Source organism: Oncorhynchus masou, chromosome 14 (genome assembly GCF_036934945.1).
Source record: "Oncorhynchus masou masou isolate Uvic2021 chromosome 14, UVic_Omas_1.1, whole genome shotgun sequence".
In the NCBI taxonomy this organism is placed as follows: domain Eukaryota; kingdom Metazoa; phylum Chordata; class Actinopteri; order Salmoniformes; family Salmonidae; genus Oncorhynchus; species Oncorhynchus masou.
In genome coordinates this window covers 24,474,813-24,763,170 of record NC_088225.1, presented here as the reverse complement: position 1 = coordinate 24,763,170, position 288,358 = coordinate 24,474,813, and the positions used below count along the sequence as shown (strand labels likewise).

Genomic DNA, 288,358 nt, shown 5'->3' with positions numbered 1-288,358 from the left:
AAAAAGAACGAGGCTTAACATGAATTCCAGCTTCTATTGAAACCAATAATCAATTCAACGGCTCAGACACAAGAGGTATGTGGCAGGGTCTACAGTCAATCACGGACTACAAGAAGAAAACCAGCCCAGTCACGGACCAGGATGTCTTGCTCCCAGGCAGACTAAATAACTTTTTTGCCCGCTTTGAGGACAATACAGTGCCACTGACACGGCCTGCAACGAAAACATGCGGACTCTCCTTCACTGCAGCCGAGGTGAGTAAAACATTTAAACGTGTTAACCCTCGCAAGGCTGCAGGCCCAGACAGCATCCCCAGCCGCGCCATCAGAGCATGCGCAGACCAGCTGGCTGGTGTGTTTTTACGGACATATTCAATCAATCTCTATACCAGTCTGCTGTTCCCACATGCTTCAAGAGGGCCACCATTGTTCCTGTTCCCAAGAAAGCTAAGGTAACTAAGCTAAACGACTACCGCCCCGTAGCACTCACTTCCGTCATCATGAAGTGCTTTGAGAGACTAGTCAAGGACCATATCACCTCCACCCTACCTGACACCCTAGACCCACTTGCTTACCGCCCAAATAGGTCCACAGACGATGCAATCTCAACCACACTGCACACTGCCCTAACCCATCTGGACAAAAGGAATACCTATGTGAGAATGCTGTTCATCGACTACAGCTCGGCATTCAACACCATAGTACCCTCCAAGCTCGTTATCAAGCTCGAGACCCTGGGTCTCGACCCCGCCCTGTGCAACTGGGTACTGGACTTCCTGACGGGCCGCCCCCAGGTGATGATGGTAGGCAACAACATCTCCACCACGCTGATCCTCAACACTGGGGCCCCACAAGGGTGAGTTCTGAGCCCTCTCCTGTACTCCCTGTTCACCAACGACTGCGTTGCCAAGCACGCCTCCAACTCAATCATCAAGTTTGCAGACAACACAACAGTGGTAGGCTTGATTACCAACAACAACGAGACGGCCTACAGGGAGGAGGTGAGGGCCCTCGGAGTGTGGTGTCAGGAAATAACCTCACACTCAACGTCAACAAAACTAAGGAGATGATTGTGGACTTCAGGAAACAGCAGAGGGAACACCCCCCTATCCACATCGATGGAACAGTAGTGGAGAGGGTAGTAAGTTTTAAGTTCCTCGGCATACACATCACAGACAAACTGAATTGGTCCACTCACACAGACAGCATCGTGAAGAAGGCACAGCAGCGCCTCTTCAACCACAGGAGGCTGAAGAAATTCGGCTTGTCACCAAAAGCACTCACAAACTTCTACAGATGCACAATCGAGAGCATCCTGGCGGGCTGTATCACCGCCTGGTACGGCAACTGCTCTGCCCACAACTGTAAGGCTCTCCAGAGGGTAGTGAGGTCTGCACAACGCATCACCGGGGGCAAACTACCTGCACTCCAGGATACCTACACCACCCGATGTTACAGGAAGGCTTCTATCTCAAGGCCATCAGACTGTTAAACAGCAACCACTAACATTGAGTGGCTGCTGCCAACACACTGACTCAACTCCAGCCACTTTAATAATGGGAATTGATGGGAAATGATGTAAAATATATCACTAGCCACTTTAAACAATGCTACCTAATATAATGTTTACCTACCCTACATTATTCATCTCATATGTATAGGTATATACTGTACTCTATATCATCTACTGCATCCTTATGTAATACATGTATCACTAGCCACTTTAACTATGCCACTTTGTTATCATACACATCTCATATGTATATACTGTACTCGATACCATCTACTGTATCTTGCCTATGCTGCTGTGTACCATCACTCATTCATATATCTTTATGTACATATTCTTTATCCCCTTACACTGTGTATAAGACAGTAGTTTTGGAAATGTTAGTTAGATTACTTGTTGGTTATTACTGCATTGTCGGAACTAGAAGCACAAGCATTTCGCTACACTCACATTAACATCTGCTAACCATGTGTATGTGACAAATACAATTTGATTTGATTTGATTTAAAACATAGAGAATGAATACATGAATACTGACACTTTGTATGTGCTATTATGCCTATGCATTAGATTTGAGATGTGATACGTTTTACACTTGTCTTGCCTGAAAGAGAATAAACAATAGGGAAGTTGAAGGGAATCAGACACACAATAGAATGACAGACAAAACATGCACAAGCCAATGAACAAGAGGTTGTACCCCAATTTGATTTATTCTCATTCATATCAACAACTTTATGTTGACTGTTGGATGTAGACTAAAAGAAATATAGAGAACAGCAATATCAGCTAACAGAGATGTGATGAGAATAAGCAGGTAGTTCCTCAGAGTTAGGAGAGGAGAAGAGTACAGGTATACTGTGTGTGTGTGTGTGTGTGTGTGTGTGTGTGTGTGTGTGTGTGTGTGTGTGTGTGTGTGTGTGTGTGTGTGTGTGTGTGTGTGTGTGTGTGTGTGTGTGTGTGTGTGTGTGTGTGTGTGTGTGTGTGTGTGTGTGTGTGTGTTTTTTTTTTATTGTTATTACAGCAAGGCTCAATAGTAGTCCTATTTAGAACATTGAAAGCACATTAAAGCTGTTGAACACAGAGTCATAGAAAATATGTGTTCCTCTCCCTCTACGTTCATCACTCTACAGAAAGAAACAGGAATGTGTTTTCAGTGTATTAAATGGTATCCCAGACAGGAACAATGGTATCCACCTCCATGAGTAAAAAGCATGACCGATGCAACAAACTATCAAATTATTTTTCCGTCATCACATCTTGTTTGATATATTATTCTACTAAAAGATGTGATGTGAATTCAGCAATACTCTCTCTATACATGGTTTGTGTTGGCTTGACTTTTGTATATACATTTTCACATTTCAAACCACCACACGTTTGTTTCCAACGGTAACAGATGAGTAAGAACAGAGTTAGAACTACTCTCAATGGTCCCAGAATTATATCTGCATTTCCTGCTTACGGTGGCCCCTCAGGGACCAACATCCACTTTGAAATCCCCCACCCATAGTCCAGTTCTCTTCCTCACAACAATGGCAATAAAGCAGTGAATCCTTGAATCTCCAAACCTCAAGGGGTTGAACTGTAGAAATTTTAATGGAATATTTCCTGAGAAACCATAATGGAAGAGAAGTTTGGAGGACAATGATGCCATGGATGACTGGAGCTCCAGGTTAGAGATGTGGATTGTCACAAGGCCTCTCGAGAGATGGCTCACTTTCTTTTCTCCCAACCTTCAGATCGACTTCTCTGTTCTGCACTAGATGGTGGAGATCTAGAAAACATCTACCCAGACAGAGAGCAGAAAGACAGGTAGGCAGGCAGACAGACAGACAGGTACCCTTTCAGCCAATTCATTCTCTGTCGGTCCTCGATCCTTATCCAACCAGCTGCCTGGCTGTTGAAAAGCTGAAAGACGTCCTGTGCTCTCTCAATTCCTGGGCGAGTCGGCTTTTGTTAGCTGCTCTTTTGCTGTGACCAGTGCCCCCACGATGTCAAATCTCAGTAGGGTTTTTGATTAGAACACTGAAGGAAGGGGACTGACATATACATAAATAAAGATGGCAGAATGTCCAAAGGTGTTGCACTGACATCATCAGGTCGGCCATATTGGACTGGACTCTATGGGGACTGAGCAATAGGAATGATATTTGACACAGAGATGTCATGAGATGAGATGGGGATGAATTGAGATTGCTATAGGATGAAGGGTATCAGAGATAAGTTTTAAGACAGCTGTTTAGACTTAGCAGTTATGGATGAAATGTCATCAATCCAGTATCAATTTAAAAAAGAATTAAACATACACTAAGTGTACCAAATATTAGTAACACCTTCCTAATATCAAGTTCCACCCCCTTTTGTCCTTTTGAACAGCCTCAATTCATCAGGGCATGGACTCTATAAGGTGTCGAAAGCGTTCCACAGGGATGCTGGCTCATGTTAACTCCAATGCTTCCCACAGTTGTCAAGTTGCCTGGCTGGTTGACCATTCTTGACACACACTGGAAACTGTTGAGCATGAAAAACCCAGCAGCATTGCAGTTCTTGACACAAACCGGTGTGCATGGCACCAACTACCATCAAAGATTCTTTTGTATGGCCCATTCACCCTCTGAGTGGCACACATACACAATCCATGTCTCAATTGTCTCAAGGCTTAAATCCTTCTTTAACCTCTCCTCCTTTTCATCTACACTGATTGTAGTGGATTTAAGAGGTGACATCAATAAGGGATCATAGCTTTCACCTGGACTGACCTGGTCATTGTATGTCAAGGAAAGAGCAGGTGTTCTTAAAGTTTTGTACATTCAGTGTATGCACATTCAAAGGTGCTATTTCCCTTCTAAAGTTGAAAATGGACAACAACACATTCTTAATCCGGAAATTAGCAGTCGTTTGGATGTGTTTTTTGTTATAACAGATGGTCATTTAATCATATACAGTGGGGCAAAAAAAGTATTTAGTCAGCCACCAATTGTGCAAGTTCTCCCACTTAAAAAGATGAGAGAGGCCTGTGATTTTCATTATAGGTACACTTCAACTATGACAGACAAAATTATTTTTAAAAATCCAGAAAATCACATTGTAGGATTTTTAATGAATTTATTTGCAAATTATGGTGGAAAATAAGTATTTGGTCAATAACAAAAGTTTATCTCAATACTTTGTTATATACCCTGTGTTGGCAATGACAAAGGTCAAATGTTTTCTGTAACTCTTCACAAGGTTTTCACACACTGTTGCTGGTATTTTGGCCCATTCCTCCATGCAGATCTCCTCTAGAGCAGTGATGTTTTGGGGCTGTTGCTGGGCAACATGGACTTTCAACTCCTTCCAAAGATTTTCTATGGAGTTGAGATCTGGAGACTAGCTAGGCCACTCCAGGACCTTGAAATGCTTCTTACGAAGCCACTCCTTCGTTGCCCGGCGGTGTGTTTGGGATCATTGTCATGCTGAAAGACCCAGCCACGTTTAATCTTCAATGCCCTTGCTAATGGAAGGAGGTTTTCACTCAAAATCTCACGATACATGGCCCCATTCATTCTTTCCTTTACACGGATCAGTCATCCTGGTCCCTTTGCAGAAAAACAGCCCCAAAGCATGATGTTTCCACCCCCATGCTTCACAGTAGGTATGGTGTCCTTTGGATGCAACTCAGCATTCTTTGTCCTCCAAACACGACAAATTGAGCTTTTACCAAAAAGTTATATTTGGGTTTCATCTGACCATATGACATTCTGCCAATCTTCTTCTGGATCATCCAAATGCTCTCTAGCAAACTTCAGATGGGCCTGGACATGTACTGGCTTAAGCAGGGGGACACGCCTGGCACTGCAGGATTTGAGTCCCTGGCGGAGTAGTGTTACTGATGGTAGGCTTTGTTACTTTGGTCCCAGCTCTCTACAGGTCATTCACTAGGTCCCCCCGTGTGGTTCTGGGATTTTTGCTCACTGTTCTTGTGATCATTTTGACCTCACGGGGTGAGATCTTGCGTGGAGCCCCAGATCGAGGGAGATTATCAGTAGTCTTGTATGTCTCCCATTTCCTAATAATTGCTCCCACAGTTGATTTCTTTAAACCAAGCTGCTTACCTATTGCATATTCAGTCTTCCCAGCCTGGTGCAGGTCTACAATTTTGTTTCTGGTGTCCTTTGACAGCTCTTTGGTCTTGGCCATAGTGGAGTTTGGAGTGTGACTGTTTGAGGTTGTGGACACGTGTCTTTTATACTGATAACAAGTTCAAACAGGTGCCATTAATACAGGTAACGAGTGGAGGACAGAGGAGCCTCTTAAAGAAGAAGTTACAGGTCAGTGAGAGCCAGAAATCTTGCTTGTTTGTAGGTGACCAAATACTTATTTTACACCATAATTTGCAAATAAATTCATTAAAAATCCTACAATGTGATTTTCTGGATTTTCTTTCTAATTTTGTCTGTCATAGTTGAAGTGTACCTATGATGAAAATCACAGGCCTCTCTCATCTTTTTAAGTGGGAGAACTTGCGCAATTGGTGGCTGACTAAATGTTTTTTTTGCCCCACTGTAAGTGTCTAAATTAAATGACTATGGTTGCAGGAAAAAAGGGGCATGATATAACATAACTCTAACCCCTAACCTTAACCCTCACCTTAACCAAACCTCTAACCTAACCCCTAACCTAACTACAACCAATTAAGTTTAACATGGGGTTCGCTGATCAGTCATGTCCCTTTAGTTTTTCCCAGATACAAAAGAATGGCTTTGTTGAGAACTCAATCCTTGGATTTTATTTCTCTATTAAACTGACAGTGACACACAGTAGCTACTAACAGATAAGACAGAGACACCGAGCTCTACTCCAGTAGGCTATACAGTAGCATGCAAAGGTGACAGAGGGCTTCAGGTTGGACAATACATTTAGCTGAACTACGTTTGATACCTAAAGCAGGTAAAATAGTGTGAAATGTTGTACATTGAACAATTCACTCAACAGTTTCCCAACACACAATAAAAATCCATCAACAAGAGGACATTCCACTCTCTTCTCTTTTACGCGGTTCAAGGACACATTTTAAAGGGAATGGTTTTCTTGTATGTAGTGTACGATACAAACAATGACGGTAACTAGTCTGTTGCAGTCAAAAAGCACAAAGGAACACCAGGAAAGAAGCAAGCACTCTTTATGTCCAGTGACCCTTAGAAACCATGTCACGGGCAACATTTTCTAACCTTATATCTCTGTCCATGTCCTCAGTCCTCATCCTCATGTTGTTTTTCACTGAGGAGGGGCTTTGTCTTTTCACTGGCTCCGTCTTTCCCTGGAACTACGGACTCTGACTCTGATTCTCCAGTGTGACGGGCTACCATGGGGTCCTCCATCCCCAAAGGCCCACCTCCATCCTCCATCCACATCAGGGGGGGCCTCCTCACTCCACTGGCCCGTCTAAAGCTCTTCTCACACGGGCGTGGTGCGCCGGTTGACCCCGTCCTTCAGGTCATTTGGGAAGCAGTTGTGCAACTGCAGGAAATCGGCTGAGCCGTGCTCGGGGCTGTATGCGTTCTCCGTCACGCCCCCTTTCAGACCCCCCTCACGGGTCAACGTGTACATGGTCAATTCTCCCAACGGCCCCGTTGCTGAGGTCCCACCCTTCAGCCTCGCCGGCGAGTGCTCCTGGGAAGCGTCAGAGGAGCGCGAGCTGGAGTGGGGCGTCCGCCGGCGGAAGCGGTAACTGGGTATGCGTGAGTAGGGTGAGGAGGAGGACATGGAGCGGATGAAGTCGCGGTGGGCATGGAAGCGGACCTCCTTGTTCTTCTCGATGTAGATGTTGACAGCCAGGACGGCCACCATCTCGGCCACGATGAAGGACAGAGCTCCGAAGTAGAAGGACCAGCCATAGCTGTAGGTGTTCTTCTTGTCCTCATCCCGCTTGTCACTGGGGTCGCCGGCGTTGCTGGAGATGTAGACAATAATGCCAATGATGTTACTCAGGCCTGAGAGAGTTATAGAAAGACCGAAACACAGAGAGAGAGAGAGTGTATATGAGGGAGACACCAAAACAGATACAGAGAGAGACAGAACATCAGACAATCTCTCAGTCCCATTGGTTTTCCTATCAGGCTTCAGCCCTGACTGGAGGAACGTGTAATCAGGCCTCTGGATAATACTAGTCATCAGTCAGAGATCCCAGAACACATCTTCTCTCTGGTCTGATGAGTAATGAACAGTCTTAATGATCGGTGCCACTGACCTCCCCAGCCCTAACACACTGCTCTAATGTACGTAGAATACAGCTCATGGCCTTCTCAGCCTGCGCTGTGAATGGACTTCACAATCCAGACCGAGCACAGGTAACTGATGAGGGTGTGTTTGTGTGTGTCAGGCCCTGAAGGGTGTGTGTGTGTGTCAGGCCCTAAAGGGGGCGTGGCTTACCTGCGGCTACGAACAGGATGCCGGCGCTAAGCAGGATGCTGTTCCTGTTGCTATAGATACGTCCCACGGCCAAACACAGCCCCCCCAGCATCAACAGACAGGTGCTGAGGATAGGAAACACACTGGACGCCCGCACAATACCTGGAGTAGAGAGAGTTATGGTTAGTCACACACACACACACACACACATGCGCACACACACACACACATGGACATACACTCACACACACTCAGGCACAATTAACAGTCAGAGGAAAAACTCCCTGCAGCTTTTTTCTGTACACCCTGAGTGCTACTGTGGGTTTTAGATATTGAATAAAATCACTCTTTAAAGTCTATTGTCTTGGGGGAATATAAGAAAAAATACCCATAATTTTAAATGACGAGCAGTAACAACAGTTAGGATTACTACACACACAGTCACGAGGTCTGAACATTTATTAGAAGAAAAGTGAAGAAGAGAAGAGGAGAGGAGAGGAGAGGAGAGGAGAGGAGAGGAGAGGAGAGGAGAGGAGAGGAGAGGAGAGGAGAGGAGAGGAGAGGAGAGAAGGAGAGGAGAGGAGAGGAGAGGAGAGGAGAGGAGAAGAGAAGAGAAGAGAAGAGAAGAGAAGAGAAGAGAAGAGAAGAGAAGAGAAGGACAGGAGAAAAGAGAAGAGAGGAGAAGAGAGGAGAAGAAGAGAAGAGAGAAGAGAGAAGAGAAGAGAGGAGACAAGAGGAGAAGAGAAGAGATGAGACGAGAGGAGAAGAGAAGAGATGAGACGAGAGGAGAAGAGAAAAGAAGTGGAGAGAAGAGGAGAGAAGTCAAGAAGATAAGAGACAATGACCACTCACGCAGGAGGTATTCTGAGCTGTCTGTGTCATAGTCGTTATCATCTGGGAAGTGGTTGATACGGTAACAGCTCCCTATGTTAATCCCTGCAGGACATTGGAAGAAACATTGCATTGCATTTACACTCAGTGACTGAAACAGCTGAGGAACAGACCTCAGTTATTAACTTACATCGTCGATCAAATCAAATCAAATGTATTCATAAAGCCCTTTTTACATCAGCAGATGTCACAAAATGCTTATACAGAAACCCAGCCTAAAACCCCAAACAGCAAGCAAAGCAGATGTAGAAGCATGGTGGCTAGGAAAAACACCCTAGAAAGGCAGGAACCTAGTAAGAAACCTAAAGAGGAACCAGGCTCTGAGGGGTAAACAGTCCTCTTCGGGCTGTGCCGGGTGGAGATTATAAGAGTAAATGGCAATTAAGGCTAGATCGTTCTTCAGTCACAATGGTTGTAGAGGGTGCAACAGGTCAGCACATCTTCAGTAAATGTCAGTTGGATTTTCCTAGCCGAGCATTCCGAGGTCAAGACAGTAGGTGCGGTAGAGAGAGAGCGAAAGAGGAAGGGAGGGCACTAGAGAGCGTGAGAGAGGGTCGAAAACAGTAGGTCCGGGACAAGGTAGCACGGCTGGTGAACAGGTCAGGGTTTCATAGCCACAGGCAAAAAGGCAGAAACTGGAGCAGCAGCACAACTAGGTGGACTGGGACCGTCAGGAGTCATCAGGCCAGGTAGAACTGAGGCATGGTTCTAGGACTCAGGTCCTCAGAGAGAGGGAGAGTGAGAGGGAGAGGGAGAGACACACAGAGACAGAGAGAGATACAGAGAGACAGAGAGAGAGAGAGACAGACAGACAGACAGACAGACAGACAGACAGACAGACAGACAGACAGACAGACAGACAGACAGACAGACAGACAGACAGACAGACAGACAGACAGACAGACAGACAGACAGACAGACAGACAGACAGACAGACAGACAGACAGAGAGATGTAAGAATTAGGAGGATCATACTTAAGTTCACACAGGAAACCAGATAACCGGAGAATTTCACCAGATAGGACAGACTGACCCTAGCACCCCAGCACATAGACTATTGCAGTGTAGCCTAGTGGTTAGAGCATTGGACTAGTAACCGATGCAAGTTCAAATCCCCGAGCTGGCAAGGTACAAAATCTGTTGTTCTGCCCCTGAACAGGCAGTTAACCCACTGTTCCTAGGCCATCATTGAAAATAAGAATTTGTTCTTAACTGACTTGCCTAGTAAAATAAAAAAGAATATACACAGGAGGCTGAGACAGGGGGGTCAGTGAATATGATCAAATTGTGGTTCTAGTCAAGATTCTAGCAGTCATGTTTAGCACTAACTGAAGTTTATTTAGTGCTTTATCCTGGTAGCCGGAGAGTACAGCATTGCAGTAGTCTAATTTAGAAAATATAGTGAAAACAAAAGTGGTCCTACAATGGAACCTTGATGAATATTGAAACCTACAATTGATTTGTCAGTGGACAAACCATCCACAGAGACGAACTAATATCTTTCTGACAGATAAGATCTAAAGCAGGTAAGAACTTGGCCGTGTAGAGAAAGTTTCCAACCTCTCCAAAGGAATGTGGTGATCGATGGTGTCAAAGCGTGGTACTAAGGTCTAGAAGCACGAGGACAGAGGCAGAGCCTTGGTCTGACGTCATTAAAAGGTCATTTACCACCTTCACAAGTGCAGTCTCAGAACTATGATGGGGTCTAAAATCAGACTGGAGCATTTCGTATACATTATTTGTCTTCAGGTAGGCAGCTTTTTTTTAAATGCTTGAGAGGAATGAATGGGAGATTCAATATAGGCCGTTAGTGGGGGGGGGGGGGTCAGGCTTTGGCATTTTCAGGAGAGGCTTCGTTACTGCCACTTGTATTGAGTTTGATACAAATGATGTTCAACATAGGAGGGCCAAGCACAGGAAGTAGCTCTTTCAGTGGTTTAGTTGGAATAGGGTCCAGTACAGTGACGTGTATTCATGGCTGCCATTTTCTTTTTTCAATTTGCAACAGGCTGAATGTATCTCACAAGAGAAAGCCTCCGAGCGACACAGAGTCTCTCTGTTTCTCTACGTGTAGGTCGACTATCTGATGCTGTCTGGTCCAAACCAATATGACATTGTTGCCTCCTTTAGCATTAAATCCAAGGGAAGACAGCAAGCATCTGGCCTCCATTGACAAAAATTGTATACAAAACTAGCCAATCATTGTTGAGCTGAACTGAGCGACCTCAGCTGTGCATGGTCCAGGTGCATTAAAAAAAAGTGTTAACTCCTATCAAAAACCATTGAGAGCATACGTCATTGACGTCATTGTGTTGTTTTCCTCCGGTAGCTAGCTAGCTAGCTAGCTAAAATTGGCCCTTTCCTAAATTAGCCATGGATGGAGACAGGGATTTGGAGTTTATTTGTACTTAATTCTCCGTACTGGCTAATGATTAAAAGGATGGAAGTTCAATATGTAGCTAGATGTAGAAGGCTATGTTAACTAGCTAATGTTGCCCACAAATGGAAGTTAGGCTAGTGAGCAAGTATTTTAGCCAGGTAGCCTAGGACAGCAAATAATAGCGTGTACTGTATGACAGAGCACTAAGCCGTTTCGTGAACATTAAAGAGAGAAGGATGGCATTGGAGTTTCTCTACAAGTAGGGTGAGTCTACTTGTTTTTCTACTTGCATGAACGCTCACACAGAAATCAGAACCATAGACAGCCATATCATATTAAGCTTACGTTGATTGGACTAAATCGTTTTTGGTATCTTTTAGTTGTCACTGTATTAGACTAAGCAGAGGTGATTTGATGACGCTGAAATGTTGAAGTGTAAATGGTGCTGGAATAGTGGAGCTTCTGTTTTCTTTGTGACTTGCGGTAAATCTCTGTGGTTCTAAATCAATATTTGTTTAGGGGTCCGAAAATGCCAGAAACATTAACTTTCTTGACCAGGCTGTAGGTCATGTAACTATCTGTTACTGTACATGGGATATGCTTTGTGGACTTCACTGGACAGAGGTGGCTTCCTCAGTGATTTGACCCACACACTGCTTCTGGTCCAGTCGGCAGCTGGAAGGTTTAGAGGCCATGACTATTTTTGTGAATGTGTCGAGAGATACAGGATAAAATAACTTGAGTGTCTCACATTGATCCTCGGTCCTGGCAGTTCTGTGCAGACAGAACAACTTAGTTTTGGAGAAATAGGCAGATTCAAAGAGGAGTCCGTAATATACTTTCTCATGATCATGATCTTTTCATCTAAGAAGTTAATGAATTCATCACTGCTGAAGTGAAGGCCACCCTCTCTTGGGGAATGCTGCTATTTAGTTCGCCTTGCAACAATATCAAAAATACATGTTGGATGGTTTTTATTCTCCTCCATCAGGTTGGAAAAGTAGGCTGATTGAGCAGCAGTGAGGGCTCTTCAATATTACAGTACTTTTTATATTTACACACAGTGTGTGAAAAATCTGAGGAACTGACCCCGGTTCATTTATTACACATTAGACTAATACAGTACTTGAAGATAAGGGCACCAGGGGGACAATATAAGATAATAGAAAATGGCATCTCATTTAAAAAATTTATTGCCTTCCTCCTATTGAAAAGCAATAGATTCTCATAACTTAGTGATGAATAGCACTGTAGGACACAGTAGGACTACATATTTTATTCATCCACTATAACAAGCTGGTTAACACTGAGATATTCATCCACTATAACAAGCTGGTTAACACTGAGATATTCATCCACTATAACAAGCTGGTTAACACTGAGATATTCATCCACTATAACAAGCTGGTTAACACTGAGATATTCATCCACTATAACAAGCTGGTTAACACTGAGATATTCATCCACACTTAACACTGAGATATTCATCCACACTGAGATATTCATCCACAAGCTGGTTAACACTGAGATATTCATCCACTATAACAAGCTGGTTAACACTGAGATATTCATCCACTATAACAAGCTGGTTAACACTGAGATATTCATCCACTATAACAAGCTGGTTAACACTGAGATATTCATCCACTATAACAAGCTGGTTAACACTGAGATATTCATCCACTATAACAAGCTGGTTAACACTGAGATATTCATCCACTATAACAAGCTGTTTAACACTGAGATATTCATCCACTATAACAAGCTGGTTAACACTGAGATATTAATCCACTATAACAAGCTGGTTAACACTGAGATATTCATCCACTATAACAAGCTGTTTAACACGGATATTCATCCACTATAACAAGCTGGTTAACACTGAGATATTCATCCACTATAACAAGCTGGTTCCACTATAACAAGCTGGTTAACACTGAGATAGATATTCATCCACTATAACAAGCTGGTTAACACTGAGATATTCATCCACTAACAAGCTGGTTAACACTGAGATATTCATCCACTATAACAAGCTGTTTAACACTGGATATTCATTAACACTGAGATATTCATCCATATAACAAGCTGTTTCCTTAGATATTCATCCATATAACAAGCTGGTTAACACTGAGATATTCATCCACTATAACAAGCTGGTTAACACTGAGATATTCATCCACTATAACAAGCTGGTTAACACTGAGATATTTATCCACTATAACAAGCTGGTTAACACAGATATTAATCCACTATAACAAGCTGGTTAACACGGATATTCATCCACTATAACAAGCTGTTTAACACTGAGATATTCATCCACTATAACAAGCTGGTTAACACAGATATTCATCCACTATAACAAGCTGTTTAACACAGATATTCATCCACTATAACAAGCTGGTTAACACTGAGATATTCATCCACTATAACAAGCTGTTTAACACTGAGATATGAAGCTCATGGAGAGCTTGGTCAACTGAACTTCATCTTCTCCTTGGAGGCAGAATACATTATTCCATTACTCCCCCTCTTGGTTTGTTACACTGGTGTCAGAAGTGGGATTGGGAGGAAATGGAAAAGAATGTGAGGAATGGTTTGTCCTCAGATCTAGATGGACCCATGTATGTGTTCAACACGACAAGGTGATGTTTGTCTCACCTTAACCCATTACCTTCTCCCTATATTGGCTTTAGATAAAGCAGCAAGCAGCCGATGAGAACCTCATCTAAGGTGAAGTGAGGCAATGGTTATTGGTTATGATTTTCAAAAAGGTGCAGTCAATGCCCTGTGTCTCTCTGGGGCTTGCAAATTAAGATTCCAGCTCATTGCACAACACATAAATCGTGGGCCACCACAAAGCCAATTTGAGTTAGATGCTGGAGGAACAACACACACACACTGATATCACACCACAGTGTGATTAAGAATGCATTACCCAGAGGTATTTCGTGCATTTCAGTGCATTTCCAAATTCATCTGAGGTGAATCCCTGATTGGTTGAGCTCAGGAAAAACAACCACCTTACTGGAACAACAAAGGAGTGGGCTCTCTGATGGCTTTAAGTACCTGTCTGAGGGTGAGGGTGTGTGTGTGTGTGTGTGTGTGTGTGTGTGTGTGTGTGTGTGTGTGTGTGTGTGTGTGTGTGTGTGTGTGTGTGTGTGTGTGTGTGTGTGTGTGTGTGTGTGTGTGTGTGTGTGTGTGTGTGTGTGTGTGTGTGTGTGTGTGTGTGTGTGTGTGTGTGTGTTGGGTAGGGGAGAGACCTATTGCTGTAATATTGTACACACTCAGGGGAGGGAGGGAGGGAGGGGGGGAGGGAGGGAGGGAGGGAGGGAGGGAGGGAGGGGGAGGGAGGGAGGGAGGGAGGGAGGGGAGGGAGGGAGGGAGAGGAGGAGGGAGAGGGAAGAGGGAGGAGGAGGAGGGAGGGAAGATGAGGAGGAGGACAAGGAGGGAGGAGAAGGTTCATGGATACATAATGTTGTTGTGGTATTGCTGTTCAGCCAACCAATTCAATCATAAATAGACTACTTACCATCTCTGCCTTGGGCTGGGCTGGACTGTACCTGATTTTATTTGCAGTGTTGAGCACAGCCAGCACTCAGCAGTGTCACTGTCAACAGTTACTGTGGTGTGTGTGTTTGTGTGTTTGTGCTTGTGTGCTTGCTGCATGTGTGCACTCGTGTCTTGAACGAATGTTGTAAGATTCCATAGACAAACCCTTTAACCATAGTGTTGTTGTGGTATTAACCATCTATTTCCTCCCTCAGATCCCTAATGGCTGAACACCTGTGACAGGGTTGACGCAGTTTCCTCCTGACTGTATAAAAGCCTTATTACGTGAGTAACCACCAAGAAGGAACCTAACAGCTAGACCCAGGAGACCCTCTCTGTACACTCAGGGTGACTCACAGAGCAGGGGCCTTGAGACACACACATAGCCATTAACTGGGTCTGCTGTTTAATAAGGACCGTAAAATCACACAGTCTGTCTGTATGTTTATATGCCAAATAAACACCTCATGTAAGTGATAATTGTCCCGAAGAAGAGCATCATTACCCAGTAGTGGTGCGTGGGTAAGATCCCGGGGGAAGCCAATCCCCCCAGAAAAGCCAGATTTCCACATATACTGTATGTTGTGATAATTGCATTGTTTGCTCTGTAACCTGTTAGTTAATGTGCCTTGCCACCGTGATACACTATACTGTATATATTTAAAAGTATGTGGACACCCCTTCAAATGACTGGATTCGGCTATTTCAGCCACACCCGTTGCTGACAAGTCATTTTGTAAAATATCTGCCCTGCTAGAACTGACCCGGTCAACTGTAAGTAATGTTATTGTAAAGTGGAAACGTCTAGGAACAACAATGGCACAAGAGCAAAGTGGTAGGCCACATAAGCTCACAGAACGGGAACGCCAAGTGCTGAAGCACGTAGTGCGTTAAAATCATCTATCATCGGTTGCAACACTCACTATCGAGTTCCAAACTGCCTCTGGAAGCAACGTCAGCACAAGAACTGTTAGTCGGGAGCTACCTGCCCGACTGCATAGTGCCAACAATAAAGTTTGGTGGAGGAAGAGTAATGGTCTGGGGCTGTTTTTCATGGTTCAGGCCCCTTAGTTCCAGTGAAGGGAAATCTTAACTCTACAGCAAACAATCACATTCTAGACAATATTGACTTTGTGGCAACAGTTTGGGGAAGGCCCTTTCCTGTTTCAGTATGACAATGCCCCTGTGCACAAAGCAAGGTCCATACAGAAATAGTTTGTCAAGATTGGTGTGGAAGAACTTGACTGGCCTGCACAGAGCCCTCACCTTTGGGAAGAATTGAAACACTGACTGCGAGCCAGGCCTAATCGCCCAACATCAGTGACCAACCCCACTAATGCTCGTGTGGCTGAATGGAAGCAAGTCCTCACAGCAATGTTCCAGCATCTAGTGGAAAGCCTTCCCAGAAAAGTGGAAGCTGTTAAATCAGAAAAAGGGGGCCAACTCCATATTAATGGCAATGATTTTGGAATGAGATGTTCGACGAGCATTTTGGTCATAAAGGTTTAAAGGCAGAGACAATAAGAAGACAGAAGACAGAGGAGCAGAATAAATTCAACCACACCTTCGTTTCATCACAAAACCGGACAGTAACCTCTGTCCAGTGAAGTCCACAAAGCATATTGCATGTATTGTAACAAACAGTTACATGACCTACAGAATAGTCAAGAAAGTTAATGTTTCCGACATTTTCAGACTTCTAAATAACTATTGATTTAGAACCACAGAGAGTTACAGCAAGTTGTAAAGAAACAGGAGCTGCCTCCACTATTCTAGGACCATTTCAACTTCAACATTTCAACATCATCAAATCACCTCTGCTTAGTCTAATACAGTGACAACTAAAAGATTCCAAAAATAATTTAGTACAATCAACGTAAGCTAAATAAGATATCGCAGTCCATGGTTCTGAAGTGGTAAAAACATGTTGACACACCCTACTTGTAGAGAAATGCCAATGCCATCCTCTTCTCTTTCATGTTGACGAAACGGTCTATGACTCTGTCATACAGTACACATTTTTAGTTTTTCTTTTCATAGGCTACCTGGCAACGTTAGCTAGTTAACATTAGCCTTCTACATCTAGCTACATATTGAACTTCCATCCTCTCAGGCCCGGGGCACAACAATGTATGAATTAAGGGTTGGATCAGAATCACCGTTATAATCATTGGCCAGTACGGAGAATTAAGTAAAAATGAAGTAATCCTTATCTCCGCCCATGGTTAATTTAGGATAGGGACAAATTTAGCTAGCTAGCCACTGAAAGACAACAACACAATGAGATGCAACAATTAAAGGTGTTTCTGTCAATGACGTATGCTCTCAATGCGATTTGATAGGAGTGAAGCCAAATCCAAACTGGCTTCTTTTGACACTCAGTTTAGCTCAAGGCTGATTGACTATTTTATACTTTTTTTGTCAAGCGAGGCCAGATGCTCGCTGGCTTCCCTTGTCTTTAATGCTACAGGTGGTAACAATGTCATCCTCTTTATGACCAGACCGCATCAGATAGATGGCCTACACGTAGAGAAACAGAAAGGTGTTGTTTCACTCGCTCAGATGCTTTCTCTGGTGAGATACATTCAGCCTCTTGTGAATTGAAGGGAAATTACGAAAACACAGAGAGACGAAGCCTGGCTTCTCTTGGCATCCATGAAAACACACCACTGCCGTTACCAAGACGACAGTGTGTATTGTTCCTTCTAACAGAAGAGATGTTTGGACATGACAATGACATTGGGTGAGCAGTCATTTATTTATGTCCAGCATTTCCCCTCTCTTGCCTCTTCCCTCCTCACCCATTTCATCTCATCCCATACCTCGTCCTCAATCCCCCAGAGCATCTCACTCAGACCCCAGCTCCAACCTCCCCAGTCTGTCTGCCGCCATGGCCCCTTCCACCTGTGTGTGTGTGTGTGTGTGTGTGTGTGTGTGTGTGTGTGTGTGTGTGTGTGTGTGTGTGTGTGTGTGTGTGTGTGTGTGTGTGTGTGTGTGTGTGTGTGTGTGTGTGTGTGTGTGTGTGTGTGTGTGTGTGTGTGTGTGCCGGTCTGTCTAGGGGAAGAGGGAAAGAGAATATTGCATCTGATTTGTAATCCGATTAGAGACTGAGGCTCCTGGGCTTGTGATTTACGAGCGGTGGTTATCAGTCTAATGTCTAAGGTGTGTGTGTGTGTGTGTGTGTGTGTGTGTGTGTGTGTGTGTGTGTGTGTGTGTGTGTGTGTGTGTGTGTGTGTGTGTGTGTGTGTGTGTGTGTGTGTGTGTGCGAGAGAGCAAGAAACAGACAGACAGACAGACAGACAGACAGACAGACAGACAGACAGACAGACAGACAGACAGAGTGTGAGAGAGAGACCAGTCCCTGAGCCCTTCCTGGGAGACCACCGCTGGGCACATCCTCTCCATGGCAACCCCAGTTCTGTTTCAACAGTCTGATTTCCATAATGTCTCTAAGGATGCCTTTGACATCTTCATTGGCAACCACCGACAGACAGCCTGTCACATGGCTCCCTGTCAACAGCCCCCTAACCCCTCAAGAAATATATCCCCCAACACACATCTGTCTATACCTGTTGTTTACGAAGCATGTGTCAAATACATTTTGATTTGAAACACAAAACACAGATATTACATAAAGTACCCCCACACACATATGCATGCCCTGTGAGTGAAACAGCTATCACAGCACAGCATTGCTGTGGGTGACAGGGTGATATACTTTGCCATTATTGTGAATTAACTCAGCTCAGCCAATAACGCGAGAGCCTCAGTGGAATAGACCAATCGCATTACAGTATCACAGCATCATATCCTACACTCTCTCAGCTCTCCCTGGTGTCTACCCTGCCTTTTTCCTATCCTCAAGATATATCATCTCTCCAGTTGAATATTTTAATGGGCAGATTAATTAAGGATACCCTCCAAATGAACATCAATACATATATCTGTAATATATAGCATCATTGATACAGCCTGGGGGCTCTAATGTAATGAATGTAAGGCAGAGTCCCAAATGTTATCTTATTTCCTTTATAGTGCACTACTACGCTACTTTCAACCAGGGACCATATGGCTCTAGTCAAAAGCAATGCACTATATAGGGAATAGGGTGCAATTTGGGACTCAGACTTACATTCACTGACTGTACTATACAGCCGCATAGTATACAATTACATCATCAAAAGGGGCCAGTGAGGCTGTGGGTTGGAGTCTATCAGGGGGAGTAATCTGGTTTTATATAGCTGTAAACAGATAGGACACTGTTCCCCAGCCTATAAAACAACCAGACACTGTTCCCTGGTCCTCTCAGGTGGCAGCATAGAAATGTAATTACTAGAAGGGACAATTATTCTGTGATGGGTGGTCCAGCTCCCAGCGGCCATATTCATCTGTTTCTATGGTAGTATAGGCAGCTGGGAGTGCTGAAGGCTGGGATCGCTAAGGGTGCAACTTAATAGTGCAGACTGGCTTCCTCTCCTTGTCTCCTTTCCTTCATCTTCACCAATGTGAATACCGGGGTGCATCTCAATAGGCTAAAGTGGCTTTCTCTCCAAGTCTCCTTACAATGTGATAAAACTGGATAGGTTAAATTCAAGTCACCGGTAAGGATCCTCCATTTCGCATTCAAACCTGTGTTTTCAGATCAGTACAACTGAATGAGAGGAGGTGAGGATGAGGTGAGGAAGCCACTTTAGACTATTGAGATGCACCCAGCATCTCCATAGATCCAGCCCACCCACATAATAAGCTGGCTCTTAGGTTTGGGCTTCACAATTAAATATAGGAATAAATGAATCATTCAGTAATGATAAGAGTTTGAGTGGCAGTTCACCGATTGAAATGTCACCCGAGTGTAATTTGTAACACATGTAACCAAGCAGCGCTCCACCTGATTTTGTACTCCATTGGCCTATAGTTAGTCATCAGGGTTCAAATGTTATGGCGTTGTCCCCTTATTGGCTCAATAGACCCCATATAACAAGAAACGTAACTTTTTCAGGATTCTGTCTTTCAAAGATAATTCGTACAAATCCAAATAACTTCACAGATCTTCATTGTAAAGGGTTTAAACACTTTAAACACTGTTTCCCATGCTTCGGTACATCCGAACATCACACCTGCGGGACAGGTACAGGATGGCAACAACAACTGCCGAGTTACACCAGGAATGCACAATCCCTCCATCAGTGCTCAGACTGTCCGCAATAGGCTGAGAGAGGCTGGACTGGGGGCTTTTAGGCCTGTTGTAAGACAGGTCCTCACCAGACATCACCGGCAACAATGCCGCCTATGGGCACAAACCCACCATCACTGGACAGGACTGGAAAAAAGTTATCTTCACTGATGAGTTGCGGTTTTGTCTCATCGTCGAAGGACTGAGCGTTACACAGAGGCCTGTACTCTGGAGCGGGATCGATTTGGAGGTGGAGAGTCTGTCATGGTTTGGGGCGTCATCGGACTGAGCTTGTTGTCATTGCAGGCAATCTCAATGCTGCGCATTACAGGGAAGACATCCTCCTCCCTCATGTGGTACCCTTCCTGCAGGCTCATCCCGACATGACCCTCCAGCATGACAATGCCACCAGCCATACTGCTCGTTCTGTGCGTAATTTCCTGCAAGACAGGAATGTCAGTGTTCTGCCATGGCCAGCGAAGAGCCCGGATCTCAATCCCATTGAGGATGTCTGAGACCTGTTGGATTGGAGGGTGAGGCCTAGGGCCATTCCCCCCAGAAATGTATGGGAACTTGCATGTGCCTTGGTGGAAGAGTGGGGTAACATCTCACAGCAAGAACTGGCAAATCTGGTGCAGTCCATGAGGAGATGCACTGCAGTACTGTAATGTAGCTGATGGCCACACCAGATACTGACTGTTACTTTTGATTTTGACCCCCCTTTGTTCGATGACACATTTGTGCATTTCTGTTAGTCACATGTCTGTGGAACTTGTTCATTTTATGTGTCAGTTGTTGAATCCTGTTATGTTCATACAAATACTTACACATGTTAAGTTTGCTGGAAAATAAACGCAGTTGACAGTGAGAGGACATTTCTTTTTTTGCTGAGTTTAGAAGGACAGAAGAAGAGAAGAGAAGTGTAGAAGAGAGAAGAGTATGAGTGAGTGAAGCAAAGAGAAGAGAATAGGAGGAGAAGGGTGGGGAGGGGCAGAGCTGAAGGCAGCATGCAAGAGGAGAGGAGAGGAGAGGAGAGGAGAGGAGAGGAGAGGAGAGGAGAGGAGAGGAGAGGGAGGAGAGGAGAGGAGAGGAGAGGAAAAGGTAGAGATGAGAGGAAAACAGAGGAGAGTAGAAAAGTGGCAGTGCTGGTGGAAGTGAGAGCCCGGTGGCTAATTAGCACCCTTGTGGCCTTTCGGCTGACACATTTTAATTACAGACCTGTGGAACATGCTGAGAATGCCAAGTGAGATTCAAAATAAGCTAATTATGAGCGCAATAGTGAGAAAGGAGCTGTCCAGTGCTGAAATTAAACTAACAAAAGACACGGGTTTGATTTCAGCACCGGACAGCTTCTTACTCTCTGCTACAGCTAATAGCATAGATGGCAGGGATGCTGATGGGCGGGGATGCTGGACAAAAGGGATTCTTCTTCTGCTGACAAATGTATTCAAAGATTTACAGCACCACACTCTGTGGACAGCGCTCAAGCTCTCTGCTCTGTCTGCGAATTGAACCAGTGATTGGAACACAAAGTGCTTGTGGAATAGTGATTTCCAGAGCACTAAGTTATGAATTTCTGAAATTACAATCACAAGGGAATAGAATTAAAGATGGCCATTGACCAATCTGAAGATAGAATTTGTGAAACAAGCCGCTAGGCTACATGCTGCTTTTACATTTTTATCCCATGAATCTACATGTCAAAAGAATGAACACTTCCTGAGAAGAACACTGAGAAATGAGCTGTCCAGTGCTGAAATGAAACTCGCACAGAGGCTAATATGAACACATTAGTGGGCTGTGTTCATGCTAATAGTGCTACTTTAATTTCAACACTGGACAGCTCAAGATTCACTCTGCTCAACAAGTGCTTACTGTCCCCATGTTTTAGATGTGTTACAATGTGTTTCGACTGTCTGGTGTCACAGCCGCTGACTCCGAGAGAGGCTACATATCTCACACTTAATGTACGGACCTTGAAGTTGGATTGTGAGGTCAGGTGACAAATAGCTTTTTGCACTGACTACACTATCAATTGCATTACACAGAATGATTTTTCAAGTTTCAAGTTTTCATCACAGATAGAACTAGGAAGCCATATATTTCACCAGATGTATAAATGTGAAGCATCCGGTTGGTATTTCCACTCTCTACCAAATATGGTGATGAGAGGAAACCCAGTGGCCCACATTCTGCTAATTTTCTCATCAATGAAACATTTGATCTTCATACAGTTTTCTTTTTCCAAACTACAATCTATAACAATCAGAGTGGACTGCATGTTGTAGACGTTACCCATTCCTAAAGTTTCAAAAAATTCCATTGTTTAGATTTAGAAGGAGGGCAAGGGCGAATTGTACGCACGAACTTCACCGAGTAGGCATTCCCTAGCAGAAATATGCAAATAAATATTGGAAAGCGACAATAGGATCTCACTCGCTCGTCTTTGGCTCTGCCCACCGCCTTGCTTCTTCTGCTCACTATGATTAATTTGCTCCGATGAAAACGACAGACTTTGGTCTATCTTGGGTTAGTAATAAAAACTCTTAGTTTATATTGTCACAAGTAGGCCTACAGTGAAATACATTTCTTGCTTTCTCTTTCACAACAATGCAGCAATCAAGAAGTAGTGTAAAAAATAAATACAAAGTCAAGTCGAACCAAAACACATGAGAATTAGAAACAAGTCCAACACGAGAAAGTGAGTAAGCTATATACTGTACAGTGTCAGTTCCAGGGTCAGTTCCAATACCATATTTACAATGTGCAGGGATACTGGAGTGGAAGGGGTAGATATGTACAGAGAGAGGTAAGGTGACTAGGCATCAGGATATATGATAAACAGAGTAGCAGCAGAGTATATGATGGCTATTTTAAGTTATGTTTTTATTGTCATGTGCACTAGTACAGTGAATTGGACTTTCTTGCTTGCTCTAAGATCTGGCATGCGTCAACAACGCCTGGGCACAGTCTCTTCCTCTTGTGTTCTTATCTACTGATGATTGTCCCCATGACAACCGTGGGACACTTGTCCACTCAAATGGTGTCTGGTGTGTATGCTCTCTCTAATGCTATATTTCTCTCTTTCTTTCTCTCTCTTTTGAGGACCTGGGCCCTAGGACCATGCCTCAGGACTACCTGACATGATGACTCCTTGCTGTCCCCAGTCCACCTGGCCGTGCTGCTGCTGCTCCAGTTTCAACTGTTCTGCCTGTGATTATTATTATTTGACCATGCTGCTCATTTATGAACATTTTAACATCTTGGCCATGTTCTGTTATAATCTCAACCCGGCACAGCCAAAAGAGAACTGGCCACCCCACATAGCCTGGTTCCTCTCTAGGTTTCTTCCTAGGTTTTGGCCTTTCTAGGGAGTTTTTCCTAGCCACCGTGCTTCTACACCTGCATTGCTTGCTGCTTGGGGTTTTAGGCTGGGTTTCTGTACAGCACTGAGATATCAGCTGATGCACGAAGGGCTATATAAATAAATTTGATTTGATTTTGATAGTGGTACATTGATCTGTTAGATACATTTTGATTCAAATGTCAGAAAGATTGTCGTAATAAATAGCATTTCTAGCCATAATGTACTGTAGATAGCCTACGTATAGTCTATTCAGATATACAGCACTGTAGACAGGCCTATTTATAGTCCATCCAGATATATACAGTGCCTTGCGAAAGTATTCGGCCCCCTTGAACTTTGCGACCTTTTGCCACATTTCAGGCTTCAAACATAAAGATATAAAACTGTATTTTTTTGTGAAGAATCAACAACAAGGGGGACACAATCATGAAGTGGAACGACATTTATTGGATATTTCAAACTTTTTTAACAAATCAAAAACTGAAAAATTGGGCATGCAAAATTATTCAGCCCCCTTAAGTTAATACTTTGTAGTGCCACCTTTTGCTGCGATTACAGCTGTAAGTCGCTTGGGGTATGTCTCTATCAGTTTTGCACATCGAGAGACTGAAATTTTTTCCCATTCCTCCTTGCAAAACAGCTCGAGCTCAGTGAGGTTGGATGGAGAGCATTTGTGAACAGCAGTTTTCAGTTCTTTCCACAGATTCTCAATTGGATTCAGGTCTGGACTTTGACTTGGCCATTCTAACACCTGGATATGTTTATTTTTGAACCATTCCATTGTAGATTTTGCTTTATGTTTTGGATCATTGTCTTGTTGGAAGATAAATCTCCGTCCCAGTCTCAGGTCTTTTGCAGACTCCATCAGGTTTTCTTCCAGAATGGTCCTGTATTTGGCTCCATCCATCTTCCCATCAATTTTAACCATCTTCCCTGTCCCTGCTAAAGAAAAGCAGGCCCAAACCATGATGCTGCCACCACCATGTTTGACAGTGGGGATGGTGTGTTCAGGGTGATGAGCTGTGTTGCTTTTACGCCAAACATAATGTTTTGCATTGTTGCCAAAAAGTTCAATTTTGGTTTCATCTGACCAGAGCACCTTCTTCCACATGTTTGGTGTGTCTCCCAGGTGGCTTGTGGCAAACTTTAAACAACACTTTTTATGGATATCTTTAAGAAATGGCTTTCTTCTTGCCACTCTTCCATAAAGGCCAGATTTGTGCAATATACGACTGATTGTTGTCCTATGGACAGAGTCTCCCACCTCAGCTGTAGATCTCTGCAGTTCATCCAGAGTGATCATGGGCCTCTTGGCTGCATCTCTGATCAGACTTCTCCTTGTATGAGCTGAAAGTTTAGAGGGACGGCCAGGTCTTGATAGATTTGCAGTGGTCTGATACTCCTTCCATTTCAATATTATCGCTTGCACAGTGCTCCTTGGGATGTTTAAAGCTTGGGAAATCTTTTTGTATCTAAATCAGGCTTTAAACTTCTTCACAACAGTATCTCGGACCTGCCTGGTGTGTTCCTTGTTCTTCATGATGCTCTCTGCGCTTTTAACGGACCTCTGAGACTATCACAGTGCAGGTGCATTTATACGGAGACTTGATTACACACAGGTGGATTGTATTTATCATCATTAGTCATTTAGGTCAACATTGGATCATTCAGAGATCCTCACTGAACTTCTGGAGAGAGTTTGCTGCACTGAAAGTAAAGGGGCTGAATAATTTTGCCCGCCCAATTTTTCAGTTTTTGATTTGTTTAAAAAAGTTTGAAATATCCAATAAATGTCGTTCCACTTCATGATTGTGTCCCACTTGTTGTTGATTCTTCACAAAAAAATACAGTTTTATATCTTTATGTTTGAAGCCTGAAATGTGGCAAAAGGTCACAAAGTTCAAGGGGGCCGAATACTTTCGCAAGGCACTGTACAATAACTGTGGAACCTCTGTATGTGCAAGAACTGTAGCAAACAAACACAGCAGTCAAAAATATAGAAACGCTTGTTTACTTTTTTCCCTTTCCTTGATGACTTTTGGTTTCTGTTTTCTTTAGGCTATTTATAGAGCTAGCTGCATACTGCTCCATTCAGCTTTCAGCTATATAATAAAAATGAAACGTGGCTAAACTAAACTATCCTAAATAAAAAAGACATACAGACTGGATTCTCTTTTCAGACATTTATTTTTCTACATGTGTAAAAATAAAGGTTACAACTAAATCTTGTAAGGAAAAAAAGGTGTCTGTCTTGCTTGACTTTAGGTGACAGAGGTGTACTGGCTGGACATCTCCCAGCTGTATGTGTTATAGTACACCTGTGGTGGCGCATAGCAGCCGCAGCAATAGGCCATGGGCTGGACAGTCGCCCATGTGTATGTCATCTGGATCTGCTCGCTGATATCATAACCCGATGTCTGCACCGACCCGGAGTCGGTTGCACGCGCTCCAGGGGTCTCAATGATCTCGAGGATCTCCGAGATCTTGTTAGCTGCTGCGGCGGTGCCACCGTTACCAGAAGACGAGGCGATGGCCGTGGCGAGTCCATTGGCAATGGTTGTACCAATGGCAGCAGCGGCGAGGTCACAGTTGATGTCCGAAGCAGTAGTCACGCGGAAATCACCTGAGCCCAGCCGGGTCTCGAGGTTCTGGATGGCTTTTGGAGCGAGTTTCTCCGCGGGGCTAGTATTGGGAATGGGGCTCCAATCCCCGGCCTCAGGTCGAAGGCTCAGTCCTTGGGCGGTCGCCACGGCTCGTTTCAAAAGCTCAGTTAATTGTCGAGACTTCACTCTCTTGTCCATTTCAATTGCCATCTTGATTGACAGGGTCACGGTGTCAACTAAGTCGATGTGGGTGTCCATGTCTGATGGATTTATGATGGTTGATGGACGATGCAGCGCTTTTTTAGGTTTTGGAACGTGGCGTCATAATGGATGCGAACATTTCGTCACACGTTTACATCATTCATACACATCAAGCACTGTTATCTTATTTGATGTCTTGTGTTTACACTGAATATATAGGCTATTTGCAGAGCTGAAAGAAACGCCAGGGAATAGGATGTTGAAAAACGACGGGGATATATTAAAAAATCAACTAGGTTGTCCTAATTAAACTATCATGGCCTGTAATATATTTGATAGCCTACAAAACCACGGATGTGTTGAAGAGCAATACCAATCACAGGCCTGCCATCATCCATGCTCATCAAACCTCCTCAGCCTTTCCTTTTCCAGCTGTTCTTTTACTATAGAAAGCAGTACAATAAAACACTCATGCAATGACAGCACTGCGTGATAACCACATCAGATACTGCACTCCGGCTGCCAAGCCATTTGTTTTCTCTAATGGGCCTGTCCAAGCCACGCGAAGGGGGCCCGAGCCACGCCTGACTTTCAAAAAATTACCTGCATCAGGCGCGTCCATGCGCTCGTGGATATCTGTGGTATGGAAGGGACATTGATAGAGGGTTAGGGTTAGGGAAAATATTGCTCATTTGTGTTGGAATAGGAGCTGAACACACAGAAACAGACATTGGCCTACCTTTTGGATTACATAAATCGATTATGCCGCCGAAGCTTCGTGTAAAATAACCTGGCTAATCTTGGAAACTTTTCTAGCTTTTTCAAATTGATAGTGTGTTAAACTGTTGTCCATATTTATAATTTCAACAGTGTTGCTTATTAGCAAATACATTCACTACCACGAGACCAACATCTTGTAAAATGATGAGTTCTGGCTTTAGTCTACGTCAAAACATTCTGGCCGCGCAGTTCAGCACCACCGACAGCTGCTCGATCGCTATGCTCTGTCTGCGACTGGAACACAACAAAGTGCTTCTAGAATAGTGTTTTCCCGCGCGCTAAATTATACATGTCTACTTGCTAGTGATATCCACACCCCTCAGCACACGTATTCTCAAACCATTACTGACAGGATTGTGGTCAGGAGTGACTGTGGGTTGACTGAAGGGACACTTGACTTGCAAATTGGGGTGGTAAGCCCTAAAGTCCCACGAAGATAAGACAACCTTGTCATATAAGCTAGGATAAATCCCAAAGCCTTGGAAAAAAACAAAACAAGTACAGGTTAAAGTCAGTGATTTGTTGGACAGCAATGACGGCAGCTTTGTTTCACCCACTTAAGCTAAACCACCTCAAACTATTACGGAACATTATGTTATTCAAGTAGAGTGTGATACAATAACCTAAACCTTGAAAACGTCTTAATTCCAATGGTTCTAAAAGGCTAACAGCAGTGGATGAATGGTAATATATTGTTGCCATTGCCTCCGCCTCTGACCAATTAGACTACAAGCCATGTCGGCCTATTGGGGGCTCTGGTCTATACACGACTTATTATCAAAATACTTCACATAAAACTACATTAAGCAAGCATGTCTAGCTATACCTATAAAACATATATGCATTTGTACATCTTTAATGGCATAAGAACATCATATTTTACTTTGCTTGGACAATGAGATCTCTGTACTGATTCCTCTTTATTTTTATAACCTAGTCTCTCATGTTTCCATAGCAATTAGAGAGACGTTGCCAAGCAACACCCTCAAATACAATAAAGACGTGAATGAAGGCAGAGCTCGTCCTGAAGGCAGGACTCATAAAGGTCCCCAGAGCGTTTTTAAGATTAGGAAACAGCAACAGTGTAGTGAAAATATCAACCAACTTCACTCTGTCAATGATTTATAAACCTTTTAAACAAGTGTAATGATTAACTTGTTTTCTCCATAATCCACTCATATTATTATAGCGCCGCTTCAGATAGAAACATATTCCCTGTATTTAAACTCGATCATTCTTACGGCCAACACCTGCTGCGTTTAATGTATTTTTCATGCTCATATCACTGCCAAACAGTCCTGATTAAAGACTACCCTATTTACTCTCACCTTGTTTGGAGCGCGTAAAAACGCACCCTTTGATGGCGTTAAGTCTCTTCCTCTCTCTTAGCGAAGAGAAGCCAATACAGTTGACAGTAGAAACAAAACAGCCCCTCTAAGAGACAGACAATTACCTTCTTCCTCCAAATATGTAACATGAAGCCAAATACTTCCCTTTACAATATATTAGGCTACCCATAAGCACCCTTTCTCCACATGAACTCAACATGACTTCACACTACCAAAGTATAATAGAAAGAGTAACCTATTTCAGCTTGCCTTACCTTCAATACAACATATTCTCCACAGCCCAGAGTGCGTAAGATCTCCCCTTGCCTTCTTGGGTTGTGACTGGGTGTCATCCGTACTGGCATTGGTTGCGTTGCATATGTATGCCCGTGAGTACAGCCAGTAGTCCGTCCCGATGGCTATGGTCATGAGGCTGAAAGCGGCGAAAGCCCCCACGGTAGCCAGCAGTGTCTGAACCCCACGGTCACACCACGCCATGGCGCTTCATATTATTCAACAGAGCCCGGTCTACACACACCTGGAGAGCGTCACGGCGCGGCGGGTCATCTGGTCATACCGCATGTCCACTGCGCTTTGCTCGCCCCTCTCTCCTCTTCAAGGATCTGAGACGTGGGCTACGTGTTGACTATGGGTGACACCGGATCACAATGTTCACTTGGAGCTGTAGCGCTCACTCCGTGTGACAGCCAGCTTGAGTGATCCGAACGGGAGAGAAATCGGTGTCCACACTGATCTGACGCGCGCAGACAGCCCACGTGTTTGGCCATTCATAGTTTCTGAATCGCCTGATATGTAACCCCAGGTTGATTCTATGTTCCTGGTTTGCTCCTGCCCTATATACCAACTTTTATTGGAATCAGAACCTGTCAATATCACTTATCTATGGAGAGATGTCACTAGGAAGGGAGGGGCTGCAGAGAAGTAATGACAGTCAGGTATTGACATCTCTCTCTGTGGTCTACCTCTCAAGCCAGCTCAAGCCTGGTTCATGTGTCAAAGACATGGAGACCTGAATTACCATCCTAAACCCCAGATATCTGGCCCAAGATATCACTCAGATACGTGGTGCTTACCAGTATTGTCTTAGACCTACTCTCACTACTTACTGCTGCCCTCAATGCCACTGTAAAACGAAAATGGCAACAGTCACTCATTTCATTCTTGATTATAATTTAAGCTAAACAGACTGGCAATCAGGATAGCCCTCTGTACAGGCTGTTAAAAATGCACTTAGATGTTTACTGAGTACATGTTACTATCAAGCACACTATAAATTACAGCAGGCAGTAGGACACCACTGTTCTTCACATGTAGCCTGAGGCCTATATGTTATTATAGGTATTGATGAAACAATATTACAACCTCATGCCACATTAACCTTTGGAGAAGACTAGAGACAAGCCAATAAGACACAGCCTGCATCTCAAACGGCACACTATTCCCTTTTTATTGCACTACTTTTGATCAGGACCCATAGGGCTCTGGTCAAAAGTAGTGCACTATATAGGGAATATGGTGCCATTTGAGATGCACAAAGAGCTACCTGCCTGTGCTAGCCAGCCTGTGACAATGACTGATACTGTATGTAGGCACAGCATATAACAAGAGGCAATAAAAGTGACAGTGGCCAGAATTTACAGGCTATTGTCCCTCTGTGAAGGAGCAACAGGAAGCACCATCCACCCCTGAAGTCATGCTGGGCTTCTGATTGGTTGACTTCCACCAGGCCCAGTAGATGTAGTCTGGGGGTCAATAGTTTGTTTGTGTGTGTGTGTGTGCCTGACACGATGGTCGATCACTTACTGGAGTCTGAAGAGAGCCGAGAACAACTACCCGTTGCAGCTGATGAACGTTTACTATAGTCAATATGGAAGCAAACCCTGTGGCAACAGAAAGTCCGTTAATTGTGTGGCTGGCTGTAAGCTTTACAGCAAATGATTAGGGCCAGGAGTCTTTTATGCCCATGTGACCTGATCAAGAAAAACTCCTGGGTCCTTATTCAAAAAGTGTCTCAGAGTAGGAGTGCTGGAAACAATTCCCCTGTCTGTCATCAGTAGATGGTTTTGTGTCTTTATGTCACTGTTGTCACACTCATAAGCATGTTCCCTCTAGGGTGTGTCCCAAATGGCAACCTATTCCCTTAATCGTGCACTACTTTTCACCAGGGCCCATAGCGCTTTATAGGGAATATGCTGCCATTTCAGAGTCTAATTCACCTTGGAGAATTGTTCAACTGAGCATCGCTTTTCATATAATCTATCCCCTTATCCTCCACTCTTTCCTTCATTCTTTCCCATGTAGTTCTGTCCACCACACTCCCCAACATCTACTGTTCTATCCTCCTCCCTCCACCTCTCTCTGAGGTTGTTCTGTTCTTCAGTCTACCCCTCCCTAATTCAACCATACTCCCTGATGTTGCTTCATACCACAGCACCCCCCTCCCACAACCATACTCCCTGATGTTGCTTCATACCACATCACCTCCCCTCCCACAACCATACTCCCTGATGTTGCTTCATACCACATCACCTCCCCTCCCACAACCATACTCCCTGATGTTGCTTCATACCACGTCACTCCCCTCCCACAACCATACTCCCTGATGTTGCTTCATACCACATCACTCCCCTCCCACAACCATACTCCCTGATGTTGCTTCATACCACAACCCCCCCTCCCACAACCATACTCCCTGATGTTGCTTCATACCACGTCACCCCCCTCCCACAACCATACTCCCTGATGTTGCTTCATACCACATCACTCCCCTCCCACAACCATACTCCCTGATGTTGCTTCATACCACATCACTCCCCTCCCACAACCATACTCCCTGATGTTGCTTCATACCACGTCACCCCCCCCTCCCACAACCATACTCCCTGATGTTGCTTCATACCACATCACCTCCCCTCCCCTCCCACAACCATACTCCCTGATGTTGCTTCATACCATATCACTCCCCTCCCACAACCATACTCCCTGATGTTGCTTCATACCACATCACTCCCCTCCCACAACCATACTCCCTGATGTTGGTTCATACCACGTCACCTCCCCTCCCCTCCCACAACCATACTCCCTGATGTTGCTTCATACCACATCACCTCCCCTCCTCCCACAACCATACTCCCTGATGTTGCTTCATACCACATCACTCCCCTCCCACAACCATACTCCCTGATGTTGCTTCATACCACATCACTCCCCTCCCACAACCATACTCCCTGATGTTGCTTCATACCACATCACTCCCCTCCCACAACCATACTCCCTGATGTTGCTTCATACCACATCACTCCCCTCCCACAACCATACTCCCTGATGTTGCTTCATACCACATCACCTCCCCTCCCACAACCATACTCCCTGATGTTGCTTCATACCAGACTATACAGAGTGATTTCATTCAAGACCTAAAACCCACAGTAGTGTGTACAGAAGAACCTCATCAGCAGGGAGTCTTTCCTCTGACTGCCGATCGTGCCAGTGTGTGTGTGACTGCTTTCAGTGTCTCCTCAGTGTATTCTGAGCCTCACAGCATAGCTGACAGACAGGAGGTTTGGTCTCATCAGGCGGTCGCCAAGAGACTCCCTGCACTTTCCTGACTCCTGTTCAATTTGAATGCCCAGTCAGACTGAGGCAGATAGACAGAAGGCAGGCAGACAAAGACAGACGGGTGGGCAGATAGACAGATGGACAGACGAACAAATCACCTTTATTCTGCAAATATATTCACATTCTGTTAAAGGTCCCCAAAGCACACACATCCCTGGGTCGCTCCTCTTTTCAGTTCACTGCAGCTAGCGCCTGGAACGAACTGCAACCAGCACTCAAACTGGACAGTTTTATCTTCATCTCTTCATTCAGACTCAATCATAGACACTCTTCTGACAGTTGTGGCTGCTTTGTATAATGCATTGTCATCTCTTCCTTCTTGAGCTTTGTGCTGTTGACTTTGCCCAATGTTTGTACCATGTTTTTGTGCTGCTACCATGTTGTCATGTGTTGCTGCCTTGCTATGTTGTCTAAGGTCTCTATGCAGGGTTGTGTCTCTCCTCTTGTGATGTGTGCTTTGTTCTATATTTATATTGTTTGTTTTTTTAAATCCCAGGCTCCTGTCCCTGCAGGAGGCCTTTTGGTAGGCAGTCATTTTAAATAAGAATTTGTTCTTAACTGACCTGCCTAGTTAAACAAAGGTTAAATAAAATAAAAATATTTGCATGTACAGGAATATGACTCGGTGAAATGGTGCTGCCACAATAAACAAACAGGATATACAGACAACCTACAGTATGAGTCAAAAGTTTGGACACACCTACTCATTCAAGGGTTTTTCTTTATTTTGACTATTTTTTACATTGTAGAATAATAGTGAAGATATCAAAACTATGAAGTAACACATATGCAATCATGTAGTAACAAAAAAAGTGTTAAAATTATTCAAAGTAGCCACCCTTTGCCTTGATGACAGCTTTGCACACTCTTGCCATTCTCTCAATCAGCTTCATGAGGTAGTCACCTGGAATGCATTTAAATTAACAGGTGTGCCTTGTTAAAAGTTAATTTGTGGAATTTCTTTCCTTGCATTTGAGCCAATCTGTTGTGACAAGGTAGGGGTGGTATACAGAAGATAGCCCTATTTGGTAAAAGACCAAGTCCATATTATGTCAAGAACAGCTCAAATAAGCCAAGAGAAACAACAGTCCAACATTACATTAAGACATGAAGGTCAGTCAATCCGGAAGATTAAGAACTTTGAAAGTTTCTTCAAGTGCAGTCGCAACAACCATCAAGCGCTATGATGAAACTGGCTCTCATGAGGACCCCCACAGGAAAGGAAGACCCAGAGTTACCTCTGCTGCAGAGGATATGTTCATTAGAGTTACCAGCCTCAGATTGCAGCCCAAATAAATGCTTCACAGAGTTCAAGTAACAGACACAACTCAACATCAACTGTTCAGAGGAGACTGTGTGAATCAGGCCTTCATGGTCAAATTGCTGCAATGAAACCAGTACTAAAGTACACCAATAATAAGAAGAGACTTGCTTGGGCCAAGAAACACGAAATCTGTCCTTTGGTCCGATGAGCCCAAATTTTAAATTTTTGGTTCCGACCGCATTGTCTTTGTGAGATGAAGAGTAGGTGAACGGATGATCTCTGCATGTGTTGTTCACACGGAGGTGGTGTGATGGTGCTTTGCTGGTGACACTGTCTGTGATTTATTTTTAATTCAATGCACGCTTAACCAGCATGGCTACCACAGCATTCTGGAGCGATACCCCATCCCATCTGGTTTGCGCTTTGTGGGACTATAATTAGTTTTTCAACAGGACAATGACCTAACACACCTCCAGGCTGTTTAAGGGCTATTTTACCAAGAAGGAGAGCGATGGAGTGCTGCGTCAGATGACCTGGCCTCCACAATCACCCGACCTCAACCCAATTGAGATGGTTTGGGTTGAGTTGGACCGCAGAGTGAAGGAAAAACAGCCAACAAGTACTCAGCATATGTGGGAACTCCTTCAAGACATGGAAAAGCATTTCAGGTGAAGCTGCTTGAGAGAATGCCAAGAGTGTGTAAAACTGTTATCAAGGCAAAGGGTGGCTACTTTGAAAAATATTTTGATTTGTTTAACATTTTTTGGTTACTACATGATTCCATATGTGGCATTTCATAGAATAATTTATGAAGAAATCAAAACTACAATGTAGAAAATAGTATAAAATAAAGAAAAACCCTTGAATGAGTAGGTGTGTCCAAACTTTTGACTGGTACTGTATGTAAACTCAGCAAAAAAAGAAAGGCCCCTGTCTTTCAAAGATAATTTGTAAAATCCAAATAATTTCACAATCTTCATTGTAAAGGGTTTAAACACTGTTTCCCATGCTTGTTCAATGACCATAAACAATTAATGAACATGCACCTGTGGAACGGTCGTTAAGACACTAAGAGCTTACAGACGGTAGGCAATTAAGGTCACAGGTATGAAAACTTAGGACACTAAAGAGGCATTTCTACTGACACTGAAAAACACCAAACGAAAGATGCCCAGGGTCCCTGCTCATCTGCGTGAATGTGGCTTAGGCATGCTGCAAGGACTGCAGATGTGGCCAGGGCAATAGATTGTACCGTGAGAAGCCTAAGACAGCGCTACAGGGAGACAGGACGGACAGCTGATCGTCCTCGCAGTGGCAGACCACGTGTAACACCTGCACAGGATCGGTACATCCAAACATCACACCTGCGGGACAGGTACAGGATGGCAACAACAACTGACCGAGTTACACCAGGAACGCACAATCTCTCCATCAGTGCTGACTGTCCGCAATAGGCTGAGAGAGGCTGGACTGAGGGCTTGCAGGCTTGTTGTAAGACGGGTCCTCACCAGACATCACTGGCAACGACGTCGCCTATGGGCACAAACCCACTGTTGCTGGACCAGACAGGACTGGCAAAAAGTGCTCTTCACTTACGAGTCGCAGTTTTGTCTCACCAGGGGTGATGGTCGGATTCACGTTTATCGTCGAAAGAAGGAGCGTTATACCGAGGCCTGTACTCTGGAGCAGGATGGATTTGGAGGGTCCGTCATAGTCTGGGCCTAGGGCCATTCCCCCTAGAAATGTCCGGGACTTTGCAGGTGCCTCGGTGGAAGAGTGGGGTAACATCTCACAGCAAGAACTGGCAAATCTGGTGCAGTCCATGAGGAGGAGATGCACGGCAGTACTTAATGCAGCTGGTGGCCACACCAGATACTGACTGTTACTTTTGATTTTGACCCCCTTTGTTCAGGGGCACATTATTAAATTTATGTTAGTCACATGACTGTGGAACTTGTTCAGTTTATGTCTCAGTTGTTGAATCTTGTTATGTTCATACAAATATTTTGCTGAAAATAAACGCAGTTAACAGTGAAGAGGTTTCTTTTTTTGCTGAGTTTACATGAATGTTTACTGAATGTCTTTTGGAAAAGTGTCTACAGTAGAAAATATTAACTTTTTAACTGCTGGATTATTCTGTTCCCACCTCTTGGCATACTGCGTTATATGAACTGATCTGTGAAAAGCCTGGAAGGGCAAAAAGATTAGTTTGTCAAGCCATAGTAAATGACTCACCTGCCACCTATTGGACAGATGGGTTACTACTGAATAATTCACACTTTTTTAGCAATCCAGATTAATTTGGTTTAAATCAGTGGTGCACTTAAGTACTTAAAATCGTTTTTTGGGGTAACTGACAACTTTTACTTCACTTCCTTTCTAATGACAATAATGTACTTCAGGGACATTTTCCTTCACACCCAAAATTACTAGTCAGTGGTGGAAAAGGTACCCAATTGTCATACTCAAGTAAAAGTAAAGATACCTCATAGAAATGACTCAAGTAAAAGTTACCCAGTAAAATACTACTTGAGTAAAAGTTAAAGTATTTGGTTTAAAATATAGTTCAGTTAAATGTAATTGCAAAAATATACTTAAGTATCAAAGTAATGATACAAAAGTATTTACTTAATAAGGAATTTGAAATTAGTTATAACTTTACTTTTGATAATTAAGTACATTTAACCAATTACATTTAATACTTAAGTATATTCAAAACCAAATATTCAAAAAACATTTTAATTTTTTAACTTAAGTAATATTCTTCTGTGTGACTTTCACTTGAGTCATTTTCTATTAAGGTATCATTACTTTTACTCAAATATGACAATTGGGTACTTTTTCCACCACTGGGTTTAATATAGAACAACGTAATATAGAAAATAACATTGAGTCTCGGAAGAATATAGAAATACCATTATGTGATGACATAAGTGTTTCAGCCAGACATTCTGCATTCTGTTCTTCTTCTTAGCGTTTGTCACACCATCTGTGAAACCCCAGACAACCTACTGCAGTAGTTAGTGCTTGCTTTACCAAACTAATTTACAATAGATCAGATGTGGCATTAAGTTCATAGTGATCTCAATCTAAAATTGATTTGTGTAGCTCAATTAAGTTACTTTAAGATGATGCAGACATGAAGCACACAAAAAAGCTAATATATGGGATGTTGACTTGCATTGGATTTGTGCCACAGAGACAGTGACCAGGTAAACCACAGCATAGATTGATGTCTGACCTTGTCCATAGACTGCTGGTATGGTAAGGAAACCAGGGGTGCAACTTTTAAAGGGGACAGGGGGGGGGGGACATGGCCCCCCAACACATTCTGAAATACCATTTTTGCCCCCCCGCCACAGTTTTATAATTGGAAAGTGATACAAAACGAGGCCTGGAGGAAACCAAGAGGTCATTTTGTAATGTGGGTGAAGTATCCCTTCAAGGTCATTCTGTGTGTAACATCTAACACATACACGGAGTGTACAAAACATTGGGAACACCTTCCTAATATTGACTTAGCCCCTCTTCTGCTCTTAGAACAGCCTCATTTCATCAGGGCATGGACTCTACAAGGTGTCCAAAGCCTTCCACAGGGATGCTGACCCATTTTGACTCCAGTTGGCTGGATGTCCTGGGTGGTGGACCATTCTTGATACACACGGGAGACTCGAGCATGAAAACCCCAGCAGCGTTGCAGTTCTTGACACAAACAGGTGCGCCTGGCACCTACTACCATGTCCTGTTCAAAGGCACTTAAATGTTTTTGTCTTGCCCATTCACCCTCTGAGTGACACACATACACAATCCATGTCTAATTGTCTTAAAACTTAATAATCCTTCTTTAACCTGGCTCCTCCCCTTCATCTACACTGATTGAAGTGGATTTAACAAGTGACATTTCACATGGATTCACCTGGTCAGTCTGTCATGGAAAGAGCAGGTGTTTCTAATGTTTTGTACAGCTACACTCATTGATGTCACAAAGTACCAGTCTCATTCTTTCTCAGGTTATATAAGTGAAGTAGGGTTCAAGCGATGAACGAAAGCTGAAACTAACCATACATACTGACAAAAGAAACAGGGGAAACCACAGTTCAAAGTTTGATCCAAAGTGGACATTTTAGTGATTTAAGAACAAAAACGCTACAAAGTTTTACTTTTCATACTGTAGATACCACATCAGTAGGTCCTGTTGAGTCACATTTTTCAACCGCTTCTTTAGTTAAACAACAAGTCACACCCCATTACTACGCTCCCACACACACACCCATCTGTGTAGATCATCTTGTTAGGCGCGAGGGAGGGAGAACTGTGTTTACAGCTATCTATATCTGTTCAGTCATTGCAAAGCTTAGATACACAAGTAAGGGAGTAAGGGAGCATTTCTAGAGTATTGGGATGTGACAGGTGTATTCAAATATTCCCTTTTCATTCTGAGCACAGTGCAGAGATACAGTTAAACCCCATAGGCTGGGCCCTGGTGGCGCTCCAGCTAGAAGTCACCCGTACACAGATCTAGGGTCAGACTACTACTTCACCCCAAAACCTCTATTCCCAACAAGGGGACTGGGGCAATATCTGACTCTGGATCAATGGCGCGTGGGTATCTTCTACCTACTCCATTGAAGCACCCCGAGATCTGCTAGGCAGCTGTGGTCACTGCAGTAGAGGGTTGGCAGGGCCAAAGTGGCCCAGGTTCTCACACGCTTTAAGCCAACGTTGGACGTTGGCCGGAGAGGAGGCGGCAGGGCCTGTCTGGAGGACGCAGCAGTAACAGGCGATGTCAGCCAGCGAGAGCTCGGGACCGGCCAGCCAGGGGTCGCGACCCAAAGCGCCGTTGAGGGCGCGGAGGACTGCCGACCGCTCCTTAGCGCTGCCCTCAGCCAGCTGGAAGAAGGCTGTGTCCACCCAACTGTCCACCAGTGTAGCCAGGGCAGGGTCGCTGGGGTAAGGGGCAACGAGGCGGAACAAGAAGCGCGCCACATTGGCCTCGCCCTCGATGGGGCACATGTTCTGAATGCTGAACTTCATCTGCAGCTTGGAGACTAGAGATATAGAGATACAGAAAGGAAGGGAGACGGCGAGAGAGAGGGGGGAAACGGAGAGAGGGGGGGAGACGGAGAGAGAGAGAGAGAGAGAGAGGGGGAGACAGAGAGACACAGAGAGACAGAGAGAGGGGGGAGACAGAGAGGGGGAGACAGAGAGAGAGAGGGGGGGAGACAGAGAGGGGGAGACAGAGAGAGAGAGGGGGAGACAGAGAGGGGAGACAGAGAGAGAGAGGGGGAGACAGAGAGAGGGAGACAGAGAGAGAGAGAGGGGGAGAGAGAGAGGGGGGAGAGAGAGAGAGGGGGAGAGAGAGAGAGGAGAGAGAGAGGGAGAGAGAGAGGGGGAGACAGAGAGAGAGAGGGGGAGACAGAGGGGAGACAGAGAGAGGGGGAGACAGAGAGAGGGGGAGACAGAGAGAGAGAGAGGGGGAGACAGAGAGAGAGGGGGAGACAGAGAGAGAGAGAGAGAGGGGGAGACAGAGAGAGAGAGAGAGAGGGGGAGACAGAGAGAGAGAGAGAGGGGGAGAGAGAGAGAGAGGGGGAGACAGAGAGAGAGAGAGAGAGGGGGAGACAGAGAGAGAGAGAGAGGGGGAGAGAGAGGGGGAGAGAGGGGGAGACAGAGAGAGAGAGAGGGGGAGACAGAGAGAGGGAGACAGAGAGAGGAGACAGAGAGAGAGAGGGGGAGAGAGAGAGAGGAGACAGAGAGACAGAGGGGGGAGACAGAGAGAGAGAGACGGGAGAGAGAGAGGGGGAGACGGAGAGAGGGAGGGGGAGACGGAGAGAGGGAGAGGGGGGAGACGGAGAGAGGGAGGGGGGGGGAGACGGAGAGAGAGAGGGGGAGACGGAGAGAGAGAGGGGGAGACGGAGAGAGAGGGGGAGACGGAGAGAGAGAGGGGGAGACGGAGAGAGAGAGGGGGAGACAGAGAGAGGGGGAGACAGAGAGAGGAGACAGGAGAGGAGAGAGAGAGGGGGAGACAGAGAGAGAGAGGGGGAGAGAGAGAGAGAGAGAGAGAGAGGGGGAGAGAGAGAGAGGAGAGAGAGAGAGAGGGGGAGACAGAGAGAGAGAGAGAGAGGGGGAGACAGAGAGAGAGAGAGAGGGGGAGACAGAGAGAGAGGAGAGAGAGAGGGAGACAGAGAGAGAGACAGAGAGAGAGGAGACAGAGAGAGAGAGAGAGAGAGAGACAGAGGAGACAGAGGGGAGACAGAGAGAGAGAGGGGGAGAGAGAGAGAGAGGGGGAGACGAGAGAGAGGGAGGGGGAGACGGAGAGAGGGGGGGTGGGAGATGGAGAGAGAGAGGGGGAGACGGAGAGAGAGAGGGGGAGACGGAGAGAGAGAGGGGGAGACGGAGAGAGAGGGGAGAGAGAGGGAGAGGAGAGAGGGGGAGGAGAGAGAGGGGGAGACAGAGAGAGAGAGAGGGGGAGACAGAGAGAGAGAGGGGGAGACAGAGAGAGAGAGAGAGGGGGAGAGAGAGAGAGAGAGAGAGAGAGGGGGAGAGAGAGAGAGAGAGAGGGGGAGACAGAGAGAGAGAGAGAGAGGGGGAGACAGAGAGAGAGAGAGAGAGGGGGAGACAGAGAGAGAGAGAGAGAGGGGGAGACAGAGAGAGAGAGAGGGGGAGACAGAGAGAGAGAGAGAGGGGGAGACAGAGAGAGAGAGAGGGGGAGACGGAGAGAGAGAGAGGGGGAGACAGGAGAGAGGAGAGGGGGAGAGAGGAGACAGAGAGAGAGGAGACAGAGAGAGAGGAGACAGAGAGAGAGAGGAGACAGGAGACAGAGGGGGAGACAGAGAGAGAGAGACGGAGACGGAGAGAGAGGGGGAGACGGAGAGAGGGAGGGGGAGACGGAGAGAGAGAGAGGGGGGAGACGGAGAGAGAGAGGGGGGAGACGGAGAGAGAGAGGGGGAGACGGGAGAGAGAGAGGGGGAGACGGAGAGAGAGAGAGGGGGAGACGGCGAGAGAGAGAGGGGGAGACGGGAGAGAGAGAGGGGGAGACGGCGAGAGAGAGAGGGGGAGACGGCGGAGAGAGAGAGAGGGGGAGACGGCGAGAGAGAGAGGGGGAGACGCGAGAGAGAGAGGGGGAGACGGCGAGAGAGAGAGGGGGGGAGACGGCGAGAGAGAGAGGGGGGGAGACGGCGAGAGAGAGGGGGGAGACGGGGAGAGAGAGGGGGGAGACGGGAGAGAGAGAGGGGAGACGGAGAGAGAGAGAGGGAGACGGAGAGCGAGAGAGAGAGGGGGGAGACGGCGAGAGAGAGAGAGGGGGGAGACGGCGAGAGAGAGAGGGGGGAGACGAGAGAGAGAGGGGGGAGACGAGAGAGAGAGGGGGGGGAGACGGAGAGAGGGGGAGATGGTGAGAGAGAGAGGGGGAGACGGCGAGAGAGAGAGGGGAGACGGAAGAGAGGGGAGACGGAAGAGAGGGGAGACGGAAGAGAGGGGAGACGGAAGAGAGGGGAGACGGAAGAGAGGGGAGACGGAAGAGAGAGGGCAAGGGATGAGAGGAGAAAGGTACATTTACTCCAGAGATAATCTAAATAGGTGTTAAAAATGTTGAAAGCAGCTAACAATGAAAGGACACATTGTCTATACATATGAATAGTAAATGGTGAGCGATACTAGCACATCTGACATCACATCTCCCTAACCTAGACCAGTCACGTCAGTTCAAAGCTAGGTGACAGTCCTAGCCATACCCTTTCTACCCCCCCCCTCTCCCAACATTCCCCCCTTTTTCTACCCAGTCTCTCCACCCCCTTCACTTAACCCAATCTGCCCACCCACTGTTCCCAATCTAAACTTTCTACTCTTTTACTACCCTGTCTCTGACTACCCCCAACCCTCACCATCTTTCCATATAAGGGTGAAGCCCAGCTGGAAACGCTGGCGGACGTAGCTGTCTGCGTGGCGCGGCCCCAGGCAGGAGAGCAGCTGCGTGGGCACACCAGACACTGATGAGTGGACATGCACACTGGAGAGCACCCGGTAGCGCTGGCACAGCATTGCGTGGAGCACCAGCAGTGTGAGGGGTGGTCGTGCCGGATTGGCGTTGATCACAATGTCCCGGAGGGCACCAAGGTCCTAATGGGTACAGGACAAATTATGATGATACCCTCATAAGGCGTTTCCACCAAACTTGAGTCGTGGCACAGCCGAAATAGACAAATTATGCGGCGTATTGACGAAACTCAACTTAATGAATTGCTATTCCTATAAGATCTCCAACTTGACAAGAGCTCTATTCCTATAATTGACAAGAGCTCTATTTCTATAAGATATTTAACAGACAAGAGCTCTATTCCTCACCTTGCCCAGTAGGGAGTCCAGGTCTGCAGTGCCTCTAAAGGATGTGGCTGTGGGACTCTGGGAGAGAGAGGTCACAGTCTGGTCCAGGTCAGCGTCGGGTGTGGTCACGGTCTTGGCCAGGCCATCCACGGCTGCCTTCAGTTCATAGAGCCTGCGCATGATCTTATCCTGACGTACCTCCAGGTCTCTGAACGCAGGGTCCACCTCTGTCCCATTCTACGGGGGGTGGAGAGCTATGGTTAACACATATATAGTACATTAAGACAAACACTTGATTTTATGCTGACGCAGCTCCAAAGCCTGTACTGCAGGGTCCACCTGTCTGACAAAAAGAGAAAGTAAACACACCCTGCCACAAACAAACACACCCATGCTGCCCTCAGGGCCCTGTGAAGGAAATGTGTTAACACAATACACACACATTATATGACCATTCATGTTAAGCCCAATGTTCCCTCCAAGCTGCAGGCAGGCACGCAACTCCCCCGGGACTGCCGCTAGATTGAACTTCTCAACTTTCTAGAGTTTTCCCTGTTAGTTAACACTATCAACGTTTCCCTTTACTGTGGCAATTGTCATCGAATCAACACAATATTAGCAAATTTCAGTGCAACATTGGCTAGGCCTTTGTCACACTGAGGGACTATGTAGTCAGGCAGATAATTGTTTGAGGGGGACTGAATACTGAGGGAGGTGAAGGGATTGATTGCCAAGAAAGCTGTGTTTCCTGAGGAAATCTTTAGGTGAGCTGTCAACAAAACACCAAACATGAAAACAGAAATGTGTCATTGATGAATTCTTATAAACGAGCTAGATAATTTGGTCGGATGATTGTAAACAGGGAGTCATTGTTGATAAGGCTGAATTCAGAGCCATTCCTATAGCCAGCTAGCAACATTATAATATTAGGCTCGGCTATGGCTGAATCCATTAGCCTACATGGCATACCATCACATAGAAAAAGGCTACTAGATATGACAGCACGTCTATATAACGTAGTTGTTCATTATACTGTATAATGACATGTTTTTGTTGCTGTTTCGCTAACGTTAGCTAGCTAGCTACAGTAGTAAATTACTGGCAGTCAGTTACACCCACCCATATCATCCACTCAGTCTAGGACACAAAATGTCTGACCTGGGCCAATCATATGCTGGCTGCTAAAATCTAACTAACTCTGTAGAGGAAAATATACGTTCGGAGTAGTGTACTGGTAACGTCCTGTCACAAATTCTGGGGGGCACAACCAAAACATCTAGCTACAGTCGTTAACTCAAATTACGTTAGTCAGCCACACATCATTGCATCAGCCGAATAGGAGATTGGTAGGGTTGAAGCTAGGCTAACGTTAGCTAATTTTCTGGCAAATGATCTAACTGTTGTTGTTGTGGGGCTATGTAACGTTAGCTCATGTTGACGGCAAAATGTCACATTTATTAGCTGGCTAGTTAATTCATGACATTAGTGAGATTAGCTAGTCCATTTATGGTCGGATTTCAAATAACGTTAGTTACCTGAAGCGCATGTTCCGAGCAGCCACTTGCACTTCTCTGCGCGTGGATATTCGGCAACTTGTACATGCAGGTTGGCAAATCAGTCTTTATGTCATCCCCAAAGACGGGCTTTACCTGGTACATGGGCATATTGTTGGGTGGTTCGTGCCCTCCAAAAGAACCAATAACAACCGATATTCCAGCAACAGCTGACTTCTGGGGACGTTACTTATCAGACCACTGCAGCTACGTGCAGCCTGCGACCGAAAGGAAGGATGCCCGACTCAGTGTCTTTACGTCACATCCGGTGAAAGTGATTCGCTCAGAGAAGAGTTATGTTAGTTGTTACCGATCTTTGATTTGATCAGGTCCATCCGGACCAGGTATGATTTGTGTGTGTAAAGAAAACTTTCTCCCTATGCAGCTAATGACTAGTCCTGGTCTGTAGCTCCTGCAGTTATTGCTTAATATCAGCAGCGGTGGCGATGCGTCATTCAGGGCAGGTGGGAAGACAACCAGTTTAGCTTAAAAAATACACACACATATATATATATATATATATATATATATTAAAGTCCCCGAGCTGTTCATATGAAGAGAAATTATAGATAAAACGTATTGGTGCTCATCGGCCATTCAACAAAAACATAAACATTACACAGCATGTTGGAAATCGCAAATTCAACAATAAGTGCTAAGGGGATCACTGGCGCCGGAGGAGACGGCTGCCGTTTTACGTTTCACGTTATTTGTAACTTATTCTGTACATAATGTTTCTGTCACCATCTATTTTTTTTATATATTTTTTTTACCTTTATTTAACCAGGCAAGTCAATTAAGAACAAATTCTTATTTTCAATGACGGCCTGGGAACAGTGGGTTAACTGCCTGTTCAGGGGCAGAACGATAGATTTGTACCTTGTCAGCTCGGGGGTTTGAAATCTCAACCTTGCGGTTACTAGTCCAACACTCTAACCACTAGGCAACACTAACCGAGAAGAGCTTCTGGATATCAGGACAGTGATTACTCACCTTGTACTGGACAAAGATCTTTTTCTTTAAGGAGTCGAACGTGAAGGATTTACTTCAGACTCCCGACAAGGACCAAATCCCAGTCATTCTCATGAAGAAGAGACGAAGATATTGGGGATGTTGGTCAGGGTGCCTTGTAAGGATCCGCCTCTACCATCAGTCCTTTTAGCCAACGTGCAATCATTTCATAATAAAATTGATGATATCCAATCAAGACTATCTTACCTCCGGGACATTAAAAACTGTAGTGTCTTATGTTTCACCACGTTGTAGCTGAATGACTACATGGATAACATACAACTGGCTGGGTTTTTGGTGCATTAGCAAGATAGAACAGCTGCCTCCGGTAAAACAAGGGGTGGTGGTCTGTGTCTATTTGTAAATAACAACTGGTGTACGAAATCTAATATTAAGGAAGTCTCAAGGTTTTGCTCGTCTGAGGTAGAGTATCTCATGATAAGCAGTAGACCACACTATTTACCAAGAGTTTTCATCTCTATTTTTCGTAGCTGTCTATTTACCAGCTGTTCGTAGCTGTCTATTTATTTTTTATTCAACCTTTATTTAACTAGGCAAGTCAGTTAAGAACAAATTCTTACTTACAATGACGGCCTACCAGGGAACAGTGGGTTGACTGCCTTATTCAGGGGCAGAATGACAGATTTTTACCTTGTCAGCTCGGGGATTCAATCAGCTTGGGTTGCTGGCCCAATGCTCTAACCACTAGGCTACCTGCCGCCCCCTGCTGCCCCATCAATAAGTGAATCGATGACTTCGTCCTCACAGTGACAGCACCTACATACCCCAAACAGAAGCCATGGATTACAGGCAACATCCACACTGAGCTAAAGGGTAGAGCTTCTGCTTTCAAGGAGCAGGACTCTAACCCGGACGCTTATAAGTAATCCCACTATAACCTCAGATGAACCATCAAACAGGCAAGCATCAATACAGGATTAAGATAGGATCGTACTACACTGACTCCGACGCTCATCGAATGTGGCAGGGCTTGCAAACTATTAAGGACTATAAAAGGAAGCACAGCCGCGAGCTGCCCAGTGACACGAGCCTACCAGACAAGCTAAATTACTTCTATGCTCGCTTCGAGGTAAGCAAAACTGAGGCATGAGAGCATCAGCTGTTCCGGACGACTGTGTGATCACGCTCTCCGTTGCCGATGTGAGTAAGACCTTTAAACAGGTCAACATTCACAAGGCCGCAGGGCCAGACGGGTTACCAGGATGTGTACTCTGAGCATGCGCTGACCAACTGGCAAATGTCTTCACTGACATTTTCAACCTGTCCCTAAACGAGTCTGTAATATCAACATGTTTCAAGCAGACCACCATAGTCCCTGTGCCCAAGAACACCAGGGTAACCTGCCAAAATGACTACCGACCCGTAGCAATCACATCTGTAGCCATGAAGTTCTTTGAAAGGCTGGTCATGGCTCACATCAATACCATTATCCCAGAAACCCACTCCTATTTAACACTATTATCCCAGAAACCCACTCCTATTTTCATTCCGCGCCAACAGATCCACAGAGGATGCAATCTCTATTGCACTCCACACTGCCCTTTCCCACCTGATCCACAACACGGGGGCCCCTCAGGGGTGCGTGCTATGTCCCCTCCTGTACTCCCTGTTCACCCATGACTGCATGGCAAAGCATGACTCCTACACCATCATTAAGTTTGCCAACAACACAATAGTGGTAGTCCTGATCACAGACAACAATGAGACAGCCAATAGGGAGGAGGTCAGAGACCTGGCATTGTGGTGCCAGGTAAACAACCTCTCACGCAAAGTGATCAAGACAAAGAAGATGATTGTGGACTACAGGAAAAGGAGGACCGAGCACGCCCCCATTCTCATCGACGGGCTGTAGTGGAGCAGGTTGAGAGCTTCAAGTTCTTTGTGTCCACATAACCAACAAACTATCATGGACCAAACACACCAAGACAGTTGTGAAGAGGGCACAACAACACCATTTCCCCCCCAGTTGACTGAAAAAATGTGGTCCTCAGATCCTCAAAAAGATCTACAGTTGCACCATCGAGAAAATCCTGACTGGTTGCATCACCGCCTGGTATTGCAACTGCTCGGCCTCTGACCGCAAGGCACTACAGAGGGTAGTGCGTACGGCCCAGTACATCACTGGGGCCAAGCTTCCTGACATTCAGGACCTCTATAGCAGGCGGTGTCAGAGGAAGGCCCTAACTCCAGCCACCCTTGCCACAGAACATTCTTTCTGCTACCGCACGGCAAGCTGTTCCGGAGCACCAAGTCTAGGTCCAAAAGGCTTCATATCAGCTTCTACCCCCAAGCCATGAGACTCCTGAACAGCTAATCAAATTTGTATTTGCATTGCATGTTTTTTTTAAAGGCAGTAAATGAGGCTGAATGAACTGTTTCGCTGCCAGACAAGGCTCTGCTGATGTTGCGGTGGTAAGGATTCACTCCATGGTGCTGAAAACAAAGCTCTGCTGTTGGAACAGCTTTATGTAGGCCCGAACAGTTTGTGTGCACCGTTTGTCACCGTTATAGTGCAATGAATGTATTGTTTAGTGTTGTGTTGTGTCTTTGCTGGCATGCATAAAAAAAATGTTTAGTTTGCCCCACCAAGATTTACATGCTAAAATCACCACTGATTCTCAGGAGGAATCCTGAAATACTGTTCTACTGCACTCCATCATGCCTCCATTAGAGGGCCTCCTACCACCAGGAAGACATCTGGAGTTGGGAAGGGGAAAGGTGTCAGCATACCACATAGAGATAGATAGATGACTCATCTTTATATCTGTGCTATTATAGTGTCTGTGACAGCATGGGCAGTTTGATTGAGGCTACAACCCATAGGAAGCCCCACCCAGTTGACTACTTTGACAACTTTAAAATGGCGGAAGCATGGTGGAAGCACTCAATGGCAATGTCCATGCTAAAACGGTTTAAATCCATGATGAGTCCTCAATCTCTATGACACAGCAGCACATCTCTGATAGACTCCTAGACATCTCATCATTAGAGCACTAGCCCAGTCCCCCTGAATATGTGACCGGACCAGGAAATACTCTAGGCCCCAGCTGAATATTTCTAGACATGTGGAGTTCAGCAGAGCCTGGAATCATCCATCCCATTGGTTATTTCATTTGGCATAATTTGTATCTCACAGTAGGCTAAACACAGAGGTAGAAAAATAAGAGTTGTGTGTGTAGGTGTGAGTGTGTGCGTGCGTGTGTGTGCATGTGTGTGTATTTGAGACCAAAGGACAGTATCACCTGTCTTCAATGACAAGGTAGTCTGCATTTATTATTGTTGAGACTAGGTGCAGACAGGACAGGTGTACAGTGAGTTTCTAAGCATGTGTATGTGGTGTGTACACACAAAAGGATGAATGTGTGTCTGTCTGTCTTCCTTTTTCCAGTTAGTCTTCCTGTATACTCTATTTGCTCAGTCCAGCTGTCTACCATAGTAATAATAAGATAGGCATTTAGCAGTTTTTTTATCCAATGTGACTTACAGAACTGTTGACATTGACAGTCATACAGCATTCACACAGACACACACACACACACACACACACACGGGAACTTTTATGGGTTTTTGTGTATATGCACGTTCACAGTAAAGGTTGAGTGTGTGACTATCTTTTTCACAGTTTCTAGGCTGTGTGTGTGTGTATACAGTATGTCACATTTATTCAGTATATGTGGCTCATGCGGGACTCAAACCCTGGTTTTGCCAGCACCATGCTCTACCCACTGAGCCATTGGAACTACATGTTTAGGGCTATGGGATGGTTTCTAGTGGCAGAACCCAATAGAAAAAAACAGAGTGGTTATATTTGAGTAGCTATGCAAATGTCAACGTACCAGAGTCTGGTCTTGTGGTAGTGCTGCTGCCGGACCACACATACCCGCTGGCAGTGGGGTTACGAATCCTACCACTGTCTTCCTCCGTTGAATTAGCTTTCTCTTACTTCCACAAAGCATTCCAGGATGTATGCAACAACCATGACCCTTTCAAACAATGCATAGTTAAGGGCAGAGACAACCCTTGGTTCTCAGTTGAACTAGCTAAAATCATAAGGAAATGGAATACTGTGTGGGCTAAAGCAAGAAGGTCTGATTCGGCTGATGATTGGATGGCTTTTGTCCTACCTGTTTTGAAAGGAGGTGTTCCCATTCTATAGAGTAACTATTGGCCCATATCAAAATGGTCTGTTATGGCAAAAGAAACAGAGTTCCTAGTCAATAAGCAGCTTAAAAAGAAGACCTCCATGAAAACAATATTTTGAGTGGTTTGCAATCAGGTTTCAGGGCAAGCCCCAGCACTGTTACAACAACATGTATGGTTTTGGATGATATTCACTGTGCTCTGCATAAGAAGTTGCATTGTGCCATGTTAATAGATTGGTCAAAGGCATTTGACACTGTGGACCAGACTGTATTGGTGCAGAGACTGAAGTGTATTGGGATTACCGGTCATGTTCTACAGTGGTGTGTGAACTACATGTCAAATAGAACCCAGTTTAATAAGGCAGGTGGTTGTAAGTCTGACATCATAGAGCTGCACTCAGGTGTTCCTCAAGGATCAATTGTAAGTCCCCTGTTGTTCATTATCTAGATAAACAACATTGGGAGACATATTGAGACAGTTGATGTAAAATTGTAGTGCGGATGACAGTGTTCTCAATTCAAGTGGAAACAGTTTGACTTTGGATTTTGTAAAAGCTCAAACAGCTTTTAACATCATTCAACAGAATCTGTAGGATTTGAAGCTTGTTCTGAATTCCTCTCAAACAAAATACAATGATATTTTCCAATACTAAACTCTCTGAAAACCATGTCATTACCACCTTGGAAGGAAATTCAATAGAGCAAGTCAAAACGTACAAATATCTGGGAGTTTGAGTGGGTGAGAAGCTAAGCTTCATTAATCATGTTGAGAACCTGGTAAAGAAGATCAAGTTGAGAATAGGTTTTTATTACCGGCATTAGGCTTGTTTTTCTTTGGAGGCCAAAAAAGAGCTGGTACGCTGTACATTCCTGTCTGTCTTGGACTACAGTGATGTCATTTATATGCAGACCTCAAACACAACCCCGAAGGCACTTGATTCCGTGTATCATGCAGCTCTTAGGTTAATTACCAACCAAAAGCTTCTGACACACCACTGCGATCTCTATAGTGCTGTTGGCTGGTCTTCGTTGACTCTATGTCGGCTCAAACATTGGTCCTCTATGATCTATAAGGCCATTTTGGGAAAACTGACTTTCTCTCTGTTCTTCTTTAATAAGGTCAGAAAATCAATACCAATTATGGTCTCACTCCTAGTTACTTTTAACCATTTCTACAAGCAGAATGGCTCATGGCAAAACGTGTTTTAGCTACTCAGCTCTGTGGTCTAGTAATCCTCTCCAGACCAGCTTGAAATCCCAGGAGCTTGTTTCCCTGGAGGAGTTTAAAAGTTTGGTTGACTCACGTTACCGAGGAATGTGATTGTCATTCGGACTTGATGCGGTGATACATATGATAGATTTTTAAAATCTGTGACACTTGCATGATTTTGTAATTGAAAAAAAAAGATGGTGTCTGTCAGTTGTTACATATTTGTCTAAAACATTGTTCACCCCTGCTGTTGTCTTGGTTGGACCAGGTCTCTCTTGAAAAATAGATTTTTATTTTAATGAGACTAACCTGGATAAATGAAGGTTAAATAAAAATCGGTCTCCCTTTCTACTGTCTCTGTCCTTTGAACAAATAAAATACTTAAAAAGACATATTAACAAAAAACAAGGTACTGTCCCGATTATTTAATGAATTAACTGTATGTACTGTTGCTTAAATAAAATATTTCAATAACAGGAGATAACTTGATTAAATTATTTGGAAAACCAATCGTTCCCCCACTCCAGGAATGACCTGAAAGCAAGCAGCAGAGACAAGAGAGCTGGCACAGCATTAGACCCAACAGCATCTCCTCTAACATGTTACACCTGTTTGGTTCACCTTCCTCCCCTCACTCCCCTGTCAAGGGACCTCTCTGTCTTAGTGGACTGAGTCCTGTTACACCGTACATTATGACACCATCACCCTACATACCATACCTTACGATATGCATGGAATTTCATTTTGTGAAGCCAGCATACAAATACACAAAACAATACAATACACTATAATACATTCAAACTGGAAAATATTGGAAAGATAATAATTATTCAATTTCTGCAGTCTACTGTCCGACCATGTATTGTGCCTACATCTGTCCTATGTGCAGCATCCTACATCTGTCTTATGTCCCACTGTTCAGCATCCTACATCTGTCCTATGTCCCACTGTTCAACATCCTACATCTGTCCTATGTCCCACTGTTCAGCATTCTACATCTGTCCTATGTCCCACTGTTCAACATCCTACATCTGTCCTATGTCCCACTGTTCAGCATTCTACATCTGTCCTATGTCCCACTGTTCAGCAGCCTGATGGCCATCGGAATGAAACTTGCCTTGCTCCTTTTCTTCCTGAACAGTGACAGGGCAAAATCTCAAAACATTGGGCAAGATTGTGTGTAGGATCCTCTACGACGTGTTTGGCCTTGTCCCTTGTGGAACCCCGGAAGAGTAGCTGCTGCTTTTTCAACAGCTAATGGGAATCCTAATAAAATACCCCCCAAAAAGACCTTACCAGTCTATTATAGAGGCCCTGAAGCCCCCTGCACTGCAGCCCAAAGAGCTTGGACCCCAGGTTCACAGTCCTCCTGAGGATGCCCTTGTTGGCTGCTGACAGCCCAGTGTACCAGCCCCGGAAACAGACAGCCTGCACACTCTCTATACGACAGCTGTGGTAGTTGGAGGGTATCTGGGTTCAGTTCAGTTGTCTCAGTCTGTGCAGGACGTGCAGCCATTGTTGAACATTTTTATAGATTTTTATTGAGTGTTGGCATTAACACTTCTTCTTCAAAGCAAAGAACAAGAGAGAGATTTAATTAAAATGAACAATTGAGTTTGGTGTTCCCACAGCTTGTTAGGCTTGAATAATTGACATGGCTGCTGAGTTCCTGGAGGAGAGAGAGAGAGAAATGGAGAGAGAGAGACTGAGACCAGGGAGCCCATGTGCTTTGGTAATGGTGGGATCTAGTTATACTGGGGCTAGAACCTGAGACTAGCAGCGTGAAACCTGACAGGGTGCTGTAAATCATGTAGGAACAAGGGCGGAGAGGGAAACAGAGCCCAGGAGGCGGCCAGTAGAACTAGAGGCTAATGTGTCAGTTAGATATCTGCTCGAAGGCCAGTAGAACTAGAGGCTAATGTGTCAGTTAGCTATTCACTAGAAGGCCAGTAGAACTAGAGGCTAATGTATCAGTTAGATATCTGCTAGAAGGCCAGTAGAACTAGAGGCTAATGTGTCAGTTAGCTATCTGCTAGAAGGCCAGTAGAACTAGAGGCTAATGTGTCAGTTAGATATCTGCTAGAAGGCCAGTAGAACTAGAGGCTAATGTGTCAGTTAGCTATCTACTAGAAGGCCAGTAGAACTAGAGGCTAATGTGTCAGTTTAGCTATCTGCTAGAAGGCCAGTAGAACTAGAGGCTAATGTGTCAGTTAGATATCTGCTAGAAGGCCAGTAGAACTAGAGGCTAATGTATCAGTTAGATATCTGCTAGAAGGCCAGTAGAACTAGAGGCTAATGTGTCAGTTAGATATCTGCTAGAAGGCCAGTAGAACTAGAGGCTAATGTATCAGTTAGATATCTGCTAGAAGGCCAGTAAAACTAGAGGCTAATGTGTCAGTCAGCTATTTGCTACTCACACTTACCGGCACTGGCTCCTCGCTGCCTAGCCAGCACAGCAGGGACTAACACTACTGTATCATTCACTTACTGGGTCACACAGACTTGAAGAAATTATTTAAAAACTAGAGAAAAAAATAGGCCAAATAGAGAGGACAATGGATACATCTTTTCTTGATATTTTCTAGGCGAGACTAGAGCTAGTTGCGCTGTCAGAGGGACCAGGGGTTGAATTGGGTAAAAATTAGTTAGAAATTGACTTTCACGGTCTCATAGGGAGATAGTTTAGTCATGGAACTCTCATTCAAAAATAATCTTGTAGAGTATGGTACACATATTAGGGCAGCCTCAGTCACAGCGGGTTGTCCTAATGGCCTAGAGCTACATTTTGAGGGAATTTGCAACACTTATAATCAATGTAATCCCTTAATTGTAATAGAGCACTTAAGTCCCAGTCCTTCATCGAACATATAGTAAAAGGAAATGGTTTAATCATACATATACTGTTGTTGATAGTCAATGTTGACAACTGCTGCAATTTTGCCTTCTGCAACCTCTTAAAGGGATATATTTAGTCCACATATGACACATACAAGTGAGTAAGTCTATGATGTGCTTGAAGGGTCAGGGGGACTAAATGACGAAACACACTGTACCAACAAACAGTTAAATGCTGTGGGTGTTCGCCCTATTGCCTCTGACAAGGACATCGGCCATCATTTTCTGTTCATTCATTAACGATTCTACGTGTTGAGTGACACCCAGCATGTGGACACTTTACAAAGAGTCATCCTGCCACTTGTAATCGGACCCTCTAACTTAACTTTTACACTCAAATTGTTACCTATACACACATAATGATTAGGTGCACGTTAGGACACGTCTGCCAACACCTCTTGTAGTTAAACCCAGACAGCACGGGCCTCCTAAAATGGCCTCCATTAACTAACGACTAACCAGTCAAATAGTGGACTGTCTCTCAGTATCTGATGCTGCTCCCTCATTTGGAAAAGTCCACAAAGTGCCAGTCTTCCTGTACACAGCAATACCATTAACTCATTGTCAGGTTGGACCTTTACAGCACCTTTCAGATTGAGGCGTAGTCTCGTCTACAGTACAACCATGCATTATCACTAATGCAATTTGGCTTTAGTCTACTTACTGTAGTCTAGCCTTCTATTACAACCAATCACCTGTTCTCACTATTCTTGATGACTGATCAAGTTTTCTAGCACTGGCCAGTGGAGGCTGGTGGAGGGAGAAATTGGGAGGAGGTGCTCCCTAATGTTCCCCTCCCCCAGCCTCCACTGAAGTAGGAATGGTACAACACTTTTTAAATTTGATTTATTAAAGGTGCAACATGCAGAAATCGCTCTGCCATTTCCTGGTTGCTAAAATTGTAATAGTTTGCTTAATTTCATTTCATGTGACAAAACAAGCCGTCATTGTGTAGAGAATCATTGTACCATCTATACCGCTGTGAAACATATTTTCCTAATTCGAATCCCCGAGCTGACAAGGTGAAAAATCTGTTGATCTGCCCTTGAGGAAAGCACTTAATCCTAAATGCTCCAGGATCGCTGATCCCTGGCCGTGAACCCACTCAGGGAGATTTGGATATGCAAAAAAACAAAAAGGAATGATCTCACACTCGTACAGGTTACCTGCTTCTAAATGCAGTGAAGCAGGACAAATATAAGCACTACCCTATTTGACCTTTGAGGTCACAAGCAGCTTTTTTGGAAACTTTTATGGCGTTCATCCCTGTATAGACAAGTCTTGGGTGACTTCCACAGACTAGAATCGTTCCCAATGGAGACAAAGAGGAACAGCATGAGAACAAGAGAGAACAAAGAAAATCTATGTTTTTTTAAATGTTGCGCAGCACTGACTGAGTAAACAGCGACTAGGGGACTTGAACATCCACCTCCATGGGTATCCATGGGTATTGCCTGTTTTGTTCCCACCAGCCACTGCATCAATTTGTTATCAGCGGTGGAGGATGGGGTGCACATTAAAGTTTCAGATAGACTTAATCAGTAAGGTGAGGTATGACCTTTTTGGTGACAATGAAGCGAAGGCATAAATTATTGAACCATTGCCTGTGAGGCAAGCAAGGACTGTATAGGTTGTGTCAGAGTCAGACCAAGTCTCTTCAGACCTTCGTCCAGGCCTGCATTGTGTCAAGTCCAGGGCCTGTGTGTGCTCGGTAGACCAACTTATCCCATCTCGTAAATGTATTTTGGTCAACATTAGCCTACACTTACAAGCATCATTGGAGAAGCCAGTCAAATCTCCCTGAAGGGCAGGCTTGAGTTTCAACCTACTAACCCTAGACAAGGAATCAGGCACATGAATCGTAGGGGTCAGGACAGATAAAATGCTGTTTGGTTGTGTTGGGTTTTCAGATTCAAAACTTTCAGGTAGAAATTATATAATTTGTTATTGTTCCTCATAACCCTACAATAATATAGATCGTGTCACAATATGGAGTGGCAGGTAGCCTAGTGGTTAGAGCGTTGGCCTTGTAACCAAAAGGTTGCAAGATCGAATCCCCGAGCTGACGAGGTAAAAATCTGTCATTCTGCCCCTGAACAAGGCCGTTAAACTACTGTTCCTAGGCCGTCATTGTAAATAAGAATTTGTTCTTAACTGACTTGCCTAGTTAACTAAATGATCAATTTTCGTTAAAGTTCCCCTTTAACTTGAAGCACATAGAAAACTTCAAATCAACTTTTCAGCTGCAAAAGATGCTTGTGCAGCAGACACAATTCAAACTTGGCTGTTTTCAAAAGTTTCAGTCTCTGTTTTTATGGGGGAATTGACAGCATCTTTCAGCCTATAAATACACATACAACTCAAGACTTCATTCCCCTTTATAAACCATATTTCTTGGATCTTCACAGAAATTCCCTCAGTGCTGCTATGTGATCCAAGGGCCTTCAAAAGCGGGGCTGCCGCCAGTTGCCCGTCCCTGGCTTAGTTTTAGCCAAAATAACCTTAAGAAACCAATAATAATTTAGTTGCTGTTTTAATACTGTACAACTGAACACATGTAGGATATATGTAGATTACCCTTTCCTTTAATTTGTCTCCGCAAAATATTGTAGGAAAAGCCCAGTGTAAACTGAATACACTGAAGTCCAAAGAACATTTCATGTCGTGCTTTTGAATCTAAAGTCAAACAAACATCGTTCAGTGAGCCACATCCATCCACCTTTGTATCAGCAAAGGATTGTGTTTGCTGACTGACATTTTCTCCACATTTGCACTGTCTGTGTCTACGTAGCCCTGGGCATTATCTCACCATCACAGTTGCCTCTCTCTCTCCCTCCCGCTGCCCTTGAGCCTTGATAATCGGCAGAGGATGGGGTGCACATTAAAGTTTCAGACAGACTTAATCAGTAAGGTGAGCCTGACACTCTTTTCTTGGTATGAAATTTTGGTGACAATGAAGCGAAGGCATCAATTATTGAACTGTTGCCTGTGAGGCAAGCAAGGACTGTATAGGCTGAGTCAGAGACGGACCAGGCCTCTTCATGGTGTCGAGTCCCCGGGACTATATGTGCCCTCCCAGTAGACCCACTTATCTCATATCCTAAATGTCTTTTGGTCAACAACGTTAGCCTATATTTCCCAGCATCATTGGAGGAGACAGTCACATCTCCCTTGAGGGCAGACTTTGAGTTTCAACCTACTAACCCTTGACAGGGGGCTTGTTCAACATTGTAGCTGACAGTGCAGATGACTGCCGACTGACTGATCTACAAATCCCCCATTGCATCATAAATAACTAGTCATTATCATTTGCAGATCAATCAGTTACCATTTACCCACAATGCATTATGGATGTGATGCTCTTGAACATGGCCACTGTCTTTTGGTCAACATTAACCTACATTTCACAGCATCATTGAAGAAGCCAGTCAAATCTCCCTGGAGGGCAGGCTCTAGTTTCAATCTACTAACCCTAGACAGGGAATCAGTCACATAGATCATAGGGGTCAGGACAGATAAAATGCTGTTTGGTTGTGTTGGGTTTTCAGATTCAGAACTTTCAGGTAGAAATTACATAATTTGATATTGTGCCTCTAACCCTACAATAACATAGATCGCATCACAATATCAAATGATACATTTTCGTTAAAGTTCCCCTTTAACTTGAAGCACATAGAAATCTGTAACTTCAAATCAGTAACTTCAACAAATTAAACTTTTCAGCTGTAAAAGCTGCATGTGCAGCAGACACAATTCAAATTTGGCCTTTTTCAAGCGATTCAGTTCGTCTGTGCTTTTATGCAGGAATTGATAGCATCTTTCACAGCCTATAAAGATGAATAAAACTCAAGGGTTCATACCCTTTTGTTAACCACATTGCTTGGATCTTCACAGAAATCCCCTCAGTGATGCTATAAGTGGCTTTAACCTATTGGCCTTTTGGTGCGTTGTATTGAATACTTGAAGGGATACTTCAGGATTTTGGCAATGAGGCCCTTTGTCTACTTCCACAGAGTCAGATACCATGCCAAAATCCAGACGTATCCCTTTAACTCTGTCCTTAAAGTGTGTGCACACATACAGACACAAAACCCCCTCTTTAGCCTGTCATAATAACAGGCTACTGACCAAAATGTGTACCTGGAACAAAAACATGAATGAATCCTAGCTCAGTGTTTAACATAGAGTAACAACAACATTGTTGGCCTCGGCCAGTGAGAGAGTCTACAGTCTCCTATAACGTAGGACAGAGGGCTATACTTTTATTGAAGATATTTAAGAATGATTAGCCTAGATTTAGCCACAATTACATTATCTGAGAACAAACAATAATCTAATTGCTGTGTTAATACAACTAAAGGTGTGTAGGACATGCTCCAACTACATGTGTGGATTAGCCTTTTTTGTCATTTGTCTCCGCAATATATTGTAGAAAATATATTTATTGTCATGCTTTTGAATCTAAAGTCAAACAAACATCGTTCAGTGAGCCACATCCATCCACCTTTGTATCAGCAAAGGATCTTGTTTGCTGACTGACATTTCCCCCACATTTGCACTGTCTGTGTCTACTGGGCATTATCTCACCATCACAGTTGCCCCCTCTCTCTCTCTCTCCCACTGCCCTTGAGCCATGATAATCTGCCTGTCACATGATCTTGTTCCCCTGTCCCCATGCAGCAGGCAGAGCGGTTCTAGGTCCTGTTTATTGGGGCATTCAAAGGAAAACATTTTTGCAACGGAAAAGGGAACTAAGCATTTACCATTGGACAGGTTCAGTCTGTTTTCTTCTGTTTGGTGATTAATGACCATGACCCTGTTGTGTTCCATTTCCTTTCTGTTTATCAGTCATGGCTGCTGACCCAACAGGGTCACCGCTCGGTTCCATTGTGTTTCCCACCCGGCAGCTTGTGTTACCCACTGGCTTCCACAACCTTGTCCCCCTCCCCCCGACCTGCACTTCCCCGAACACTTACAGTATAGGGTGGCAGATTGAAAGGCAAGTCACAGAAGATGACTCTAATGCTGTCTCTCTTTCTTTCTTTCACACTGCACGCATGTATGCACACACACACACACACACACACACACACACACACCATTCTTTTCTTCTCTGTGTGCGTCTCCTGTGGTCCTGGAGAGCAGATTCTGATAAGGTGGTGTGATCCTTTGAAATAAAGAGTACAGCTCACTGTCCTACTGTAAGTGATGTACTGTTTGTCATAGACTGTTCTCTCTGTTACCGCACGGCAAGCAGTACCGGAGAGCGCCAAGTCTAGGTCCAAGAGGCTTCTTAACAGCTTCTATCCCCAAGCCATAAGACTCATGGACAGCTAATCAAAGCCCCCCCCTCCTCCTCTCTTTTATGCTGCTGCTACTCTCTGTTTATTATCTATGCATAGTCACTTTAACTCTACCTACATGTACATATTACCTCAATTACCTCCACTAACCAGTACCCTCGCACCTTAACTCTGTACCCCTGTATAAAGCCTCGTTATTGTTATTTTACTGCTGCCGTTTAATCATTTGTTACTTTTTTTCTATTTTTCTTCAAACTTCTTAAAGTGTTGTTGGTTAAGGGCTTGTAAGTAAGCCTTTCACTGTAAGGTCTACACCTGTTGTATGTGCATGTGCATGTGACAAATGAAATGTTATTTGATTCTATTTTTTATTTGATTTTATGTTTGGACTGATTGACATTTATCCGGCTGATATACTGTAGTTATAGTAGCAACTTCCTGGTCAGAACTAGCCTACAACTAGAAATATCTGGCTTGATCCCATTGATGCACTCTAATTACAGTACAGTGTAGTGGCATGCCCATAATTTCATTAGAGATTAAGTACAGTTTGAGAGGGCAGCAGCTGGCGAATGAGTAGCCAGGTGTGGGTTTGTAGGGCTTGGTGTTATGGTGCTCCCGTGTCCTTAGAAGCCAATCTAAACAGACTGCTGGGAACAGATCAGGAATGGGAGGGGCAGAGAACACAGATACAGACTGTTGGGAACAGGTCAGGAATGGGATGGGTAGAGAACACAGAGACAGACTTTTGGGAACAGGTCAGGAATGGGATGGGTAGAGAACACAGAGGCAGACTGTTGGGAACAGGTCAGGAATGGGATGGGTAGAGAACACAGAGACAGACTGTTGGGAACAGGTCAGGAATGGGATGGGTAGAGAACACAGAGGCAGACTGTTGGGAACAGGTCAGAACTCAGAGACAGACTGTTGGGAACAGGTCAGGAATGGGATGGGTAGAGAACACAGAGACAGACTGTTGGGAACAGGTCAGGAATGGGATGGGTAGAGAACACAGAGACAGACTGTTGGGAACAGGTCAGGAATGGGATGGGTCAGGAATGGGAGAGAACACAGAGACAGACTGTTGGGAACAGGTCAGGAATGGGATGGGTAGAGAACACAGAGACAGACTGTTGGGAACAGGTCAGGAATGGGATGGGTAGAGAACACAGAGACAGACTGTTGGGAACAGGTCAGGAATGGGATGGGTAGAGAACACAGAGACAGACTGTTGGGAACAGGTCAGAGACAGACTGTTGGGAACAGGTCAGGAATGGGATGGGTAGAGAACACAGAGACAGACTGTTGGGAACAGGTCAGGAATGGGATGGGTAGAGAACACAGAGACAGACTGTTGGGAACAGATCAGGAATGGGATGGGTAGAGAACACAGAGACAGACTGTTGGGAACAGGTCAGGAATGGGATGGGTAGAGAACAGAGACAGACTGTTGGGAACAGGTCAGGAATAGGATGGGTAGAGAACACAGAGACAGACTGTTGGGAACAGGTCAGGAATGGGATGGGCAGAGAACAGAGACAGACTGTTGGGAACAGGTCAGGAATGGGATGGGTAGAGAACACAGAGACAGACTGTTGGGAACAGGTCAGGAATGGGATGGGTAGAGAACAGAGACAGACTGTTGGGAACAGGTCAGGAATGGGATGGGTAGAGAACAGAGACAGACTGTTGGGAACAGGTCAGGAATGGGATGGGCAGAGAACAGAGACAGACTGTTGGGAACAGGTCAGGAATGGGATGGGTAGAGAACAGAGACAGACTGTTGGGAACAGGTCAGGAATGGGATGGGTAGAGAACAGAGACAGACTGTTGGGAACAGGTCAGGAATGGGATGGGTAGAGAACAGAGACAGACTGTTGGGAACAGGTCAGGAATGGGATGGGCAGAGAACAGAGACAGACTGTTGGGAACAGGTCAGGAATGGGATGGGCAGAGAACATGTGTGTTATAACATGATGTGGGAGTACTCTCTTTTCCTGATGGTGCTTTATTATTTTACTGTAAAAGTTATTGTTATTATTATTTTATACCATTCTACAGTCTACCAGAACATGATCAGTTATTTTAATATTACTGTATTTGAGATAAGAACCAGAAATGATCCATTATTACCACGTACTGTACATTTGTATATATCAGGCAAATTACAGGACTGAAAAAGCGTTAACCGTGTTTCCTTGACATCTTGTGTCTGCGAATTAGTTATATGTACAGTCACAGGATCTAACAGATACTCCCCGTATAAAGCAGGTCCCCAGCAGGAAATGGGAGCATGGTTGAAATGCCAAGGCAAATTGCCAGCAGGAATGAAGTCTGATGAAGCGTGGTGCCCAAGCCAGTGTCTATTGTAGCCCACATGAAGAATACCACGGTGTGTCTGGCACTGGGTCTCCAATGGTCTGGTACTCTGGTTGTCTCAATACAAGGGTGTGAACTATGTTCTGTCAATGGATGCTCTCTATAATGGCTAGGTTCTCTCCTCAATGTTTAGGTTTCTGAGCAAAAACGTGTCATTTAATGGCAAGGCTCTAGTATTTGGGTGTCTGCTTTACTGTAATACAGGGTGTTGTTTCTTTGTGGTTACTAGTTCTAATCCAATGTGCCTCTTAAATGTGGAGATTAAGTTAAATGCATGCAGGTGCACAGAGCAGTGACAAGTTCTCACAAGTAATAATTTATCTTTGAGTGTCAACACTGCTTGTAGGCACAAACCTAATCAAAGAGCGTCTCACGCCTACTGTATCTCTTAAGCTTATGATGCACAATAACATAGAATTGAACTGTCTCACACCATGTCAATACAATTTTGGGCCAAATCCTAACAATTCAACTCAAATCATGTATTGAGGTCAGGGGGAGATTGACGTGAATCCTGTGCACATAGAGTATCTTCATGGATTCGGTCCTGTGTACATTCCCTCCTATCTGTGGCCCTATAAATCAAATCATATCAAATCACATTTTATTGGTCACATACACGTGTTTATCAGATGTTATTGCGAGTGTAGCGAAATGCTTGTGCTTCTAGTTCCAACTGTGCAGTAATATCTACCATGTAATCTAACAATTCCACAACTACCTAATACACACAATCTAAGTAAAGGGATGGAGTAAGAATATATACATGTAAATATATTGATGAGCAATGACTGAGCGGCATAGGCAAGAAGTGGTAGATGGTATAAAATACAGTATATACATATGAGATGAGTAATGCATATATACCATTCTATTACACTAAGTATGTCAGACAGCTTTATTACAAAGCTTAGGTCAGGTGTCACACGATCCTGCCATGGTGACCCTCAGGTGTCTATCAAGGTCACCCCCCCCTAATCACACACACACACTGTCCCACTTCTCCTTACATCCGATAACAACTTGTCTGTCAATCAACCCACTGCTGATTGTTGCTGAATTCGATAAGGCGAAGAGAAGCCTAAATGAAATGTTTTAGACAGGTGTCATGACGTTGCCCTGTTGGGTGAGGTTTATGACCCGTCAGACACGACACAGGTGAGGATGTTACTTAGATGACTTACCGAGAGGAACGATTTGCTGTGTGCAAGATTAAAATCAGTTTGTGAATATACATCTCAAAATGTTCCCACTGAGATTTTAACTTGGGAACACCCATCCTAAGGATTCCCCCCAATTCTAGCGCCAGTCTGTTTGTGCTATCATACCAGCTCCGTGTCACTTACTGTGATGCCAAACCGTTTGGCTTGACAAGGACAGAAATGGAGTAGGCAACAGCACAAACAGATCTGGGACCAGGCTACCATAATTCCACCTGTGATTATACTGTCATTGGCTATTGTTACACTTTCTCACTGAGACCCAATTCAATCTTATCTTTCAAGAGCTTCTGTTAGGCAGGAATTATGTTTTGTATAGATATAATGAAATGCTTTGAGACTGTGAACTTAAATAAAATAATAAATAATCATTATAGTCTCGAGGCATTTCATTACATCTGTACAGAACAAGAGACACTGAGGCTGAAACAACTCCCGCTGAGACTGTCCTAATATGGACACAGTACTGTACAATACTGTGCACACTGTCCAATAGGGTTATCACTTTGTATGGCATTTTATAGCAACACTGTGTGGCATTATTTCAGGACAATTCATATTTGTGTAAAAAGTCAATAACCAAGGAGTAGATTCTAGAATGCATTTTATTATTTTATTTTCTCAGTAATTTGGTAAGTGATACATTTTGGGCAATAATATAATGACCTGTCTAAAATATATGCAAAAAGCAAAAATAAAAATCAGTGAGTTGTAGGTAGTCTGAACCGGAGGCTTGCAAAAAAAGAATACATTTTTCCAAATAGATTGACAGATGGAAAAGTAAAGTTATAAATCCTAGCGCTGGAGTGGGGCGAGGAGAAAGAGGTATGGAGGGTGTTGTACAGGTATTCAGGATAGGACCATGGCCTGGAACTCTGTGGGCAGAAAGAGGTATGGAGGGTGTTGTACAGGTATTCAGGATAGGACCATGGCCTGGAACTCTGTGGGGAGAAAGGAAAGACAGGAACATAAATAATTAGCCAGAATATGAGAGAGAAAAGACACTTTAGGTTTGGCTCTTTGGTTTGGGACATAGTGACATCTCAACTAACTCAATGAATGAATTTGGGACATAGTGACATCTCAACTAACTCAATGAATGAATTTGGGACATAGTGACATCTCAACAAACTCAATGAATGAATTTGGGACATAGTGACATCTCAACTAACTCAATGAATGAATTTGGGACATAGTGACATCTCAACTAACTCAATTAATGAATTTGGGACATAGTGACATCTCAACCAATTCAATGAATGAATTTGGGACATAGTGACATCTCAACTAACTCAATGAATGGATTTGGGACATAGTGACATCTCAACCAATTCAATGAATGAATTTGGGACATAGTGACATCTCAACTAACTCAATGAATGAATTTGGGACATAGTGACATCTCAACCAACTCAATGAATCATTGCAAGGATGCACATTTGAGAATATTTTACCAAGACACTAACTACATATTGTAATTTAGACTGCAAATGACAGAGGAGGTTCAATGTAGAACTGTAAAAAGTATTTATATTACCATTCTGTAATCTGCTTACTATCATAATGCAACCAGATTCAGACCTGTACAATCTCAACTGATTTGGTATCGAATGAGATCACTCCTTCAAACTTCCATCGACATAATCAAACATCACTCTCATCCACCTCTTCATCGCCATCATCATCAACAACAACAACATCATTGTGATCATCATCATCTTTATAATTTTCATCATCATTATCACCAAACTAGATACACACCATCTGCTCCAATCATGCCGTCGCTGTCATCATCAGCAGCAGACATGAAGGCCTTGGTCTCTTTTTCAGTCAGGACACGGGCCCCGGGGTTGAACCTCTGGAGGAAGAATCTGAGACGCACACACACACACACCGAGACCACTAACATACCGTGCTTACTCTGATGTGGCTATTCTACACAGTTGCCATGACCGGCAACTCTGCAGCAGAACCCTTCACATATTGAGGAAGTAGTATTGTCTGGGTAACAAAGAAAAACCAATCAGACATTAATGATGAATGGATATTGTTTAATCCATATATCTTAGACAGACTATGGTGGTCACCCTTTTAAAAGAGGATTTTAACCTCAAGGATCTGTCCTGGAAAGAAGAACAAATAAAACATCTTTAGGAGTTGTAGAGGACATGCTTACTGAAAGCAGGCTTAATATGCCGTCATTACAGTGCAAGAGGCACCTATGACCCCCAGGACTCGTGAATGAACTAAATAATGATAATTGACCATCTCTTGATGGGGGCGCACCAGTAAAGATGTGCTAGTTTACAAAGCTTATCTTCAAGAAGTAGCCTACTTTCAAGCAAAGTTAGGTTGACGTTGATTGGGATAAGTCCTTGAGGCAGAACTGAGCAATTTCCGCAAGATGGGCCAGCTGCAAAGTCAAAATTGTTTGTATTGTAAAAATGCATAAAAACAAATATTTGCTTTTAGGGGCTCCTGAGTGGCGCAGCGGTCTAAGGCACTGCATCGCAGTGCTAGCTTCCTTACTACAGATCCTGGATCGATACCGGGCTGTGTCGCAACCGGGAGACCCATGAGGGCGACGCACAATTGACCCAGTGTCGTCCAGTTACAGGAAGGTTTGGCCGGCCGGGAGGTCCTTGTCCCATCTCGCTCTAGCGACTCCTGTGGTGGGCCAGGTGCATGCACGCTGACACGGTTGCCAGGTGTACAGTGTTTCCTCTGACACATTGGTGTTGCTGGCTTCTGGGTTAAGCGTGCATTGTGTCAAGTGCAAGCTAGTGTCAAGTGCAAGCTACTTTGTGGCTGTGCAAGCTAGTGACCACTGCAGAGCTGTGAACAAGATTCATGACAAAAAACACTAACCTGTGCAAAATGCCAGGTAGCCTAACACGTTTAGGGCCAACAGAGGATACATTTTGATATAGGCCTATGCGGCATCAATAACAATATATAGGCTATTTTCTTTAGGCCTAAATATTGTAGTAGAAAAAACACAAAGATTGTAGTTTATCACAAACTAAAAGTCCAACAACTTCAGCCGACTCACTTGAGTTCCTCCTCCTCAATGAAGCCGCTGGCGTCGTTGTCCAGGATCCCGAAGACTTTCTTCACCTCCGCGGGACTCTTTTTGGTCAAGCCACACTGCTGGAAGAACTTCTTGCAGTTGAAGGAGTCCGGTGCTGATGGGGTAAGGATGACATGAGAAAAAATGAACAGGCGTGTTCGGCCTTAGCTCTGGTACAGGTCGTTAACAAGGAAGTGGAGGTAGGGATTGTGGAAGAACGCGAACACGAACCCTAACCTTTACCCTTTTAGCCACCTATCCATCTAGCTAGAATTCATTACATATCATATGTTTTAAGAATTCCTGACGTATTGTACATTTTGCACGTTCGTAACATACTGCACGTTTTGCAAATTCGTAACATATAACACGAATTTTCATCCCTAAAGCCAACACCTCATTTGGCCGCTTTCGTTCCAGTTTTCTGCTGCCTGTGACTGGAACGAATTGCAGAAATCGCTGAAGTTGGAGACTTTTATCTCCCTCACCAACTTCAAACATCTGCTATCTGAGCAGCTAACCGATCGCTGCAGCTGTACATAGTCCATCGGTAAATAGCCCACCCTATTATACCTACCTCATCTCCATACTGTTTTTATTCATTTACTTTTCTGCTCTTTTGCACATCAATATCTCTACCTGTACATGACCATCTGATCATTTATCACTCCAGTGTTAATCTGCAAAATTGTAATTATTCGCCTACCTCCCCATGCCTTTTGCACACAATGTATATAGACTCCCCTTTTTTCTACTGTGTTATTGACTTGTTTATTGTTTACTCAATGTGTAACTCTGTGTTGTCTGTTCACACTGCTATGCTTTATCTTGGCCAGGTCGCAGTTGCAAATGAGAACTTGTTCTCAACTAGCCTACCTGGTTAAATAAAGGTGAAATAAACAAATAAAAAATAATAAAATAACATATCATATGAAATAGTTGATGGACATCCGCAAATGAATGCATACAAAACGAAACGTAACACATCACTCTAAATGGAGTCTCAGATTTACACAAAGAATAATATGAAATGCTCTGAGACCATGTTGCAGCTGATTCAAATAGCCAACTAATCTGTTTAGTCTAGTCTTGTTCACTCATAGGCATATCACATTTTGATTTATTCAAAAACTCAATTTAAATTAAGACAATTGTTTGCATTATAATTCTTCCTGATACATTTAGCGACAAAAACTGACAGACAACTGCTATCTATTCTGTCCTAAATGCTTTGAGGGTTTCGTGTGAGTCTACGTAGCCTACATGTGTTTTCTCTAAAATAGGCCTCATTTTGATCCACCTAAGTAGGCCTATACTTCTGTTTTTTTGTTTGACATCAACAATGGACTACCTTATTTGACTTGATTTAGTGAATCTGCCCATAGCCTAGGCTACCACTAATGCGGTGAAGGAATCTAATGAAGAAAGCAATAATGATATGAGGGGAAGATGATACCTTGGCAGTCCTTCATGGCAGCGTCTATGGCATCAGCGGAAAGGATAGATGAGAGCGACATTTTAATCCTGTCGAATGAACAAACGTGGTGAATTATTAACACATTTAGTCAGGTAGGCTAAACAGCAATGCACACTTCTTCTTTGAAGACAATGCGTTGGTTTGACTGGTGCAGAATATTATCATTATTTGGATAGCATCTTTTAAGCAGTTTCAGAGGCCTATAAAACATAGGCTATATGCGTGTCATAACTATTGGCTAAGGTCTATTGATTTAGCTCATGCACGTAACAGTTGTGTTGACATATTTTCTCAGTAATTCCCCAGAGCCTATTGCTTGATCTGAGCTAGGTAGGCCTACTCCAAACACCACTACTGGCAAATTATATTCAGTCTGCCCTTAGACTCATGTTGGTCGGAATCAATATACTGAAACACTGTAAAAGTATTTGCTAAAACGGATAGCAAAGAATGAATTAGATACTTCCTTAAAAGAAAATATGGCACAACTTTGTCTAATACGCTGTTACCGCATCCTTTGTCTAAACATTAAAGCCAAGTAAACTTCTAATTATAAACACAAACGAAGCGAATGATTAAAAAAAAGACAAGTCTATATCTCTCAAAGTGGCAGAGAATGACTGCTCTGAGTTAAGTTCAGAGCGCAAAGTCAACTTACCGCGTTGAGGTTCTTGCCCGGTCGTTGATCCAAAAGAGACGAGTAAAGGCTTTGCGGTGACTGGTGTCCGTCAGAGACGATTTATATAGGTCTGATTGAGGTGACAATAGGGAATGCTTGAATTACCTGTCTGAGTATCAAATTTTAACTGCCCGCCCCTGATCAAATTTCTTCTCTAACTAATTAACCTTTACCCTTTATAACGCCCATGGGCAGGAGACTGACTACTGTGAACATCAGTACCGCCCTTGTAAATGGAAAATTAAGTCATCAGTGCATTATTCTATATCCCCTCCTCCCACCCACACCTAACCCAGTCCTCCTCCCCCTATCCTTCCCTTCTCGAATTATAATACAGTACTATGGTACAAAAATGTGCAGTCTCTCTAGCCCTGTTTATACCTGGTGCTAACATGCGCCCTTGGTCCTGATCTTGTCCACATTCCGATTTTACCCACATTTTTACACAAGATGATTAAAAGACAGGCACGCATTGGGTCTGGATATCAATCAAGTATTAACAGATCTGCATGGTCAGGCTTGTCTGTTCACAATGCAAACACAGTGGAGGGTACACTGGGTAAGGAAGAAGGGATAAGAGACACATTTTATTAAAATGTGTTGACGCAACACACTTTGATCAGATAGTTATTGGATCATATTGATCAGATCACGAAACTAACATAACGCAAGGTGTAAACAAGGCTAATCTCTGTCTTTCGTCTTCTCCCTCCCTCTCTCCCTCTCTCTCTCTCTCTCTCTCTCTCTCTATATATATATATATATATATATATATATATATATATCCTCTCCCTCTCTCTCTCCCTCTCTCTCCCTCTCTCTCTCTCTCTCTCTCTCTCTACAAGCAGTCACAGAGCTGGTATTTGTGTCACACATACAGTATATTGTCCTCAGTGAAAGGGGTCTCTCTCTCTCTCTCTCTCTCTCTATATATATATATATATATATATATATATATAGATCCTCTCTCTCTCTCCCTCTCTCTCTCCCTCTCTCTCTCTCTCTCTCTCTCTCTCTCTCTCTCTCTATATATATATATATATATATATATCCTCTCCCTCTCTCTCTCCCTCTCTCTCTCCCTCTCTCTCTCTCTCTCTCTCTCTCTCTACAAGCAGTCACAGAGCTGGTATTTGTGTCACACATACAGTATATTGTCCTCAGTGAAAGGGGTCTCTCTCTCTCTCTCTCTCTCTCTCTCTCTCTCTATATATATATATATATATATATATATATATATATATCCTCTCTCTCTCTCTCTCTCTCTCTCTCTCTCTCTCTCTCTCTCTCTCTCTCTCTCTCTCTCTCTCTCTCTACAAGCAGTCACAGAGCTGGTATTTGTGTCACACATACAGTATATTGTCCTCAGTGAAAGTGGTCATTCAGTGAGAATGCAAACTGCATTCAGAGAGAAGTCAAGTTCCAATAAACCAGATTCAATTATAAAGTTATAACTGGGTATGTGGATATTGGATGTTGAAATCATTGTGGAGGGATACAGTGTGGCCATTGTGTGGTATGGTAGCCCACAGCCCCCTGAGAATGAACCCTCTGGTCCAAATCCCCTGCAAATCTGTCAAAAAATGTGCCCTCATTTGGACTTAAACAGACCAAATTTTTCATTCCCTGCTACTCTGTTGGACCCACCAGATGGGGTTAGATTATCCCCTCCAAATCTAATAATACTCAACTCAACAGATACACACACACAACAGGGGTTGTCTATCACGAAATGTCATCATGACAATTTATTTAACCTTCTCTCACACTATTGGCCGGACGGGGGTAAATATTGAACTATCATGGAACTGTCCAGCGTTCTGATTAAAGGACACAAGTTTTTTTTTCAATGTCCCACTTGATTCTGCATGATGATTTAATGTCAATTAGGGTCCATACACACATGCACGCATGCACGCATAAACTCACATACACACACATTTGCCTATGGCATCTGTGTTGGAATAGAGTTTTGGGAAATGAAGAGAGAGATTGCATCTATTCTATTGAGGTCACCCAGGCCATCCCTCAGATATAAATGGTCACACTTCTTCAGTATCATCACTGTAGCTGCTGGCGACCCATAGCGATAGGAGATCTAACAGAGTGATCCATTTAGAACAATGCTTATCTTTGCAATTCTTTGCAGTATTATTGAAGCAGTGAAATGAAATACTGCATTTGGGCAGCCTGTAAAATGTGACCAATGGCAGAATGCCTATACCTTCAGAGGACAACCCTGAAACAATGTCACTGTATGTGGAAGTAAACGGAGAGGTCTGCAGAGAGTGCATTAACCCTACCCCTTGGAGGATACCCTGCTTCTGGACTGTGGAGAACAGCTATTATTCATCATTGGACAAGGGGAAAGTTGAAGGTGTGCAACCTGCATGTGGGCTCACTTCTCACTGTAAAGGCGTGCATGCATGTGTTAGTGTTAGGGAGAGAGTGCACTGCATAGGATGTCATCAGTGATACAGATGGCATCTGATTTGTGTCCTTTTAAATACAAAATCTGCATAAAACGAATTATTTATCAAAATCGTGTTTAATAACAAGTGGCACCACTCAACCAGAAATATGACACCCTTTGAGGTAGGGATATCGCTAAATATCCCCTATAGCCGGAGGCAGACAACAATCATAGACCAACTCCAGCTTGCAAGCAGTTCAATTCGGTGAAGAACAGCGTCGCGCGCGCGTGGGGATTTATAGACTACAGTACTTGGCACCTGCCCACCACAGCTTCAGCAGCGGAAGCAGGCAGCGGTCGAGCGCATCAGCGAGCGACCGCGCGAGCCCTACCCAGACAGCAGGCGTTAGTGTGTTGTGTAAAGTAGGTGGGTAAAGGTCGCTCAAGGACAGGTCAAGTGAACCTTATTTAAACGTACCATGCATATATAGGCTGAATACTCCAAGTAAAAGGCACCTTCAGACTGAGTGTTCTCGCCCCACGGTTATTACATTTGTATGTATTGTACTTTTGTGCACAAATTAATTGCATGACTGCTGAAATGATCGAGTGGGCACGTGCTAGTAGTAGTAGGCTGGGTCACTGATCCTTTAGGACATGTTAGGCTTGTATTTTCACTGTTCAATATTGCTGCATATTTGGTGGGAGAGTTGGTGTGGATAGTGTGTAGACTATATTCTGCGCTTCCACTAACGCATGAGGAGAAAACATTTCCATTGGGACCACTTTATGGTCATTTTAATATAAATGTAGTTCATTGATTCAAGGTTTGTAATTAAAATCATTAGAACTAATCCTGCAGGTTGCTCACTCACAGTCTGACCTTTCAAATAATTTTGTGACTCGGCGCACGAACGAGAAATCGTGCGTCTAACGTCTCCATGTCCAATGTCGGAAACCTCTTTCTAGGATTTGGGGCTCCAGCGGCAGATGCATGAGGGGAAACTCAATAGGCTCTCCCTGTCCCTGGTCGTATGTGAAAGAGAGACTGATGAGGACACCGGATCGAGCGGTGCGCTTTACCGACAGGCGGTGATGTCATGCGCCATTCTGATACCTCATCGCCTATACGGTTACTGGCCAGTAATTTATTCATTTACATTTGCTAATTTTCCTTACAAGCTTACGTACCGACATGGGTTGGCTGCAGGGGCAAGCCTTCTCATTGTCCCAGGGCGGGAAAGACGTAATTTGTTTTGGCTAATACGGTGTCGAACAGAAACGGATTAGAGATGCTCCGTTGCCACGGAAGAAACGGTTGTGTGTTGCTTGTTGGGTTTAATCATATAGAAAAGTGTGTAGACATATCATATGCAGTTCCAGATAATAGGCTAACTGCATTAATTCTCTGAATTAAGTGTATTATGATTACATGAAATTTTGAACAGGTCCTGAAATTTCTGATCGCAGGGGGTTCCGATAGCCGCTGTCCATGGTGCTAAGTCATATTTCAATGTTATTAGCGCTATTTTATGTTTGTTTGCACTGTCTTTTCCCTCGTGACAGTGTAACTATATTGCCAAATGCCCAATACCAAAAGTCAATGACTAAATCAGACAGCTCTGCCTGACATGGTTATAGTAGCCTAAGTCAATGGCAGTTCGTTTTCCCGTTTTGTGGGTGTATGGTTTAAAAAGCTGCACGAGATGTTGTTTCATGGTTCGTTCTCCGTTTTAATGTGACTCTTCAAACATACATCAGGGGCCTGTGTTATATAATATGCCTACTGATGGTTTGTCGGGACTGATGGTTTCTACGGTTGTGGCTAGATGGAGTACAGCTTCATCTAGTTGTAGCGTCGGGATCACAGTTGTTGACAAGTAGCATTTTAGCTAAGCCTAACCCATACCCTTTAATGACGTTCATTCTCCTATCCTGATGCGTTAGTTATCTTAACCTGCTGCGTTGGTTCTCCTAACCTGCTACGCGAAGTCACTTATTTCCGTAGTTGGGTTAGGTTGAGCAAAAGGTTGTCAATGAATCATCAGTCCCGACAAACCATCAGTATCACAGTACCTGTTCAGGAGAGTGTGACATTACAGATAACGTTCAGATAAAAATGTAATCTATTGAGGGAATCGTATCAGCTTTCATGATTATTATATTCATTATATTATATTTGACTACCCTGAATACACCTCAGTACGCACCTCTGGCTATATTTAGGGGAAACGCTGCCTTGGGAAGATTACTCACTGTCTTTGTGTTTGCCACCATCTAGTGGACTCCTAACGCCAACGCATGGACTATACTCCCATGTGGGGCTGCTAAATTCTGTCAGTAGGTCAACTGTAATACCGCACATCAAGCCATAGAGACGCATTTGATGAGGGCTTTATACATACATTGATTGACTAAAAACATTATAAAACATATTGAAGCATGTGTTTTGTCCATATATACTGTATGTATGCGGTACTGTATCGAGCATAATTGGAATCACTTGAACCCCCAATCATTGTCTCTAGTCTAGGATAGGATGTAAATTATGGATGAATATATTGTTTAAGTAGAACATTTATGTTACCTATTTTCATATGAGGGCGGAAAAACTAAATTGGTGCTTGGCCATGCTGTCATTTGTTTTATTGACTTTTATTGTCCTTCTCTCTCTCTCTGTCTGTCTCTCTGTCTGTCTCTCTCTGTCTCTCTCTCTCTCTCTCTCTCTCTCTGTCTCGCTCTCTCGCTGTCTCTCTCTGTCTCTGTCTCTCTCTCTCTCTCTGTCTCTCTCTCTTTCTCTCTTTACACCTCGGTTTGTGTGTGCCTGTGCGCCTTTGTGTGTAAACTTGTACATGCACAATGATCGTTGTGTAGAATATGTGTCATGAATTATTATGTATAATAATTAGCGAATAAAATGGCTGGCGTTTTCTCAATTACAGTTCATATAAACCGGTTCCATTTATGGGTGTGAAGTTAAACTTATGGCATCTGAACTCAGATAAACACATTTGATTAATTAAATAGGAAATAATACAAAGACCTTTTATTCCAAAAGAATATTGATTATTTTTTTTATCTATCGTCCTTTCCTGAAAAGTGCATCATAGATTTTACAGTAAGCAAAATTGATATAAGACATGAACACATCCGCGCTACATTCACAATCATCATTTTGGACAGTGTGCCGCACAGGAGGAAACTTCAGGCAAGCAAATGTATAAAAAATATTTATATTCAGATGAAATGGGGAGGTCTTGGGCAATATTGTTCCTTCAGGTGAGTTCTTGGTCAGTTGTTCTTTACTGCTTAACCAATACAGCGAACTCTGCAAAAGACAAATACAACCATTAACCCTTTCCAGTGTCTTATAACATTAATTTACTTTCTTAGGCCTTAATATAGATTGACACCAGATCATAAACATCGTTATTAATATTCAAGCAGCGGTGAGAAAAGTACCCAATTGTCATACTTGAGTAAAAGTAAAGATACCTTAATAGAAAGTTACTCAAGTAAAAGTGAAAGTCACCCAGTAAAATACTACTTGAGTGAAAGTCTAAAAGTATTTGGTTCTAAATATACTTAAGTATCAAAAGTAAATGGAATTTGTAAAATATACTTAAGTACCAAAAGTATAAATAATTTCAAATTCCTTATATTAAGCAAAGCAGATGGTACCATGTTCTTGTATTTAAAATGTACAGATAGCCAGGGGTACACTCCAACACTCAGACATCATTACAGATAGCCAGGGGTCACTCCAACACTCAGACATCATTACAGATAGCCAGGGGTCACTCCAACACTCAGACATCATTATAGATAGCCAGGGGTCACTCCAACACTCAGACATCATTACAGATAGCCAGGGGTCACTCCAACACTCAGACATCATTACAGATAGCCAGGGGTCACTCCTACACTCAGACATCATTACAGATAGCCAGGGGTACGCTCCTACACTCAGACATCATTACAGATAGCCAGGGGTACACTCCAACACTCAGACATCATTACAGATAGCCAGGGGTACACTCCAACACTCAGACATCATTACAGATAGCCAGGGGTCACTCCAACACTCAGACATCATTACAGATAGCCAGGGGTACGCTCCTACACTCAGACATCATTACAGATAGCCAGGGGTACGCTCCTACACTCAGACATCATTACAGATAGCCAGGGACATCATTATCCTACACTCAGACATCATTACAGATAGCCAGGGGTACACTCCTACACTCAGACATCATTACAGATAGCCAGGGGTACACTCCTACACTCAGACATCATTACAGATAACCAGGGGTACACTCCTACACTCAGACATCATTACAGATAGCCAGGGGTACACTCCTACACTCAGACATCATTACAGATAGCCAGGGGTACACTCCTACACTCCAACACTCAGACATCCATTTTACAGAATATGGATTTTGGTGTCATGAGTCAGCCAGATAAGAGGCAGTAGTGATGACCAGGGATGTTCACTTGATAAGTGCATGAATTGGACCATTTACCTGTCCTGCTAAGCATTCAACACGTAACGAGTACTTTTGGGTGAAGGAAAACGTATGGAGTAGAAAGTACATCATTTTCTTTAGGAATGTAGTGAAGTAAAAGTGAAAGTAGTCTAAAATATTAATAGTAAAGTAAAGTACAGATACCCCCAAAAACTACTTAAGTAGAACTTTAAAGTAGTTTTGCTTAAGTACATTATACCACTGTATGCAAGTGACATTGGTTAACGCATTGATTATCCCATGTATGCTATGTTTCGTACCATCAATTCCAATCATGCCATCACCATCGGCATCACCAGCCTTGAGGAAAGCCTTTGTCTCTGCATCGGTAAGTACCCTGGCCTTGGGGCAAAAGTTCTGAAGGAACAGCCTAGAGAAAGAGACACAAATATTAGTTTAGTTTCATTTGAATGTATGCAGACCAATGCACCAATGCACCCTGACTTTTACAATGCACGCGCACGGATACAATTGGATAAAGTGGACAGTCTCCTGCATTGGTTTAATCAATTGTCTGTTATTTGTACTGTAATGGTGCACGGCTCTTACTTCAGCTCCTCCACCTCAATAAAGCCACTTGCATCCTGGTCAATGACCTTGAAAGCCTTCTTGACGTCGTCGGCGGACTTCGAGGCAAAGCCAATCGTATGGAAGAAGGTCTTGAAGTTGAAGGTGTCGGCGGCTGTAACGCAAATATGAAGGATATATGCCTATTGTGTAACCTGCAAGTAAACACAATGCAACTACAGCCTAGAGAGGTAATCGTGTGTTCATATTGCTAATTTCACATTTATCATACAACATACTTGTGTTGAAAGGGCTTTTAGGTGGAGGGGGAAGTAAACCAACTCGGGCCTACCTTTGCACGCTTCCAATGCGGCTTTGATGTCAGCCTCCTTGCACAGATGGGCACAGGCCATTTTGAGCTGAATGTTGAAAAAAGGGAGGAATTGTTACTTTAATACAACTTTGATTTAGCATTTCAACGTTCGGTATTGAGCATTGCATTTAATCTACAACATGTTTGAGAGGTTATTACCAGGCAAGTACTAAACTATTATTATATTGTGCAATACCAGGGCACAACAAATAATGATAAAAAATAGGAACAAATCACCAAACACTCAGACTTTCTACCAAACAAAATTTCAGCACGACTCAACCCATCTTATTTAATTTAAAATAGATAATCCACTTCATTACGCAGGATGTCAAACAAATATTTCAAACCGACCAGCCACTGTTTACCAACATTTGGCGGGTGGTCTTTTGATAAAAGCAGAGCCCCTTTCACCATCCGTGTGATTATAATGCAATGTGACAGATCAAATCAAATGTGTCAAGCTGCCCTCAAATGTGTCTGTCTCAACCAATGGGTGTAATTTGGGAATTCATATCAAATCCAATTGACACGTTTTTAGTGGTTCCCAAAAGGAAAGCCCTGATAGTTAAGGCAGCCCACTGCACATGTTGGTATTTGATAAAGATGTTGATGTGCATTCCAAACGTTCCATCTGAGAAACTGATTTGCAATTGTCCAAATCCGTCCCGCTCCGGGGTGCGTCCAAATACAGAAACAAAATCTCAGCCTTTGGGTGTTTTGGATGACACAACGGCGTGCAGTCCCACGGAAATGGTAAAGAGCGCATGTGATCAAATGTACAGCAAAAGCCTGGATGCTGTTGCAATTTTCTGGATCCTGGGTTCCTGTACTTCCTTCGCACCGCACTGAAACTCACCTCTGACGTCTTTGGTGAACGGTTGATAGAGAAGACTTCAGGCGACTGCAGCGAGTGGTGTTCCCATCGATACTGCTGACCTTATATACTTTCACTCAACCGAAATTCGAGGCATAATGTAACCGACACCGGAGGGGGTGGGGGGATTGTCCAGTGGCAAGAGATCCGATCTATTTTAAGTTTCATAAATGAAGATGCTTAAAAGGTGCGTTTGAAAAAAGTCCATAATATCCCCCATTGCTAAGAATATGTTCTGCTGAGTGATAGGGATGGAATCGACGGTTGCGAAAAAGATTCTGACCGTTTATATTGAGAGGTTATTGTAGCCTATGGATATCAACGCGGTCATTGGTGATGTTTCTAAGGAGGGTTGTAGTGTTCATGTAATATGCATGCATATGCTGGACTTGAGAGGTCTGTTTAAAACGATTTTGTGTTACTCTGAATGTCTTTGTAAGAGTTTCCAGTCATTCATTGCATTAAGGTGAAGTATTGGATGTGCGTAAACCGTGTTGGTTTATAGAAAATATGGTGCTTTTATGATTTAATATTTTCATATTATAAGAAATTGGCTACATTAAACTTTTAATATTTTACATGAGAGCAATTTACTTGCAACATTCTTATGATTGCCTAAGATTTTATCATGCAATGTCTCGCGAAAGCAAATTTACGCATGATCCCAATAATCTTCCACATTCATTGGTGTATCCCGGACTATACGTGCATAGCCAAAAAGTGTCAGCCGCTTCTGTAAGCCTATAAATGTAATACGATCATGTGGAGTAGCCTACAATAAGTTGTACTATACTTCATGTCTAGCCTATACTGCACGCTCAAGTCATTTGCATTTGAATATTTATTTTTTTACCCTTTATATCGCTCAGAGTACTTGGAAAATAAAGGAAAATATGACCCAAAACAAACGTCGATATACTGTTTATTACTTTCACATGGTTTGGCTACTGGATAGAAAACAATGCACCATTCCACCATAATGTTTAACTGTTCATTACGCAGTTTTACAGCAAATAAATGTTAAAGTTTATAGCGAACATTATATTTTTTTCTGCAGGTGGCATCACTGTCCTATCTTTGACTGGAGGTGGGGGGCGGGGATAAACTATCACGACACCTATTTTTCTGTCTGGAAAATGAATTGATTGCGGCACGCTTATGTCGCAAAAGTGTTGCGTGTTGTATTACCGGATACATGACTTAGTTGGGTAGTTACTATGTTGCACCAATGGGGTCAGTGATACACTGATTGGCTGAACACAGTCTGTGTACATGTTTTGACTGTTAAATGAGAGGATATGGATTTAATTATCTTAGATAAGCTATAATAGGACAATTGTTAGTTATCTACTGTAAATGATTTACTGTAAGTAACTTTTAATTATATGTCAAATAAACAACCTACAAATACATTGCAAGATGTGCCACAAGTTTTCAAAATTTATGCAGATAAACGCAATCTGACATGACTGAAAATACCACCATCTCCTTAAGTATTTATAAGGGAACCCCACACACTGGTTACACTGTATTTAACATGTATTTAAAATGTCCCGCTAACTCAACATAATGACACAAGGCTATTCTTGGCCATTCTGTTGCAGTGTCAGTTTTCTCCAGCACTTTGTCCCGTTCACCAAAGAGGAAGTGCCATCCAGAGAGGGAGAACCCATGAGGGGGCAGCAGGCGGGCAGACCTGCAAGGCTCTATCAGAGTAATATGAAATATATCCTCTGCAAATCCCTTAGGAAGTATACCAGTGATGCCCAAGGACTTCCCCCACACTAGAAGCATGCCAGGACCTGGTCCAAATCCTACAGGACTCCCCTTTCCGATCTGGGCGTTATTAAAACAGGTGCACGTCTCTCTCTCTCCCCTCTTAACCCCTCACACTAGCAATGACCTCATAGATAAACACACAGGATACATTTGAAAACTCCTCAAATGTTCCCCAAAAGCCTGAGTTCCAGATCTGTTTGTGCTGTCTTGGTGTGATAGTGACATAGGAGTTCACAAGACAGCACATACATTATAAATCTGGAACTCAGCCTTATTTCTCACCACATTGGTTTCGAAAGCATCGAGGGGCAAAGCTGGAAAGACAATGTTTACACCAAAATAGTATTTATTACTGGGTTTTCACTATTCCTCGAAAGTGTAGATACGATTGTACAATTATCACAAGCCATTTTCAGATCATTATAACACATCTAAATACCATTAACAATACGCTATAAGGACATTGTGCTCCATGTTGAGAAATATAGTCCGCATAAATAAATAAAAATATGAATTTAGCTGAAAGTTAGTGATTCTGGTTCCTTGAAAAGCGGTGGATCTTTGTCAATGGACAATTATGCCTTTACAAGGGCAAGAAACTCTGTGAAATGTAGATAGAGTAAAATTATCATTAGTATTGTGCAGAATATGCTCAACCAAGAATATTGACCTTATAGTTCATGTTTGAATAATACGATGCAGTCAACAAATCAGAAAATCAGTGTCCACCTGCTGCAGTAGTACTGAAAAAAGGACAAAAACCTCTTGCTCTTATACATACAAGGCAGTGAATGTAGCAAATCTCCTCTAGTGTTGTTTTTCCTTGTTAACGTCATGTGGTCAGGAAAAACTCTGGGTCCCAGCTATATGTCTAATTTCTTTGTTACCAGTACACCAACATATCATCCCTGCAGTGTCCCTCAACCATGATGAGCTGGGTTAAAGTTCTCTTACTGTCAACTCCAATCTTGCCATCACTATCCTCGTCCTCAGCCACCAGGAAAACCTTGGTCACTTTGTCTGTGAGTACTCTGTCGCCGGCAGAGATGTTCTGCAGGAACAGCCAGAGAGAGAGAGGTGATGGAGGGAGGGATGTTGGTTTAGTGTAGCTTACAAAACTTTGTCTATTCAGACCAGTATTACTGTTCCAGCTGGCTGATTGTTACTTAGTGTAATGCATTTTGCACAGAGAATTTTCAACCAACATTTTCTTGGTGATACTTCCTCAATTCCAGACCATGAAGACAACGCATGTCTTTTAAACTTCTATGTCTAGTTGCAGGTGGTTCGTTTGAATTTAGAAAATGCTCCATTATTAAACAAAATATTTTTTTGCTCCATAAAGTAATCCAGCAATGTGTAAGATGCCACCTTTTTCAAATTCTCTCTCAGGTGCCGCATGTCATGAGCGCAACTCAAAAATTAAGTGTTGCGCTGAATGACACTCACCTGTCTTGATCAATGAGAAGATTTGAAATAAACAAGATGGCGGCACACACATTGTTGAATAACTTAATGGAGAAAAACGTGAAACGTTTTATTTAAAAACATATCCAAACATCTGGGATGCGTACAGAGTCATTCCCCACCCCCACTTCGCCCAATCAGATCATGTCTCCCTGATTCTACTCCCTGCATACAAAAACCTACTGAAGAGGGAGCCACCAACAGAGAGAATGGTGAGACAAAGGATGGACGGAGCAGACTCAATTCTCCAGGAGTGTTTTGAAAACACAAACTGGAATTACAATGTGACACACAACGCAAGCAGCAAGGACTACAGGCTATTACAGACTACAAAGGTAAAGCCAGCTGTGTGATTCCCACCAATGCCTCTCTCACCGATGAGCTCAACAAATTCTATGCTCGCTTTGAGGCCACCAACACTGAGCCATCCAAGAGGACCCCTGCTGCTCCGGACGACCAGGTGCTTATGCTCTCCGAGGCTGACATGAGGAAAACTCTCCAGAGAGGGAATACTCAAAAAGCTGCAGGACCAGACAGAATCCCCGGCCACGTCCTCAGAGCATGCTCTGACCAGCTGGCAGGCATCTTCACAGACATCTTCAACATGTTCCTATGCTGTAGTCACCACTTCCTTCAAGTCAACCACCATCATTCCAGTGCCCAAGAAAACCAAGGTGACATGGCTAAATGACTACCGTCCTATTGCACTCACCCCATCATGATGAAGTGCATCAAGAGGTTGGTCATGGCCCACATAAAGGCCAGCAGGCCAGGCCCACTGGACCCACTCCAATTTGCCTACTAATCCAACAGATCCACGGAAGATGCCATTGCTATCCATATGGCCCTCTCCCATCTGGACAAAAGGAACACCTACAGTATGTGAGAATGCTGTTCATTGACTACAATCCAGCATTCAACACAATTGTTCCCTCCAAGCTCATCACACAAACTCAGGGCCCTGGGTCAGGAAACCACCCTCAGCAACTGGATCCTGGTAGGTCTGTTATGGAAACTGCTCCGCTCTCGACTGCAATGCCCTTCAGCAGGTGTTGAAGACGGCCCAGTACATCACAGGTACTGTACTCCCACCCATACAGGACATCTACTCCAAGCGATGCCTGAGGAAGGCTCTCAACATCATCAAGGACCCCTCACGACATCATCAAGTACCCCTACTATTCTATTTTATTGTTTTAAAGTTTTATTGTTTTAAAGTTTTGTAAATATTTGTGTTACTGTTTCTTTAGCCATTTACTTTCTGCTATGTTTGCTGCAGTGTTGAGAGGTGAACCTGCAGGTCAGCATTTAATTCACTGTGGACTCCATGTATATCAGTTGTACGGTATGATGATGAATAAACCAACTTTAACGCCTCAAATGTGTACCAAATATACAAATGAGTTATTGGAAATTGGAAATAGTCTGGTGGCCATTTGATGAATTGTTCAGCAGTCTTATGGCTTGGGGCTAGAAGCTGTTAAGGAGCCTTTTGGTCCTAGACTTGGTGCTCCGGTACCACTTGCCGTGCGGTAGCAGAGAAAACTGTCTATGACGAGGGTGGCTGGGGTCTTTGACAATTTTTAGGGCCTTTCTCAGACACCGCCTAGTATAGAGGCCCTGGATGGCAGGAAGCTTGGCCCCAGGGATGTACCGGGCCGTACGCACTACCCTCTGTAGCACCTTATGGTCAGATGCAGAGCAGTTGTCATACCTGGCGGTGATGCAACTGGTCAGGATGCTCTCAATGGTGCAGCTGTAGAACTTTTTGAGGATCTGGGGTCCCATGCCAAATCTTTTCAGTCTCCTGAGGGAGCCCTCTTCATGACTGTCTTGGTGTGTTTGGATCATGATAGTTTGTTGGTGATGTGGACAAGGAATTTGAAACTCTCGACCGGCTCCACTACACTACAGCCCTGTTGATGTTAATGGGGGCCTTTTCGGCCTTCCTTTTCCTGTAGTCCACGATCAGCTCCTTTGTCTTGCTCACATTGAGGAAGAGGTTGTTGTCCTGGCACCACACTGCCAATTATCTGACCGCTCATCGTTCTCGGTGATCAGGCCTACCACTGTTGTGTCGTCAGCAAACTTAATGATGGTGTTGGAGTCGTGTTTGGCCCCGCAGTCGTGGGTGAACAGGGAGTACAGGAGGGGACTAAGTACACACCCCTGAGGGGCCCCAGTGTTGGGGATAAGCATGGCAGACGTGTTGTTGCCTACCCTTACCACCTGGGAGCACCCGTCAGGAAGTCCAGGATCCAGTTGCAGAGGGAGGTGTTTAGTCCCAGGGTCCTTAGTGATGAGCTTCATGGGCACTATGGTGTTATCTGTCTATGCTGGTGATATATTGAGCATCTTTTCTGGCTCTATTATGCACTGTAGAAAGTATACTATACAACGAGTACTTTGTGAAACACACAAGTGAAACACAATCTGACATAGTAGGTTTGAAGTGAAGAAAAATTGGACCTGCTGATTTTTGTTGACAAACTGGTATAATTCGTACCTGAGCATGTAGCCAGAGCTGCGGTCACATCAGCTGCAGTGAGAAGTGCGGCCATTGTCTGGGACATTATAATGTTCTTACATTTAACTGTTAACACTGTCAACACTATAGGGGTCACATTTAGAGGTTGTTTTCAAGAGTGAATAACCCACGAGGTTACATTAAGGTTAAAATTAAGATGAATAGAAAGGCAAGATATATATTTTTAACGTTTTTAAATGAGTTTTATTATATTTTATATGCCACTGTGGGAAGAAATAGATGCCAACTCTGTAAATCGATCCAAACGTGTGCGTCATGCGCACAACTCCGACTTGGCGCAAAACATGCAGTGCTAGTTAAACAGGCTTCACAGTCGGTTCGGCCACAGATTTGGTTTGACTAATTACCAATTTCTCAATCTTTTCAGAGTCTAGAACCATTTATAATATAATCTTTTTTTCCCTCACTTTGACAAATTAGTGACATGTGGGGAAATAACGTTTTTAAAGTTACATTACATTGTAGCCCTTTATATTCACACCTATATGGATTGAAAATTGCAAATTAGGGCACTGATAATCTCCTAAATTGGAAAGCAGTGGCTGTACAACATGCTATACAGGACGTCAAAGCTCTGACTCTGCGCTTCACAGCGCTGTATGTTTTTATTTTACTTTGACTGACAGCTGTTCTGAACTTGTGTTGGAACTTGAGCACCTCATACGACAGTTGCAGCCTGGCCCGATAATTGGGAAACTTTTGCAAATGTTTTGTTGTCTGAGTGAGGAAAATGCTGTAAATTATGAAGACTCTATGTATTTTTGAAAGATGAGACGTTGAAGAGTATAATAAATACCACTTTGATGTCATATAAGCAAGCCAAACACCCATGAGTCCAAATGTGCACTTCACATTTTCATATCCTAAAACCCATGTCACATACAGTGTCAATGTTTCTGATCACTATGTTTGATGCACAGTTAGAATATGAGATTTCGTCTTACCCTGCGTTGTTCTGAACATAATGAGCCTATGTTTGTCTTTTGTGAAGAAAATTAGCCGCGGAACATGCACCAGATAGCACTAATGACTCCTTTCAAAGCGCACCAAAATTATTATATTTTTCCCTGAATTGCATTGTGAAAGCCTAAAACTGTAATATCGTGTTGGCAACAGAACGTGCTTTTAAATCATGCCCGGCTGACCCAGATTGCAATTTATAATGGACTGTTTTTGGATTTCGTAAACAACAACAGTAATTGTGTGATGGCAGAGATGCAGGGTTGTGTTCCTCACAAAATAACTATGTGTACTTGTTCTAGGAGAGCAAAAAAAAATCACCTTATAGTTGAAGACTCTTCTTTGAGTAAAATTACTTAGGAACTGTGCACAATTTGGAGAGGTGTGTGTCCACCTGGAGACACCAGGTTGTCCTCTCACTCAAACCTTGTAATTTATTTGTCTTATTTTGCACCTAACCCGCATTTTCCAGGAATGTTCGTGTCATGTTACTGAATGTATCCATAGTATTTTCTGATTTCGTTATCAACAATTGCCGCGAGAAGTACAGTACATGTAAAATGCACATAAAATCAACAACGTAATGTTTGGATTCAGTCTTGTGTCAGTCAGGTGAACCGTTGTGTCTAATAATTTCCCCATAATTTTCAAACTGTTCCCTTTCAATTGCTACCATTGTTATGCATATAGTTTTCATATTTCTTCTGCAATAAACATTTCAATTTATCCCTATTCATATACGCCAATTTCCACGAGTGTAAAATGTTAAATAGACCATTTTAAATAATTATAGGCATACTGTTTATGTGGTAAATATAGGCTACTATTTTTTGGGTTTGCTTGTAATACGAGCGTGTGATATGAGTCAGTAAATGGAATTACATTCACGACATCTGTAACAGAATCACCCTCTATTTCACGCCTATCAGAGGCAGGTAGACAACGACCCCCATCTCAGGAAACCCAACTTTTCGAGGCATAGCTTTTGGTGATTGTCTCTTTTGAGTAACATCTGGCATTTGTAAAAAATAAAACTATTAGTTATTCCATTACTCTTTATTTTTCTCTATTTGAAAGGAGGTGCTTTACAAGCCTCGTTTTGTTTTTTTACCTCTCCATACACGCTGCACGTGTACTTCTCTTTTGTCTTCTAATTATCATCATCTTATTGTTTTGCAAATAAATAAAATAAAGAGGAGAACAAATCAGTGACTAATGATTATAGCGGATGGTAAGAAGCTCAAAGTGTTATCCACCTTCACAATTGCTGTCCATAAATGATCAAGTTTGCCTCTGCTGAAAATTGTCCCTAAAATGTTTTTAACCCATTTTTACTGAGAGGTCCAGTGCTCCATGTTCACTATTCTGATGTATTCCAATTCAATGCCCCCATCTGAGATCCCTTTGCGCACATCCTACTCACCTTTACGCTGCGTGAAGGCAAGAGAAAAACAGTGGATAACTCGAGTTGGCTGACCCGAACCCCTTTCCTTCTGTTTTGTATTACCGTGACCCGGTGCGGTGACCCACACCATTTATAGGAGTTTGAATCCCCGTTACTATATCAGCATCGGTTTTGCAAAAAAATAAATATATTTTTAACATAACAAATTGGTTGTTCAGGGGCTCTGAGTTAGGGCCACGTGTGTGAGTGCCTAAAGACGTGGCAAGGTCATAGCCGCCTTGAAACCAAAGCAGGCTGGGGAGTGACTTCATTGACCAACCATTCACGCATCTGGGCAGATACAAGAAAATCTGTTGTTTGGGGATATCAATTCTCAGTCGCAGGTCAACCCTATTGATACAATGTAAAACATTTTAAGCTCATAAAGTTACAAAATATTTGGTTTCTGTTTCCAGGGTAGAATGTCAATATCATGATAGCCTATTAAGATATGTTGCTAAGGGTAGACCCATGGTGGAAAGGAACACTTCAGCTCTTCATGACTTCATGCTTTTTCGTGATTGATCTAATTGATTTATTAATTGACACAAACACAGCTAGGCATATTATGCACGAAACATTTTGATATAGTCACTGTAATACGCATTCGGACCCTTCTGCGACTCCCCTGCATAGAGGACCATTAACAATTCCATGCGGGTTAACTCCACAGATTCAGTAAATACGTTTTTAAAATTAAGCCTCTTACCACCTGATCCTTCTTTATAGGCAATGAGTTTAAATAATGCCGGCAACCTTTACGCCCATGTGTGTGAACTAGGCCTGGCTACAAAGGTTGAATGCTATGCTCCTACACCAGCTATATAGACACTCCGAACAGTTTATTAGCTCTCAAACAACTTCACCTTGACATCGTGTTTATACCTGGATGGCATGGTAGAAAGAACGCCTTCCTTTCTCAATGCGACACTGCACTAACGGGAATAGCATGTCACCTGTGTGGTGTTGGATATAGAGTATCCGTCAGTCAGTTGGGAGATGAAGACAGATGGAGAGGGTATGAATGGAATTCGACGTGATTGTCCTCCATCACCTTTTACTGCTTTTAATGCCTGAGAAAGAAAAGCGATCGATCAATACAACTATTTACGAAACTTGGATGCCATGCAGAGCCATCCCAAAGCACACAGACATCAGTTAAACGGATAGTTTTGATTTACATTTGGTTAAGTTGTCAACTAACTAACTATCTGTCCTTTGGTCTGATGAGTCCAAATTCGAGATTTTTGGTTCCAACCGCCATGTCTTTGTGAGACACAGAGAATGTGAACGGATTATCTCCGCATGTGTGGTTCCCACCGTGAAACAGGGAGGAGGAGGTGTGATGGTGTTGGGGTGCTTTGCTGGTGACACTGATGGTGATTTATTTCTAATTGAAGGCATACTTAACCAGCAGGCTACCACAGCATTCTGCAGTGATACGCCATCCCATCTGGTTTGTGCTTAGTGGGACTATCATTTGTTTTTCAACAGGACAATGACCCAACACACCTACAGGCTGTGTAAGGGCTATTTGACCTATAAAGAGAGTGATGGAGTACTGCATACGATGACCTGACCTCTACAATCACCCAACCTCAACCCAATTGAGATGGTTTGGGATGAGTTGGACCGCAGAGTGAAGGAAAAGCAGCCAACAAGTGACCAGCATATGTGGGAACTCCTTCAGGACTGTTGGAAAATAATTCCAGGTGAAGCTGGTTGGGAGAATGCCAAGAATGTGCAAAGCATAGATCAAGACAAAGGGTGGCTACTTTGAATAATCTAAAATCTAATATATTTTGATTTGTTTAACACTTTTTTGGTTACTACATGATTCCATATGTGTTATTTCATAGTTTTGATGTCTTCACTATTATTCTACAATGTAGAAAATAGTAAAAATAAAGAAAAAACCTTGAATGAGTAGGTGTGTCCAAACTTTTGACTGTTACTGTATATCTCTCTATCATGTGTGGGAATACTTTGGAACAGATTTCGAGCCGCGGGATGCCAGTTGGGGAACACTGCTATAGGCTCCAGCCTACTCAAAATGACTATATGTAGACTATAAGTGTAGACTAAAGGCTATAGCCTACCCAAACATTACGCATAATTGTATGCATATATCAAAATGAATGCTGTCGGCTTTTTCGTTTACAATAGATAATACAATGTTGTATTTTATTCACATGATTCTTCATGGGCAAAGGCAGATGTTAACACATCTATCGAAATAGGCATGTTTCGATCTGACAAGTATTCATTTAAATGATCTCCAGCAGAAGGCGGTGTTCGTCCTGATATGGACACGCCATAACGGGAACACAACATTGCATGAGTTTCTCAAATGTTTTTATCATTTTTCCGACATATTTTGTTTTGCCTACATCTAACCATATTTAACCTGTCTGGCCTCATTGCAGACTGACGTATCGCTGTCAATACAGTATAAGTCGATTAAGATGTATTTAATTGATGCTTACAATAGGCTACTCATCTCATTGTCTTGATGAATGATCTCTCTTGTCGCCATCTACTCAAGAGGTTACCGTCACTTTGTGATGGACTGTAGTTGGCATCGTCCGGGCTCCGAGTCTTGTCCATGGTTGCGTGCTGTAGGCACGCAGCCTCTCGCTTGCTTTACACTGCATCGGAAATGCAGCCTGCACAGGCCGTGGGCACTTTGCTTATATCATCACATTTAGAGCTGCGTTGTCTCTTGTAGGCCCATGCAGAACACACAATTAAAATGCACTGGGGTAATCAGGCTAATAGCTTAGACCCAAATACGCACTGAAACGCTAACATAACATTGGGAACTGTAGTAAGACACACGGACATCATATCTACGTTTTACATCCTTTATTAAACCATTCCAGTTAACCAATGGATAGACTGACACTGACTTATACACCTAATATCCACAGCTACGAATTTATGTGCCAAGATGCACCATCAACCGGGGAGAGGACCAGCAAGCATGTAAATAGAGTCGCTGAGGTGGTTATTTCCCTCCAGACTTGCTGAATCTGGGCGTTTTGGGTTCCAGACGTTGTAAAAAGTACCAAAAGAAAGAAAAAAAGAGACGGCCCTGATGAGGAGTGAAAGCTTCATTTCAGCAAAGCGCAGAACTCTGCAAGAGAACAGAGAAACAGAGCGATGACAAAGAGATATAGTGATCACCTGACGTGTGACCTCACAGCCATATCACAGTGAATATTACATACGTTGAAAAAGCTTGCATTTATTTACAGTTTCTTCCACTATGCCTTTGCAGCATTCCTTCCTTCCTTCCTTCAGATGCAATATCCCCTATCATCTGGAATAATATCAAATATAATGATATAAAACGGATGAAGATGAAACTATTATCAAGATGATATTTTGTGTCAGCATTGGACAGTCCCCTGTTGCTCTCCTGTCAGTTGTGTGTTGTGCTTATGTGAGTGTACTGTAACCTGTACCTTCCATCCCTATCTTTCCATCCCCGTCTCTGTCTCCTGCCGCTAGGAGAGTTCTGGTCTCAGCATCAGTCAGCTCCCTGGCCCCTGAGGAGAAGTTCTGCAGGAATAATCTGGGGATCGACAAACAAAGAGAGGAGAGAGGAGTGAAGAACTACATGCACATCTCATGTGTCAATGCTGCTTCATTGGATTGATATGTATTGTATAGATCAAAGATCTTACTGAGTTACAGTTCATATTAGGAAATCAGTCAACTGAAATTAATTCATTAAGCCCTAAACTATGTATTTCACATGACTGGGGCTTAAAAATAAAGGTAGGGTCGTGGATCAGAAAACCAGTCAGTATCTGGTGGGACCACCATTTGCCTCATGCAGCATGACGCATCTCTTTCACATAGAGTTGATCAGGTTGTTGATTGTAGCTTGTGAAATATTGTCCCACTCCTCTTCAATGGCTGTGTGAAGTTGCTGGATATTGGTGAGAACTGGAACACAATCAGTCGATCCAGAGCATCCCAACATGCTCAATGGGTGACATATCTGGTGAGTATGTAGGCTATTGAAGAACTGGGACATTTTCAGCTTCCAGGAATTTTCAACAGATCCTTGCGACATGGGGCCATGCATTATCATGCTGAAATATGACGTGATGGAGGCGGATGAATGGCATGACAATGGGCCTCAGGATCTCGTCAAGGTCTCTCTGTGCATTCAAATTGCCATCAATAAAATGCAATTGTGTTCGTTGTCCATAGCTTATGCCTGCCCATACCATAAACCCACCGCCACCATAGAACACTTTGTTCACAATGTTATCATCAGAAAACCGCTTGCCAACATGACGCCATATAAAGCTTTCTACCATTTGCCTGGTACAGTTGAAACTGGGATTCATCCATGAAGAGCACACTTCTCCAGCGTGCCAGTAGCCATCGAAGATGAGCATTTGCCCATTGAAGTCGGTTTTGACGACAAACTGCAGTCAGGTCAAGACCCTGGTGAGGACGACAAGCAGGCAAATAAGCCTCCCTGAGAAGGTTTCTGACAGGTTTTGTAGAAATTCTTCAGTTGTGCAAACCCACAGTTTCATCAGCTGTCCAGGTGGCTGTTCTCAGACAATCCTGCAGGTGAAGAAGCTGGATGTGGAGGTCCTGGGCTGGCGTGGTTACACGTAGTCTGCTGTTGTGAGGCCGGTTGGATGTACTGCCAAATGTTCTAAAACGACGTTGGAGGTGGCTTATGGTAGATAAAGGAACATTACATTATCTGGCAACAGCTCTGGTGGACATTCCTGCAGTCACCAGGCCAATTGCACACTCCCTCAAAACTTGAGACATCTGTGGCATTGGGTTGTGTGACAAAACTGCACATTTTAGAGTGGCCTTTTATTGTTTAATCAGCTTATTGATATGCCACACCTGTCAGGTGGATGGATTATCTTGGCAAATAATAAATACTCACTAACAGGTATGTAAAGAAATTTGTGCACAAAATCTGAGCTAAATAAGCTTTTTGTGCGACTGGAACATTTCTGGGACCAACCCCTTCATGTGCACCTCCCTCCCTCCCTCCACACACACACACCCTCCCTCCCTACCTCCCTCCACACACAGTCACCCTCCCCAACTCATATCATACTTCAGCTCCTCTTCCTCTATGTATCCACTCTGGTCTTGGTCCAGGACTCTGAACACCCGTTGGCCCTCTGCCTCTGCCTTGCCGGTCAGTCCCACTTGTGCAAAAAACAACTTGAAGTTGAATGTGCCTGGAGCTAATGGAGAGATGGGGAAAGCGATCAAGAGAAATGAGGAGAGATGTCGAGAGGAAGTGAAAGAGTGTGAGGAAAGAGAGATCCGGCAGCATGACAAGAAGAGAGAATGGAGAGGGGGATGAATAGAGAGATGTAACATTCTCTCATGCGCTCAAATTACTTTCATTTGACTACTACAGACATTCACGATCACAAACACAAACCCTCTAGCATTTTAATGCCACTGAGCTCTGACAATAATACGGTAGTTAAGGACATTATTATACAATCTAAACACACAGATTCACAGAACACCTGTGAATGGAACCCGTTTCTAATGTGAATGTGAACGTGTGTCATTATGCTACAGATCAAATGTTTAAATCAATACATTTTTATTCACAGTTTATGCAATTACAGAGAATCACTCAGGTCATTATGAAAACCAAATGACTCAAAGAACAGAGAAAGAGAATGATGGATCAAGTCTGTTTTGAATAATATATTATACACCACAAACAGTTATGCTGATGATATACTGGAACGTGAGTATACAAGCATTTCCATGTGGGTGTATTCTGGATGGTGTGCTTTAGTTTGCCCTCTGAAGCAGATGTAATGTGTAGCTAAATAATTAAATGCTGGTGGGCTGCAAATGAAGCCTGCTTGACTGGCTTGATTTAGTCTTCTCTTTAATGCTCAGCATAAACACTGGTATCTGGGTTATAACTGCTCTGCTGCTCCCCAGCCCCCTGGCTGCCTGGTTACCTGGATCCACCCTCCAACCTTCCCCCAATATAGGACCGCCCTTGGGAGTGGGACTCTTGGGTGTGTGTGTGTGTGTGTGTGTAATGGCGTGTTCACGTGTTTGACTCACCTTGACAAGCCTTGACGGCAGCCCTGATGTCCTCCTCTCTCAGCAACCCTGTAAACGCCATGGTTCTCTGTGCCTGAGGGACACGTGCTTACAAGAGGGAAACACATCACAATAAATGAAAGTGACACAGTGTGTTTTCCTGCCACAAACAGTCAGGGTGTGTTTCCCTCATCAGCCAATCCTCCTTTAGCTTCGAGGTACTATATAGCTACTGTTGCTATGGAATTTATTCAATGACAATTGCTTGACTTTTCAATCTGTGGCACTATGAATAAAACACTAAATACATTTTGCAAAACAATTACAAATTTGTCCATAGTCTTGACGATGTAACTTTAAGGACCATTTTTTGTCTCCTGGCGAGACCGTGAGAGGTCTGCGTGTGCACATGTCCTATTTTTTGTTGCATTAGACCAAATTACATTGGATCACCTTTAAAAACCCTGAGATGCACAAAAACACTCATGAATACACAGAAAGATACATTAATCCCCACAGAACTGCAAAAAAAAAGAATCAAAGCATAATATATCTCTAATGCCTGGCTGGTACTAACCGTTATCTGGGTGAGGTGGTGTCCGCTCTGTAAGCCAGTGATGTGCAGATCTCTGCCTCTCTTGATTTTTGCCTATTACCCAACAGCACTCTCCTCCTGCAGCTTTGTGATCCAGAAAGCAAACATGACGTTTCTCTGTCCTCAAACCCTAGGAGATAACATCGCAATTGGAACTCCTCCTCCCCCTTCATTAGCTAATCAGAGCAGAACATTTTTCACAACTGTTGTCAACTAAATTGCAGGGGGTAGAGCTTACAACCCAGCCTGTCAATTGGCTTGATAGGAATAAACAATGCCAAACTATCCCATGGTCCATTATTGCATAATGGGGGGCTTCCATGTAGAAATATTAAGGGTTGACTATGATCCACAATGATGAGCAAAGATGCTAGGTTATATTTGTCTCTTTGGGGAGATAAAAGTCCCAGTCAGAATTTTATATTTTCTACAGATGCGAATGGAAAGAACCTGGGTGCCTCTGCAGAGTACAGTCCACTTCAGAGTCAACATCTACTCCATGTTATGCATTTTGTATGGATTATTAATAACCACAAATGATACATCTGAGTGAGTGTAAAGTAACAAACATAACATGGAATGAAAACACAGCAGGACAATTAGGGTCTTCAAAGACTTACTTAATGTGTTCCGTCCATAAACCAACAAGTACACTGAATACTGTCAACACAGGATGTGTCATTAATAACAGATTTTAAAACTCCCATCACACCTTTTTACTATAGGCTATAGAAGCAGAGTTTTTAAGGTTCAGTCAAAAGTAATCAATGTTATCCCTTTGCTTGGATATGAAGGATGTGTCCAACTCCTTACCTGGCTCCCCCTGCCATATTCGACATAGATGCAAAACAAATTGATGTGAAAACATAATGCAGGCCAATAGGTCTACTTAGCTATATTGTGGCTTATGTGCCATCTTATCTCATGTCAACTGGTTTCAGTTCAAATTGTTGCTATTGACCCCTTTATTATTTCTTTCTTTGTTGCAGTTTTTTTTGTACTGGTTCTATGCACACCCATTTGACTCCACCCACAAGCTCACACATACTACACTGACACTCCAGCACACACATACTAGACTGACACTCCAGCACACACATACTACATAAACTCACACATACTACACTGACACTCCAGCACACACATACTACGTAAACTCACACATACTACACTGACACTCCAACACACACATACTACACTGACACTCCAACACACACATACTACATAAACTCACACATACTACACTGACACTCCAACACACACATACTACATAAACTCACACATACTACACTGACACTCCAGCACACACATACTACGTAAACTCACACATACTACACTGACACTCCAACACACACATACTACATAAACTCACACATACTACACTGACACTCCAACACACACATACTACATAAACTCACACATACTACACTGACACTCCAGCACACACATACTACGTAAACTCACACATACTACACTGACACTCCAACACACACATACTACATAAACTCACACATACTACACTGACACTCCAACACACACATACTACATAAACTCACACATACTACACTGACACTCCAGCACACACATACTACGTAAACTCACACATACTACACTGACACTCCAGCACACACACACTACATAAACTCACACATACTACACTGACACTCCAACACACACACACACACTACATAAACTCACACACATGCATAATGATGACACTCACACACACACTGCTGCTACGCTGTTATTTATCCTGATTGCCTAGTCACTTTTATCACTAGCTACCTGCCAGTACATACTGTGTTACCTCAATTACCTAAACTACCTCGTACCCCTGCACATCGACTCGGTACAGGTACTCCTTGTATATACCCTCGTTATTGTTTTTGTGTTCCTATCTACTTTTTTATTTAGCAAATACTGGTCTTACTTTTTAAATCTGCATTGTCGGGTATAGGCTCGTAAGTAATCATTTCACTCTAACGTCTACACCTGTTGTATTCGTGGCATGTGACCAATAAAATTTGATATGATAGGCATAACTTTCCAAGACCTTTGCACCCCATTAAGAAATAACAATTATAGGGGAAACACTGGATGTATAGCCTACAAGTCCATTAAATCAGGCAGGTAGAGTAGTTCATCTTTCATAAAGCACCGGAACATTGCTTGCATACCTCACATGTCAAGTGACTGGTCTAAAAACGTATCTCTCTTTACGTTTGACAAAAAGTAATGGATGTGGACAGGGAATTCGAAGAATGATAGTGATTGGTCATATCGGTACATTAATACAGATTAATGGGTTGTGATTCGCTATTGTATATGTCTCAATATGCACGCCCCCATGCTATGACGTTGTAGGAACATGGCGCCTCTGAGGAGAGGTGGTGCCTGACAGTTTGGACTATTGATAAAATATTACGTGTGAATAAACGTAGAGCACTGCCGGCAAAGCGTATTTATCTAAATATTATTGTTCTAGAAAGGTAATAGACATTTTCTATTTTTCATGGATAATGAAACGGCATTGTTTGAGGCATTGATAGCTCATGTTAGCTTGTCGTTGCTATTGACGCTAGCCAACGCGTTTAGTCATAATACAATGTTTGCGGTGCGGGCATTTTCATTTAGCCTGTAGATATAGCTATATATTTAACTTATTATCAATGAAATTTACATTTTATTTCGTTTATTAGTATTTAGTTATAATTTGACGATTTTGGATTCTCATTAGCTAGTTAGCTAGCTGAGCTAAAAAGGATGGGGAACCGTCATGGATTTGTGTTGTTGCTGGCGACTGGAATTTTTCTGTCGGCGTTATTTCTGGCCGAAGGTGCTCCGCTTCCGTATTCTGACACAACAGGTAAGATGACTCTAAATATATGTTGTTTACCATGTCACTGAATGAACTGTTACCACCAGTTATTTCCAATTAGTTTCAGGCCAATGCCATCATGCTAGTTAGTTACTTAGTAAGAGGAATAGTGTAACAAGCCAGTTAACTAGTAATCCATATCGCGCTAGCGCCAGGAAGATGGGCAGCTATTTAGATAACTAGCCAGTTAGCTTGCCAATGCTAACTAACGTTCAAGATAGCCAGACAGCAACCGCTGAGGGAAACGAAGGGGGTATTTTATTGCTTGTTATAGATTTGAGACGCGTTGAGCTAACGGTAGTATGTCAATGCAATGTAGATAAGCTATTTTACTGACTTGCTCGATTTTAAGGGTAGTAAACTCAGTACTCACCTTACACCTGGCCAGTCCATTTACAACAGTTTCATCCAGTGCAGTTGTGCTTAGCTGTAGTAGTAGTAGTAGTAGTAGTTCATAACACAATTTGCCTTCAGTTCGCTCCTTGCTTTGATAGTTTGACAACTCTAACACTGGTTCTGATGAAGTTATTCACCTAATGGCAATGCGTGTTGACAACCATAACATCTGAAGTATAACTGGAGCATCATTTAAAGTTATGTCTGATGAACCAAACTAGCCTTATCAAAGAAATACAGTGCATTCAGAAAGTATTCAGACCCCTTGACTTATTCCATATTTTGTTACATTACAGCTGTATTCTAAAATGTATTACATGTTTTTCCACAACAATCGACACACAATACCCCATAATGACAAAGCAAAAACCGGTTTTTAGAAATGGTTGCAAATTTATAAAACATTCAAAACGAATACCTTATTTACATAAGTATTCAGAGCTTTTGCTATGAGAGTCAAAATTTAACTCCGATGCATCCTTTTCCCATTGATCATCTATGAGATGTTTCTACAACTTGATTGGAGTCCACCTGTGGTAAATTCAATTGATTGGACATGATTTGGAAAGACATACACCTGTCTATATAAGGTCCCACAGTTGACAGTGCATGTCAGAGCAAAATAAAGCCACGAAGGTTGAAGGAATTGACCATAGAGCTCCGAGACAGGATTGTGTTGAGGCACAGATCTGGGGAAGGTTACCAAAAAATGTCTGCAGAATTGAAGGTCCCCAAGAAGTGGTCTCCTTCATTCTTAAATGGAAAAAGGTTTGGAACCATCAAGACTCTTCCTAGAGCTGGCCGCCAGGCCAAACAGAGCAATTGGGGGAGAAGGGCCTTGCTCTTGGAATTGACCAAGAACCCGGTGGTCACTCTGAATGAGCTCCAGAGTTCCTCTGTGGAGATGGTTGTCCTTCTGGAAGGTTCTCCCATCTCTGTAGCACCACCAATCAGGCCTGTATGGTAGAGTGGCCAGACGGAAGCCACAGTAAAAGGCACAAAACATCCCAGTTGGACTTTGCCAAAAGGCACCTGAAGAACTTTCAGACCATGAGAAACAAGATTCTCTGGTCTGATGAAATCAAGATTGAACTCTTTGGCCTGAATGCCAAGCATCACGCCTGGAGGAAACCTGGCACCATCCCTATGGTGATGGCAACATCATACTGTGGGGATGTTTTTCAGTGGCAGGGACTGGTCGTCAGGATCGAGGCAAAGATGAACAGAGAAAAGTACAGAGATCCTTAATGAAAACCAAATCAGAACCTCAGACTGGGGGCGAACGTTCACCTTCCAACAGGACAAAGACCCTAAGCACACAGCCAAGACAACGCAGGAGTGGATTTGGGAAAAGTCTCTAAATGGACTTGAACCTGATATCTCTGGAGAGACCAGAAAATAGCTGTGCAGCAATGCTCCCCATCCAAGTTGACAGCGCTTGAGAGGATTTGCAGCGAAGAATGGGAGAAACTCCCCAAATTTAAATTTTGTTAGTCACATGCATTGAGTACACTTTGAAGGAGAGTTTGTTGTCCTGGCACGACATGGCCAGGTCTTTGACCTCCCTATAGTCTGTCTCGTCAGTGATCATACCTACCGCTCATCGGCAAACTTAATTATGGTGTTGGAGTCGTGCCTGGCCGTGCAGTCATGAGTGAACAGGGAGTACGGGAGGAGACTGAGCATGCACCCTTGAGGGGCGGCCCGTCAGGATGTCCAGGATCCAATTGGAGTGGGTCTAGAGTTTCTGGGATAATGGTGTTGATATGAGCCATGACCAGCCTTTCAAAGCACTTCATGGCTACTGACATGAAGTGAGTGTAATGAGTCAGTAGTTGTTTTTTACCTTTATTTTACTAGGCAAGTCAGTTAAGAACAAATTCTTATTTTTAATGACAGCCTAGGAACAGTGGGTTAACTGCCTGTTCAGGGGCAGAACGACAGATTTGTACCTTGTCAGCTCGGGGATTCGAACTTGCAACCTTTCGGTTACTAGTCCAACGCTCTAACCACTAGGTTACCCTGCCGCCCCAGGTTAGCAGGTTACCTTAGGGTTTTTGGGCACAGGGACTATGATGGTCTGCTTAAAACATGTTGGTATTACAGACTCGGACAGGGACAGGTTGAAAATATCAGTGAAGACACTTGCTAATTGGTCACTGCATGCTCACAGTACACATCCTGGTCGTCCGTCTGGCCCTGCGGCCTTGTGAATGTTAACCTGTTTAAAGGCCTTACTCACATTGGCTGCGCAGATTGTGATCACACCAGTTTAGCATGTCTGGTATGCTCGTGTCACTGGGCAGCTCTCGGCTGTGCTTCCCTTTTGTAGTTTGTAATGGTTTGCAAGCCTTGTCACTTCCGATGAGCCTTCGGGCGCTGGTGGAGTGCAATTCTACCTTCTTAGTCATGTATTGACACTTTGCCAGTGACTGCTGTGGTGTTCTCCTCAATGCCATCGGAAGAATCCCAGAACATATTCCACTCTGTGCTAGCAAAACAGTCCTGTAGTTTAGCATCTGCTTCATCTTCATCGTTTTTTTTAATTGACCGAGTCACTGGTGCTTCCTGTTTTAATTTTTGCTTGTAAGCAGGAATCAGGAGGATATAATTATCGTCACATTTGCTAAATGGAGGGCAAGGCAAAGCTTTGTGCGCATCTCTGTGTGTGGAGTAAAGGTGGTCTAGAGTTTTATTTAAAACATTTTTTATCCCTTCTGTTGGGCCAGTAACCGAAATGTTGCTAGATCGAATCCCCAAGCGAACAAAGTAAAAATCTGTCGTTCTACCCCTGAACAAGGCAGTTAACCCACTGTTCCCCGATAAGCTGTCATTATAAATTAGAAGTTGTTCTTAACTGACTTGCCTAGTTAAATAATGGTTACATTTTTATTTATTATGTTAGTTACATATAAAATTATACTTGAAGGAAAATTGTTCCATGTTTGCGGCCAGGGAGCACGTACCTGAGGTCAATTAAATTGATAAGCCTTTTCGACTGTGCTAATGTCCTTAGCAATGCAATGCATAATAGCATTTGTGATGTATTTGTCTTTTCAATGTTTGCTTGTAGGGCATAAACGCTGTCTGTGTTGACTGCTTCGGGCAAACATCCCTAGATTGGCTGGTGCTTGAGGGGCATTTATCAATACCGTGCTGCAAACTCAAACTTCCTGCATGTTCCAAAGAGTGATTTTGCTTCAGATGTTGAAAAAGGTTTGTTGTATTACTAGACTTTGTAGCCACCTGTCTACTGCACAATTTGCACCGAACATTGCTCTGCTCTTTGTCGGACTTCAAAAAGCCAAACCACTTCCAAATTACTGAAACAGTTTAACCCTTTTTATCAATAATTTCTTAGTTGGAAGCTTCTCCTTCTCCATAGCTATCACTGCCACTGTTTTCGATTACATCACTCATTTTTTCGTGCTTAATAGTGGCAACTCCATCACTCGAGGTGCTAAGTGGTTTTTAGTGGGCGTATACCTCTCCACGTGCATATGGTCACTTCTCCGCACATTCCTGCTGCATCACAGTGGTGAAATGGACTGCTGGACCTAATTATTCTATATCGACATTATCGAAAATGAATAAACGTTTTATATCGTTATTGAGGGAAGTAATTACCTCTTATTGATTCATCGACCAGCCCTATGTTGGAGATATGTTTCATTTGGTTTTGTATTCAGTTAGCACAGTATGTATTCATTGTTTCATATGACCTCATTTGTACAAGTATTGTCCTCTACCTTGACACTTGTTTTAACAATGCCTGGTGACATTACCAAGTTTTCACTGAAGCGTTTGAAAGTTGTGATTCATAAATGCAAAATCTGGCCCCCTAAAAAATCACTATTAGAGATTTTGTCCAAAGCGTGCAGCTCTAATAAATAGGCTAAACTATTGTCATTTCAACAACCATTAGGACTCACAATGTAGTAACAAATGATTGATCACTTGTGTTGTGATGATATATTGGTAATTTCCATTGTTGTAAAGAATTCACACAATTCACTTGGTGATGTAAGAATTCAACAGTACAGTGCTTGCTATGTAGCAGCACAATATGCATTAGCACTGCTTGCACATTTATGACATAACTGAGTGAGAGCCGTATGGACGTGATAAACAACCACACAGAGGAGAGCAGAAGAATTGCCTCCCTTTTAAACCTTGCATTGTGCTTTCCTAGAGCACTGGACTCACTGACAATGACTAGGCTATGAGTAGCCATATGGGAAAAAGGTAAACGGTGTGTGCATTGCATTCTAGTGATGCCCTTGTAGGCTAATAGGTAACCTCAAACATTCCATTATCAGCACAGGTGAATCATTTACCTTGGCGTTGTTTTAGTTCTATTGCAGTTCACCACGCAACATACAGTAAGATGTGGCGCAATGTTGGTTTTACTGATGGAGACAAGGAAACTGCTAAAATTAACTCCTATGGTTTGCACAAAACCATTTAAGCAACAGAGATCTTGTTCCAGGAGGGTGTTGAATGTGTCTTCTGTAACCAAGAAGCTTGATCTAGACACTTAGCTAGCCAATTAGCAAACCAAATACATAGCTGGAGCCCTGAGCTAGAGGTCTTCACAGCGCCAAAAGTTGGACCCATTCCGAAATGGACCTGGGGCTTTCCCACCCAGACCTAATATGCATAAATATATTTTAAATATAGAGACACATTCTCAATAAACCCAAGGACAACTAGACCTGTTCCTTATAGACCTGGTCAGATCCAGACCCGGTTCGATCAGTTCTGAGTGAGGGTCGCAGCAGAAAAGCCGTAAAAAAAATAAAAGCTACTTTATTAACTGGAGTTGATAAAATGCGAGGGGGGGGTGCTGCTCCAGCAGGCGGGGGGAGGGGCCGTACTGTTCGGGAGTGAAGCAGGTACAGGTGGATCCGTGAAGATCTCTTGCCTGAGCTGGATGTAATTTATTTGACACATCTTGACACATCTTTCATGATATCACACTTGCAAGATACAAACTTAAAGCTACACTTGTTGTGAATCTAGCCAATGTGTCAGATTTCAAAAAGGCTTTTCGGCGAAAGCAAACAATGCTATTATCTGAGGATAGCACCCCAGTAAACAAAGAGAGAAAAGCATATTTCAACCCTGCAGGCGCGACACAGAACGCAGAAATTAAGATATATTTCATGCCTTACCTATGACGAGCTTCTTCTGTTGGCACTCCAATATGTCCCATAAACATCACAAATGGTCCTTTTGTTCAATTAATTCCGTCGATATATATCCAAAATGTCCATTTATTTGGCTCGTTTGATCCAGAAAAACACCGGTTCCAAGTCGCGCAACATGACTACAAAATGTCTCATAAGTTACCTGTAAGCTTTGTCCAAACATGTCAAACTACTTTCCTAATACAACTTTAGGTATTTTGTAACGTAAATAATTGATAAAATTGAAGACTGGATGATCTGTGTTCAATACCGTGCATTTCAGGTCACGCGCCTCTAACAAAGAGTACACTAGACTGGAGCCTCATTCTGAACAGTGTCTTCATTTCTCAAAGGAATAACCTCAACCAATTTCTAAAGACTGTTGACATCCAGTGGAAGCGATAGGAACGGCAGGAAAGTCTATTAGAAGTCTGGATTCCCAATGAAACCCCATTGAAAAGAGTGACAAAAAAAAAAATCTGAACCGTTTGTCCTCAGGGTTTTGCCTGCCAAATAAGTTCTGTTATACTCAGACATGATTCAAACAGTTTTAGAAAGTTCAGAGTGTTTTCTATCCAAATCTACTGATAATATGCATATCTTAGCTTCTGGGTCTGAGTAGCAGGCCGTTTACTTTGGACACGCATTTCATCTGGATGTGAAAATACTGCCACCTGTCCCAAAGAAGTTAAAGGGTATATCGCCCAAGCCTATACCGTTCATGGCTTTTCAACAGTCCTGAGTACCCAGCACACCATGCCACATTCAGCATCTGAACAGTTCCTTTATCACAGAGATGAGTGGAAAGAATCTGACCCCCCCCCCCTTAATTTTTTTTTTTTTTGATTTAACCTTTAACTAGGCAGTTAAGAACAAATTCAACAAAAGGCCTCCTACGGGGGCTGGGATTAAAAATAAAATAAAAACGAAGGACAATACACACATCACAACAAGAGACACAACACTACATAGAGACCTAAGACAACACTCGCGAGCAAAACATTTCAACTGCCCCCCTCTTGACAGCAGAGAGAGAAACTAACATTTCAGTTTCTTGGCAATTTTTTGCATGGAATAGCCTTCATTTCTCAGAACAAGAATAGACTGACGAGTTTCAGAAGAAAGTTCTTTGTTTTTGAGCATGTAATCGAACCCACAAGTGCTGATGCTCCAGATTCTCAACTAGTCTAAAGAAGGCCAGTTTATTGCTTCTTTAATCAGGACAACAGTTTTCAGCTGTGCTAACATAATTGCAAAAGGGTTTTCTAATGATCAATTAGCCTTTTTTAAAATGATAAACTTGGATTAGCTAACACAACGTGCCATTGGAACACAGGAGTGATGGTTGCTGGTAATGGGCCTCTGTACGCTTATGTAGATATTCTAGCTGTTTCCAGCTACAATAGTCATTTACAACATGAACAATGTCTACACTGTATTTCCGATCAACTTGAGGTTATTTTAATGGACAAAAATGTGCTTTTCTTTCAAAAACAAGGAAATTTCTACGTGACCCCAAACTTTTGAATGGTAGTGTATGTTTTTTTTTGGGGGGGGGCTTCCCACGGTCTGCCTTTTGCCCTTCCCTGCCCCTGTCACAATCAGAAAGGGTCTCCCTGTAGGCCTAGTACTGTGGCCGTGCTGGCCATGGCCTTCCACCCGACTGAGCACTGATTTACTGCCCATAGATGACCTGGGGCACTAGGGGGATCCTACAGCTGCCTTTACAATATCCTCTACTATGTTTCTGGAGATACGCCTGGGGTTTTAGTCAGGCTTTGTCACATGTATTTAAAATCGAGAGATGCTTAAATTTCACTTCAGTTTACAACCAATTACATGGGGTGACCAGAGTAGGCTACATTTAATAGCTACTGTTATGGTCCCTGCACAACACTGAACAGCTTTACAAAGCTACATGTTTAAAGTGGTGTATTAATTTGTTATAGATTGACATTGACACAATAACCTATGCAGTCCTTATAGTATGCATACAGGCAAATTAGATTGAGCCTAAAACACGAATGTGCATAATGTATGGTCCTATTTAGTCTTGATGTTATAATGGAGGTTATTAGGATGTGGTGTACTCCTTCCAAACAAATGATCATACTTGTTCCATGATGACATCGGGAGAGCAGGGGACCTGTCATCAAGGGAGATGTCATTTGTTGTGAAGCAAGTCTGGTCTAAATGGGAAATGACCTAGGTTAACATCATGCATGGTCTGGTGGTCACACTAACCTAAGTAAGTGGTTTGATGCATTGCCTTGTATTGCAGTACGTCACATGATAATAGTTGGGTTGGGCTACTTCACCATAGACCGTTTGCGATCTAGGCCTAAAGCAGACAAAACCATCCTCTTTAGTGCAGGAACCCAAATCATGTTGTCATCAGCTGTAGGGACTGAGTGCATTGGAGAGTTATACCCCCTGTGAAAATGGGTCAGCCCCTCTGTGCGAACAAAGATCACTAAAATATGCAGGGAACCGAAATAAGATCTGTCAGCTCCCTGCGTACGGGACTGTGGGCCCTACTGAGAAGCAGTTGGATAATTTGGTGGCAGTGCCAAGTCATAATATAAACCCATGACTCTAAGGCTAACGGAGGGAGAGCTGATCCCTACGCTGCCGCCAGTGTAGCGCTGCCTGGCTCTCGCTGCTCCTCTGTCATCACACGCGTACAGCAGGCCAGGGAGACATACACGGCCTGGAACCCCCTAAAGCGTACGTGGTTGGTGGGCGGTTGCACTGACTGCACACTGGCTGTAGTTTGTGGGTGACACACCACACCGAACATGCTCGCCATAAGGAATTTGCAATAGTGGATTAGACATGGGGGAAGACATTTTATGGGCTAATAGTAAATAAGCCGTGCTTGAGCTTCCAATAACGCAATCACACTTTGTACCTTAAGTCAAGGTGTAGGCTCCTGACTCTGATTGGTTAGACTGTAAACCAGGAAGGAGAAAAGAGTTTGAAACATTCCTTGACATATTAAACAACAACTGTTTTTGTTCTGGTTTATCATTAGCCAACGTTGTGTTTTAAAGGGGAAAGGTACAGTGCATTCGGAAAGAATTCAGACCCCTTGACTTTCCCCACATTTTTAAAATGTTACAGCCTTATTCTAAAATGGATTAAATTGTCCTGCCCCCCCAATCTACACACAATACCCCATAATGACAAAGCAAACACAGATTTTTAGGAATGTTGGCATATATATCACACACACACCTAAGTATTCAGATCCTTTACTTTGTACTTTGTTGAAGCACCTTTGGCAGTGATTACAGCCTCGAGTCGTGTTGTGTGTGTGTAAGCTTGGCACACCCGTATCTGTGGAGTTTCTCCCATTTACTCTCTGCAGATACTCTGCAGATCCTCTCAAGCTCTGTCAGGTTGGATGGGTCACTGGTCAGCTATTTTCAAGTCTCTCCAGAGATGTTAGATCGGGTTCAAGTCCGGGCTCTGGCTGGGCCACTCAAGGACATTCAGAGATTTGTCTTGAAACCACTCCTGCGTTGTCTTGGCAAGGTACTAAGGTTCCTTGTCCTGTTAGGTGAACCTTCGCCCTAGTCTGAGGTCCTGAACGCTCTGGATGAGGTTTTCATCAAGGATCTCTGTACTTTGCTTTGTTCGTCTTTTCAGTCCCTGCCGCTGAACATCCCTACAGCATGATGCTGCCACCACCATGCTTCACCGTAGGGATGGTTCTGGGTGTTCTCCAGATGTGACGCTTGTCATACAAGCCAAAGAGTTCAATCTTGGTTTCATCAGACCAGATAATCTTGTTTTTATGGTCTGAGAGACCTTTAGGTGCCTTGTGGCAAACTCCAAGCGGGCTCCCATGTGCCTTTTAGTGAGGAGTGGCTTCCATCAGGCTAGAAAACGGACTATGGTTACTGTCAGATAAACTTTATGACATTCTTGAGTGAGGCAGCCAAGTTCTGGTGTTTCCAAAGACAAAGGCCTATGACTCAAATTAAATAGCAAGAAACAGTCTAAAAGCTAGATCACCCAAACAAAGCTGAACCTCGTCACTATTCATTCATCAATTTTAGTCACTGTAATTTTGCGCACGCAATGCGTAGCCTGGTCCCAGATCTGTTTGTGCTATCATGCTACGGGAGTTGACATAACACACAGATCTGGGACAAGGCTAAGAAAAGGTCAGCATCTCCTTTTACAGATTCCCCAGTACAAACCTCTCTTCTGCTGCACCCTTCTCCTCCAGCCTTGGCGGCTAGGCTACACCGTTTCCTCTCACTTCACTGCACTGACTAGCCTACAAACTGTATTTGTCAGGTGGGGAAAACACTTGTGTTGTTGACCTATACTCAGGATGTATGTAGATCAACATCACCAGGGCCACTGTTTGGATGGCAGGCCCCTGAATATTTTATTCACCATTCATAAATGTTTCACTGCTTCCTCGTGGCAGTCTTTTAGCACTGTACCACAAACGTGTCTCTCTCTCTGTGGATTATATAAGACACTAAGACATATTCAATTGTTTAGTGCAGTGTGGAAAATCACTTTCACTGACCGACAGAGTGGTGTTCTTCTGTTAGCTATTTTGTATGTAGCTACGACTCTCAACTCCGGTGGGACCACTGGGGTTCGGACCGGAGTGTCACCTCTTGTTTCTGTGACCTATAAAAGTGAGGTTAGATAGATAGGAAGAGGCTGTGTTCGTTGATAGGCTTGCGTGCGTTGATAGGCTTGCGTGCAGTCGTGCACTGCTAGAGCTACTAGCTTCCGGTACCAGGCTCATGCCATGCTAGATCTGAGAGGAAATTATCAATAGACACTGCCCAGGAGGTTTATGACGAGGTGGCATCAATAGTCTGTGGCTCACTCAATGTCCTTGTCACATGCAGAAGGAAAGGAAGGCACTCAAAACAGCATCTGTAGATCGGATTGGTACCTGACCACTGTCTCCGCCTCTGTCATTCACCACTACAGTGGTTCTCCAACTGGCGTGCCGGCAAAACACAACAATATGAATCTGAAGCTTAAACCAATCTATTGTCAATGGCTTTGTAACTGAGATGCTTTTTCATGTGCTTTCAGTTGTAAATGAAAGTGTAGTTCCACTGGATGTCAGAAGGTGAATTCACCAATTTGTAAGTCGCTCTGGATAAGAGCGTCTGCTAAATGACTTAAATGTAAATGTAAATGTAGTAAACAAGGTTACACATGTACTAGAAGGGAAGTTCTGTCATTTGTATTAGCAATGTATACTGAACACAAATATAAAGGCAACATTCAACAATTTCAAAGATTTTACTGAGGTAAAGTTCAGTCAAGAAAATCGGTCAAATGAAATCAATTCATTAGGCCATAATCTATGGATTTCACATACTGGAATACAGATAGGCAACTGTTGGTCACAAAAATCTTAGTGGGTGTGTATCAGAGAACCAGTCAGTATCTGTTGTGACCACCATTTGCCTCATGCAGCGCGACTTATCTCTTTGCATAGTTAGTTGATCAGGTTGTTGATTGTGGCCTTTGAAATGTTGGCCCACTCCTCTTCAATGGCTGTGTGCGAATTTGCTGGATATTGGCAGGAACTGGAACACGCTGTCATACATGTCGAACCAGAGCATCCCGAACATGCTCAATGGGTGACATGTCTGATTTATGGAGGCCATGGAAGAACTGGGATATTTTCAGCTCCAGGAATTGTGTATTGTGCATAATGCTGAAACATAAGGTAATGGTGGTGGATGAATAGCACGACAATGGGCCTCAGGATCTTGTCACGGGATATCTGTACATTCAGATTGCCGTCAATAAAATGCAATTGTGTTCATTGTCCATAGCTTATGCCTGCCCATAACATAACCCCACCATGGTCACTCTGTTCACAACATTGATATCATCAAACTACGTGCCCACATGACACCATACACGCTGTCTGCCAACTGTCCAGTATAGCTGAAACCGGGGTTCATCCGTGAAGAGCACCCTTCTCCAGCGTGCCAGCGGCCATTGAAGGTGAGCATTTTCCCACAAGTTGTTTATGACGCTGAACTGCAGTGAAGTGAACACCATGGTGAGGACAACGAGCACGCAGGTGAGCTTCCTTGAGACGGTTTCTGACCATTTGTGCAGAAGTTCTTCGGTTGTTCAAACTCAGTTTCATCAGCTGTCTGGTTGGCTGGTTTCAGACGATCCTGCAGTTAAAGAAGCCGGGTGTGGAGGTCCTGTGCTGGTGTGGGGTTATATGTGGCCTGCTGTTGTGAGAGAGGTTGGATGTACTGCCAAATTCCCTAAAACAACATTGAAAGTGGCTTATGGTAGAAATTCATATTCAATTCTCGGGAAGTAGGACATTCCTGCAGTCACCATGCCAATTGCAAGCTCCCTCAACTTGAGTCATCTGTGGCATTGTGTTGTGACAACTGCAAATTGTAGTGGCCTTTTACTGCCTCAGCACAAGGTGAACCTGTGTAATGATCTTGCTGTTTAATCCGTTTCTTGATATGCCAAACCTGTTGGATGGATTATCTTTGCAAAGAAGAAATGCTTACTAATGGATATAAACACATTGTTTTGAGAAATAAGCTTTTTGTGACCTTGAAACATTTCTGGGCTCTTATTTCAGCTCATTAAACATGGGACCAAATCTCCACATGTTGCATTTTAATTTCTGTTCATTATAAAATGCTTCACGTCCTGACTGTTTGATAAATACGCTTACACAGTCGCTTCAGAGTGGAAGGACACAGTAAGCAAACACTGATTTACGTAGAACTCACGCCCAGTGTTTGCATGTTTCTGTTTTGCCTGTGGTTTAGTCTACTTGCATTGATACAAGGTGCCCTTAACACATACCTGTAGGCCTACTGGGCAATTATATGGTAACTGAATTATGCGTTGACTCAGATTTTTCACTTTAAACAAAAACCATTTGCGTTCAAAGTTTAATAAACCATACAACTCTTTGCACAATAACTACTTTGAACAATTTACACAGAGCATTAGAAAAAACACTGCAAAAGCTGTGCAGATGCAAAGTTTGGTAACAATTACGGTAAAAAGTTTTTTTTAATGCGACCACGTTTTCCAAAACCCTGCTCAGAATTTAGATTCAAAGACTTCTTTAGAAAGGCTGGGGTGTCAGCTATGACATGACACCTTGAGTTTGAAAACATGCATAATGGGTATTGAAGAACTAGGTTTACATAATTGAATTACAGTATAGGAATTACATCATGGTCCCCTGATCTGTAGTATACAGAAATGCATAATTATAGATATGAATTTCATTCTCTTCATGGGTGAATAGGTACACAAAAGTAGAAATATATATTTGGGTGTTATTCTACACATTGGCTATTGTAATGAGCTCTGTCCCCAAACACCACCACATTTGGTTGATCCAGACCAAATCTGAAACAATCAGACATCTGTTTCACAAGTTTGGACATCACAGTAGAGATCAGTAGAGGTTTTATTTTTTTTTAGCTCGGTACTGTTCTCTACTGTACTGTGCTGTCCAAACTTGTGAAACAGATGTCTGATTGGTTCAGGTTTGGTCCAGTGAGGGCGCACTGACTAAATTTCAACTACTTTTCAACGTCCATGCAGGTCCGGTGTCGGTCGGTGCTCAGTGGCTTGTTACAGTAAATGGAAACTGGGTAGGTGGTAGATGTCAGTAAGAGCTGTGAGAGAGCAGTAGAGAGAGAGGGAGCATGAGAGGGAGGGGTTATGCAGACTGTTTTCTGAACTGCTATGAGCTGAACATAACAGTGTTCCAGTGGAAGGAAGACAGTAGCTGGTGACCCTATGAGCTGAACATAACAATTACTGATTTGTTACCAGAATTAGGAATTTGAATAACTTAATAATGAATAAACAAACTTGATAAAAGTAAATCACTAACTAATTGGTAGGTTTACCTTGTTACTTCTGCAAACTTTCATTATCCTCATGAGAGAGAGAGACTAGAAAATATCTTATGTAGGTTTTTGTAACAAAATTACAAGGCAATGTTTCTTAAACTTACAGAAGGAAACTAATTTGTCCAAAACTAAATATGCATTAATATTAGTTGGCAGGGGTCTTTAATGATTGTTATGTTGTATTTCTGTTACCTTTTTAAGACTTTTGGTAGATGTTGTCGAAGACTCATTTTCAATCTGCTTTGACCAGAAATCAAAGCCTTTGCATATTCCAAATTGTTAGGATGGGAAATGGTTCAAACATTTATATATGCCTTAATATCTCAGAAATATACACTCTTAGTGTTTATTTGACATTCTCCTAAGAACTTCACACGTTGGTGCTCATGGGTCCTTTACGTGGAGATGCTCTACTACTACTAGAACAACACTCTCTGCCAACATAAGCCATTCAGAAATTGTGGGTTAGGCCTATCTTGGAAGTCACTTATTTTAGTAGGCTCGTCATATTTGGTTGTAATACTTCCTTTTCAAAAGACTGTTGGTGTTGATAGATGGAGAGGGTATGTATTGGTTTCCATGGAGACTGGCTGCTGCTAATGGTAGTAGCCTATAGCTAAGGCTACTGTAGTATCAGTTGTAGAGTGGTGAAGTGAACCTAAAATTATGGCTGACACATTGAATCATATCTACTGGTCCCCAAGGCGCTGCACTGATGAGTCTGACTGGCCTGATTGAGTGCTCTGTGTACGGCAGCACCAGTTGTTTGACCACAGTGATGCTACTAGGGTTTCTGTTGGCCAGCTCTCCCAGGCTATTTCCTCCGGCTTATTAAAGCTCTAGGGCTCACTTCATTTAAAATAGTACTGTGTAGTTAAACACGGAACCATGACAATCCTACCTAAACGAAGTGCATAGGCTATCCATGGTCAAAAGTGGACTCTTATGTTCCCTTCCTCATCTAATTTCCTCAATCTACTGATGTAAAATAACTGGAGAGGTGAAGGCAAAATACCCAGTAGGCATCCTCCATATTTCTTTCACCTGTCCTGTGTGTATATAGTGCTATATCATCATGACAGGTAGGTGATGAGGAGATGATGAAGCCACTTCAGGATATTGACATACAGTGAGACAGGAGTATCTGACACAGGGCTGGGGCAGCAGTCAGTCAGAGGGTAGCCTGTGTTCCAGATAGAATGTGTGGAGAATCAGATTACTGACATAGAATCATTAGCCTATATCTAGGCCTGTATCTGGGCTCTCGAGTGGCGCAGCTGTCTAAGGCATTGCATCTCAGTGCTAGAGGCGTCACTACAGTCCCTGGTTCGAATCCAGTCGGTATCACATCCCACCGTGATTGGGAGTCCCATAGGGCGGCGCACAATTGGTCCAGCGTTGTCCATGTTTGTCCCGGGTAGAATTTGTTCTTAATTGACTTGCCTAGTTAAATAAAGGTTACATTTAAAACCTTTACATTTAAATTATTTTTTAAATATAACCTTTAACTATCATGCTGGTGTGGTACTGGTTACTGAGATTGTAAACACTTCTCCATCTTATATGATAGTGCAGGTCTGTATCAGGCCTAGATGAAGTGTATCAGGGATGAATGAGTTGGTGTCCGTAGTTGTTTGAGTGGTTTGTTGTGTAAACATGTATTTCTGGGAGGAGGATGGTGGTGGTGATAGGGGTCAGTCAGTCCAGCCTCTGTTGATAGTGCTGTGGTGACAGAGTGGTGAGGGGGTGGAGAGAGGATCTTGTCAGCACACTTGACATCTGAACTGCTGGCCCAGCATCTCCAGCAACCAACACGTTTTACTGCTCTGTGTGGACCATGTCAGCCAGTTGATGTACTAATGGGAAGGAGGGTGAGTGGGGAAGGGTTTGAGATGGCATTGAAATGGTCAAAGAGAAATGGACCTCTCAAGCCTCAGCTTGTTCTGGCCTCTGAGTTATTGTAGAACGTGACACCGGAAACAGGATGTGATCATCATAAGGAAACACCTAGGCCTATATGAATACCAGGCATCACAATTTAATGTACATTTAGCTTTTTTTGTTAATGTCCATTACTGGCGAGGAACACGAGCCTATCAAATAGAGGCATATCTGCGCTTGCAGCGCTGCATAACACCATTCACTGTCCCAGTGGCATGTACAATACTTATTCTTGATACAGCTTGAACTTTTGAGCTGCTCAGCGCAACGCTGTATGGCAGAACTAATATTATTTGACCTGTCTGTTTACAGGGGAGACTGCAGGTGGCCAGCCATCTGTCTCTCTACACCTCTCTGTGGTTGTGTCACTGAGTGCCCTGCTTGTCCTGGTGGCCCTGCTGGTGAACTGTGTGACCTGCTGCAAGGAGCGGGAAGTCAATTTCAAGGTGAGATTCTCAGGCACCTGACAACACGTAGTAGGCTTAACCTCTCTGGGATATGTGGACGCTAGCGTCCCACCTGGCCAAAAGCCAGAGAAAGCGCAGAGCGCCAAATTCAAATAAATGACTATAAAAATCTAATTTTCATGAAATCACACATGCAAGATACCAAATTAAAGCTACACGTGTTGTGAATCCAGCCAACATGTCAGATTGCAAAAAGGCTTTTCAGCGAATGCAAACGATGCTATTATCTGAGGATAGCACCTCCGTAAACAAAGAGAAGCATATTTCAACCCTGCAGGCGTGACACAAAACGCAGAAATAAAAATATAAATCATGCCTTACCTTTGACGAGCTTCTTCTGTTGGCACTCCAATATGTCCCATAAACATCACAAATGGTCCTTTTGTTCGATTAATTCTGTCAATATATATCCACTTTAGTGCGTTTGACAGCAACTCTTCGTAATACTTCAAGCATTGAGCTGTTTATGACTTCAAGCCTATCAACTCCCGGGATTAGGCTGGTGTAACCAATGTGAAATGGCTAGCTAGTTAGCTGGGTGCTGGCTAATAGCGTTTCAAATGTCACTCGCTCTGAAACTTGGAGTAGTTATTCCCCTTGCTCTGCATGGGAAATACTGCTTCGAGGGTGGCTGTTGTCGATGTGTTCCTGGTTTGAGCCTAGGTAGGGGTGAGGAGAGGGACGGAAGCTATACTGTTACACTGGCAATACTAAAGTGCCTATAAGAACATCCAATAGTCAAAGGTATATGAAATAGTCCTATAATTCCTATAATAACTACAACCTAAAACTTCTTACCTGGGAATATTGACGACTCATGTTAAAAGGAACCACCAGCTTTCATATGTTCTCATGTTCCGAGCAAGGAACTTAAATGTTTGCTTTTTTACATGGCACATATTGCACTTTTTTTGTTCTCCAACACTTTGTTTTTGCATTATTTAAACCAAATTGAACATGTTTCATTATTTACTTGAGGCTAAATGTATTTTATTTATATATTATATTAAGTGTTCATTCAGTATTGTTGTAATTGTCATTATTACAAATACATTTAAAAAATTGTCCGATTAATTGGCATCAGCGTTGAAAAATCATAATTGGTTGACCTCTACTCTGTAGGCCATTAATTTTAAATTGTTTACATTTTTTAAATTATACCTTTTTTTTTTTTTTTTTTAAACTAGGCAAGTCAGTTAAAAACAATTTCTTATTTACAATAATGGCCTACCGGGGAAGAGTGGGTTAACTGCCTTGTTTGGTTCACAGGCAGAAAGACAGATTTTTACCTTGTCAGCCCTTTCGGTTACTGGTCCAATGCTCTAAGCACTAGGCTACCTGCCGTGACCCAGAATTTTAGAACCCCTGCTTTGAGATATTGGCTATGATTAATGTAACGAGTTAAAGGGATATTTCACCAAAATTAAGAAAGGACATTGGTTTCCTAAGCAGTCTATGGTCGAAGTTTGACCAAGTAAATCCATGCTTTGGATTAGTTTCCCTGGCACTGTTTCCAAATGCTAACGTTTTAGCATTTGTGGCACAAATCCAAATCCCATTCAAGTCATGGGACTGATATTAGCATTTTTCTCACATGTCCAAGTAATACAAAAGTATCTCAACTAAATGTTAGTCACTGATTTGAACATGATGTGCAAAAAAATGATAATATGATAATTCTGTTTTGTTCAAGGATTAAACATGTTAATCTCGCTCTGCCTCATCCATATGTAACACACATATAATTATACCGTATACTGGTGTCAGAAGTAGGATCCCTGTGTTTGGTCAACAGTTGTACTATTGTGTTTTTCAGGAGTTTGAGGACAATTTTGAGGATGAGATTGACTTCACCCCTCCAGCTGAAGACACCCCCTCCATGCAGTCCCCTGCTGAGGTGTACACCCTGGCAGTGCCCCCTGTGGCCCTGCCCGGACCCCCCCATCTGGAGACACCCCCGTATCTCAGGTCAGGGGTCAGACACCCTTACTTTTCTTAGATGCGTAGTCCTACCAGCACACTACACATAGGACCAAGATTTTTTTTATCCTGACCCTTTGCCATAACTTGGCATACAGTATCCAGGGTTGTGTTTATTAGGCACCAAACCGACTGAAACAGGAAGGGACTTCCTGTAAACGCACATAAGAAATGAAACTTTTTTTATTTCCTGTTGTGAAACATTTTCAAATTTTCAAACGGAATGAATGTGACCCAGCTGTCTTACTGTATCAGTCAGGTCGAGTTGATACCGTCATCATTCCCTTTGGACTTTCTCCTCTGCTTTTTACAGGTTGATTGGGATGAGTCTTGTCCTGGAGGCAGAGTAGAGCAGTTTCCGTTAGATGAACCAGACACAAAGTAAAAATGTATAAAAACTGAAAATGTGCTTTTTGATTGTAATTTAAAGTTAGTTGGGCATAAGGTTTGCTGTGTGGTTAGGGTTAATAACATTTTATGACTTTGTGGCTGTGCCAGCTAGTGACCACTCTGCGGAGCTGCCTCGAGTACATAAATCATCCCAATAAATGCCAACCTGCCTGCTTTTTTGTACACTTTAATTGGGACAGTGTCATGCACTGCCTAGGGACAACAACACATCTCATGATCTGGCAGCCTATATCCCTGGGTTTACGACTCTTTCCTCACATGACAAGCCGTATATCAGCCCTGCTTCCAGCCAGTGACATTATAGTGAGTTTATAGTCTGTAAACGTCATCACATGCTCCTTTGAAGTAGACCTAAAAGCTAAACGTTGTTATGGCCTCCATCAGCCGTTCAGTATTTATGTCATTCTCTTAGTAGGAGTGTTTTCTCTGCTTCTCGTATGCAGTATGATAGCCTTTGAGCTGTGCCAGTCAGTCATTGCATAACAATAACAGGACTGTGCTACATTCTCAGTAGCTCCCCCTTGGGTAGTGGACAGGTGCTAGTCTCCAAACACTCCCAGATGCTGTTGTATCAGGCACACACGATGTTGTGAGAGCGACTCATTCACTTTTGGTGCATTGCATATGGCCAGGGCTTATGTCTTTGTACTTATTATGGATTTGTGACTTAATTTGATGGCTAGATGGGATCACTCCATTTAAAGGAGTGATAGAGTGATTATCATAGGGGCCCTTTGAAAAAGAAAATGTTCAGCGCGCGAAGATCAAGATTAGGTCCACAACTGATGCAAAATCATGACTGCATTATCGCACAAAGGCTGTTTCTGTCTGGGGAGTAGGTCAAATCCTTGTAATTTTATCATGTACTATTGTAAAGGATTTACTCAAACGCTTCCCACTGATTCATATGAAGACAGGATGGGGCCAAATCTGTCTGAGGTGCATATAGGCCTAGAGTTTATATTCTACTTCCTGGTCCGTAATGCATTCGGGGCTCTAAATTAACATTTTTTTTTATTGGTAGCAGTGGTCCTCTCAACTGAAAAATGTTAGGAAGCACCACATTAAATTTAGGAGCACCTGAAAATAAGATTTTCTAATTGATTGAGATACAGCCTATATTTACAGCCTAAACTGTAAAGACATTAGTTTTTTATAAAAGCTAAAATGTTGAAGAATAAGTAATTTGTGGAATATTAGTCTTTTTCTACACTGTGTAAAACCAGTACATTTAATTGTACACACTCTTTAAAAATGTCCCATTTGCGATGATGACATGCAAGAGATGTGTCATTCATTCATTGATCTTCTGAAGTAGCTATCCCTTTTCCTTTCTGTTTGGATAAACTGGTATGGCTCCCGAGTGGCGCAGCGGTCTAAGGCACTGCATCTCAGTGCAAGAGGCACCACTACAGTCCCTGGTTCGAATCCAGGCTGTATCACATCCGGCCGTGATTGGGAGTCCCATAGGGTAGTGCACAATTGGCCGAGTGTCGTTTGGGTTTGGCTGGGGTAGGCCGTCATTGTAAATAAGAATTTGTTCATAACTGACTTGCCTAGTTAAATGAGACTTAAAAAAAAGTTACCAGGTTGTTAGCTAGCTCGCCAATGAGGTGACATGACTGAACAAATTATAAATGGTTAGTGAATAGTTTTACAATGGCATGGTTTGAATGTAAAATGTGGTTCCCGCTATAGGAAGATAGAAATGTTTAGGCGGTAATATTGGTCAGATCTTTTGACCTTGTTGGGTTACAAGCAAGCAGTTTTTTGCTGTAGTAATGGTGCAACCATGACGCTGTCAAATCAGATTGTTTTCTCTAGGGCACTCGGAAACAACGGTACGGCGAAGCCTTATCGTTAGGCTACAACAGTTATTATCTGGGAGATCTTTTCCAAGTCGCACAATGCTCCCAAAATAACATCTCTGGCTGCACAAAAAATAGTTTGTCACATATGCGACCAAATGAGTTTAACTTTAGAGCTCTGAATAGTTTTGATGTTAAGTCCCCTCAACAAGGCTTGTTGACCTGATTGTGTGGGCAACCCATGCATAACGTCTGTGTTGGTTTAGGTAGCGAACTTGGCTCAGTGAGGCCACATCTGCCGGCTCTTTTTCTCATATACTGTAAGACATTTCTCAGTAGATTCAGTGGCATGTGACAAATTCTGACCCTTGGATATTTCCTTCTGTACTAGTTCCATATGGGCCCTGTGTAAGGTCAAAGGTTAGCCTCAGTTTACATGCTCAGGCTTCATATGGGAAGGAAGTAGATTAACATCTTAATGTATGAAGCTTTTGTTTAAACACTCCTGTACCTTTTTCCTGGGAATCCATAATGTGTAACACGGCTGTTGTTTTGCAATGAGTAAATACAGTTCGAACATATCCTGGCCTGAGCATCTGATCTGAATAGAATCCTGCTAATGTGTTTAGATAACTAACAGCACAACTGCTCCAGTTTTCTGTATTGATTGAACTCATGCCCTGGCTGCATCTCTTCACAGAGGAAAAACCATACAGAGGAACATTTGATATCATGCAACAGCCTATTTAAATAAAGGTTAAATAAATAAAAATAGAAAAAACAAACAGGTGCTATTGAGTCACCATGGTTTGGTCTGGGATCAGAATGCTGCGTACTACCACATACCTGCAGATCACACACACACTAACTCTGGGTTCTTTTTTTTGTTGGCCACCGCAGTGGGATCCACTGGCCCTCAGGTGGTCCGTCACAGTCTCAGCTACATCCAGGAGATTGGGAACGGCTGGTTTGGCAAGGTAAGACATTTCTCAAAATTCTGTTACCTTTCCCAAAATTCCAACCCTACTCCAGACGCTTTAGTCAGTTGTCTCCAGTATCCTGTACAGTGTGTTTGAGAGGGAGCGAGTATTTCACCCCGGGGTTGAGTTTTGGTGTACGTAATAACAAAAGGAGACAGCTGCTCACTTCGTCACAGTTGAAGCTCATCCTTAATGAATCAACATGGTAAATATGACTAGAGTAGCCCCTCAGCCTCTGGTCCTACACCACCTGGCAGTGTGTTCTATGTTGTGATTAATGCTGTCTCTCCATGGCTCCCCTGGCTTTCACCCATCCCGTAGCTACCCCCCCCCAGCCCCCCAATCCCGTAGCTTCCCCCCCCATCTCCAAGCTACACCCCCGTCATCCCCTAGCTACATCCATCCCCTAGCTACACCCACCCCCCCATCCCCTAACTACATCCCCACCATCCTTCCCTTGTTTTCAGAAAGACCTGCCTTCCTGCAGACTACCAGTGTTTTGGCTCGACCCTTAACATGCTTCCTGTGTGTTTCCTTCCCTGCACTCTAACCTGTGTGTGTGTGTGTCCAGGTCCTCCTCAGTGAGATCTACACAGACCCAGGTGGGGCCAAGGCGGTGGTCAAGGAGCTGAAGGCTAACGCAAGTGCCATGGAGCAGAATGACTTCTTGCAGCACGGAGACCCTTACAGGTGAGCTACTTGCATGTCTGCTGGGAGAGGCTGAAAAGAAGGGTCATTTTGGACATTTATTTTATTGTCATGGTAATTTCAGGGTCATTTTCAGATTTTCCGCAAAATTTTGCCAAAGGCCCAGTTTCAACAATTGGCTAAATGGAACACACCAGATTAATTTAGAAAATGCATTATAGCAAGAACCTAAATTACAGAGTAACGGATCTGTCAGTACTTGAATAAAGTAACTAAGGTATTATAATGACCGCTACGCCTGACTTCTCCTAGTGGAGCAGCACCCTCTGCCTTCTAACTTGGACACTGCAGAGTGTTCTTATTTCACTAGACTTTAGTAACAAAATTGGACTGGAAGAGATGCCAGCTGTAGTCCTTCAGTATTCACATCAGTGATAAAGACTACAGTAGATCGTCTTAACCGGTGTTTCTCTTCATAGAGTTCTGGTGCACCCTAACATCCTGCAGTGTTTGGGCCAGTGTGTGGAGGCTATCCCCTTCTTGCTGGTCTTTGAGTACTGCGAGCTGGTGAGTGTCCTCAATTGCTATCATTTATGATTGTATGAGTCAATATACAGTACCTATTATAGTTTATCAGTGAACACTTTTAAAAGTCAAAACATCAGAACATGTTTTGAATGAATCCCACAGCTGCCACCAAATGATATGTCAACATGCCAAGCATTTTTCCTAACTCATGATCAGAGTGGAAGGGAGTAATTAGACCATCCTGTCGGTCTGACTGTGGTAAGCTTCGCTTGTGGGCAGCTCAGACTCCAGTTCCAACGCCATCCAATAAGTAGACATCATTTAGTCTCCCAATCAACTGGCCTTACAAGCCCCACCCCCTTGCCGGTTTAGCCGTGCATCTTAAATTAGCTTGCCTATCCGTCTTGGGTTATTGGGGAGCTGCACTCCGTCAATGCTGTCCATCATGGCCTGATTTATCTAATGTTTTTCTTGATCTATTCTGGGCCCCTCTTGTCCCTGTGCCCAGGACCAGAGAGCTGCATAGCAGCAGGTTTCATCAGGGACCTGTCTCAGCTCACATTCCCTCCGTCCCTCCCTCAACCAGCAAACAGGCTCCATTTACCCCCCATCAGACCACTGAGCCCAGTCCCACATACTGCTGTGTTTGTGTGTTTCCTCTCCACACCGGCAATATGTTGGTCCTCATAGTGCTTTTTTTGTCAGCTTGTGCTGTGTGCGCGCGTCAGAATGTTCAGTCTTGGTAGAATATACATTACCTTGTTGTTTAGGTCCTGCCTGTCTTTAGGATTAGCTGGGAGTTTCAGAGGTATTTATTTCTATGTGTTTCCGTTCCCCCTCTTGGGGTTAGTGTTTCGGCTGAGTCTGTTTCGGGATGACAGGCTGTAAGTCAGGCATGTGAATGGTATGTTCTGATTCAGTTCGGCCAGAGCTCATTTTTCAGTGCATCTGAAAGGCTGTTACCCGCAGTGGCATCAGCCCTCGATTTAGTGTGTGTACGCGTGTGCTTGTGTGTAAGTGGGGCGTGTTTGATATAGTGTGTGTTTGATATAGTGTGTTTGTCTTGAATGTGTTTACTGTTGGGCTTCGTGTTTGTTTGCATAGATGGAGTTTTACTTTGTGTGTGTGTGTGTGTGTGTCAGACTTTGTGTGTGTGTGCACATGTGGGAGCCCTCAAGTGACCCTAACCCAGATTTAGACTCTATGAATCAGACCCTAACCCAGATCTAGACTCAATGAATCAGACCCTAACCCAGATCTAGCCTCTATAGATCAGACCCTAACCCAGATCTAGACTCTATAAATTAGACCCCAACCCAGATCTAGCCTCTATAAATTAGATCAGACCCCAACCCAGATCTAGCCTCTATAAATTAGACCCCAACCCAGATCTAGCCTCTATAAATTAGACCCCAACCCAGATCTAGCCTCTATAAATTAGACCCCAACCCAGATCTAGCCTCTATAAAGGGAGGAGGGATGCCCCCCATATCTCTGACAGAGCTCTCTCTCTCTGCCTGGTACTGTGCCTTGTGACTGACTGGCCGCTACTATAGCAGAGGCCTCTAGTTGTAGGCAGGGGCTGCTTTAATCGACATCCAGAGAACGGAGATGGGGTTTGGCTAATGACTTGATGTTATTGTGGTCGTTAAACAACTTCAGGCTGGAGAGGAGGGTGTGAGTGTACCTTGTAACTGAGCGGGTCATCTTGGCCGGAGGTATTAACTTGATGAGGTAGCTCAGCTCTGATGTCTCTGCAACAGTTTTTGCATCTGGTCTATGGAGGAGCTTTGAGGACTTCTTATTTTGTCAGGTATGGGTGGGGTGTTTTGCACCTTTTTTATTGTTAAATTATTTAGGTGTCATGATATTTGTATGGATAAATTAAATAAAAAAAACTTTGTATCAAACATTGGGGTCAAAATGATTTACACTCCTGTTTTCAATACTTTTCAATACCTCCCCTTGCTAGCATAATGGCACTGAGCATTTTTCTAAAATGTTTTATGAGTTGGAGAAGACATTGGCAGGGATCTTAGACCATTCCTCCCTACAGAATCTTTCCAGATCCTTGATATCCTTTATCCAACCACAGGTTTTTATAGTAGTTTCAAGTCTGGAGACTGAGATGGCCATTGTAAAATGTCAGTTTTGTAGCCAATTAACCATTTTCTTTGTTGATTTTTAATGTGTGTTTGGGTTATTGTGTTGCTGGAAGATCCACTTGCAGCCGAGTTTCAGCCTCCTGACAGAGGCAACCAGATTTTGGGCTGAAATATCCTGGTACTGGGTAAAGTTCATGAAGCCGTTAACCTTAACAAGGGCCCCAGTGGAAGCAAAATAACCCCATGACATCAAAGATCCACCACCATATTTTACAGTAGGTATGGGGTTCTTTTCTGCTCATACATTCTCATTTCAACACCAAACCCACCACTGGTGTGCGTGGCCAAAGTGCTCTATTTTCATGTCATCTGATCAAAGTACCAACCAATCCAAATACCAATGCTGTTTAGCAAACGTTTACATTTGTTGGATGACATGAAAAGGGAGCTCTGGGGGAGAAGTTGTGGAGGGGGTCCCCCCAGAGAATTTTTATATTGAAAGATTGAGAAGCTCTGTTCTGGGGACTTTTTACTCCAAAGTGAATGAAAAATAAAATAATGCTCACGCCGTCTAAAATATAATGAGCCTAATAACATACTGGTAAAATGATTTGTTTAACATTTTTATTTATTTATTTTTATACATATTGGACCATTGTGAATATAGCCTATGCATGGTCCATATTTGTATTTATTTATTTTTATACATATTGGAACATTGTGAATATAGCCTATGCATGGTCCATATTTTTAGGAATGCTATTAGCAATAAGCATCATCACCTGTAGGCCAGCTGAAAACAGCGTAGTGGCTATAAATAGTCTGAATCTTGTGTTCGCTTATCTGCATTTATCCTATTGATCTAATCATTAGTTAGATCCCAAATGTGATCTTTTAATTAGTTAGTATCCTATTGATGAATTTGATGTTCCAAAAACGTGCATAAACACAGCGAACATTATGTAGGCCTGCCTACCTGTTAGGGTAACTTGAGGTCATACGCCCCCTGCCTGCACTTCTTACAGAAACTACGCCATGTCACCATTTACCCCCCCCCCCAACACTATCCCTGGTGGCCACTAGTCTTGCTCAGCAAAAAATGTAATCGGTCTCATCACAATTTTGAGTCACTCCAAAAAAAGATATTCTGGTGGGGCTGTGTTTTACCCCAAGTTTCCTTACCATTGACCTGTGTTACATTCTGCCCCACACTCCCCTATGCACTCACAGTGAATTGTGGCGTGCTAATGTTCTTAACCATGCCACTGCTAAAACTCTGGGTTTACAATGATGTAGTTTACACACATTTTGAAGATGAGAAAAAAGTAGGAATGGAAAGCTCTTTTAAACAAATGCCATTAAAATTGCTGTTGCATTAAGAATTGGCTGCTTGTTCCTTCCTATAACACTGTCAACTTGAATGCACCTTGAGAGGAACATTTATCTTGCAAAAAACACACAACAACAACCAGACTAGGTAAATATATCAAATATTCTACTGTGGGGCTGTCTGGATTTTCTAGTCATTAGTCATTGTATTTGCAGAGGAAAAGTAAATGTGGACTGTTATAGCATCTTCAAAGTGCACCTTGGCAGAAAGATGCTACATATTTTTAGTTTAGCGGCAATGACTTTGCAGTGCCACAGCTAAATGGTTGCAGTGAACACTGCCTACTGTAAATTATGATGGTGAACGTTAATGTTTTGGGGACATTTTTCTTCCACTGTTCCTGGGGGCCCTTGTTAATGTCAACACTCAACAGCATCATGAACTTTACCCAGTACCAGGATATATTTGTCAAAAACCTGGTTGCCTCTGCCAGGAGGCTGAAACTTGGCCGCAAGTGGATCTTCCAGCAAGACAATAACAGGAGTTATGGTGGTTCCGTCAGTAGTCTGGTCTAAGCTGCTTGTAATCAGTCAGGGCACAGAGAGCTCTGAGTAAACACGGCTGATCCATTACCTTGACAGTTTTACAGAAAGCTGCCTGTATATTGTATGACCCCGCAGAGTGGCTGTGTTTTCACTACCACATTCCACAGGAGTTCTCTTAGCTCCGGGTGACACAGCAGTCACCTTCTCCAGAGCTCCCCCACCGTGGTGGACCTGATCCCCATACATACCTGGGCCTGCAGCCCTTTTCACTGACTGGCTGTGTATAGAAGGACCTTATTGGAGTAGATCCTATCCTTGTCAAGGACCCAATTGATCTGACTGACTTTGTATAAGGGACCGATCAGAATGGATCCTGGTGAAGGACCGCCTGGGGGCTAGAAGGATATCATGTGGTGTTCCACAGGGCTCCATATTGGGGCCTCTACTGTTCCTCGTATTTGTAGGATAAATGACAATGTAGCAGAGGGTGTGTGTAGCTAAAGTCCTTTGAAATGATACATTATAATGCCCCCTTCAGTGAAATTCCATCCTGGATTAGTGGCGCAGCGTCAAAATAAGGGTGTGGCTTTGTCTATTGTGGTCTTTGCTCAATGTTCTTTCCGTCGTTTGTTTTTCACAACACTTTTTTATTTTAATGGTAAGAGTCTTACCAATGTGTTGTGAAGGATTTGTCCTTTAAAAGGAGGCTGCACTATGTTGAGAGATGTAGGTGAGAATGCAAGCCTTTCATGGCAGTTCTCAGAGCTTCGAGTTGCCTGCAGGTTGTGAACCACAGCCACTGTTGACACAATAGTACGAGGCAAGCCCCTATTACCTCAGGAGGAGCCTTGTCAGTGAATCCATCAACTCACTCATTATCCCAATGTTACTGATCTAAACTGACAGATGAATGCCTTGCACTCATGCCACCTCGGCCTAATCCACATAGTGACGGTTTGTACCACTACAATCAGAGGTCTCTGGTGGGTTGGTGGTTTGTTACATTCTGGCATCAGCCTCAGCTGCCCTCCCCAACATCTGAGGGGTGGGAATTTAATTTTGCCACCCTCAAACTATTTCCCCAGACTGTGGGACTCGTTGTTCTCACACACCCCTGGCCTGCCCCGTTCACCTCCTCTCCCAAACGGAGCTTTTGACCGTGTGCCCAGAAACGTGACCTGGCCATTCGGCAAGAGTCGATCCATCCCACTGGCTGGATTTTGTATTTTAAAATTGCCGTGACACAGCATATAGACCTAGGTGTATTAAACAGCTGGGCCCTTATTTGGTTCTACTCCCCCATCAGCAGTAAAACCCTGCTGGGCTGGAGAGAGCTATGCAGTTGGATGGAGTCTACTGCCCCTGTGTGGATGACTGCTTACAATGCACCTTCAGATATTCACTCATAAGACAGGAGCTTCAAGTTGTGATGTTTCTGTGTGCCATTTTATATTAAAATAAGGACTAAGCAAATGCTGTTTTTGGCATTAAAACTAGTACACAGGTGTTATCCTGTGCATGTGTCTCCATTTCAGGGGGACCTCCGGAGCTACCTGTCTCAGCAGGATTGGATGTTCCGAAATGCTGAGCTGCTGCAGCTGCAGAAGATGGCCTGTGAAATCGCTGCTGGCGTCACCCACCTCCACAAACACAACTTCCTGCACAGGTAGCACTTCTGCTCTGGCTCCGTTTCCACCAGTCAGTCACAACTAGACACGGCTTTAGCTAAGGGCACAGCCTTCAGATGTCAAACGACAGTCGTGTTTCAAGGAATTAAGAATTCAAACATTTTAAGTAATCTTCCAACTTAAAAATGTTGAGTTACGATATTATCAGACAAGTGATATTAATGTGTCTGTCTCTATCAAATGAAATATGTGGTTTTGGCCTCCCTCATGGCAACTTTCTCTTATGGATACGTCCTCCTACTCCCAAGCCAACACTGAGCCAATCCTAAACAGGGACACTGGGCCTGTCCAAAAAGGAGAGTGCTGCATGGGCCTGTTTGGTTTAACGTTTTACCCGGCAGAGCAGGACATGTAGGCTCCGCTCAGCGCATCCACATGCTCAGAATAAACCCAAAGGGCTCCAATTACCCAGCTCCCACGCATTGCCACAGTGTCAACTATCAGCCTGTCAGAGGGATATGATGATTCTGCTGTTTGTGTGTAAATGGATAGCCTCATGTTGGCCATTTATTATCCTGTGTTACAACTCAAAAGGAGCCCAAGTACGAGATTCCACCGTTAACAGGGTCGTAATGACAGTCGTAATAAAAAATAGTGCACCGCTTTTCTTTTGGTTGGGTTGCAAAGTTGATTTACTACCAAGGTGTGATGCCCCGCCCACAAAGTACCCGACACGGGGCAGTGGCTAGCACGGTGCCACAAAGGCTTCTGGGACGGTGGCAGTGGTGTGAACTGAAACTATAGCCAAGGCTTAGGGTCTGTGGTCTGAGCCCAGCATGTTATTGTGATGGGGTGGCCACAGCAATAAGACAGCGAGCTGTCATGGCGGTCCAGGAGAACCACTCTGACTGACATTACATAACAACCCTGGGGATAAATAGCATATGGGGCAGTAGAGGAGAGGGAACTGTGTTCCCCAGTTTTTCGACCAGTGTGACAACCATAGCATCCAGCACATATTTGAATTAATTTGGTAATTTTACGCAAATGATAGTTTCACTTGACTTGAAAAAAATGAGCAAAATCAGTTGATCTCCTTTTTTGTTGTTGTAAGGTCTTTGTTTTTAACTTGCTAGGTCTCTGAACTATATGGATTTTCTGTCAGAGGTTAAGAATCTGCTGATGTGTCTGCACCAAACTGCCCCCATGCCATTTGCCTTGTAGGGATACGACTTTGAATCTGATTCTCTCTCCCTGATCTTCCAGTAGTACTGTAATGCACTGTGTTCGCCAACAGCAGGGAACATCCAGGACAGAAGAGGTTTAAAATATCTCTCAATTTATCTTGCCGATGTTTCAGTGGGCCTGACAGTAGCTCTCGGGGTGTACGAGCACAGACCACTAGTGTCAGCGATGTCCACGGATAGACTGGGTAAAAGAGACGCGCTTGGAACGCGTTGGTGGTGAAATGGGCCAAGGGGAAACCAGAGCCTCTCCCTCCATGAGGGTCCCAGTCTGAATGAGATACCATCTGTCCACTCAGACAGCCCTGTCCCCCATTATCGCCCTCCCCTGTCCACCCCGCCTCACTGCCACTCTGCCCACATGTGAGTGTTCTTCCCTGGGAACAATATCCTGGTGCTGTATGAGTGAGTGGGGATTTTGTTACTAGGGGCGGAACAGAAGCAACTGGATGAGGTTTCTTCTAGTGATACAAGCGATAAGTCCAAATGTGTTTGGGTCTAAAGCCACTGAAGAGCCCAGTCTTTGTCTGGCGCTGCCCTGACCTGGGTCTGTGGTGGTTGGATTTAGAGTCAGGTTGAAGGGGTCCTTAATCACCTGAGACATGGCATTTAATCATATTAGGGTGAGGAAAATGTAATTATTCAAAATTTGTCACTGGGATATGTCATCCTGTCATAGGCCTGTACAGTGTATTTAAGGCATGAAAATATACTGTAGACCGTTTATTAGGTACACCACCCCAAAAATACTGGCCGTGGCTTGGTATATAAAGCAGGCAGACCGGCATCAAGGCATTCAGTTTCTGTTCAATTAAATGTTAGAATAGGTGAAACTAGTGACCTAAGTGACTTTGAGCATGGTAAGATTGTCGGTGCCAGCCGTGTCGGTTTCAGTACCTCAGAAACAGCTGGCCTCCTGGGCTTTTCATGCACGACAGTGTCTACGGTTTACGAGAAAGGTGTGACCAAAACAACCATGCAGTCCTGTGGGTGAAACAGCTAGTTGATGAGAGGGGTCGAAGGAGAATGGCAAGAGTTGTGCAAAGCTAACAGGCGGGCCACAAACCGGCAAATAACGGCGCAGTACAACAGTGATGTGCAGAGCGGCATCTTGGAACGTACCACTCGTCAGTTCTTGTCATGGATGGGCTATTGCAGCAGATGACCACACCGAGTTCCACTCCTATCAGCTAAAAACAAGAAGAGTCTTGTAAACACTAAACCACCAAGACTGGACAATTTGAGGAATGGAAAAACATTGCCTGGTCTGACGAATCGTGGATTTGGCATAAGCAGCATGGGTCCATGGCCCCAGCCTGGCACAGGCTGGTGGTGTAATGGTGTGGGAATGTTTTCCTGACAAACATTAGGTCCCTGAATACCAATTGAGCAACATTTGAATACCACAGTGTATCTCAACATTGTTGCTGACCAGGTACATCCCTTCATGGCTACAGGGAGGTCCGACCCGGTACTCGATGGGTGTACCGAATAAACTGGCAAACTGTATATTCCACCCTTTCAATTATTTATTTCCATTGCATGATCGCATGAGATCAGCACAGAGCCAATCTAAATGTGTCCTGCAGCAGCACAGAGTTCCATCTTCTTCCCAAATGATTGATGAACAAGATAAGGTTCAGAGTATTGTTTTCTCTTCAGAGACTACAGTTGTGTGAACTGCAGTGTTTATCTGAAACCGCTTACTTGGGTTTGGCCGATATATGATGACATTGATGATATATTGTGATGCGCAAGACTATATTTAATTTGAACTTTACAAATCTAAACTGTGCAGTTTAATCAGTTAGTCTGTGCAATATGTTGAAAAGAAAGTCTAAATGAATTAAGTCTTTCTTCGCCACACAAATATTATTTAATGAGAATGCGACTAATATTGTAAATAAGCACAAATTGCACAGTCGAGTGATTTTAGTCATTAACGACACAAAACGATTATCAGATATTGCGATATTTGGTGTTGCGTGTCGTAGAAGAGTTCTCCCCAAGTATCGCCCAACCCTAGTTCAGAGGGAACAAATGAGAGCTATTTGTTGGATGTAGTGCTGGTTAGACTCAACCGGACCTGTGGGTTGGCACCAGAACAACTGGACCAACTGCCTATTATTTGCGGCCCTGTGATTCATTCACCGTTCTATGACCACAACACACCAGATTGAACTCAACCGTTCTATGACCACACCAGACCATATTGAACACACAATAAACTCTGTAAATCCTCATGTTTTTGAATCTTCTTTAATCGGTTTCCCTCTCCTTTCTCAGTGACTTAGCCCTGAGGAACTGCTATCTGACTGCAGACCTGACGGTCAAAGTGGGAGACTATGGCATCGGCCCCTACAGATACAAGGTACCAGGGAACTTTCCATCCTGTTTTCCTTCAAATGGAATCAGGGGGATTTTGTTTTACTTTCAGGTGACAGAAGGAAGTGGCATCTGTATGTGTGCTGTTACAATAGTTTCAGTTTAGGTTCATTAACCTATAAGCCTTTTCACAATACTGAGCCCAGCAGAACAGAGAGCTTACACATCCACCAAAGTTTCAAAGGATGTCAAAGCCAGTACTGTACAGTAGTATAAGGCCTAGTCCGTGTAGTCAACACAATAGTGTAAAAGTGGTTTATTAAGGGGAGGATAAGTGCTTTCCAGTAGGTAGGGGGTTTATATACAGCCTTTGAGCCCAGTCTGGCAGAACTCTGTTTTACCAAAGTGTAACTCCCTACTGCGTTTGTCCCTGGCCTGACTGTCGATAAGGCTAGCTCCGCCCGCTGCATTCCTCAAATAATGTTGAGCTCTCCATTTAGCACGGTCAACAAGTGTGGCCAGAGGTGTTTTGGCTGTATTTATGAGCTTAAGTACTTACTAGGAACTCTGAAAACAACTCAAAGCATAGTAATGTGGGTTAGAACTGAAGGAAAGGCTACCAAACATCCAAATGCTTCTTCGAAAGAAGCCCTGGCAAAACACATCACTGAATTGAATGGGGGGAAAAAGGTGAATGTGAGCCTACTGGTTGTTTGTAGAACTATTCTGAGATAGACATCCTATTAAATTACACTTACGTGTTCTGCATGTAATTACATGGATGCCCCATGCTTGACTCTGTCCCTCTCTCATGTCACAGGAGGATTACATCATCACAGAGGACGACGAGTCAGCGCCCCTGCGCTGGATGGCCCCGGAGCTGGTGGGGGAGCGCCATGGGGGCGTGATCACTCTGGACCAGACCAAGCCTGGCAATGTGTGGTAGGTACCTCCACCTGGTCACTGTGCAATTTACAGGCGGTAGGTGACACCTTCAATGGGGAGGACAGGTTCATAGTAATGGCTGGAACAGAATACATTTAATGGCCTCAAACACATGGTGTCTGTGTAGTTGATTCCATTCCAGACATCATTATGAGCCATCCTCCCCTCAGCAGCCTCCTGGGCATTGTGCTTCACTGTGTTGAATAAAATAAACTCATTAACACAGTGAGTCAACCTGTGTCCTGTTGCTGAGCAGTAGGTCAGGGTCTCCTTTGAAGATGATAGACTATCTCTGATTCTTCTGTCCAGATACACTCTCAGAGAGAGGCTAAATCTTAGCAGGCACTCAGTCTAGCTGACTTCTAAAGGGAAGAAGACGCTGACCCTGCACTCCCACTCGGCAGCACAGCAACACTGGAACCTATCCCTCCTGGCCCCTCCCTTATGACCTCATGGCTCCGTGCCAGTCTGTGTCACAGCTGTAAATCACAACGTTGCATAAGGAGGCTCTCGTTGCAGCACCACATATACCCCTAAATAAGGATATGTTTAGTTCTCAGAATATGGGTCATTCCACCAATAGAGTGCATTTTGGGTAGTGTAGGTTAAGTGTACATATTAAGCCCATCAACATCTAAGTTTAGACATTTCTAACATGTACTGCCCTAATCTTCGTAGAAAAAGGAGATACAATGAAATATACATTCCTCATTATGTTTGGACTGGGCTTAATGGCTACTAATGTACCATTATAAGCCCACCTCTTAAATTATCAATTTTAATTCATTTCCAAATATTAAAAACTGACATTTGTTATGTAAAATTATTATATTAATCCCCCCTAAAGTTATTAAAATAAACTGATCATTACTATTCATCGGGAGGGTGTCCAGTCGTATCATTGTTCTTGCCAACCACCCGTACACAGCTGATTCAACTAATAAACTAATCATAGAGTTGAATCAGGAGTTAACTCTGTTAGAACAAAAACCTGCACACACACTGGTCCTCTGTGGATAGGAATCCATGCACAAAGACCATAACACACGCAATGGTTTATCTGAAAACTGATTCACATTTCCTGTACTGCTATTCTTGTTAATTAGTTCAACTTGTTTTCCTGAAGACTGTTTCAAATCTACCTCTCTACTGTTGTATTACAAAGGGACAGCTGGTGGACCAAAACACGGAATCACCTGGATGAATGAAGGTCAACAATATGCCCCCAAAAGTCATCATCTTGTCCCTCTTATGTTGGCCTTTTTGTCCACTACTTGTAGGCCTGATTTCCCTCAACCGTGATCTTATTCTTCTCTCTCTGCATCAATGACTACCTGTCCACTCCAAATGTCTTGGAGAGAATACAGAGGTTTAATTGTTTCTAATCTTGATAAAGGCACCATGGCTAGATGCTGTAATCTGAACAAAAACCATATGTTAATTGAATATTAAGAATGTAAGCTCACTATCCCCCTGTGTTTCAATGCAAACCGGCTTAATATGAACCAGTGATTTATGATGAAACAATAGTAACATCTACTCTTAATATATCTGGAAACCAATGGTTTGGGTTATAAATATACAATATTATGCAAAGTTAGTATTGATCATATTGAACAATATGTAATTATTTCCATTGTATAGAGGGAGTGATTTTTCTGCCACTGTACTCATTAAGCCCACCTGAGAGAGAAAATGCATCTGTAATATTTATTTAACAGGAAAATAGGACAAAATACATTTAAAAATGGAAGCTGTGAATGCCTGGTCTATTATAGAGGTTAAACAAAAACATTATAGTAACTGACAAATGAAGTAGCAGGGTGGACTGTTTGATCTTTAATTGACCATAAATCCCCTTGTGACCGGGGGGATGGAAGCTTGTGTGCAACACGGAGTGGGAATTGAATGCAAACTTCACAAAAATATTGAAATTGTCTAGCCTATGGGTGACAGGGTTGACCGTTGTTTTCCACCACAAAACACCAGATAATGGCCAAAAAGAGTAGCACCAGCTCACCTGCTTTTACGCTATGATTTGACTATTTGTTTAGAAAAATTATTTTCAAAGGAATAGTTTCACATATTAAAATGAGAGTTCAGTTCACATAACAGGGTTCACCTTAAAATGAATGACAAACGTAAATGAATCACGTGAAATAAATGTTAATCCTCAGAAAACAAGTAACTAGGGCTTTAAAATGGTGTAAACTTGGACATTTTTGAATAGACGCAAAAGGAACTCTAGTCGTGGATTGATCCATGCACTGACTATACAAAACATTAAGATCACCTGCTCTTTCCATGAGACTGACCAGGTGAAAGATATGATCCCTTATTGATCACCTGTTAAGTCCACTTCAATCAGTGTAGATGAAGGGAAGACAGGTTAAATAAGGATTTCTACGTCTTGAGACAAATTAGACATTGTGTGTGCCATTCAGAGGGTGAATGGGCAGGGCAAAAGATTTAAGTGCCTTTGAACAGGGTATGGTAGTAGGTGACAGGCACACTGGTTTGTTTCACGAACTGCAATGCTGCTGGGTTTTTCACACACAACAGTTTCCTGTGTGTATCAAGAATGGTCTAGAGGCGAAAGAAACGCACACCTGGCTAGCGGAGTGGAACACCAAAAACACAAAGGAGAGCCGCACACTCTCGGAGCTCAGATGTAAAAATGTCATGTCCAACTTTGACAGACAAGCGGTAGAATCAGGGTATAATGAATGGTCTACCACCCAAAGGACATGCAGCCAACATGGGCCAGCATTACTGTGGAACGCTTTTGATAACTTGTCGAATCCATGCCCCGACAAATTGAGGCTGTTATGAGTATAAAACGTGGGGGGCAACTCGGTGTAATCTTTCACTTCGAGGAATATTTGTGTTTTGGGACCTGTTTTTGATTATTTTTATCAAGAACATTATTAATTGGGATGTATTACGCTGCAATATGAAAATAGCCCCCCCCCCATCATCTCATTGAGCATTTAATCACAGACCCATGTTGCCACCATGCACATGGGTACAGTAGGTTGTGAGTTGTAATTATCCCTCCACCAGTCATAAGTGTTTCTCTGATCCCTGTGTTTGCAGGGCCTTGGGGGTGACTCTGTGGGAGCTGTTTGAGAATGCAGCCCAGCCCTACCCTCACCTGTCTGACCGTGAGGTCCTGAACCACGTCATCAGGGAACAGCAGATCAAACTGTTGAAACCACAGCTGGAGCTGCCCTACTCTGACAGATGGTCAGTCCTGCTCTCTCCAACCATACTACACATGACACCAACTGAGTCTAGCTGGACTACAAGTTATTTATGGAGCGTCTCCTGAATTGTTACAAAACTTAAATACTTGACCATAAAGAGAAGTGTATGAATTGCATACTTGACATTGAAACGATATGTTCTGCTATGAAGTCAAACTGTAATTAAAAAGCCTCGGCTCATGCCATAAAGGGTAATACCTCAACTCTCTCCCCTGTGCAGGTATGAGGTGCTCCAGTTCTGCTGGCTGACTCCAGACAAGCGGGCCACGGCCGAGGAGATCCACCGGCTGCTCACCTACCTGCGTATGCAGGGCCAGAAGGATGTGGAGGGCGACTTCCAGCAGCGCTGGGACTCTCTCAAGCCCAACCCTATCACACGCCAGACCACCGTCAGCCACTCCTCCTACCCCATTCTGGAGCAGTTCGCAGATGACGCCCTGCGGGCCGAGGTGGACGAGGTGCTCACCGTCACTGAGACCAGCCGTGGCCTGAGCTTCGAGTACGTGTGGGAAGCAGCCAAGCACGACCATTACGACAGCAGCAGTGGCCATGGACGCTCGGCCATGGACACCACGCTCAACTATCACAGCATGTTCTTCCCCGTGCCCAGCGAGGACATTCAGGCCCACTTTCCAGACCCCGCAGCCCCCAGGACGGGGGGCTCCGACAGCAGGAACACCCATTCGGCAATCCCCGGGATCCTTCCCGTGTTTGACGCTCACAAACCAGCCAATGGAAATGAGTACTACATCCAGTTGGAGGAGCAGGGGGAGAGCACCGTGGAGGAGAACAGGGGTCCGGAGGTAGACACACTTTCAGACAGGCAGAAATTTGTCACCCTCCAAGACGTCCGCTTGGATGAGTCCAGCACCGATGCAGACTTCTTCCACCACAGCATAGACTCTAAGGACTCGTACCTCCAGGACAGCCACATCTGGTCGTCCAGTGAGCATGACAGCCCCTTCCACACCAACATCTTCAGCGAAGGAGACTCCAGACAGGATTCCCATTCCTGGAACAGGGGCTTCATGGAGCTTCCAGAACTCAACGGAAATGGTTTCCAGAGAGGGGAGTCTGTAGAGGGGCAGGCCCAGGGAACAGAAAAGTGCTTTCGGAATTCTTTTTTAGGGGAGCGCCATTCAGAGTTCATCCTCCAGGACTCTTTAGAGGAGGCAGAGGGGGAGGGAACCCCGGATGTGATGAGGCTACTGAACACTGAGAAACTAGCGGACAACTTCATGTTCCTCAAAGAGAAGAGCCTGATGAAGGAGGGCTCTGGTTTATCAGGGAAAAGTAGTGGGAGTCAACAACTGGACCTCCTCCAACCTGGTCTGACCCACATCCCCGAGCACAGTTTCAGAATGAACTCTTGGGATGATGATGATGAGACCATAGATGGCATAAACGTAGCAGAGATCCCCATAAAACCTGTGGAGAGCAACATGTCCCCAGCAGAGGAGGAACTTTTTGACTTTATGAGTCCCAGTTTTGTGGATTTCCTGCAACCTCTAGCAGACCCTAAAACACGGGTGCCTTCAAATACACTGGTAACAGAGGACATCTGTAGCAACCAGCTGCCAATTAGAGAACTGCGGCAGCAGTCCTCTAATATGATGGACTCTGCTTTTGACTCTACCTCTGAGAGGGCTGAGGACCCTGTTATTAGTTCAGCAAATATCCACCAGTCTCCCACACTCCTCTCTGAAAGTGCCACTACAGACCCCCTGTGCATGGATGCCAAAAACCCCAGCCTTGAAGACCGCCTCAGAGCCTCAGAGGATGACTGTGTTGAATCCATAGGAATCAAAGAGCCAACAGACGACCCACTAAGCTCTCCCCCAGTCTATGTCAGTGAGATTGCTGTTGACAATGGCCTGACCAGTGAAGGCTTTACCAGTGATGATCTGCTGAGCGACCTGGTTGAAGATGATACAGAGGCCGAAATGGACACCGTCCTCTCTGAGCATGAACATGACAACGAGCACGACAGGTCCTCTCTGCTGGTCTCTGGTCCTTCCATGGACCAGATCAGCCAGGACAGCCTACTGGAGGACAGTGTTTCCACCACTCTGCCCACTGTGGAGAACTCAGCCGAGACACCAGACTCCCTGGACAACAGCCACATGCTGGAGGAGTCTGTCGAAGAGCTAAACACCCCGGCAGCCCCTCACAAGCTCCAGCCCCCATACAAAACAGCCGACAGCGGCTACGAGACAGAGAACCTGGAGTCTCCAGAGTGGAACTCTCAGCCCATCATCAAAGACCACTTCTCAGAGGAAAACTGTCTGAGTTTGGCCGAGGAAGACGAGGAGCCAGCAGCGGCTACCATGCTGGTTCCCCCTGAAATCATCGTCTCGGAGGTGGAGACTCAGGACGGTGAGGACCAGCAGGCAGAGTCCATCGCCCCTGGCGAGGAATCTTTCATGGGGGGCAACTACAGAGACTCTGCTTACTTCTCTGACAACGAGTCCGAGCCCGAGAAGAAGTTAGAAGAAGTCATCTCGCCAACTGTGGACATCAGTGGCCGTGTTTCTGGAGGTCCATCTGTTCTTCCTGAAGTCACAGAGGAGGAGCATGTAGAGTCTTCTGCTGGGTCACAGTCTCCCATTGCTCGAGAAGCTCTGGTTGATATCGGAGTGGAGAAGACCGAGCCTCAGCCCCTGGAAGGGACCAGTCTCCCTGTGCTGATCCTCACCACAGAGGAGGACTGGGAGAAGACTTCACCTGTGTCCATTGACGGCAGTGTGGACGAAACCGGGACACTGGAGTTCTTCCCTGACTTCAGGACTCACAGTCACTCAGAGTCCAGCGGAACTTCCACCGAGGACCTGGAAAAGCCTCCATTGCCTGCTGTTGCTACCCCAGCAAAACCTTTTCCTGAGAACATACCGGTACACGCTAAGCTAACCAGGACCTACGCCAGCGAGATCACCCCCAAGTTGAAGGAGCCCGACATGGAGGGGAGGTACCTGGGCAGGCGGGACGGCTCTGATCGGCAGGAGGACGGAGGGGAGGCAGACGAAGAGGACGATAACAGCGACGACTCAGATGATGACATGCGGGCGTACCGGCTGCACAGCTCCAGCGAGGACAGCGAGGACGACACGGTGCACCCGGTTCCCATTATAGTCTCAGATGACAGTAGAGTGCGGAACCTCAAGAGCCTGCTGAAGGTCACCCCCAGTGCCAAACCCTCCATGCCATCAGGGGGCAGTGATTCAGACAGTGCCAGTAGAGCTGTGTCGTTCTTCGACGATGTCACTGTTTTCCTTTTCGACCAGGTAGAGTACCCACTTGTCACCTTTTGCATGCACACAGACATTGTTTCACTTGTATCTAACATTTACAGTGGGGAGAACAAGTATTTGATACACTGCCGATTTTGCAGTTTTCCTACTTAGGTCTGTAATTTTTATCATAGGTACACTTCAACTGTGAGAGACGGAATCTAAAACAAAAATCAAGAAAATCACATTGTATGATTTTTAAGCGATTAATTAGCATTTTATTGCATGACATAAGTATTTGATCACCTACCAACCAGTAAGAATTTCATCTCACAGACCTGTTAGTTTTTCTTTAAGAAGCCCTCCTGTTCTCCACTCATTACCTCTTAACTGCACCTGTTTGAACTCGTTACCTGTATAAAAGACACCTGTCCACACACTCAAACAGACTCTAACCTCTCCACAATGGCCAAGACCAGAGATCTGTGTAAGGACATCAGGGCTAAAATTGTAGACCTGCACAAGGCAGGGATGGGCTACATGACAATAGGCAAGCAGCTTGGTGAGAAGGCAACAAGTGTTGGTGCAATTATTAGAAAATGGAAGAAGTTCAAGATGACGGTCAATCACCCTCGGTCTGGGGCTCCATGCAAGATCTCACCTCGTGGGGCATCAATGATCATGAGAAAGGTGAGGGATCAGCACGGCAGGACCTGGTCAATGACCTGAAGAGAGCTGGGACCACAGTCTCAAATAAAACCATTAGTAACACACTACGCCGTCATGGATTAAAATCCTGCAGCGCACGCAAAGTCCCGCTGCTCAAGCCAGCGCATGTCCAGGCCCGTCTGAAGTTTGCCAATGACCATCTGGATGATCCAGAGGAGGAATGGGAGAAAGTCATGTGGTCTGATGAGACAAAAATATAGCTTTTTAAACTCCACTCGCCGTGTTTGGAGGAATAAGGATGAGTACAACCCCAAGAACACCATCCCAACCATGAAGCATGGAGGTGGAAACATCATTCTTTGGGGAGGCTTTTCTGCAAAGGGGACAGGATGACTGCACCGTATTGAGGGGAGGATGGATGGGGCCATGTATCGCGAGATCTTGGCCAACAACCTCTTCCTGCAGTAAGAGCATTGAAGATGGGTTATGGCTGCATCTTCCAGCATGACAACGACCCAAAACACACAGCCAGGGCAACTAAGGAGTGGCTCCGTAAGAAGCATCTCAAGGTCCTGGAGGGCCCTAGCCAGTCTCCAGACCTGAACCCAATAGAAAATCTTTGGAGGGAGCTGAAAGTCCCTATTGCCCAGCGACAGCCCCAAAACCTGAAGGATCTGGAGGAGGTCTGTATGGAGGAGTGGGCCAAAATCCCTGCTGCAGTGTGTGCAAACTTGGTCAAGAACTACAGGAAACGTATGATCTCTGTAATTGCAAACAAAGGTTGCTGTACCAAATATTAAGTTCTGCTTTTCTGATGTATCAAATACTTAAGTAATTAATTTGCATTTTATTGCATGACATAAAAATCATACAATGTAATTTTCTGGACTTTTTTCTGCAATATTGGCAGTATATCAAATACTTGTTCTCCCCACTCTACATCAAAACAACAAGGATACAAATATTATGGCTATGCATTAGAAATGGTTTGAATGTCATGTGATATTGAAGTTTTTTTTTTGTACCATTCACAGGTTCTCTGTGCAATCTGACCTCGTCTAAATGTTATGAGACTGTACTCTAACCATTGCACTTATTTGTCTCCCCATCTGTAGGAGACCCCCACCAAGGAGCTGGGAGACCATTCGTCAGGTTCCAACAGCCAGGTGTCAGAGTTCAGCAGCCCTGTGCCCACGGCCAGCTACCTGAATAGGTTCACCAACTCCACAGAGAGCTCCACAGATGAAGAAGGTAAGTCATCACGATACAGCCAACGTCCATCAGCATTATCAAGGAAGAACCTATAGGGCTCCATGAAACCTACCTGACAATGTAATACAAATCCAGATGTTTATAGTTTGAACATTTGCTAAAAACAATGATACATTTTGGTAATTTAGGGGGGGGGCGCGACGACTCTTTTGGCTCATGAGTACCTCCAGTGGCAAATGTTCCATATTGCCTCTTAATTGTACCAAATCAAGGTTATAAACAGGTCTCTCTCCCCTCAGGCGGTGGGTTTGAATGGGATGACGACTTCTCGTCCCCGGAGCCCTCGGTGTTCCTCTCCAAGGCAGCTTCGGACCTGGCCGTGTCTAAGACAGTGTCCCCTTCGTCTACAGCCTCGCACTACTTTTCCCCTCCCCCTCCCGGGGGCTGCACCCCGGAGCCCAGCTGGAGCAGCTCCAACTACTCCCGCTTCTCCATCTCCCCGGCCAGCATCGCCAGCTTCTCCCTTACACACCTCACTGACTCAGACACCGAACAAGGAGGCAAGTAGGAGTGCACCAACACAAACAAACTACAGAAAGACAGGCATGTGCTTTATCTACCTCGTACATAGTAAGTGAATAGGATCTGTGATCTACCCTCTAACTCTGTATTTATGCCCCCCTCCCTCAGGAAGCAGTGAAGAAGGAGATAAAGACTAAGGTGCATGTGGAAGGGACCGTTTCCCCCCACAACGTCAGGTGAATGTAGGAGAGCTCAACATGCAGGCTAAAGACGGACGGATGATGACACTGTTATGAAGGCCGTGGATGCTTCTCTTCTCAGGCAGAACTACCCCCCGCCCCAAGAGGTGGCCATGAAGAGAACTTGAAACAGACTGAGCCAGAGGCTCCAACAGCCAACAACGCCCTCAACAAAATCCCCTTCCTTCCACCAAAAGCCTCTTGGCCTTGTTCTCTCTCTCTCCCCCCCCCCCCCTTATCAGTGCAATGCAGCAGGAAGAACAGACAAAACTGACCTAACTTTGTTTGCTTTGAGACTTGTCGAGCGCATTCCAAGTGTTTGGTTAATGTCCTCTCCTGAGGGGATTCTGTGTCACCCCAAAAATACTTTTATTTTGAAGCCCTGATTGAACCACAGGCCCTGTGTCTGCAATCAAATAGGAATAATGAGCTCTTTGGATCAGGCGAACTAAAACAGCAAGGCCCTTGGGCGTAACACTGCTCATTAGCACCTTTGCTACATTGTACGATTATTACAGGAGTTGCCTTTTGGAAACGTTTGTCAGGTCTACTCATCAAGTGGAGATGATCAAGATGAAGAGGTATATTAGGAATTTAAGGAACCAAGTTTTGGTGATTGACTCATTCACCGTCCATGAGCCCCTGCTTGGTTGCTATAGGAACAGTCAGTGTTCTCGTGAGAACCTTAGAGTTATGGAACAGGAGGTCTGACAGCATTAGTTCATTCAGTTAAAACCATCAGTAGAAGAATTGGATAAGGGAACATTGTCACGGTTTGAATTAACAGTATGGGACTTCAAGGTTTGATTGGTGAAGAAATGGGTCTTATCGTAGTGCCTATTTCATACTGATTACGCTGTATACAAAAATATCCTCACTCCAGGAATCACATGATTAAGAAGGCAATACATTTTGTCCTGACACAAGCCTAGTGACTGAGTTTGCATCAGGAGACACGAGTAAAAAGTTGGTTTGAATTGTCAATGTTTTGTGAAACAAATGTGCAATGAGTACCTTTTTGATTCATTTTGTGGGTCTGAGTTTAATAGGAGCAGCCAGTAGGGATGTGTCACTGTTCCAAACAGCACCCTAAAGGGTGCTATTTGGGATGCAGATCATTTCTCTGGTACTGTACAGGGATCTTACATTAACTCAACCAAGACAGACATGCCTGTTCTGTTTGGTTTACTATGTCAAACCAATTCTACACGGGTTATTCTCACTGACTACTGCATGTGACACAGCCAAGGTAAAGATTACCTTAAGGATTGTTGCCATAGCACCCCGGCGCCACTCAACGGACGGTCTCCGGTATGATGTATATAAACAATTATTTAGCTGGATCAGCAAGGTGAGCTTTTCATGGTCTTTCTGTTCCTGTAGGTCAAACCCTTCTTCCAGACTCAATGGGTTCTACACAGATGAAACGATGTTTAGTGACTTGTCAAGGTTTCCCCTGATTTAAGTCTTCAGATACATAAACCTTTTCTCCTCACCTCCAGTGTTCTAGACAAGGTTAACCTCTACTACCAGCAGCCTGTGTTCTTTCAGTTAAACTTGAACTGTATTTTATTTAAGGAAATCCTGTTTTATTCTACAGTATATACATTTGCTTAATCTTGCACATTTGATTAGGCTAACTTAATGTTAAACTGTACTGATGTATATAAATGTTTCATTTTGTCTGTACATGGGGAATGATGGAATCAAGTCCTAGGTATGAGGTTGTCGTTTAGAGTAACATATCACAGTAATTGACAACGGTTCAATTGAAAGGTGCTACACAAGATTGAATTGTAATTTGAGAAAATGTCCATATCTGCTGTAACAGGAGTGATATGTAACGGCCACTACCCTGCTAGCATTGTGATTGCTGTGGAGTTCCTGTCTGAATGGGAAAGCTGTTCTGACTACCATCTAGTGGAAATCACTCACTGGTTGCTCAATTTCACTTTGAAATATTTTCGTGGACCAAAAGCAAGTTTTGGTCCACCAGCTTTAAAGATATTAACATTTAGATGGTACACTTCAGTGTTTGTTTTTGAAGTGTAGAAATGTAATGCACATCTAGTCAGAACAGCTTTCCCATTTTTACAAGCTGCCACTCCGGCAGGTATGTAATACTATTAGCGCCAGACACTTCCTAAAATTACATCAACATCCTATTGTGAAGCACCTTAAGACAAACAAGAAAATCCATTCTGTCCATAACTGTAAATTTTACAAATTGTAATATTTTTACTTCATATTGATGATCATGCTTAGTGTATTTGAATGAAATGTTTAATATGGAAATAAATGCACATTTACTTCTATAGCTTGTCTGATAGGATTGATGGTTGAGTAACACTGTGCTCAACTAGCCAATCTTGGTAGAACAAAATGTTAAATAGATCTTTACATAACATCTGTTTGTACAGGTATAGTGAAACTCCAGGCCCATACAAAGAACACCCAAGGTTGCAGAGCTGTTTTGGAATTTATTTCAGTTGTCGGTCCTTGTAAGAGAATATTCACAGCTTCAACAGTCAAGGCCACAGCAAACTCAGACAGGAATTCAAACGTGCGCAGACATTACGCTGCACTTTAAAGGTAGCTGACATCACCTAACATCCAGGAAATTGTCATTAGTGTAATGCAATGTAGGCACAGTGCTGTTTGAATCCCGGCCTCAGTATCTGCATGGAATACTGAAGTAATCCACCAGGGACACGTCATAACTAGAGCCTGGAGCTTCTGCAGATCATGTGACTCAAGCAGAACTCCTGGTCCTATTCATAACATTCTGGATGTTAATACATAACACAGCAAATAGATGCTATTCAGGTCTGTATTGTTTAACCATCTGAGGAAAAAAAATCTGGTTGTAAATTGATTAAATAATCCTTGTCATGGAAGCCCAGAGCTATGACTAGAGTTGATATTTTTAGTTCTGAAGAAAAAGCTACTTCAACCACTACAACATCATGCAGCCAAACCAAGATGACAGTAAACAAATTCCAAAGCATTACATACAAGGTGTGTCAACTAGGCAAATGAGGAAGCAAAAACAAAATCATACAAAGCAAGACTACACAGAGGTCCAAGGGAGTGGCGTGTGTTGTATGGGACACAGGCTCGGTTCCATTTCTCACCCTAACCACTTCTCTTAGCACCTGCCACTAAAGTTCAGACCGTGGAATGGATAAACTGACAGAAGCACTAATACTTCCAGTGCTGGGTCAAAGGTGGCCAACATGTTTCAGCCCAGCACTAAGTGATTTAAATAACCAACCAATTCATGCTCTTTACATTTAGACCAACATTACCATGTTTGTGCTGGGTTGTATTGGAAATGGAATCAGGCACACACAGGGCTGTGGGTAGAGATGGAGGGGCGGGTTAGTAGAGACCCTACAGACCCACAGAGTTCCCGTTCTCCTTTGACAAAGGTATCCTAGCAGGAAGTGGGCTACGGGGGGTGGTGTCAGTAAGGACTGGCCTGGCAGGGAGTGGGCTACGGGGGGTGGTGTCAGTAAGGACTGGCCTGGCAGGGAGTGGGCTACGGGGGGTGGTGTCAGTAAGGACTGGCTTGGCAGGGAGTGGGCTACGGGGGGTGGTGTCAGTAAGGACTGGCCTGGCAGGGAGTGGGCTACGGGGGGTGGTGTCAGTAAGGACTGGCTTGGCAGGGAGTGGGCTACGGGGGGTGGTGTCAGTAAGGACTGGCCTGGCAGGGAGTGGGCTACGGGGGGTGGTGTCAGTAAGGACTGGCCTGGCAGGGAGTGGGCTACGGGGGGTGGTGTCAGTAAGGACTGGCTTGGCAGGGAGTGGGCTACGGGGGGTGGATCCAGTAAGGACTGGGGTGGCACGTAGAGCCTCTGTGGAGTTCCCTCTCACACTGATGTGCTGCCATCCTCCCTGAAAGACAGCGTTCCTCACATTAACTTACCATCTTAACGGAGGTATTTCAGATACTGCACAATGTCTGGCCCATAGGCCTGATAAAAAGTTATGATTTATTTAGGGAATACGGTGCCATTTGGGAAACGGCCAATGTCTTTGGAGCAGACATCAAAATCAACACCAAGTTGGTAATGACTCACCCCGATGCCGTAGTCCCAGGACTGGCCCTTGGGCTGCATAGGTCCCACCCCCAGCCTGTGACAAACAGCTCCAGGAACAGACAGCTCACTGGGGCAGCCTGGGACCAAGTCTGCTATCACCCACACCTAGACAACACCACAGGACCAGGTATTGAAGTAGAAAATAAGTTAACTTACCACTAAAATTAGCATACACACAAAAAAAAAGCATACTGACCTGATCTAGAGGTCCTACTGAGACTTTGGTCACGTTGTTGGAGAGGAGCTCCCAGGCTGAGCCCTGGGGGTAGCTGGGAGTCAGGCCCTGTCTGTACCACAGGTTACCTACACACACACACACACCAGGGGAGAACAGTGGTCAGGAGAGTTTCCTAAATATTCCATTAGTTAGGAAACATTGATCCTGGTTGTTTCATCCATCTAGGGATTACGGATGAAAATGCAGATGGAAATATACGTTTTCCTTATCCAGGCACATTTACATTGATGGACAAATGTTGATTAATGTGCACTGTCCCTGTCAATTATATAAACATTTGTCCATCATTGACTTACCAGAGAGCAGCTCTCCTGCAAAGCAAGCATTGAAAGAGCTGACCCACAGGTTGTGGCTACTCACTGTTTTCGTCCACGGCGTAGACAGAGGTTCTCCCTACAGACAGCTGTCTGAGGCTCTGTTTGGGTGGGGAAGGGATGTGGTACCAACACTCTCCTGCAGAACAATGACAAAGACCCAACTAAAACTAGTTGACTAACTACAATTAGGTTCAATACGGGCCAGGAAATGGGAAACATTAAACCTCGTCCTGGACTGAAATATACTTTCAATTGAAAATCAAATTTTATTTGTCACATGCACCAAATACAACAAGTGTAGATCTGACTTACAACCCCTTAACCAACAATGCAGCAACAAAAAAAACAAGGCTATACGGGGTTACCCATACCGAGGCAATGTGCAGGGGTACAGGTTAGTGGAGGTAATATGTACGTAGGTGTAAAGTGCCTATGCATAAATAATAAACAGCGAGTAGCAGCAGTAGGAAAAAGGGGGGCATTTGGTTAGCTGTTCAGCAGTCTTATGGCTTGGGGGTAGAAGCTGTTTAGAAGCCTTTTGGACCTAGAGCTCCAGTACCGCTTGCCATGCGGTAGCAGAAAGAACAGTTTATGACTGGGGTGGCTGGAGTCTTTGGCAATTTTTAGGGCCTTCCTCTGACACCGCCTGGAATGGAGTATAATGAGTGGTATGCTTTTAAGTCCAGTACTAGCCTTACAGTGATCTGTGTCTAAGAAACAGGCCATTATGTGCCTTCAAAAAGAAATGTATTTGTAGTTGTCTATTTTAGTCATAGAGCACTGTAAGCCATCTGTATCTATCCAGCATCTCAGAAGGACCTCCCCAGCATTTGGGTCTCACCTGCAGGGTTTCTGGCAGACACTGAGCCCCTGTAGAACACAGCTCTGTCCCTGGCAATGGCCCACACCTGGTGACCTCCCCCGATGGAGATGGACTTGAAGGGCTGGTCAGTACCCACGTGGAGCCACGAGGAACCCTGGGATGGTATGGTCAGAGATAGCAGGAACAAGCAACAGGACAGCACCACAGAATGCAATAGAACATTAAATATGTTTGTTTTTAGTATTAGCAACAAAAAGTTGTCAAAAGTACATGGACATGCATTTAAATTAGTGCGTTCAGCTATTTAAGCCACAATGGTTGCTGACCTGTGTATAAAATTGAGTACACAGCCATGCAATCTCCATAGACAGACAGTAGAATGGCCCATACTGAAGAGCTCAGTGGCTTTCAATGTGGCACTGTTATAGGATGCCACCTTTCCAACAAGTCAATTAACACCATTTCTGCCCTGCGAGAGCTGCCCCCGTCAACTTTAAGTGCTGTGTGAAGTTATTGTGAAGTGGAAAAGTCCAGGAGCAACAAACGGCTCAGCCGCGAACTGGTAGGCCACACAAGCTCACAGAACGGGACTGAGTGATAACACGTAAAAATCGTCTGTCCTCGGTTGCAACATTCCCTACCGAGATCCAAACTGCCTCTGGAAGCAACATCAGCACAAGAACTGTTGGTCTGGAGCGTCATGTAATGGGTTTCCATGGCTGAGCAGCCACACACAAGCCTAAGATCACCATGCGCAATGCCAAGCGGCAGCTGGAGCGTTGTAAAGTTCGCCACCATTAGACTCTGGAGCAGTGGAAACACGTTCTCTGGAGTGACAAATCATGCTTCACCATCTGGCAATCCGATGGACGAATCTGGGTTTGGCGGAAGCCAGGAGAACATTGCCTGCACAAAGGCATAGTCTGGGGCTGTTTTTCATGGGTCAAGCTTGGTCCCTTTGCTCCAGTGATGGGAAATTTTAATGCTACAGAATACAATTACATTCTAGACGATTCTGTGCTTCCAACTTTGTGGAAGGCCTTTTCTTGTTTCAGCATGTCAATGCCCCAGTGCACAAAGCAAGGTCCATACAGAAATGGTTTGTAAAAATTGGTGTGGAAGAACTTGAATGGCCTGTACAGAGCCCTGAGCTCAACGCCATCGAACACCTTTGGGATGAATTGAAATGCAGACTGCGAACCAGGCATACACCCAACCTCACTAATGCTCCTGTGGCTGAATGGAAGCAAGTCCCTGCAGCAATATTCCATCATCTAGTGGAAAGTCTTCCCAGAAGAGTGGAGGCTGTTATAGCAGCAAAGGGTGGGGACCAACTGCATATTAATGCACATGATTTTGGAATGAGATGTTTGACGAGCATGTAGTGTACGTCCTAGACTCGTAACGTATTCAATTGGGAACGTGAGAAAGCTGGATGCTGAGGTTTGGTCAGAATGCATTGTAAAAAAAGACTGAAGAGGGTGCTGAATTCTGTTATATAGAAGAATAACAGTGAAAAGATTTGTTCAAGCAAAGAGGATGTTATTTTGTGATGTAGTAATGAGTGTTTTTAGTTAGTAAGTCCCAGGTTGTAAGTTTGGGGGTGTTCCTCACCGCAGGGTTTTGGGGGGTGACCCCAAGGCGACACAGGACGTCCCCCTTGTCACTGAGGCCCCAGACTGAGACCTGCTCCATACTGCTCTGAGCCAGGCACGGCAACACTGTGATATCACTTAGGGGGATGGGCGGGACTTCCTGCCATGGGGCAGTCAGGGTGATTTTACACTTCCTGTGTGGAAACGAGAAACATCATCATCATCCTCTTCCAAATGAAATGTTTGAGTGAGTGAGACTACACCTGACCCAGCGCAGACTACACCTGACCCAGCGCAGACTACACCTGACCCAGCGCAGACTACACCTGACCCAGCGCAGACTACACCTGACCCAGCGCAGACTACACCTGACCCAGCGCAGACTACACCTGACCCAGCGCAGACTACACCTGACCCAGCGCAGACTACACCTGACCCAGCGCAGACTACACCTGACCCAGCGCAGACTACACCTGACCCAGCGCAGACTACACCTAGCGCAGACTACACCTGACCCAGCGCAGACTATACCTGACCCAGCGCCGACGCCTGACAAAGTCCTTCAGGCTCTTGTTGCCATGAAACGTCCTAGATGACAGAGACACAGAACAGTCAATCAACACACTACTTTTTCTAAGATAAGTGTTGGACATTATATAAGGTTGATGAAATATGAATGGCCATGTGTATCTTACACAGGGAAGTCTGCTGCATACTGCCACCCCTCTCTGTCTGTCCCTCCTGAGAAAGACAAGTCCACGGCCCACTCTGTCACCTGGCAAAGCAGAGGCATGTTTCATGTTGATGGAGCGGGAGAGTACAACATGAACAACTCAACATACAGTTACATTAAATACACCATTGGACTGTTAGCTGTAATAAGAGGTTTGAGGACCAGGACGACCTACCCAGCTCCACTGAGGCGAGGGAGGGTGGGTGGTGGACTTGGTGCACTCTGTAAAACCGGTGTCATCACTCCACGGGAACCGGTCTGTGGGGAGAAGCCTGCAAGGGTGGCAAAGTGTATATTACACACACACACACACTGACCTGTAGAGGAGCAGGCGGACGTGTCTAGGACATTATTACAACCCAGCCAACAGTCACGTGAGACAGATGGTTGTACTTGTCTGTGTATCCGGTCACAGGGTTCCATCGCTGGTTCTCATAGACGTACACAGTCCTTCCATCTGTCTGTGTGTGCAGGATACGACTGTCTCCTACAAACAGAGGAAAGGCACAACTCTGCTATAATAAGTCTGATGTTGTAAGTTATTCATCAGTAATAATTGACTATCTAGTTCTCTAATACAGTACTTTGAATTGTTACTTTATCCCTGCAGTTAGTTCTATTTTAATACACATTAGCTATAACTGTAGAAGCAGGTTAAAGATGACAAAGGTTAAAACAAGAGGACTCTAATATCCCAGAACGGTCTCTTTTCTAAAAGCTTCCACATGGAATCCAAACTTGTCGCAATCTTTGTTACCGTCAACCTACTGTAGGTCGAAGGTAAAGAAGTTTAAAGTGTGAAGATGAAAGAAGCTTACAGGGTGGACTAGCAAAGGCCCAGTCTAAGGTAGGGGTGAACAACTTGAGTCCTCAAGAACCGCACTCAGTGTTGGCTACATTTCATCTTTAATTAAGGTCAATCAATGACTTAAGTTACATGGAAGAAATGATTGAAAACCATCACAGGCATGTTCATTAAGGGAAAATGTTTTTTTTTTTCCCAAAGTAAATTGAAAATAAGTGTTTCTTATTGGACAAGTCTGGGTAGTCCGTTTGGTGCCTAATGAACACAACACAAGACTGTGGTGGCCTGGGAGACTGAGGGGTCATTTATTACCCTGAGGGGGCTCTTCCTCAGCAGCGCTGCCCGAACCAGAGTAGACCCAGGCGGTGCCGTCATACCCGATCCCCCACACCACACCCAGACTGTTAGACTCTACACAGCGCAGGTGGCCCGGGACCTGCAGCCAAAACCTGTACCAGGACCAGACAGTACAGCTAGCGGTTAGCGCCCAGACAGCGTTAGCGTCACAGGAGGCTGACGAGGGGAGGATGGTTCATAATAAGAATATTGGGAATGGGGTGGTGTCAGACACATGGAAACCATGTGCTTGATAACATTCCACTTATTACATTCCAGCCATTAGTATGAAGCCGTCATCCTTAATTACGGTGCCACCACCCACCTGTGGTTAGCATCCAGCAAAAGACAGACACTAGCACCAATTGTTAGCAATAAGACAGAAGTTAGTGCTAAGTTCTATGCTTAAGATTACCAGAGATAAGATAATTGTTTTAGCAGGTTAGTAATAGCTAATAAATCTACGTCAGGTGAGTTATGTTAGCCAAACAGGGGACATCCCAAGTGTTAGCTATATGAGTGCAAGAACAGAGAAAAGAACAGAGGTACGTGGTTGGTTGGCTTCAAAGCAGTGAAGGAACATGCTACAGTGTGTAAGTGGCTGTCATTGTTGAAAAGAGCAAGGATGAAAAAAGGAGAGAGAACTGAGTGAGGAGGAGACACAGAAACATAACAGTGCGTGGCATGTCGGTAGAGGTAAAGCTCAGTGCGTGGCATGTCGGTAGAGGTAAAGCTCAGTGCGTGGCATGTCGGTAGAGGTAAAGCTCAGTGCGTGGCATGTCGATAGAGGTAAAGCTCAGTGCGTGGCATGTCGGTAGAGGTAAAGCTCAGTGCGTGGCATGTCGGTAGAGGTAAAGCTCAGTGCGTGGCATGTCGGTAGAGGTAAAGCTCAGTGCGTGGCATGTCGATAGAGGTAAAGCTCAGTGCGTGGCATGTCGATAGAGGTAAAGCTCAGTGCGTGGCATGTCGGTAGAGGTAAAGCTCAGTGCGTGGCATGTCGGTAGAGGTAAAGCTCAGTGCGTGGCATGTCGGTAGAGGTAAAGCTCAGTGCGTGGCATGTCGGTAGAGGTAAAGCTCAGTGCGTGGCATGTCGGTAGAGGTAAAGCTCAGTGCGTGGCATGTCGGTAGAGGTAAAGCTCAGTGCGTGGCATGTCGGTAGAGGTAAAGCTCAGTGCGTGGCATGTCGGTAGAGGTAAAGCTCAGTGCGTGGCATGTCGGTAGAGGTAAAGCTCAGTGCGTGGCATGTCGGTAGAGGTAAAGCTCAGTGCGTGGCATGTCGGTAGAGGTAAAGCTCAGTGCGTGGCATGTCGGTAGAGGTAAAGCTCAGTGCGTGGCATGTCGGTAGAGGTAAAGCTCAGTGCGTGGCATGTCGATAGAGGTAAAGCTCAGTGCGTGGCATGTCGATAGAGGTAAAGCTCAGTGCGTGGCATGTCGATAGAGGTAAAGCTCAGTGCGTGGCATGTCGATAGAGGTAAAGCTCAGTGCGTGGCATGTCGGTAGAGGTAAAGCTCAGTGCGTGGCATGTCGGTAGAGGTAAAGCTCAGTGTGTGGCATGTCGGTAGAGGTAAAGCTCACATCATGTCACAGGGCAAGGTGTGTGCCGGGGCCTCCAGACAGGGAGAGGGCTCGTGGACCATCACGTCCCCCTTGGAGGTGACTGACCACAGGGCCTGTCGGGAGGGGGTTCCCCAGATCCCTCTGGCCTCACAGCAGCACCCAGCCAACAGGGACAGCTGCACAGGAAAGACAAAGACACCCCTTCAGAGATATGGCCAATGGTACAGTCCAGATGGATAAAAGTAATATTACTGGACTACATTTATAAAGTGGTTTTAGGTAAAGGCTTTACATTACATGTGGACAACAGTGACACTTTCTAGAGTATCTGGTATCCTCTCGTACTGTGGCTGTGCCCCACATGGCACCCTATTCCCTATGTAGTGCATTACTTCTGACCAGGGCCCATAGTGCCATTTGGGACGCAACCCTGATTTCTTATCTCTGGCAAGGCTACTTCAACTGGGAAGTTAACTTGAAGGCTGTTGTAAAAAAATCCAAATTCATGTAAAAAATAAATAAAATGGCATTAGAATATCTATCCATTCAAAACATATGTGCTGTTTATATCTGAATGGAAGCCTTTCCAGACCTACCCAGTCAGCCATGTCCTTCTCAGTCTGTGCAGCCAGGATCAGCGGCCATCTTTGTTTTGTGCTATCTGACGTGTACACCGCAAAGGCATGATGGGAGTTTTCCTTCAGCACAGGAACCAGCACCGTCACATCACTTATAAACACATGGAGGTACTGAGAAAGATAGCGAAACGGAGGGAGAGAGAAGATTATTCTGACCACTGACATCCAATCCAGAAATGAAAATGATTGAACAATTCAAAGCAGTACAGTAGCATAGCGGTATATTCTGAGTAGTAGGCATCTACTCTTTAGATACTGTAGGTGAGAAAGGCCTTGGCTCCACAACATGGCTTTCACCTCTCCAGTCATTTCTATTCAGTGATTACTTCAATGAAGAGAGGAAGGATGGATGGACGTTTAAGGAATTTGAGTGTCATTGAGTCTCCCTCACCTTCTTCTCGTCATACTGGGTGAAGTAGATGAAGAAGATGGCATCCCTCTTGCCATTGACGTTGGTGGACTGCTCCAGGGCCACGCACACATCCACCCAGCGATAGGGCTTCCAGTCCCTCCACCAGCGCATGCTGCCCTTCCTCACCCACACAGACTGACCCGTACACAGTGTTCATTAGACAACTCCATTTAAAAAGTCACTGTCCCTACTTCTAGCACCACCTCAGCAAAATCATGACTCCTAAAAAAATGAGCAGTAACGTTAATAGTTTAACAGTCTTACCGCGCTTCTCTCCACTGGCTCCTTACTGGTGGTGGTCTCGGCCTTCCTAGCTGTCGAGGCTTCTGGTTCAACAGGGGCAATGGACAGGGCAGTGGAGCATGGGTCTGGTGCACACAGATAACAGACAGGATAGAATAACACAGTGGAGCATGGGTCTGGTGCACTCAGATAACAGACAGGATAGAATAACAGTGGAGCATGGGTCTGGTGCACACAGATAACAGACAGGATAGAATAACACAGTGGAGCATGGGTCTGGTGCACACAGATAAGACAGGATAGAATAACAGTGGAGCATGGGTCTGGTGCACGCAGATAACAGACAGGATAGAATAACACAATGGAGCATGGGTCTGGTGCACGCAGATAACAGACAGGATAGAATAACACAGTGGAGCATGGGTCTGGTGCACTCAGATAACAGACAGGATAGAATAACACAGTGGAGCATGGGTCTGGTGCACACAGATAACAGACAGGATAGAATAACACAATGGAGCATGGGTCTGGTGCACGCAGATAACAGACAGGATAGAATAACACAGTGGAGCATGGGTCTGGTGCACGCAGATAACAGACAGGATAAACAAGTGATTTAAGAGTTCGATAGAGATATCAGGACAAGGATTTTTCCTTAACCATGTGACTTCACCAGGAAAGAGTCATAGAATTAGCCTATTTAATAAGTTAGGCAGAGCGCAGACACACCGGTATCATTGTCAAACGTTTACCTGCCTGAACAGTGTCGGCAGTCAATCTCTTTAAGTGTTCACACAGACACTACCTAGCAAGATGACGAAGAAACAATTTAATTCACTCTCCATAATCCCATACTGCCAGTGCCAGCCCATAGCCAAATGTTTAGCTAGCTAGTGTTAGAATATTCGCTAGCTAGCACAACATAGGCTAAGATTGCACCGACGGACGACGTCTCACCTCGAGCTCCTACAAAACATTGCAGGTTGTACTTTTTTGGGACATTTATCCTGCTGAATAGCCTCCACTAGTCAACTCGCGGCTCATCCGTGGACGTTTTTTTGATGGCTCCCCCTCATGAGGGTTCGTGCTCTCTGATTGGCTCAAAGTCAAGTTGTTGACCACTGACGATCATTGTGATTCTACAAGTAGTATTGGTAGGTTCGTCGGTACCGGGTCAGCACACAGCAGGTACCGCGTTTGTTCTAGCAAGAGAAGGACTGGCCTCCCACTGTAATAAGTACCTATCAGCAGTGAGATGATCGGTGCGTTTCATACTAGGTAGTGGTCTAAAATTCTGATTGGCTGGTGAGTGTTCCTCCGTACCTGCAGGCCTGAGCCAGGTCATCTGAGCTGTATGGTCCACATCACAGCCTCCACCAGAGATCCAGGCCCATACAGGCCCATCCTCCTCCCCCAAACCCAGAGGGGGCTCCAGACCCAGGGGGTAGGTGGCCACTGAGGGGGGTCCCACGTCCCCTGCTCTGCCAAGAGAAGATGCCTCTCCCTGGGGGCTCTGAGCTGCGTCCAGGTCCACATTGCACATCGGGGCTGGGGTGGCCTCGCTGTCCTTCCCCTGGGGTGGCTTTTTGGGGGAGGGTGTGGGGGTCCTCAGGGGCTCACGGTCAGCCACCAGGCTGGAGATGAAGCTGTCACTGGTGGGGATGAAGGCTTTGGGGGTGTCCTGTGGCCTCGGGGGGATGGTGGTGAGGAGGAGCTCTGTGTCCCCTGAGTCCTCGCAGGTCAGAACAGAGCCATGGGAAGCATTGGTCACCTGTCCCCCGAACTCACAGCCAGCACTGGACAACAGAGACGGAAGGGGGGTACCACTCATATGAGTATAAATGCACCACTCATAAAGACACACATACAGTATGTTTGTGACAGCCAAAGAGCTCAGTAAATCATTTGGTAACATGAGACAACTATCAAAATAAAACTGCATCTCCGTGTACAGTAATTGTTAAGCCTAAATGTAGTCTTAAGAACATATACACCAGCGTTCCCCAACTGGCGACCTGCGGGTGGTTTTATTCCCCCCAAAATATATGAAATCTAATACAATGCAAAAACACTGGAAAGTGAGCATTCTCTGTGTGTACTCCGTATGCAACTGACCTGGGTTGGACCATCTCTTTGCTGTGACCCCATTGGGCAGAAACAGGTATCCAGCCCCTACCACTGGGCTCCGATGCGGTGACACCCTTCCTGAAATACAGACCACGGTCCTCTCCAACTCCCCACACCTTTAAATTATAAAACATTTATAGTGGCTTATTCATAAGCAAAGTGTTATCCTCAACATCACACCCCCCACTGTGGCTGGACTACTTATTCATTCCTATAAGTCTATTTTTGTTGGCACAAAACTACCTCCATCCTTACATTAATTTGTATGGGTTACCTTTAGATGAGTCCCCTGACACCATGTTCATGAGTCTCCCCTTTCTACAGTGGGATCATAGTAGTTTGTAGCCCAAATGGTTTGGCCACTACAGACAAACGTTGTCACATCAGCGTTGAGTCCCGTGACACTTGTAAGAACCCCATCGTGTTCGTGAGAGTCTCATCTTTCTATAGAGTGGTCATAATCGTTTATAGGCCAAACCGTTTGGATGCTACAGAGGTTTTAGCGAAAGGACAGATTTTCAGGATGTCTCCTGGTCTGACAGAGCTTTGGCTCTACCACTTTCCACCGCAAATGCAGAAGGACGACAGCAGGAATGAGACGCAGCCCATGCAGATATTTCTTGCATAAACTGACAGATTTTGATGAGGATTTTATTGTGTTCGATTGATGCACCAACACATCAATAGTCTCTAGGGGGTTGAGCGTCAAGTTGGTTATATGCCAGAGAACAGTTGAACACAATACAGTAAAAATACATTATGATGTAGTAAAAATACATTATGATATAGTAAAAATACAATATAGATACAGTAAAAATACAATATAGATACAGTAAAAACCAATATAGATTGACCCAAAGGCCTGCTGTCAGGTGCTACTTTAAAAGGCCATTTAACCCTAGTGCCATCTAATACAAGTGGCATCCATAACTCTGGGACAGGACTGAAATATGATGTATTGCCCTACTCAAATTAGCTGGTGTCCAATATGGCACAGAATATAGGCCAAGGATATATAAGGCTGGGCTGGGAACGCTGGTTAGAGTAGCGGAGAGAGACTCCTGTTTCAGAGAGGAGGGGGAAGTGAGAGACAGGAGAGGGGGGTAGGAGAGGGGAGACAGGTGAGTCGTTGGGGGAGGGGGGGGGACAAACGAGAGACAGGAGAGGGGGTAGGAGAGGGGAGACAGGTGAGTCATTGGGGGAGGGGGGGGGGACAGACGAGAGACAGGAGAGTGGGGTAGAGGAGGGGAGACAGGTGAGTCGTTGGGGGAGGGGGGACAAACGAGAGACAGGAGAGGGGGTAGGAGAGGGGAGACAGGTGAGTCATTGGGGGGGGGGGACAAACGAGAGACAGGAGAGTGGGGTAGGAGAGGGGAGACAGGTGAGTCATTGGGGGAGGGGGGGGGACAAACGAGAGACAGGAGAGTGGGGTAGGAGAGGGGAGACAGGTGAGTCATTTGGGGGAGGGGGGGACAAACGAGAGACAGGAGAGTGGGGTAGGAGAGGGGAGACAGGTGAGTCATTGGGGGGGGGACAAACGAGAGACAGGAGAGTGGGGTAGGAGAGGGGAGACAGGTGAGTCATTGGGGGGGGACAAACGAGAGACAGGAGAGTGGGGTAGAGAGGGGAGACAGGTGAGTCATTGGGGGGGACAAACGAGAGACAGGAGAGTGGGGTAGGAGAGGGGAGACAGGTGAGTCATTGGGGGGGGGACAAACGAGAGACAGGAGAGTGGGGTAGGAGAGGGGAGACAGGTGAGTCATTGGGGGGGGGACAAACGAGAGACAGGAGAGTGGGAGGAGATATTAGGCTTTGGCAGTATACCGTGTATATACTCCGGGATGGTTTTTCAATACAGTTATTATTCAATAACTATTTACATTTTTTCTCAATACATTTGAATATTTGTAGCCATTAAGTAAATACCTGAGTTATTCAGTACTGTGTAGCACAAACCAGGTGATCTAGTTACAGTATGTCTGAAATTCCCAACTAACAGTTTGTCAGCAAGATATCTTAAGTGAACCATCTAAATTGTGCTAAATCAGTGGTCACCAACCTTTGAGTCAAGACCACCTTATTTTTTAAAAACATGACTTAACGTAAGCCGTTGCAACATTAACCAATTATAAACAGTTCTGTAGCAAAGAGGTTTGTTCAGTAAGCTATAGGCCCAATGCATTATCACTGCTTATTGGCTATGCTTGAATTGTCCTGACAATGTTGTTATTGGGCAGGTAGCCTAGTGGTTAGAGTGTTGGACTAATAAGCGAAACGTTGCTAGATCGAATCCCTGAGCTGACAAGGTAGAAATCTGTTCCAATGTTCCTAGGCCGTCATTGTAAATAAGAATTTGTTCTTAACTGACTTGCCTAGTTAAATATAAATCATTTCAAAATGTTAGGTACTGTATATGATCACACTGGTAATAGATCACATTTGTTGTATTACTTGACTATTTTACTAGACTGATGGCCTGAATTTGATGGTCAGTCAAGTGAGGCTGCCTCTCACCTGACTCACTGTCCCTCTACTCTCGACAAGCCGCTAACAACAAGGCAAGCTTATAAAAACACTTTGCTGTACTCCTTCATTAAGGCTGCAGTGCTGGTTGTAGTGTGAGTGGAAGTAGGGAGAAAGCACATTTTATGGCTTATAGAAAAGTGTTGAACTTAAACTTACTCATAAATACAGCAGTTCTTTGCTGTAATTCTTTGACTCTCGCTAGTCATGGTTTTAAAATCTCACAATAGCAACTTTGCTGTGTGTTTCAAGGCTTCTTTTACACCGTCTATGGCGAAAGGAAACTGTGCAGACACGGTCATCTGTGCTATCTAATTGGCTAGAGGTGGGTCAACAGGTGCACTTTATCGGCCCTCTGGGCCTGCTGGATAGACAGAGTTCTACCTTCAGACACATGAAACGGTTCAAAATGGGAACACTGCCTTCCTGGCACTAGGGCTGCTGAATCAGGCGCACCTACCGCCCGCCAACAGCATGAAAAATAATAGGAAAGCAAGGCTTTATCGTTGGCTTTTTTACAGAGAAGTTTGGTGATTGACTAGGAACGCTTTGGAGGTCGACCAGTCCAATGTTATCAACCGGTTGGTGACCACTGTGCTAAATGCTCTGCAGTTGTGCATTTGGTTCTCTAATTTAGTAGTAAGTTAGCTTCTTTCAAAATCAAGCGTTGCTTGGTAACAGGAGAGAATCTCCTCCTGGATCAAGAGCCTTGGTGTCTAATCTGTTTTGAGTGTACAGCAAACTGTGAGTAGCATTTTTTTGTTACTTGTATAACTTTGAGCTGGGAGATCTGTCCTGCAAATTCTTTAGGTCAGAGACTATAAAAACGCTCGTTAGCATTCTCTATGGGATTTTACATTTACTTAATAGCATTGCTAACCTTTGGATTACAAAGGTATGACATGGTCAGTATGAAGGTATGACAAGCTGGATACCACCCAAGCCTAGGAGGGGTGTGGAGACGGGAGAGAGAGAGAGGAGGGGTGTGGAGACGGGAGAGAGAGAGAGGAGGGGTGTGGAGACGGAGAGAGAGAGAGGAGGGGTGTGGAGACGGAGAGAGAGAGAGGAGGGGTGTGGAGACGGAGAGAGAGAGAGGAGGGGTGTGGAGACGGAGAGAGAGAGAGAGGGTGTGGAGACGGAGAGAGAGAGAGGAGGGGTGTGGAGAGGGGTGTGGAGAGAGAGAGGGGAGGGTGTGAGAGAGAGAGAGGAGGGGGTGGGAGAGAGAGAGAGGAGGGGTGTGGAGAGAGAGAGGGAGGGGGTGTGGAGAGAGAGAGGAGGGGTGTGGAGAGGAGAGAGGAGGGGTGTGGAGAGAGGAGGGGGTGGAGAGAGGGGGGTGTGGAGAGAGGGAGGGGTGTGGAGAGAGGAGGGGTGTGGAGGGGTGTGGAGAGAGAGAGAGGGGTGTGGGAGAGAGGGGAGGGGGTGTGGAGAGAGAGAGGAGGAGGGGGTGTGGAGAGAGAAGGGGTGGTGAGAGGAGGGAGGGGGTGGGAGAGAGAGAGGAGGGGGTGTGGAGAGAGAGAGAGAGGAGGGGGGTGAGAGAGAGAGAGAGGAGGGGTGTGGAGAGAGAGAGGAGGGTGTGGAGAGAGAGAGAGGGAGGGGGTGTGGAGAGAGAGAGAGAGGAGGGGGTGTGGAGAGAGAGAGAGAGGGGGTGTGGAGAGAGAGAGAGGGAGGGGTGTGTGAGAGAGAGAGAGGAGGTGTGGAGAGAGAGAGAGGAGGGGGTGTGGAGAGAGAGAGAGAGGGAGGGGTGTGGGAGAGAGAGAGAGGAGGGGGGTGTGGAGAGAGAGGGAGGGGGTGTGGAGAGAGAGAGGAGGGGTGTGGAGAGAGAGAGGAGGGTGTGAGAGAGAGAGAGGAGGGGTGTGGAGAGGAGAGAGGAGGGGTGTGGAGAGAGAGGAGGGGTGTGGAGAGAGAGAGAGAGGGGTGTGGAGAGAGAGAGGGAGGGGTGTGGGAGAGAGAGAGGGAGGGGGTGTGGGAGAGAGAGAGAGGAGGGGGTGTGGAGAGAGAGGAGGGGTGTGGAGAGAGAGAGAGAGGAGGGGGTGTGGAGAGAGAGGAGGGAGGGGTGTGGAGAGAGAGAGGAGGGGGTGTGAGAGAGAGAGGAGGGGTGTGGAGAGAGAGAGTGTGGGAGGGGGTGTGTGGAGAGAGAGGAGGGGTGTGGGAGAGAGAGAGAGGAGGGGTGGAGAGAGAGAGAGGGAGGGGTGTGGAGAGAGAGAGGAGGGTGTGGAGAGAGAGAGGAGGGTGTGGAGAGAGAGAGAGAGGAGGGGGTGTGGAGAGAGAGAGGAGGGGTGTGGAGAGAGAGAGGGGGTGTGGAGAGAGAGAGAGGAGGGGTGTGGAGAGAGAGAGGGAGGGGTGTGGAGAGAGAGGAGGAGGGGTGTGGAGAGAGAGAGGAGGGGGTGTGGAGAGAGAGGGAGGGGTGTGGAGAGAGAGAGAGGGAGGGGTGTGGAGAGAGAGAGAGGGAGGGGTGTGGAGAGAGAGAGAGGGAGGGGTGTGGGAGAGAGAGAGGAGGGGTGTGGAGAGAGAGAGGGGAGAGGGGTGGGGGTGAGAGAGAGGGAGGGGGGGTGTGGAGAGAGAGAGAGGAGGGGTGTGGAGAGAGAGAGAGGGAGGGGGTGTGGAGAGAGAGAGGGAGGGGGTGTGGAGAGAGAGAGGAGGGTGTGAGAGAGAGAGAGGAGGGGTGTGGAGAGAGAGAGAGGGAGGGGTGTGGAGAGAGAGAGAGGGAGGGGTGTGGAGAGAGAGAGAGGAGGGGTGGAGAGAGAGAGGGGGGTGTGGAGAGAGAGGAGGGTGTGGAGAGAGAGAGGGAGGGGTGTGGAGAGAGAGAGAGAGGAGGGGTGTGGAGAGAGAGGAGGGGTGTGGAGAGAGAGGGGAGGGGGTGTGAGAGAGAGAGAGGAGGGGTGTGGAGAGAGAGAGAGAGGAGGGGGTGTGGGAGAGAGAGAGAGGAGGGGGTGTGGAGAGAGAGAGGAGGGGTGTGGAGAGAGAGAGGGAGGGGGTGTGGAGAGAGAGAGAGGGGAGGGGTGTGGAGAGAGAGAGGAGGGGTGTGGAGAGAGAGAGAGGAGGGGTGTGGAGAGAGAGAGGAGGGTGTGAGAGAGAGAGAGGAGGGGTGTGGAGAGAGAGAGAGGGAGGGGGTGTGAGAGAGAGAGAGGAGGGGTGTGGAGAGAGAGAGAGGAGGGGTGTGGGAGAGAGAGAGGGAGGGGGTGTGGAGAGAGAGAGAGGAGGGTGTGGAGAGAGAGAGAGGAGGGGTGTGGAGAGAGAGAGAGGGGGTGTGGAGAGAGAGAGAGAGGGGAGGGGTGTGGAGAGAGAGAGAGGAGGGGTGTGGAGAGAGAGAGAGGAGGGGTGTGGAGAGAGAGAGAGGAGGGTGTGGAGAGAGAGAGGGGGGTGGAGAGAGAGAGGGAGGGGTGTGGAGAGAGAGAGAGGGAGGGGTGTGAGAGAGAGAGAGAGGAGGGGTGGGAGAGAGAGAGAGGAGGGGGTGTGGAGAGAGAGAGAGGGGAGGGGGTGAGAGAGGGGTGTGGAGAGAGAGGAGGGGTGTGGAGAGAGAGAGAGGAGGGGTGTGGAGAGAGAGAGGGAGGGTGTGGAGAGAGAGAGGAGGGGGTGTGGAGAGAGAGGGAGGGGTGTGGAGAGAGAGAGAGGGAGGGGTGTGGAGAGAGAGAGAGAGGGGTGTGGAGAGAGAGGGAGGGGGTGTGAGAGAGAGAGAGGGAGGGGTGTGGAGAGAGAGAGGGGGAGGGGTGTGGAGAGAGAGGAGGGGGTGGGAGAGAGAGAGAGGGAGGGGTGTGGAGAGAGAGAGAGGGGAGGGGTGTGGAGAGAGAGAGAGGAGGGTGTGTGAGAGAGAGAGAGGAGGGGTGTGAGAGAGAGAGAGGGAGGGGTGTGGAGAGAGAGAGAGGAGGGGTGTGGAGAGAGAGAGGAGGGGGTGTGGAGAGAGAGAGGGAGGGTGTGGAGAGAGAGAGAGGAGGGGGTGTGGAGAGAGAGAGAGGAGGGTGTGGAGAGAGAGAGAGGAGGGGTGTGAGAGAGAGAGAGGGGGTGTGGAGAGAGAGAGGAGGGGGTGTGGAGAGAGAGAGAGAGGAGGGGTGTGGAGAGAGAGAGAGAGGAGGGGGTGTGTGAGAGAGAGAGGAGGGGTGTGGAGAGAGAGAGGGAGGGGTGTGGAGAGAGAGAGGAGGGTGTGGAGAGAGAGAGGGAGGGGGTGTGGAGAGAGAGAGAGGGTGGAGGAGGTGTGGAGAGAGGAGGGGTGTGGAGAGAGAGAGAGAGGAGGGTGTGTGGAGAGAGAGAGGAGGGTGTGGAGAGAGAGAGGAGGGGTGTGGAGAGAGAGAGGAGGGTGTGGAGAGAGAGGAGGGTGTGGAGAGAGAGAGAGAGGAGGGGTGTGGAGAGAGAGAGAGGGAGGGGGTGGAGAGAGAGGAGGGTGGTGGAGAGAGAGAGGGAGGGTGTGAGAGAGAGAGAGGAGGGGGTGTGAGAGAGAGAGAGGAGGGTGTGGAGAGAGAGGGAGGGGGTGTGGAGAGAGAGGAGGGGTGTGGGAGAGAGAGGGAGGGGTGTGGAGAGAGGGGGAGGGGTGTGGAGAGAGAGGGAGGGTGTGGAGAGAGAGAGGGGAGGGGTGTGGAGAGAGAGGGGAGGGGTGTGGAGAGAGAGGGGAGGGGTGTGGAGAGAGAGGGAGGGTGTGGAGAGAGAGGAGGGGTGTGGAGAGAGAGGGAGGGGGTGTGGAGAGAGGGAGGGGGTGTGGAGAGAGAGAGGAGGGGTGTGGAGAGAGAGGAGGGGTGTGGAGAGAGAGGGAGGTGTGAGGAGAGAGGAGGGGTGTGGAGAGAGAGGGGAGGGTGTGGAGAGAGAGAGGAGGGGTGTGGAGAGAGAGAGGAGGGGGTGTGGAGGAGAGAGGGAGGGGTGTGGAGAGAGGGAGGAGGGGGTGTGGGGAGAGAGAGGAGGGGGTGGAGAGAGAGAGGAGGGGGGGGTGGAGAGAGAGGAGGGGTGTGGAGAGAGAGAGGGAGGGGTGTGGGAGAGAGAGAGGAGGGGTGTGGAGAGAGAGAGGAGGGGTGTGGAGAGAGAGAGGGAGGGGTGTGGAGAGAGAGAGAGGGGTGTGGAGAGAGAGGGAGGGGTGTGGAGAGAGAGAGGGGGGGGTGTGGAGAGAGAGGAGGGGGTGTGAGAGAGAGAGGGGGGGTGTGGAGAGAGAGGGGGTGTGGAGAGAGGGAGGGTGTGGAGAGGAGAGGAGGGGTGTGAGAGAGAGGGAGGGGGTGTGGAGAGAGAGGAGGGGGTGTGGAGAGAGAGAGGGGGGGGGTGTGAGAGAGAGAGGGAGGGGTGTGGAGAGAGAGGAGGGGTGTGGAGAGAGAGAGGGAGGGGTGTGGGAGAGAGGGAGGGGTGTGGAGAGAGAGGGAGGGGTGTGGAGAGAGAGGGAGGGGTGTGGAGAGAGAGGGGGAGGGGTGTGGAGAGAGAGGGGAGGGGTGTGGAGAGAGAGGGGGAGGGGTGTGGAGAGAGAGGGGAGGGGGTGTGAGAGAGAGGGGAGGGGGTGGAGAGAGAGGGGAGGGGTGTGGAGAGAGAGGGGAGGGGTGTGGAGAGAGAGAGGGAGGGGTGTGGAGAGAGAGGAGGGGTGTGGAGAGAGAGGAGGGGTGTGGAGAGAGGGAGGGGTGTGAGAGAGAGAGGAGGGGTGTGAGAGAGAGAGGGAGGGGTGTGGGAGAGAGAGGAGGGGGTGTGGAGAGAGGAGGGGTGTGGAGAGAGAGAGAGGGGGTGTGAGGAGAGAGGAGGGGTGTGGAGAGAGAGAGGAGGGGGTGTGGAGAGAGAGAGGAGGGGTGTGGAGAGAGAGAGGAGGGGTGTGGAGAGAGAGAGGGGAGGGGTGTGGAGAGAGAGAGGAGGGGGTGTGGAGAGAGGAGGGGGTGTGAGAGAGAGAGGAGGGGTGTGGAGAGAGAGAGGAGGGTGTGGAGAGAGAGGAGAGGGGTGTGGAGAGAGGAGGGGTGTGGGAGAGAGAGAGGAGGGGTGTGGAGACGGAGAGAGAGAGGAGGGGTGTGGAGACGGAGGGGTGTGGAGACGGAGAGAGAGAGGAGGGGTGTGGAGACGGAGGAGAGAGAGGAGGGGGTGTGGAGACGGAGAGAGAGAGAGGGGGGGTGTGGAGACGGAGAGAGAGAGGAGGGGGTGTGGAGAGAGAGAGGAGGGGGTGTGGAGACGGAGAGAGAGAGGAGGGGTGTGGAGACGGAGAGAGAGAGGGAGGGGTGTGGAGACGGAGAGAGAGAGGAGGGGTGTGGAGACGGAGAGAGAGAGGAGGGGTGTGGAGACGGAGAGAGAGAGGAGGGGTGTGGTGACGGAGAGAGAGAGGAGGGGTGTGGAGACGGAGAGAGAGAGGAGGGGTGTGGAGACGGAGACGGAGAGAGAGGAGGGGTGTGGAGACGGGAGAGAGAGAGGAGGTGGAGACGGAGAGAGAGAGGAGGGGTGTGGAGACGGAGAGAGAGAGGAGGGGTGTGGAGACGGAGAGAGAGAGGAGGGGTGTGGAGACGGAGAGAGAGAGGAGGGGTGTGGAGACGGAGAGAGAGAGGAGGGGTGTGGAGACGGAGAGAGAGAGGAGGGGTGTGGAGACGGAGAGAGAGAGGAGGGGTGTGGAGACGGAGAGAGAGGAGGGGGTGTGGAGACGGAGAGAGAGAGGAGGGGTGTGGAGACGGAGAGAGAGAGGAGGGGTGTGGAGACGGAGAGAGAGAGGAGGGGTGTGGAGACGGAGAGAGAGAGGAGGGGTGTGGAGACGGAGAGAGAGAGGAGGGGTGTGGAGACGGAGAGAGAGGAGGACAGAGGGGCAAGTTTGCTGTACTAGAAACTCCTCTCTTAGACTCAGAGGGATACAGAGCCAGCAGCCCCGTCAACCTCCACCCTGACATCAACTCCAGCCCTATACAGAAATATACCACCAGGGAAATGCGAATCGGTCAAGGCTGGGAACGCCAGGACCTGAGCTTGGGAAGAAGGGGGAGGAGGTGAAGGGGCAGACAAGGACTTGAATGGTATGTGAGGAGGATCTAATTATGCTTAATCAAAACAGACATGAGAGAATGGCACTTTAATCACAACTCGGTTATCACAGAGGATGAGAGCCCCACACCAAACATCTAAGGTTCTAACCAGCACTCTCCATTAAGAGAGGAGAACAAGCAAGTCTTAGAAAATAGGACAACAAGATACTGATCATTACAAATGTACCTATGTAAATATAACCATTTTTTGTTGTTGTCCTGATGTGTGTTGTGCAATGATGTATATAAACCCTGGATTGCTGATGCTATGTATTGGCTATTGAGAGACATTGAAGCCACCGGTCAGTCATATTGGTACTCCCCAGTAGGAACAGTGCCTCATGGGAATTAATGAAATTCTACAGTATTTCAATTAAAAAGGTTAAGGACAAAATTACATGCATTTAATTATTTTGTTTTAGTGGGGACGGTAACCTCAGTAACCTCAAAATAATTTACTTTAAGGGAATTTAAAAATATATATTTTTATGTTTAGCTTGCATAATTTCATTTTAAAGTATGCATTAAGGTGTCTTTAATAGAATAATGAGGCAAAAACAAATGTAAACATTAATAAATACATTTCTATACCTTCCAAAATATTTTTTACAGTGTGGGGGATTGGCAAAATGGAGGAACGGTGGCTTCAACACAGCACTCCCTATTAGTCATCTAGTGCATTTAAATCCCAAGGGTTGTCTCACCTGGTCATTGAGTCCCACATCCACCATCATCATCTCCCCACCGATGCTGATCCATCCTGAGCCACAGGGGTTATGGGAGTTCACCCCCCGCCGAAACCACACCTGGACACACACACACACACACTTTATAGATCTGCTCTGTAGGGTAGGCTACGGTACTGCTCTACAGACTACAACGAGGCCCAGAGTCCTTCCTGGTTCGGAGACAAGTTCAGGAAGGGGTGGAGGTTGTCTCACTTTGTAGTCCTTAGTGACGGCCCACACCACACTGACCCCCACAGCAACATGGATGGTTCCGCCCTCGTTTACTGGGGGAGAATCCACCACCACCCAGGAGGAACCTGATAGGGTAGTAAAGAAACTATTTCTACCATCATTGTGTAAAATCAATAAAAAGACAAAATATAAAGTTGACCGAACAGGGTTCTCTGGAACTCCGAGTCAAACGCTTGTGACGCAAAGTTTGCCAATCTCTAGTTCTACCAATGGTTTTAGAGGAAACCTGCCATATAGGACAAAAGCCTAAAACATGCCAAAAGAGCACACATTTTACCTGGCTTCACACCCAACAAGTCATTGTCTACATGATCCCTTCCACATAGCCAAATACATCATCAGTATACTATAAGATGGTTGTGTGGACCTAATATCACCCCATACCTGTAGGGCTGTCCAGGCAGATGCCTGTACGGACCAGTAGCTGTCCGTCCCAGAGTACAGCCCAGAGCAAGTCCCCTGGTCCGGCAGAGATCTGGGCCACCTCCCTGGGGGCCTCCACCTGCTCCCAGCACTGGCCCTCGGGGACCTGTGGCAGGATGCCACTCCTGAACCACACCTGAGAGAGGAAGCAGCTCCGCCATGGTTAGACTGAACTGTTCTTGACTCAGCTTTCCCTGGGCCTTAATCGTTATCACACTATCATGAGTGTGTGTCCACATCACCACTCAAGACTTGCGTTAACTCAACTCTTAAGGGTGGCAAGAGTTCAGACATTCTGGTTGAAATGCAAATTAATTCAGTTACTGTGTGCAGATTCTCACTATAATTTGATGATTAAGAGATAATGAAACAACATTTAATGAAGGTAGGAACACAAAGCATTTGCATATAGGCACCTCATATGACTAACTTAGAAAACCGCTGCTTTGAAAGTCTCACATTCACTGATATAAGTGACGTTGACCTCAGTCCATTATATTTCTAGTGGTGTAAATGGAAGATCTGTTCACATATTATCCCTATAGAGGAAAGTATGCTGAGAGATTCCTGGAATAGCAGATCAAGACTGGACGTAAAAGAGGAAGAACAGTCTAAGACCAAGTTAAGCAATGCATTGACAATGGATGGAGTAATGCTGCCCTCTAGTGGCCAAATGTTTGAACTGCACAATGGTCTTGTGTGCTTGTATTTGACACCTCACCAAGTTGCCAACACTGAGACTATGTTATGTTGTCATCATTAAGATATGCAGGCCTGAGTGTGCGAGTTCGTACAAAACATGAAGGTGAACAACATTCCATTTGAAAGGTATTGTTAATGTGTGTGAAGAATGGGTTTGTATGCAGGTGTATTAAGGCACAGGAAACATCATAGCAGAAGAACCTGTGATGATCAGCCACACTGACCTGTCCTTGTTGGGACACACCCCACAGGAAGTGATATCGCCCGGGTTGGTCGCTCATCTCCCAGCCTCCACAGCTAACGTCACTGAGGGGAAGAGGGGGCTGCTTGGGGTGGTCCAAGGGGATCTGAGGGGGTTCAGTCAGGAGAGGAACTGTTAAAACGAGAGTATATTTACAGGAGGTATTGTAATACCTACAGGAGTGCATGTAGCCTTCATTGGGGATCTCCTAGCCTGGTCCTAGAACAGTTTGTGCTGTCTTCCCAAATGCTATGGTCATTGTCACATGTGAGTTGGCAAGACAAATAGACCAGGCTCGGGAAAAGATCTCGCACAGAAACTAATGGTGGACGACATATGCTCACAATTAGGTGAAGTGGACCAATCAAGTCATGTTGTGGGCCAACATACTGTACCTTAGTCCAAGAGCCTCTGGCTTTGTATATCCTGTCTCTAATCCATCGCCTGCGACAAACACACGAGTTCCACTTCTTCTCTCTGGAGAAGTTAGCAGGAAAGTCCACTGCATACTCCCAGCCCTAAACACACAGATGTGTGCGCACACACACAAAACGCACACAATTAAGCTGTAGAGTAATAGAGTTCAGAGGTCAGCAGTTGGCCCGACTCAATCAACAGCCGTGTGTTTTAATGAATCCAAGGCTTTCGAGTGCACTACTTTTCAGTAGGACCTATAGGGCTCTGGTCAAAAGTAGTGCACTAGGGAACAGGGTACCGTTTGAGAATCACTCCATAGCTTCATTGAGCACCTCAAAGTCTGCTACCCCAGACTTGTTGTGCAATTGTTGGCATTCCAACTTCCAGTCTCTCACCCCAGTTTCAATGGGGTCTCCTCCAGCGCAGACCTGGTCAACGTACCAGTCCCCCTCCCACTCCCAGCTGTTTGAGGGCAACAGGAAGCTGTGAAGCGGCTGGGCGGTCCCCCCTGTGAGGTCACTCCAGGCCCAACGGTCAGTGGGCAGCAGCACGTCAGTGAAGCCGTCCACTGGGTTCCACCTCTGAAACCAAACAAACAGTTTTGTAAGGTAGAATTGAACATACAGACACTAAGCAAGCATGTGCATATGCAGGCACGCACACACACATGTTTAAATAAGTAAATGTTGGCAGAGGTGACATGGCATTATCACAATACCTGGTTCTCATATGTCTCCTCTCGATAGCGAATTGGCACCTCCCCAGGGTCGATATTGAGGTAAACATGGTGGTCACAGCCAATTCCCCAGCTGCACCTCTGTCCAGCGGTAACACGCTTTAGTTCCAGGAGGGTGTCCTCGTCACGCTCCCAGCGCCCTCTGGTGGTGGATAGGCTGTACACCTTCCCGTATACGTCCACTGCCCATAGGAGCGAGCTGGACATGATGAGGCCTGATGATAAACACGGGGGCAGTTTATAATCCTCTCACTCCACTGGCCCGGCCATTACCGTAACACAACATTGCTCTGTGCTGAGCGTTGTCTAGACTCTTAATGGACTGATTAGATTAGCCACAGTTAGAATAATGAGCCAGATATTTCATTGGTTGTATAAATCTGAAGCATGAGGGTAGTGTTTCCACTACACCAAAATGTGGTGATGTGAGGAAGCCAAGGCAGTAGGAGAAGATGGAGGGAGACGGATTTTTAGCCAGCATTCTGCTAACTCTCATTGATTAAACATTTGATCGGAATACAGTTCTGAACACAAAACTAAAATCTGTTAAGAACAGAGTGGACTAAGTTTTGTAGAGTTATTGCACACTTGCACTTCACATAGTAGGCGTTCCCTAACGAAAAAATGCAAATGCACGCTAGAAAACGCCAATAGGACCTCGCTAGCTGGTGCTTGGCTCTGCCCACCACCTTGTTTGTTCTGCCCACTATGATTTATTTGCTCCCATTGGAAATGACAGTCTGGTCTATCGTGGGTTAGTTATACAAATCTTTGGCTTAGCGGTCAGCAGATTTGTTTTCTACAGTCAGTGTTTTATTCCAGTAGCCTACCTACTAGCCCAAGAATGTGCTCTTAAGTGTTGTCGAGCCTAACGTTACTCCTTAAGGTCCAAGTACCTTGTCTGTTATCAGGAGGTCGACTGACTGGCAGCCGAAACAGCCATGTGAATCGATGCTCAATTGTGATACGGTTCTAGAAACATAACGCCATTTACTTTCATATCAAAAATACATTTTTAGAAATGCAAAATATACACTTACTGTACACTTGTTTTAAACGGCTTTGTCACAGTTGAAGCCTCTAGTATTTTTCAGTTGTAACACGTTTCTCGCAGCCTTCTTCCGTTGGGCCTACACACAAGTGTTTGGAGCACACTACACAGTTAATTACCACAGGTGGTCGCCTTCATCTCCGGTAAACACGTGCTGCAACGTGGAGATACGGCCGTGTGGGAACACTAAACACTATAAATACTGGGAATGGGAAAATTGGATGTGTCATCGGTGCCAATGATATGCTGTCAACGGTGTGGACCGGCTGCTTAAACATTTAGAGTAGCCTGGTTGTGTGGATTTCATAGCCTGTGGCACCGGGGAATAACAGAGTAAGGAGCAGCTTGCACCTGAATAACGAAAACCGATCAACGGTTGTCAATGGACACTGATAAGACGCGTCATGATATCAGACACCCAGGTGCGTTAAAACCGGACACCTGCCATGCATGTTGATGCACCCCAGCCTGGAATGAAATTCAATATCAATAGGAAAATTGAAATATTTCGGGCAACCGACTGTGGTTTGAGGTGATGACAAACAGCAAAACATAACTTCAATGCATCTAGTCCTGTCCTGCAAAGTGTCACTGACTTGATAGACTCCACTTTCGTCCTGTCCCCGAACACATCATCCAATATTCCGTTACAACAGCAATATAGATGCCCTACTTACTCTCTTTGCCCGTGTTTGTAGGTTTAGCTGCATTTAGTGGGCCAAATCATCCACCCGATTATTCTACTCTATGCGCTTTTTATTCCCATTCTGAAGGTATAATGTCTCGTTCCAAATCCACAACAGGAAATGGAGGAACTGTTACTCGGATTGGCTGACATTCTGCAGGTGTCCCGAATCTCGTCTTTTGATTGGACAAACTGCGTGGGCTTGTATATTTTTCCGACGGCTACAGCTGTTTGACGGAGAAGTGGAGAGACGCGCACATATCGCCTTCTACAGGAATCTTAATTATTGATTCCGCACAAGTTAGGTGTAAATAATTAAACAGTAGGTAGGTTTTAGTTGACTCAATAATTATGTATCATAATCAAGATATTTGCATGCCCAATGTCTTCAAATAGACCATGGGGCAATATTTGTTATTGTTAGTGAGCTACTACAGTGACATGATAGTTATTATGTTTTAGGCTACACTCTTTATCAAATTGGGAGGCTATATCAATATGTTAATAGGAATTGTGACAACACAAGAAAAAGGCAGTGGAACTGGCGTCGAGGTCCAGAGTTGAGTTTGAAGGCCATATAGCCTTGATATGGGCCTGGAGTTGCCACTGCATGCAATTAATTCAATAGGGCATGCCTATTATGTAGACATATAATACGCATTATATTATGAGCTGTATGCCTAACGTTACATTTGGTCATACAGCATGTAATAATTGTTGTGCAGAAGATGATTTAGGTGAAATAAACCAATACTGTTGTGTGGGTCTAATTTAGTACAAAGTTTGAATAATAGCCTAATATGCATACATTTTCCAATACTAGAGAGAAGTTCTTGCTACAGCACAGCGCTGGAGGTTTATATGTTGTTGGGTTGCCACTTTAAGAAGCGCTGGGTGCGTTTGAGTGGTAAGGCTAAGGCAGTGGTCAACCTTTTCTAAGTCAAGATCACTTTCTGAGTCAAAATGCCGAGATCTACCGCTCTGATTTTTTATTTACATGACTTAAAAAATGTAAGCCTATGCAACATTAAGCAATTAATAGCAGTACTGTAGCGATGAGGCTGTGCGGTAAGCTATAGGACCAATACATTATCACCACATACTGGCTTTGCTTGAATTTGCCAGTGTTGTTCTGGACATTTAAACAAATATATATTTCAAAATGTGAGGTAGTGTATATGATCACACCGGTAATAGATCCATTGTTATATTACTTGTGAGGCACAGCTGAGTGAGCATGCATTTAAACAATTTGCTTTTTATTTTACTGGGCTTATGGTGCCTGCATCTGATGGTCAGTCTCAGCGGAGGGAGAGAGCAGCAGACTGAGGGTCCGTTTCTCAACATCCCTCCGCTCTCCCTTTCCTCCACTGACACTGGCCAAAAAGAGACACTGTTTTCCAGCTGATGGCGGAACTAGAGTCGCACCACAATATTTCTGCCTCATGCACAAATTCATGTTGTTACTCCTATGAACAGAGAACGTGAAATATTCCTTGATATTAAAAAAGACCCAAGCCGCTAATAATAATAAAAAACAACCCAAGCCTATAGATACACTTCCCTACTCATTCATTACTGCTGCACTGCTTGTTGTAGAGCTGAGTGGAAATAGGAAGAACGCGCATTTTATGGGTTATAAAAGTGTTGAATACAAAGTGTTGACAGTGCTGAGTAAGAACTTAAAAACTCACTCATAAAAACAGCAGCTCTTTGCTGTATTCGTTGACAGTCTCTCTATAGTCCTTGTTTTAAACGTTTTGAAATCTCACAGTATCAATTTTGCCGTAGCTTTCTATAATGCATCCTAAAATGCTGTGCAGACTTGGTCATCTGAGCAATCTGATTGGCCAGCGATGGTATAGTGCACTTGATTTCCTCTCCAGGCCCACCAGGAAGATAGAGTTTGTACCTTCAGACACATGAAATGACAACAGTTTGCCAACCCGGCGCGCAGGGCAGCTGAATTGTCTGCACCTACCACCAACAGCCCGAGACTAATACAAGCAAATAGGATCACAAGGCTTTATTGTTGTTGTTTTTTTACATAAATGTTTGGCGATCGACTAGAAACTGCCTTGGAGATCGAGAAGTCAATCGTGATTGACTGGTTGGTGACCACTGGGATAAGGAAAACGACTGTAGACGAAATTCGAGGAGTGAAGTCTGGGGAATTGCATCTGCGAAAGCCGAAAGTTGGACACTAATGTGGTTTTCCAACAGCAAGGCTCAGATCAACATGGCAGTGTTGCCATTATTTAAAAAAGGTTTTCTTTATAATGTTGAAATAAACATGTATCTAACCCCCATAGCACACACTCATCAACTGAAATCATAATATAATATTATGTGTGTATATTGTACAGTCAATTAGTGAGAGAGAACCTCAAATATCACATTTATTTGTATACTGTAAAATTTAAATTACACACAGCCTCAAATAGCCACCTGTCCCTTTTAATAGCCATCAGGGCAACTTAACACATTAGAGCAAAGGTCTAAATTAATTGCTTACTAGTTTACCATTAATGTTTTGAGGTGTAATGTTTGATTTGTTACATTAACTATATTAAATTATATTAACTAAATAAGTAAGGACTTTTGCCCTCTTGTGGCGAAAGTAGGAACTGCCGAAAATGCACAGTCAAAGATGATAATTATTCTGTCAAGGACATTTTTTAATTTTTTAAATAGAGGCAATTTAAGACAAAGGAAACGTGACAAATTGTGTCAATTATAACATATTAGTGCAGGATAATAAGATTGATTAAAATGCTGGAAGTGAACGCTGGAATTAAACAATTAACTATGCAAATATGCAAAAGCAGCAAATAAGCACCTGTTGTGTTCAGTAATTTAAGCAAATAAACAACCGGGCTATTAATTGAAGTTTTAAGGTATATCACCTGTACACACAACTTGTTAAATATGTTCCTGTTTCAGTCATGTCTTTGAACACGTTTGCATGGGTAAAAAACAACATCCAAATGATTGGTTGACCTATGCAGGCGATGGTTGCATGAAGTTGGTGAAAAACAACTGCAAAAACTTGCAGTCAAAACTTCATAGGCACAAGTCAGACAATTTGTACACCCAGAATGCAACAGACTTTGGTCACCGACTTGACAAATGTGATCTGCTCGAACGCGCCCCCTTCCTCCGCACATAGGCGTTCCGGAGCGCATCACATGATTTGAGTCTTGTGACAATCCAGACAGAAAGGGAAAACGAGTTCCGAGTTTACAACAGTTTTTTAGTGTGCTCGAGAGTGATTGGAGAGGTTCTTTTGACAAAAAATGACATAATGAGGTGATACGATGGCGATATTTTAGACATTTCCCTCTTTTTTAAATAAGCATCCTCCCTTTAGACTGAACAGTCCGCGAGTGTTTCGGGTGGTGCAGTCAGGGACAAAGTTGGCACATGGAGAGAGGCGATAACTTAAATTTTTGCGCGTCGTGTTTTCTTAGTTTTTTTTACCCATCCGTGCCTGCAAAAGTCGTATGACTCGAGGCAACACCGACTAAGTAAATCCAATTTGTGTGGGAAGAAGAGGGCCAGCCAAGGCAAAGAAAGAGAACGAAAACTTGAGGACGCAACAGATATGGACAGCAAACCTCTTCTCCAAGACCGTCCTCCCGCTTATGCTAACGTCGTCCCGGGGGCGTATGAATATGGCCAGCAGCACAATTATGGAGCTATCCCCGCCCCAACCCCTGCACCCCCGGGCTTTCAACAGCCGCCGCCATATCAGTACCCCACTGGCCCAGGCAAGTAGATCACATTGTAGGGTTGTTACCTAACGTCCAAAGCCAGCTCCTGAACTATGACGTCGTTACGCGCCGATGTGCTGGAACCGCCATAACGTAACTTTTTTATTTTAAGTTGCATGAACTTGCTGACATTTCTAGAGTAGCTTCCACACTGTAGACTGTAATACCAATACACATTTGGCTGGATGCTTATATTTATCATATTTCACACATGTACAAGTGTGTATTATAGTTGTCTATGCTCTGTACAGGGTACTGGGTTCGTTATTTTACTAGTGGCAAATACTGTATATTCCCTTGCCTCTCTTGGCTGACTGAAACGGAAACTGACTCATGACTTCCCCTTGTAGTTCAGATCTAGCCTAATTCAACCTCAAACTCCTCTCCCCTTGTCCTACCACAGGGTTCCAAGAAGGCCCCAGTGCACAGATGGGTCCAGCCATAGCCCAGCAGCCCTACCCTGGCACATACACCATCATCCAGCCCTCCGTGGTGGTGGTGGGGGGCTGCCCAGCCTGCAGGTGAAACACCAGACCCAAACAGCACACGCATAGTGGGGAAGCGTACTGTATGTTGGGAGGGGCACAGAATTCAGTACAACAGTATTGTATCTATGGAGGGGGAACTGTCTGCATTTCTGGCAGCCTTCAATTCAGTCTTATTGTTTTATTATATTTTAGTAAAGTAACCTTTGACTGCTCAGTTCATTTTATAGGTCACATACACATATTTAACAGATGTTATTGTGGGTGTAATGAAATGCTTGTCTTCCTAGCTACAACAGTAGCTAACAATTAACAACAATACACACATCTCAAAGTAGAATAATGGAATGAAGAAATATATAAATATTAAGAGGAGTTGGTTGACATCACAGGATGCACAACATATGATGTCACAGGGTTATGTTATGGTCTATCTTTTTGAGAGAGAAAACATAGAAACCTGCTGTTTTCACATATGTTGACGTTGGGGTGATGCTGGAGATGACGAATGAGTTTGGAAAGTGTTGAAATGTTCCATTAAGCTGTTGTCAAAGAGCTGAACTCTCTGAAAGCCACAGGGGGGAGTAATGCTATAACAAGCGTGTAACTAAGGTGATTTAGAAGGAAGAACATTGTTTGAAACCTTGAGATGAACCACAGTTGAAGGGGGAACCAGATTTGTAGTCTGTGCATGTGATAAATACAATTTGATCTGATTTGGGAGAAGGTGTAGGGGTCTGCCAAACCAAGACGTGTAGGGGTCTGCCAAACCAAGACGTGTAGGGGTCTGCCAAACCAAGACGTGTAGGGGTCTGGTACGTGTAGGGGGGTCTGCCAAACCAAGACGTGTAGGGGTCTGCCAAACCAAGACGTGTAGGGGTCTGCCAAACCAAGACGTGTAGGGGTCTGCCAAACCAAGACGTGTAGGGGTCTGCCAAACCAAGACGTGTAGGGGTCTGCCAAACCAAGACGTGTAGGGGTCTGCCAAACCAAGACGTGTAGGGGTCTGCCAAACCAAGACGTGTAGGGGTCTGGCAAACCAAGACGTGTAGGGGTCTGGCAAACCAAGACGTGTAGGGGTCTGCCAAACCAAGACGTGTGTAGGGGTCTGGCAAACCAAGACGTGTAGGGGTCTGGCAAACCAAGACGTGTGTAGGGGTCTGGCAAACCAAGACGTGTAGGGGTCTGGCAAACCAAGACGTGTAGGGGTCTGGCAAACCAAGACGTGTGTAGGGGTCTGGCAAACCAAGACGTGTATAGGGGTCTGCCAAACCAAGACGTGTGTAGGGGTCTGCCAAACCAAGACGAATCAGTAGGCTAATCTGCCATCAAGGAAGCCTTTTCACTGTCAATCAATAGTGTTCCTGTGGTGAACAGGTGGTTTCCATGTGTCAAATGACGGCTATCTTCTGCTCCATCTGTGTCTAAAGGATGTTCCACAGCATAGCTGCATGTGAGAGTGAGCAGTGGTTTCACTTTGTCTGATCATGGTAACAGTATTGCTTGGAACACAGACGTGTGACTGATACAACACTGTAGATACAACATCCTCAGTGTCCGCTGCTTGGAACACAGACGTGTGACACTTTGTCTGATACAACATCCTCAGTGTCCGCTGCTTGGAACACAGATGTGTGACAGGAGAGAGAAAGTTGTTTGAATGTCTGATACAACATCCTCAGTGTCCGCTGCTTGGAACACAGACTGACATTTGAGAGAGTGGACACAGCAGTGGTTTCACTTTGTCTGATACAACATCCTCAGTGTCCTGCTTGGAACGTGTGACATGTGACAGGAGAGAGGAAGTTGTTTGACTGTCTGATACAACATGCTCAGTGTCCGCTGCTTGGAACACAGACGTGTGACAGGAGAGAGGAAGTTGTTTGACTGTCTGATACAACATCCTCAGTGTCCGCTGCTTGGAACACAGACGTGTGACAGGAGAGAGGAAGTTGTTTGACTGTCTGATACAACAAGTGGTTTGACTGTCTGATACAACATCCTCAGTGTCCGCTGCTTGGAACACAGACGTGCTTGACAGACGTGTGGAGAGAGGAAGTGGTTTGACTGTCTGATACAACATCCTCAGTGTCCGCTGCTTGGAACACAGACGTGTGACAGGAGAGAGGAAGTTGTTTGACTGTCTGATACAACACTGTGTCTGAACAACATCCTCAGTGTCCGCTGCTTGTGACAGGAGAGAGGAAGTGGTTTGACTGTCTGATACAACATCCTCAGTGTCCGCTGCTTGGAACGTGTGACACTGTCTGATACAACATCCTCACGTGCTTGGAACACAGACGTGTGACAGGAGAGAGGAAGTTGTTTGACTGTCTGATACAACATCCTCAGTGTCCGCTGCTTGGAACACAGACGTGTGACAGGAGAGAGGAAGTGGTTTGACTGTCTGATACAACATGCTCAGTGTCCGCTGCTTGGAACACAGACGTGTGACAGGAGAGAGGAAGTGGTTTGACTGTCTGATACAACATCCTCAGTGTCCGCTGCTTGGAACACAGATGACGTGTGACAGGAGAGAGGAAGTTGTTTGACTGTCTGATGTCCGCTGCTTGGAACACAGGTAGTTGTTTGACGTCTATCATGAGTCAGACGTGGTCTTGTATGAAAAATGGTCACGTGTGACAGGGAGAGGAAGTGGTTTGACTGTCTGATACAAAAAATGGTCTGTCTGATAGGGTCGTGTTCTTTAGGTCATACAATGGAAGACGTTTGTCCTAATAAACATTTAAATGTTTCGCAACGGAAAAGGAGTGTTTCTTATTGGACAAGTCAAGGTAGTCGTTCCTGTTTGTCTGTTTCATTCCGTTTGGTGCCTAATGAACATGACTCGGCAGCTGTAGTGTCCGTCTTGTGTTGATTTAGTAAAAATAAAAAATAAATCACATTTAGTGTTTTTAAAATGAACATAATAGTCTAATTGATGATAGAATACACTAATGGCACGTTTCCATTGAGACTTTAAACCAGTGTTTGGTGTAAAAACAGACTTGTTTTCACTTCTGAGGCCTGGACCACAAAGTCAAATAATAGCGCCTGATTTCTAGGAGTGTTAGTTTGTCAACACTAGATTGACGGTAGAGGGAGGCGGCTTGTTTTAGTTTGTCACCACTAGATTGACGGTAGAGGGAGGGTCACCACTAGATTGACGGTAGAGGGAGGCGGCTTGTTTTAGTTTGTCACCACTAGATTGACGGTAGAGGGAGATGGAGATGGCTTGTTTTAGTTTGTCACCACTATTTGCATTGCCAGGTTCACTAAAGGGTTCTAGTCCAGTTTGTGGCCTTGGCACACTCTGATACTCAGCTGATAAGCAGTGGCGGTGTAAACACACCCATGGCATGTACATGGCACACAGCAGGGCAGGCGCAGGCAACACACACACACACACACACACACACACACACACACACACACACACACACACACACACACACACACACAGCAGGAAAAACGTCAAAGTCCACACTACATTTGCTCTCCACCTGTTGTTGCTCACATATTTTTTCTGTCCACCATTTCTTCTAGAAACGGTTCTAACTAGAGGAAGTAGAGCTACAACTGGAAGTTAACCTAAGTCTCCTAACCTGCTACGAAAAAAGTTAAGGTTAGGGATATGGTTGGGGCTGGCGAAAATGCTCTCCTAACCTGCTGTAAAAAGTAACTTCTGGTAGCTGCACTCCCTCTAGTCACAAGGCTTATTGAAATACAGTGTTTGTCTGATTTGAACACACCATGATGTGATTGTGATGGGCCAGTAGGTGTATAGTGTGATCACTACAGTTCAACATCTAGACATATTTGGGTCTATACAATGTAGATTTCCTCTAAGGGGAGTTGACAGATGCATTGGACGTGATGCTAGTCAGCCAACACGTGGAGTCATAAGACCAGACAGTAGTTCCTGCTTGCTGTTAACCCCTGCAGCTCTGTTCCTTCTAGTAGCCACTCTGTTCAGGGGAACCCACAGTTAACTCTCCATGTGATTCCCCAGGTCACACAGTGAGACCACATAACAGGGTTATGATTATGTTCACGGCTCATACATCTAATAGCACTGCATCTCCAACACCATTACCATGGGAACCTAGAAAGCCCAGAGACACAATGAGTGCTGGAAAGTATAGGCTACTTCTTATTCTCTCTCCTTATTAGTTATTTGTCCTGTGGTGACTGGACACACAACAACAACAGAATGGTTCAATCTCTACACCAATAGGTGCTCCTTTTCCTGCTCGTGGTTTTTGGGAGGTGGGTGCATTGACCAGAGTTTTCTCAGTCCTAAAAATGCTTTCTGGGGTGGATGGGAATTTATTTGCTAATTGATGAGTTACATTTTTTTTTTTTTTATATGTTGTTACGTTTATGATCATTTTTAAATAACATCTCATAAACCACACAAATCCTTACTTATTGGCAAACATGTTTTTGCTCAGGTGGCCCCTTTTTTGCTGGAGAGCATCACCAGAGGAGAGCATCACCAGAGGAGAGCATCACCAGAGGAGAGCATCACCAGAGGCCAACATTCTATCTCTTTAATGTGTGCCTTCATCTTTTTTCAGAGTGGGCGTGCTGGAGGATGACTTCACCTGCCTGGGGATCATGTGTGCCGTCTTCTTCTTCCCCCTGGGGATCCTCTTCTGCCTGGCACTGCGCCAGAGGAGATGCCCCAACTGTGGCGCCACCTTCGGGTAGAAGGACCAACCTGTAGCTCGTCCTCTCAGCCCAGCTGGATCTTATAACTTTGTTGTTTAGAATTGTTACACACTGAGAATGCCAGGTATTTTCTATACAACAATTAAGTAGTCGCCACAATGAACTTAATTCTGATATGATAGAGGTGCATGTAAAAACCTACATTTGTACATGGTAGAATATACTTTGGTAGTATTATCTAGTGAAGAAGCCTGATCTTTGTCCATCTACTGCTGGTGCCTTTATTACGCTATAGAGCAGAAAGCAGGGGCCATATTCCACAAAGCGTATCAGAAAATATCCTGGATCCTGTTTCAAGACCAAAAAATCTCCCAGCTCAGAGTAGGTTTTATGAGGGTAAGTTACTGCTCAGACAGACTCTGAGCCAGGAGAAAAATCACCTCAAAAGTTTCTCCGTTGGTAATCACCACAGTTTGAGGTACCGCAAAAGAAGGATAGTGATGATGCTCATTGACATTGTTGCAAATGATGAGGAATAACCAATCACGACGAGGCACTGAGACGGTACAGCACGCTTCAGACAACATCTGCCTGACACGATCGCTTTGTCCACTTGTAATTTAGCCTAATATGTTGCTTTGCATATGTTTAGAATAATGTGATGGGAATATTGCACTGAATCAGTTTGACAGTTAAAATATGAACGTTATGTCAGCACTCTTCTGTTCAACAAATCTAAGGCATCAAGTCACTTGTTGATAATGTTGCATAAAGCTTTTCAAAAAGGTCTAGTTTTACCGAACACAAAGTTAATATAGGCTGTAGATGTCCAACCCATAGACACGGCTAGTTTTACCCAACACAAAGTTAATATAGGCTGTAGATGCCCAACCCATAGACACGGCTAGTTTTAACGTGATATTGCGCTCCAAAGGGATAACTTTAAATGACATGTAGGTTCATGGAATAATTGAAAGAGAACAGTGTGATGGTTTATTACCTAGTGGTTGTAAGTATTTAGGCGCAGGCTGTCATGTGAATGAAGCCTTGTGAAATCATTGTCAAAAGTACAAGGTGTACATTATTATGGGTTGATCGTATAGAAATATCAAACACTGTCAACTCCAAAGCAACTGCCTGTCTGGCGCAGGAAGCACTGCCTTTTTCTATTACCAAGACACCTGTTGGTAACTCTCAGCTGGTTAGGACAGCTCATGGGGTCTCCTAAATATCTCTTGGCGAGGTGGGGGACTGTTATGACTAAAGAAGCTTCCTGCATAGCTTTTATTTTTACCCATAAGCGTAGGAGGAAAATGTCTCTGCACCAACGACCAAATGTTTTACTCTGAGATGCTTTGTGGATACGGCCCCAAGGCGCATATTCAACAAGTGCATCCGAGTAGGAGATCTAGGATCAGGTCCTCCCTGTCCATATAAACCTTGTGCATTATGATTTAAAAGCCAAACTGATCCTAGAGGCTCTTTGTGATAGAGGCCCAGAAAGGGATTGTGATCATTATGTGGCTCAAGATGTGGATCAATAACAAATCATTTACTTGATAGAATTCCTTTGTTTTGTCATGTTCAATCAAACGGAGGCACAAGTAGATTTTGTGCTCAATGTTAAATTCCAATTGCGCCACACCTGGGAATTGTTCAGTTCTGCCACTCCTGAAGCGCCTTCTGTTTCATGTTGTCACATTTTAGGATTAATTATATCTTTTTTAAAGGAGACTCATTACGTTGGGAGATGGTTCGTCACTGTACAGGTATATGACTATAAGGAAATGACCCATCGAGCGAGAGCCTCTTTAAATAACCCTTTTGAACCTCTTGAGAATGCTGCCCCCACTCAGTCTAGGCCAGTGTCGCAGATATCTTTTCCCAGCTCGACTGGCTGGGGAAGGGTTTTAAACGTAACACTGAGACATCAGCTGTCCCAAACTGAGACGCAAAATTTGTCATTGAGCTGTTGTCTGTTCTGGTTTATTTTTATTCTGGGGCCATGTCATATTTTCACAGGTATGATTCTGATTGATGGCTTTTATATAGGTCTGCAGACCTCAGCGCTTCTTATTGGACAAGACCAGGTAGTCCCTCCCTGTTTCAGTCCATTTTCTACCGTTTGCTGCCTAATGAATAGGGGTCTCTGTTCCAGTGTCCTTTAATGTCACTATAGCATACCACTTAGAATGCATGCCCAATAAAAATGTACGTCCTAAGTAGTGTGGAAATTTGGACATAGGTTGAAGCGCCCTACACAGGCTCTGCAGGAGTTCACCCAGGTCCTACACAGGCTCTGCAGGAGTTCACCCAGGTCAAGTCGGGCACCACGTCTTTGACCTACAACCAAGCAGACTCAGCCAAGGGAGGGAGGAAAAGCATGCAGACAGTTTTTTGCATAATACAAGCAGGTTGACGTGTATAACCTCTGGATAATCTGTAGCCATTTTAGTATTCTTCTCCGTGACAACTCAGCCTCCTGCAATCCTCCCAACAATAGACAATCAACTGAGAATGTCTCTATGTACCCATACGTCTCTCCACCAGTAGTGTATTGTCCATGTCATGTAATAAAATGGGGTCATATATTGGGGGGTGTATTTTACATGGATCTGCTTTGAAACACTACGCACGCCATCATGATTGAGGTCCTTATTTTTTCTAAAAGAGTTATTGTAAATAAAGAACCATGAGTGCGGTACATGTCTCGGCTGATCTTTTAAAACTTTTCCTGGCCTGTATTCATAACGCGTCTGGAAGTAGGAGTGCTGATCTAGGATCAGGTCCCTCTTTCCATATAATATTATGGTCTAAACAGCTCAACTGACACTAGATCAGTGCCCAATCACTTTGTAGAAGACAACCCTGTTCCTGTTCAATTCAACCCCAGTTGTAACTAACCGGATTCCGTTTTTCAACCAGTTAATTATTAGAAACAGAGCTGACATCCAGAGTTGATCATGAATGTGATCTCTGCAAACATCAGGGAAATTGCCTTTAAAAAGGTGTATTAACAGTGTGCCTTGGATTGAAACCTGGCCTTTCTAGTTATATTGTTAACTGTTATATTATTGGTCATAACATTTATAATTTACCATTTTTATTTTTTATAACCTTTAACTAGGCAAGTCAGTTAAGAGCTAATTCTTATTTTCAATGACGGCCTAGGAACAGTGGGTTAACTGCCTGTTCAGGGGCAGAACGACAGATTTGTACCTTGTCAGCTCGGGTTTGAACTTGCAACCTTCCGGTTACTAGTCCAACGCTCTAACCACTAGGCTACCCAATAACAATTTACAAAGAGTTGAAATAACGAGAAGACAAACAGTAAAATATACTGAACAAAAATATAAATGCAACAATTTCAAAGATTTTACTGAATTCAAGTATAACATCTCCTTCACATAGTTGATCAGGCTGTTGATTGTAGCTTGTGAAATATTGTCCCACTTCTTTTCAGTGGCTGTGCGAAGTTGCTGAATATTGTTGGGAACTGGAACATTCTGTTGCACATGTCGATCCAGTGCATTAAAATTGCCATCGATAAAATGTAATTGTGTTCATTGTCCGTAGCTTATGCCTGCCCATACCATAACCCCACCGCCACCATGGGGCACTCTGTTCACAATGTTGACATCAACAAACCACTCGCCTACACGATGCGTCTGCAGTTGTGAGGCCGGTTGGGCGTACTGCCAAATTCTCAAAAATGTTGTTTGAGGCTGCTTATAGTAGAGAAATTTACATTTTATCTGGAAACTGTTCTGGTGGACATTCCTGCAGTCAGCATGCCAATTGCACGCTCCCTCAAAACTTGAGACATCTGTGGCATTGTGTTGTGACAAAACTCCACATTTTAAAGTGGTCTTTTATTGTACCCCAGCACAAGGTCCACCTGTGTAATGATCATGCTGTTAAATCAACTTCTTGATATGCCACACCTGTCAGGTGAATGGATTATTTTGGGAAAAGAGAAACGCTCACTAACAGGGATGTAAATACATTTGTGCACAACATTTGAGAGAAGTACGTTTTTTATGCATATGGAATATTTCTGGAATCTTTTATTTCAGCTCATGAAACATGGGACCAACACTTTACATGCCTCGTTTACATTTTTGTTCAGTGTATATTTGTTTATTTTCATACAGCAACGTTCCAAACTCAGGGAATAGGCAAGGCAGACCAAAGAAAAATGATACAATTATCCACTAGGTTGAAAATGCCTTCCATGAAGCATGAAGATAAAAGCAAAATGGCTGCACGGTCTATGGGAGGTTATGAGTTCCATTTAACCATGTCCACAGCACTACTGGCTCATATTCATTAGGAAACGTAATGGAAAACGCTTTAAAACAGTTGATTTTTTTATATCAAACAATAAGAAACATTCCCTCAAAGGTTTCAGTCTGCTTTCTTCCGTTTGGTGCCTAATGAACATGACCCGGGCTACTTGAATAACAGACAGGTGAGAGACGTTTCACAGAATGATTACTGTTGGTATATAGAGTTAAGGTAAACAGGTCTCACATCTTCCACTAGTAACAGCAGCACTGTATGAACACTTAACTGAAAAACCAATCAGCAAAATGACAATGACACACTCAACCAATCAAATTCGTTGTACACTTCTTGGAAGGAGTTGAGGGGAAAAAATGATGTGCGCTTCCCTTGAATGAGTATGCTTATATTCGACAGTCACTAGCAGTTGGTCTTTAGTTATGATAGCAACAATGCAATTTTACATATCATATTTGAGATACATCAACAATAACGAGCAACACTACCATAAGGACCTCCGTAGATTGTGATGCATAGGTCCCGTATTGTATACATTCATTTATCTACTGCCCTATGGCAACTAACATTTTTTGACGAGTGATTGAAGCAAAAAAAAAAAAAGACTCAAATACATTCTGATATTTCAACGCCCCAAATCTCAGGCTTCCTCGACTCCTTTTCACACACGCCCAGCGAGAACACATGTAGTATGTCGCCACTCATCATCACCGACAAAAATAGGTCTAGAAAATCTATATATGTGCATCTGTTTACATAAATAAATCCTCCCACCTTCTCAGGGAGAGCGTTTGCAGCAGTAGGGCAACTGTGTATTAGACAATGTCATTTCTAATGGCATCTGTAGTAGTGAAATGACTGGATCTTCAGCACAGCAGCCCACAGTGTCAAGTTGTCCCGTACACTAGTGTCCGGCCCTGGGTCCATCCGCCTGGAGGAGGGGGACAGCATAGGGTGATGCCCAGCTGGAGGTGCCGCTCCTGTGTAGAGGTGGACAGGAGGGTGGGTCTGGAGGTTTAGATGACTGGGCCTGAGCGGTCATTGGTGACTGTGGGACGTAGCTTGACTGCGGTGAACGGGTTCCCTCCCCTAAGGAGACAGACGGGTTAATGCTGGTCGATGATTTTATGACACTTGGGCCCTATTTGAACCAACCTAACACAATGGTAAATGTTAGCACTGGTGGTAACGTTACAGCTTTGGGGTGGGTCAAAAATACTTTAGCTATTTTCACACCCGGAATTCTGGACACAGTAGGTGGCAGTGGCACGAGCAGGCTGGGTCAATCAGAACGTGCTCCATGCCTAAATATGTGTTGCTTCAAGTTGTGGATTTATGGTATCTATGTATTATGTTGTCATCAACTCCAATTGGAATGTTAGTCCGTATGGCCTCGTTCATTAAATAGTCTGCCCCATATTTGCTAAATATATTGAACATGTTTGCAGTCCACATTGTTCTAGTTGCATTTCTTAAAAACATAGTTAATCATAGGCTATAGCTGATATAGGGGATAGGCCATTTAATATAGGGGCTAGGCCATTTAATATAGGGGCTAGGCCATTTAATATAGGGGCTAGGCCATTTAATATAGGGGCTAAGCCTGCTGTTAATTGCAGTCTGGACATACCAAATGTAGACAATAAGCAAGATTCAATTCACCAGGCTATTGATAAGGCCTAAAAAGACAGTGTATAAAATTAAACAATTTGTTATAATAGATGTAAAGTCCCCTGTTTTGGGGACCTGAGTGGTTCTGGTACCGGTTCTAACCGACATTTATAAATGGATATGTGGACACCATAGATTGAAATATGTATTTTACAAGGAAATCTTAGTCGTTGATAAATTGACTATACTATATTTAGAAAGCATATAAGTCATTTCAAGCCTTATTCATACCGTTTTGTTGAATAGGAAATACATCACATTAAATATTTCATATTTGTATCATATTTGTACTGTGTACTTGAGCTTCTGTCCTGAGAAGTGACTACACCTCAGCAATTTATAACTACATTTACCAGAAAGGGGAGATTTGAACCTTAGAGTCTGCAGTACTAGTTATTGTTTATGGCCCTCTCATACTAAATAATTACTTCTGGAGATTACGTAGATTACATTTTTGATTACATTACAGCTTGGTGAATCTCTTTAATACGTTTGGTTTAGAATCAAATTAAACAAAAAACTATACAGTTTTTTAAAATAAAAAACAATATTTCGCAATAATATTGGGTCAGAAACATATAAATCACTTCTCTCGTTCCATGGCCCTGTTTACACACGCAGGCCTGGGTCAGAAACATATCATAAATCACTTCTCTCGTTCCATGGCCCTGTTTACACACGCAGGCCTGGGTCAGAAACATATCATAAATCACTTCTCTCGTTCCATGGCCCTGTTTACACACGCAGGCCTGGGTCAGAAACATATCATAAATCACTTCTCTCGTTCCATGGCCCTGTTTACACACGCAGGCCTGGGTCAGAAACATATCATAAATCACTTCTCGTTCCATGGCCCTGTTTACACACGCAGGCCTGGGTCAGAAACATATCATAAATCACTTCTCGTTCCATGGCCCTGTTTACACACGCAGGCCTGGGTCAGAAACATATCATAAATCACTTCTCTTTCCATGGCCCTGTTTACACACGCAGGCCTGGGTCAGAAACATATCATAAATCACTTCTCGTTCCATGGCCCTGTTTACACACGCAGGCCTGGGTCAGAAACATATCATAAATCACTTCTCTTTCCATGGCCCTGTTTACACACGCAGGCCTGGGTCAGAAACATATCATAAATCACTTCTCTTTCCATGGCACTGTTTACACACGCAGGCCGAAATATCTTTACGCAGAACATTCGCATGTCTATACAAAATATTAGGCTCCTGTCAATCGTATCGTTGCTTATGTGCGAGGCAGGTTTATGTTAAAGATCCCACTTGTTGATATTGCATTATAAGACGACTAAATAGTTTGGAGTGTCTTTGGTAATCGGACAAGGGGCGCTCTTTGAAACTGGATGGATAGCCTTCTGAACAAGTCGAAATGCAGATATGTGAATTGTGAATAATGAAAAAGCATGAGGGCATAAAATGTCAAAGCCCTCTCAGTAGACCATTTAAAACCTCTTTATTTATAGGCTACTTTTGGATAATTGCCAGGATACAAGACACACCTATGTGATGCTGGTATACCAGCGTTGATTAAGGGGAGGGGACGCTATGCTTGGTTTTTAATGAAATTAAAGCAATCGTTTTTTTATGTTTCTAAATACGAGATTCACCGGCACAAAAGGCACATCTCTCCTTCCATGGGCTCTCTGTGTCATGGTTGGATAGGCTGTGCTTCCACTCTCTGTGTCATGGTTGGATAGGCTGTGCTTCCACTCTCTGTGTCATGGTTGGATAGGCTGTGCTTCCACTCTCTGTGTCATGGTTGAATAGGCTGTGCTTCCACTCTCTGTGTCATGGTTGGATAGGCTGTGCTTCCACTCTCTGTGTCATGGTTGGATAGGCTGTGCTTCCACTCTCTGTGTCATGGTTGGATAGGCTGTGCTTCCACTCTCTGTGTCATGGTTGGATAGGCTGTGCTTCCACTCTCTGTGTCATGGTTGGATAGGCTGTGCTTCCACTCTCTGTGTCATGGTTGGATAGGCTGTGCTTCCACTCTCTGTGTCATGGTTGGATAGGCTGTGCTTCCACTCTCTGTGTCATGGTTGGATAGGCTGTGCTTCCACTCTCTGTGTCATGGTTGGATAGGCTGTGCTTCCACTCTCTGTGTCATGGTTGGATAGGCTGTGCTTCCACTCTCTGTGTCATGGTTGGATAGGCTGTGCTTCCACTCTCTGTGTCATGGTTGAATAGGCTGTGCTTCCACTCTCTGTGTCATGGTTGAATAGGCTGTGCTTCCACTCTCTGTGTCATGGTTGAATAGGCTGTGCTTCCACTCTCTGTGTCATGGTTGAATAGGCTGTGCTTCCACTCTCTGTGTCAAGGTTGGATAGGTTGTGCTTCCACTCTGTGTGTCATGGTTGGATAGGCTGTGCTTCCACTCTCTGTGTCATGGTTGGATAGGCTGTGCTTCCACTCTCTGTGTCATGGTTGGATAGGCTGTGCTTCCACTCTCTGTGTCATGGTTGGATAGGCTGTGCTTCCACTCTCTGTGTCATGGTTGGATAGGCTGTGCTTCCACTCTCTGTGTCATGGTTGGATAGGCTGTGCTTCCACTCTCTGTGTCATGGTTGGATAGGCTGTGCTTCCACTCTCTGTGTCATGGTTGGATAGGCTGTGCTTCCACTCTCTGTGTCATGGTTGGATAGGCTGTGCTTCCACTCTCTGTGTCATGGTTGGATAGGCTGTGCTTCCACTCTCTGTGTCATGGTTGGATAGGCTGTGCTTCCACTCTCTGTGTCATGGTTGGATAGGCTGTGCTTCCACTCTCTGTGTCATGGTTGGATAGGCTGTGCTTCCACTCTCTGTGTCATGGTTGGATAGGCTGTGCTTCCACTCTCTGTGTCATGGTTGGATAGGCTGTGCTTCCACTCTCTGTGTCATGGTTGGATAGGCTGTGCTTCCACTCTCTGTGTCATGGTTGGATAGGCTGTGCTTCCACTCTCTGTGTCATGGTTGGATAGGCTGTGCTTCCACTCTCTGTGTCATGGTTGGATAGGCTGTGCTTCCACTCTCTGTGTCATGGTTGGATAGGCTGTGCTTCCACTCTCTGTGTCATGGTTGGATAGGCTGTGCTTCCACTCTCTGTGTCATGGTTGGGTAGGCTGTGCTTCCACTCTCTGTGTCATGGTTGGATAGGCTGTGCTTCCACTCTCTGTGGCATGGTTGGATAGGCTGTGCTTCCACTCTCTGTGGCATGGTTGGATAGGCTGTGCTTCCACTCTCTGTGGCATGGTTGGATAGGCTGTGCTTCCACTCTCTGTGGCATGGTTGGATAGGCTGTGCTTCCACTCTCTGTGGCATGGTTGGATAGGCTGTGCTTCCACTCTCTGTGTCATGGTTGGATAGGCTGTGCTTCCACTCTCTGTGTCATGGTTGGATAGGCTGTGCTTCCACTCTCTGTGTCATGGTTGGATAGGCTGTGCTTCCACTCTCTGTGTCATGGTTGGATAGGCTGTGCTTCCACTCTCTGTGTCATGGTTGGATAGGCTGTGCTTCCACTCTCTGTGTCATGGTTGGATAGGCTGTGCTTCACTCCACTCTCTGTGTCATGGTTGGATAGGCTGTGCTTCCACTCTCTGTGGCATGGTTGGATAGGCTGTGCTTCCACTCTCTGTGTCATGGTTGGATAGGCTGTGCTTCCACTCTCTGTGTCATGGTTGAATAGGCTGTGCTTCCACTCTCTGTGTCATGGTTGAATAGGCTGTGCTTCCACTCTCTGTGTCATGGTTGAATAGGCTGTGCTTCCACTCTCTGTGTCATGGTTGAATAGGCTGTGCTTCCACTCTCTGTGTCATGGTTGGATAGGTTGTGCTTCCACTCTGTGTGTCATGGTTGGATAGGCTGTGCTTCCACTCTCTGTGTCATGGTTGGATAGGCTGTGCTTCCACTCTCTGTGTCATGGTTGGATAGGCTGTGCTTCCACTCTCTGTGTCATGGTTGGATAGGCTGTGCTTCCACTCTCTGTGTCATGGTTGGATAGGCTGTGCTTCCACTCTCTGTGTCATGGTTGGATAGGCTGTGCTTCCACTCTCTGTGTCATGGTTGGATAGGCTGTGCTTCCACTCTCTGTGTCATGGTTGGATAGGCTGTGCTTCCACTCTCTGTGTCATGGTTGGATAGGCTGTGCTTCCACTCTCTGTGTCATGGTTGGATAGGCTGTGCTTCCACTCTCTGTGTCATGGTTGGATAGGCTGTGCTTCCACTCTCTGTGTCATGGTTGGATAGGCTGTGCTTCCACTCTCTGTGTCATGGTTGGATAGGCTGTGCTTCCACTCTCTGTGTCATGGTTGGATAGGCTGTGCTTCCACTCTCTGTGTCATGGTTGGATAGGCTGTGCTTCCACTCTCTGTGTCATGGTTGGATAGGCTGTGCTTCCACTCTCTGTGTCATGGTTGGATAGGCTGTGCTTCCACTCTCTGTGTCATGGTTGGATAGGCTGTGCTTCCACTCTCTGTGTCATGGTTGGATAGGCTGTGCTTCCACTCTCTGTGTCATGGTTGGATAGGCTGTGCTTCCACTCTCTGTGTCATGGTTGGATAGGCTGTGCTTCCACTCTCTGTGTCATGGTTGGATAGGCTGTGCTTCCACTCTCTGTGTCATGGTTGGATAGGCTGTGCTTCCACTCTCTGTGTCATGGTTGGATAGGCTGTGCTTCCACTCTCTGTGTCATGGTTGGATAGGCTGTGCTTCCACTCTCTGTGGCATGGTTGGATAGGCTGTGCTTCCACTCTCTGTGTCATGGTTGGATAGGCTGTGCTTCCACTCTCTGTGGCATGGTTGGATAGGCTGTGCTTCCACTCTCTGTGTCATGGTTGGATAGGCTGTGCTTCCACTCTCTGTGTCATGGTTGGATAGGCTGTGCTTCCACTCTCTGTGTCATGGTTGGATAGGCTGTGCTTCCACTCTCTGTGTCATGGTTGGATAGGCTGTGCTTCCACATGGTCTCTGTGTCATGGTTGGATAGGCTGTGCTTCCACTCTCTGTGTCATGGTTGGATAGGCTGTGCTTCCACTCTCTGTGTCATGGTTGGATAGGCTGTGCTTCCACTCTCTGTGTCATGGTTGGATAGGCTGTGCTTCCACTCTCTGTGGCATGGTTGGATAGGCTGTGCTTCCACTCTCTGTGGCATGGTTGGATAGGCTGTGCTTCCACTCTCTGTGGCATGGTTGGATAGGCTGTGCTTCCACTCTCTGTGGCATGGTTGGATAGGCTGTGCTTCCACTCTCTGTGTCATGGTTGGATAGGCTGTGCTTCCACTCTCTGTGTCATGGTTGGATAGGCTGTGCTTCCACTCTGTGTGTCATGGTTGGATAGGCTGTGCTTCCACTCTCTGTGTCATGGTTGGATAGGCTGTGCTTCCACTCTCTGTGTCATGGTTGGATAGGCTGTGCTTCCACTCTCTGTGTCATGGTTGGATAGGCTGTGCTTCCACTCTCTGTGTCATGGTTGGATAGGCTGTGCTTCCACTCTCTGTGTCATGGTTGGATAGGCTGTGCTTCCACTCTGTGTGTCATGGTTGGATAGGCTGTGCTTCCACTCTCTGTGTCATGGTTGGATAGGCTGTGCTTCCACTGTGTGTCATGGTTGGATAGGTTGTGCTTCCACTCTGTGTGTCATGGTTGGATAGGCTGTGCTTCCACTCTCTGTGTCATGGTTGGATAGGCTGTGCTTCCACTCTCTGTGTCATGGTTGGATAGGCTGTGCTTCCATGTGTCATGGGATAGGCTGTGCTTCCACTCTTTGTGTCATGGTTGGATAGGCTGTGCTTCCACTCTCTGTGTCATGGTTGGATAGGCTGTGCTTCCACTCTGTGTGTCATGGTTGGATCGGCTGTGCTTCCACTCTCAAAATCCCTGCCATTATCATCTGCGTTACTGTTAAGACCTGCTTTTTGGGGGTCTTAAAACCTCCCATTAGTGCTGCATGAAAATTGTCACTTTTGCACTTGTTTTTAAGGACACACCTCTAAAATTGTAACCCCTCCCACTTCAGTGCAAGGGAGCTGATGGTAGACAGGTAAATTGCTGAACTTGGCGTTAGGGCTGGAAAATGCCAGTGTACCTGCTTTTACATGACGAAATTGCAAATTAACGTGCATTTGACACTTGCGCCTCCTTAGCGCCAAAGATAGAACCCTTGCGCTCTGTATGTGGACTACACTGTGGGTGGAGTACATGACTCTGTATGTGGACTACACTGTGGGTGGAGTACATGACTCTGTATGTGGACTACACTGTGGGTGGAGTACATGACTCTGTATGTGGACTACACTGTGGGTGGAGTACATGACTCTGTATGTGGACTACACTGTGGGTGGAGTACATGACTCTGTATGTGGACTACACTGTGGGTGGAGTACATGACTCTGTATGTGGACTACACTGTGGGTGGAGTACATGACTCTGTATGTGGACTACACTGTGGGTGGAGTACATGACTCTGTGTGTGGACTACACTGTGGGTGGAGTACATGACTCTGTGTGTGGACTACACTGTGGGTCGAGTACATGACTCTGTGTGTGGACTACACTGTGGGTGGAGTACATGACTCTGTATGTGGACTACACTGTGGGTGGAGTACATGACTCTGTATGTGGACTACACTGTGGGTGGAGTACATGACTCTGTATGTGGACTACACTGTGGGTGGAGTACATGACTCTGTATGTGGACTACACTGTGGGTGGAGTACATGACTCTGTATGTGGACTACACTGTGGGTGGAGTACATGACTCTGTGTGTGGACTACACTGTGGGTGGAGTACATGACTCTGTGTGTGGACTACACTGTGGGTGGAGTACATGACTCTGTATGTGGACTACACTGTGGGTGGAGTACATGACTCTGTATGTGGACTACACTGTGGGTGGAGTACATGACTCTGTATGTGGACTACACTGTGGGTGGAGTACATGACTCTGTATGTGGACTACACTGTGGGTGGAGTACATGACTCTGTATGTGGACTACACTGTGGGTGGAGTACATGACTCTGTATGTGGACTACACTGTGGGTGGAGTACATGACTCTGTATGTGGACTACACTGTGGGTGGAGTACATGACTCTGTATGTGGACTACACTGTGGGTGGAGTACATGACTCTGTATGTGGACTACACTGTGGGTGGAGTACATGACTCTATGTGGACTACACTGTGGGTGGAGTACATGACTCTGTATGTGGACTACACTGTGGGTGGAGTACATGACTCTGTATGTGGACTACACTGTGGGTGGAGTACATGACTCTGTATGTGGACTACACTGTGGGTGGAGTACATGACTCTGTGTGTGGACTACACTGTGGGTCGAGTACATGACTCTGTATGTGGACTACACTGTGGGTCGAGTATATGACTGACGATTTGGAAGAAAGATTGCGTGTCCACACATGTTGTTGTGAGTTTAAGACAGACGTGTTAATATTACCTTCATGATGCATGACTTACCCGAGGAAAAGAGGCGTCTTCCCAAACCCATTCAGTTGGGTTCCCTGTAAACAAAACCAAGAGACATCAGACCAGATATACTGGAAGTCACAAGACTCATTCACTCTCCATGATGGAATCCAACCCAACAATGATTCATTCACTCTCCATGATGGAATCCAACCCAACAATGATTAATTCACTCTCCATGATGGAATCCAACCCAACAATGATTCATTCACTCTCCATGATGGAATCCAACCCAACAATGATTCATTCACTCTCCATGATGGAATCCAACCCAACAATGATTCATTCACTCTCCATGATGGAATCCAACCCAACAATGATTCATTTACATGCAAAAATATAATTTCCATACCAAATGTACCACATTTATGGGACTTTTGCATCTGTTGCCCATGGAGACCACACCACAGACTACCCCTCATCAGACAGGTTTGGTAGGGCAGACTGGTGAGTGTTGTGACAAACAGAGATGACCTGGGTTCAAATGCTATTTAAAATCTTCAAATACTTTGAGTGATTACTGTAGTCTGCCTGGAGTGACAAATGGTGTGGTTTGCAACTAGACTATTGAGACGTTTATGTTGGTTCCATTGCAACAGGTCCTCTCAACAGATAGGTGTTGAACCCAGGTCTGGAGAGGAGAATGCTTCATCACCTCAGAACACTGACACTGGAGAATGGCTCTTCTGGAAGGGACAATGTATCCCAGGACCAGGATGGGGAAACACTGTCCTATTGTACTGTGTAGAGATGGGTGGGTTGACTCATAACCTGCAATCCCTGTAGTTATATTGGCGGGGAGGGGCATGTTTAGAGTCATTCAATATTGGGTGGGTTGAATAAAGAGAAAACAATGCATTAAAAATCCATAAATGTATCATTTTTGTAGAATTCTGAGACCAAAAGGACAATGTCAGAGTTGAATTCAATAAGAGAAATGCTACGAAAGAACAGCAGGCCAGAACAGTAGTCTAATGTTGGGGAAAGATGTGTGATGACTGAGGTCACAGTCACAACACAGGGACTTCAAAATTGCACATCAAGGGAACTGTACCGTTCAAGATGGGTTAGATAGAATAGTAGTATAAGTGAAATCTGAACAGAGTGTAGGTCTATAACCTCTCACATAGCTTTAATATTAACTCATAGAATTAAGCATTTCTTACAGTGAAATGATGCAGCAAATGTACAGCATCATAAAAGCAGATAGTATTTAAACCACATAAAATATGCATCCAAGCTGAACTGAAATCTTATTTTAAAAAACGTTGGGTCTTTATAACAGCTTTTAATTTCCTTAAAACTGGAGTTATTGCATTTTTCCCCCGGTCCCTAAATGTCTTTGCAAGAGAAGTAACTTTCCCCAGTCAACTAAATTGAAGCCTTCACTCTATCGATTTATGACATTATTCTAGTGAGCAAGGGTTTATTTAGTCTTCTAGGGCAACACCTACTGGCAGAAGAGAAGCTGCATGTATTTAATTATAGACAAGCTGACAAACACACAGCCTACCAAAAATGTCGGAAATTATAAGCAGAAACATAGGGCTATTCAAAAAGACCAGTCAAAGAAATTGTTCCTCACATTTTCTATATTTGCAGGTTAGGATTGAGTGTGGGCCTCAGATTTTCACGTTATCACATATAGTCAGGAGGTTGCGGATGGATTACTAGCAAGTCGGGTGGGTGCTGGTGAACAAACTGCTGACCCACGCATCACTGGTAGTCTCTCACAGCTGTAGTGCTGGGATGCCACCACTAGAGGACAGCATTGAGCCTACAGAACAGCATTAGCCCTAGAGAGGGGTAGGCAGGCAGATGTAGCCAGACACACATTGACCTTAGTGACTGCTGTCCTGACATCCTGGACAGATGTGTAGTTTTAATCCTAGTCCTAATCAGACTGAGTGCAGGGTGTCAGCACACACACACACGTCATTTCTCTCGATACTTTCTGATACATTCCTGTAGTACCTCTGCTCTCGCTACGTCAGTCTCTTCTCTTTCTGTGTATTTAATCTGTTTCTCTGTATTCATCTGCCTCACTTTCTACACAAAGGGCAGAACCAGCAAGGAAGCATTTCTCTCATGGTGACAGAGCATTCCTGTGTAACCCCCACCCCTCCCTCTATCCCACCCTCTCCTCCTTCTAATTCCCTCCCCTCATTCGCTCCCTGCAGCCAAATCTGATGAATGGGGAAAAGACTTCTCCCTTATGGCACTGGTCATACCAGCACAATAAAGACCTGGGTCCTGGAGTTTGTAACAGCAGAGTTGTGGGTTTGATTCCTGCAGGGGCCACATATACTGAATGTGTTTAGCGTCTGTTAAATGACCACATTATCAGTATTAAACATGACAATCAGACCTAGTCGTGTCCCAAAGGAGATGAAGAGAAGTGAGTTATGAAGTAACTATAATCCCATTCACAAGGATAGAGCTATACGTGGCTGGTAGTCTGGAATGAATGACTCACCACTATACCATCCCTGCCTCCTTCAAAGACAGCCCTGGAGGTGTGTGTCATATACACACACACACAACAATCTCTTGTCGCATACACACCTACACACAGTCCAGTCACGGCATACACACCTACACACAGTCCAGTCACGACACACACACCTACATACACAGAGTTACTCCACTTGTCGTGCTCTCACCTACACACAGAGAGAAACAGGAAGTGTTGTTCAGACTCACCTACACAGCTAGTTATTATTTTCATTGTATGGAAAAACATTCACAGCATGCTATTCACCTACCCACACGCCCACCCTGTGTTCACCTACCCACACGCCCACCCTGTGTTCACCTACCCACACGCCCACCCTGTGTTCACCTACCCACACGCCCACCCTGTGTTCACCTACCCACCCCCAGTCTTCACCTACACACACGCCAACCCTGTGTTCACCTACCCACACGCCAACCCTGTGTTCACCTACCCACCCCCCACGTTCACCTACCCACACCCACCCCCAGTCTTCTCCTACACACCCCACCTCCAGTCTTAACCTACCCACACCCCACCTCCAGTCTTCACCTACCCACACGCCCACCCTGTGTTCACCTACCCACACCCACCCCCAGTCTTCTCCTACACACACCCAACCCCAGTCTTCACCTACACCCCCCCCCACCCCCAGTCTTCACCTACACCCCCCCCCACCCCCAGTCTTCACCTACACACACCCCCCACCCCCAGTCTTCACCTACACACCCCACCTCCAGTCTTCACCTACCCACACGCCCACCCTGTGTTCACCTACCCACACCCACCCCCAGTCTTCACCTACACACCCCCCCCCCCCGTCTTCACCTACACACACCCCCCCACCCCCAGTCTTCACCTACACACCCCCCCCACCCCCAGTCTTCTCCTACACCCCCCACCCCCAGTCTTCTCCTACACCCCCCCACCCCCAGTCTTCACCTACACACCCCCAGTCTTCACCTACACACCCCCAGTCTTCACCTACACACCCCCAGTCTTCACCTACACACCCCCAGTCTTCACCTACACACCCCCAGTCTTCACCTACACCCCCCACCCCCAGTCTTCACCTACACCCCCCACCCCCAGTCTTCTCCTACACCCCCACCCCCAGTCTTCACCTACACCCCCCACCCCCAGTCTTCACCTACACCCCCCCCCCCCCAGTCTTCTCCTACACACCCCCCACCCCCAGTCTTCACCTACACACCCCCAGTCTTCACCTACACACACCCCCCACCCCCAGTCTTCACCTACACACCCCCCACCCCCAGTCTTCACCTACACCCCCCCCCCCACCCCCAGTCTTCACCTACACCCCCCCCACCCCCAGTCTTCACCTACACCCCCCACCCCCAGTCTTCTCCTACACCCCCCCACCCCCAGTCTTCACCTACACACCCCCAGTCTTCACCTACACCCCCCACCCCCAGTCTTCACCTACACCCCCCCACCCCCAGTCTTCTCCTACACCCCCCACCCCCAGTCTTCACCTACACCCCCCACCCCCAGTCTTCACCTACACCCCCCCACCCCCAGTCTTCTCCTACACCCCCCACCCCCAGTCTTCACCTACACACCCCCAGTCTTCACCTACACACCCCCCACCCCCAGTCTTCACCTACACACCCCCCACCCCCAGTCTTCACCTACACCCCCCCCCACCCCCAGTCTTCACCTACACCCCCCACCCCCAGTCTTCACCTACACCCCCCCCACCCCCAGTCTTCTCCTACACCCCCCCCACCCCCAGTCTTCACCTACACACCCCCAGTCTTCACCTACACATACCCCCCCACCCCCAGTCTTCACCTACACCCCCCCCACCCCCAGTCTTCACCTACACCCCCCACCCCCAGTCTTCACCTACACCCCCCACCCCCAGTCTTCTCCTACACCCCCCACCCCCAGTCTTCTCCTACACCCCCCCCACCCCCAGTCTTCACCTACACATACCCCCCACCCCCAGTCTTCACCTACACACACCCCCCACCCCCAGTCTTCACCTACACACATCCCCCACCCCCAGTCTTCACCTACACCCCCCCCACCCCCAGTCTTCACCTACACCCCCCACCCCCAGTCTTCACCTACACCCCCCCCCCCACCCCCAGTCTTCACCTACACCCCCCCCCACCCCCAGTCTTCACCTACCCCCCCCACCCCCAGTCTTCACCTACACCCCCCACCCCCAGTCTTCACCTACACCCCCCACCCCCAGTCTTCTCCTACACCCCCCACCCCCAGTCTTCTCCTACACCCCCCACCCCCAGTCTTCACCTACACACACCCCCCACCCCCAGTCTTCACCTACACATACCCCCCCACCCCCAGTCTTCACCTACACACACCCCCCACCCCCAGTCTTCACCTACACACATCCCCCACCCCCAGTCTTCACCTACACCCCCCCCACCCCCAGTCTTCACCTACACACACCCCACCCCCTGTGAGTGGCGCAGCAGTCTAAGGCGCTGCATCTCAGTGCAAGAGGCATCACTACAATCCCTGGTTCGATTCCTGGCTGTATTACATCCAGACGTGATTGGGAGTCCCATAGGGCGGCGCACAATTGGCCCAGCGTCGTCTGGGTTTGGCCGGGGTAGGCCGTCATTGTAAATAATAACTTGTTCTAAACTAACTTGCCTAGTTAAATAAAGGTTCAATAAAACAATACAACAATGTCTTCAGGAAGCACTGTAACTAGCTGGCTTACAATTTGAGCTACAGAGGCATTTGGTATGTTATGAATTTCGAGATATGAATTATGAAAATATTTCAAGCGAGGGGTTTGTGCACAACCCTGCCTACTACACAAACCTCATCCTGTGTGTTCACCTACACTCACCCCACCTCTCACAGTATAACTGAACACATGACTCATAGATAGATTCCCCATCTCCACAGAGTGGGGCTTTGTACTAAATGGCCCTCTAGTGCACTACTTTTGACCCGAGCCCTGGTCAAATGTAGTGCATTATATAGGGAATATGGTGGCGTTTGGGAGCATCCCAGAGCAGTGTCCACCACCTCAACCCCTGCTCTATCTCTGTGTGTTTTTTGATGAATGGGAGCAGAGCAGGTTGGTGTAGTCCAGCACTGTTAAATACAATGTGTTTCATTGGTAAAACATGTTACTATCGATGTTCCGGAACTGATTGTCTGTCTGGCTGACTCATACAGCATGAATGGAGGATAAGTACCTACTAGAATCAGAATCACACACTGGGAGAGAGATGGGGGGCTGGGACAGAGAGAGAGGGAGAGAGATGGGGGGCCGGGCCAGAGAGACAGAGGGAGAGAGATGGGAGGCTGGGCCAGAGAGAGAGGGAGAGATGGGGGGCTGGGCCAGAGAGAGAGGGAGAGAGATGGGGGGCTGGGCCAGAGAGACAGAGGGAGAGAGATGGGGGGCTGGGCCAGAGAGACAGAGGGAGAGAGATGGGGGGCTGGGACAGAGAGAGAGGGAGAGATGGGGGGCTGGGCCAGAGAGAGAGGGAGAGAGATGGGGGGCTGGGCCAGAGAGAGAGGGAGAGGGATGGGGGCTGGGCCAGAGAGAGAAGGAGAGAGATGGGGGCTGGGCCAGAGAGACAGAGGGAGAGAGATGGGGGGCTGGGCCAGAGAGACAGAGGGAGAGAGATGGGGGCTGGGCCAGAGAGACAGAGGGAGAGAGATGGGGGCTGGGCCAGAGAGACAGAGGGAGAGAGATGGGGGCTGGGCCAGAGAGACAGAGGGAGAGAGATGGGGGCTGGGACAGAGAGACAGAGGGAGAGAGATGGGGGCTGGGCCAGAGAGACAGAGGGAGAGAGATGGGGGGCTGGGCCAGAGAGAGAGGGAGAGAGATGGGGGGCTGGGCCAGAGAGAGAGGGAGAGAGATGGGGGGCTGGGCCAGAGAGAGAGGGAGAGAGATGGGGGCTGGGCCAGAGAGAGAGGGAGAGAGATGGGGGCTGGGCCAGAGAGACAGAGGGAGAGAGATGGGGGCTGGGCCAGAGAGACAGGGAGAGAGATGGGGGCTGGGCCAGAGAGACAGGGAGAGAGATGGGGGCTGGGCCAGAGAGACAGGGAGAGAGATGGGGGGCTGGGCCAGAGAGACAGAGGGAGAGAGATGGGGGGCTGGGCCAGAGAGAGAGGGAGAGAGATGGGGGGCTGGGACAGAGAGAGAGGGAGAGAGATGGGGGGCTGGGACAGAGAGACAGAGGGAGAGAGATGGGGGGCTGGGACAGAGAGACAGGGGAGAGAGATGGGGGCTGGGCCAGAGAGACAGAGGGAGAGAGATGGGGGCTGGGCCAGAGAGACAGAGGGAGAGAGATGGGGGCTGGGACAGAGAGACAGAGGGAGAGAGATGGGGGCTGGGACAGAGAGAGAGAGATAGGTGGCTGGGCCAGAGAGACAGGGAGAGAGATGGGGGCTGGGACAGAGACAGAGGGAGAGAGATGGGGGCTGGGCCAGAGAGACAGAGGGAGAGAGATGGGGGGCTGGGCCAGAGAGACAGAGGGAGAGAGATGGGGGGCTGGGCCAGAGAGACAGGGAGAGAGATGGGGGCTGGGACAGAGAGACAGAGGGAGAGAGATGGGGGCTGGGCCAGAGAGACAGGGAGAGAGATAGGGGGCTGGGACAGAGAGACAGGGAGAGAGATGGGGGCTGGGCCAGAGAGACAGGGAGAGAGATGGGGGCTGGGCCAGAGAGACAGGGAGAGAGATGGGGGCTGGGCCAGAGAGACAGAGGGAGAGAGATGGGGGCTGGGCCAGAGAGAGAGGGAGAGAGATGGGGGCTGGGACAGAGAGACAGAGGGAGAGAGATGGGGGCTGGGACAGAGAGACAGAGGGAGAGAGATGGGGGCTGGGACAGAGAGACAGGGGAGAGAGATGGGGGGCTGGGCCAGAGAGACAGAGGGAGAGAGATGGGGGGCAGGGCCAGAGAGACAGAGGGAGAGAGATGGGGGGCTGGGACAGAGAGACAGAGGGAGAGAGATGGGGGGATAGGACAGAGAGACAGAGGGAGAGAGATGGGGGGCTGGGACAGAGAGACAGAGGGAGAGAGATGGGGGGCTGGGACAGAGAGAGAGAGATAGGTGGCTGGGCCAGAGAGACAGGGAGAGAGATGGGGGGCTGGGACAGAGACAGAGGGAGAGAGATGGGGGCTGGGCCAGAGAGACAGAGGGAGAGAGATGGGGGGCTGGGCCAGAGAGACAGAGGGAGAGAGATGGGGGGCTGGGCCAGAGAGACAGGGAGAGAGATGGGGGGCTGGGCCAGAGAGACAGAGGGAGAGAGATGGGGGGCTGGGCCAGAGAGACAGGGAGAGAGATAGGGGGCTGGGACAGAGAGACAGAGGGAGAGAGATAGGTGGCTGGGCCAGAGAGACAGAGGGAGAGAGATAGGTGGCTGGGCCAGAGAGACAGAGGGAGAGAGATAGGTGGCTGGGCCAGAGAGACAGAGGGAGAGAGATGGGGGGCTGGGACAGAGAGACAGGGAGAGAGATGGGGGGCTGGGCCAGAGAGACAGAGGGAGAGAGATAGGTGGCTGGGCCAGAGAGACAGAGGGAGAGAGATAGGTGGCTGGGCCAGAGAGACAGAGGGAGAGAGATGGGGGCTGGGCCAGAGAGAGAGGGAGAGAGATGGGGGGCTGGGCCAGAGAGAGAGGGAGAGAGATGGGGGGCTGGGACAGAGAGACAGAGGGAGAGAGATGGGGGCTGGGACAGAGAGACAGAGGGAGAGAGATGGGGGGATGGGACAGAGAGACAGAGGGAGAGAGATGGGGGGCTGGGACAGAGAGAGAGAGATAGGTGGCTGGGCCAGAGAGACAGGGAGAGAGATGGGGGGCTGGGACAGAGACAGAGGGAGAGAGATGGGGGGCTGGGACAGAGACAGAGGGAGAGAGATGGGGGGCTGGGCCAGAGAGACAGAGGGAGAGAGATGGGGGGCTGGGCCAGAGAGACAGAGGGAGAGAGATAGGTGGCTGGGACAGAGAGACAGAGGGAGAGAGATGGGGGGCTGGGACAGAGAGAGATGGAGAGAGATAGGTGGCTGGGCCAGAGAGACAGAGGGAGAGAGATAGGTGGCTGGGCCAGAGAGACAGAGGGAGAGAGATAGGTGGCTGGGCCAGAGAGACAGAGGGAGAGAGATGGGGGGATGGGACAGAGAGACAGGGAGAGAGATGGGGGGCTGGGACAGAGAGAGACGGAGAGAGATAGGTGGCTGGGCCAGAGAGAGGGAGAGAGATGGGGGCTGGGCCAGAGAGACAGAGGGAGAGAGATAGGTGGCTGGGACAGAGAGACAGAGGGAGAGAGATGGGGGGATGGGACAGAGAGACAGGGAGAGAGATGGGGGGCTGGGACAGAGAGAGACGGAGAGAGATAGGTGGCTGGGCCAGAGAGAGAGGGAGAGAGATGGGGGGCTGGGCCAGAGAGACAGAGGGAGAGAGATAGGTGGCTGGGACAGAGAGACAGAGGGAGAGAGATGGGGGCTGGAACAGAGAGACAGAGGGAGAGAGATGGGGGGCTGGGACAGAGAGAGACGGAGAGAGATGGGTGGCTGGGCCAGAGAGAGACGGAGAGAGATAGGTGGCTGGGCCAGAGAGACAGAGGGAGAGAGATAGGTGGCTGGGCCAGAGAGACAGAGGGAGAGAGATAGGTGGCTGGGACAGAGAGACAGAGGGAGAGAGATGGGGGGCTGGGCCAGAGAGACAGAGGGAGAGAGATAGGTGGCTGGGACAGAGAGACAGAGGGAGAGAGATGGGGGGCTGGGACAGAGAGACAGAGGGAGAGAGATGGGGGGCTGGGACAGAGAGACAGAGGGAGAGAGATGGGGGGCTGGGACAGAGAGACAGAGGGAGAGAGATGGGGGCTGGGACAGAGAGACAGAGGGAGAGAGATGGGGGGATGGGACAGAGAGACAGAGGGAGAGAGATGGGGGGATGGGACAGAGAGACAGAGGGAGAGAGATGGGGGCTGGGACAGAGAGACAGGGGGAGAGAGATGGGGGCTGGGACAGAGAGACAGAGGGAGAGAGATGGGGGCTGGGACAGAGAGACAGAGGGAGAGAGATGGGGGGCTGGGACAGAGAGACAGAGGGAGAGAGATGGGGGCTGGGACAGAGAGACAGAGGGAGAGAGATGGGGGCTGGGACAGAGAGACAGAGGGAGAGAGATGGGGGCTGGGACAGAGAGACAGAGGGAGAGAGATGGGGGCTGGGACAGAGAGACAGAGGGAGAGAGATGGGGGCTGGGACAGAGAGACAGAGGGAGAGAGGGGGGATGGGACAGAGAGACAGAGGGAGAGAGATGGGGGCTGGGCCAGAGAGACAGAGGGAGAGAGATGGGGGGATGGGACAGAGAGACAGAGGGAGAGAGATGGGGGGATGGGACAGAGAGACAGGGAGAGAGATGGGGGGCTGGGACAGTGAGGGAGAGAGATGGGGGCCGGGCCAGAGAGACAGGGAGAGAGATGGGGGGCTGGGACAGAGAGAGAGAGGGAGAGAGATGGGGGGATGGGACAGAGAGACAGAGGGAGAGAGATGGGGGGATGGGACAGAGAGACAGGGAGAGAGATGGGGGGCTGGGACAGAGAGACAGAGGGAGAGAGATGGGGGATGGGACAGAGAGACAGGGAGAGAGATGGGGGGCTGGGACAGTGAGGGAGAGAGATGGGGGGCTGGGACAGAGAGAGATGGAGAGAGATGGGGGGCCGGGCCAGAGAGACAGAGGGAGAGAGAAAGAGGGCCAGAGAGACAGAGGGAGAGAGAAAGAGGGCCAGAGAGATGGGGGGCCACGCCAGAAAGACAGAGGGAGAGAGAAAGAGGGCCAGAGAGACAGAGGGAGAGAGAAAGAGGGCCAGAGAGACAGAGGGAGAGAGAAAGAGGGCCAGAGAGATGGGGGGCCACACCAGAAAGACAGAGGGAGAGAGAAAGAGGGAGGGAGATGGGGGAACGAGACAGACAGAGGGAGAGACATTGAAAGAGAGAGTGTCAGGTTCCAGGTGTCAGGTTCACCCAGAGTGGAATCCAATAGAAGGCTGGGCTGGAGCCGTGCCACCAGATGTATGTACACTGACTGTACAAAACATTATGAACATTTCCAGGACAGACTGACCAGGTGAAAGATATGATCCCTCATTGATGTCACCTGTTAAATCCACTTCAATTAGTGTAGATGAAGGGGAGGAGACAGGTTAAAGAAGGATTTTTAAGCCCCGAGACAATTTAGACATGGATTGTGTATGTGTGCCATTCAGAGGGTGAATGGGCAAGACAAAAAATGTAAGTGCCTTTGAACGGGGTTTGGTAGTAGGGGCCAGGCGCAATGGTTTGTGTTAAGAACTGCAACGCTGCTGGGTTTTTCACGCTCAACAGTTTCCTGTGTGTATCATGAATGGTCCACCACCCAAAGGACATCCAGGAAACTTGACAAAAAAAATATCTGTAGGAAGCTTCAGAGTCAACATGGACCAGCATTCCTGTGGAACGCTTTCAACATCTTGTGGAGTCCATGGCCAGACGAATTGTGGCTGTTCTGAGGGCAAAATATTAGGAAGATGTTCTCAATGTTTTGTACACTCAGTGTACACTGATAGCCAGGCATAATAATGGCCACATACACCCACACACAGCGCACGTGCTCACACACACGGCCGGACTCGGGACACAGCAGAGTGTAGCCTAATGAATATTTCACCGCAGTGAAAGAAAAGAGAAGTTGAGAAGTGTATTGTCTTTCCCAGACTTCTCCATTCAACCTCTCACACAGGAGGGCCAAACATCACAAACTACAACCTGCCCTCTCTGGGTCACCACTGACCTGTACAGCCACGAGGGCAGCAGCTTATGTTCCCTCCTGTCGCTATTTCTAGTGTTTGTGATGAACGGGATGTCTAGCCTGTACTGTAGGTACAGCTAATTACACTCAAGTAGTCTCTTGTGACAGACGTCATGGAGTAGTGGGAGATGTGATTCTGGATGCTGACATTACACTAAAAGTAGTCTCTTGTGACAGACGTCATGGAGTAGTGGGAGATGTGATTCTGGGTGCTGACGGACGTCATGGAGTAGTGGGAGATGTGGTTCTGGGTGCTGAAATTACACTAAAAGTAGTCTCTTGTGACGGACGTCATGGAGTAGTGGGAGATGTGATTCTGGGTGCTGACATTACACTGAAAGGAGAGCCAGGGTAGCGAGGGTTAAATCACATGTCTCATCGAAGAGGAACTGGCGGCCCCAGGACCAACTGAACACAATGCAGGGCTTCTCCATGTCTTTTCGGGGGTTTAAGGAGTCTGGCCTCAATAGCTGTTTCTGCTTTAGTGAAATGGGATGGAGGGATCCTGCATAGCTTCACATTAACTGGGACTTTCACTGCTTGCTTGGTTCTATGTAGCATTTTGCACAGGGAAAACAGGAGTGGTTTGACCAGAGTTATCTTCTCATCCTCATCTCACATCAACACACACATGTACATGTTAGAGCTTGCACAAGTTTAAACAGGATACAGAGTCTCTCTGTTGTCTCCTTCAGCCAAACCAACGCCAGCAGGTGTTTAGTGGCTAGGCTTCTTACCATGAATTTCCATTCAGCCAGGATCGGGAAGCACAAACAACCTTGGATTGGCCTTTTGCACTTTGAAAACCCACAACTTTGACTGATGGCTTTGAATACATGCAAAAGCAAGAGTTAGTTGAGAGCATTGCTCGAGTGTAGGTTGAGCATTAGACACGCATGGCGTGACCCACAATGCATTGTAACTACTTTACACTTGCAGGTATTGCCAACACTTCTGTCATTCAAAACTACTGTATTTTAGCTTAAACAACCTGCAGGCTAGGCCCAGCCCTGTCCTACTCTACCGCAGCCCAGCAGCCCCTTAGTGGGACAGAGGCTCCCAGACGCAGAGGCTCCCAGAAGCAAGGGTGTCCAACAGTCCGGAATGTATTACTATACTATATTACTATACTGTATTACTATACTATATTACTATACTATATTACTATACTGTATTGCTATACTGTATTGCTATACTGTATTACTATACTGTATTGCTATACTGTATTACTATACTGTATTACTATATTACTATACTGTATTACTATATTACTATACTGTATTACTATACTGTATTGCTATACTGTATTACTATACTGTATTACTATATTACTATACTGTATTACTATATTACTATACTGTATTACTATATTACTATACTGTATTACTATACTATATTACTATACTGTACTGCTATACTGTATTGCTATACTGTATTGCTATACTGTACTGCTATACTGTATTGCTATACTGTATTGCTATACTGTATTGCTATACTGTATTGCTATACTGTATTGCTATACTGTATTGCTATACTGTATTGCTATACTATACTATATTGCTATACTGTATTACTATACTGTATTACTATACTGGCTCAAGGGGAAATCCTCTTATCCACGGTCTTATACAATGCTATGATCTGTTATACTGTACCATACAGTAACATCTATCTTATCCTACCTTATCTTATCCTCTTATCTTATCCTATCCAATACAGGTTTCACAAATATGAGGAGGCATCAAATACTGTATAGACAACCTTTAGGGAATTAGGATGTGCTAATGGTTTGATGTGGCTTGTAATCAGTAAGTGCTGTTATTAAGAGTTTATTAAGTATTGTTACGGTGTTATATAGGTGCTAGAAAAATAAACATTATGTGCAGACAGGAAGCACATGTAAACATCAGCCAACTCTCCTGTTTACACAACTGACAATGGAGAAGGACTGACATGATCCAGAACCGCAGATAAGGTCAGGTACTTAGTACTATACCATCACTAGCTATCAGCTCTGGTCAGGTAGCTAGTAACTGTATAGTACTAAGTATCAGCTCTGGTCAGGTAGCAAGTAACTGTATAGTACTAAGTATCAGCTCTGGTCAGGTAGCTAGTAACTGTATAGTACTAAGTATCAGCTCTGGTCAGGTAGCTAGTAACTGTATAGTACTAAGTATCAGCTCTGGTCAGGTAGCAAGTAACTGTATAGTACTAAGTATCAGCTCTGGTCAGGTAGCAAGTAACTGTATAGTACTAAGCATCAGCTCTGGTTAGGTAGCAAGTAACTGTATAGTACTAAGTATCAGCTCTGGTCAGGTAGCAAGTAACTGTATAGTACTAAGTATCAGCTCTGGTCAGGTAGCTAGTAACTGTATAGTACTAAGTATCAGCTCTGGTCAGGTAGCTAGTAACTGTATAGTACTAAGTATCAGCTCTGGTCAGGTAGCAAGTAACTGTATAGTACTAAGTATCAGCTCTGGTCAGGTAGCAAGTAACTGTATAGTACTAAGTATCAGCTCTGGTCAGGTAACAAGTAACTGTATAGTACTAAGTATCAGCTCTGGTCAGGTAGCTAGTAACTGTATAGTACTAAGTATCAGCTCTGGTCAGGTAGCAAGTAACTGTATAGTACTAAGTATCAGCTCTGGTCAGGTAGCTAGTAACTGTATAGTACTAAGTATCAGCTCTGGTCAGGTAGCTAGTAACTGTATAGTACTAAGTATCAGCTCTGGTCAGGTAGCAAGTAACTGTATAGTACTAAGTATCAGCTCTGGTCAGGTAGCAAGTAACTGTATAGTACTAAGCATCAGCTCTGGTTAGGTAGCAAGTAACTGTATAGTACTAAGTATCAGCTCTGGTCAGGTAGCAAGTAACTGTATAGTACTAAGTATCAGCTCTGGTCAGGTAGCTAGTAACTGTATAGTACTAAGTATCAGCTCTGGTCAGGTAGCTAGTAACTGTATAGTACTAAGTATCAGCTCTGGTCAGGTAGCAAGTAACTGTATAGTACTAAGTATCAGCTCTGGTCAGGTAGCTAGTAACTGTATAATACTAAGTATCAGCTCTGGTCAGGTAGCTAGTAACTGTATAGTACTAAGTATCAGCTCTGGTCAGGTAGCTAGTAACTGTATAGTACTAAGTATCAGCTCTGGTCAGGTAGCAAGTAACTGTATAGTACTAAGTATCAGCTCTGGTCAGGTAGCAAGTAACTGTATAGTACTAAGTATCAGCTCTGGTCAGGTAGCTAGTAACTGTATAGTACTGAGTATCAGCTCTGGTCAGGTAGCTAGTAACTGTATAGTACTTAGTATCAGCTCTGGTCAGGTAGCAAGTAACTGTATAGTACTAAGTATCAGCTCTGGTCAGGTAGCAAGTAACTGTATAGTACTAAGTATCAGCTCTGGTCAGGTAGCTAGTAACTGTATAGTACTGAGTATCAGCTCTGGTCAGGTAGCTAGTAACTGTATAGTACTTAGTATCAGCTCTGGTCAGGTAGCAAGTGTGTAGCTCTGACTGACCGTGTGTACAGAAGAGCCGGAGGAGGTGGAGAGGGAGGGCGAGTGCTGCTTGCTGCCCGGGAGGACACTCCTCTTGGGAAAGTCGCTGTAGTCAGGAGGGGGGAGGACCATGGAGGAATCATCTGTCTCTGTGTCCTGGTGGAGCAGGTTCACCACGCTCTTACTGCGCATGGGAGGAGCCCCCACACTGTGGAGAGAGAGGGGGAGAGATAGAGAGAGAAAAGAGAGAAAGAATGAAGGAGAGAGAGGAGGGCATTCTGATCAGCAAAGGTCATCAGACTAGGAGAGTAGAGGAAGCACTGAGACAAGTCTGGAAGAAACCTAAGTGTGTGTGTGTGTGTGTGCGCCTGCCTGCTTGAGTGGTCCCCTTACCTGTTGTTATTCACTATTGGCTCTGAATATGCCCGGCAATAGGATGATGGAAACCATCCCCTCCTGGAACACAGACAAACAGAGAGAGAGAGAGAGAGAGAGAGAGAGAGAGAGAGACAGAGAGACAGAGAGACAGAGAGAGAGAGACAGAGAGAGAGACAAGTGATTACACTCCCATCTCCTCAGCTTTTTCCTACAGGCCCCTGAATAACCCTCAGACACTCCTAACACATTGACGTCCACACTGAAGTACACGATCCCCTGGAACCTGCTTCTCTACACACCACTCCATCATGCAGCAGCTTAATAGAATCCCCTCTTCAGGATTCTGTATCTCCAACCTCTCTATAGCTGTCTAACAGGTGGTGAGATAGAAGGGAGGCCATTATGGTAGAATAAGGTAGATACTCATCATAGGCCTCTGAATGGACAAATCATTGACTCCATACAAATCCCTGTGAGAAATGTTCATATTTGTCCATTTGTTCACTGGGTTTCAGAATGGGCAGCTGGGTGTGGCCAGTGTTTAACTAGATTACAACAGTGAGAAATGTTCATATTTGTCCATTTGTTCACTGGGTTTCAGAATGGGCAGCTGGGTGTGGCCAGTGTTTAACTAGAATACAACAGTGAGAAATGTTCATATTTGTCCATTTGTTCACTGGGTTTCAGAATGGGCAGCTGGGTGTGGCCAGTGTTTAACTAGAATACAACAGTGAGAAATGTTCATATTTGTCCATTTGTTCACTGGGTTTCAGAATGGGCAGCTGGGTGTGGCCAGTGTTTAACTAGAATACAACAGTGAGAAATGTTCATATTTGTCCATTTGTTCACTGGGTTTCAGAATGGGCAGCTGGGTGTGGCCAGTGTTTAACTAGAATACAACAGTGAGAAATGTTCATATTTGTCCATTTGTTCACTGGGTTTCAGAATGGGCAGCTGGGTGTGGCCAGTGTTTAACTAGAATACAACAGTGAGAAATGTTCATATTTGTCCATTTGTTCACTGGGTTTCAGAATGGGCAGCTGGGTGTGGCCAGTGTTTAACTAGAATACAACAGTGAGAAATGTTCATATTTGTCCATTTGTTCACTGGGTTTCAGAATGGGCAGCTGGGTGTGGCCAGTGTTTAACTAGAATACAACAGTGAGAAATGTTCATATTTGTCCATTTGTTCACTGGGTTTCAGAATGGGCAGCTGGGTGTGGCCAGTGTTTAACTAGAATACATAAAGGCTGGGGTACTGTATCAACTTCCAGCTTCCCTGTTAAAAGCACCACAGTGAACCATGCTGTAGGGTTCAGGTAGTGATCACATTTCACTAACCTGATCTGGAACCAGGCCAACATTTCAGTCACATGTCTCTCATTCTCTCAGTCTACGGTCTCAAAGGGTATCAAATAATCATATATGACAGATTTGTGTCATATAGCCTTGTGAACATAATGAATATGATTAATTATTCATGTTTTCACAGGATATTAATTAAATGTATTTCATTTCTGTCCATGACACTCTTCATCACACTATGGTGGTGGAGGGATACATGTGGATGTTATCAGTGTGTGTTGCTAGGTGACTGACCCAGATCCATCACTCTGGCTGAGGTGTGACAGATAGGTGTCTCATCAACTCAATGACATCACACTGCAGGGACCTCCACAAGAACCCTACACTGTATCAATGGCACATATCTAGGTAACATCCCAAAAGCCACCATATTCCCAAAAGCCACCCGATTTAGTGCACTGCTTTTGACACTATAAGAGTCCATCATCTCTAGAATCTGTAAAGAACATGTACAGCATCACGTCAGGAATACAACACCTTTAGAAAGTTCATCTTCAGCCTTGATTCAGCAAAACATCAGAGATTCATTTGGCTGTGATTCTCCCTACTTCCTTCCCCCCACTCCTCCCTTCCTGTCTCCTCTGTGTCTTTCTGCCTCCAGCCATGTGCTGATTGTATTCCCCAGTGTGTGCCGGCTCCCAGGCAGCTCTTAACGATCCCAGAGCACGGCGCCCAGCCAGCCCCACCTGGAGTGGTCCAGTTAAGGGAAGCTCAATCAAATCAACATCTAATCAGGACCGGAACTACCACATGCACACAGCAGCTGGCGGTGTGTGTATAAATGCATGTGTGTGCGTTAGGGCTGGGCGGTTACCATATTTTACTATATGCAGGTATTGATGCACAAAACAGTTTGGGTTTTTACTTTACCTTCTATAACAGTATTTGAATGTTTGGTTTGTTAAATGTGATACGCCGTATGTAAAGTTCATTTTTATTGTTTACTCTGCTACTTGAGTCATCCCTCTCTGCTCTCTCTCTCTCCATGCTGCTTTGCGACATGTCCCAACCCTTCACTCAAGGAGCGCATTTGTTGTTGCTTGACCACGAGACACTTTCGTTCAGTCTGCATGGTCAATGCAGCACATGCAACAATGTTGATGGCAACAATGTTGTTTCCACTTTGATCTTAATATAAATCCACAAGCGTTCTATAATTCCAATATTAGTTTCTTACATCTCCAACAGCTAGTTTGTATTTTCTAGTTAGCTGGCGAGCTAATGAAAGTACTGAGTCAGTGAAAACGTAGCTAATACAGCCTGATACCAGGACTGGTGGAGGCTTAAATCAGCATGTTGTTTGTGCAACAGTATCTTCTAAATCAAAGAGGAATAGGCAAAGCATGAATATGTTGGCTATATGAATAAAGTTTTAATGTAGCCAAAGATCATATGGTCCCCTAGGAAACACTGAACATCACTTTGGTTCCTATCCTGTCACAATAACTCATCCATGGCATTTTCATTTGTTGTCATGTCAACAACACTATTATGCCCACTATTATTTATATTCTAACCATAGAATTATAATAAACATTCTATTTCCATGATTCCAAAAGTTTGCCCAAGGGTTTTGAACTAAATCGCAATTGCAACATTTGGTTAAATATAGGGCCTAGTATTTCCCCCCATATTGTGACAGTGTGGAAATGATCTCAAATGAGTGCAGGGAATGCAGAAATGGATGGAAAATAATACTAAATGATTTTAGGTTGAAGTTGTATTGAACAGTATAAAACAATCCAAATGGAGAAAGACCCATTGAAATCATTTAGAATATATGTGTTGTCATTACGCACTACTCATAAAGCAAATATAGAACTTTTATTAATCAAAAACAGAAAATACCATCAAAAATGTGAAAAATAATATGTTATTATGGCCATATTGCCCATCCCTAGTGTGTGTGTGTGTGTGTGTGTGCATCACCGTATGTGTCCCTCTAACTTACTGCCTGGTGTTCTCCAGTTCTCCGTAGAGCCATCCGTCCCTCTCATCAGGTATGAGCAGGGTGATGATGTCTCCCTCGTCAAAGCTGAGCAGCGTAGAGTTGGTCCCCGAGGTGTGGGGGAAGATGGTGCGGACCCTGGGTCTCTTCACAATGTTGTTGAGTCCTGTGGCCACAGACACTGACCTGGGACCTAGACCGCCACTCTCCTCCCCTCCATTGTCCCTGTAGTCTGGAGAGAGAAGGGTTAATACACAGACATGTACACAGGTCCATGCATGCACCCACAAACAAACACACACACCAGCGATCAGCGGGGAGGACATGCGAACACACACACGCACGCACACACATTACCTGTGCCACTCTCAGTCTCTCTGGTGACTGAGTTTGTTGTGGGTGTGTCCTGCGTGAACATACTGGCCAATGGGCTGGTCTGAGCCTTCAGTGCCGGGGCAGGGGGTGGAACTGTGTCCCGGAATATGGAGTTGCTCTGACCATAGGAAGTGGAACACAGGAAGGGGATAGTATGAGTGCTAGAATGTACAGTTGTTAGTAGTTAACCTGCCATTGATAGTGGTACATTATTATTTTTGTACCTTTATTTAACTAGGCAAGTCAGTTAAGATCAACTTCTTATTTACAATGACAGCCTAGGAACAGTGGGTTAACTGCCTGTTTCAGGGGCAAAACTACAGATTTTTACCTTGTCAGCTCGGGGATTCGATCTTGCAACCTTTCGGTTACTAATCCAACGCTCTAACCATTAAGCTACCTGCCATCTAGTGGTTAAAACCTGCCACTGGTAGTGGTGCATTAGCAGTTAACCTGTCACCGGTAGTGGTACATTAGTAGTTAACCTGCCACTGGTACATTATCAGTTAACCTTCCGCTGGTAGTGGTACATAAGTAGTTAACCTGTCATTGGTACATGCATTGTTAACTTGCCACTGATTGTGGTACATTGGTAGTTAACTACTCATGTACCAGTGGCAGGTTAACAGCACATGTACCACTACCAGTGGCATGTTAACTATGCATGTACCCGTGGTGGGTTACCTACCAATGTACCACTACCAGTGGCATGTTAACTACACATGTATCACTACCAGTGGCATGTTAACTATGCATGTACCTGTGGTGGGTTAACAACCAATGTACCACTACCAGTGGCATGTTAACTACTCATGTACCAGTGGCAGGTTAACATGCCACTGGTAGTGGTACATTGATAGTTAACCCACCACAGGTACATGCATAGTTAACATGCCACTGGTAGTGGTACATGTGTTGTTAACATGCCACTGGTACATTAGTAGTTAACATGCCACTGGCAGTGGTACATTGGTAGTTAACCCACCACGGGTACATGCATAGTTAACATGCCACTGGTAGTGATACATGTGTAGTTAACATGCCACTGGTAGTGGTACATGTGTTGTTAACATGCCACTGGTACATTAGTAGTTAACATGCCACTGGTAGTGGTACATTGGTAGTTAACCCACCACGGGTACATGAGTAGTTAACATGCCACTGGTACATGAGTAGTTAACCTGCCACTGGTAGTGGTACATTAGCAGCTAACCTGCCACTGGTAGTGGTCCATTAGTAGTTAACCTGCCACTGGTAGTGGTCCATTAGTAGTTAACCTGCCACTGGTAGTGGTCCATTAGTAGTTAACCTGCCACTGGTAGTGGTCCATTAGTAGTTAACCTGCCACTGGTAGTGGTCCATTAGTAGTTAACCTGCCACTGGTAGTGGTCCATTAGTAGTTAACCTGCCACTGGTAGTGGTCCATTAGTAGTTAACCTGCCACTGGTAATGGTCCATTAGTAGTTAACCTGCCACTGGTAGTGGTCCATTAGTAGTTAACCTGCCACTGGTAGTGGTCCATTAGTAGTTAACCTGCCACTGGTAGTGGTACATTAGTAGGTTTTTACCATTTCATTATTATGATTAAATCAGTGAAGCCATAGTGTCATCCCAAGGTATCTGTGCTGTGTTCTCTCGCTCTCTCACATTGAATCAGAATTAGATATTCTAATTAATAAATTGTTTTCTAAATGGTTAATGAATGAGTGACTGCCTTCTCACCCTACTGTGTCTCTGGGAGATGGGGGAGGCCTGGGGAGTGATGGACACTGGGGTGCGAAGACCCTCAATCATAGACATCACGCTCTCGGGCACGTTGGTGGCATCGCCACACTTGTCCTGCCAGGTGGGCAGCTTCCCGAAAAGCATGTCTCTGGCCTGGGGTCAGAGAAGGAACAGCAGCAGTCATAATAGTTACTGTAGAATGGGAGCCTTGGATTTGTGATTTGGTACCCCGCTAGACATTTGTATAATGAACGTGGTACACAGATGGTGGTTATGGTAAATTCATGGAAATAGTCAGTGCGATCTGGTTCCAATTCCACTCCTAGCCTCTAGTCTCTAGCCCACATCCCCTTAAAACCCCCATCATTTTAATGGATTGAAATCATGTTCAGGTTTTCTACTGACTTAGAACCTAGGAGGCACTGTAGCATAGTTCCAATACCTTGTCGTGGAAGGCAGCGATCTGATAGGAGAAGGTGCAGTGTTTGTCCACCAGGAAGCAGAAGCGTCTCTTCTCCTCCAGCAGAGCCTCCTTGCAGCCTTCGGCGATGAACTTCTGCATGTCCATCTGCCCTGACCTCAGCGTCTCCAGGCACTGCACAATACAACAGGCCAATGACATGCTGTTATCTCAACTGCAACAACCAATCATACGCAAATATGCAACGACCAATCATACGCAAATATCTTGCTGCACTGACCAATCGCATGCTCTCCCCTCACTGCAAAGACCAATCACACAGTCGTGTCTTGCCACATAGTCATAGCTCAGCCAATCAGAGCTGCCTTGCACCGTAGGTATCAGGAAGTGAAAGGGCATTGTGAGGAGAGGAGCAGAGATATAGGCTGGCTGGACGTTCTAATCTCTGTGTGGCAGGTAGAGACAGAGATACAGAGAGGTATTGTAGGGATACTGTACAAGGGAATGGAATGGGTTTTATTATCTAACATGGCTGACAAAGAAGAATAGATGAGGGCTAGGGAGGTGACAGTAGCAGACATGCTGACAGAGAATAATAGATGAGGGTTAAGGACGAGCAGCAGCAAGATATACTGTGTGTCTAGGAGTCTGAAAGTACATTCAAACTAGGCAGGTGAGCTGGACAAGGTCAGTCGAAACACTGAGTTTGTATGAGTTTGTTTTGTGTGGTTTTTGCTGCATTTACATAGGCAGCCTTTTTGGCACTAACTGGTCTTTTGACCAATCGGATCAGCTCTGAAAAAGATCTGATGTGCAATGATCTGATGTGATTGGTCAAAAATATCAGAATTGGGCTTCCTGTGTAAACGCAGCCTAGGAGTCTTATCTGAAGGCACATTTAAAAACTTGGCACAGGATCTGAACAAGGTCAGTCGAAACATTTAGTTTGTATCGCTGAATGCTGAATTAAAAATGTTTAGTGGGAGTGAACAAAGAGCGTGCAGACAATGACACAACCTTCTTTTGTGTGTCTTATCTTCCATCACAGACATGGGCCACTCAGAGGTCAGGGATCAGAGACTCTGATCTATGTGGGTGTGAATGGCTCTGATAACTTTGTCATTATGGCTAAGTTTATGATCTCTCTCTACTCCTTTTCACTGTTTCTGTGGCTGGCAACTGTCAATATTTACAATCAATACAGTTCTATTGATTTGATTGGAAATGGAACTGAATGGGAGACCAATGAGCATACAGCAGAGTGAGTTGAAGTAAATATTGATCCTTGCTATCTGGGATCGTTGGTACGTCCCTACCCCATTGAAGTTGACATGTAAAATGGTAAGGGTTAAGGTTAGGGTTTAGGGTCGGGATGTCCCAATGATCCCGGATAGCACTAACCTGTAAATACTTGGTACAACAATGACAAAAACAAAGACGTGTAAAATGGATGCCACTATGTGTTGAATTACCAAAGTAGTTTATCTACTGTAGACTGAAGTATAATAGCGTTCTTTAAAATGTGTGCACTGAAACATATGACATTGTTGTAGATACAGAGGAAAGATTATCATTGGATTTATTGTTGGGATGAGTATTGAGATGATGTGTGTGTAGTTCATTAGAACTAAGACATGCATGCTATTGGGTCCTTGAGCCATATCTCTTAAATGGACCTTGGTATTTATCTTGATTACATTTCATATGATCATACAATGTCCCTGCAGCTCAAATCAATCTAGGTACATGAATCTGTAAGGAGAACACAGAAAAAAAGAGCATTGATTCATTGAAGATTTCAATCAAAGAAAGCTTGACTCAGTTGCTTACATGTGACATAGCAGCCAGTGTGCAGTATGGGTCTTGGGAACTCATTCACCCAGAAACACCTGGCATAACAACAGACCTGCACAAGTGACAGGTGGCTAGAGATATACTCACACACACACACCCTGTCCTACACACTGGACACGCCCCACCCTCCCACAGTTGTCATGGTAAACAAGAGTGAGAGCGGCCAGGGAAAGTAGTCATGTTGGTGGGTCCCGTTTCACTGGGTTTAGCCCTAGCGGCAGAGAGGTTAGAGCAGCGGGCTAGGAGCCAGAGGGTCGTCGGTGAAAATCCTGAATTTGAAGGAGAATCTGGTGGGGAGGGAGCTGGCAAACGAAGGGTTGCGGGTACGAGTATCCTAGAGCCAACCCTGTGTAAAGTCAATCCGTTTCAATATGCTGTTTACCTCCTGACCTAACACACACACAGTTAAAGGTGGGAGACAGACTAGGGCTGCACAAGTGAGATCCCCATCTCGTCATCACAACACTGCAAAATCACCTTGCAGCCGTACAGCACAGGATGTTATCTGTAACACCATGTGACAACACAGGATTCAATGTAATCTACCCTCCACACACTCTTTCACCAGCTTCCTGTCCCTATTGGAGATCTTGAGTCAGAGGAAATGGGAAAAGCCTTCCTATGGTAATTTGTTGTGGTCTCCATCCAATTACAGGTCTGTGTAATGAATTCAGGGTTTGGTTCAGGTCAAAAGCAGTTTACTATAACTGGAATAGGGGGTCATTCTGGATTGGTGTGTATTATTAGGTATTACTGCACTGTTGGATTGGTGTGTATTATTGTGTATTATTAGGTATTACTGCACTGTTGGATTGGTGTGTATTATTGTGTATTATTAGGTATTACTGCACTGTTAGATTGGTGTGTATTATTGTGTATTGTTAGGTATTACTGCACTGTTGGATTTGTGTGTATTATTGTGTATCGTTAGGGATTACTGCACTGTTGGAGCTAGAAATATAAGCATTTCTCTGCATCTGCGATTACATCTGCAAAATATGTGTATGCGACCAATACAATTTCATTTGGTTGAAGTAGTGCACTATTTAGGGACTAAGGTGTCATTCTGGTCAAAACTTGTGCACTATCCGACAAGGCAAGTGTATGCACATAAGAGCACACTCAGTCACACACGAGGACAGTAACATAGCGACATGCATACAGGATCTCTCTCTCAAGAGGCCATTTTGCAATTTGCTTCACAATTTCCTAATTTCCCAGACCCCACCTCCAAGACTTACTACAACAAAAGAGACACACCATTGTTTGGGTCACCTGTGACAACGCTGGCCTTTCCCATAACATCACCTCCTCCTTATCACGGGAGCCATAACAATCACCTCCTCCTCATCACGGGAGCCATAACAATCACCTCCTCCTCATCACGGGAGCCATAACATCACCTCCTCCTCATCATGGGAGCCATAACATCACCTCCTCCATAACATCACCTCCTCCTCATCGTGGGAGCCATAACATCACCTCCTACTCATCGTGGGAGCCATAACATCATCATCACCTCCTCATCGTGGGAGCCATAACGTCATCATCACCTCATCGTGGGAGCCATGACGTCACCTCCTCCTCATCGTGGGAGCCATGACGTCACCTCCTCCTCATCGTGGGAGCCATGACGTCACCTCCTCCTCATCGTGGGAGCCATGACGTCACCTCCTCCTCATCGTGGGAGCCATGACGTCACCTCCTCCTCCTCGTGGGAGCCATGACGTCACCTCCTCCTCCTCGTGGGAGCCATGACGTCACCTCCTCCTCCTCGTGGGAGCCATGACGTCACCTCCTCCTCCTCGTGGGAGCCATGACGTCACCTCCTCCTCCTCGTGGGAGCCATGACGTCACCTCCTCCTCCTCGTGGGAGCCATGACGTCACCTCCTCCTCCTCGTGGGAGCCATGACGTCACCTCCTCCTCCTCGTGGGAGCCATGACGTCACCTCCTCCTCCTCGTGGGAGCCATGACGTCACCTCCTCCTCCTCGTGGGAGCCATGACGTCACCTCCTCCTCCTCGTGGGAGCCATGACGTCACCTCCTCCTCCTCGTGGGAGCCATGACGTCACCTCCTCCTCCTCGTGGGAGCCATGACGTCACCTCCTCCTCCTCGTGGGAGCCATGACGTCACCTCCTCCTCATCGTGGGAGCCATAACGTCACCTCCTCCTCATCGTGGGAGCCATAACGTCACCTCCTCCTCATCGTGGGAGCCATAACGTCACCTCCTCCTCATCATGGGAGCCATAACGTCACCTCCTCCTCATCATGGGAGCCATAACAATCACCACCTCCTTATCAACAATCACCTCCTCCTCATCATGGGAGCCATAACATCACCTCCTCCTCATCATGGGAGCCATAACGTCACCTCATCCTCATCATGGGAGCCATGACATCACCTCCTCCTCATCCTCATCATGGGAGCCATAACGTCACCTCCTCTTCATCATGGGAGCCATGACGTCACCTCCTCCTCCTCCTCATCATGGTAGCCATGACGTCACCTCCTCCTCATCATGGGAGCCATAACGTCACCTCCTCCTCATCATGGGAGCCATAACAATCACCTCCTCCTTATCAACAATCACCTCCTCCTCATCATGGGAGCCATAACATCACCTCCTCCTCATCGTGGGAGCCATGACGTCACCTCCTCCTCATCCTCATCGTGGGAGCCATGACGTCACCTCCTCCTCATCCTCATCGTGGGAGCCATGACGTCACCTCCTCCTCATCCTCATCGTGGGAGCCATGACGTCACCTCCTCCCCATCGTGGGAGCCATGACGTCACCTCCTCCCCATCGTGGGAGCCATGACGTCACCTCCTCCCCATCGTGGGAGCCATGACGTCACCTCCTCCCCATCGTGGGAGCCATGACGTCACCTCCTCCCCATCGTGGGAGCCATGACGTCACCTCCTCCCCATCGTGGGAGCCATGACGTCACCTCCTCCCCATCGTGGGAGCCATGACGTCACCTCCTCCCCATCGTGGGAGCCATGACGTCACCTCCTCCCCATCGTGGGAGCCATGACGTCACCTCCTCCCCATCGTGGGAGCCATGACGTCACCTCCTCCCCATCGTGGGAGCCATGACGTCACCTCCTCCCCATCGTGGGAGCCATGACGTCACCTCCTCCCCATCGTGGGAGCCATGACGTCACCTCCTCCCCATCGTGGGAGCCATGACGTCACCTCCTCCCCATCGTGGGAGCCATGACGTCACCTCCTCCCCATCGTGGGAGCCATGACGTCACCTCCTCCCCATCGTGGGAGCCATGACGTCACCTCCTCCCCATCGTGGGAGCCATGACGTCACCTCCTCCCCATCATGGGAGCCATGACGTCACCTCCTCCCCATCATGGGAGCCATGACGTCACCTCCTCCCCATCATGGGAGCCATGACGTCACCTCCTCCCCATCATGGGAGCCATGACGTCACCTCCTCCCCATCATGGGAGCCATGACGTCACCTCCTCCCCATCATGGGAGCCATGACGTCACCTCCTCCCCATCATGGGAGCCATGACGTCACCTCCTCCCCATCATGGGAGCCATGACGTCACCTCCTCCCCATCATGGGAGCCATGACGTCACCTCCTCCTCATCATGGGAGCCATGACGTCACCTCCTCCCCATCATGGGAGCCATGACGTCACCTCCTCCCCATCATGGGAGCCATGACGTCACCTCCTCCCCATCATGGGAGCCATGACGTCACCTCCTCCTCATCATGGGAGCCATGACGTCACCTCCTCCTCATCATGGGAGCCATGACGTCACCTCCTCCTTATCACTGACGTGTGCGTGCGGAGTTATACTGCAATCATTGTCCCTCCATGTACTGAGATAAAACCACAGATAGGGTATCATGCCCATGGACCTGAAACTCGACCAGGATAATTCAAATATTCCTGCGTGTGTCTGTGTGTGTGTGTGTGTACATGTGCGAGTGAAACAGGGGTGTGAAATGTAATAAATGCAACCATCCTGGTTGACACAATACATCTGTCAAGGCTAAATAATGGCTGTTGCTTTGGACACATATCTTTAGTTCTGTGGAAACAGGTAGGAAAGAAAGGCGAGATAGAGAGAGAGCGAGGGAGAAAGGGAGAGCGCGAGAGATGGAGGGTCAAGAGACCGAGAGAGAGTGCGGGGGGGGGGGGGGTCAGGTAAATTACCAGTGTGATTATTGGTCAATGAAGAGACAGTTCCCAGGAAGTGTTTAGCTGTACTGGTGAGTCATCTACAGCTAAGCCCCTGTGTCTCAGCCCAGACGTCAGGCCATCTGTCTGTCTGCCCCAGAGAATGACTGGTATACAGACAGAACGACACTCAGATCACTAGGGAGTCTGACTCAGAACACTGATCCCTCAGAAGCCTGAACAGACAGCAAAACAGGGAGATTGGCCACATGGAGGGAGGGAGGGAAAGAGGGAGGGAGGGAGGGAGGTAGAGAGATGAATGAGAGAGAGACCGACAGAGAGAGAGGAATGAGAGAGAGAGAGAAATGAAATTTTATTAGGATCTATTTTAGTTCTTATTTGGACTAATCTCCCAAAAGACAATTTATAATACAATCACATTTTCAGGTATACCACACTGTTACAAACAGACATAATACACTGACATATTGACCAGATAAATACTCTAACAGTCTGAAAGGATAGATTGATTCATTCATCTACCAAAGTCCTGCACAGCCTTCCAATTTATTATATTTAAATGGTTCTAAAGTATTGTTCGAATATATATACACTGACATGTTTCTGGTTTGCTCAGATTAATAATTACATTTGTTTATTGCTCTCTTTATTGCTCAGTCTGGATAACACACACAGTTGAAGTCGGAAGTTTACATACGCTTAGGTTGGAGTCATTAAAACTCATTTTTCAACCACTCTACACATTTCTTGTCCAACAATTATTTTCACTTATAATACACTATTACAATTCCAGTGGGTCAGAATATTACATACACTAAGTTGACTGTGCCTTTAAACAGCTTGAAAAATTCCAGAAAATAATGTCATGGCTTTAGAAGCTTCTGATAGGCTAACTGACATAATTTGAGTCAATTGGAGGTGTACCTGTGGATGTATGTCAAGGCCTACCTTCAAACTCAGTGCCTCTTTGCTTGGCATCATGGGAAAATCAAAAGAAATCAGCCAAGACCTCAGAAAAAAATGGTAGACCTCCACAAGTCTGGTTTATCCTTGGGAGCAATTTCCAAACGCCTGAAGGTACCATGTTCATCTGTACAAACAATTGTAAACAAGTTTAAACACCATGGGACCATGCAGCCACCATACCGCACAGAAAGGAGATGCGTGCTGTCTCCTAGAGATGAAGGTACTTTGGTGCGGAAAGTGCAAATCAATCCCAGATCAAAAACAAAGGACCTTGTGAAGATGCTGGAGGAAACGGGTACCAGAGTATCTATATCCAAATGAGTCCTATAAAGGCCGCTCAGCAAGGAAGAAGCCACTGCTCTGAAACTGCCATAAAAATGCCAGACTACGGTTTGCAACTGCACAAGGGGACAAAGATCGTACTTTTGAGAAATGTTCTCTGGTCTGATGAAACAAAAATTGAACAGTTTGGCCATAATGACCATTGTTATATTTGGAGGAAAAAGGGGGATGCTTGCAAGGCGAAGAACACCATCCCAACCGTGAAGCACGGGGGTGGCAGCATCATGTTGTGGGGGTGCTTTGCTGCAGGAGGGACTGGTGCACTTTACAAAATAGACAGCATCATGAGGACGTAAAATTATGTGGATATATTCAAGCAAAATCTCAAGACATCAGTCAGGAAGTTAAAGCTTGGTCGCAAATGGGTCTTCCAAATGGACAATGACCCCAAGCATACTTCCAAAGTTGTGGCAAAATGGCTTAAGGACAACAAAGTCAAGGTATTGGAGTGGCCATCACAAAGCCTTGACCTCAATCCCATAGAAAATGTGTGGGCAGAACTGAAAAAGCGTGTGTGAGCAAGGAGGCCTACAAACCTGACTCAGTTACACCAGCTCTGTCAGGAGGAATGTCGTGGCAGAATCAGAATCCTTTAGGTAACATTGATAAATAAGATGTTTTATTAATTTTCATAAGTATGCTTATGTGGGCAAAGTTACTTGGGCCCAGAGAGGGGAGAGGGCGGGTTAGTCTTATCTGTGAATGTGTCTGTAACTATTCCTAAACCATGTGAAGGGATGGTGTGATTAATGGGGAACCAGTTAGGTGGCTCCACAATGTCTGTGTGCCAGTCACTTCTCTCTGTAAGCTTGTCTAGGAGGGGTTGTATTTTTTATGGGAGTATCTAGAAATTGACAATTGATATATGCCATTGGATGAGGTAATGTCTGGGTCCTAAGTGGTACCAAGAACGAGATAAAAGCTTCGTTTAGGAGACCAAAGTGAATGATGATTTATAGCTAATGCTATAAATGGGATACTCTTTTTTTCTGGTAAAAGGTTCTTTGTGTAATGTTCCTAAGATCTGTTATTCGTCATGTGAGTTTTGATGGGTGTGTCTTGGCTATACATGATACTAAGGACCGTTTTGTAAGCACTCTCAGAGAATTCATTTATGGATGCTGAATTGATCTGAGAGTCACAGGGCTATGGTGAAGCTCATATAATTAAAGATGGACTTTATGATAACTCTGACTTGTGTGTGGTTTTGCTCTCTCATGATTTGGTAATATAGGAAATTTCCACGACAGGAATTTGCCAAAATTCACCCAACTTATTGTGGGAAGCATGGGGAAGGCTACCCGAAACATTTGGCCCAAGTTAAACAATTTAAAGGTAATACTACCAAATACTAATTGAGTGTAGGTAAGCTTCTGACCCACTGGGAATGTGATGAAAGAAATACAAGCTTAAATAAATTCATTCTACTATTATTCTGACATTTCATATTCTTAAAATAAAGTGGTGATCCTAACTGACCTAAGATAGGGATTTTTTACTAGGATTAAAATGTCAGGAATAGTTCAAAACTGAGTTTAATGTATTTGGCCACAGTGTATGTAAACTTCTGACTTTAACTGTAGATGGTGGATAATATATTTCTAGTATTTACTGAATGTCTATCTATTACCAACTGAATACTGTTGTGAATAGAGTTTGTCCGCTTTAAATGGTGTACATTGTGAAATAAAATAAGTTGATTGATGACCAACCAAGAGCATTGAGCATGACTACAACAGAATAACCATATCTCCACCTTAAAACAGTCCTTGCTGCTTTGTTCTGTGCAATCTGCAGCCTCCTAATTTCACTTTCTGATGCATTTCCAATGAATGCTTGGGTTGTTAGCTTATTAATGCTTCCAGGGAAATATTTAGCTTTCCTTCTGATCATGCATGCATGCAGTTTTTTTAAATATATATATTTTACATAGATTAGTTATTTGACAACCATGATAAGCGGTAGTCTAGCTGCACCCCTAGTAGTTTGGTTTCTGTCACTTCCTCAATTTGTACTCCCCCATACTTAATTGTATCCTATGCTGTGTTGGCCTTTTCCTGGTGGAACAGACCAATATAACCTTGGATGTCTTGGTGTTCAAAATAAGTTTGTTCCGGCAAACCCACTCCCTGATATTTCCCAGATCTACTTGTAAATCTTGCTGTACCCGTTGAACCGATTGTCTTGCTGTATAAATTGTAGTATAATCTGCAAATATAGTAACTTGAGTTTCAGATAAGGCATAAGGAAGGTTGTTGGTGTATATTAAGTAAAGAAGTGGCCCAAGGATGCTGCCCTGTGGTATACCACAGTTTAAATCATGAGGCGTAGAAAATGACCCATTGATATAGATGGACTGTTTCCTGTCAGTTAGATATGACTGTACCCACTTCAATGCTGCCTTCTTAAACCCATAATGCAATACTTTTGTCAAAAATATTTAATGATCCACTAAATAAAATGCTGCACTGAAATCTAAAAATAGTACACCCACAAACCTGCCATTATCCATAGCATTGAGCCACTGGTCAGTCATGTCAACCAATGCAGTGGTAGTGGAATGGTTTCTGCAATAAGCATGCTGATTGGCTGTTATCAGACCATTATTTTCCATGTACTCCCATATTTGTCTACTCACAATACACTCCAATATCTTACTGAGTGAAGGGAGTAGACTAATTGGTCGACCATTGGCAGGAGTAATAGCAGGTTTGCTGTCTTTCGGGATTGGACACAGTTTAGCATGCTTCCATACATTTGCAAATGTCCCCTTGTCCAGTGACCAATACAATGTGTATTTCAGTGGAGCTGTAATCTGGGGAGCAGCATAGTGAAGCAAAAGAATTGTCCATAAAATAATATCCTGTAGATTTACCATCAGGTAATGACTTCAACAGGTTTAACACCTCTTCTACTGACACCATTGGTAGACTAAAATAGCAGTTTTTTTGCTCATGATATGATCACCAATCCAATGAACAATAGCTTGTTTGGAAGAATGGGTGTTTATATTATCGCTCAGTAAATACATGTTCTTGATTGGCAATATCAGATGGTTTTGTTATTGTTATCCCGTCAACCTCCACACTAGATGGGCATGATTAGATAGATGTACCAAGTATCCCCTTAACTTTATTCCATACCTTTTTACAATCATTTTTGTAGGGGTTGACATATTTTTTGTAAGGGCAAATCAAGTCTGAAATGTTAAAGTGGAAATGACAAACTTTAGAAGCCTTTTTAAACCTTAAATACAATTAAACTACAATTTGTATGTCCTGCTGCGCAGGGAAATTCTCTGTGACAGAGTGATCAAATTAAGATAACAGATTTGTAAGTCACTGTTGCACAGACCTACTGTAGCCTGGTCCCAGATCAGCAGGTAAAAACAACCCATCTGAATATTGTTATCATGCCGTTTCAACTTCATGTATCTGTACTGCATGTGCCTCAGTAGGTTAAAGCACATACCTGAGATCAGGGCCCATATTCACAATGCGTCTCATAGTAGGAATCTAGGGTCTAATTTTGGTCTTAAATCATGATGAATCTGATTATATATGGACAGGGGGACCTGATCCTAGATCAGCACTCCTACTCTGAGCGCTTTGTGAATACGGGAAAAAGCTAGTTTCTTCTCACAGCCGCTGTGCCCCAGCTGGGGTGGAGCGCCCTAGAGCCTGGTGAGAGAGACTAGGACCAGGCTAGCGTGTGGAGTGCCCCAGAGCCTGGTGAGAGAGACTAGGACCAGGCTAGCGTGTAGTGCCCCAGAGTCTGGTGAGAGAGACTAGGACCAGGCTAGCGTGTGGAGTGCCCCAGAGTCTGATGAGAGAGACCAGGCTAGCGTGTGGAGTGCCCCAGAGTCTGGTGAGAGAGACTAGGACCAGGTTAGCATGTGGAGTGCCCCAGAGTCTGATGAGAGAGACTAGGACCAGGCTAGCGTGTGGAGTGGCCCAGAGTCTGGTGAGAGAGACTAGGACCAGGCTAGCGTGTAGTGCCCCAGAGTCTGATGAGAGAGACCAGGCTAGAGTGTGGAGTGCCCCAGAGTCTGATGAGAGAGACTAGGACCAGGCTAGCGTGTGGATCACCCCAGAGTCTGGTGAGAGAGACTAGGACCAGGCTAGCGTGTGGAGTGCCCCAGAGTCTGGTGAGAGAGACTAGGACCAGGCTAGTGTGTGGAGTGCCCCAGAGTCTGATGAGAGAGACCAGGCTAGAGTGTGGAGTGCCCCAGAGTCTGAAGAGAAAGACTAGGACCAGGCTAGCGTGTGGAGCGCCCCAGAGTCTGGTGAGAGAGACTAGGACCAGGCTAGTGTGTGGATCACCCCAGAGTCTGGTGAGAGAGACTAGGACCAGGCTAGCGTGTGGAGTGCCCCAGAGTCTGGTGAGAGAGACTAGGACCAGGCTAGCGTGTGGAGTGCCCCAGAGTCTGGTGAGAGAGACTAGGACCAGGCTAGCGTGTGGAGTGCCCCAGAGTCTGGTGAGAGAGACTAGGACCAGGCTAGCGTGTGGAGTGCCCCAGAGTCTGATGAGAGAGACCAGGCTAGAGTGTGGAGTGCCCCAGAGTCTGAAGAGAAAGACTAGGACCAGGCTAGTGTGTGGAGTGCCCCAGAGTCTGATGAGAGAGACTAGGACCAGGCTAGCGTGTGGAGTGCCCCAGAGTCTGGTGAGAGAGACTAGAACCAGGTTAGCGTGTGGAGCGCCCCAGAGTCTGATGAGAGAGACTAGGACCAGGCTAGCGTGTGGAGTGCCCCAGAGTCTGGTGAGAGAGACTAGAACCAGGCTAGCGTGTGGAGCGCCCCAGAGTCTGATGAGAGAGACTAGGACCAGGCTAGCGTGTGGAGTGCCCCAGAGTCCCAGACCAGGTCTGATGAGCGTGTGGATGAGAGTCTGATGAGAGACTAGGACCAGGCTAGCGTGTGGAGCGCCCCAGAGTCTGATGAGAAAGACTAGGACCAGGCTAGCGTGTGGAGCGCCCCAGAGTCTGATGAGAGAGACTAGGACCAGGCTAGCGTGTGGAGTGCCCCAGAGTCTGGTGAGAGAGACTAGGACCAGGTTAGCGTGTGGAGTGCCCCAGAGTCTGGTGAGAGAGACTAGGACCAGGTTAGCGTGTGGAGTGCCCCAGAGTCTGATGAGAGAGACTAGGACCAGGCTAGCGTGTGGAGTGCCCCAGAGTCTGGTGAGAGAGACTAGGACCAGGTTAGCGTGTGGAGTGCCCCAGAGTCTGGTGAGAGAGACTAGGACCAGGCTAGCGTGTGGAGTGCCCCAGAGTCTGGTGAGAGAGACTAGGACCAGGCTAGCGTGTGGAGTGCCCCAGAGTCTGGTGAGAGAGACTAGGACCAGGCTAGCGTGTGGAGTGCCCCAGAGTCTGGTGAGAGACCAGGCTAGCGTGTGGACCAGGTGTGGAGTGCCCCAGAGTCTGGTGAGAGAGACTAGGACCAGGCTAGCGTGTGGAGTGCCCCAGAGTCTGGTGAGAGAGACTAGGACCAGGTTAGCTGGTGGAGTGCCCCAGAGTCTGGTGAGAGAGACTAGGACCAGGCTAGCATGTGGAGCGCCCCAGAGTCTGGTGAGAGAGACTAGGACCAGGTTAGCGTGTGGAGTGCCCCAGAGTCTGGTGAGAGAGACTAGGACCAGGTTAGCTGGTGGAGTGCCCCAGAGTCTGGTGAGAGAGACTAGGACCAGGTTAGCTGGTGGAGTGCCCCAGAGTCTGATGAGAAAGACTAGGACCAGGCTCTCTCACCAGACTCTGGGGCGCTCCACATGCTCCACCCCAGCATACAGCAAAACAGTGAACACCATCATGTTCATGAGAACCTCCCCTTTCCACAGTTGGGTCCCATTAGTTTGTAGCCAAAACGGTTCAGACGCTACGAAACAGAAGTTGGCACATCGACGGTACCAACTTCAGACGAGTCTCCTACTTATGCGGGTCATAGAGCAAAATGGAGAACACCATCGTGTTTGTGGGATGACTTGTGGTCTGACAAACACCACTCTAGCTCTGCCACCTTTCACCGTAGATGTGGAAGTGCATCACTGGAGGAGGCGGTGGATTGAGAGCTTAAACTGACAGATTTCTATGTTTTTCTTTTGTTATTTAGGATAGATTGAAGCACTGGTGCGTCAATCAACTCTAGGGGGTTAAACAGTACTTTAACTTTACCTCAGAATGTATACTAATGACTGTTCATAATTTGGGGCTTTCTCATCCTATTCGGCAGCAGACTGTCAGAGTTGTGACTAAAGCAGTAGCGGTGCGTGGATAAAATCACTGCGGAATCCAAGCCAGAAGAAAATGCCATATTACAACATGTGTGTTGTGATAATTGCGTTGTTTGCTCTATAACATGTTAGTTCATATGCCTTGACACTGTGATCTACAGGCCGAGACTATTAGAAGACACAGTGGCAGAATAAATTCAGCCACACCTTTTGTTTCATCACAAAACCAGAGAGCAACCTCTGTCTGGTGAAGTCCACAAAGCATACTGCATGTAACAAACAGCTAAATTACCTACATATTGGTCAAGAAAGTTATTGTTTCCAACATTTTTGGACAAAAAGAAAACAGGTTGTCTCCACTATTCCAGCACCATTTCAACACCATCAAATCACCTCTGCTTAGTCTTAATACAGTGACAACTAAAAGATACCAAAAACAATTTAATCCAATCAACATGAGCTAAATATGATGTGGCTGTCTATGGTTCTGATTTTTGTGTGTGTGTGTTCGTGCAAGTAGAAAAACATGTTGACTCACCCTACTTGCAGAGAAACACCAATGCCATCCTGCTCTCTTTAATGTTCACGAAACTGTCTATGACTGTCATACAGTACACGCTTTTAGTTTTTGTAGTCCTAGGCTAACTGGCTAAAATGCTTGCTCGCTAGACTAACTTCCTTTCATGGGCAACGTTAGCTAGTTAACATTAGCCTTCTACATCTAGCTAGCTACATATTGAATGTCCATCTCTCAGTCCAGGAGCACAATGTATGTTATGGTCGGGTCAGAATCGTAGTTATAAGCATTGGCCAGTACGGAGAATTAAGTAAAACCATAAGTCCAAATCCTTATCTCCATCCATGGCTAATTTAGGAAAGGAACAATTTTAGCTAGCTCGCCACCGGAGGACAACTGCACAACAAGGTGCAACAATTCAAGTTGTTTTTAATCGATAACATATTTCTCTGCGATAGGAGTAAAGCCAAATCAAAATGGGCTTCCCTTGACACTTTTCTTTTGTGCGCCAGGACTATTCACAGTTGAGCTCACTCAGTTTAGCTCAATGCTGATTGGCTATTATTTTATACTTTTTTATCAAGGGAGGCCAAATGCTCGCTGGCTTCCCTTACATTCAATGCTACGGCAAAAATGTCATACTCTTTATGACCAGACAGCATCAGATAGATGGCCTACACATACAGAGGCAGAGGGGAGCCGTTTCGCCTACTCGGATGCAACGAAAATTAGGAAAGCACAGAAAGACGAAACATACATTTTTTAACGTTTTTTCTTTTTTTCTTGGTACATTTTTGTGGGAAGCCTTGTGGTATCCATGAATACACACCACTGGACTAAAGAGGTGTATCTTTCTTTGTCTCAGTCTGAAGCAGTGTGTGTGTGTGTGTGTGTGTGTAGGAGGCACCGACTGGATCTTCCAGTATAACAACGTGTGTGTGTTGGTGGGGGAGGAGGCACAGTACAGAGAGGTGTATTAATGGAACTACGCAGAACACCAAACAACACATAACACACACAGCATACTCATGCATGAGGGCATTGTCTGGAGACTTGGATAATGTTACATTGGGTATGATCGACACTGTCTCATATGTCGAAGGTGTGTGTGTGAGATTGAGAGCGAGAGTGTGAGTGTGTATGTACAGGTGTGTGTATGAGGGCGGCAGGTAGCCTAGTGGTTAACAGCATTGGGCCAGTAACTGAAAAGTCTCTGGTTCAAATCCCCAAGCTGACTAAGTGAAAAATCTGGCGATGTGCCCTTGAGCAAAGAACTTAACCCTAACTGTTCTTGTAAGTTGCTCTGGATAAGAGTGTCAGTTAAATTACTAAAATGTGTGGGGCAGTCCTCACCTCACTCTCCTTGTTTTCGTACTTGTTGGTGTTCTTGCCCTGGCTCTTCCTCCTGAGTTTCTTCAGGTCAGACTGCGACCTCTCCAGAGAGTCCTGCTTCATCTTGTGCTCTGTCTGGTACCTCTTAAAGGTGGCCTGGATGGGTGGGAGGGAGAGCACCCATGAACACCTGGAACCATCTCTAGACAGTACAAGTAGCATTGTAGCAAGTAGATTTTCCTTTTCAGAAAAAAACCTTTCAGTAATATCATTAAATGTAATGTCACTAAGTATTCAAATTCTTCGTTTTTTAGTTTCATTGATTCAATGGTAATTAGCCTTAAATGCTATGTTTCATTATAGGCATTAGTAGAAAGGGTGGACACAGGGATTAAACCCCGGTCTCTGCTGGGGAGAGATGTACATGTGCCATATGCTGTGAGCGTTACCACTCAACCACGGCTCTGAATGGCATAAGTCATTGTTGCATGTTTATCCTATTCCCTTCATAGTGAACGTACTACTTTTGGGACCTGGTGAAAAGTAGTGCCCCATAAAGGGAATTGGGTGTCTTTTGGGATGCAGACAGTATGTTCACTGTGGTCACTGTGACAGTAGACAGGATAGACAGTAGACAGGATTCTGTAGTCATTGTGATGTAGGTAGGCAGTAGACAGGATTCTGTAGTCACTGATGTAGGTAGGCAGTAGACAGGATTCTGTAGTCACTGATGTAGGTAGGCAGTAGACAGGATTCTGTAGTCATTGTGATGTAAGGTAGGCAGTAGAAAGGATTCTGTAGTCATTGTGATGTAAGGTAGGCAGTAGAAAGGATTCTGTAGTCATTGTGATGTAAGGTAGGCAGTAGAAAGGATTCTGTAGTCATTGTGATGTAGGTAGGCAGTAGACAGGATTCTGTAGTCACTGATGTAGGTAGGCAGTAGACAGGATTCTGTAGTCATTGTGATGTAAGGTAGGCAGTAGAAAGGATTCTGTAGTCATTGTGATGTAAGGTAGGCAGTAGAAAGGATTCTGTAGTCATTGTGATGTAGGTAGGCAGTAGACAGGATTCTGTAGTCATTGTGATGTAGGTAGGCAGTAGACAGGATTCTGTGGTCACTGTGATGTAGGTAGGCAGTAGACAGGATTCTGTGGTCACTGATGTAGGTAGGCAGTAGACAGGATTCTGTAGTCACTGTGATGTAAGGTAGGCAGTAGACAGGATTCTGTGGTCACTGATGTAGGTAGGCAGTAGAAAGGATTCTGTAGTCACTGTGATGTAGGTAGGCAGTAGACAGGATTCTGTAGTCACTGTGATGTAGGTAGGCAGTAGACAGGATTCTGTAGTCACTGTGATGTAGGTAGGCAGTAGACAGGATTCTGTAGTCACTGTGATGTAGGTAGGCAGTAGACAGGATTCTGTGGTCACTGATGTAGGTAGGCAGTAGAAAGGATTCTGTAGTCATTGTGATGTAGGTAGGCAGTAGACAGGATTCTGTGGTCACTGATGTAGGTAGGCAGTAGACAGGATTCTGTAGTCATTGTGATGTAGGTAGGCAGTAGAAAGGATTCTGTAGTCATTGTGATGTAGGTAGGCAGTAGACAGGATTCTGTGGTCACTGATGTAGGTAGGCAGTAGAAAGGATTCTGTGGTCACTGATGTAGGTAGGCAGTAGAAAGGATTCTGTAGTCATTGTGATGTAGGTAGGCAGTAGACAGGATTCTGTGGTCACTGATGTAGGTAGGCAGTAGACAGGATTCTGTAGTCACTGTGATGTAAGGTAGGCAGTAGACAGGATTCTGTGGTCACTGTGATGTAAGGTAGGCAGTAGACAGGATTCTGTGGTCACTGTGATGTAGGTAGGCAGTAGACAGGAGTATGTGGTCACTGTGATGTAGGTAGGCAGACAGGATTCTGTGGTCACTGATGTAGGAAGGCAGTAGACAGTATTCTGTGGTGTAGGTAGGCAGTAGACAGGAGTATGTGGTCACTGTGATGTAGGTAGGCAGTAGACAGTATTCTGTGGTGTAGGTAGGCAGTAGACAGGAGTATGTGGTCACTGTGATGTAGGTAGGCAGTAGACAGGATTCTGTGGTCACTGTGGTGTAGGAAGGCAGTAGACAGTATTCTGTGGTGTAGGTAGGCAGTAGACAGGAGTATGTGGTCACTGTGGTGTAGGTAGGCAGTAGACAGGAGTATGTGGTCACTGTGGTGTAGGTAGGCAGTAGACAGGATTCTGTGGTCACTGATGTAGGAAGGCAGTAGACAGTATTCTGTGGTGTAGGTAGGCAGTAGACAGGAGTATGTGGTCACTGTGATGTAGGTAGGCAGTAGACAGGAGTATGTGGTCACTGTGATGTAGGTAGGCAGTAGACAGGATTCTGTGGTCACTGATGTAGGAAGGCAGTAGACAGTATTCTGTGGTGTAGGTAGGCAGTAGACAGGAGTATGTGGTCACTGTGATGTAGGTAGGCAGTAGACAGGAGTATGTGGTCACTGTGATGTAGGTAGGCAGTAGATAGGATTATAGTTCCAGGGATGAGGCATGGGGGGCAGTTCTCAGTGATATTCCCATGAGCAGGAGGGAAGACCGTTTCCATAGAATCACATAAGCACACGCATTCATACAGTACAGTACTTACTGTCATGTATTTTACATCCATGTCTGTCTTCCTCTCCAATTCAGCTATTATCTCGCTGTGAAACCTCTTAAACTGCAGGTGAGGGGAAAGGAGGATGAGAGGGGGAGAGACGGTGAAGGGAGAAAGGAGGGGGGATGCACACTGATTAGAGAAGGGACTGTTATGATGGAGTGATGGAGGTGCGTCAGTGGAAAACAATAAAAAAATAATGTTGGAAGGGATTTGAGAGCCATCCTTGAGTTGTGTAAGCAAAGGTGTTTTTGTGTGTGTGTGCCTGGTTGTGTGCCTGTGTGCAAGAAAGAGAAAAGATTCAAGGCTATATGAGTGAGTCATAGCCCGAAAAGTAAAGCAGGGATGCCCTCCTCTCTCTCTTTCTCCCTATATCCCTCTCTCTCTAATCAGTATGAGGGGGAGCGCAGGCATCTCTTACATCACCGAAGCCTTGTGGTGGCAAACCGACGCCCACTGGTGCCATTCGGTCAACGAAAACCCCACATCCTCTCAAAGAATTAGAGACTGACCCTGCAACCCACGTCTCCTCAGGCCTCTCAAACAACAACCCTGTTAGCTGCTGCTTCAAATCTCTAGGTGCTTTAGTGCAGGGTTTCCCAACTGGTGGCCCGTGGGCCGAATTTGGCCCGCTGTTGATTTTATTTGGCCCGCCATGTTTTCTGAGCAAAAATATTTTAAAATATAAATCAGCTCCAAGTGATTTTAATTTGGGAAATCTGTTCCCAAGTAGTCCCTCGCATAATAGCCACATGATCCTATACAAATGTAAGCAAGGTTTGAAATGATTATGTTTTAGTCAAATATTATATCTGTTTGGGCTTCTTGGGTCAATTTGCAGTCCACAAATGATTTGTAATTATGTAAAAATCTGCCCGCGGCTGGATGTAGTTATTGATCCCTCCTTTAGTTAAACTGCTCTGCCTTCCATAGACACGCCATGCATGACAACGCCTCCTCCAATCTCCAACTCTTTAATGGAATGAAGGAATTCATATTGTGACTCACACTTTGACTAAACGAAAGCTGCTCTCCGATACAGAGTGGAGCTCGGGAAGAGAACAACAGTGACTTCTGGGGATAGAACCAGGCAGATATAATCACTAAAAATGGGAAAAAGCCCCTCAGATCATGGCAATTTGACTGCATCCTCTCTCATGGGTACACTCAATATGGCTGACCCATCATGGAACATTGACTTGAATGGGGAGCCCTGTTCTAATAATTATATTTGTATGGATATAACTACAGGGAGAAGTAGCTTTGTTGTCTCATGAACCAGTGTGCCAGTGTAGTTAACAGAGAAGGGAACAGGGTATGAATTACGTGGGTGTCACTACCAAGGGGTGCTACTGCCTCTACCACATGGGTGCTGAGTGGGCAGACTGGACCCTCCCCCTAATGGTTAGGGATAAGATTTGGGGAATCTGATCATAGATCTGTGGTAAGAGCCAGAAACATACAAACAGTGACAAAATGCTCTACCTCTCCCCCTGGTTAACCCTTCACCATGGGCTCCCTACATAGTTAGGCAGGTTTAGAATCAATATACCAGTTGACATGCATGACAACAGTAGTGTCAACACACCCCAGAGGTTCTTGTTCCTCCAACAGGAGCTCATATCTAGCACGTATTCATGACCTGATGACAGCACAGACAAGTTTACATGCTTCCAACTTCACCTTCTCAGATGAGAAGGTTCCTCAACATGCATACGTACAGGGTAAGGTAGGTTACTTTCTAAATGTAAACCATTAGTTACCAGTCCATGATTGCAATCATTAACATAACCTTTGGACAGCCCAAACTCAGTAAAGTAATCTGATTACAGTTACTTTTGGATTACTTTCCCCTTAAGAGGCATTAGAAGACAAAAAGGATCCATCAAACACTTCTGGATTATCATCATAGTGGTCTCTGGCCTGTGGTCACTCTCTGAGGTGGAACAAACGTAAACTCCCTCCTGCTGAATTGAATGTCATTGAGAGAACAGAAAGGTGCCATAATGTTTTTTTCACAAACATGCTTTCTGAATTTAAAAAGTCAATACAAGAAGTAATCATCTAGTTTTTCAAAAGTATCTGTAATCTGACTACAGTATATTTTGCTGGTATTGTAATTGATTACAGTTACAGTATTCTTTGTAAGCAGATTACAAGTAATTGATTACATGAATTAAGTGTCTCCCTAACCTTGTATACTTATGAGGATAAACATTTTTTATAGTTTGTAGAATAAGTAATTGTATGCCAACCATAACTACAGGCCTTGACAAGTGTGACTGTCATCAACAACAGTTCCCAGAGGCCCCGTCACAGGGCATGTTCAGACCTGCTCCCGTCCTATAAACAGGCTGTACACAATAACCAAACAGGTGCAACTTTTCCTCTAGCTTCTTTTTGTTTTCTTCTCTTCATCTTTGCTTTTTCTGTCCCTTGATGTTACATAAAGAGAAACACCATCATGTGATTACTAATGGAGAGAGTTGAAGAGGGAAAGAGATGTGTTTGAGAGGAATTAAAAACGGTACATTGTGTTAAGCAGCAGAGAGAGAAAAATCGCGAGGGAGAGAGAGCACACTGGGCGAGGCAAGTCATGCAGGGAATTAAACAATAGATGACGCAAACACTCATGTACACACACACACACACACACACACACACACACACACCTTGCAGAACCCCCCCCCCACACACACACACCTTGCAGAACCCCCCCCCCCCCACACACACACACACACGCACAGTACTCACATTCTCCTCTAGCTCAAGGTGAACTTTCCTGTGGACCTCGGATATCTCCATCAGCACAACGCCTGTGGCGAGAGAGAGACATGCACTGATTGGCTGCTTGGCTTGTGGGGGAAAACAAGATTAGGGTTTTGGTCAGATTCTCTACCCTTCTCCTGAAGTGTGCACTATTTGACATTATCTACCCTTCTCCTGAAGTGTGCACTATTTGACATACAGTGGGGCAAAAAAGTATTTAGTCAGCCACCAATTGTGCAAGTTCTCCCACTTAAAACGATGAGAAGCCTGTAATTTTCATCATAGGTACACTTCAACTATGACAGACAAAATGAAAAGAAAAAAAATCCAGAAAATCACATTGTAGGATTTTTAATGAATTTATTTGCAAATTATGGTGGAAAATAAGTATTTGGTCAATAACAAAAGTTTCTCAATACTTTGTTATATACCTATTGTTGGCAACGACAGAGGTCAAACGTTTTCTGTAAGTCCTCACAAGGTTTTCACACACTGTTGCTGGTATTTTGGCCCATTCCATCATGCAGATCAGCTCTAGAGCAGTGATGTTTTGGGGCTGTTGCTGGGTAACACAGACGTTCAACTCCCTCCAAAGATTTTCTATGGGGTTGAGATCTGGAGACTGGCTAGGCCACTCCAGAACCTTGAAATGCTTCTTACAAAGCCACTCCTTCGTTGCCCGGGCGGTGTGTTTGGGATCATTGTCATGCTGAAAGACCCAGCCAAGTTTCATCTTCAATGCCCTTGCTGATGGAAGGAGGTTTTCACTCAAAATCTCACAATACATGGCCCCATACATTCTTTCCTTTACACGGATCAGTCATCCTGGTCCCTTTGCAGAAAAACAGCCCCAAAGCATGATGTTTCCACCCCCATGCTTCACAGTAGGTATGGTGTTCTTTGGATACAACTCAGCATCTTTGTCCTCCAAACACGACGAGTTGAGTTTTTACCAAAAAGTTATATTTTGGTTTCATCTGACGATATGACATTCTCCCAATCTTCTTCTGGATCATCCAAATGCTCTATAGTAAACTTCAGACGGGCCTGGACATGTACTGGCTTAAGCAGAGGGACACATCTGGCACTGCAGGATTTGAGTCCCTGGCGGTGTAGTGTGTTACTGATGGTAGGCTTTGTTACTTTGGTCCCAGCTCTCTGCAGGTCATTCACTAGGTCTCCCCGTGTGAGATCTTGCGTGGAGCCCCAGATCGAGGGAGATTATCAGTGGTCTTGTATGTCTTCCATTTCCTAATAATTGCTCCCACAGTTGATTTCTTCAAACCAAGCTGCTTACCTATTGCAGATTCAGTCTTCCCAGTCTGGTGCAGGTCTACAATTTTGTTTCTGGTGTCCTTTGACAGCTCTTTGGTCTTGGCCATAGTGGAGTTTGGAGTGTGACTGTTTGAGGTTGTGGACAGGTGTCTTTTATACTGATAATAAGTTCAAACAGGTGCCATTAATACAGATAACGAGTGGAGGACAGAGGAGCCTCTTAAAGAATAAGTTACAGGTCTGTGAGAGCCAGAAATCTTGCTTGTTTGTAGGTGACCAAATACTTATTTTCCACCATAATTTGCAAATAAATTACTAAGAAATCCTACAATGTGATTTTCTGGATTTTTTTCCCTCATTTTGTCTGTCATAATTGAAGTGTACCTATGATGAAAATTACAGGCCTCTCTCATCTTTTTAAGTGGGAGAACTTGCACAATTGGTGGCTGACTAAATACTTTTTGCCCCACTGTATTATCTACCCTTCTCCTGAAGTGTGCACCATTAGATATGGACTGGTGGAAGGAATATGGTGGAAACGGGTAGTCCGTACGATGTACATAGTCTCAAATGGTTGCTTTCCTTCATGAAAGAGGAAAGACATACAGTAAACATCCCTCTGACAAGTGCTGAACTGACAAAAAGGTGGGGAATGGAAACAATGTTGACAACGCCGACAGAACAGTGATTTATTTGTGAGACACTGTCACACTCATTTATCATGTTCAGAGTAGAGCACACCGAAGAAATGTGTTGCAAATGGAAATCTGTCGTTATGGAACAAGCTCAGTTTGTATCTCCTGCGGTTCAGTTCATTTCAACACGTTTTCTCCCTACTGAATACAACCCAGGATGGCTTTAATTCAGTTGTAAACTAAAATGGACCTTATTAATATTTGCTAACGTTGAGGAAACAGTGTGTCGTTACCACCTGCAGTTAGATAATCAAAAACAGCTCTAACTGCAGGGAACCAAAAACAATATCACTCTTTGCATGTTACTCAACAGCCAATCAAAAATGGATTAAAACGTAATAACACCATAAAGCAACTGGAAATCGTAACACCCAATTCATGCAGGTAGCCTAGTGGTTAGAGCGTTGGGCCAGTAACTGAAAGGTGGCTGGATTGAATCCCCGAGCTGACAGGGTAAACATCTGTCGTTCTACACCTGAGCAAGGCAGTTAACCCACTGTACCCCGGGTGCCGAAGACGTGGATGTTGATTAAGGCAGCCCCCCCCCGCACCTCTCTGATTCAGAAGGGGTGGGGTTAAATGCAGAAGACACATTTCAGTTGAAGGCTTTCAGTTCAACTGACCAGGTGTCAGCCCCTTCTCCTTTCCGTAATAAGGATCCACACACATGGCACTTCTGAGTGACTATCATAATATGTGTTGCTCATAAACGGATGAAAGGACATTGTTTTACTGATGCCTCTATCGTAACATGTTAAATCAAGTGACTCGTCTTACACAGAGAAACCTACAGTAGCAGTCAAAAGTTTGGACACCTACTCATTCATTTTGCTTTATTTTGTACTATTTTCAACATTGAAGAATAATAGTGAAAACGTCAAAACTGTGAAATAACCTATATGGAATCATGCAGTAACCAAAGAAAAGTGTTAAACAAATAAAAATATATTTTATATTTGATATTCTTCAAAGTAGCCACCCTTTGCCTTGATCACAGCTTTACACACTGTTGGCATTCTCTCATTCAGCATTTCAATTAACAGGTGTGCCTTCTTAAAAGTTAATTTGTGGAATTTCTTTCCTTCTTAATGTGTTTGAGTCAATCAATTGTGACAAGGTTGTGACAAGGTAGGGGTGGTATACAGAAAATAGCCCTATTTGGTAAAAGACCAAGTCCATATTATGTTAAGACATGAAGGTCAGTCAATCTGGAACATTTCAAGAACTTTGAAGGTTTCTTCAAGTGCAGCCGCAAAAACCATCAAGCACTATGATGAAACTGGCTTTCATGTGGACCGCCACAGGGAAGGAAGACCCAGAGTTCTCTGCTGCAGAGGATACGTTCATTAGAATTAACTGCACCTCAGATTGCAGCCCAAATAAATGCTTTACATAGTTCAAGTAACAGACATCTCCACATCAACTGTTCAGAGGAAACTGCGTGAATCAGGCCTTCATGGTCAGATTGCTGCAAATAAACCACTACTTAAGGACACCAATAATAAGAAGAAACTTGCTTGGGCCAAGAAACATGAGCAATGGACATAAGACCGGTTGAAATCTGTCCTTTGGTCTGAGGAGTCCAAATTTGAGATTTTTGGTTCTAACCGCCATGTCTTGGTGAGATGCAGAGTAGGTGAACAGAAAAATAGATTTGTTTAACACTTTTTTCATTACTACATGAGTCCATACTTGTCATTTCATAGTTTTGATGTCTTCACTATTATTCTACAATGTAGAAAGTAGTAAAAATAAAGAAAAATCCTTGAATGAGTAGATGTGTCCAAACCTTTGACTGGTACTGTACATCAAACTCAATATAATCAAAGCATATAAATCAGCAGGAAGTAAGGGATTCCTTTGTTAATCCCATGTGTATCTCCTGAAACCATCATGTCTATATCTGAGGAGCTACTAACCCATGGAGGAGTGTGTGAGCCCTGTGACTAGACCACTTCCTGGACTGTAGGCCTACACAGTATGACATAAACCTGGGTCGTGTTCATTAGTTTTAAAACGTTTCCAGATGGAAAACTAAAATGAGCATTTCTTATTGGACAAGTCCAAGTATAGTCCCTCCTTGTTTCAGTGTGTTTTCTTCAGTTTGGTTCCTTTTTGAGCAGGAGCCAAGCTGGTCCTCCCTCTGATTAGGCCACCTCCTACTCTGTATGTCAGGCTACACAGTAGGCTATATGATGTTCATCTGAGGAAAGCTTTGACTGTCTGTCTGGAGAGAGATTTTCCATTCCATGTCACCCCAGGCTATAGGCTGTCTGTCCCACAGAGCTAGCAGAGAGGCGTGGTCAGAAAGCTCTGATCAAACAACACAACAGAGTAGTTTAATAATACAAAACAAGAGACAGAATGTTCCATACTGGGACACAATGGCAGGGGAGAGGAGAGAGGGCAGAGGTCGAGTGGTTCAGTACATTAAATACAGTAGTGATACACTATACAGGAAGAGAGTTTTAGTGTGGGACTGAACGAATGATGAACGAACTATACACTACTCACCCAGGATTTCCATATTATTCAACTGTGTTTGTTTACAGCAGGTAGTGGTGGCTCTGCTCTGAGAGAAATACCCAGAGAGGAAAGTGCTGTTGTGACAGTATGTGACTGATCATTGATCAAACAAACCCAACCCAGGCGTTTCTGTATGGTTTGACATGAAGCAAGCTTTGTTCACTTACTGTTGAACATCACATAATGAAGATTAGTCATAATCACATGACTACACATGAACAGTCAAATGCATTTCATTTCAACATCATTACATGTTCCAAGATAATACATGTGACTAAATGTCTCAATATACCAACAATTAGTACACAGACTTATACATTTCATGAATGTTGTATTCACATGTTATGAATACATAAACTGCTGTGAAATAAACACTGTGTCATATGAGCCAGGCCCAGCTCCACTCGTTATTAACCCCTGGATTACAATAGCTAAACACGGGCCCAGCTCCACTCGTTATTAACCCCTGGATTACAATAGCTAAACACAGGCCCAGCTCCACTCATTATTAACCCCTGGATTACAATAGCTAAACACAGGCCCAGCTCCACTCATTATTAACCCCTGGATTACAATAGCTAAACACAGGCCCAGCTCCACTCATTATTAACCCCTGGATTACAATAGCTAAACACAGGCCCAGCTCCACTCATTATTAACCCCTGGATTACAATAGCTAAACACAGGCCCAGCTCCACTCATTATTAACCCCTGGATTACAATAGCTAAACACAGGCCCAGCTCCACTCATTATTAACCCCTGGATTACAATAGCTAAACACAGGCCCAGCTCCACTCATTATTAACCCCTGGATTACAATAGCTAAACACAGGCCCAGCTCCACTCATTATTAACCCCTGGATTACAATAGCTAAACACAGGCCCAGCTCCACTCATTATTAACCCCTGGATTACAATAGCTAAACACAGGCCCAGCTCCACTCATTATTAACCCCTGGATTACAATAGCTAAACACAGGCCCAGCTCCACTCATTATTAACCCCTGGATTACAATAGCTAAACACAGGCCCAGCTCCACTCGTTATTAACCCCTGGATTACAATAGCTAAACACAGGCCCAGCTCCACTCGTTATTAACCCCTGGATTACAATAGCTAAACACGGGCCCAGCTCCACTCGTTATTAACCCCTGGATTACAATAGCTAAACACGGGCCCAGCTCCACTCGTTATTAACCCCTGGACTACAATAGCAAAACACTGTCCTAAAACAGTTCCACTCCCTGTCCCAGTGTGTGCCCTAAGACACTTCCACTCCCTGTCCCAGTGTGTGTTCTAAGACACTTCCACTCCCTGTCCCAGTGTGTGCCCTAAGACACTTCCACTCCCTGTCCCAGTTTGTGTCCTAAGACACTTCCACTCCCTGTCCCAGTTTGTGTCCTAAGACACTTCCACTCCCTGTCCCAGTGTGTGTCCTAAGACACTTCCACTCCCTGTCCCAGTGTGTGTCCTAAGACACTTCCACTCCCTGTCCCAGTGTGTGTCCTAAGACACTTCCACTCGCTGTCCCAGTGTGTGTCCTAAGACACTTCCACTCCCTGTCCCAGTGTGTGCCCTAAGACACTTCCACTCCCTGTCCCAGTGGGTGCCCTAAGACACTTCCACTCCCTGTCCCAGTGTGTGCCCTAAGACACTTCCACTCCCTGTCCCAGTGTATCCTAAACCACTCCACCTCTCAGAGTCTCCAGCCCCACCCTGCACTGTGGGCTGTGGCTGGCATACTCACCACAGTTCAAACAACATCGCTGACTAAAGGGCACCAGAACATCCTGGTAAATGTGTCCTTTGTCAGGACATGGAGGGAGAGCTAGAGGGAGGGAGTGTGGTAGATGAGACGGAAACAGATAGTGGGGTGGCACTAGGAGAAATAGGAAGGAGAGATAGAGCGAGAGGGGTCTGTGCAGGGAGAGAGAAAGCTCTGTGAAAGAAGCCTGTGCATGGCACCATGTTCAGACCCCTGACCTACCATTCAACTTATCCCATTGTTAGTGTCAATTCAATCAAAATATCTCTCAACCACAAAATAATTTACCAGCAAAGTATCCATTGACAACACAGCTCCTTCATCTCAACTAAACTGCTGCTACAATACTTTGAAAATGTAGCTCACAATGTCCTACTGATTACCACATTGACTTTTTGTATAACTAAGTTTCAAGAAGGAAAACATTTTGATGCTAATCCTAAAACTAAGTGGAGACTGGAAGGCATATATTTTGCAGTAACAACAACCCAACTAATAATGTGTTTATATGCAGTGTTTATGGACAGAATGTTGCCAAGCAACAAGTGTAGCACATGAGGATGTTTGAAACGTACTTCTCAGCCTTAAGTGTCCCGCTTGCGTCGCCTCATTACCTAGCTTTTGAGGTGGCGCTATTGGACATACACAAAATAGTCCAAGTTGGTGAGGTGAAATGAAAAAAATAGAACATGGAAAAGTGGTGCATGCATATGTATTCACCCCCTTCTCTGTGAAGCCCCTAAATAAGATCTGGTGCAACCAATTACCTTCAGAAGTCACATATTTAGTTAAATAAAGTCCACCTGTGTGCAATCTAAGTGTGACATGATCTCAGTATATATGGGTTAATATACATATCACCTGTTCTGAAAGGTCCCAGAGTCTGCAACACCACTAAGCAAGGGGCACCACCATGCAAGACACCATGAAGCCCAAGGAGCGCTCCAAACAGGTCAGGGACAAAGTTGTGGAGAAGAACAAATCAGGATGGGTTATAAAAAAAATATCCAAAACTTTGAACATCCCATGGAGCACCATTAAATTCATTATATATATATTTTTGAAAGTATATGGCACCACAACAAACCTGCCAAGAGAAGGCCGCCCACCAAAACTCATAGACCAGGCAAGGAGGGCAATAATCAGAGGCAACAAAGAGACCAAAGATAACCATGAAGGAGCTGCAAAGCTCCACAGAGGAGAATGGAGTATCTGTCCATAGGACCACTTTAAGCCGTACACTCCACAGAGCTGGGCTTTACGGAAGAGTGGACAGAAAAAATCCATTGCTGAAAGAAAAAAAATAAGCAAACACGTTTGAAATCGAGCTTTTGGTTATCAAGGAAAAACGCTATGTCTGGCACTAACCCAACACCATCCCACAGTGAAGCATAGTGTTGGCAGCATCATGCTGTGGGGATGTTTTTCCCCATCGGCAGGGACTGGGAAACTGGTCAGAATTGAAGGAATGATGGATGTGCTAAATACAGGGACACTTTTGATGGAAACCTGTTTCAGTCTTCCAGAGATATGAGACTAAGACAGAGGTTCACCTTCCAGCAGGACAATGACCCTAAGCATGCTGCTAAAGCAACACTTGAGTGGTTTAAGGGGAAACATTTAAATGTCTTGGAATGGCCTAGTCAAAGCCCAGACCTCAATTCAATTGAGAATATGTGATATGACTTAAAGATTGCTGTACACCAGCGGGCCCATCCAACTTGAAGGAGCTGGAGCAGTTTTGCCTTGAAGAATGGGCAAACATCCCAGTGGCTAGATGTGCTAAGCTTATAGAGATATACCCCAAGAGACTTGCAGCTGTAATTGCTGCAAAAGGTGGCTCTACAAAGTATTGACCTTGGGGGGGTGGGGGGGTGAATAGTTATGCACGCTCAAGTTCTGTTTTTTTCCTGTCTTATTTCTTGCTTATTTCACAATAATAAAAAAATTGCATCTTCAAAGTGGTAGGCATGTTGTGTAAATCAAATGATACAACCTGGAATTAAAAATAAAATGGGGGGGGGTTGTAAGGCAACAAAATAGGAAAAATGCCAGGGAGGTTGAATACTTTCGCAAGCCACTGTAAATGGTAAAGATATTGAACATTTGAAGATTTTAAAATTGCCAAAGTTATTCCCCTCTATAAATCTGGGGATCCAATATATTTTACAAATTATCACCCAATATCTTTACTACCATGTTTTTCTAAAATTCTAGAAAAATTTGTGTATAAGAGAATGTTGAATAAACACTATTCTATACGAGCACCAATACGGTTTTCATAAAAACTACTCAACAGATATGGCTCTTTTGCAACAGCCCTTAACAACAATGTATACACACTTGGCATCTTTTTAGATTTATCATTTGACATGGTTGATGAAATATTGCTTTCCAAATTACATTATTGCGGTTTTCATGATTATACAGTGCATTCGAAAAGTATTCAGACCCTTTGACTTTTTCCAGATATTGTTATGTTACAGCCTTATTCTGAAATGGATTAAATTGTTCCCCCCCCCCCTCCTCAATCTACATGCAATACCCCATAATGACAAAATTAAAAACAGGTTTAAAAAAAACATAAATATCACATTTACATAAGTATTCAGATCCTTTACTCAGTACTTTGTTGAAGCACCTTTGGCAGCGATTAGAGCCTTGAGTCTGAACAGCTATTTTTAGGTCTCTCCAGAGATGTTCTATCAGGTGCAAGTCCGGGCTCTGGCTGGGCCACTCAAGGACTTGTCCAGAAGCCACTCCTGCGTTGTCTTGGCTGTGCGCTTCGGGTCATTGTCCTGTTGGAAGGTCTACCTTTGCCCCAGTCTGAGGTCCTGAGCGCTCTGGAGCAGGTTTTCATCAAGGAGCTATCGGTACTTTGCTCCGTTCATCTTTCCCTCGATCCTGGCTAGTCTCCCAGTCCCTGCCACTGAAAAATAAAGTTCTGAACCTATATACATTTTACAGACACAGTATATTTTATTAGTTATCTTTAGTTTTTAGTACCACCCTTCAGCTCCACTTAACCCCTCCCATCTATCTCTGTACACAATCCATTTTCTATTTGCCATATATTTTTTAACTGTGTTGTGATGGTTCACAAAAGTTCTGAACCCTTCTATTCTCATAGTGTCTACAGACTGTAAATTAAGGATTTTTTTGTTGTTGCTAAAAGTATTATATTATTCATCGATTGACTATGACTTTTCAAATCACCCGGTACTGCACTTCTTTTTTTGTTGTTGGTGCAAATAAATAAAATCTCAAGCCTAAACCTTCTGGTGTCGCCTCCCATTTCTGAGTATCGAGATTAGATTTCGCCAGGAATTGACTCCTAAGATTCAGTATTTTGTTCAGTATTTTTGGAACGCAGGAGACTGTATTTGCTGTATTTCCGAACACTCGCATCTTTCATTGTGAGCTTGCAAGGGACAGAGATAGAGGGGAGGGGCACAGTATAAGCAGGTCGTCCATCAGGCAGACGGAGTCAGAACCATGTACTAGGCCTTTCTACAGTTGAAGTCAGAAGTTTACATACAGTTGTTGGCAAAAATATTGGCACCCTTGCCAGTAACTCACAATTTTCTCTAATAATAAGTTGAAATTGAACAAAGTATTTGGTATCCACAATTATTTATTTTACTGTTAATATTACAGAACCTTTGTTTTTGATTCAGAACTTAATATATCCATTTAAATCAGAAAATAAACAGGAATAGCATTGACAAAATTATTGGCACCCTAGACTTAATATTTGGTAGCGCTGCCTTTGGTCAAAATAACTGCAATCAAGCCCTTCCTATAACCATCAATGAGCATCCTGAACCTCTATACTGGTAGTTTGGCCCACTCCTCTTGTGCAAACTGCTCCAGTTCTCCAGTTCTCCCTTTTCCCAACTGCTGTTTTCAGACCTCTCCACTGGCCACTTCAGAACAGTCCAACGTTTTGTCTTGAACCATTCTTGGGTGCTTTTTGAAGTGTGTTTGGGGTCAATGTTCTACTGGAAGACTCATGACCCAGCTTTCTGACACCGGGTCTGACATTGCGCTCCAAAATACCTTGGTATTCTCCTGATGTCATGATGCCATGCACATGTTCAAGGAACCCAGCGCCAGAGGCAGCAGGCAACCCCAAAACATCACTGACCCTCCATGTTTGACTGTAGGGAAGGTGTTTAATTTCTTTGAAAGCTTAATTTTGTTTTCTGTAAACATAGAGATTGTGTGCTTTACCAAAAAGCTCTATTTTGGTCTCATCTGTTCACAGGACATTTTCCCAGAAGGGTTTTGGCATGTTCAGGTGTGTTTTGTCAAATTCTTATGTCTTTCTCACAGCAGTGGGGTCCTCCTGGGTCTCCTACCATATAACCCCCTTTCATTGAGTTGGTGGCGGATTGTGCTAGTTGAAACTGTCGTACCTTGTGTCTGAAGATCAGCTTGAATTTGGGTGGTAGTTGATCAAGGTGATTTCTCCACAATTCAAACAATCCTTCGCTGCACAATTCCATCAAGTTCTCTCTTGCGGCCACCTCCAGGGAGGTGGGCAACAGTGGTGTGGGCCACAAACCTCTTGATAACATTATGTACGGTGGAAACAGGAACATCAAGGTCTCTGGAGATGGACTTGTAATCTTGTGTCTGACCTCAGATAATTCTCTGGTTTTCTTTCTTTTGTCCATGCTCGTTCCAGTACACACAGTTAAACAAAACAATGAGTCCTTTTCTCTATTTAAACTGGTTTAATATGTGATTTTTATACTACAGGCACCTTAAACTCACCACAGGTGAGATCGATTCTAAAGTAAATGAGAATCATCTGCTTGAAATCTAATAATTTCCAACTACTTCTAGAAGGTGCCAATAATATTGTCCAGGCCATTTTAGGATTTCTTTGTGGAATTAGCAAAGATTCAGTCAATTATTCAATTTATTTTGTTCAACTGCACACAGAAGACATACATATGTGGATACCAAAATATGTTTTAATTTCAACGGTTTTCTGGAAGAAATGCTGCATTATTTGAAAAAAGTGCAGGGGTGCCAATATTTTTGGCCACGACTGTACACTTAGGTTGGAGTCATTAAAACAAATTTTTCAACCACTCCACAAATTTCTTGTTAACAAACTATAGTTCTGGCCAGTCGGTTAGGACATCTACTTTGTGACACAAGTCATTTTTCCCAAAACTGTTTACAGACAGCTTATTTCACTTATGATTCACTGTATCACAATTCCACTGATTCAGAAGTTTACATACACTAAGTTGACTGTGCCTTTAAACAGCTTGGAAAATGACAGAAAACGTCATGGCTTTAGAAGCTTCTGCTAAATCACATCATTTGAGTCAATTGGAGGTTTACTTGTGGATGTATTTCAAGGCTTACCTTCAAACTCAGTGCATCTTTGCTTGACATCATGGGAAAATCAAAATAAATCAGCCAAGACCAAACAATAGTATGCAAGTATAAACGCACTGGGAGCACGCAGCCGTCATACCGCTCAGGAAGGAGACACGTTCTGTCTCCTAGAGATGCACGTACTTTGGTGCAAATCAATCACAGAACAACAGCAAAGGACATTGTGAAGATGCTGGAGGAAACAGGTACAAAATTATATCAACATAACCTGAAAGGCTGCTCAGCAAGGAAGAAGCCACTGTCCCGATCCGCCATAAAAAAGCCAGATTACGGTTTGCAACTGCACATGGGGACAAAGATCGTACTTGTTGGAGAAACATCCTCTGGTCTGATGAAACAAAAATAGAACTGTTTGGCCATAATGACCACTGTTATGTTTGCAGGAAAAAGGAGATTCTTGCAAGCCGAAGAACACCATCCCAACCGTGAACCATGGGAGTGGCAGCATTATGTTGTGGGGGTGCTTTGCTGCAGGATGGACTGATGCACTTCACAAAATAGACGTCATCATGAGGACAGAAAATTATGTGGGTATATTGAAGCAAAATCTCAAGACATCAGTCAGGAAAGTTAAGGCTTGGTCTCAAATGGGTCTTCCAAATGGACAATGACCCCAAGCATACTTCCAAAGTTGTGGCAACATGGCTTAAGGACAACAAAGTCAAGGTATTGAAATGGCCATCACAAAGCCCTGACCTCAATCCCATAGAAAATGTGTGGGCAGAACTGAAAAAGTGTGTGCGAGCAAGGAGGCCTACAAACCTGACTCAGTTACACCAGCTCTGTTAGGAGGAATTTGCCAAAATTCACCCAACTTATTGTGGGAAACTTGGGGAAGGCTACCCGAAACATTTGACCCAAGTTAAACAATTTAAAGGCAATACTACCAAATACTAATTGAGTGTATGTAAACTTCTGACCCACTGGGAATGTGATGAAAGAAATAAGAGCTGAAATAAATAATTCTATATTCTTAAAATAAAGTAGTGATCCTAACTGACCTAAGACAGGGAATTTTTACGAGGATTAAATGTCAGGAATTGTGAAAAACTGAGTTTAAATGTATTTGGCTAAGGTGTATGTAAACTTCCGACTTCAACTGTATCACAAATTTGGAATGCTTTATCTCCCAATTTCTTGGCTTGCAACTTCAGTGAAGCAGGACCTATCTATCATCAATCAATCAATAGGCTAGGATATTCTACAGGCAACAGACCGAAGACTGAACACACACTCGCATCATTACCAAAAAGAAAGAGCAGGGGTGTAATCATTAGTGCAAACAGATGGCAACTAAAACAAGAGTTTCTATTGGACAAATTCAGGTAGGTCCTTCTCAGTTTTGTTCCGTTTGCTTCCGTTCAGAAACGTTTTGCAACAGAATCAGTGTAATGAATATGCCCCAGGCAAGCCAGCATGAGGGAGAGAGAGGAGAGGGCAGGCAGAAAGAACCATGGGGCGCATATGTCTTAGTAATCTGCATCTTGCAATGTCTTGTCATGCATCCCTCGCAAATTCACCTAAGTAGTTGTTATACTTCAACTACACAACTTTCCCCTAGGCCTTTTTTGCCTATTGTCTAGTTAGTCTATAACACAGAAAATAATGTGTTTGTGATAACAGCACTGTGATTTTGTGGGTGAAAAAACAAAACATCCCTTTTCGGTAAAGGGTTTTTCACAACATTAAGAAACCCCTAAATGGTACCTTATTCCATATGCAGTGTACTTTCTGGGGAATAGGGCTCTATGGGGGCAGCAGATGGCCTAGTGGTTAGCGCATTGGGCCAGTAACCGAAAGGTTGCTAGATCAAATCCCTGAGCTGACAAGGTAAACATGTCATTCTCCCCCTGAACAAGGCAGTTAACCCACTGTTCCTAGGCTGTCATTGTAAATAAGAATTTGTTCTTAACTGACTTGCCTAGTTAAATAAAAAGGTTAAATAATAAATGGGACATAGGCTAATTTCAGTAGCAGCCATAAACAGAAAGATTATGTGGGACTATTCTAGGATAAGGAGACTGTGATGAGGAGATTGGATCAGTAATGGCTGCAGGAAACAAATGCAAATTAGACAGATGACTGTACATCAATATGACTGCAGTGCTCAGTGATACTCATTATAGGTTAGGATGGGAAGTCTTGAAACAGTCACTGGCTTTCTAAAATAAAGCAACATGAATATATCATTTGTTTGAGCAGATTGGTGTCCAGGCAAGTTGAATACCAATAAGTTACATTTTTGAAGTCTTTGTCCCAAAGTGTTTGTCCCAAAACATAACTTCGACAACTATATACACTGAGTGTGACTATATACACTTTCCATGACAGGCTGACCAGGTGAATCCAGGTAAAAGATATGATCCTTTATTGATGTCACTTGGTAAATCCACTTCAATCAGTGTAGATGAAGGGGAGTAGATGGGTTAAAGAAGGATTGTTAAGCCTTGAGACAAGTGAGACATGGATTGTGTATGTGTGTCATTCAGAGGGTGAATGGGCAAGACAAAATATAAGTGCCTTTGAAAGGGGTATGGTAGTAGGTGCCAGGTGCAACGGTTTGTGTCAAGAACTGCAATACTACTGGGTTTTTCACACACCAGTTTCCCGTGTGTCTCAAGAATGGTCCACCACCCAAAGGACATCCAGCCAACTTGACACAACTGCGGGAAGCATTGGAGTCGACATGGGTCAACATCCTTGTGGAATGCTTTCGCACCTCGTAGAGTCAATGCCCAGACCAATTGAGGCTGTTCTGAGGGGAAAAGCGGGTGCAACTCAATACTAGGAAGGTGTTCCTAATGTTTTGTATACTGTGTCTATTTAAGCAATAAGGCCCGAGGGGGTGTGGTATATGGCCAAAATACCACGGTAAAGGGCTTTTCTTATGCATGAAGCAATGCAGAGTGTCTGGATACAGGCCTTAGCCATGGAATGAATATGGGCCATATACCACAAACCCCTCGGGCCTTATTGCTTAAATATATTGCAATTATAAACTGGCAGTAAAAATACATGTTGGTATACAGTCTGATATACCACGGCTGTCAGCCAATCAGCACTCAGGGCTCGAACCACCCAGTTTATAATCTGCAGTATGCAATAGATAAATAATCATAATTTACATCTGATAACATCTGAAATGTACACACAAACACACTCACTCCATGTTGTTTGGGAAAAAAAGCATCTCTATGCTTGCATGCAAATCGTCCCACAGTCCCTCCGATGTTTTTGACTGCAGGGAAAAGAATCCTAGCATCAACAGCAGGTGCCACCTGACACATTGCAAAACATGGGTTATCTAAATGAGTTGTTAGCCATTCAAAATAATGGAGCAGACGGCAGTGTGTGTGTGATGGGACAGTGGGAACGTTCTCCCAACGTTGTCCCAGCGAGACAACATCCTACTTCACAACACTGGGGTGGACAAAGGCACCATCTGGACGGGCCTTCAGATAACCTGTCCATCCATGGTGACAGGACAGAATAAGAACGCTGTCCAATGTTGTCCAAAAACAAAACTACATTTTTCACAGTGAGACTAACAACTTGCCTCACAGCACTGGTTGAGAAGGAGCTGCCTGGCAGACACATGACAGGTGACACTGTGCATTGCTGCACTTCAGTTTACTTCGATTTTCAAACCATCCAGAGAGTTGGGTTACATCTCAGAGACAGTGAGACAGAGAGTTGGGTTACATCTCAGAGACAGAGAGTTGGGTTACATCTCAGAGACAGAGAGTTGGGTTACATCTCAGAGACAGAGAGTTGGGTTACATCTCAGAGACAGAGAGTTGGGTTACATCTCAGAGACAGAGAGTTGGGTTACATCTCAGAGACAGAGAGTTGGGTTACATCTCAGAGACAGAGAGTTGGGTTACATCTCAGAGACAGAGAGTTGGGTTACATCTCAGAGACAGAGAGTTGGGTTACATCTCAGAGACAGAGAGTTGGGTTACATCTCAGAGACAGAGAGTTGGGTTACATCTCAGAGACAGAGAGTTGGGTTACATCTCAGAGACAGTGAGTTGGGTTACATCTCAGAGACAGCGAGACAGAGAGTTGGGTTACATCTCAGAGACAGCGCGACAGAGAGTTGGGTTACATCTCAGAGACAGCGCGACAGAGAGTAGGGTTACATCTCAGAGACAGCGCGACAGAGAGTAGGGTTACATCTCAGACAGCGCGACAGAGAGTTGGGTTACATCTCAGAGACAGCGCGACAGAGAGTTGGGTTACATCTCAGAGACAGCGCGACAGAGTTGGGTTACATCTCAGAGACAGCGAGACAGAGAGTTGGGTTACATCACAGAGACAGCGCGACAGAGAGTTGGCTTACATCTCAGAGACAGCGCGACAGAGAGTTGGGTTACATCTCAGAGACAGCGCGACAGAGAGTTGGGTTACATCTCAGAGACAGCGCGACAGAGAGTTGGGTTACATCTCAGAGACAGCGCGACAGAGAGTTGGGTTACATCTCAGAGACAGCGAGACAGAGTTGGGTTACATCTCAGAGACAGCGCGACAGAGAGTTGGCTTACATCTCAGAGACAGCGCGACAGAGAGTTGGGTTACATCACAGAGACAGCGCGACAGAGAGTTGGGTTACATCTCAGAGACAGCGAGACAGAGTTGGGTTACATCTCAGAGACAGCGACACAGAGTTGGCTTACATCTCAGAGACAGCGCGACAGAGAGTTGGGTTACATCACAGAGACAGAAGAAGTTCTTATTCACAGAGACAGCGCGACAGAGAGTTGGGTTACATCTCAGACAGCGCGACAGAGAGTTGGGTTACATCTCAGAGACAGCGCGACAGAGAGTTGGGTTACATCTCAGAGACAGTGAGACAGAGAGTTGGGTTACATCTCAGAGACAGTGAGACAGAGAACAGGGTTTAATGATATTAAGAACAGTAAGGACTACTGTGTCTTGTTCAACCCTCCATCTTCATTAGGTCAACTGTGACAGTGACTGCTAGCAATGTCAACCAGAAAAGGTCATGAGTCTGGGTGTTTGGCTTCCTGGATGAAAGAATGAAAGGACAGTCCTTCATGCTGACATTTGAACCCTGGAGGTGGATGGAGGAAGCAGGAGAGGGAGGTGAGGGGAGGAGGTGAACATGGAGGGAAGAAGCAGGAGAGGGAGGGAAGGAAGGTATGTGTCAATCCTCCACTGAGTCTCAAGAGTCTCTGGTTTCTGGGCTGATCAGCTCAGGTTTCTCTGTGGCAGCTCAGTAGACTCCAGATATTCCACAGGTTACAGAGGCACGGAGGGAGGCCTGACTGACGCAGAGACTGCTGCAACTCAAGGTTTATCAGGCTCCGATAGGAAGGCTCTCGCAACATGCACCCTCATCATTGACCGACCGGTAGGGCATTGGTCCTTACAGCTTTTCCATGAATTTCGACATTAACGTTCCAAGATAAAGGCTGAGGAAATAAGACTTAGTGGTTATGGGCCGACACTCAGAACGTTTTACATACAGGACCTGGAAAGGAGTAGCTGCCATATTCATTTCCCAATATGACAACTCAATAGAAGTCAATGCAGGAACTTAAGATGTGAAAGATCATTTCCACTTGAAGTTAGAGTACATGCCCAGTTCAATTCCTGAATCGATGTTATTTATTTTACCTTTATTTAACTAGGCAAGTCAGTTAAGAACAAATTCTTATTTTCAATGACGGCCTAGGAACAGTGGGTTAACTGCCTGTTCAGGAACAGAACGACAGATTTGTACCTTGTTAGCTTGGGGATTTGAACTTGCAACCTTTCGATGTACTGTAATTCAAATAGAGAGGGCCTCAACTTTGGATCATACTGTACATTAAATCAGAGTTCTTTGTATTGATCGCATTGGTCCTGACAAGCCAGTTGGTGAAGAGTAAAGCCACATTGTTCTCAGAGGCAGCTGCATGTGGTGGTCACTGTTCAGCATTACAGAGCGGTCTGCTATACAGTACATTAAGGAAAGTATTCAGACCCCTTCACCTTTTCCACATTGTCTTACCTTAAGGTCTTATTCTAAAAATAATTAAATGTTTAAAAAAAATCCTCATCAATGTACACACAAAACTCCACAAAGACAAAGCGAAAACAGGTTTTCAGAAATGTTAATGCAAATTATTTCAAAATAAAAACAAAAAATACCTAATTTACATAAGTATTCAGACCCTTTGCTATGAGACTCGAAATTGAGCTCAGATGCATCCTGTTTCCACTGATCATCCTTGAGATGTTTCTACAACTTGATTGGAGTCCATCTGTGGCAAATTCAATTGATTGGACATGATTTGGAAAGGCACACACCTGTCTATATACGGTCCCAGAGTTGACAGTGCATTTCAGAGCAAAAACCAAGCCGTGAGGTTGATGGAATTATCCGTAGAGCTCCGAGACAGGATTGTGTCGAGACATACATCTGGGGATGGGTACCAAAAAATGTCTGCAGCATTGAAGGTCCCCAAGAACAGTGGCCTCCAGCATTCTTAAATGGAAGACATTTTGAACCACCAAGACTCTACCTAGAGCTGGCTGCCTGGCCAAACTGAGCATTTGGGGAAGAAGGGCCTTGGTCAGGGTGGTGACCAAGAACCCGATGGTCACCCTGACAGAGCTCCAGAGTACCTCTGTGGAGATGGGAGAACCTTCCAGAAGGACAACCATCTCTGCAGCACTCCACCAATCAGGCCTTTATGGTAGAGTGGTCAGACGGAAGCTACTCCTCAGTAAAAAGGCACACAACATCCCACTTGGAGTTTGCCAAAAGGCACCAAAGGACTCCGAGACCATGAGAAACAAGATTCTCTGGTCTGACGAAACCAAGATTGAACTCTTTGGCCTGAATGCCAAGCGTCACGTCTGGAGGAAACTTGGCACCATCCCTACGGTGAAGCATGGTGGTGGCAGGATCATGCTGCAGGGATGTTTTTCAGCAGCAGGGAGACTAGTCAGGATTGAAAGAAAGATGAACAGGGCAAAGTACAGCGAGATCCTTGACGGAAACCGACTGGGGTGAAGGTTCACCTTCCAACAGGACAAGAACCTTAGCACACAGCCAAGACAATGCAGGAGTGGCTTCAGGACAAGTCTCTGAATGTCCTTGAGTGGCCCAGCCAGAGCCTGGACATGAACCAGATCGAACATCTCTGGAGAGACCCGAATATAGCTGTGTAGTGATGCTCCCCATCCAACCTGACAGAGCTTGAGAGGATCTGCAGAGAAGAAATATAGGTATGCCAAGCTTGTAGCGTCATACCCAAGAAGACTCGAGGCTGTAAGCTTGTAGCGTCATACCCAAGAAGACTCGAATGGCTTGTAGCGTCATACCCAAGAAGACTCGATGCTGTAAGCTTGTAGCGTCATACCCAAGAAGACTCCAGGCTGTGAGCTTGTAGCGTCATACCCAAGAAGACTCCAGGCTGTAAGCTTGTAGCGTCATACCCAAGAAGACTCGAGGCTGTAAGCTTGTAGCGTCATACCCAAGAAGACTCGAGGCTGTAAGCTTGTAGCGTCATACCCAAGAAGACTCGAGGCTGTAAGCTTGTAGCATCATACCCAAGAAGACTCGAGGCTGTAAGCTCATAGCATCATACCCAAGAAGACTCGAGGCTGTAAGCTTGTAGCATCATACCCAAGAAGACTCCAGGCTGTAAGCTTGTAGCATCATACCCAAGAAGACTCGAGGCTGTAAGCTTGTAGCATCATACCCAAGAAGACTCCAGGCTGTAAGCTCATAGCATCATACCCAAGAAGACGAGGCTGTAAGCTTGTAGCATCATACCCAAGAAGACTCGAGGATGTAAGCTTGTAGCATCATACCCAAGAAGACTCGAGGATGTAAGCTTATAGCATCATACCCAAGAAGACGCAAGGCTGTGATCGCCGCCAAGGGTGCTTCAACAAACTACTGAGTGAAGGGTCAGAATTCTTATGTATATGTAATATTTCAGTGTTTCATTTTTTATTAATATATACACATTTACAAAATTGTCAAAAAATCTTGCTTTGTCATTATGGGCCATTGTGTGCAGATTGATGAGGAGAAAAAATATTTAATACATTTTAGAATAAGGCTGTAACGTAACAAAATGTAGAAAGAATCAATGGGTCTGAATATTTTCTGAATGCACTGATTATAAACAGCTGTATTCACACTCAGTGCTCTGGGTTAAAAGCCTTCATTAGGCTAGATTAGACACATACCAGAGGACACTATACACCCTGCACCTTTTCCCTGACTGTCCCTGACTCAGACACACAGGAGGAGGATTAGGGCCAGCGGTCAGTGTGACTCAGCTGGGTGGAGGTCAAAGTCTCACCTATAACTGGTTCCCTTTCACATGGATCAGTTACAGGACCGGGAGGAGTAGAAACTACAGACACATACCCAGAACTGCTACAGACTGCCTCTGACTGGGTTCTCTACCGCAATCCTTTATTTTGATTTCCCCTTAGGGGAAGTTCTATTGAATTCAATTGTACACTATTAAAAGAACTGGACAATGGAAACACATACTGGGTTTCTGTTACTGCTGCGGACAAAGGCATAGCAGCAGAGGGGAGCTGCAATGGAGGACAGCAGAACCCCGAACAGCACAGCTTTACCAGAGACAGCAGAACCCCTAACAGCACAGCTTTACCAGAGACAGCAGAACCCCTAACAGCACAGCTTTACCAGAGACAGCAGAACCCCGAACAGCACAGCTTTACCAGAGACAGCAGAACCCCTAACAGCACAGCTTTACCAGAGACAGCAGAACCCCGAACAGCACAGCTTTACCAGAGACAGCAGAACCCCTAACAGCACAGCTTTACCAGAGACAGCACAGCTTTACCAGAGACAGCAGAGAACCCCTAACAGCACAGCTTTACCAGAGACAGCAGAACCCTTAACAGCACAGCTTTACCAGAGACAGCAGAACCCCTAACAGCACAGCTTTACCAGAGACAGCAGAACCCCTAACAGCACAGCTTTACCAGAGACAGCAGAACCCCTAACAGCACAGCTTTACCAGAGACAGCAGAACCCCTAACAGCACAGCTTTACCAGAGACAGCAGAACCCCTAACAGCACAGCTTTACCAGAGACAGCAGAACGCCTAACAGCACAGCTTTACCAGAGACAGCAGAACCCCTAACAGCACAGCTTTACCAGAGACAGCAGAACCCCTAACAGCACAGCTTTACCAGAGACAGCAGAACCCCTAACAGCACAGCTTTACCAGAGACAGCAGAACCCCTAACAGCACAGCTTTACCAGAGACAGCAGAACCCCTAACAGCACAGCTTTACCAGAGACAGCAGAACGCCTAACAGCAGAACGCCTAACAGCACAGCTTTACCAGAGACAGCAGAACCCCTAACAGCACAGCTTTACCAGAGACAGCAGAACGCCTAACAGCACAGCTTTACCAGAGACAGCAGAACCCCTAACAGCACAGCTTTACCAGAGACAGCAGAATCCCTAACAGCACAGCTTTACAAGAGACAGCAGAACCCCTAACAGCACAGCTTTACCAGAGACAGCAGAATCCCTAACAGCACAGCTTTACCAGAGACAGCAGAACCCCTAACAGCACAGCTTTACCAGAGACAGCAGAATCCCTAACACAGTGTAGACTGCTGAGGGGAGGACAGCTCATAACAAGAGCTGGAAAGGAGAACATGGAAACCATGTTTGATGTATTTGATACCATTCTACCGATTCCGCTCCAGTCATTACCACGAGCTCGTCCTCCCCAATTAAGGTGACACCAACCTCCTGTGCCCTAACATCATAGCTTTACCAGAGACAACAGAAGCCCTTACAGCATTCTTTTCCTAATTTGTAAATATTTTTATGGTGATTTATCAGGGTGTGCTGCAGCACCCCTACATCCCACAGCTATGGTTTTACTCCAGCAGCAACCAGCTGAGGTGCTGCAGCACCCCTACATCCCACAGCTATGGTTTTACTCCAGCAGCAACCAGCTGAGGAGCTGGCAGCACCAGCTGAGGAGCTGCACATCCCACAGCTATGGTTTTATGGCAACCAGCTTTACATCCCACAGCATGGTTTTACTCCAGCAACCAGCTGAGGAGCTGCAGCACCCCTACATCCCACAGCTATGGTTTTACTCCAGCAGCAACCAGCTGAGGTGCTGCAGCACCCCTACATCCCACAGCTATGGTTTTACTCCAGCAGCAACCAGCTGATGTGCTGCAGCACCCCTACATCCCACAGCTATGGTTTTACTCCAGCAGCAACCAGCTGAGGTGCTGCAGCACCCCCACATCCCACAGCTATGGTTTTACTCCAGCAGCAACCAGCTGAGGTGCTGCAGCACCCCTACATCCCACAGCTATGGTTTTACTCCAGCAGCAACCAGCTGAGGTGCTGCAGCACCCCTACATCCCACAGCTATGGTTTTACTCCAGCAGCAACCAGCTGAGGTGCTGCAGCACCCCCACATCCCACAGCTATGGTTTTACTCCAGCAGCAACCAGCTGAGGTGCTGCAGCACCCCTACATCCCACAGCTATGGTTTTACTCCAGCAGCAACCAGCTGAGGTGCTGCAGCACCCCCACATCCCACAGCTATGGTTTTACTCCAGCAGCAACCAGCTGAGGTGCTGCAGCACCCCATACATCCCACAGCTATGGTTTTACTCCAGCAGCAACCAGCTGAGGTGCTGCAGCACCCCTACATCCCACAGCTATGGTTTTACTCCAGCAGCAACCAGCTGAGGAGCTGCAGCACCCCTACATCCCACAGCTATGGTTTTACTCCAGCAGCAACCAGCTGAGGAGCTGCAGCACCCCTACATCCCACAGCTATGGTTTTACTCCAGCAGCAACCAGCTGAGGAGCTGCAGCACCCCTACATCCCACAGCTATGGTTTTACTCCAGCAGCAACCAGCTGAGGTGCTGCAGCAGAAATTCCACTCAAAATACGCTTTGTATGCTTTGTATGCTGCTCGTGTGTGACAGTTGTTGGATAAATAAATACATAACCACTAACGAAAATACACATGCACCAATTTAAATCAACTAAATTCTGCAAATCAACCTGTAAACTAATAAGCGTGACATCAAATGTGTTTACATGGACTGGTATTTCCACCAATAAAAATGAATACTGAATATTGTTCTTTCTCCCTGTCAATTTGGCCAGCAACAATTTTATTTATTGTCTTTTCGTTTATTTTTATTGGCCAAAAGCCAGCAATTAACAGCTAACGGAAACCATCACACACACACACAGCTTTCATGACATTTCTGGACTTTTTGGAGTGTACAAATTTGATCATTAAAAATCCTATTTTCCCAAACCCTGAATCTAACACCTAACCCCAAAACCCCTAACCCCAAAACCCCTAACCCCAAAACCCCTAACCCCAAAACCCCTAACCCCAAACCCTTAAGCTTAAAATAGCATTTGAACAAATTCAGGACATTCAGGTGAATTGATAGGACATTGAGGTCCTGATAATGTAGGAAAACAAGTATAGCTCAGTCTTACTGTGCAGCAGGATTTAATCAGCAGCTTTCCCCAGTGCAGCAGGGAAGCCCAGACAGTACCACACACACACACACACACACACACACACACACACACACACACACACACTGCTGCAAATGAGCATCCAGATTCAGGGGACAGATGTGGATCCTTGCTGTGCTAAAGTGTATTGGTGTGATCACTGGGCAGAGCAAGTCAAATCAGTGCAGTTTTCTCCATGGGATTGAATCCCAGTTGGACGTGTAGTATATTTAAGGTGTATGGGTGCCACTTCACTGGAGCTATTGTCTGGCTGGTGACAACGTTGGAGTAAAACTCTGTACTGTATGTACATGTCCAGCCAAAGCTCAGCTCCACGGCTGGGTTTGAGGGAGGCATTGGGATGGGAGGGACTATTGGCACCATCCCCCTCGCCAAGGGGACAGGTGATGAATCTACAAAGATCAATAAGAGATCCAAAAGAGGTCTACCAAGGGTCTCAATGGAGTTAAATCTGAGACGTTCAGATATGGACTGTAGCATGGCCAGGGAGGTAAGACTTACCCAACTCCCTGGAGACAGGAGAGACTGCAGCATTCTCTCCGATCTTAGAGACCGCATCAAAGTACACCTTTCCAGCCAGGCTCATCGCTGTAAAAAAACAAGTATGGCTTTACAAAATGTGGACATGCAGAGTGTAAAATAACTACTACACAAGCACCCTGAATTTAAAATCACACCTACTGTTTATTATACACATAATACATCTTTCAACAATGAACCCCTCTATGACTAATGCATGAGATAACTGAAGATAAATGTTGGTCAGAGACTCGTTCTGGTAACCAAGTAATCTGCCATGGCAATAGACTACAGAACAGGACAGTTCAGCAATAAGACGGCTGCTCACCTGCCACTGATTTCTCATAGCTCTTCCCCAGGTTGACCAGGTTCCTGAGCCCAGGGTTGAACTGTTCCATTACATTCTGGGAAGAGGAGAGAAGATGGGTAGTTTGGTTAAATGGGGTCACTGTCACAACATGAGATAGTGAGAAAAGGCTGAGACTTTCTCTCTTTAGTGTTTGTTAGTGAGTGAGTGAGTAGGTACACCATTCACACGGCTACAGAGGGTGGGACTCAGCCCAACGCACCATTGGGTGCACACTGCCTACCCTACAGGTCACCTACAACACCAGGTGTCACAGGAAGACCAAGAAGAACCTCAGGGATCTCAGGCACGGCCTGTCCTCCCCACTTACATCACTCTGTATAAGAGCATCTTGGCTAAAACTGACACACTGGCCAATAGCTTCTACCCCCAGACCAGCAGGTTGCTGAATAGCCACCACTAGTCAGCTACTTTATTTAAAAAAAATTTAAACCTTTATTTAACTAGGCAAGTCAGTTAAGAACAAATTCTTATTTTCAATGACGGCCTAGGAACAGTGGGTTAACTGCCTGTTCAGGGGCAGAACGACAGATTTGTACCTTGTCAGCTCGGGGATTCAAACTTGCAACCTTACAGTTACTAGTCCAATGCTCTAACCACTAGGCTACCCTGCCGCCCCCACGGACATTTATCATTGTTACAGTGGTAAATAAGTGTATATTATCATTTGTGTTATTGCCCCATTCACTTCTCTTGACCTGCACTGTTGGAGCTTAAGAATTTCCCTTTACCCGAATGACATCTGCTGACCTGTGCATGTGACTAATAACCTCTAAACTCAACTAATACAGTTAGCTCTACAGACTATGACCAACGCAGCCAATGATTAACCAGAGATTGACAAAGAACTGTGGCCTACACTCAGGCTTTCATCTGCATCCCATGGCAACACTGCCAGTCCTCTGACTGAGAAAGAGACACAAATGGAAACAGAATATGGGAGTAGATGGAGAGAAAAAAAGAGAATCAAAAAGCGAGAGAGTGATGCATGTTATTATGCATGTTTAGAGATCATTTCCAATATCAAGAGGCTTTTTTATGGACAGCTCCAATTGATTTCAATAAATCAGGAATGCAAGTTCTCTCTCAGAAGTCTCTGTCATATTTTCTTCATTTTCCCAGAAGCCTCCATTCAATAAAATGACAATGGATTTGATTGATATGGATCCTTGGGGACCAGTAACGTCAGCTCTGTTATCATCCTATATAATTGATTCTCTGTGGGATCGTGATCATTGTCTCAGGGGTCTATCTTCCTGTACACACTTCTTCCCTTCTCTCTTATTTGACAGCTTTCTTATTTATTAATGACATGCCCTGTTACATCATGTTTACATACGGTTTGGAAAGATAAGGGTGAGTTACACCCAAGAGTCCGGGAAATGATATATAAAACCATAGTAGCATATCAGTACAGTCTTGTCTATGAACAAAGCAGGAGTAGAAGCCAGTGCAATGTAGAATGTTATGGCTATTCAGTCACACAGTAAACAGTAGACTACACAATGAAAAGTGGACCGTATGCAATTCACTGGTGAGTCAACTGATTTGGCAGCAAACGTCGTATTTTAGAGAGCATGGCAAACATGTATGTTATAATACAGAGGCAGGTTCTAATTCATCCATTACGACGCTCAAGCAGGTCTCTATTATTCAGAGGGAAATAAAAACGTGCATAATGCTGCTTGGCTCCCAGGTTCTATTTAAATAGGACCATTTCGATCCTCTTTTGCATGTCCTCACATCATATTAGGAATAAAGGCCATGTGAATAAGCAGTCAGGAGCAGCTCAGTTGACTTGCCTCTACCACTGAGACCTAACTGGTGATGTCGGAGTAGGAGAGGGAGGCTGTCTAATCTTACCACAGTCAAACCCCGCAGATAAATTATTAAACCCGTGGACACTTTTCCCTCCGTTTCATCATCACCTCAAGGAGAGAGAGGAGCTAAAGGGGGTCTGTTCTGTTCCTGTTCTGACTGTCTCAGGGGACCAAAGTCTAACTCAGTCTAACTGCTCTCTGAAGTGGACTTCAACGCCAGTGAGAGGCACATCAAGGCATCCACTTGTTCCTTCTTTCTTTCTTTCATATCACAGAGAGAAAGAGAGAGCGCACACCCTATCACTCAACAACCTGTCGAGTGTGTGCACTGTGAGGGTGCAACACTTGACACCAAGCAGAGCGAGTTACACAGTAATAGCTAATTAATCCTTAAGAGTCTTAGCCGGTGTGTGTGTGTGTGTTGTGTGGGGGGGTTCTATTAAGTGAACATATGGAATTGTTTTCAGATGGTCAAACCAAGGATCATTTAGCTATTATATTTTAAATCTTTGTAGCTTTCCTCTTAGTTTTGCATTTCCTCAGAGTGCTTTTTTGTATTTCAGTTTCTATTGTTTTGTATTTCAGTTTCTATTGTTAGTTTTTATCCTCTTATGTTTCTTGTGTAGTACATTTGTATTTCCTTATGTTTTCCCTGTGAAGTGCATTGCGTTGCATTGTGTTGCATTCCTGTCTGAAATGTGCTATAGAAATACAGCTTGATTTGATATTAGGACCCCTTTAGGTATCAAAAAATATATATTTGATGAAACACTGAATTTGGCCTTACTGCTATTAGCCCATCGAAACGCATTGAATAACAGATTCATACATGGAAAAATAAATCAAAAGGAAGTTTGTTTTGAAGTGTCTGTCCTTATATCTGACAGATAGAAGAAAGATCAGGAAATAATTGGCATTATATTTTTACCCATATTTAACCCATTGTTTTGGGACACTAAAATAATTCCATACATTTCAATTCATCTTTTAACTGGTAACAGGTTACATTCAGACGAGTCTTGTAAGCATTCTTGAAATAAACGAAGAACACCATCGTGTTGGTGAGAGTCTCATCTGTAGGCCAAACCTTTCGGACACTACAGATGTTTTTGTGAGGAGCGATTTTCAGGATGTCTCATGGTCTGACAAACACAGCTGTAGCACCGATATCTCTGGCTTAAACAGGCCGATTTTGATGGGGATTTTGTTATTATGTGGGGATGTGGACATCGACTCTAGGGGGTTAATTAATGGGTATGACTACTAAAAACTGTTTTCCAATGGCTTTGACAAATGTCAAATTAATCCATTGATGTGGATACTGTAACACTTAGGGTAATTGTATTCTGATATAACATTAAGTAGCATTTCTGATACTCAAATGTAGAAAATGGGACCCAAGACAACAGAGACTGAAAGAAATAGTTTCCCCCCCCAAAAAAGACAGCTTTCTCAGCAATAGATTTTATACCACCTACTCATCTGTCAAAATGAGAGGCCATTAACTGACACAGCTGGTGTGTGGTCAATGGACATTAGGGAACTAATGATGGGATAAAAAAGGATTAAATGTGGTGGAGAAAACAATGAGGGGGAGTACTTCTCTGCTATTCTGCTTTCTGTCTATTCTCTATAACCACCCAGACTCAGACCCTGCCTAATGACAAGTGTAGCCGATGAAACCATGACAATACATCACAGCTGGGCTGCACTATGAAGAAGGGTATAGTTAGGACAACCCTTATTCATTATCACAGTGAACTTAACTGTATAGGCTACAGTCTTGAGTAGACAGTAGGCTACTTGAAAGCCTGCTCAATGATGCTAGGCACAAGTGGTGTAGGCTAACTGAAGACTCTCACGACAGAAGTATTATGTTTTGTGCCTCTACATCAGGGATGGGCAACTGGCGGCCTGCGGATCAATTCTCGAAATTTGGTTGTGCATCACCAGATCGCTTGTTATGCCAGTCACTTGATTAGCCATTGTCAGCTAACATTGTTTTAGATTGGTAAATTAATCTAACGGCAAGCTATCTAAACTTGTAGTAGGCTAAGCATGGTGGAATTACCAACCGGGGGTCCCATTGATCATCTGATATAATTAAATACTGCAAACATTTCTCCCCACCCAATGGCAAAATGTGTACAATTGCAGGAAATTAACTCAAACTTTTTTGAAATGATCTTTGGCTAGGGCCGCTATGACTGCATGTGTGGATATGGATGTGGGTACGCAGACCCATGAGCCACTGCGGCCCCTCATGAGTTTTCATTTTTGTGTGGACCCCACCTGCTTCAAAGTTGCCCATCTCTCCTCTACATAATGTTCTTAGTAGCCTATGGCATGTGTGTCTAATGTACATGCATAGCATAGTACAATAGTACACTTCATGACCAAAAGTATGTTGACACCTGCTCATCGAACATCTCATTCCAAAATCATGGGCATAATATGGAGTTGCCCCCCCCCCCTCTGCTGCTATAACAGCCTCCACTATTCTGGTAAGGCTTTCCACTAGATGTTGGAACATTATTGCGGGGACTTGCTTCCATTCAGCCACAAGAGCATTAGTGAGGTCGGGCACTGATATTGGGCAATTAGGCCTGGATCGCAGTTGGCGTTCCAATTCATCCCAAAGGTGTTCGATGGGGTTGAGGTCAGGGTTCTGTGCAGGCCAGTCAAGTTTTTCCACACCGACCTCGACAAACTATTTCTGTATGGTCCTCGCTTTGTGCACGGGGTCATTGTCATGCTGAAACCAGGAAATGTCCTTCCCCAAACTGTTGCCACAAAGTTGGAAGCACAGAATCGTCTAGAATGTCATTGTATGCTGTAGGGTTAAGAGTTCCCTTCGCTGGAACTAAGGGGCCCAGCCAAAAGCATGAAAAACAGCCCCAGACCATTATTCCTCCTCCACCAAACTTTACAGCTGGCACTATGCATTTGGGCAGGTAGTGTTCTCCTGGCATCCACCAAACACAGATTAGTCCATCGGTCAGCTAGATGGTGAAGCTTGATTCATCACTCCAGAGAACGCGTTTCCACGGCTCCAGAGTCCAATGGCGACGAACTTTACACCACTCCAGCCGACGTTTGGCATTGTGGATGGTAAGCTTAGGCTTGGGGCGGCTGCTTGGCCATGGAAACCTATTTCATGAAGCTCACATCGAACAGCTCTTGTGCTGATGTTGCTTCCAGAGGCAGTTTGGAACTCGGTAGTGAGTGTTGCAACCGAGGACAGAGGATTTTTATGTGCTACGTGCTTCAGAGGTCCAGTTCTGTGAGCTTTTGTGGCCTACCAGTTCGTAGCTGAGTTTCCACTTCACAATAACAGCACTTACAGTTGACTGGGGCAGCTCAACTGTCGGCAAAGGGTGTGGCTGAAATAGTCTAATCCACTAAATTGAAGGGGTGTCCACATACTTTTGTATATGTAGTGTATATCTAGTTTCTCTGGCTATAGGCCTACAATATTTGGGTGACACAAGTAGTGAGCAACCTGTTATCAACACCACTTTCGGAATTCAGGCAACTGAGGAAGTTATTACCCTACATAGTAAAACAACATTGCAGGTGTTTATATGGGAGGTGTTTTCACGGGGAAAGCCCGACCATTTATGGTATCTCATAAAGGTTCATTCACAGTTAATTATAATACATTGACTCAAGCAACACATGGTCTCATACGGTCGTTTACCTTGTATGTACTTTCGGTGAGCTTGTTCACTTCTTCAGGGTCCCTCGACATGGTTATATCCCTATCAGCGCTCGTTAAAAACAATACAAATGTCCAGAATAAACTCCCCAGACAGAATAAATATGTGACACTATCGACTCATCGAAATCTTCATAACATGGCGCGCTCCATATAGACTGCCGAGAAAGATCCTATTTACCTGTCTTTCCCTTCTACAGTAGTCGATCATGAAAAAGGGAGAGACAATTTCTTCCGAAGGCAAAAGTGAAGTGCAACGGTGCGTTTTCAGAGGGCGGCCTGGGGTAAAAGCTGAGCTGTCAAACTTCTACTTCGATTAACAGCGAGTCGGTTGGTGGGAAAGGTAGGCGGGCAGGGTGTTATTGTTCGACGTCATTCATTAGTGCTATGAAAGGTGACCGTGTACAGTGGACACTGGCAGGTGTAGGGCGCTCCCTGGAGGCGACCAATGGCCAACCACGTGGGCAGAATATGTATAGTCTATGGAATAATTATAATCCATATCCTATTTATCAATACAAAGGTTAATAATTGAAAAACACCAGACACCATTTATTTCGGCTACACTTCCCTTTCTTTCACACTAATTCCCTGCCCGCAGTCTCGATAAATTGAGAATCAAAATTTTATCAGGCTCAAACCGGTTGCTGCAATTTGACATAATATTGTGATGGGTCGTTCGCAAACGAACGGATCTTTTTGGGGAACGTCGGGAGCCGAATCGCATCGAATGAAAGAACCGTTCATTTGGCTACCTGATTTGCATATTGCTACTATTTTTAGTTGTAGTTTTTCAGGCCATCTAATAATTTGTCCAGGTACAAATGTATTTGAACACGCATTTCACGATCTGACATAATGGTAGCATAACTTCTGGGCGGTACATTGGAAAGTTGTATTTTCTTTCATTGTACTAGGTGAATGTGTACGCATATTGGGCTCCCGAGTGGCGCAGCGGTCTAAGGCACTGCATAATTAGTCCCCGGTTCGAATCCAGGCTGTATTGCATCCGGCCGAGATTGGGAGTCCCTGCCTCGTCCAGGTTTGCCCGGGGTAGGCCATCATTGTACATTTGTTCTTAACTGACTTGCCTAGTTAAATTAAGGTTTTTTAAAAAACAACTAAAAACGAAGTTTGTTAGCCAAATGTTCCGGCTCTTTTACTTGAAGGGAGCCAAAAGTCTAGAAAAAGTTTATCATTGAAGTGGTAATATAACATTTACAAGTGAAGAGAAGATCGATATCACGAAGAACTACCACAAGCCACATAAATCACCATAATAATAACACAAATGTTACAGCAGTGCCTATGTCGAACTCTGATTCAGGACATCATCGTGATTAGCCTACAATCAACAACGTTGATAAGCAATAAAACGGGAGGGAATTCGCCTTCGACAGCATGTAAGGGTCGTCTGACATGCAGTGAAGAATCACTCGATGAATAAAGTCAGGATAGTACTAGCGCAGGGCCAAGGGCAACTAATCTATAATATGTTGTCCCGAAAACTGTCCAATCGGTATCTGCTATCCCTAGCTGGGATATTACCACAACAACATACAGTTCCATCACTATCCAACAGATGTCAGTCGCTGCCACGTTTTTACAGTTCAATTCTGTGCCTGATGATGGTAGGAGAGAGTGTGTGGGAACATTACAAGCCCAGTACAAAGTCATCTGATTTTAGAACACAACCTTTACATGGCAATGATATACATGTCGTTTCTGGCCTTCCCTTGTTGCTTGCCTAGAAATGTATTATTTTCCCCCTATGATGGATTTGCTATGACTATTACATACATTGCATCACTTTCGGGCTTGTGATTTGACAACCACTAACAAATCTATTTGGTTCACTTACCCTCAAATCAATGAGGGGAACAGAAATGCCATGCATATAGATTTTAAAAGCAAATTTACAGAACCTTTGCCTGTAAATGTCAGTTCAAGTCGAAGCCTGGAGTTTGCGCCTAGGGAGAGCCCCAGAGCAGATAGGATAGAATGTGATATGAGTCCAGGGCCTCTGGTTCTATTTGGACTATTGTATTCCCACACCGCCATTTTGCCTTCAGATGACAATGTCATGCTTTATTATTTCCTGAATCGATATTAAAGTTGGAATCCGTGAAACTGACATGTCCGTTTGCGATATTACAACAACAAAGACGTTACTCCACACAACGAACTCTGTTCTTTCCCCCTCAGACATAATTTCAAGCTCGATAGAACAGCTGTACTCGGCCTACAATCATTTTTTTACCAAAACGCTGGATGATCATCTCCTCCGTTTGAAAGCAAAAGCAAATCAACTTTCTGTGATCTCTTTCTGTGATCTCTTTCTGTGATCTCTTTCTGTGACCTCTCACACACTCAGTTGGAATGGGAAAGACGTCTCTCCATGTGTGTAATTACTGGAAAGTCCTTGAGGCGCTAATACCTCAAGGTTTTTGTTAATTTGGTATGGAATGCACCTGTGGAATGAGTAAATCAGTTAGCATGACATCATGAAAGCCTTGACATTCTGGTTGATGTTTTTCAAAGTTATAGGCCTATGAATAGATATTATCAATAGCAGGTTGCCTCAGTGCAGATGTAACAGCTTTACGATCAAAATGATTATACTGCAGTACTGCACACACAGTTTGGCTGATATGGGATACTATACTGTATATACAGTAACAGTCAAAAGTTTGGACACACCTACTCATTCAAGGGTTTTTCATTATTTTGTACTATTTTCTACATTGTAGAATGACAGTGAAGTCATCAAACTATGAAATAACACATATGAAATCATGTAGTAACCAAAAAAGTGTTAAACAGACCAAAATATATTTTTATATTTTATATTCTTCAAAGTAGCCACCCTTTGCCTTGATGACAGCTTGGCACAATCTTGGCATTCTCTCAATCAGCTTTATGAGGTAGACACCTGAAATGCATTTCAATTAACAACTGTGCCTTGTTAAAAGGTAATTTGAGGAATTTCTTTCCTTCTTAATGTGCTTGAGACAATCAGTTGTGTTGTGACAAGGTATAGGTGGTATACAGAAGATAGCCCTATATGGTAAAAGACCAAGTCCATATTATGGCAAGAACAGCTCAAAATAGCAAAGAGAAACAACAGTCCATCATTACTTTAAGACATGAAGGTCAGTCAATCTGGAAAACTTCAAGAACTTTGAAAGTTTCTTCAAGTGCAGTCGCAACAACCATCAAGTGCTATGATGAAACTGGCTCTCATGAGGACCGCCACAGGAAAGGAAGACCCAGAGTTTCCTCTGCTGCAGAGGATAAGTTCAATAGAATTAACTGCTCCTCAAATAAATGCTTCACAGAGTTCAAGTAACAGACACATCTCAACATCAACTATTCAGAGGAGACTGCGTGAATCAGGCCTTCGTGGTCAAATTGCTGCAAAGAAACCACTACTAACGGACACCAATAATAAGAAGAGACTTGCTCTGGCCAAGAAACATGAGCAATGAACATTAGACCAGTGGAAATCTGTCCTTTGATCCGATGAGTCTAAATTCAACATTTTTGGCTCCAAATGTTGTGTCTTTGTGAGACGCAGAGTAGGTGAATGGATGGTCTCCGCATGTGTGGTTCCCAACGTGAAGCACGAAGGAGGAGGTGTGATGGTGTGCGGGGTACTTTGCTGGTGACACTGTCAGTGATTTATTTTGAATTCAAGGCACCCTTAACCATCATGGCTACCATAGAATTCTGCAGCGATACGCCATCCCATCTGATTTGCGCTTAGTGGGACTATCATTTTTTCCCCTCAACTCTGGTTGAGAGAATGCCAAGAGTGTGCAAAGCTGTAATCAAGGCAAATGGTGGCTACTTTGAAGAATATAAAATCTAAAAATATACTTTGGTCTGTTTAACACTTTTTTGGTTACTACATCATTCCAGATGTTATTTCATAGTTTTAATGTCTTCAGTATTATTCTACAGTGTAGATAATAGTAACAATAAAGTAACAACCCTTGAATGAGTAGATGTGTCCAAATGTTTGACTGGTACTGTATATATAATTTCTTTGTCACATATACCAGAGAGGTAAAATATATGTACTTTTCTCAGTTAACAAATAGCTCATTATTTGCAATGATAAGTTAGATACTGTAAGTTACAGACCAGTTTCTGACTGTTAGAGTTGAAGCTGATGAGTTTATTATTCATGGTTCTACTTCTATACTAACACTCCAAAACAATTCCATTCACTGCATTTCCAGAAACCCTATAGTCATACCAGAAGTGATGTATTTTTCTGTGAAAAACATTTGCACCTCCACAATACAGATCTATGAGTTTAGGAACAGTAGGGTTCCATAGTTTTGTCCAAGCAAGTTGGTGATCTCCAGACCCTCATGTTCTTCTCCCTCTCTCATTGTTCATGTCTTGCTGTCTCACTCAAGGACACATTTCCATCAGTGCTGAGTGAATAGACACTGACAGTGGTGCTGATAGTGCAGGAAGCAGTCAGCTTTCAGAAGAGCGCCTCGCTATTGTTAATCCAGCAAGGCCGCCTAGCTCCTATTGACATGTGATTTTCTTGCCTTTCTTCACATAAATGTTTGACAAAGTAGCAAGGAAACGAAACCTAGGACGAAACTGCATATTGTTTATGTGACAACTAGTATCCAGTCAGTACTGGAATTAGCCAGTCCTGAAATATTTGTGTGATTTACGCAATGCACCTACCCATACACCCCTCCCAATCCCAGTCCTAGTTGGTCAGAGTGTGTGCAGGTGTTTGTTCCAGCCTAGCACTAACACACCTGATTCAACTAAACATGATCCAGATTGAGGCCATTATAAGTTTCTCATTTGATCAGCTATGTTGAGGCAACATTCTGCACTCACAGCAGCCCTCTGAGTATGGAGATCTCTGTCTTAGATTGTGTCAGATTTGGTCCATTTGTAAACAGCCTCAAAGTGATCTAAATGAAGGAATTGCTAAATTGAGTGTTCTAATATTTAAGTCTTGCAACCCGTCCCCAACCCAGTCCAATTTGAGGAACACCAAGCATCAGGATACAGCGTACTGTACCTCCAGCAATGAAAACAGTGAGATCTAGTTAGTATGAGATGAACTGAGCTGCAAGCATAACACAGGCAGCAAGCAGAAACCCATTATGCTTGGATCTATTTCTGCTGTCTGAGTGATTATTAAACCACTGGCAAAATACAGATTTTTGTTGAACAGGAAATACATTAAGGCAATGTATCTATGCTCTGAGAACACTTGGTGCGGCAGCCATCTTCTCAAAAATGCATAGCCCATTCGAGTAGAGTTCACCTGTAGACACGAGAAGCTGTTCTTCTGAGGTCATTTCAAGGCACAGCATTGAAGTAAATATCATATTTAATAAGCTTTTTGTGTCTCAATGGTTCAAGGTGTGTGCTCAAGGTGCTGTTGTTTTAGTATAAACATTTTCAAACGTCACTTTTTTGCCTCCTTCAAACTTGTGTGCCTTACATATTCTCGAGAAGAAGGTGACCCTGAAGCTATTTTGTATTTGTCTGTGTTATAAAGCAGTGGCTGTTTTTCTTCTGTGGTTTCCTAGATGCAGTATCCTGTTCAATTAGTAACCTTGAATACTCCCATACAATAAAAGTGCATTGAAAGAGTTCTGTTCATACCACATCTGAAATGAATGTATGCGTATGAACCAGTTAGGGATCAAACAAATCCCCGTTTCATTTATTGAGCATTGATTTATCCATGCCAGACTGTTTCAAAGCTAGCCAGGGTGCCAGACTATTTCTACATTCATCAATGCTACATCCATTCCATCATTTCCATATCCACCCAGACAGACTGGCCCTCTCCCACGTAGACCACTTCAAAGCCACAATGTTGTAACACGTTGAGTAATCTGAGATTCATTCTTATCGATGAACAATATTTTCTCACAGAAAAATGGCATGTGTAGGATGACTTGTATTGATATTCGGAAGCTAAAACATCTTGCACCAATGCACACAGACAGCCAGCCGGCCAGTAGGGGCATACAGCCCCAGCCTCTGTGATTGCTTTGATAATATTGTAGTGAGAGCCTTGCAGTGTGAACATTTCATAACATGAGTGAACTAACGCTGAGGGAAAGTCCACTGGGATCCACTCTGGTGGATGAGTCTGGGGATCTGCCCCAGCTATATACAAGCTCTCATAGAAACAACCACAGAGAAAATAAACCAAAAACGGTATTTTCAAATGCATTTAGTAAACAAAGCATGTCGTCATTTTTCTCCACAAGACACCACCACCTCACAGCAAAGGTATGCTCTGCCAGATGTAGGGCTCGTTTAGTTAGATTCATTTGGGGGTATGGAAAGCCTCAACTCCACCACCTCACTACAAAGGTATGCTTTGCCAGATGTAGGGCTCGTTTAGTTAGATTCATTTGGGGGTATGGAAAGCCTCAACTCTTCTCCTTCTTCACTTACTTCCTCCCATCCCTCCGTTCTTTGAGGTAACCACTGATCTAACACAGCCCAATAGGAGACAAAGTCATTGAACTGTGTTTATACTGTGTTCTAGTCACGGGTCATCCTATGTACAGTAACTAATCAATATATAACTACTCAATATATATACAGTGCCCTCGGAAAGTATTCAGACCCCTTGACTTTTTCCACATTGAGATGTTTCTACAGCTTGATTGTAGTCCACCAGGGGTAAATTCAATTGATTGGATATGATTTGAAAAGGCACACACCTGTATAAGGTTCATTAGTTAACAGTGCATGTCAGAGCAAAAACTAAGCCATGCCGTCTAAGGAATTGTCCGGAGAGCTCCGAGACAGGATTGTGTTGAGAACAGATCTGGGGAAGGGTACCAAAACATTTTTGCAGCATTGAAGATCCACAAGAACACAGTGGCCTCCATCATTCTTAAATGGAAGAAGTTTGGAACCACCAAGACTGTTCCTCGAGCTGGCCACCCGACCAAACTGAGCAATTGGGGGATAAGGGCTTAGGTCAGGGAGGTGACCAAGAACCCAATGGTCACTCTGACAGAGGTCCAGAGTTCCTCTATGGAGATGGGAGAACCTTCCAGAAAGACAACCATCTCTGCAGCACTCCACCAATCAGGCATTTATGGTAGAGTGGCCAGACGGAAGCCATTCCTCAGTAAAAGGCACATGGCAACCTGTTTGGAGTTTGCCAAAAGGCACCTAAAGGACTCTCAGACCATGACAAACAAGATTCTCTGGTTTGATGAAACCAAGATTGAACTTTTTGGCCTGAATGCCAAGCATCACGTCTGGAGGAAACCTGGCACCATCCCTATGGTGAAGCATGGCAGCACCATGCTGTGGGGAGTTTTTTCAGCGGCAGGGACTGGGAAACTAGTCAGGATCGAGGGAAAGATGAACGGAGCAAAGTACAGTGTGATCCTTGATGAAAACCTGCTCCAGAGTGTCCAGGACCTCAGACTGGGGCGAAGGTTCACCTTCCAATAGGGCAACGATCCTAAGCACACAACCAAGACAACGCAGGATGTCCAGCTTCTGGACAAGTCTCTGAATGTGCTTGAGTGGCCCAGCCAGAGCCCGGACTTGAACCTGATCGAACATCTCCAGAGAGAACTGAAAAAAGCTGTACAGCAAGCTCCCCATTCAGCCTGACAGAGCTTGAGAGGATCTGCAGAGAAAAATGAGAGAAACTCCCCAAATACAGGTGTGCCAGGCTTGTAGCATCATACATAATATGACTCAATGCTGTAGTCGCTGCCAAAGGTGCTTCAAGTTTCTGTCCACGCCTATTGCTTACAGGTGTATACAATCTAGCACACAGCCATGCAATCTCCATAGACAAACATTGGCAGTAGAATGGTCTTACTGAAGAGCTCAGTGACTACCAACAAGTCAGTTCATAAAATGTCTGCCCTGCTAGAGCTGCCCCGGTCACTGTTATTGTGAAATGAAAACGTCTAGGAGCAACAATGGCTGAGCCGCGAAGTGGTAGGCCACACAAGCTCACAGAATGGTACCGCTGAGTGCTGACGCGCGTGGCGTATAAAAATAAATCATCTGTTCTCTGTTGCATCACTCAATAGCGAATTCCAAACTGCCTCTGCAAGCAGCATCAAAACAATAACTTTCCATCGGGAGCTTCGTGAAATGGCTTTTCATGGCTTGGCAGCCGCACACAAGCCTAGACTCACCATGCACAATGCCAAGCATCGGCTGGAGTGGTGTAAAGCCTGCCACCATTGGATACTGGAGCAGTGGAAATGCGTTCTTTGGACTGATTAATTACACTTCACTATCTGTCAGTCAGACGGAGGAATCTGGGTTTGGTGGATGCCAGGAGAACGCTACCTACCCCAATGCATAGTGCCCACTGTAAAGTTTGGTAGAGGAGGAATAATGGTCTGGGGCTGTTTTTCATAGTTTCGGGCTAGGGCCCTTAGTTCCAGTGAAGGGAAAGCTTAACAATATAGCATACAGTGACATTCTAGACGATTCTGTGCTTCCAACATTCTGGCAACAGTTTGGGGAAGGCCCTTTCCTGTTTCAGCATGACAGTGCCCCTAAGCACAAAGCAAGGTCCATACAGAAATGGTTTGGCGAGATCTGTGAGGAAAAGTTGACTGGCCTGCACAGAGCCCTGACCTCAACCCCATCGAACACCTTTGGGACTGCGAGCCAGGCATCATCGCCTAACGTCAGTGCCCAACCTCACTAATGCTCTTGTGGTAGAAATATTCCAACATCTAGTGGAAAGCCTTCCCAGAAGTTATAGCAAAAGGGGGACCAATTCCATATTAATGCCCATGATTTTGGAATGAGATGTTTGACGAGCAGGTGTCAACATACATTTGGTCATGTAGTGTAGAGACTGAAAGCTCGTTGTGATATTTCTTAATTTCTACTTTGTGTATTGTGTGTGTATTGTTGTGTATTGCACTGTTGGAGATTCTGTAGACACATAAGCATTTTGATGCACCTGCGATAATATCTGCAAATCTGTGTACATGACCAATAAACTTTGGTTTGACAGCAAGTGTTCCATAACAGCATGTTACACCAATCCAGTCATGTCAGATCAGTGATTATTCCAACAAATAATTGAAAATGAACCGAGAGATCATTCTCCAGAAGGAATTGCCTTAAAGGAGAAGTTACAGTGCCTTGCGAAATTATTTGGCCCCCTTGAACTTTGCGACCTTTTGCCACATTTCAGGCTTCAAACAAAGATATAAAACTGTATGTTTTTGTGAAGAATCAACAACAAGTGGGACACAATCATGAAGTGGAACGACATTTATTGGATATTTCAAACTTTTTTAACAAATCAAAAACTGAAAAATTGGGCGTGCGAAATTATTCAGCCCCCTTAAGTTAATACTTTGTAGCGCCACCTTTTGCTGCGATTACAGCTGTAAGTCGCTTGGGGTATGTCTCTATCAGTTTTGCACATCGAGAGACTGACATTTTTTCCCATTCCTTTCAGTTCTTTCCACAGATTCTCGATTGGATTCAGGTCTGGACTTCGACTTGGCCATTCTAACACCTGGATATGTTTATTTTTGAACCATTCCAGTGTAGATTTTGCTTTATGTTTTGGATCATTGTCTTGTTGGAAGACAAATCTCTGTCCCAGTCTCAGGTCTTTTGCAGACTCCATCAGGTTTTCTTCCAGAATGGTCCTGTATTTGGCTCCATCCATCTTCCCATCAATTTTAACCATCTTCCCTGTCCCTGCTGAAGAAAAGCAGGCCCAAACCATGATGCTGCCACCACCATGTTTGACAGTGGGGATAGGGTGTTCAGGGTGATGAGCTGTGTTGCTTTTACGCCAAACATAACGTTTTGCATTGTTGCCAAAAAGTTCAATTTTGGTTTCGTCTGACCAGAGCACCTTCTTCCACATGTTTGGTGTGTCTCCCAGGTGGCTTGTGGCAAACTTTAAACAACACTTTTTATGGATATCTTTAAGAAATGGCTTTCTTCTTGCCACTCTTACATAAAGGCCAGATTTGTGAAATATACGACTGATTGGTGTCCTATGGACAGAGTCTCCCACCTCAGCTGTAGATCTCTGCAGTTCATCCAGAGTGATCATGGGCCTCTTGGCTGCATCTCTGATCAGTCTTCTCCTTGTATGAGCTGAAAGTTTAGAGGGACGGCCAGGTCTTGGTAGATTTGCAGTGTCTCATACTCCTTCCATTTCAATATTATCGCTTGGGATGTTTAAAGCTTGGGAAATCTTTTTGTATCCAAATCCGGCTTTAAACTTCTTCACAACAGTATCTCGGACCTGCCTGGTGTGTTCCTTGTTCTTCATGATGCTCTCTGCGCTTTTAACGGACCTCTGAGACTATCACAGTGCAGGTGCGTTTATACGGAGACTTGATTACACACAGGTGGATTTTATTTATCATCATTAGTCATTTAGGTTAACATTGGATCATTCAGAGATCCTCACTGAACTTCTGGAGAGAGTTTGCTGCACTGAAAGTAAAGGGGCTGAATAATTTTGCACGCCCAATTTTTCAGTTTTTGAAATGTTAAAAAAGTTTGAAATATCCAATAAATGTCGTTCCACTTCATGATTGTGTCCCACTTGTTGTTGATTCTTCACAAAAAAATACAGTTTTATATCTTTATGTTTGAAGCCTGAAATGTGGCAAAAGGTCTCAAAGTTCAAGGGGGCGAATACTTTCGCAAGGCACTGTAACTTCATAGAGTCCAGACACTTTAAAAAAAGCAATTTCAGTTGTTTTTGAGAAACTTACCCCAACCAGTGATACACATTTAAAATGTAAACAAGCATGACTGTCAGTCACTCTGGATAAAAGTGTCTACTAGATGGCACATGTTATGTCATTATTACTTCCTCATGCTCGTTCTGCGTTTCTTTCAGAAATGGCAACACTCTCAGTATAGTGAAGCAGGTCTTTAGATGTTGCACACATGCAGTTGTGTCATTATTAACTTTTCCCGCAACGTTATATTCCATTTTGTGCGACTCGAGAGCTTTCCCCTGTCATCTGTGATATTTCTCTGTGTAGCCTGAGCATGCGCACACGGAAAACAATGGCTTGAGTCGCACAAAATTTAATATTACAATGCGGATAACATTCATAAAACACAGTTAGATTGACACAATTAAATTATACCATCGACTTCTAGTCATTGAGCGTGGCTCGCGAAACTACCTCTTTGCCACAATCCCGAAGTATCTCTTTAACTTTAAAGGAGATTTCGTCAGTGAGGTAGTTTCACGAGCCAATGCTAACTAGCGTTAGCGCAATGACTAGAAGTGTATGGTGTCTGCTATTAGGAAGTAGATAAAGGGGACAAATTCCCAAAGTATCCCTTTTAGCATGTTGGGACTGCTTGGGAATGCAGGTTTAAACCAGCAGGGTGCAGATTCTAGAGTTAAATAGAGTCAAGCACGGCTACAGCACACTTCCATTGTACACTCTTAGAAAAAAAAGGTGCTACCTAGAACCTAAAAGGATTCCCCATAGGAGAACCATTTGAAGAACGCTTTTTGGTTCCAGGTAGAACCCTTTTGGTTTCCATGTAGAACCATGTCCACAGAGGGTTCTAGATGGAAACCAAAAGAGCTCTTCCCGGAACCATAAATGTTTCTACCTAGAACCAAAAAGGGTTCTCCTATGGGGACAGCTGAATAACCCTTTTGGAACCCTTTTCTCTAAGAGTGTACTTACACTGACTTCATTGCCATTAAATGCCTGCCTTGTCGTAGCCTGTAATCTATGTGCATGTGACAATACGGAGGTGAATCCGTTTAGATGTCTCATCTGCTCCACAGAGATATGATAATTACAACACTTTACAAGGAAATCCTCCTGGAATTTGGTCTTTTTGATCGTGTCAACCAAATCTAGAGTCACAGACAGCTAGCTGCATCGAACGGATCCTCAGTAGTGTTTTCAAACTTGAGAGGGAGCTCTGTCTGTCTGACTACAAAGAGTTCATTGATCATTGAGGAGTCCTGAGACCGTATTCATGAAGTGTCAGTAATGCTGTTCTAAGATCAGTTTGGCTTTTAGATCATAATGAATTTGATTAAATTAACAGGGGGGACCTGATCCGAGATCAGCATATGTGACTTTTTATGACTATGAAAGGGTCTTTACACTATTAATCGCTTCCCTTTCCGCCATTCATGCAGATGGCGACCGCTTACTAATTCATTCTGAGAGCTTGTTTTTCCTCATAGGCTCAGGCTAATTGCTGTGGTCCAATACCCATAGAGATAGTTTATGTTCAAAGCAGACGTGTGACAGACAAGGGACACTTGTTGCGTTTCAAGTCTTACCTCCCTCTCATTTGATCACACATGTTGCTTTGACTGCAGGAGCGGAACACATGACAAAACTCTCTATGTGAACAATGCACGTTCTTCATTTAACTGTCTGACAATGTGTGTATGTGTGCGCGTATCTCTTTCTGTGTGAGTGAGTGAGAGAATTTCAATAGAACACTGTTCTTGAATGTTTTTGACATGTGTATGGAATATTCTGCTTGTACTGTGGTGAGCTGAGGACCTCACTCACACACAGATGAGATAGATAAGAGATGAGTAGTTCACAGTGCTCCAGATGTAAGGAGCCACCTACAGAGATATACTCCCACTGCTGCTCCCTCTTCCATAGAGATATTATGTCAAGAGCAGCCTGTGTGATCCTTCTCATTGTGGAAGTGTGCAGATAGTCATCAGAGGACTCATCTCAGATAGTGAATGGGGAATCAGGGAGAGCACACTCTGTGGGGTTTGTTAAGAGGAAGATAGAGGAAGCGAAGATGTACTGAAGGTGTGTGGGTGTTAGGGTGGGAGAGGAGAGTGTGTGTGTGTGTGTGTGTGTGTGTGTGTGTGTGTGTGTGTGTGTGTGTGTGTGTGTGCGTGTGTGTGTGTGTGTGTGTGTGTGTGAGAGAGAAGGTTCAGGTGACATGTTTACACAGAACACTTTTTGGGCAGCCTCTCCAAAGCTAGCGGAAATAATAAATGAAATTCTGCCACTTTGAACCTCATATAATCTCCAGCACCAAACCAGTGTCTACATATGTGAGAATAGCGAGTTGTGATCTGTGGTTCAAAAAATAAGAAGGTCCTAAAAAAAGATCTGTCTGTGACATCACAGGGTAGCATTAAAAGTCACAAACAGTTATTTTCAAAACCTGTATCAAATTTCTAGCCCAAGGCAGGGCATTGTCTTGCTCCCCACGTCACCGTGAATCTCATAGTGTTTGAAAAACACTGTTTTTAAAATGGTTTAACTCTTGATGATGTCATCAGGTAGAACTTTTTCACTTTAATGAAAAGGAGGTTGAAAGGTGGTGGAGTTGCCTTTTAAGTCCCGAAGCTCTTTCGCAGACCTTTAAATAGATCGTGCTGTGTTGCTCAATACCTGGCCCATTGACGTCAACAGCAGAGATGGGACCTATTGTAGAGACAGGAGAAGATCAACATAGTAATGGCCTCCAGCTCCAGATCATCGTGCTAATTTGAGGCTCATACCTTGACAAGAGAATTTGTTATTACTGGCAGTGAAAAGTGTAAATTGAACTTCATATAAAGTGCTGTGTAGGTTTCATTTCAATTCCACACGGGAGATGAGTAACACCACACAAGGGGCTGGAAACCTTTCTTCAGCTGGTGCTGAACAAACCAACCAACACTCAAGCTACATACTGTACTACCTTGAGAAAAACAACTTCCAGAATAAAGTACAGCTTACCAGTTATTCATTATGTACAATCTGTTAGCGTCAACTTCAAGTTGCCCTTGAGTCTCCTAGAGGAGCCTTGGCATCCTGACTGAGTCAGACTTACCCCCTCACATCAATCATGGGCACAGTGGGCACCGTGAGGACATTGAAGATTGGATGATGGGCATCAACACAGCTGTTCCAATCTGTGCCTGTCCACACTTCCATTTGTACCTACTGTGCCATGTTTCAGACATCTGCCTCAATGTTTACTTTCCATAAAGCCTGACTGAAATATATTCTAAAATGACAATTACCAGGCACTCACTTGTTTGGACTTGCATTTCACTGTGTGAGAATGTGTTGTTTATAGTGTTCATTCGTGCATAGTAACTCCTTACTTCTACATCAGTGACAAGCACCTATAGTTCTTTCCACAGCTGTAGAGACAATGTATTTACCTAAACACACATGTATGACTGATGTACCCATATACGGTGCATTTGGAAAGTATTCAGACCCCTTGACTTTTTCCACATTTTGTTATGTTACAGTCTTATTCTAAAATTGATAAAAATGTTCCCTCATTAATCTACACACAATACCCAGTGACAAAGCAATACCCAATATCCCATTTACGTAAGTATTCAGACCCTTTACTCATTACTTTGCACCTATTGCAATTACAGCCTTGATTCTTCTTGAGTAAGACGCCATATGTTTGATCAGGTTCAGGGCTCTGGCTGGGCTACTCAAGGACATTCAGAGACTTGTCCCGAAGCCACTCCTGCGTTGTCTTGGCTGTGTACTTAGGGTCATTGTCCTGTTGGAAGGTAAACCTTCTCCCCAGTCTGAGGTCCTGAGCACTCTGGAGCAGGTTTTCATTAAGGATCTCTCTGTACTTTGCTCCGTTCATCTTTCCCTCGACCCTGACTAGTCTCTCAGTCCCTGTCGCTGACAAACATCCCCACAACATGATTCTGCCACCAACATTTTTTATTTATTTAACCTTCATTTAACTAGGCAAGTCAGTTAAGAACAAATTCGTATTTACAATGACGGCCTACCAAAAGGCAAAAGGTCTCCTGCGGTAGACAGGGGCTGGGATAAAATATATATATAAATATAGAATAAAACACACATCACGACAAGAACAACCCAGGGATGTGTGTGCTTTGGGGACCTTTAACAGAATGTGACTGGCAGAACGGATGTTGTATGTGGAGGATGAGGGCTGCAGTAGATATCTCAGTTAGGGGGGAATGAGGCCGAAGAGGATTTTATAAATAAGCATCAACCAGTGGGTCTTGCGACAGGTACACAGAGATGACCAGTTTACAGAAGAGTATAGAGTGCAGTGATGTGTCCTATAAGGAGCATTGGTGGCAAATTTGATGGCCGAATGGTAAAGAACATCTAGCCGCTCGAGAGCACCCTTACCTGGTGCTCTCCGCAATCTAGCATGTTTAGGATGGTCATCTGAATCAGGGTTAGTTTGGCTGGGGTGAAAGAGGAGCAATTACGATAGAGGAAATCAAGTCTAGATTTAACTTTAGCCTTAAGCTTTGAAATGTGCTGAGAGGAGGACAGTGTACCTTCTAGCCATACTCCCATGTACTTGTATGAGGTGACAACCTCAAGCTCTAAACCCTCAAGAGGTAGCAATCACACCTGTGGGGAGAGTGGAATTATTTTTACCAAACCACATGACCTTTGTTTTGGAGGTGTTCAGAACAAGGTCAAGGGTAGAGAAAGCTTGTTGGACACTAAGAAAGAATTGTTGTAGAGGATTTATCACAAAATCCCGGGGAGGAGCCAGCTGAGTATAAGACTGTTCATCTGCATATAAATGGATGAGAGAGCTTCCTGCTGCCTGAAGTCTGTTGTTGATATAAATTGAGAAGAGCGTGGGGCCTAGGACTGAGCCTTGGGGTACTCCCTTGGTGACAGGCAGTGGCCTTTTGACAAACTCCAAGCAGGCTGTCATGTGTCTTTTACTGAGGAGTGGCTTCCGTCTGGCCACTCTACCATAAAGGCCTGATTGGTGGAGTGCTGCAGAGATGGTTGTCTTTCTGATAGAGCTCCAGAGTTCCTCTCCAGAGAGGAACTCTGGAGCTGCATCAGAGTGACCATTGGGTTCTTGGTCACCTCCCTGGCCTAGGCCCTTCTCCCACGATTGCTCAGATTGGCCGGGTGGCCAGCTCTAGGAATAGTCTAGGTGGTTCCAAACTTCTTCCATTTAAGAATGATGGAGGCCACTGTGTTCTTGGGGACCTTCAATGCTGCAGCCATTTTTGGTATCCTTAACCAGAGCTGTGCCTCGACAAAAATCCTGTCTCAGAGCTCTACAGACAATTCCTTCGACCTCATGGCTTGATTTTTGCTCTGACATGCAATGTGAACTGTGGAACCTTATATAGACAGATGTGTGCCTTTCCAAATCATGTCCAATCAACTGAATTTACCACAGGTGGATTCCAATCAAGTTATAGAAACATCTCAAGGATGATCAATGGAAACAGGATGCACCTGAGCTCAATTTCAAGTCTCATGGCAAAGGGTCTGAATACTCATGTAAATTAGGTATTTTGTTTTCGCTTTGTATTGTGTGTATATTGATGAGGTAAAAAACAAAACAAAATGTGTTTAAAGTCAAGTGGTCTGAATACTTTCCGAATGCACTATATGTGCCAAAACACCTACAGCACACATACACACGCACACGCACACACACACACACCCTACATCCACCACCTCCACATAACATCCACTATTTGAACAATCACCAATTCCACATGCATCACCAGCCACACATTACCAGGCAAAGCACATGCATGGAAGCCAAGCTGTTCCACACAGCCACATGGGACCTCTCTCTCAACCAGAGCCCATAGGGGGAACATATAGGACTGTGAGAGTGGGTTGACCTTGTGCAGCTGGAAGTTGATCTTGGGTAAATCACAGTACATGTGTGTCTCTGGCTCTCTGCCATCCATCCGCTCACTACCGTGCATTAAAAGGTTCTCATCTCACCTTGATGAAAACGCAGGTTGACATTTATTGGGATGGAAGCATGTCCTGGAGGCAGAGCTGACTGAGCGGTTTCTGTTAGATGGACCAGCCGCAAAGTTAAAATTGGCTATGTCGTAAATAATTATTTAAACTAAAATTAGCTTTTTGTTTTTAATTTAAGGTTAGTATCAGGCATTAGGGTTAGCATTGCCTGCTAACCCTAATGAGCTGCCTCTAGTACATGAGTCATCTCAATAAATGCCAACCTGCGATGAAAACCTGCAGTGATGTCACGTCACAAGGATCAAATACTCTGTATTTTATCATATATTATTCCCAGGTATCACCAATGATATCATACATGGTTTTTATGTATATGGTTATAATAGTAGTTGAGGCCTTTCTTTCCAACCAGAAATGACGTGGTCATCATGAGTAATTATTTTTCTGACCAAAACTAACCACGCCTACAGAATTAAAGAAAACCTTATATTTTACAGTGTATACAGTACCAGTCAAATGTTTCAGACACATCCACTCATTCCAGGGGTTTTCTTTATTTTTAATATTTTCTACATTGTGGTTGAGAGAATGCCAAGAGTGTGCAAAGCTGTCATCAAGGCAAAGGGTGGTGTCACGACTTCCACCGAAGGTGGCTCCTCTCCCTGTTCGGGCGGTGCTCGGCGGTCGTTGTCGCAGGCCTACTAGCTGCCACCAATCCATTTTTCCTTTTCGTTTGTGTCTGTCTGTATTGTTTCTATTAGTTGATTTCGGGGGGGGGGTTATTTACCTCCACTGCCTGCTAGTCTGTGTGTGGGACTGTTTGCTGTGGTATCTTTATTAGAGGTACATGTCTGCACCACGGGGTTTTCTTCTACACGGCAGTTTGTACCGGTTGGTATATGTGTTTAGGAGTAGAGGTTTCTCCTCCGTGTGTATCATACAGTATATTTCCCTGTGGGTGGCGACCTCGTTTGGGCGTATTCTCCCCCATGTTGTTGCTGAGTTGGGACGTCTTAAATAAACAATTGTGCCACTGGGACTTCCTTGTTCTCCTGCTCCTGATTCATGCACCTCCCTCCTTTAAGGAGGCTCTTAACAGGTGGCTACTTTGAAGAATCTTTTTGTTTAACACTTTTTTCGTTACTAAATGATTCCATGTGTAATTTCATAGATTTGATGTCTTCACTATTATTTTACATTGTAGAAAATAGTAAAAATAAAGAAAAACCCTTAAATGTATATATTATAGAATCTCTATGACCATGTCTATCCATCCCCCACCTTCTATAAGCTTCATCCTGGTCTTTTGCTCGGGGGAAAACTCTAATTTACGGCTTGATACTGAGTGAGATGGGTCCAGGGCTTTGACCGACCAGGGAGCTCAGGAAATTCACATTCATAAACAGTTGAGCAGGCTCTATAAATAAACACTTAAATGGCTTCACGGTCGGGGACAGATCTGTTTCCGGATGAAAGTCAGATGATCTGTAAATGTCACAGCAGAGAGAGGGCTTAACCGTCCTACGGCAAGTGTGTGTGTATGCCCCTGTGTGTGCCCTTGTGTGTGTGTGCCCTGTGTGTGTGTGTGTGTGTGTGTGTGTGTGTGTGTGTGTGTGTGTGTGTGTGTGTGTGTGTGTGTGTGTGTGTGTGTGTGTGTGTGTGTGTGTGTGTGTGTATAGAAGGTGTATCCCAAGTTGACCCCAGGGCAGTGTATTGGTAATCTCCTCCAAGCTCTGGGCAATAAGCACGGTGGGTGGGTGAGTAAAATGGGTGTACAGAACAGTCCAGTATTTAGTGATATGTAGTATCCTCAGCCTCCCAGGGGGATGTATCATCCTCAGCCTACCAGACAGATGTAGTATCCTCAGCATACCAGGCGGCTGTAGTATCCTCAGCATACCAGGCGGCTGTAGTATCCTCATCCTCCCAGGGGGATGTAGCATCCTCAGCATACCAGGCGGATGTAGTATCCTCATCCTCCCAGGGGGATGTAGCATCCTCAGCATCCTCAGCATACCAGGCGGATGTAGTATCCTCAGTCTACCAGGCAGATGTAGTATCCTCAGTCTACCAGGCAGATGTAGTATCCTCAGCCTTCCAGGGGGATGCAGTATCCTCAGCCTCCCAGGGGGATGTAGTATCCTCAGCCTCCCAGGGGGATGTAGTATGCTCAGCCTTCCAGGGGGATGTAGTATGCTCAGTCTACCAGGCAGATGTAGTATCCTCAGTCTACCAGGCAGATGTAGTATCCTCAGTCTACCAGGCAGATGTAGTATCCTCAGTCTACCAGGCAGATGTAGTATCCTCAGTCTACCAGGCAGATGTAGTATCCTCAGCCTTCCAGGGGGATGTAGTATCCTCAGCCTCCCAGGGGGATGTAGTATGCTCAGCCTTCCAGGGGGATGTAGTATCCTCAGCCTCCCAAGGCGATGTAGTATCCTCGGCCCAACAGGCAGATGTAGTATCCTCGGGCTCCAAGGCAGATGTACTGTAGATCCAATAGTTTCGGATCCTCAGCCTACTAGGCAGATGTAGTCTCCTCGGGATCCAAGGCAGATGTACTGTAGATCCAATAGTTTCCACAGAGAGCTAGAGGATCACACTACGCTTCTCCATCACTCATGTACTGTATTAAACTGTCATGACGTTGGCCTGGGGATAGGTTTATGACAGTCATAAATACATATTCCCCCCTTTTTCCTCTCTCTACCCTACTGATGTGAAATTTGAAAACCCCGTGGTTTACATGGAGATTCTGGGAACATCAGAAAGTGGGTGGAAATTAACTATATTCTGGTAATCCGACCAATTGAACATATGCGATGGTACTTAATGAATATGATGTCAGTTAGGTTGTCATCTGAGACATTCTCCTCAATGATAGGATGACATAAACTCTACAGTGGAAAGTCTACACATCAGAGTTATCGGATTCACATGGAATTGTTGTTCAATTAAAATGTTTGAATATAAAATTATTGGTGAAGAGATTAAATGTAATTGAGAGATTTGGGTTTTCATAAGGTTAGGGCTCTGCACAATCAGTGGCCCGCCCCTGTGAAGAGACGTGGGTTATAAAACTTTTCAGACACACCCTTCTCGCTCCACTATATAAAGCCTTGACGAAAATGTAACCTCCTGTTCCAAGTACGTGAGGTCTGCAGCCTCTGCGTTAAAATGACTAACATGTCAACTACAGAACTAAGCCAACCTCAGTGTGAGCTTTGGTTGCGAATGGAATGAACTTTGAACTCTTATTCACTACAGAAGTGATACCTCCTAGCCGTTGAGTTAGCAACAGCAGCTGCAAACGCGGGCTAGGAAAGAACAGACAGAGTATCCCTTCTACCACACAACAACGTTACTACAACGTATCCAATTGACCACCAGAGACATTCTTCAAAGGACAAAGGACTCGGTTTGGCAGCACGGCCTTCCATCTACCACCAACCTACCGAAGCGCAGCTCAGAGTAAATATTTATTGCATTTTCTTTTTCCAAATGGGCGGTAATTTCGAATGCATAAGATACTGTATTTACGATAGCACAGCTTCTTTCTTTGTCCCTCAGTCTTCCCGCTCTTTCACTCAAACCCAGCCCCTTTTGCTTTGTGTAACCAGCTGTCATATCTGTTCCGCCCGCTAGGGACGTTTTCCTTTATGACGTAATTTGTAATCAAGGTATGATTCATTCTTTGTATATGGAATTCTGTGTGATTAGTTAGGTATTTCCTAAATAAATAATGAAACCCAATTTTGCATTGCTGATTCAACTTGTTAGCCAGGGTTCGTGAAGATAACCAAGAATTTACAACTTTCAGATGAGACTGAATTTAGGTGACGATTAATATTGACTGCTATTGATGTAAAATATTAAGGTCTTTAAGAGTTTATTCGGAAGATAACAGCTCTATAAATATTATTTTGTGGTGCCCCGACTCTCTAGTTAATTACAATTACATGATTAGCTCAATCAGGTAATATTAATTACGGAGAAAGGATTTTATAGAATAGCATGTCATATCACTTAATCCGGCATAGCCAAAGACACAACACTATATAGTCTTATATCTCCAGATTAACATTTGTTGACTTTGAGTTGATTGTCTCAGTGCGGTGACCCTTATATTACATCATAATGCAACAAAACATGTATTAATTGCAACAGCAGCGTAAAAAATAAATGTCACAAATTTGAGAATTGCCTATAATATTGGTTGCGTGGTTGTGGTCAGACAACACAGGGACATTTTGAGAGGCGCTATCTAAGATAAGATCGTACTTTATTTATCCCCCAAAGGGGACATTTGTTTCCCCCAGCAAATACATAAACATATAAATACAAACTAGAAACACTACAAAAGACACACAGACACTAAAATATGTTATCAAGATGTTACAGAAATATGTAAATGACATGTGAATTAGATTTGTGTGCACTTCATGGAAAACAACATTTCAACCTGTTTCTCTTTCTCGGTAAGAAACCACTCATCCTGGCTTTAAAATCCTCCTCATATTGTCTGTCTTTGTTCCAGGTAATTATGATCAAAGTGGTGCAGTATCAAAATCCAATCAAATATCAAGAAATTCTATTTCCGATATCATATGGACCAATGGTTAGTGACTAAAATGGCAGCGATTTGAAATTGCTGAAATACAAATACAATCTTCCAATGAGGCCACAACATGTTCATCGTTGGGCTGTGTCTGTATTGTTGGCTTGGGCTACAGCTGACACATTTATGAAGTGTTGATGAATGTGCATTACCTCTAAACTTATCGAAGTAAGTGTTCAACATGTTCTCATTATAAATGTTCAAAATGATGACATTTAACTGTTGTAGTTATTTATATGTCACCCAAGCTGACATGTTATTTATACAGTATGTCACTGTTACAATGTTATTAGTGAGAGAAAAACATCTAAATTGAGAGATCTACACAAGTTAAACCTTTCATTACCCGCCATTACACAGTAATATCTTTTGAATTACAATGTTGAGGCACATTAATGTTTTTTAAAGAGTAACATTGATGTATTTCTGGTGTCATGCCTTCTGCTTCCCTTTTTTCTTTTGAACACAAACCAACAAAATATGAACAGCTCAGATAAAAGAGAAGGAGGGGCTTAGAAAATAGGCTCATTAAAAAACAAAATGGCAGCCAGATGGAGAGAAGACCAGGGCAAAAATCTGAAGAGTTCTTTATGAATCCTCATTTCATGAGAGCTGTTGAGGCCAAAGAGGGTGTGTGGGTCTGCCTAATAGTCGGAGAGATCCAAGTAGCCTAAAAAACGGCAGCAGGCAGCACACGCCCAAACCCAGCTGTATAGTCAGATCCTGCTGCTGTTCAATGCCTTTATCCTGCAGACTAATAATCACCAGGGCCAAAGGAGCTCTGTGGTCTGAAATTAAGTTTTATCTCCCGGTCACGAAGCAAAGCGCTGGGTCTCGTCTAGTCCGCGTCTCTTCAGTCTCTTGAGAGGACCGTCTGAGAGCTCTTTAATTCTTTAATTGAGCCCTTTAATTCCCCATTCTTCACTTAGCAGTGATGGGATGCGTTACTACCAATGATCAAATATGCCCGACACCGGTTGGCTTTAATTACAGGGTTTAGACTTGGATGCACCCAGCTTCACACACTCCAACATAACCTTGGGCTACGTTGAAAATGCATAGCGCGAACAGCCAATATCATGGGTGTGTGTGTGACTCTGTGTCTGTGTGAGTGTGTGTTGTATGTGAGTGTGTAGGAGCAGAATACAAAGCTTTAATAAACTGTCTACCAAATAATTGTGAGCCTCGGGTGCCAATGTCATCCGCAGAGCAATATACGTAGCCTACACTCTATCCATTGTGCTGGGAAGTGGAGTGGGGCAACTGGCCTACTGGGTAATAACATTGAGTTAAACCCTTTCAAGTGATGCACTTTTAGCCTGAAGTAGGTGTCATTACATCTGCATCTACGCTAGCACTTATTTAATTAAATTACTTGCAATTCCTTCCTTTAATACTGTACTATCGTGACTTGTGCTGAAACTCCCTAAGTCTATTCCTATGTGGGAAAGAGTCAGTAGCTGATGCATAGTGTTTAAACGCAATAATAGCAGTAGCACGTCCCCACTCTCTCAAACATCCAGATGAATCATTTCACTGTTCGGTACAAAGATGTATATATCTCCTTCTACACTTGTGAGATGTATTAGCTACATGCCAATCTGAATTACATTTGTGTAGGTTTGTGTAGGTAGTGCTGTCGTTTGTCACAGAATGCGTCACAAAACCCAGTTTTAAACACACCAGTAGAGTATGCCTCTAGCAACAGTTGGGAAAGAAGGAATAAACCTGGAAAGAATCTGTTGAGATGGAAAATGAGCTCTTTTGCCACTGGCCGGCCAGTCATATAGTAGACAAGTAATATGTCATCGTATATTACATATCGCTACCTACAATAGTAAAACGTCATTCTTTTTGACACATTCTTATGAGACCATATTGGAAATCTAAGTTTAGTGTAGAATTATCCACCTTAATTCTCAAGCAGTGTGCTCTCCCTCCATCTCCTCAGCCCTTGTCAAAAAGCTACAGTTTACTGAACGACTATTTCCATCCTCTTGTTTACAGTCAGTAATTGGGCTTGATTTACAATGCATTCACAATGTGACCCCCTGGGGTGCCGCGGCAACACATGAATTAAGCAATAGTGCCAACCGTGACAGCTCAAGCAGAGAACACGGAGAGAGGAGAGCTCTCGAACGCAACACAACGTGCCCTACATTACCGCTGCTGCTTCCCATAATCCACTGAGGCCGATTTTTCATTTCCACCTGGAAGGCTGCCAGCCAGAGGATTTCTCCGCTGTTGATAACATTCCACGGATGGATGGATGGATGGATAGAGAGATAGATAGATAGAGAGAGAGAGAGAGAGAGAAAACATCCATTCATATCCTCTGGGTTCAGACTCATTGCACACAACATGACACCTCTCCTGACTGTGTGTCTATAGTCGACAAGCGCAACAAATAAGACCGGTGTTACAAAGTATACAATCGCATTCTGGCAGTTTACAAGCCTTATGAAAGAGAGATGTCAGAGTAGCCTACTGGTTAGAGCGTTGGACTAGCGTTGGACTAGTAACCGAAAGGTTGCAAGGTCAAATCCCCGAGCTGACAAGGTACAAATTTGTCGTTCTGCACCTGAACAGGCAGTTAACCCACCGTTCCTAGGATATCATTGAAAATAAGAATTTGTTCTTAACTGCCTTACCTAGGTAAAAAAAATGAAATATGTGTTTAGTTATGATTATTCTGTATTGATAGAAAGGAATGCAGTTTGAGTAGCCACTGACCCTAGCTAATCTTAACAGGACAGAGGTGCTCACATGGGATTATATATATTCCTACTACAGTGAAATAGCCGATCCATGAGTATTTAGTATAGTTTGATTACAAGGAGGGTTTTTAAATATGTTGCATTATCTTTAATGTCTTTCAATAAGGTTAAGGGATATCCATTCTCCCCTTTCTCCCTGCACCAGCCTCCACTGCACTCCGCAGCTGACCCATGATTCTATTCAACACTTGAACTCTTTCTGATGTCACGATTTTCAGGCAATTGTTCGTATTTGGATTTGGAATATTTTATTAGGTGCAAGAGGACATCCAACCACACTGCATGGAGACACAGAACATAAAGGGTGAAGATGAGGTTAAAACAAAAGTTGAATCATTTTTGTTTCTCATTTCTCTTTTCACAATTCCAAGGTTGCACTGTAGGAAAAAAATACAAATGATATTTGCTGAACTGAAAGATAGACGTTGTAAAAAAAAAAAAGTTAGTGCAATGATGTCCGAGGTGAAAAACAGTGTTGTTTTCAGTAACTTCTCTGTGGTTGTAACATCCCAAACGGACGTGGCTGTTTCACCATAAAGGATTACAGCTTCATGGTTTGAATCATCCGCACACAAAATGCACATTCGGTGCTGAAGAAAAGGCCATTGAACATTTTAAAAGAAGGTGTCCTTCTTCCACTAACACTCTGAATGAAATAGTGACTCAGTGCAGGGAACCACATTAACTCATGAGCAGAAATTATAATAAAATACAAGAAATTAAATCTTCTCTACAGAAATAAAAACCGACATTTATATAACACATAAAAGGACATTCATATATAGAATAACTTTTAAATGTTCTAAAATGATAGGTGTGTACCCCTTTAAAACATTACTGCATTATATCATACTCAAAGGCCATCAGAAATGTTCTGAATCCCACTGTTCTGTTTTTACAAACATATACATTTCCAAGATGTCCCAAAGGAAAGGAAGAGACAAAGGTCCATTTGTTTCCTAACATCAGGTTAGTCCTCTGCATTCTCCATAACCAGATAATGGTTGAATTGACAGGCATTGTGGTATTGTGTTGCAGCTAAACAAGTATGAACAGCGTTGAAGAAGCAAACTTGACACACATGTATCTACTGCACCATATTTCAAATCACTGTCATTTAAATGGACTGGAATGAAGCACAATATTAATTCAGAACGTGGTTCTTTTTTCTTACAGTATCTCTAAGGAAATTAAAGACATATTCTACAAACAGAAACATAGCAAAGTGTTCCAGTGCTTTTTGCCTTGTTCCAACCAGAAACATTCAGATCTCTCCTCATCTTTAGTTTCACAGTCTTCATTTTCATAGCGTCTCTCTGGCTTATAGAAAAATGCCTCTATATTATACAATGCAACGGGATAGTAAAATAGCTCACATTCATCTTCTCATTCATTTGACAAACATGATATTTACTATCACAGATTATGGATAAAATCCTTCCTTGAAGGTCATCCAGTCCCTGGCTTCCCATTCCAACCCACGCTCCCCCAGTGTGGCACACAGAGCGCTGAATTCCAGTCCTCGGCAGCTTTCCGACTTTGCTTTTAACCTGCCTGGGCCGGCCGCTGCACAAAGCTGCTTGGGATGGCAGCTGCTCAAGGGGAGGAGAGGTATTAGAATAGATTTACAAGAATGTGAATGTCCTCGTCACTAATCTCTAGGGCCTTTTACACAACGAGAGTGTGCACACACACACACACAAACTGCTATTACAGTAAACACACCCACCTGTGCATGTACATACGCACACACATATACACACATACACTACGCATGCATTAACTTTGGCACTCAATACTCTCAGTGACAAGTCAAAACACATGCACACGTTTAAAATGACTCCACATGAAGTCAATGGTCCACTGTTGCCTTAACATCCTCTACTCATCAATATCCCTCCCTGGAACATGGGGGTTCTTTTTACTGCAAAGGAACACAAGCTCACATAACGTACTGGAGAAGTTTGCCATGCAACTCAGAAATAGCTGTCCACACAACACAATAAAAGCTTCTATGGGTTATATATTAGCTCACATTCACTGAGTACAGTACAGTGCTCGATTATCAGTTTGAAATGCCTTAGAGAGGAGCTGTGTTCAAACATGACTCAGTCAAAAGGATCTCTAGTTAAAGGAGTAAAAGACAGAATACAGAGTATAGAGTCCTCAGTCTCAAGTGGGTTCTCTGTAAAATCCTCTGGTTAGAATCACGTTGGAATGGGCATGAACTTGTGAGCCATGTACTAAAGCATGGAAAATCACAGCAAAACACATTGGGAAAACAAGAAGTTGACCCATTTACTAGATCTAGGTCTGTAAACAAAGGCAATACCCGTTGAGCCCTTTTTCCTCCTTGAGGGGTGTTTCTGAAGCAGCACAGAGAGCACGGAACCAGAACCACCTCTCAAGCCTCCGGAACCTTCGGAACCCAGTGTCATAACAACGTTACACATCCAACTCCTTTACGGTTCGAACATACGGTCCTCGCAGATCTCCAACGCCACCTTGGATGCTCCTCCCATGACTTCGACGTTGGTGTCGATCCAGGGAACAATGTTCCCGGGCATGTAGGAGGAGCAGTTGGCCATTCCCATGATGTCCACAGGCCGGAGGACCCGGTCCCACATGTTGAACTGGCTCAGCTCGCCAACGAAGGCCTGGGTGGCGTCGAAACGACCCCCCACCATGTCCTGTAGAGGGAGAGGGACTGTGTTTAAAATCCCATCAGTATACAGAAACGTCATAGCCTGGGTGATTCATTGTTTCTGCCTTCAACAAGAATTCAAAGACATCAACAATTTTGCCAAAACTGGAAGAGAAAGACAATTCAAATAAATTGTCTGATAGATGAGACAGATCTATTGCTCTGCTATTGGTTTCCTCTGTGCGTCTGTCATTTCCCTCTGCAATTGCAATTTTATCCGTGAAAGACACACTACATGCATTGTAGCTTTCCACATAGACTAGCACCACACGTGCTGAACAAAGTAGTCCACCCAATGTGACCCAACAGCTACGTAGTGTTACATTAATGGGTCCCTATGGGAACTATCTTAATAGCGTCAGTGTTCTGTACTACATGGCTGTAGAGATAGTAAGGTGCTGTCATGGAGATATCTGTTGGAGTGTCACACTAACAATGCTCCCATGGGTGCGCTGTCACTGGTTAAGGCAGGCAGAGAGGTGAGGTAATGATAAAGGAGTGTTGATAGCGTGACAAGAGCCTTGCCTCCCCCTTCTCCCCTGTTCATCTCTCCCTCTCCAGGGGAACACACACTCCCTCCCACTCTCCCTCTCCGGTGGGAGTAGATCAGAGCCTGGCTGAGCCTCACCTGTTCCTGTCCCAGGATGATCACCCCTCCAGGTTTAATTGGGTGCCAGGGGGCCAGGTTCTCCCCGGTGCCCAGCCTCTCCCCGTCCTGGTACGCCTCCCAGAAGCCGTCCCGCGTCGTCCAGGTGATGCATATGTGGTGCCAGCGGCCGTCGCTCACCGACAGGGGCAACTGGGCCACCTGGGTAGAAGGGTGAGATGGGCAGTACAACCTTAGATGGGATTCACTTTTAATTGTAAGCCGCTCTGGATAAGAGTGTCTGCTAAGTGACTCAAATGTAAATGTAGAATACTTATTGGGCAAAGAGGGTAAGAGGGGCAAGGAGGGTAATTCATGTTAGAGGGGCTATACTAACTGGGGCAAAAGGGGCAAGAGAACACCTGTGTTTATTCTGTTGAGCCTTTAGTCTTTGTGTGGTGAATCTTAATTTCCATTTACGTCCAATTTTTACTTAGTCATGCATGGATGTCTATGGGAAACTTTAAAAAACATTCACTCAAGTAAAGGATAGGATTCCCCTTAAGAGCTTATTGTAGACTTTACTATCAGGGAGAATATCCCAGGGCAGATAGGGCAATAGAGCTCAAGTTGAACCGTACAATCTGCCGTAAGAGGCCAGAGAGCACTAGTACTACATATCACTGGGGCAGATGGCACAATGAAGCTTTGACTGAGACACACAACACAGGACCAAATGGAGCAAGACAACACCAGCACTTTACAAATAGCTTATAAACAGTAAAGTGACACAGGGACAATATACTGTAGAAATCGCAGTCATATGGGATTGCACTTCGAAAACAAGAGCAGAAAGAAATAGCACAGGTTACGAAAGGTTACAACATTCAGCGCTTTACCCAGACTTTACAATGACATCATGGTCCACAGAGGATTCAGCATAGGGGAGAATGGCAGTGGAAGTCATTAGCTTTATATAGAGGTTCTATATGAGCCATAGAGACCATGAAATGCAGAGGCTACTGCCAACAATTTCCTGTCTCCTCTTAATCCCTCCCATGAGAAACTAGACGCTTGACCTCCAAAGGTGTTCCAGCATATCACATTTACACTAAAGTCAATCAGACAGAGCATTGATACTGTGGACCTAATTACTGCCCTCTAGTAATATCCCTGAGCCTTAGTCAACCTGAGGACGTTAGGTCTGATATCATACCCGGAGCCAGGAGTTTCTCCCTGACAGTGTGAGCTGGAAACAAACACAGGAACTGTTGTTTACATAGGGCCCGGCAGATTAAACAGTTGCAGAATGTCTTTTAGTCCACCTCAATATTTCAATAAACATTCTCTAATCAAAGCTCTGACAAAGGCTGTGAGGCCCAAACATTTGCAAAAAATAAACAACAAGTGATGAGGGAGTTTATTTTCTATGAACAATTATTCAACATTTCCTAGAATGCACCTGCAAGCAATCCGTAAAGGTGTGAGGGCATTTCATGTTTTAGATCCGACAGGTGCAGAAAGAAATTCAATAAAACCACCCCATCCGGGTATTGACTAAACCCAAACCAACCACTACATCAAAAGATGTTTTAACTTCACTCTTGTCCAATAGGCAGCCAACTGCTGCGAAAGTCTTGATAAAAGAAGTTCACTGTGGATATATTGTGGCATTAGGAAAGCTTTAAAGGACTGGTTCAATATTTTTTACCTAATCTGTATTTTGGATGTAAATGTTATCTTATAGAGGGTCCAGACACTTTTCTTTGTGATTTGACTGATTTTACTCAGTGATTTTACTTGGTTTTAAGAAACATGTGGCCCCCAGAATATAGACTTTATCAATGCTCGTTCTGCAATATGGGGGCTCCGGAAAAACAACGGCTCCAAAAATACCCAAACAAGTCCTTTTAGGAACGACAAACCTCTCACTATAGTGATGCCGGTCTTTAGATGTTATACACATTACATTATGCATTTCCAAACTTTATCCGCAAAGTTATATTCCATTTTATGCAACTCAAGTGGTTTCCAGCTGTGCTACACAGAGAAGTATGTTTCTCAAAGACAAGTGAAATTGCTAAAGTATCTGGATCCTTCTGAAGTCGTCATTTACATCCAAAATAGAGATACTGTTCTATAATAGTGAACAAATCCTTTCACTCTTTGCAGAAGACAAAAGAGTGAGATGCAACAGGAATGTTGAATGGATTTGATCCAGGGAAGATATTCTCTCTATTTTTAATGAATCTCATTTTGGAGCACTAGAGCATTTGCACCAGATGAATGGTGTACCATTGACAAAAGAACATGGTGTAACATTGTCACCATGCAGACCTGGGTCATGTTAGTTTTAAAACATGTTGAAATGAAAATTAGTGTTATATTCATGGTTTCATCTTCTCTCACACATACACTCTCTGACCCTCTCTTTCCTCCTCTCTCACACTCACTAACACTTTCATTGGTTCCTTGGTTCTCTGGTGCTGCATTGGTTCCTCTATTATCTGGTGCTGTATTGGTTCCTCTATTCTCTGGTGCTGTATTGGGTCCTCTATTCTCTGGTGCTGTATTGGTTCCTCTGTTCTCTGGTGCTGTATTGGGTCCTCTGTTCTCTGGTGCTGTATTGGTTCCTTTGTTCTCTGGTGCTGTATTGGTTCCTCTGTTCTCTGGTGCTGTATTGGTTCTTCTGTTCTCAGGTGCTGTATTGGTTACTCTATTCTCTGGTGCTGTATTGGTTCCTCTGTTCTCTGGTGCTGTATTGGGTCCTCTGTTCTCTGGTGCTGTATTGGTTCCTTTGTTCTCTGGTGCTGTATTGGTTCCTCTGTTCTCTGGTGCTGTATTGGTTCCTATATTCTCTGGTGCTGTATTGGTTGTTTACATACTCATCTCACATGTATATACTGTACTCGATACCATCTACTGCATCTTGCCTATGCCGCCCTGTACCATCACTCATTCATATATCTTTATGTACATATTCTTTATCCCTTTACACGTATGTGTATAAGGTAGTAGTTTTGGAATTGTTAGCTAGATTACTCGTTGGTTATTACTGCATTGTCGGAACTAGAAGCACAAGCATTTCGCTACACTCGCATTAACATCTGCTAACCATGTATATGTGACAAATAAAATTTGATTTGATTTGATTTGGTTCCTCTATTCTCTGGTGCTGTATTGGGTCCTCTGTTCTCTGGTGCTGAATTGGGTCTTCTATTCTCTAGTGCTGTATTGGGTCCTCTATTATCTGGTGCTGTATTGGTTCCTCTATTCTCTGGTGCTGTATTGGTTCCTCTATTCTCTAGTGCTGTATTGGGTCCTCTATTCTCTAGTGCTGTATTGGGTCCTCTATTATCTGGTGCTGTATTGGTTCCCCTATTCTCTAGTGCTGTATTGGTTACTCTATTCTCTGGTGCTGTATTGGGTGCTCTGTTCTCTGGTGCTGTATTGGTTCCTCTATTCTCTGGTGCTGTATTGGGTCCTCTATTCTCTGGTGCTGTATTGGGTCCTCTATTCTCTGGAGCTGTATTGGGTCCTCTATTCTCTGGTGCTGTATTGGGTCCTCTATTCTCTGGTGCTGTATTGGGTCCTCTATTCTCTGGTGCTGTATTGGGTCCTCTATTCTCTGGTGCTGTATTGGTTCCTCTATTCTCTGGTGCTGTATTGGTTCCTCTATTCTCTGGTGCTGTATTGGTTCCTCTATTCTCTGGTGCTGTATTGGTTCCTCTGTTCTCTGGTGCTGTTTTGTATCCTCTATTCTCTGGTGCCTATCTTCCTGTATACTCTGCTCCTGCTCCCCCCTCCCCCATCTCCCCCTCCCTTCTCTCTCTCTCTCTCTCTCTCTCTCTCTCTCTCTCTCTCTCTCTTCCTTTCTAGTGTTTGTCTGACATACACATGTATAATGCATGGTGAAACCAGAACTGTGGGGAAAACTGGCTCTGCCAATAAACCAGATGCCCAACACAAACCCAAATCCAACCCCACAACCGAATAAACCCACCCTACTTCACTTCAGCCAAACTCTATTCCCTCTGAGCCCCTAGGTTCAGTTATCCAGCAGTAACGCACAGAAAAAATAACTATCAGTGTTGTTTATTCAAACACCACGATTGCC

The 288,358-nt window shown here is 44.8% G+C and overlaps 10 protein-coding genes across 13 annotated transcripts in view; 2 read left to right on the top strand and 8 right to left on the bottom strand.

Moving 5' to 3' along the window:
- Positions 1–6,252: 6,252 nt before the first annotated feature.
- cacng4b (calcium channel, voltage-dependent, gamma subunit 4b) lies at positions 6,253–29,019 on the bottom strand. The gene is made up of 4 exons (XM_064986980.1): positions 28,453–29,019; positions 8,755–8,838; positions 7,924–8,064; positions 6,253–7,484 (listed from the first exon to the last, which is right to left on the bottom strand). The coding sequence occupies exons 1-4, from the start codon at positions 28,673–28,675 to the stop codon at positions 6,949–6,951; spliced, it is 984 nt and encodes a 327-aa protein (XP_064843052.1). The 5' UTR covers positions 28,676–29,019; the 3' UTR covers positions 6,253–6,948.
- Positions 29,020–37,176: 8,157 nt separating this feature from the next.
- aimp2 (aminoacyl tRNA synthetase complex interacting multifunctional protein 2) lies at positions 37,177–43,212 on the bottom strand. 2 transcript variants are annotated; one of them, XM_064986979.1, is made up of 4 exons: positions 43,049–43,212; positions 41,421–41,636; positions 40,961–41,195; positions 37,177–38,128 (listed from the first exon to the last, which is right to left on the bottom strand). In XM_064986979.1, exons 1-4 carry the CDS (start codon positions 43,061–43,063, stop codon positions 37,740–37,742), a joined length of 855 nt encoding a protein of 284 aa, XP_064843051.1. In that variant the 5' UTR covers positions 43,064–43,212; the 3' UTR covers positions 37,177–37,739. The 2 variants fall into 2 exon arrangements, with proteins under 2 accessions (XP_064843051.1, XP_064843050.1); XM_064986978.1 differs by having other exon boundaries at positions 42,935–43,211.
- An 18,508-nt stretch (positions 43,213–61,720) lies between these two features.
- Positions 61,721–66,609, bottom strand: pvalb8 (parvalbumin 8). The gene is made up of 5 exons (XM_064985703.1): positions 66,339–66,609; positions 65,660–65,727; positions 64,186–64,318; positions 62,895–63,004; positions 61,721–62,074 (listed from the first exon to the last, which is right to left on the bottom strand). The coding sequence occupies exons 2-5, from the start codon at positions 65,718–65,720 to the stop codon at positions 62,049–62,051; spliced, it is 330 nt and encodes a 109-aa protein (XP_064841775.1). The 5' UTR covers positions 65,721–65,727; positions 66,339–66,609; the 3' UTR covers positions 61,721–62,048.
- A 5,194-nt stretch (positions 66,610–71,803) lies between these two features.
- On the bottom strand, positions 71,804–75,137 carry LOC135554587 (parvalbumin beta 1). The gene is made up of 5 exons (XM_064986976.1): positions 75,044–75,137; positions 74,164–74,230; positions 73,854–73,986; positions 73,565–73,674; positions 71,804–72,100 (listed from the first exon to the last, which is right to left on the bottom strand). Exons 2-5 carry the CDS (start codon positions 74,222–74,224, stop codon positions 72,075–72,077), a joined length of 330 nt encoding a protein of 109 aa, XP_064843048.1. The 5' UTR covers positions 74,225–74,230; positions 75,044–75,137; the 3' UTR covers positions 71,804–72,074.
- Positions 75,138–86,109: 10,972 nt separating this feature from the next.
- pvalb5 (parvalbumin 5) lies at positions 86,110–93,279 on the bottom strand. The gene is made up of 6 exons (XM_064986977.1): positions 93,181–93,279; positions 89,912–90,059; positions 89,356–89,442; positions 88,367–88,499; positions 86,727–86,836; positions 86,110–86,395 (listed from the first exon to the last, which is right to left on the bottom strand). The coding sequence occupies exons 3-6, from the start codon at positions 89,414–89,416 to the stop codon at positions 86,373–86,375; spliced, it is 327 nt and encodes a 108-aa protein (XP_064843049.1). The 5' UTR covers positions 89,417–89,442; positions 89,912–90,059; positions 93,181–93,279; the 3' UTR covers positions 86,110–86,372.
- On the top strand, positions 92,292–134,538 carry lmtk2 (lemur tyrosine kinase 2). Of its 2 annotated transcripts, XM_064986972.1 has the most exons (14): positions 92,292–92,795; positions 108,562–108,695; positions 110,533–110,667; positions 113,800–113,892; positions 114,467–114,585; positions 115,023–115,110; positions 120,587–120,717; positions 124,210–124,294; positions 125,069–125,190; positions 128,290–128,439; positions 128,680–131,740; positions 133,471–133,606; positions 133,867–134,127; positions 134,258–134,538. In XM_064986972.1, exons 1-14 carry the CDS (start codon positions 92,693–92,695, stop codon positions 134,284–134,286), a joined length of 4,647 nt encoding a protein of 1,548 aa, XP_064843044.1. In that variant the 5' UTR covers positions 92,292–92,692; the 3' UTR covers positions 134,287–134,538. The 2 variants fall into 2 exon arrangements, with proteins under 2 accessions (XP_064843044.1, XP_064843043.1); XM_064986971.1 differs by lacking the exon at positions 92,292–92,795 and having other exon boundaries at positions 108,607–108,695; positions 110,533–110,684; positions 113,816–113,892.
- Positions 134,539–135,364: 826 nt separating this feature from the next.
- tecpr1b (tectonin beta-propeller repeat containing 1b) lies at positions 135,365–163,064 on the bottom strand. 2 transcript variants are annotated; one of them, XM_064986973.1, is made up of 26 exons: positions 162,953–163,064; positions 162,265–162,354; positions 161,207–161,439; positions 160,884–161,069; positions 160,467–160,589; positions 160,055–160,177; positions 159,090–159,264; positions 158,667–158,770; positions 158,430–158,531; positions 148,244–148,371; positions 147,452–147,924; positions 146,150–146,253; positions 145,865–146,020; positions 145,432–145,584; positions 144,854–145,011; positions 143,255–143,391; positions 142,531–142,624; positions 142,313–142,409; positions 142,100–142,179; positions 141,936–141,992; positions 141,424–141,598; positions 139,828–139,963; positions 139,030–139,122; positions 138,628–138,734; positions 138,411–138,536; positions 135,365–138,225 (listed from the first exon to the last, which is right to left on the bottom strand). In XM_064986973.1, exons 3-26 carry the CDS (start codon positions 161,429–161,431, stop codon positions 137,722–137,724), a joined length of 3,816 nt encoding a protein of 1,271 aa, XP_064843045.1. In that variant the 5' UTR covers positions 161,432–161,439; positions 162,265–162,354; positions 162,953–163,064; the 3' UTR covers positions 135,365–137,721. The 2 variants fall into 2 exon arrangements, with proteins under 2 accessions (XP_064843045.1, XP_064843047.1); XM_064986975.1 differs by lacking the exon at positions 162,265–162,354.
- Positions 163,065–166,141: 3,077 nt separating this feature from the next.
- Positions 166,142–174,593, top strand: bri3 (brain protein I3). The gene is made up of 3 exons (XM_064986970.1): positions 166,142–166,730; positions 167,137–167,254; positions 171,799–174,593. Exons 1-3 carry the CDS (start codon positions 166,565–166,567, stop codon positions 171,929–171,931), a joined length of 417 nt encoding a protein of 138 aa, XP_064843042.1. The 5' UTR covers positions 166,142–166,564; the 3' UTR covers positions 171,932–174,593.
- Positions 174,594–175,941: 1,348 nt separating this feature from the next.
- baiap2l1b (BAR/IMD domain containing adaptor protein 2 like 1b) lies at positions 175,942–257,174 on the bottom strand. The gene is made up of 14 exons (XM_064986969.1): positions 256,815–257,174; positions 251,256–251,331; positions 250,910–250,996; positions 227,161–227,222; positions 224,398–224,469; positions 221,777–221,911; positions 206,373–206,525; positions 205,928–206,083; positions 204,188–204,323; positions 203,834–204,062; positions 200,534–200,596; positions 200,162–200,348; positions 185,334–185,377; positions 175,942–177,283 (listed from the first exon to the last, which is right to left on the bottom strand). Exons 1-14 carry the CDS (start codon positions 256,863–256,865, stop codon positions 177,211–177,213), a joined length of 1,524 nt encoding a protein of 507 aa, XP_064843041.1. The 5' UTR covers positions 256,866–257,174; the 3' UTR covers positions 175,942–177,210.
- Positions 257,175–281,180: 24,006 nt separating this feature from the next.
- Positions 281,181–288,358, bottom strand: part of nptx2a (neuronal pentraxin 2a) — a 14,998-nt gene continuing 7,820 nt past the window's right edge. The window contains exons 4-5 of the mRNA XM_064985701.1: positions 284,284–284,463; positions 281,181–283,641 (exon numbers count right to left, since the gene is read on the bottom strand). Coding sequence (XP_064841773.1) covers positions 283,414–283,641; positions 284,284–284,463 — 408 coding nt within the window. The 3' untranslated portion in view covers positions 281,181–283,413. The remainder of the gene's footprint in view (positions 283,642–284,283; positions 284,464–288,358) is intronic.

Coding starts and splice junctions, on each gene's coding strand:
- cacng4b (XM_064986980.1), bottom strand. CDS start 28,675: ATGGCGTGGTGTGACCGTGGGGTTCAGACACTGCTGGCTACCGTGGGG. Junction 8,839..28,452: donor GAGAATATGTTGTATTGAAG/GTAAGGCAAGCT, acceptor AATGTCCTGCAG/GGATTAACATAGGGAGCTGT. Junction 8,065..8,754: donor CAGCTCAGAATACCTCCTGC/GTGAGTGGTCAT, acceptor TCTCTACTCCAG/GTATTGTGCGGGCGTCCAGT.
- aimp2 (XM_064986978.1), bottom strand. CDS start 43,063: ATGCCCATGTACCAGGTAAAGCCCGTCTTTGGGGATGACATAAAGACT. Junction 41,637..42,934: donor GCTCGGAACATGCGCTTCAG/GTAACTAACGTT, acceptor CACCCCCCGTAG/AATGGGACAGAGGTGGACCC. Junction 41,196..41,420: donor TGGACTCCCTACTGGGCAAG/GTGAGGAATAGA, acceptor TGTACCCATTAG/GACCTTGGTGCCCTCCGGGA.
- pvalb8 (XM_064985703.1), bottom strand. CDS start 65,720: ATGTCGCTCTCATCTATCCTTTCCGCTGATGCCATAGACGCTGCCATG. Junction 64,319..65,659: donor TGCCATGAAGGACTGCCAAG/GTATCATCTTCC, acceptor TTACCCCATCAG/CACCGGACTCCTTCAACTGC. Junction 63,005..64,185: donor ATTGAGGAGGAGGAACTCAA/GTGAGTCGGCTG, acceptor TGTGCGTCTCAG/ATTCTTCCTCCAGAGGTTCA.
- LOC135554587 (XM_064986976.1), bottom strand. CDS start 74,224: ATGGCCTGTGCCCATCTGTGCAAGGAGGCTGACATCAAAGCCGCATTG. Junction 73,675..73,853: donor ATTGAGGTGGAGGAGCTGAA/GTAAGAGCCGTG, acceptor CTCTTTCTCTAG/GCTGTTCCTTCAGAACTTTT. Junction 72,101..73,564: donor TGGCATGATTGGAATTGATG/GTACGAAACATA, acceptor TGTCTTTTGCAG/AGTTCGCTGTATTGGTTAAG.
- pvalb5 (XM_064986977.1), bottom strand. CDS start 89,416: ATGGCGTTTACAGGGTTGCTGAGAGAGGAGGACATCAGGGCTGCCGTC. Junction 88,500..89,355: donor TGCCGTCAAGGCTTGTCAAG/GTGAGTCAAACA, acceptor TCTCTCCATTAG/CTCCAGGCACATTCAACTTC. Junction 86,837..88,366: donor ATAGAGGAAGAGGAGCTGAA/GTATGATATGAG, acceptor GTCGATCCCCAG/ATTATTCCTGCAGAACTTCT.
- lmtk2 (XM_064986972.1), top strand. CDS start 92,693: ATGGGGAACCGTCATGGATTTGTGTTGTTGCTGGCGACTGGAATTTTT. Junction 92,796..108,561: donor TCCGTATTCTGACACAACAG/GTAAGATGACTC, acceptor GTCTGTTTACAG/GGGAGACTGCAGGTGGCCAG. Junction 133,607..133,866: donor GAGCTCCACAGATGAAGAAG/GTAAGTCATCAC, acceptor CTCTCCCCTCAG/GCGGTGGGTTTGAATGGGAT.
- tecpr1b (XM_064986973.1), bottom strand. CDS start 161,431: ATGTCCAGCTCGCTCCTATGGGCAGTGGACGTATACGGGAAGGTGTAC. Junction 147,925..148,243: donor AAAGAGATGGTCCAACCCAG/GTCAGTTGCATA, acceptor TCTGTTGTCCAG/TGCTGGCTGTGAGTTCGGGG. Junction 139,964..141,423: donor TCACCCCCCAAAACCCTGCG/GTGAGGAACACC, acceptor ATACCATCCCAG/GGTTCCTCGTGGCTCCACGT.
- bri3 (XM_064986970.1), top strand. CDS start 166,565: ATGGACAGCAAACCTCTTCTCCAAGACCGTCCTCCCGCTTATGCTAAC. Junction 166,731..167,136: donor TCAGTACCCCACTGGCCCAG/GCAAGTAGATCA, acceptor GTCCTACCACAG/GGTTCCAAGAAGGCCCCAGT. Junction 167,255..171,798: donor GGGGGCTGCCCAGCCTGCAG/GTGAAACACCAG, acceptor ATCTTTTTTCAG/AGTGGGCGTGCTGGAGGATG.
- baiap2l1b (XM_064986969.1), bottom strand. CDS start 256,865: ATGTCGAGGGACCCTGAAGAAGTGAACAAGCTCACCGAAAGTACATAC. Junction 224,470..227,160: donor ACCTTGAGCTAGAGGAGAAT/GTGAGTACTGTG, acceptor CCTCACCTGCAG/TTTAAGAGGTTTCACAGCGA. Junction 206,084..206,372: donor TCGCTGCCTTCCACGACAAG/GTATTGGAACTA, acceptor CTCTGACCCCAG/GCCAGAGACATGCTTTTCGG.